The following is a 288,358-nucleotide window of genomic DNA, read 5'->3' as shown; positions in this document are numbered from 1 at the left end:
TTTAAACCCTTCGTGGGACACGGGTAAGATAAAATTCCAAAGTAATGTTGTACTTGCAAGCGTTTCTAGCTAAGACGTATGGCGACGTACACAGTGACGTAACCACGTCGTTCCCTGGGTGATTTAGTCAGTGGAAAAACAATTAGGTTCTGAAAAGGTTCGCCAACTCCGAACCAACTTTGAACCAGCACCAGTTCCGAACCAGTTCTTTTTTGGTGGAAAAGGGGTATAAGAGGGATAAAAGTGACAAAAGAGTAAATTGTTAACACATTTTTAAAGTACAGACTTATAACATGTTTCTGGATACCAGCTCAGATAATGTGGTGGAAAATTTCTAGGAAAAATGTTTAAGTTACTTTTAAGTTTTCTGACTTTTGACTGAAGATTTGGAATAAATGTGAGCACAGTTTGAGACATTGAACTTTTGAGAACTTTTGAGTATCATCTGCATAGTAATGAAACGACAGCCATGCTTCCTCCCAATGGGAGCATATATAATGAAAAAAAGAATAGGAGCTAAAATGGATCAATGGGGAACACCATATGATAGAGGAGCTGCCTCAGATTCATGTTCACCAATGTTAACTTTACAACTATTGGATAGATATAGTTGTTTTAAACCATTCAAGAGCACTTCCTTTTAACAAGGGACATAAAAACTGGGATAAATGTATAGCCAAGGGATAATTGCAATTGGTGACAGAAGTTATTTGTTTGGTTACGGGGAAAGCCTGAGCCTGACCTTCCGCACAGGTTGATATTGGGGTGGAGTGGATCTCTGTGTGTCGGCCTGGCTCTTCTAATGCCGAACTTCCCTATAAAGCTGGATTTGTGCTGCATTCCAAACCCTCTCGCTTCCCTTGAGGAGTGATCCACAGCTGGGACGTACGATGGTTCCCCAGGTCAGGTAAACAGGGGAGGGTTATAGCCGGGTATGCACTGAAGTCATCCCCATGTCTGCCAGTCAAAGAGAGTTCTGTGCATACTCAGCTCATGGAAGAAAACGACTCCAGTAGTTTTGGTTTGAATAATTGGTCACACTGGATAGGTGACACTAATGGGGGTAGGATGGGTTTAAAAGTGCTGGACTTGTTCTGTAGCATGAAGGCGGGATATATTTTATATTCTCCAAGAACCAGAACGCTATGAGATCATGAACTGAACCCTTGTGAAAACCAAAGCCCAGCATGCTTGGCATGGATTAAGCCTCTTCGTGGCTTCTGGTGATCTGTTATAACTTTGTATGGATATTTTAAACCCACGAGCCATTGTGGCAACAAGCCCTGTAATATGGAGGGGGCCATTTACCAGTCCATAAGGCAGCACACAGTACCCGTAGTGCCTGTTAGGAGAATCAAAGGCCGTTTTCTATTCATCCCACCTCCGTATTCGAAAGAGGTTATTGGAGCTGCAGAGGTTGAGCTTCGTGAACACAGTTGCTCCCCTGAGCATCTCTCAGGCTGACGGGACAAGGGGAAGGGGGTATCAATAACTAATGGTGGCGTTATCCAAGGCATGGTAATCCATACACGGCCGTAGTCCTCCATCTTTCTTCTGGATAAAGAAGAAACTAGAAGTGGTAGATGGGAGGTAGATGTCAGCTTAATTGCCAGTTCATGGTTACCAATGGCATAGTTCAGTTCTGCCTGTAAGAGTTTACTGGAGAAGAAGGTGCATGGATGGAGCTTTTCCGGGGTCCCTTGCCACTGAGACAATACAACACCATCTCCTGTAGTAGATGCGTCCCCCTCCACGACGAAGGATGATGGATTTGGGTGGACCAAAATGGGAGCCGAGATGAAAGCTTATTTCCGTTTGGTTAATGCAGCAGAGGGTTGTCGTTCCAACTTAGCATCTTCGGTCCCTTCTTCACGAGTGAGGTTAGGGGGACTACGATGGTGTGGTAGTCTTGAATAAATATTCAATAAAAATGTACAAAACTAAGGACGCGTAGGAGGTCCTTGGTGGTCCGTGGAATGGGTCAAGGACTAACCGCTTCTACCTTCCCCACACCCATCTGTATGCAGTGCTTGTAAATCTTGGAACTGAACAATATGTTGATTGAAAAAGCATTTTTCGCTTTCAGGAACAGTTGATGCCTCATCATATGCTCTAAAATGAGGGCTATGTGTCAGTTTCAGGTGCAGATTAAGATGTCATCAACGTATATGATGACAAAGCGGTGGAGGTACTCCCAGAACACCCCTTTCACAAAGGCCTGTAACACAGAGGGAGTGTTTATCAGTCCATACAGCATCACCAGATACTTGCAGTGCCCGTTAGGAGAAACAAAGGCTGTTTTCCATTCATCCCTCCTCCGTATTTAAACGAGGTTGTCAGTGTCAGTGACCCACCGTGATCCCAGATTGTATTAATTACATATGCAGAAATTACATATGCAATCTTGGGACGTTTGGTAGGGAACTGATGAGCCCACTTCTTCAATACGAAAATTTATCTGCTGCACTCCTCCGTTGACCCAGAGAATGGAGACAGATTGACCATGGGTCTGGCTGGTGGAAGGTCATGATGTTCAGTGTGTGAACGACTTGCTGAAATCTATTGAGATGGAGGGCTGAGAAGAGTGGTGTGTAATTTCTGTACCATGTCAGCAAATGTTGTTTATGCACTTGAAGCTGCTGCTCAATCTGAGTCCATGATTAATACTCTGTCCTTCTGTAACACAGACACAAATACCAAAGAGAGATTATATGCACTCAAGTGTGGAAGCTTTATTCAAAACAAACAAATTCAGGTAAGTATTCATGGGAGAATAACTTCAAGTGCTCTCAATAATGAACAAGTGAGGCATTTATAAAGAGGAACAATCCATGAAGCACTTAAACAAAAAAAGATAAACAAACTTAACATAAATAGTCCTTAGAACAGGCATTAGAATATTAATATAAAATTAATGGCTCCCACCCTGCTGAAAAATCCAGCTAAAACCAGCCAAGGCTGGTTGGCTGGTTTTGGCTGGTCTCCCAACCTGGTTATAGTTGGTTTATCAGGCTGGTTTTAGAGGGGTTTTGAACACTTTTTCAGCTGGTCAGGCTGGTCAAGTTGGTTTTAGCTAGTCAGGCTGGTCTTAGCTGGTCAGGCTGGGAGACCAGCTTGACCAGCTAATCCAGGCTGGGAGACCAGCTTGGCCAGCTAAGCCAGGCTGGGAGACCAGCTTGACCAGCTAAGCCAGGCTGGGAGACCAGCTTGACCAGCTAAGCCAGGCTGGGAGACCAGCTTGACCAGCTAAGTCAGGCTGGGAGACCAGCTTGACCAGCTAAGCCAGGCTGGGTGACCAACTAAAACCAGCTACTTCCAGCTTAAACCAGCTAAGACCAGCCAACCAGCCCAGGCTGGTTTTAGCTGGATTTTTCAGCAGGGCAGCATGCATTGTGGCTTTAAACTAATAAATAAATATCAATATCTAAAAAATAAAATCTATAAATACTATTGTTTAATTAATTTTACATTATCTGACAATTCAGTTTTTTTACAAATAGACTTTTAAGATTCGAAGAATGCTACAAGCGTGCTTCAGTACAATTAAGTAAACTAAGCACACTTATTTTTCACAAGGGAGTTAATCCCTTTAGAGATTTTTTCTCACAGGTGGACAGGTAAAAGAAACACACAACTCTTTAAACATCGAGTATCTAGAATATGTGCTAGGTCAGGTTTAGGCCAGTGTCTGCTGAAGATCAAAATGTCAAATTAACAGTGGTAAAGCTGTCCAGGTATCCATCAACAAAGAAATGCGGCCATTGAGTCCAGGCGTGAGAAAAGCTATTCTTTCCCACCCTTCTAAAGTATGTGCTTTCCAAACCTTCTAAGCATTCCTTATCTGTGTGAGGAAGTCACAAACATTATGTGCTTAGCTGCATTGTTAAGAAGTTTTGTACACACATAGACATTGAGCTGAGGTATTTATGGGTTCAAACAGTGACAGTTTTACGACAGTTCTTTGTCACAAATGCAGTTTACATAATGTAATTCAAGAGCATCCACAGTGATTTTTCCCTGCATTCACCCCCCATCACACTACATGTTTTCCACCAGTGAAAACAGAGCACTTCACATATGCATGAAGGCATACTGATGCTGTTTTCATATTAATGGAACACACCAACTTTTTGGGACACCAAACGCTTATTCACCGTATCCCCCAGAGTTAGATAAGTCCATACATCCAGTTCTCATCTCTGTGCGTGCCATAACTCTGTCTGACACACCAAGTGCTAGTCTAGCTTAGCACAAAGACTGGAAGTAAATGGCTCCAGCAAGCTGCTCCCAATAAGTGACAAAACAACAAGTCATAAGTCCTTCCAAACCGTCAGAACTGTTGAGTATCATCTGCATAGCAATGAAACGCCAGCCCATACTTCCTCCCAATGGGAACATGAAAAAAAGAATAGGAGCTAAAATGGATCCACGGTGAATGGATCCATTTTATTTTCATATGTTGTGATTTGTATAGTCACAGTATGTTAGAGTTGGGATACTTGAACTCGAACAATTTTGAATGAACTCGGTCTTGTCACACACTCGAATGAATTTTTTTGACACGAACTCAGACATTTTAGACTCTGAAAAATGTCCAGTCCAGTCGAGTCCGGGCACTAGAGGACACATTATTCAAAAACGAAACAAAACTACTGTCCGCGTTGAGCATTGTAGCCAATCACAGACATGTATATTAAGCGCACGAACAAAGTGGCAAATCAGAGGCAGTTTAGAGTCAACATGCAGGGAATTCGCTCAAAATGTATGTTCAGAATCAGCACGAGCTTTATCCTTTTGCAAATCGCCTCATAAACCACGATAAATGAGAGATTCAATGTGCAGTGCGGATAACAGTGTTTATGACGAGAGTTTTAGGGAGAGTGCAGAACGCGGTAAGTGGTGGCTTAAAAGGAGCGCTATTGACAATCTAAATAATAATTTTGTTTTTCGTGCTTCTAGGGCACTAATGGTTACATTCACAATGTAAATCAAAAACAGTGATACATTTAAATGTGGGAGTGAATCTGCTAAATTCTAGTCCTGTGAGTCATGAAATTGCGATGATTGACAGTAACCATAGCAACATGATACGTGATAAACATAGCAACATTTTGGCGACTAATAATTGTATGATTTTTGTTACATTTACTCTTTAGTCATAAGTTAACATAAACCTTTCAGAATCTCCAAAATGTATTCTTTTTATTTATATATATATATATATATATATATATATATATATATATATATAGGAAGGATCATAAAAACATTGTTTCTATTCAGTACTGCACTGAAAAAGCTTTTTCACATCACATATGTTTAATGGCCTAGTCTACAAGACAAAATACAAGACAAATTACTTGATTTTAATATTACCTGAATGATTCACAACTGTTTTTTTTGTGTTTTTTTTGTAATTGTTGTTCATGAAGAAAAATCCTCCAGCTCCGGCACATTCATGCGAGATCCATCTTTTCGCACTGGAGACAAGTGAGGGACTCATACACAATCATTACAAACCCTACAAATATTTAGTGATGTTCAAGAAGGAAGCATCCGTTAATGATGGAACTGGATCTATATTGGTGTAAATTGTAAAAAAAAAAAATTTTAAATAATTTAGTCCTGCCCTTCAGAGGCTAAAAAAGATATTAGCATAAAAATGTATCATCTTGCTCAAAAGTGTACCCCTGGCTCTTAATGCATCATGTTGCATTCTTGAGCATTACCTTGCAAATACCTTTTTCTCTTTGCTCCTCAATATATTTTTCACTATGTGGAGCGAGATCGGAATGGCTTGTCAGACATAGCAACAGTAACTAAGAGGGGCGGGTCTTTGTGAAAGGACAATTTCAAATCATTTAAATCTTTGTGGACTCGGCCGGACTCGACTCGGACTTGGATGTTAAGGACTTGGACTCAAGTCCGATTCTGCGCTCTTTGGACTCGGACTTGGACTCTGACTCGATTGTTAAGGACTTGGACTCGACTCGGACTCGACAAAAGGTGGACTCGGACCCAAGACTACAGTATGTACAAATAACAAGGTCAAATGAGACACAGCCATCTTTTAACCGTATACATACTGGGAACAATATCCTCAGAAGGCGAAGCACTGCTACTTGGGTGGAGTGATTTGCTCGCAGCGCCTGAGACCCCCCGTGGTGATGAGCAGAGAGTTCACTTATGCCGAGTTCAGACTGCATGATTTTAGCCACGATTTTGGCTCGCCGACAGGTTTTGAGAAATCGCCGTCAAATGCCCGAAATCACAGGCAAATCGGCGCTCGTTCACGCGAGTGACAATCACGCAGTGTGAATGAGCAAAGACGCGAACTGAGAGAATCACCAATGAGTCGCCGACGCCCGTGAGATATTTGGCATGCTAAATATCTGGACCTGTCGGCGATTCAAAATCCTGCTGTGTGAAAAGTGTTTTGACTGAAAACTACATCGGCGATCACCGGCAGCCAGTGAGAGAGCAAGATACAGAGCAGCAGGGAGTTCGGGGAGGAGTTATAGATCACATATCAACATGATATGGCATTGTTTCAGAAAAAAAAGCTTCTTCTCGGTCTATTTGGATACAATAAATGGAAAAAAAATAGTAGAAATTTGGCAGGAGCACTCGTGTCTGTTTGACGTTTCACCAGCTGTACCACAACCGGGTAGGGAAAAAAAAAGTCTCACGTGAGAACTCCGGTCTTGCACGTGTGGTGTCGCGTTGTTTCCTTTTCACATCTCACGTGCGTTTGTTGTGAAACGTAGTTTGCGCGCAGCGTGCTAGACAGAGTCTGTTGGCGATTTTTCTAAAGTCATGCAGTGTGAAACCTTCTGTCACCGATCAACCGTCCAGTGTGAACACAGCTGTGACTGAATGCTGGCCAAGATAGTCATGCAGTGTGAAAAGAACAGCGACCTGACTACTTTGAAAATCATGCAGTCTGAACTCGGCATTAGAGTGTGGCACTAATCACTCTGACTGCAGTGCCTATTTTGACCACTAGCTATCATTCTCAAAGACTGCACCTTTAAGGTAAGGTTTGATGGTCCACTTTAAACATTCTACTGACTATAAGTTAGACTAGAGCTACTGTACAAACTTGCCGAACTGCCGAAACAAACTTTATTGGATAATTTTCCTGTTTTTAAGCTTTTTTTAAACAATCTGTATTGGAAAAAGCTCTATATGAAGGTGACTTGACTATAAGCAGTTGCAAAAATGTCAACTAGCAATGCATGTCAACTAGCAGTGCAAATTTCCCTGAACACCTATTTTACATTCCACAATTTATACATTTGTACATTTGGAGGCACTTTTATCCAGAATGATATGCATTCAAAGTACATTACACGTTGAAATACTAACGGCTAGCTCTATGCAGCTATCGCAGATCTCCTCCTCTGTTATGTGTACACTAGGAAATTAATTTTTTTTTTATGATTTAACATGTTATGACTAGGTCTGTCAACATGCCCACATTTTTAAACCAATAGAGTTGTCATGTCTTCTCAGTTTTAATTTCATCTGATTGGGAGCAGGTCACCATTAGAACAATTTGGCCAGCAACTGTTTTGTTAAATAGCTTCTGTCATTTCTCTGGTGTTCTCCCAGATAGCAAACTGACATTGAATCAACGTGGAAATATGACATCGAAACAACGTTGATCTGACATTGTTTTGCTCATCGAATTAACATTGAACCAACGTCAGACGCGTCATTCTTTCAAAACTAACGGAAAATCAACTTAAAATCAATGCGTTGTTTCAACGTTATGAAAGCAAACCAATTTTCGATTTCATTTAGCTTTGAAGAATGCCGCGTCTGACGTTGGTTCAACGTTAATTCGATGAGCAAATCAACGTTGTTTCAATGTCATGAGAGACGTCGTTTCCACGTTGATTCAATGTCAGTTTGCTGTCTGGGCTATCAAAGGTAGAACAACTGCTGTGAAGAAAGGAGAGTAAGAGAAAGTCAATTGGGGTGAAATGGGCCTCATTTTTTGTAGAGAAAGGTATCCGTATCATTTTTAATATAATATATCACTCTTCAGTTTCTCACTACAGTGGTGTGCTCATGCATGTGTGTGTGTGTGCATTGTGTTTCAAGCTCGCGTTTTACACATTCTCTATAAATCTGGGGTTCATTTAAAAACTTGTCAGTGTGGGACACATTTCAAGAATCCACAGAGACACCCATTTTAAAAATTACACTGCAGTTTGGAGGTTATTGCATTAAATGAAGTCCCTCGCTGCAGTCAGAAAACAGTGACCATGTGAGTTTTCTACAAATCTGCAACGTATTAACATTTTAATGTGGTGAACAATACAGTGCAAATATGTTAATGAAAGTACATTTCTCTCCTATGTATGGAAGCGTTTTGGCAGTAGAGATAAGTGTGCTTATCTGAAACCATTCACAGATGTTTTATGGTTCATGTGAGTCCAGAGAACTAAATAATAAAATGACTGAACACAATTAAATCGAATGATTTAAATTTACAGATTTAATGTTTACTATTTCTCATCATTGTGTATCTTTCAATTTATACTCAAAACATACATCATTTTTAAAATATATAAATATAAGTTTGAAGAGCTTGACATACAAATTCCCATGTCCCCAATTATGTTTTCTCAACTTAAGTTTGAAAGAAAGAATATTTCTAAATGAGCATTTCTGAGAAATGGAGCTTTTAGTGGAACTCCTACCAAGAAGACTCAATAGGCGAGTCCCCTACACCGTACCTTCGTCTTCAGGCAGGATTAGCCGAATCTGCATATGCTGTTTCACTTTATTTTGATGGTCCCTTTAACATATTCTGTTGACTATAATTATGGGTAACACTTTACAATACGGGTGCACTAATGTGCATTAATTCATCCTTAACTAATGCACAGATAATCATGAGTTAATGTATAACTAATGAAGAACTAAACCATTAATTGATGATTACTGCATCAGCAACTAATAAAGAGTCTATATGATTAATAGATTAAGTAATACATGAATTGCTATTAATTCAATGTGTCATTGTGTATTAATTCCTTAATAACATATTTTCTTAACTAATAGTGTAAATTAATGTGTTAATTATCACAATTAGTCAAAGCTATGCACTTCAACTTCCAGTTGTCTGCTTTAATTAATCATTAGCTAATGATTTGCAAAGGTATCATTATGTTATGACTTTACTTGATGGGGCACATCATTATTAACTAGTCATTTAGTAATTGTAGTAATTTGCACATGAATTTGCACTAATAATTAAGTAATTAATCATGAATTAATGCATATTAGTGTACCTGTCATATTAATTGGAAGTTGAAATACAAGGCTTTTGCTCATTCTGGTAATTAACACTATTAGTTAAAAAAATGAGTTATTATGGAATTAATCCACAATTAAATATTTAATTAATAACAATTCATGTATGAACTAATACATTAACCTTACAGACTCTTAATTAGTTCCTAATGTGGTAATCATTAATGAATAGCTTAAATAATCATTAGTTACACATTAATTCAGTATTATCTGTGCATTAGTTAAGCATGAATTAATGCTTATTAGTGCACACGTATTGTAAAGTGTTACCTAATTATGTTGCACCTACATGTCTACTAACTCTCATTAGAGTGTTAGTAGTATTACTAGACTTGGTTATAGTTAGAATAAGTTGACTGTAGTTGTAAAGTTATTTGTAGTCAGTAGAAGGTTCAAAGGGACCATTTAAATAAGGTGTTACCACACAAACACTGTATACTTTATACTTTACAGAACAAAAAAATGGCTCTCTTTCTGGTATAATTAGTATATTATCTTTGACATAACATACAATTTATTTGGACACGTTTTTTAATGTGTAAAACTGTTAAATAAGTTTGTCCACAGTTTTACATTCGTGCTAATTTCCATTAAAATAGCTTATGTTCAAAATCACATCACTTAAGGAGCATGATTTCCTTTGAGGAAGAGCAACACAATTTGTAATTTGCCAAATTACATACCATTTGCATTAAAATAGCCAAAACGGTCAAAGAAATTAAACTGCAAATGAGGAAATATTGAAATTAAGGGTCCCACTTTATATTAAGTGGCTTTAAGTACCATGTACTTACATTGAAATTAATCATTTGATACAATGGACTTATTGTGTACATACATGTTTTTACGTTGTACTTATATTTTAAAAATACCAGCATGCAATTACAGCTGTAATTAATTTATGTAATTACATCTGTAATTACACAGCTGACCCATCCCTTACACTTAAACCCACCCTTAAACCTACCCATACCACCACACCTGTCCCTAACCTTACCTGTATCACTCCTCAATAGCAGCAAAAGTGATTTACTATACAACATGAGCACAATAAGTACATTGTACCTATTTTTAGATGTAAGTACATAGTACTTAAAGCCACTTAATATAAAGTGGGACCAAATTAAGTGTTATTTGATGTGTTTTTGAGTAATGGGAAACATCTCTTAATGTTTAATGTTCAGTTATGTTTGACATTTGAAAGTGTTTCTATTATGTTGAAGTTTTGATCATTGCCATTGTGCAAAAGTTCGAGGACAGAGTAGGGCTTATGGTTAGGGTGTGAATAAGTGGGGAAAATGAGTTTCAAAAGCATGTTGCTTTGTTCATTGAGCAAAAACTTTGCTCTAATGCCAGTGCTGTAACAAGTGGTACAGCATCAGTCTTCTAACTATGCAATATAACTCAAAGTCAAATACAAAATGTTTTGTCCATTCACTCACTTAATTACTTAAAATAAAAAGCAGAGTTCACTAAAAATATCATATTCATTGTGTCATTGACTAATTTAGGGGATTTTACATGATTTATTTATGTAGATTCCATGAAAGAAATTAAGCCTTAACTACTCAAAAATATTATGTGTATGCAATTTTCACTAAATGAAGTTTTATGTAAACAAAGTTCGGGAGGAGCATGTTCAGGTAATCAACCAATCAACTCAAAGGAAGCCGGTATAAATAAAGCTTCTCTCACCTCATGTCTCACGACAAGTCTCTCAGCATTTGACTCCGCCCTTGTGCCGTCATGTCCGAGCTAGAGCTTTTCCCTTCCGATGACGATTCTCTCGTCACTGATGAGACTCCTTCACAACCCGCGGATCCAAGGATCGTTCCATCTCCAGCCTCCTCAAACCGGGGACGCCAACTTCCACGATCCTCTCCACGCACGCCAAGACGCCGAGGACTCCCCTCACCACCACCGGCGAGGACCCCACCATCTTCCTCTGCGTCTTCGCACTCTTTGACACACCCAAACATACCTCCCATAGGGAAGTGGACCGTTAAAGCGCTGAGACAAGCCCTGATTAATTCAGACGTCAACTTTTCTCGCAGAGCGAAAAAAGTAGATTTATATAATTTGTACGTGTCTTTACAACCTACTCACCTTTCTGTTTCAGATGCCATTTCACCGGCTCGAACGAGCAGAGCCTGCCGGACCCGGATTGCTCGCCTTCCAGCCTATCCACCTTCAGTGCCGGGCTCCGCCCACGCGCCACGTCGCCGCAGACATTCCGCCAGCCTGGGCCGCGCCCCAGACCCAGTCGCGGAAGGGGTTCTTTCTCTTCCAGGTCAAATTTTCCCTCCAGCCCCTCCCACCGTGGCACCGAACGCGCCGGATCTCTGTAACACCAACATTACATCAGCTCCTCAAACGCTTCCTCTCCCTCCCGTTGTTACTTCTTTCAATTTTCCTTACTTTCAAGCCCCAGGTGCGCACCCTGACCCTAGCGCGAGGATGCCTCCGTTAGCCGGTCAGACGCCGACGCATTTTCTTCCTCTTCCTCACTACTACCCTCAATTCTTCCCCCCTCCACCCGTAGCAGGGGCTGACTCTGGCGTGAGGATGCCTCCGCAAACGACCTCAGCTCCGGTCCTCCCCACTTCTAATCCTCTACACGCTCGATCTTCCTTCTCTCTCTTTTCAGCCACTCCTCAACCAGCCCCTCCAAACGCCGTCGCCGCAGAACCTCCGCCAGTGACGAACAGCATCAGAGCTCAAATCCTCGCAGGTGCGGATGTAGACTTGGGCTCCCTACTTTCGATGTTCCCCATGCCGGAATCCAATCGCCAGGTGGATTGCGGCGATATATCCGTCACTTTAAAAAACAACACGCAAGCTTCATCTCGCACATTGTCTTTGGCCGAATTCTGTATTTCCTTTAACCGCTATACCGAAGTTATATGCTCCGTTTTTCCCCATAGACGGCGCGAGCTCAACGATTACCTTTCCATCATAGCGGAGCTTGCGCTGTCGTATGGGGGTAGTCATTTTTACACTTATCACAAATTATTTTCTGCTAAATGCGCCGTCCGTATTTCTCAATGGAATCAGTGTCCTTACTGGGGAGCGTTGGACTCTGTTCTCCATAATCGCGTCTTTCTCGGATGCCGAAACATCTCTTGCGCAATTTGCAGGTCCGTAAACCATGCCACCACAGCATGCCCGCAAATCAATCCCTCGATTCCTCCCGGCCCAGCGCAGATCCCCATCAAACCCACAAGCTACGTCCCGCGACCGGCAAGAGAGGACCTCTCTTCCGGTAGCATCTTTCCGAGCAGAGCCCCAAACGTCGTGTCTAACAGACAAGTCTGCAATAATTTCAACGAGGGTAAATGCCAAAGACAACGCTGTCGTTTTCTCCACATTTGCAATTATTGTGGCGGTGCCCACGCCCGTGTTGTATGTCCTGTACAAAAAGCTGTAAATAAAGGCGAGAAAAACTATCTCTCGACTCCAGTGAATATTTCCCGCCTGGCTGAGGAATTATTCCATCACCCAGACGCCAACTTTACAAATTACCTGTTGTCCGGTCTCAGCCAAGGTTTTAAACCTGGCGTGGAATGCCAGCCTACCAAAAACATCATCTGCAATAATCTTCAGTCTTCCTTAGCAGAGCCCGAAGTGGTAGACGAGCTAAAAAAAAAAAAAGAAATAGAATCAGGTTTCATGATCGGTCCGTTCGAAGCCCCCCCGTTCGTCAAATTCCGCATTAGCCCCATAGGCGTGGCTACAAGAAAATTTTCAGGAAAAAAGCGCTTGATTATCGACCTCTCAGCTCCTCACAACTCTCCATATCCAAGCATCAACAGTCTCATTCCCCTCGAAGAGTTCTCAATTAAATATCACGACGTTGATCAAGCTATAACCATGATCAAAATAGCAGGTCGCGGCGCGTGGATGGCGAAAGTAGATATCACTTCTGCTTTCAAAGTAATGCCTATCCATTCAGATTCGTGGCATTTATTCGGCGTGAACTGGCGGGGAAAATTTTATTTTTCGGTACGCTTAACTTTCGGTTGCAAAAGCAGCCCCAAAATCTTTGACACCCTATCAGAAGCCATATGTTGGATCCTTTCCAATAATTACGCAATTCCTCACCTCCTCCATCTGCTCGATGATTTCTTAATTATTTCACCTCACGACGCCATCCCCGCGGCTCACCTCGTCAGGGTGCAAAAAGTCTTCGCCGAGCTAGGGATTCCGTTAGCTCAGGAAAAAACAACAGGGCCAACCACATCCATAGAATTTCTGGGCATCAATCTGGATTCCGTTAATTTCCAGGCTTCACTGCCAAAGGAAAAAATAGATCGAATCATTTTAATCGCCGCCAATTTTACGGACCGCTCAAAATGTTCCAAACGCGAACTCCTCTCGCTGCTTGGTCACTTAAACTATGCAATGCGTATCATCCCGCAAGGCCGCCCGTTTATCACGCATCTCCTCGCACTCTCGTCATCAGTCCACGCGCTGGAAGACCAAGTCAACCTTTCTTGCGAGTGCAAAAAGGAGCTAAAATTATGGATCACTTTCCTTAATCAGTGGAACGGTCTAACTTTTTTTTACGACGATTTTATCTCTCTCCCCCTCGACATCAAGTTGTTTACAGACGCAGCTCCCTCAGTCGGTTTCGGAGGTTATTACCAGGGTCGCTGGTTTGCATCTCCATGGCCCCCCCAGCTGCTAGACACTCCCGAGTCCTCAGCCTCCTCGGCCCTTTTTGAGCTCTACCCGATTGTCGTCGCAGCTTCCCTATGGGGGAAAGAATGGTCATCTAAAAGCATTCAAATTCATTGCGACAATGAAGCAACCGTTCAATGCATCAATAAAGGTCGTTCTCGCTCACCTGCAATAATGCCACTCCTCAGACGCCTCATCTGGATCTCCGCCTGCGATCAGTTCATCATTAATGCAAAACACGTCCCAGGTGTTCTCAACCAAATCGCTGACTCTCTCTCCCGTTTCTATTTTCAGAGATTCAGGATGCTGGCACCAGAAGCGGACCCCGTTCCAACCCCAGTACCTCCTTATTCTCAACTAATCTTCCCATAAACCATCCATTGAAATCCCTTCTGGTCACGTCCATCGATTCTATCCTGCAAGCAGTTTCTCCCAGAACTCTCCAATCATACTACACCGCGTGGAAATCTTTCAAATTATTTCACCTCTCGCATAACTTACCGTTTCCTGATTTTTCTCTTCTAACCGTTACTTCTTTCATATCTCACCTCAACCAAGTTAAAGGTCTCCAAGCCGGATCCATAAAAAGCTATTTAAGCGGCATTCAATTCTTTCACAAACTAACTTATGGTAAGCCCGCCCCCGCTATCAATAACTCCCAAACGTCCCTTCTCATTAAAGGAATTCAAAGAACTCACCCCACTCGCCCGGATACCAGACAACCCATTACAATTGATATACTCGCCAAATGCATTACATCACTCCGTCTAGGATACCACTCCACCAACACAGCGCGCACACTAGAAGCTATGTTTATTTTGGCTTTCTTCGGCTTTCTCCGTTGCTCAGAATTGACAATCACTTCCAATTTCAATCCAAACATTCACCCTACCATCTCAGATTTGCAGATCGTGGATAACGAAACTATATCTTTCTTCATCAAACAAAGCAAAACAGATCGAGCTAAAAAAGTTCATTTTGTATATATTTTCAATCTGCCGACTCCCATTCAACCGTTCCATTCCCTGCTAAATTACCTTCAGTATAAACGTTCCACGCTAAAATCCCCTCTCGATCCACTCTTCACAGACGACTCCAATCATCCAGCCACGAGATTCTGGTTCCAAAAACATCTCAAAGCAGTCCTCATCAAATCCGGCATCTCTGCAAACCAATTTTCAAGCCATTCTTTTCGCATCGGCGCAGCAACCACAGCCGCACAAAAAGGTCTTTCCCAACAACAAATCCAAACCCTCGGTCGTTGGTCATCTGAAGCTTTCAATACTTACATTAGATCCAGCCGCTTCCACATCCGAAACGCTCACCAAACCCTTACTAATTAATTAATTAATTAATTTCCATCACCTGTTGCGCTCCGTTCATCGACACCATCACCGTATTCCACGCCCGCGTCGTAAGCATATCCAAATTACGGCGTAACATTTTAAAATTGCAGGCTCCCCCGTTCGTACGAAGTGACGGCTCACCGCTCGTGGGTCGGGCTCGTCCCCCTTCCGAGCCGCTGGTCGAGCCCTCCCGTCCGAATCGCAGTGAGAGCCTGCCTACTTTCATCATCGTTGGACGGCCGCGCTCGTGTCGCCGCAAGGGCTCCCCGTTCGTTGGGCCGCGAGAGGTCTATTCCCGTGCCCCAGCACCCTTCGAAGCGCCGGTCGAGCCCTCCCGACCGAGTACAGCGGGCGCCCCCGTTCAACTGGCGAGGCTTACCCTTCCGACGCTGTGTGCACTTAAGTTCCCGTCGGATGCCGCGAGAGCCCTCCCGGTTGAACGGCTTAACTCGTTCCAATATCCCGCTCGTCTAAATCTGGCGTCATCGAGCTGTCAGTTCAACTGCTGGCGGGGCTTATCCGTCCGATGCTGTGAGCATCCAAGTTCCCGTCGGACGTCGCGAGAGCCCTCAATGGTCGAACGGTCAAGCTCGTTCTTTGGTAATTACCTTCTCATGCCCTTCACTTTTTGGGGGGAATATTTTTACGCTCGCTGTCCCATACCTTGCTTTTTGGGGAGAACTCTGGGTTCGGGCAAAAATTCCGGGCTCGGAGCCCTCCCCCGAACAGCAAGCCAAATACGCATTAAAATTATATTTGATTTCATGTACATGTGAACTCGTGAAATAGCAGTACATGTTTACAGTGTGGGATATGAAGACCCTGATATGTCTTCATACATGGTTATTTAAAAATTGAAAGACTACACACTCCATCAATCAAGGTTAGAAGAACTGTTGCCAAACTTATAACATGATAGAGACATAATAATCACTGAAATAATGATCCAGTCATAGACTCTTAAGCATTTGCCTATTTAAATCCAAACAGCATTTTTTTGGGATATCAGTGTATATCATCTCAAGTCCCTATCTTTCTTTCTGCAAATAAGACTGCATGGCGCTCTTTGCTTTAGATAATTATGTGTGAATGAAAAGCAAACATGACATTGTGAATGTGATCCTTTGACACCTACGAGAGAAGTGTTTGTCCTCTGTGTTTAGTAAACACTGTGCAGCTGTTACTGGGGGAGGAATTACTCCTGATCCGGTCACATACTGTCTTCAATAGTCTGTCATGCCCCACAATGACCTACTGCATCAGCGATTGACTGATCAGAGGAGATCAGGTCCAAATCCTGTCCTTGCGAATATGTTACACAATTATACTCACCAAACCAGTTCTGGTGTTTTAGTTTGGTCTTTTTGCTGTTAAAACAAGAAGAAATCAAATCTCTATTTCCTTTCTTAACAACTGACCCTGGTTTTATGGTGTATGATTTATAACTGAATGCATACATTGCATGCTTATGCTGAAATCCACTATTGCTAGTTTAATGACGGGGAAAATGGTCGGTGCTTCCGGCGCATGGTCTAATGGTGCGTCAACACCGGACGCGAATAGTGCAAGTGATTTCAATGTTAAGTCAATGCAAAGACACGTTACGCGCGTACAAAATCCTGTGGCGCTAATGAGGCATAGAGCGCGGCACAGTAGACGCGAATACACCTCATTGTGCAAATGGCGCAAATTGCGCGAATTGAGCGTCTGGCGCATTAATCGCAAATGATTTAGTTAGTGCTATTTATGCATTCACACGTTTGACGCGAATTCACGCCTGCCGCCCGAGTTGAAAAATCTGAACTTTGGCGTCAATTCGTGCCGCGTTAACCAACCAGGAGCCTAGCTGCTTGCTCACGTGGTGAAGTATCTTGTTTCTAGAATCTATTTTGTAATATGACTAAATGCCTAGTGTGGTTTTAATGCACAACAAAGCAAATATTTTATCACTTAAAACTTTGTTTCAATATACGAGACATGTTTATTTTGTATTGAATGTTATTTATTCCAGGGGTTCTCAACTCCAGTCCTTGTGACCCACTGCTCTGCATATTGTTTATGTCTCCCTTTTTTAACACACCTGATTCAGATCCTCAGCTCGTTACGAGCTGAGGATCTGAATCAGGTGTGTTAAATTCGCTCTGTGCATGAGAAAAATGCTAACTTCCAGCTTGAGGGCAGATGTTGGGTACTTCGGTTCCGGTTGCCGTTGTTTACATCAGTGGACCGGCTATCTAAAGCTTAGCTGTCTAAATATATTTGTCTAAAACTATGTTTGTTTGTTCACTGTCAAGTCAATCAACACAGTTTTCACTCATATTTGGGTGGAGCCAGGCACTGCTGCATTGTGAAAAGTAAACAATATTTCACATCTGCTTTTTGTCACCGCACCCAAGCAGTCGCTTTACAGAGTGGTATCCGTATCCATGACAACTAGAAGGAAGTTTTTAGGCTACTAATTATTTATTATATTATACCCTTTAACCAGGAGAAGCCTGGGGTTAGAACCCTTTTTTGCAAGGGAGACCTGTTTAGAAATGTGTGTGAAAACGGCCTAACTTGATAACGAACGAACCAACGTCGGACACCTTTACTCCTGTATGACATGTATAGTGGTTGTCAACACTGATCTATATAATTACATTCTATATAGATCAGTGGTTGTCAACAACATAGCCTCCGAACATCATTAACAAAACAATGGCTAACACAAACTGTTCTGGAAAATGCACTTTCTAACGCATGATTTCGACTTTTATAATGTAGAGAGCTAACATAACAGTTACCAAATAGCATAGCTTGAGCACGTAGCATGGCAACGTTAATGTCCGAGTGATTCCACGTGTATACCGTATGTACACACCGTCAAAATGTCAGAGCGAAACAAAACAAAATGTAGATCTACATCTGGGGAGCGATATTTTTTCCTAGGATGGTAGGAGTGACGGGTAGGTTTAGGGACGGGGTCATATGCAATATATATATATATATATATACAGTAATAACGTTAAGTCAACGGCATTCATAGACACTCTGAAAAGAGATTATGCGTGTTGATAGCATGCCAAAAATACGTGATACGTGTCATACATACGCAATTTCATGAGATCAGTCTGAGCATGGATGTTGTTGTGACTTAACGTTCCATTCAAAATTATGCAAATACTGAGAGATGTAATATTTAAACCCCTTCTCTCTTGCTCTGGGGAGCTGGAGAAAAATCATTAGCCAGTCGATGAACATAATTCGGCAAATGTTCAAGACATCTGGAGAAGTATACATCCTCTACGTCGTCCATCAGGCTACCGGAAACTAGACACCCTCTATCGGTTTCGCAGCCGGAAGTAGCATATGCTAACGTGCACATAGTCCATAAGGGAGACATACACAATATGCAGAGCAGTGGGTCGCGAGGACTGGAGTTGAGAACCCCTGATTTATTCCATATTTAGATTATATGAAATATTATTATGATGTAAAGACAACCAACATACATGTGCATAAGTTCGTGTCTGGACGTGAGAGAGAAAAAAAATCACACAACAGGTTATAACTTTTGGAGGCTGGCTCTATTTATCATCAAAACAAAAATAAATAACAGATTAGATGGATGAGGGCGAGGGTGATCCTCACTCCGATGCGGGCCAACAGGTCATCAAACTGGCCGCGGGACAGGCGGAAGTATCGCTGACAGCGGCCTTCATCCAGCGCAGCTCCTGGAGCAAGCAAATGGTGAAACTAGCCAAACGGTTCGCCTCTGAAGGGTCCGGTGGTCACAAATACGGCGACGATGATCCCCAAGCCGCTGTTCTGCTCTCCAAAGCAAATACAGAGCGGTGACTCTCTCGACGAATCCTCGATCGACATAAAAATGTGGCCGCCAACAGTTTTCGATTGTGATGTGCGTACATTTCGCTTCAAACTTTTGTTTTTACATGCGTCAATTTCGCTCTTGACGCGTGAATGGATTCAAAGTGTTCAAGCGTATAACTAGACGCGAATTTGATGGGGTCGTCTCGATTCTGTTAATGAGGAATTGGGTGTGTTTTGGGCGTAACGTGCAATAAACCAATCAGAGGCAGATTCACTTTTTAAAGGGGGGGGGGTGATTGCGATTTCACTTTTTTGATTTTAAATAGTGTGTAATGTTGCTGTTGGTGCATGAACAGTATCTGCAAAGTTGCAGCGCTGAAAGTTTAGTGTAAGAAGAGATATCGTCTTTTAAAAATCAGGAAGTACAAAAACCTACATAAACGACTCGATTGGGACTACAGCTGGGTTTTAGACATCACTAACCCATACATTTGCATCAACCCTCCCTCCGGAATATGCAGAAAAGGCATGACCATATTTCTGCGACTCGTCGAGTGTGTTGTGTTCACTCAGCTGTCAGGTCTTCTGTGTTCGAGCTTCCCACGGACGCTGTACTTTGTCAACAATGGATTCAATTTATGTTTGATTATGTTCCTGAAAATGACGATCGTAATCTAGCTCTTTGTGTTGCGCATTTTATGGAAGACAGCTTACAGAATCTCCACGAGTTCAATGCCGGATTCAACAAGAAACTATTACTAAAATATGAAGCAGTTCCAACTTTAAAACAAGAGGCAGCAGTTGTTGGACCACAACCTGTAAGTAGGCTAAGACTTTACAATGTATTTATAATGCATTATAAATGTATTATAGCCTCTCACAGGGATTTCGGATGCCCCAACGCCTGTGAGGAGAGGACCAGCGCCTGTGAAGAGACGACTTTACGCCGGCGATATGTTACGACGCCGTTTTATATATAAACAATATTTATATTTAATAATATGAATGTTAGCCAGAGGAGAACTGGCCCCCGACTGAGCCTGGGTTCTCCCAAGATTTTTTTTTTCTCCATCCAATCTGATGGAGTTTTGGTTCCTTGCCACTGTCGCCTTGCTTTGGCTTGCTTAGTCGGGGTTATTTAATATTTAACAATATTATTGATCTGTGTTGTACTACTTTCATGTTATCACCGTGAAGCTGCTTTGATACAATCTGTATTGTGAAAAGCGCTATATAAATAAATGTGACTTGACTTGACTATTAACAAAGACATTTTAAATGCATGTATAATTCCTTGTGTTTTATTTTTTTCAAATGCCAACACTAGCTTTACAGCCACTAGGCTACTAGTTATGCCATTTTGTGTCTACGGCAAATGCGTACAAACATTATGGACCAGAATTTTGTATAGGGACTAATGTTGTAAATGTATTTTTCATGTATATATGCTTTATGACGTTATTTTCGGTTTGATCAAGAACGTAAACTAATGCCAACGCTGTTTGTGTTTAACATTAGTATAGCCAGTTGCTATTGTTGCCAGTCAGATGCTATTGTGTAAAACAAATGTGTATAAAGTTAAAAAATGTAGCAAATTATCATTCAGAAACGTTTAGTAAGAGCAGTGTGTGGTGAGTTTCTGCCTCATACTGCAGTTCGACACCATTATTTACATGATTGGACGGAGACACGTTTCGCCTGAAAAGGTAATGGGTGTTAACCTTCCGGACAACGTGAGCGATAGTTTAGCCAATCACCACACACCGGCCCAAACTAACCAATCTGAGCCCACTGCCTGTTTCCGAGAGAGTGGTTTCATAGACTCAGGAAGTCAACCAGTCGTTCGAGGACAGAGGACAGAGGAAAAATGAAAATTAAGACTTAAAAGAAAAAACACAAATACATGTTATATTGCACCCCATAAACACAATCATGCTAAGAAAAAAAGCAGCCCCCCCCCCCCCCCCTTTAAATGGCGACATTTGCAAGTGGAAAAACTGAATGCTTCTCTAGCAAGGAAACGGATCTGCTCGTGCGCGAGGTTAAAAAGTGTGCACGTGTTGTCGACCCGTCTATAGGCGCACATTACTGAGAAATAACAAAAAGAAATGCTGCGCCATTGCCTTCAGAGCAGGTTTCAGTTGGTCGATGGCTCAGTCTATTTCAGTTTTCTCAAAATAGCAACGTGCCAACAATGCGCCTGACCACACACCTCGTTTTCTAGCAGCCCATGGGCGCAAATGCATTTCCTATTTAAACATTGTTGTGCAGGATAAGAAAATGAGAACTGAAATGAGCAAAACACACTTTTGGAGATGGAGCCTGCTTGAATTTCTCTGCAGAAATTGAGGAAAATCACAGAGTAAAAGAAATGTTTTGAGATTTATAGCTGCAGGCACGTGAGAAGGTTATGTGCTGAGGTCAATGAAGGGAGGGGGTGTAGATTTGGCACAGAGGAACCCAAAATAAATATTCCTAATCCCAGTCTGCTTTTACACTTGAGCCACAGATTAAAGCTTCGCTGAAAGAAACGAGCTGCGAGATTGGCTCTTGTTTTTGAGCGGTCCGGTGGGTTTCAGTTTTGAGAGAAACATAAAGTGAACGGGTTCACCCCTGCTGTCGCCTGCTGGGTCTCATTTGAGGCAGGAGTTTGGGGAGGGATATGCAAATGCCCCGTCAGAGCTGCAGCTGCAGAGTCGAGCTCAGCGGCCCACTGTTGACTGAGGCATCCGAGCGCTAGCAGCGACTCCTGCTTTAGGATTCTGCTACTGCTCTCCCCTCTCTCTCTCTCTCTGGTGTGTGTGAGCGGTAAAGTGGGCAGGATGGTGCCAGAACAGCAGATGTTTCGATTGCAGCACTGCTTGCCCGCCAGCAACTGAAGTCAGTGCTCCAGAGAAACCTTGTGGGACTCAGCAAGGAAAACAAGCAACACTTCACAACCTCCGGACTCTGCAGCCCTCCCCAGCTTTTGCTTTCTACACACTTTCTCCGTCTGCTTCCTCCACTTTATGGCTTTTTCTGCAAGTGTTTTTATCAGCCTCTGCTCTGCTGCTTGAAGATGAGGGGGATATTCACGTGTGGGGGTCTTCTGCTGGTCACGTTGCTACTGACTTCAGTGGATGCCAAAGGAAATCTCTATGGAAATCCATACAGATACAACCTACATAAGTCTGGGAGCGTCCCGCTACACAACCCAGGAAAACCAATGGGTCACCATAAGTAAGTAAACAGTAAAGTTAGATGTTTGTGTGTGAGTATGTGAACAGAAGCCCAGTGTATCAAGCATTAGACCATAGGCTGTGAGTGCATATGGATGTGTGTATGCACAAGTAATGAAATGCCAAGCAGTGACAGCAGCGTCCTGCAGTTTCATATGCTTCATCTGCAACATTTTTCTGATTCTTTTAATTGCAAATGTAGTTTTAGAAGCTCAAATTCAGTGAGAGACTACATGTAATGTTTGTATTTAGAGAAATGAATTTGTCTCACATCTTTATTGGTGAACTGGAAAAAAAGTGGGCATCACAGGGCTTAAAATGAACATTTGCTTTTTATGATAATATATAGTTTAACAACAACAAAAAGTGGTCACACTTTATAATAAGTGGCCTAATGAAGTGTGACCTCACTGTGTACTAATAATAAATACACACATGTAGACGGATACATGCATAAAATGCATGATTCATTTTTAGTGTTTTTGTTACAGTTAGGAGTAAAGTTAACAGTGTACCTGCAAAAATTTATTAAATGTAATCAAAGTCCTTTAAATGTATTGCAATGCACTAACATGTACAGTATGTGCATAAGTTAATTGTATTAAAAAGTACTATAGTTAAGGCCACCTAATATATAGTTTGACCAAATTTTTGTCAATTACTCTAATTTTATATCTCACCAATGGATGACTATATATATATATCTCATCAGCATCTACATTAATGATGTATCCAATGTCACAGTTTCCTTAATGATCAGTCATAGCTTCTGAGATTGTTTTGTGTCACCAGATATTTGGAACGATCCCTAAAGAAATAGCACACATACCTCTGGTTTCACAGACTAGGCATGCCTGAGCTGTTTAAACTGAAAGCAGCTTGCACTGACGTACCTTCAAATATATATTCAAATACATCAGTGCCATTGTTTTGTGTCAAGATGCACACCATGTTTTCTTCCAAGGAATGTTTATAAAAGCTACTTAAATGCCCTAATTGAACTAAATCCTAATCCTGACTTAAAGGTTAGTTCACCCAAAAATGAAAATGTCAGTATTTACTCACCCTCATGTTGTTCCAACCCCGTAAGACCTTCGTTCATCTTCGTAACACAAATTAAGATATTTAAGATATTAAGATCACTCCTGTATACTAGTCTATAGGCTTCTTGAGGGAATGACTCTTGCTGGCATCGAAAAGTCATTAAAGACATCGTTAAAATAGTCCAAGTGACTACAGTGGCTCAATCTTAAGTTTATCAAACGACGAGAACACTTTTGTGCGCAAAAAAACGACAAAAATAACGACTTTATTTCAACTATTCGTTTATTTCTCCCTCTGCGCGAGTCAGGTTACTAGTTTAATAGCGTAAGCTTCTGTTATTGTACGTCACACGCATCACACACATGACCAGCGTCGGCCAATAGTGAGCCTACGTGTGACGTAGCTTTAAAGGGCACCTATTATGCCCCTTTTTACAAGATGTAATATTGGTCTCAGGTGTCCCCAGAATGTATTTGTTAAGTTTCAGCTCAAAATACTCCATAGTTCATTTATTATAACCATTTGAAAATGTCCTTTTGGGGCCTGATTAAAAATGAGCTGTTTTGGGTGTATGCCACCTTAATGCAAATGAGCTGCATATACCCGCCCTGCCTTTGGATGAGGGCGTAACTTGATACCAATGGCAGTCGGTACTGAGAGAGTGAGAGACGCGCTGTTTTGTCTGTCATTCAGCCGTACGTTTGAATCGGAATATATAAATAGTACGAAGAGACTCCGGCAGAATAAACACAAATGAGAATGGACCAGTACGTCTCGGTATGGTTATTTGATACATTTATGTACTCATAGAGTTGTAATCGTGTCTTTTTTGCAAGTATGGGTGTGCAACACACACACAGATACACACAAACACTAACACAAGTTTTTGAAACTAACTTACATACACATTCTGTGATAATGTTTGCTACGTAAGCGAAATTACATTTATGCGAGGGACCTGTGGCGTCATGTTTACTTGTCATACAGGTGCTTCTGTGGCAAATGTGAGGAGATGGCTAACTTACAGAACAACAACATATATGCAGTTTTTAATACAATATCTTTAAAAATATATTTATAAACGTGTGGTTACACACTATACAAACAATGTTTAAGTTATATACACGGACATCCTACGACGACAACAACATTAGACGCATTTGTTGATGAATTGGCTGACAGACTGAAATAACTATTTGCTCAAAAATCATAAAATACACTTACTGTTACTGGAGGTGACGTTGGATCGCAAACTGTAGACGACGATCCACACTTGAGGATTAACTTTTAAGCCACAACAACAGGATTAACCCACGAGTCCACGACAGAACATGTTTCCAAGAGACATTACCGGCTGTCGTTGAAACAACGGAGGATGTTGTACAGATCACCGAGGGCGGGGTCTATGCCACAACCACACTGTCAATCAAACCCCTTGCTCAATTCTACGTCACAAAGCGCTGAATCTTAGAACAGCTCGTTCTGACACAATGCTTATGATTTATTGAGATTGTAAAAAAAACACTGGGTGGATTTTTATCATTCTAGGGTGGTTTTGCTCACACACTGCCAACACACATTTATGTTCAAACACCATGTAAAAGTGAATTTTCCATAATAGGTGCCCTTTAAGCAATCACACTACGTTAACTGACTACAGGCCCATGGAGAAGGAAGTGAATAGTTGAAATAAAGTCGTTATTTTTGTTTGTTTTTGCGCACAAAATGTATTCTCGTCATTTGATAAAGTTAAAATTGAGCCACTGTAGTCACTTGGACTATTTTAACGATGTCTTTAATGACTTTTCGATGCCAGCAAGAGTCATTCCCTCAAGAAGCCTATGGACTGTATGCAGGAGTGATCTTAATATCTTAAATATCCTAATTTGTGTTCCGAAGATGAACGAAGGTCTTACGGGGTTGGAACAACATGAGGGTGAGTAAATACTGACAACTAACCCTTTAATCTAAGCCCAGTTTGTGAAACCAGGCCTTGTTGTTAACAGTATACTGTTGCAATACTTAATTTGTGAATTAATAGTTGCCCAATCAAAAACAGCAATTAAAATGTGCTGTGACCGATACTGACCATACGACTTTAGTTTCCCCAGAACAGTTAATGACTAAAAAGTGATAGCACAACTAAGTAAGAGCATTAGTTTCTATACGGCGCTAACTACTGTCTAGTGTGTTATTCTGTCACATAGCGATATATATAGCATCTACTAAATGTAAATATGCTTGACATTTTGGTGATATTAACTTTTTTAAATATATTAGTCAGATATATACTCACTCATAACTTTCCAAACTCACTCTCAAAAATACACTCCAACCACTTTAAACTTAAGAAAGCTTATTGGTTAAAATATATATGCTGAGGGCCAATGGCAAAACATAACCTTCAAATGCATCTGCATAAACCCGCGCTGTCTCTGTTCCACACAAACACACACACACACACACACTGTCACCATGTGATGCACTTAGTTAATGTTAGTCGTTTAAATCCAAGATTTGACATTTTGGATCCAGGACAAACTGCTCAAATTAAGCACTGGTCTGAAGTCATTATAAATGTCCTAAAATCAATGAGGTTTCGTTCCAAAAGCAGCTCAGGAGCGGTATGAGTCCGAGCGAAAGATAAGCACTTGGCATGTTGAGAAAATTCCCATCAAAGACCTGTTGGCATCTAGGAATCCTGAAATGCCAGTGGTATCAAATGCAGATCGCTAATGTTGGCAGTGATGTTGTATCTGTCCTCAATGACCCATGTTCTGAGCACTCTCTCATACCACACAAACCATTTGTGTATCTGAACATGTTCATCTGGTTCGCTCAGGTAAATCACAACAGCCTGTTTGTCTCCTGTCTAACTCTGTTTCCTGAGAGCTACGTTCACAGGCTTCCTTGCCATGGTCCTGAATCAAAAGCTGCTGATTTATGACAGCACGATGATACTGTCTTCTAAGATAGCTTCTTATCCACTGTCTAAGGCAGCATCTCATGTATTCTTTAAGACAAGGCAATCCCAGAATGCATTGCGATGAGCCCAGTGAAGATATTCCATACAGTGTTGGACAAAAAAGGGAAATGTTATTTGCTTTGACAACCCTTGTGTAAAAGAAGTATCATTTAGGATACGTTTAAAAGAGCACTTCTTGCAGAAATCATATATTATTTTAAGGAATATACTGAAAGCAATGTTCCGTACACTTAATTGCACATTATTTTCAATTACATGAAAATATTATATATATACTATATATAATATAATATATATATATATATATATATATATATATATATATATATATAATATTATTTAGTTTACAATTACATTTATTATAAATGCAATTAGTTGGCTTAAGAGTGCCTTTCGACCCACTTAAGTAGGACTTAAATACATATTTATGTAAGTTCATATATTTTATTGCTTTGGAGATATGGTTAAGTGTACAGCCGAATCTACCGACAAGCATTTAAGTAAGCATTCTATTGAATACTAATGTATAATTACAAATATAATGATGATATTACAATTTAGCAATTTAAATTTAACTTTAAATGTAATATCAAATAACTCACACTACAGGTAAAATTATAACTGAGTACTTTACCTGGGCTTTAGTATATGTTCATCAATTTATTACAATAAGTGACAAAAACATATGTTTAAAATGTACTTTAAGGTAAATCTGACAGTATTACAAAGTGTAGAAACTAAAGTGTTTTAAGAAACAGTTATTAACGTGTGTTCTCTTCAAGTACACTTAAGAGGCCTTTTATTTATTTCATTGGTAACAATTTATTTTAGTGTCTTTGTTGCACAAGTTACATGTAGTAATAAATCATGCATCATTACATGCAACCAACCATAAACCAAACCCCAATCCTAAACCTTACCTTGTAGTAAGTACATTTTATTATTAAACAGCTATTACTCTGTATTTAAATGTACAATTACACTGTAGCACACTGTAAAAATTAATACGCTTTATCAAATCAATAAAACTGAGGCAAAAGATTACAAGCAATATTATTAATTAAATTTAACAACTTAGAATTGAGTAATATTTAATCAAATTATTCCTTAAAAGTTAACAATTTAAAATGAGTAAAGTTTACACACAAAAAAAATAGCAAAAATATCTCACTAACAGACAGATGTCAAAGATTCCTTACGAACTCTTTATTTTATATTGCCAACATTGACGACACCTGATATTAACAAGCAGAATCACTGAAGGAGAAAACCGTAATTTTCAAACAAACCTAAAACAAACACCGATCACCATAATGGTGACTTAAATTTATGTTTGTTTGTTTTTTTTTTTTTTTGGTTGTTGTTGTAAGTTTCACTCATTTTAAATGGTTAACATAATTAATCATTACTCAATTCTAATTTGTTAAATTGAATTAATAATATTGCTTGTAATCTGTTGCCACAATTGTTTTGATTAGATAAAGTGTGTTCATTTTTACAGTGCATGAATTTTTAAATACCCTTTTAAGATGCACACTCAATACAATTAGGCACACTTCTTTGTAAAAAGGGAATATTTGACCAGAATATGAAAATTCATCATAGAATCTGCTCATTTAGTGTTAAATTGAGCATGGAGTGAAGCGTACCCTGTTCAGTTAATATCTCGTCTTCTCTTTTGCATGGTTTGTCCATGCATTTGTTTGTCTATGAACAGCTTGTGACAGCTATGCTGCGGTGGGTTTCCCAAAAGCATTGTTAGCCAAATCAAGCGTAGCGTTAGTTCTAACTGGTCACGTGAGTTAAGCTCGCCTCACAGATGTGCCAGCTGACTCGCTACAGTGGTTTTGACGAAACAAGCTGGTTTTTATACTGCCGCTCGTACCAAGAGCGTGGTGAGCTGAAACCTGCGTACGTCACGAAGTACGGAACATCCAATAGGAAAATTCAACTGCGGTAGCCACCGTTCAACCTGAAGAGGGCAGCACGAAGACGTTTTTACACCATAAATTGTAGAAATAAAACACTTTATACACAAATGTCAAAAAGTTACTTGAATCGATGACTGCATTAATAAAGATCCATTCTTACAGATCATTAAAAGTTTATTTAGGGTTTAGTTACTCTTTGATGTTAATAAAACCAAGGAGAAATAAATATCTCATTGCTCTTGGCTGAATGACTTTTGTACCTTTATTAAAGATTTGTTTATATTTAATTTATACAGTGAAGATTGCAGTGTTATTTTACAGCAATTGATTACTTTATTCAAATTCTGTACCTGAAAACGAAAGCACTGTATGTTTTATTTGCTGAAGCAGCTCTAAATCTGTGCTGTGCTATTAAATAAAATATAAAATATGATAGAGCAATAAGATGCACAGTAAGAGAAGCTTGTAGAAAACATTTTATGAATGTGATTCATATTCTTATGGTTTCTCTAAAAATTACAAATGCAGTGAAAATTTAGGTGTTTGGTATCGACGAGTACCAAAAGGTCTGGGGGTCAGGGGCCACTTGTGCTTTTAGGGGGTTCTTTAACATTTATCTTAAAGGTATAGTTAATTAAAAAAAAAAATCTGTCATCATTCATTCACCCTCATCTCGTTCCAAATATGATTTTCTTCTTTTGAACAAAAAGGAGGATATTCTGAGAAATTGATTGAAATATCCATCCATCGAAACAGTTTGGTTACCAACATTCTTCAAAATATCTTCTTTCATGTTCAACGAAGAAAGCAACTCAGGTTTGGAACCACAGGGTGAACTAACACTTTAACTGATTTTCAGGATTACTGGAAGTCATTTTTACTGAGGCAAGTATCACTCTGCAATCTCTACATGTGAACTCATGTGATTTCAATATACAGTATATGCAATATACATATATGCAATAGAGCATTTTGTGTCTACGTATATGGAGTAAAATGTGTAAATGATTGTCCTTTAACAAAGAAGTCCATTGAAATGTCACGTGTTTTGTTTGTCTGTATAACAGAACCCGATGAGCACATCACAATGGCTCATCATTTAAGTAAGAATATGAGAATAAAGCTTCCAAGATTTAAGTCATTATACCTTTGCCAGCCTGATGTTAATGACATATTATTTCTAAATGTTTCTCATATGCGTCACATTTTTCTCTGCAACGGAACGATCAGTTTCTGCAAACAGCAGCTACATCATCGTACTACGGAGCCCGGGAAGTCACCTGTGGGGGAAAAAAAACAATCCGTGGCGACGGTTTTGCAATCCGTCCCCTCAGTTTATAAACTGTACTCACGAATTCCTAAACTGTTCCCTCGGTTATCAATTCGTGCCCACGTATTAATAAATCGTACCCACAAGTTCCTAATCCGTGCTCTCAGATTTGGAAACCGTGCCCTCAGTTTTTGCAATCTGTACCCACAAATTCATAAACCGTGCCCATGCTTTCGCAATCCGTACTCACGGATTTGTGGCTCATCCCCCAGAGTGTGCCGCATGTTATAAGTTATAAGTTAGAAATTATTTTATGTTAAACATAATAGCCTTCATTTATCAAAAGTGCGTATACCAAATTTCCAGCGTACACCCAAAACCACGGTGACTTTGAGATTTATCAATATGGACGTTGGCGTACGGCACGCTCAAATCCTACACCAGCTCAGGAGGTGCTGTACGCACGTTTCGAGTTAGTGCGGAAATGCGCAGAAAAATTCCTAACACCACAAAACGCACTGGCAAACTAGAATATATGATATATTATGACCCAGTGTAAAAAAACAACAACATAGTAATTATAAACTTCAGTATTTATTTTTGTGCAACAGGGACTTCCATGTTTAATTTGTGAGACTTTACCAAGGCATTTGATTTGTAAGCATTCCTTCAGTTGCGAGCCTGTGCGCTTTACCCTGCTGTTTCAGGGTAAGCCCCGGCAGGTGCGCACGGACTGGGTTCGGTAATGAAAGGCTTTTAATGACCAAAAAATAATTCAGACTGACAAAATAATAAAAAATACATTCATCTTCTTTTACATAAAATTATAATACAAATAATAATAATAACGACATTCTTCTTCTAAATAACAAGCGCCATTAATAATACAAATCATTATAAGAAGAATATTGCAAATTGTCATGTAATTAATGTGAATGAATGGTACTCCACATCACACCATCGTCATCACTATTGTACACCCCAATACATGTGAAGTGATTCTAAATTGAATGCTAATTTAAAAGACGTGTTGTAAAATAATGCATTGTGATAGGTCATTTCGGCATCACGTCAGAGAAGTTTTTCTTCTTTGCTGTCTTCCGTGTGTCCATGGAGTAAAATGAGGGCGTGGCCATTGGCCCTCATTTATCATTCTTGCGTTGAAACGGGCATATATGTTGGCGTAAGATTATGCTTACACTCCTCTCACTTCCAGATTTATGAAGCTGTGCGTATCTTTGAAATCCAGGTGTACACAATGCCTGCCCTTGATAAATCCCGTGGCCGAAAACGATCGTCATTAGAATAACACGCCTCTGCTTCCCGCACACCTTCATTTTACGCCATGGACACACGGAAGACGGCAAAGAAGAGAAACTTATCTGACATGGAGCCGAAATGACCTATCACAATGCATTATTTTACAGCACGTCTTTTGAAATTAGCATTCAATTTCGAATCACGTCACATGTATAATGGGCTATATGCACGCATAAGTTCCGCATTTGACACAAGGATGCTCGTCCATTACGGTTGTGGAGATTAAAGCGGAGGAACACCAAGGAAAACGGGATTATGGCAGAGTCTTCAAAATTTACTGTCCTCCCGTCTTTGAAACGAAATGTACATACGTTTAGATGTAATTTTATATATAGTTATGTTTATTTAATAAAATTTTAAAAAGAAGCATAAATACAATAAATGGCTGATGGCTGGCTGGACTCTGAGTCTGGAGTGGGGCTGTTGACGTCCTCAACTCTGGCTCTCCTCTGCGGTGGGCTCAGGGATCATGGGCTGATGGCTGGCTGGACTCTGGGTCCGGAGTGGGGCTGTTGACATCCTCAACTTTGGCTCTCCTCTGCGGTGGGCTCAGGGATCATGGGCTGATGGCTGGCTGGACTCTGGGACCGGAGTGGGGCTGTTGACGTCCTCAACTCTGACTCTCCTCTGCGGTGGGCTCAGGGATCATGGGCTGATGGCTGGCTGGGTTCTGAGTCAGGAGTGGGGCTGTTGACATCCTCAACTTTGGCTCTCTTCTGCGGTGGGCTCTGCTATCATGGGCTGATGCCTGGCTGGACTCTGGGTCCAGAGTGGGACTGTTGACGCCCTCAACTCTGGCTCTCTTCTGCGGTGAGCTCTGGTGTCATGGGCTGATGGCTGGCAGGACTCTGGGTCCGGAGTGGTGCTGTTGACGTCCTACACTTTGGCTCTCCTCTGCTTTGGGCTCTGGTGTCATGGGCTGATGGCTGGCTGGGCTCTGAGTCAGGAGTGGGGCTGTTGACATGCTCAACTTTGGCTCTCTTCTGCGGTGGGCTCTGGTATCATGGGCTGATGCCTGGCTGGACTCTGGGTCCGGAGTGGGACTGTTGACATCTTCAACTCTGGCTCTCTTCTGCGGTGTGCTCTGGTGTCATGGGCTGATGGCTGGCAGGACTCTGGGTCTGGAGTGGTGCTGTTGACGTCCTACACTTTGGCTCTCCTCTGCTTTGGGCTCTGGTGTCATGGGCTGATGCCTGGCTGGACTCTGGGACCGGAGTGGGGCTGTTGACGTCCTCAACTCTGACTCTCCTCTGCGGTGGGCTCAGGGATCATGGGCTGATGGCTGGCTGGACTCTGGGTCCGGAGTAGGGCTGTTGACATGCTCAACTTTGGCTCTCTTCTGCGGTGGGCTCTGGTATCATGGGCTGATGCCTGGCTGGGCTCTGGGTCCGGAGTGGGGCTGGTGACATCCTCCTCGGGGCAGATGATGGAAGCCAATCCATTATTCACCTGCACACACTCCACAAAAGCGACAGAATTCTCTCAAGGACTGTGCCCTGGGAAGTGTGCCTTGGACTGCTCGCTCGCTGAGGCTGGTGATGTGAAAATCTAAAATTTCCTTAGTGTGCTCCCCTAGGGAATGGTTCTTCTGCTCAAGGCAGAACAGTTGGATGGCGAGAAGGTCCATTCGAGAGGGGGTAGAGGGAAAAAATAAATAAAAACACAGCAAGAAAAACGTTTAGACTTCTGTTACTTTTTGTTTGTCAGTAAACATGACAATAGAGAATGCAATAAATAGACTTTAACTGACACTTTGAGAGATACTAACCAAACATGCAACGTTAACACAGGACAAAACCCTGAAAACTAATGCCTGATAGAGACTGCAATTTTGGGAATCTTTTAAGATCATTACAAACGACACCGTACGGCATCTAATAAACTTGGGCTTGGGTACGACATGTAGACTGATGATGACAGCTATTGAATTGTAGGATACATAGGTTGCAAGTTGGTAGAATAATAAAATGTCATCAGCATGAGCTAGTGGTAAACAGATATAAAGCAAGATGAATCGCACTTTGCCTTTTTTAGTTTTATATGTGAGCTGAAAAAAAGAGGATGAAGCTAATGAGAAGAATACAGAAGCAGTCATGGCTAGGGAAAAGAGGACAACATGGCATGACAATTTTGCAAATGGAGCTAGAGCTATAAGTTTTAGCGCCATGTTGCGTTGATTAATACGTCATTTCATATAGCATTTTTGGTAACACTTTACGGTAAGGGTACATGAATTATCATGAATTCATGTATAAATTAATGCATGAATTATGCATTCATTCATGCATTATTTCTCATGAATCATCAGGAACTAACACAAGTTCAACGTTTTTCATTCATGACTTCATGAATGAACAACACCTTAATTAAAACATTAACTAAGATATGCACATCACCATGAATTATGATTTATTATGCATGATCATGATGTCAGTGACCTAGTCACCACTTTAGTTAGGGCGCCACACACATGATGAAGTCATTAACAGATTAATGCTTAGTTAATGATGACTATTGGACAGACACCATAATAGACCAATCACAGCTCATAGCACACACATTCTGTAAATCAAATACAGAAGTCATCATTAACTAAGCATTATCTATCAATGACTTCATCATGTGTGTGGCCCCTTAACTAAAGTGGTGACTAGGTCCTTTGAAACACTGATAAACAATGTGCTATTGAAAGGTGGCATAACAGTGAACAAAGAAAACATAATGATCATGCGTAATAAATCATAATTCATGATGATGTGCTCATCTTAGTTAATGTTTTAATTAAGGTGTTGTTCATTCATGAAGTCATGAATGAAAAACGTTGAACTTGTGTTAGTTCCTGATGATTCATGAGATATTAATGCATGAATGAATGCATGATTCATGCATTAACTTATACATGAATTCATGATAATTCATGTACCCTTACCGTAAAGTGTTACCGCATTTTTATATGCTAGTCAGTAGACGTAGGTTGTAGCACCAAACACACTTCGGGCCTTGTCCACACTAATACACTTTTGTTTGAAAATGCGTCTTTTTCTATTCTTTTGGTCTGCCGTCAACACTGACACTGCGGTTTTAGTAACGAAAATTAAAGGATTAGTTCACTTTTCAAAAAACTTTTGCTGATAATTTACTCACCCCCATGTCATCCAAGATGTCCATGTCTTTCTTTCTTCAGTCGAAAAGAAATTAAGGTTTTTATTGAAAACGTTCTAGGATTTTCCTCCATATAATGGACTTCAGTAGGAACCAGACGGTTCAAGTTCCAAAAGAAACTTTCAGTGCAAACTGCAAACTTGTTCAAAGGGCTTTAAACGATTCCAGGCGATAAATAAGGGTCTTATCAAGCGAAACGATCGCTCATTTTTTTTTAAAAATACCAAAGTTTAAGTTTTATAAGATCAAACGCTTGCCTTGCTCTGTTCTGTGGTGCACGTTCGTGACTCTCCTGTTCGAACTCGTTCAACAAAATGAACAAATCTTTTTCCGAATCAATTCATTCGTTTCTTTCGCCGAATGAACCAAATGACTCGGAAAAAGATTTGTTTATTTTGATGAACGAGTTCGAACAGGAGTGCATTACAGAACAGATCAAGGCGAGCGTTTGAGCTTATAAAACTTAAACTTTGTTATTTATTTATTAAATGAGCGATCGTTTCGCTTGATAAGACCCTTATTCATCGTCTGGAATCGTTTAAAGCCCTTTGAACAAGTAGTTTCTTTTGGAACTTGAAACGTCTGGTTCCCACTGAAGTGCATTATATGGAGAAAAATCCTGCAATGTTTTCATCAAAAACCTTAATTTCTTTTTGACTGAAGAAAGAAAGATATGGACATCTTGGATGACATGGGGGTGAGTAAATTATCAGCAAAAGTTTTTTCAAAAGTGAACCCTTTAAGCTTTTTGATATGTATTCTTACAATGTGCATGCCATAAGAGCTTAAATACACACAGAGAGGTAATGAGGAAAATGAACTACAGGTGCATCTAATCAATAACTAATGGAACAAATTGGCACACAGGTCAACTGCAATGACATGAACACAGGCAAACAGAGAAAACAGAACCAAAATGGAATGAAACAAGACCAAAACAAAGCATACACGTTACAGATATATTTTGATAGATTTTTCAGGCATACTAAAAATTCCTCGACACATTTATAGCTAGCCAGCTATAGCTAAAAAACATCTGATTTAATGCAGAGACATTTAAATTCGGTAAAGGTCTGTTACCTCCTGAGGAACACACATTAAGAACAGTATCTGTACATACATTGGCTAATTTTGGCTAATTAGAAACACCTGGGGAGATTAATAAACAAGAAAAACAACAAAGGACTATAAAACATGGCACATGACAGGAAATTACAAAAAGTCCACACAAGACAAGGGGAACAAAAGACAGGAATTATGACAACAGTAAAATAATTATAATGGAAGCTTAAAGGTGCCATCTGACATAATAAAATCAAATCCTACTCCATATTCCATAACAAATGGGGGCAGTATACCTCCAGAAAATGAGTTGTGCTCCTACCATCGCGCATGTTATTCAAATCACTTGACATGATAGTAAAAGGTTGGAAGACCGCAGTTTCACATGGAGCATTTGGAATTTTTTAGAGATCAGAGACTCAATGAACAACATCTCAACACTAAATGATGAAGACCACCTCATAGACACCTGTCTCAAAAACAAGCTGGTGCATTTCGACGATATGGGAAAATAAAAGCTTGGGCAATTATTTGAAGTTTATGGTATTCGTTTTGTTCATATTACACTTTTATTGTTAGTTTGAATTATTTTTGACAGACAGCATCCGCTGATGTTGATCAAGCTAGCGCCATTCAGAGCTGACAACTCTTAATGAATTCACCGTGAGACACACGCAATTGACACTTAGCAAGCAGGTTAGTTAAGCAGATTCTCAGATTCTGTCAATTTTATTACGCAATTCAAAGAATAAATACCGTTTTGGCGCTTGTACATGTTACACCACAGATCCCTAGCGCACGTGAACCGATCGTCTCTACTAGCTAATGGAAAGCATAAAGAACATGAACTCTGTTGAAAGATACAGTATGCTACAACTTACCAAAATGTATTCCTCATGCATAATGTCGACCAATAATTTTTTGAACTCTTCCCTGAACTGAAATGTAGTAGTGGGCTGTATTTCCACACGACTGACATCAGGTTCAAGTACACACACAAGCCGGCGCGAGCGCGACTCACTCGTGTACTGCAGTTTGGCTGGTGGTAACGTTGCCCGCCCGCATACCGCCTCCCATGGCCGAAACTGGTATTACGACACCTGCCGGGCCGGGGCTAGTAATTTAGCATGCTAATTTAGGTTTATGTCTCGGCAGCACTATAACTTGTCAGTTTTTTAATGACATCATTGCACTCATTTCTTCTCATTCTTTTGATGCGTGTAGCTATTTTTTTGGATATTCTTACCTCAATTATTCCATATGGCACCTTTAATATGTAAGTGGACATCCCAAAAGTAAATGATTTGAAAGGACAGCTTTCTAAGGAAGAATTGGCATAGACAAAGGTGTTCACATTCATAACTGAACATATTTCTTCATAGTTCAATTCTGCATGTTAATTGACACCTTCCCACAGATGCGGTTCATAGTGAAAAATAACTAAAAATGTATTTCTGCATGTGTCTTTAAAATGCTGTGCATGGGAGCAGGTCAAATTAGCAGGACTAAATGTCCATTTGTATTACTTCTCAGAACTGAAGCTATTCTGGAGGTTACAGTATCTCCACACTAAATGTGTCCCATTGTTCAGCGAGTAGCAGCTAGCTACTCTTTTCTTGAGTTAATAGATGCACTGTATCTCCACATTTATACTGTCAGTGGCCCCATCCCTCTCACAGCGACTCTTTAAGGCATGACCAACGACTGAACCCAGCGACCGACGAAACACTGCTTCCATTAGTGTGAGTGAGAGAGTGGATGAGATAGAGAGAACAATAAAAAAATGGAGGGAGATATTTATATGGAGAACCAGAGGAAAATTCTGGCACAACTCCATCTCACAACTAAGCTTTAAGTGCCATTAAAAGCTTTCTACATGCCTGTGTATTACTCAAGGGTGACTAGGGGTCATTTAACAATGCTGGCCATTTATATTTAGATGATGAAAATCCACAGCTAAATCCTGAGCTAGGTGATGGTCTAAAATAATTTGTGTGGCTCTGCTGTTTTTGCACTAGTCACATTGAAGACGGTCCATAATGTCAGGCCAAGAACTTCTTGTTTAGACAGGAACACAGTGACTGGCAGGTATAGTGACCAATAGTTCTTTTTTATTTTTATTTAGTATTTGGTGCTGTTTATGGGTGGGGAATATTAAATAAAATAAATAATAAACAATAGGCTGGTGGCCAAAAACAGTTATAAAAAAACACATTGGGCTGCATAAATAGAAATTGCATTAACATTAATAGACTTCCAATAGTACACCGAATAAAAAAATGCTGGAAGTGGATCTGTAGTTTACAGCAACATAACTGTCACATGTTGTGTGGGAAAGACTAAAAACAGGCTTTAATTCCAACAGGTAAATCCAACAGCACTGCACTGTCACGTTCCCGTCTAAAGGGTAAAAACACAAAAGTCTGCTTGACAGTGTTGTCATGTGGCAGTGCTTCACATTGCCACCTAGCTGCCTGGAGTGCATACTACATTGAATTTCACATACTTTTGCTTTTTTCATAGCCCATATGCATGCAGACTTCCCACCCATAACGCTCGTCTAAACACAGAATAAAAAGTGATGACGCAACAAAACTTTTGCGTTTTCTCTTCAGATCGGTTATGTGTTCATAGTGAGAGGATAACGAGATGATTGATAGGTGCACAGCTGAAACTAATGAGTTGTTGAATTGACAACAAACTAAGGAAGATTGTACAGATTGAAAATGTGCTGCGAGAGTGTAAAAATAACATTTTTAATAACCCTAAATCACAATTTCTCATGGACGCAAAGTTCGCCTATATCAGCAAGGAGTCGAACGTGTCCAGGAGTCCTGAGCTTTATTGGAAACTGAGTGTTGGGTCGATGTAACTCAATTAAGTTAAAACAGCTTTCCATTGTTTAAAGCAGAACTCGGCAACTGAAAGACTTCTTTGCTGATTTTGACTTTTTTTGTCGCATCTTTTACCCGCGAGCTCCCCCTACAGCTGTGGTCCGTATATTTCCCAACACTGTCGTAAAAAGTTCACTTGCGGCACCCTTCTCCCCCGTTCTACCTCACATGCATTTGTTATAAACGGAGCCGGCCAACTGCGGAGCGTTGTGGAGCTACAGTATGTCTACCGAGGTGGGTAATACATCAAACACATTATCATAGAACATTGACATGTACATTTTTTATTCTGTTATCAACTATAAAACGTAACACGGTTTGTGTGGATAAAGCTAGCGAACGTTAAAGCTTATTATTATCATAACTATAGCCTGATTTACCTTCATTGGAACTGAGATTTCAAAGTTTAGTTTATAACGTTAATCGTGCAGAGAATCCTCAAGTTGCATTCTTTTATAAAGTACAATACATAATTTATAGTTTACAATGACTGTGTTTTACCAGTTATTATTGAACAATAATTTTGAGTTTTACGGTTGACTACACTATTTTTCCGTTTATGATAATATTACAGGAGTATCGACATTCAGCCTACCGCCAGTTTGTGCTGTGGCAGCATGGCCGCCTTGGAATAGGGAACAGGGTGGTCATCCCAAGCTGTTGCGTGTGGAAAATTAGAGACTGCTTTCCTGACCCAAGGGGTCAGTACACGGGATTTAGGGTGACACGTCATGTCTGAATATTTCATAATTTTTCCTTATTTATTATAAATACTTATTTAAAACTTATAATAATATTTGGACATTTGAATAGAGACAGTTTTTTCATTGAATGTATTTATTTGAAATAAAATATATATTATTTAAACAAGTATCCATCATTTTTTTTTACAATTTGTAAGAAACAACAATTTACATTTTGTAAGAGGGAATAGTGTCAATCCTCCTGTGGTTTTGTGGGCGCAGTGTCCCCTCGTGACACATGTTTTTGAACAAGCTCTGACGTGGGTGGTGGTGGCTCTGCAGAGGAAAGCAAACCAAGTCGCCTGGGATCATCTGCCCTTATGGTGGTTTTGCGTGGCAGGCCGGTTGCACTCTACAGCCTACTACCAAGAATGGCCTTCTGGAGGTCAGGGATGTACTTGTAATCCTTTTTCTCAACAAAATCAAGAGGACAGGCGTCACCTTTACACATTGTATAAATTTTCTAAACAATATAAAACTAAAAGAACATTTATTACTATTGATAATCCATTACGAAATCAAACAGTCTAGATATAGCAAACACATATTTTTGACCGATGCTAAAACACGAATGCAGAGACACATATGTGATCAGTGTTATTAGCCTTGGTTATTATGTACCACTACAAGGCCCGACGGAAAAATCATATATGACAATAGTTGTTTGTCAAGTTTGCCACATAGATAGAAGCAACCCAATACAACAGATAGCAATGTACCGTGCTCAAAACAAACACGTTGTCTCGCTAACGTAAGGCAATCAGCTTACACAGACAGTCATGGTTTGAACACATTTATAAACACAAACAAGAATAAGTAATAAATAAAACAAACACTTACTTACAATTGCATTAGCAGAAACGCAAGGTCCGCATCTGTTCTGCATTCTTCATTTTCTTTTAGCTCTCGCCACTCGGTGAATGCACGACCAATGTTGACTCTTGTACGGTCCCTGGCACGATCAAAAAGTTTTTTCCTCTCTTTCACCTCCTCCGCTGATAACCGTCTCTTCAGTCTTTTCGCTGGAACATTATCCATCGTCGCTTGTATTATTACTCAGGTTACTTCTAGCTAGTATTGAGGTGGGCGTGTGTGTGTTGAATTGCCGTAAAGCAGCTCGTGTTTCGCGCTCGTTCTCGTTCTCGTTTTGCTTCTCACGAGACTTCCGATTTTTATTTTGCCGGGATGGTAGTCCTCATGTTGCAAGGTTGTTTTTTCGCCTGGGAACGCTGGGGGGAGCTGGTAAAGTCACCAATATCACCAGAACAGGTTGTTTAACCATCCAAATGATTTCTAGACGGCTTTATTATGTTAAATAAGTTACCAAGTTCCCCTTTAACGTTACATAAAACTGATTTAAGTCTGCAACAGCAAAATAAGAATTTGTAGGTAGAATCAGGATTATACTGATCAAAACCCTCCATTTTCAGACTCCCGGACATGTATTGAAGTCGGTCAATGATGAGCTCTCCAGCTTTATTTGCTATTGCATCAGAAGGTCAGAAAATACAGTCTGTCTGAGGCTCAAACAAGTTTTGCCGCTCTTTCGTCTTGTGGTGTACCTCAGGTGTATGTACTAGGCCCCTTCACACTGTTATCAGTTTATCAGTGTATACCCAGAGATGAATCCAGCGCACACAGAAGACACACCAGCCGAGACATCTCTCCCATAGCCTCTGTACTCCATCCCTCTGACAGACGAACACAAACTTCCTCATGCTGTGTGGTCTATGTGGTCTGGGAGATCAGCCGGCAGAGCTAATATTCATCTTTCATGCAACACACAGAACATAGGCTCTGTTTAACACATCACTGGAGGCTCTTAGGATCACTTTACATGTCTGACAATGTGTTCATTTGTCTTTTCACAAGTCACAGTACTGTAATTCAAGCGGCTTCACAAGATACTCTGTTCCTTATGAACAAATGCAAATGCCTGAAATACGATAATGTAAATAATGTAAAGAGGCTTTTTGTTGATAGATTGAAAGAAACTTGAGCAATGCTTGCAACTTACATGCGTACTGTATCTGTGTCATGTCTCCCCTGTTCTTCCTGTCGACATCATTGCACATTGATTGAATCAACTCTGGTAGATATGGTTGGGTTGGGTTGTGTGTGTGTGTGTGTACACGTGGAGCATTTGAACACCTGGACTCATTTTGCTTGAGATTTTACAGAGCTTGTTCTCTTTCCTCCAAGTGTGCGCTCACCTGACAAGCAAGCGCTAAATACTGAAATCTGTTTCTCGTTACCCAAAGTCGGAAAACAATGATGTAGTTATTTGCATTCCCTTCATTTGCATGTGTTTGCACAAATCTGTTTAACGCCTCCTAAACGGCAGAGACAGGGTCATTCCAGTTGTTGCCGTCAGTGATAAATGCTCTATTACTCACACAACACAACTTCACACACGCACTTTTGGCATAGTGAGTCATTTCTTGCATTAGATTTCTTTTTTCTACAACTTCTCATGTTTGGCTCGCTTACTCAAAATGATACATCTTATTAAGGCGAAAATACATTATTTCCCCACAGACTTGAATATGATGATGATGAATCCAGAAAAAATAAGTAAATGTTAGAGAATAAAGGGTTTAGCACAAGTGGCTGTTACATAAATGATTCAATTATTAACATGAACCATTCAGGTACCTATACAAATGCTTTTTTCAGTTGAATGCAGTGCAATGCAGTGATGGGTTTCCATGTTTATGTGGACTTTCCATAGACATAACCATTCTTATACTGTACAAACTGTATATTCTCTCCCCTTACACACACACACACACACACACACACACACCTACTCTCACGCACACACACTAATCCGAACCTTAAACCTACCCATCACACACACACACACACACACACACACACACACACACACACACACACACACACACACACACACACACACACACACACATATTCACTTCTCCTCGGGTCAGTTGACTGGCCACACTTGTAATAGAATCATTAGTGTCCGGGATCTCTCCACACCTGAACTCTCTTACACACTGTCAATGACTGAGGCTCGACCACAGTCCAGATCTCTGAAGCAGAACCGCTGAACAGCAGGACTCAGAGGTTTGCTCCAGGCTCACTGGAAAACGCCAGCTCTAGTACAGCAATGCATGACTGCTCTTCATTCACACACTCTCCATGCTGTGAGCAATGTGTGTGTGGAGACACATGAAGGCTGTACTTTGCAAACGAATTGCCAAAAGTGGGTTTCCTTGTGTGTGTTGTATGTATCACTTCAACAAAACTGTTTGTTTAATAGCTGATGATAGCGATACAGTCACACACCAGATTTCATCAATTTAATGATATACAATACATATAATTGTTATATGCATCAATGCATGCATGGAATATCCAATAACCTACACTCTAAAAAATGCTGCGTTGTTTTAACGCAAATTTGGGTCAAATATGGACAAACCCAAATGTTGGGTTAAAAATGTAATTTAAACATTTAACCCAATGGCTGAGTTTGTCCATATTTGACCCAAAGATGGGTTAAAACAACCCAGCATTTTTTAGAGTGTACCAAAATTGTGAATCCCCAGTGTTGGGAAAAATGCATTACAATATTGCATTACTCCCTAAAAAAGTAACCAATTGCCTTGTAATTGTTACTTCTTTTTGAAAGTAATGGCTTGTGTAACGGAGGCCAGCTAGTAGTTGCTGCGGCTGTGCATGTAATCCTCACTCATCTGATCTCAATAGGCACTTTAGCGACAGATGCTAGAGGCTTTTAGCCTCCCTGTTAGAGCACCCAACTCTCATGCCAGAGACCCAGGTTTGAGGCCTGCTCGGAGTGGCTTGAGTAGAACCCGGGTGGAGGGATTACACTTGTGTTACCTTTTCTCACCTTATTTTTTTTAACAAAAAAATGCAACCTTTTTCAAAATTGTGTACCATGAAATGCAATGTAAGTCACTTTGGATAAAAGCGTCTGCCAAATGCATAAATGTAAATGTAATAACCATTATGTTTACACACAACACACAACTACTTATAATTGTACAAATAAATGAGTTTCCATCAGCCCTAATAATATATAAAGCTGTGCTTCATTGTGAATGTGTCTTTTCACTCGACAGGAACTTCTGTGCTTACGTCATCCAGAAGAACGTCACCTGCGTGATGCAGGATGGAGTGGCCACATACGTCAAGCCAGAGTACACTACCAAGTGCATATGGGGACAGAAGTGTTCTGTGCTTATGTAAGTCATGCACTGACAATCTGGAATGGAATAAAATGTAGAGGGATTTTAGTGTTAGAACAAAATACAGTTTCAAACGGGATAGCAGGAGAAAGATGGTCTCAAACATGTTAAATGTTTGAAGATGTCAAACACTTTTAATGGTGTCCTTGAGTTGCCCTCTAGTGGACACTCAGAATTGTGTGCAAATCTAGTGAAACTGGAAAACACTGAAAAAAGTGAAAAGTGCTTTTCTATATTAGTTTAACTGAAAATCATGTTTTTTCAGCTTGTCTAAAAGCAAATGACACAGATGAAACCACATAGAAACAGTTAAGAGGAAAACTGGCATTTTAAACAGCGCTGAAGTGCAGAACACATTCAGCTTTACTGACTGCAGAAATTACTGGGAGTTATATAATATTAATATAATAATATTCATCTTACTGTCTTGCTTTTGTTAGTACATAACAGTAAATATGATTCCTATTTTAAAAACGAAATCACAATAAACATTAAGGTCCTTTAAAGTTGTCTTTAAAATAAAATAAACATTAACTAACAAAATGTTTTAATTTAGCTTTTGTTTATGGTGAAATTATTATAAGTTGTAAAAAGCCAGAAGATAATGATATTGACCTATTTTAAGTAATATTTTGACTTATGTCTAAAGTAGGCTATTGATTATTGATTAAATTATATACAAAAAGATATATCTGATTATATAAAAAATATACTGTATTAAGTAATGCACGGGATGGTCTTTAAAGGTGGAATACCTAAGATTTTATGCCGCTAGAGGGCGCTACATTCAAAACAACAACAACGGCTTTGCTTGATGACGACGTGGAGGAACGCGGAATGATGGGAACTGTTGTTTTCAACTCCACCGTGGATAAATCAGTCAGACGGGGAATCGAAAATTAGTTGTCATGGATGAGGTAAAGTTCGATTTCTATAAATGTTGCGTTTAATGAATGAAGTGTTGCGCTTGTTTTTCATTAAACTGCAATAACCGCAAGAAAAATCCGGTTTAAAAGTAAATTAGTTATCACAGATGTTACAGTACGAGTCACTGGACTTATTTTTGTCTCAAATCGTTGCTAATGGATCCTGACTTCGCCCTATGCTGCAATATGGATTTAGTTTTGCATTCATTTACAGAAATCAGCTGCTTGAATAACAATAGCTGATGTTATTAGATTTTTCAGTTGAGATTCTCAATTCATTCAGCGGATGCTCTGAGGTAAAGTTTTCAGAATGTAGACTCAGCAAAGATTGTATTTTTGTACAGTACAATAACATAGAACAGACATTATCTTCCTTCCATGTCACTAAACATAATATTGCTGGCCATACACTGATGAGAAAATGCACGTCGGGTGTGCGATAACGTTACCTGAGTTGTCCTAGACGCGACGCGGAGCTTCTCGTCCGGTGTGCGACCCCGTTTACAGCCAACAGTTCACATTCCGAGAAAAACTGAAAAGAATAATTGTGCTCCCTTCCATAACAAATGCGCGAAACAAGCTGACGTTTGTTGCTTGATAGACGCTAACGCACAACTACAACTACCGCATTTGTCCAGGACTACACGTAGTACGAGCGGAAACCGAGGTAGCGTGGATATGACGCGATTGACTGGCGACTCCCAGCTCACCCCTGCTCACACGCCCCGTTTCCTTGGTTAAAATATAAATTTTTCGCGATTTAAACATTGTTTGAAACATTTGGAATATTGTAAGTTATCATCTTAACTAAATATATAACACTGGCCTTGTGATTTTGGGATATTTTAATGCAAAAATCTTAGGTATTCCACCTTTAATATTAAATTATATTTGAAAACAGTAAAATCCCTGGTGTTAAATTTAAAGGACAAGTTCAGTATTTTACAATTAAAACCCTGTTTTAAGATTGTTTCTGATGAAATAGAATGGTTAGGATAGTTTTTTAGACAAATGCTGCTGTCACGAGAATTTTCAGTTTCTGTGGTAGCACCCCACACCTCTACAATGGAAGCATATGTGCACTGGAACAATCATTCATAAAAAAGCATAAAACTTTAGTTTACAAAGACGTGAAACTCACCGAGTGGGGTTTTCACTGATATGCTCACACAAAAATGGCCTCAAAAGATGCTTTCCAACAGGTTTTTTACCATTCGTTGTAAAACTGTAGACCTATTTTTCTGAACGCCTCACAACCGCACATTCTTCCGTTGAGAGCTTAAATAATAATAGACAATCCAGCCCAGTTGATGGCGATAATGCACCTTTGCCAAATGCAAGCAAACCACTTGTATACACGCAACGTTTGCACGCGACTGCATAAGACTACATAAAGAATACAAACAACCCCATTTCCTTTTCCGGGTGGCGGAGTAATAACGGACATCACAAAACATACAATACAAGTCAATGGAGTTGGACAAAAACTACGATAAAACCTGTTGGAAAGCATCTTTTGCAGCGATTTTTGCCGAGACCACTCTGTGAGTTTCACGTCTTTGTAAACTACAGTTTTATGCGTTTTTATGAAGGATTGTTCCAGTGCACCTATGCTACCATTGTAAAGGTGGGGGGTGCTAACACAGAATCCAAAAATTCTCGTGACAGCAGCATTTGTCTAAAAACAATCCTAACCAATCTATTTCATCAGAAACAATCTTAAAACAGGGCTTTAATTGTAAAATACCGAACTTGTCCTTTAACACCGCTCGTGTTTATATGGGAACCACCAGCAAGGTGTTAAAAGTATCACTGATGCAGTGTTAGAGTTAATGGGATAATTAAGTGATTAATTGAGTGATGACTGATCATCTAATGATAACAAGCAGAATCACTAAAGAAAAGAGAAACACAAGAACTAAAACTGACTTCCGGAGAATACGGAGGATAAAAGATAACATTAAATCTCTGAAGATCTCAGCATAGGATGATTAAACAACTCCACAAACAGCATTACCAGCTTCACTTATTACCAATTACAATGAATATACAGTAGGTGTAGATGTTGATGTTTTATGTATGTATGTAGATGTTTGGAAATAATTGTTTATATATATATATATATATATATATATATATATATAACTAATCAATTTGTCCAATAATGGCAGACAGGAAACAAGGAGATGGCTTAAGTTCAGGAAGTAGTGCAGCTGTGCATAAAGCCAATTAAAATACTGATGGTAAAAATCTATTAATTATACGATACCTTTTTTTGGTAAGTGATGGCATTCGTCTATATGTCACCTAATAATATTTGTTTATGGTTCCAATTGCAACAAATTATGTGTTTAATTAAATACTGTCACAAAGAAACAACTAACATGAATCACTATAAAGAGTCAAACCGCCCAACTAAGCGACACACTGATCAACATATTGGTGACTAACCTTTTTCAATAAAACATCAACATCTAAATCTCTTTAAATTCTCAAAAACATCTTTATATGAATAACAAAAATAAGATCAAACTGGTTTGTAATAAGAGAGATTTCATGTCTTTTTTGGTTGATTTCATCCAAGGCTGTGTCTGGAAGACAGTTGTAGTTCTTTTGTTTCTCTTTTACTTAATTATCTAATTAACTCTAACACTACTTCATTGTTACTTTTAACACCCTGCTGGAGGTTCCCATATGAACACCGATCTGTTAATTTAACAACGGGGAATTTACTGTGAACTTTCTATTAATCTTTATGTTCAAAATTATATTTATGGCTTTTATTCAAACATATATTAAATTCTGATTAAATATTAATTTAAAAAAAAGCATTCTTTTCCTAATCAATTTGGTTGTATTCGTCACACTTTGGTTGTGGCGGAGATTAAGCAGGATCTAGCGCAGCAAAAACAAACTCAAATCATCACATACCACTCGAGATTAGGAACAGAACAACTGAATTAACAATACGTAGATCTGAAAATGAACTAAAAGACACACAGTGCTTAAGAACAAACTAATCAAAGAAAGTGAAACCGGCAGGGGAACAGAGGATGACAGGACTGATAAAAACAAGACCAACCTTAGAAACAGAGATGAACAGAACAGAAAATGATATCAAAAGCAAACTCTACGCATGACCAAACTCAAAACATGACAGTAGCAAATTAGAATTGGTTTTAATTTGGTCCAAAAAATACATATATATATATATGTGTTTGTATATTTCCAGTGTATAATTGGCTGCATGATCACGGTCATGCCAAAATGTCAGTGAGTAAAAGCCCTGAAGTTGATCTTGATGTACACAGTGGATGGAGAAGTGTGAAGTTCATTCTGTTTGTGACATTCAGTGCGTTTTCCCCGCAGGTATCGGACGCTCTTCAAACCACAGTACAGAATCGGTCATAAAACCATCACTGAACTGGAGTGGCGTTGTTGCCCCGGCTTCTCTGGAGAAAACTGCTTTGACGGGTCGACCTCTGACCCGGATGCCATGATGCCACCCTTCAAGGGCTCGTTCCCTCGGCTCGGGGTCAAGGGTTACCCCAGGGGTCACCCCAAGACCCCCTTTCCTGGAGGACACCCCGACAACAAACCCATCCCTAGTGGGTTCATACCAAGCTATGGTACATGCAAGTTAGATTATTAATGTGACATGGACACTTGCGTAAATATTTGGGTAAAATACATAGGCGGAGTTTGATATTCGAGCCAGGGGGGTCAAAAAAAAAAAAAAAAAACATGCTAAATAAACACATATTTATTTTTAACCCAAAAAAGAAAAAAACAGTAAAACAATACAATAATATTTGATTACCTTTATTTCATTGTAAACAGCTAGAACTTCGCATGAACAGCCACTTCGTGTCGCATCTTCGTTAGGATCATGAAATGTGGACCACTTTTGCACTGTTAAAATATTATCTTCAACCTTAAAGTTTTCTTTCCTTTTTTCAAAACACATTCTGGCAATGAGAATGATTAAAAAACTTGTTAAAATTTGCATTTATACTTCATGAATCATTGAAAAAAAATTAAAACACGGGATTACCTATTGGTTTTGATGAGGGGGGGAAAAAAACTATACGAGTGCGGATTAGAACCTCGAACCTCCCGAGTCCCGACACGCTAGGCAAAAATTCTACCTTTGGACCATCACTGTACACATGAAAACAGGGCGTATATACTTTATATACTCACTATACTCGGACATTGTGCTCATTTTTATTTATGCAATAAAGGGCGTATATACTGTACATACCCACTATACTCGGACATTGCATGCTCATATTTATTTATGTACACCAGGAAGCTACAGGACATCGTCTTTCAAAACATGACCTACTCGACAGAGAAAAAAAGAATGAATGCGTCATTGTACCCATTACTTTTGAAAATGCCCGAGTAGCTACGTCTCTGTCCCCAGCACATTTCAAACCAAACTGACGCCCATGATCGCAGAGAAGTTTCTCTCAGAGGTAGATGACACAATCGACCGAGTGAGCGATAACTGTTTAAAGAGATTGGGGTTGGTAGTTTTTTTTTTTTTACAGCTTTTTTAAGAAAATGCGAATACCCGTTTCAGCCACCGGGGGGGCAATGCTCCCCCTGCCCCAACCCCCCCCAGACCCAACCCCCCCCCCCCCCCCCCCCGCAAACTCCGCGCCTGGTAAAATATAATCGTAATAAAAAGATCATTACAAAGTTACAATGTTTACAATAATACTGTACATTATTGTTTTAAAGCCAAATAGCAATGCAAGGGTTTCCCAAACTTTTTGTCGTTAACTGTTTATTTGGTGTAGCCCCCTGCCATTTGAAGTTAATATTTCAATAATTTGACAAAACTCTTGCATTTGTATTGGCTCTCTGACATCTGTTAATGGTCACATGACATGCAAGTAAATTACATTCAAATTACACTGGTGTTATTTAATTAAACAGCAGCCTTTGATTTAATAATCACACTCACGGTTATCGTGGAGCCTCAATTATTTATGTTCATTTTGATTAATGGCATCCAAAATAAAATTTTGCGTTTGCTTAATATATGTGTGTGGACTTAATCACTTTTGTACATATAAATACACACACATATACATGTATATATTGAAGAAATATTTGCATGTACTGTATATATTTACACATAATTTATATAATATGCAAATATAAGAAATTTTCATATAAATAACCATTTGTTTTAATATATACAAGCGTGTATGTGTGTTTTTATATATTCAAAATAATTATACACAGTTCACATACATATATTATTTAAACACAAACTTTTATTTTGGATGCGATTAACTGTTACCCAGCACAAAATTTTTAGCTTTAATTAGTAAACACCTTGAAGTTCCTTCACTAACACATTTCTATTTTCGTATATGTAGATTGTAAAGGTGTAAATGTTTTTTACTTCTTCCAAGGTCCAAAGGCGGGAGTCTCTGGTGAACGCTTGGACCGCATAGAAGAAAACCTTCGTAGACTCTCTCAAGATCTGGACACGTTGAACGGCCTGATGTCTGGCATGGAGGAGCGTCTGCGCGTCTCTCTGCGTGAGGAGACCAGGAAGATGCTGAGCTCCCTGATCGATGGCTCCCCCCGGCTGCTGGACACCTCTGTGGGCTTCGGGCTGATCCCAGAGGGCACCCCAAACGGTTTGGACGGCAACGAGAACCTCCCTGGTTTTGGAGAGTTGGTGGGAAATGTGATGGAAGTCAAAGATGAGCTGAAGGTCAAGAGCGAGATCCTGGACGAGATCCGTGGAATGGTGATGGGACACGATGGCCAGTTAAAGCGGCTAATGGACACTGCCACTGGGAGACCCATCCCTGGGGATCAGCAGCGTCTAGAGGAACTCCTGGACTCCAGGCTGGCTGGAGTGAGGGCAGATGTCCTCGATGGCTTTGAGAGGAGACTGACGGGTCTGGAGAGTCACTGTGATGAGAGGATTGGTCAGGTGAGTTGATCACTCAACTTCTCACCAGGAACCATTGTGCATAATGGCATTTGTCTTATTGGTTCTAATTCAAGTCGGCATAAACCGGAAATGGCCATTAGTTTAATTTTGCAACTAATGTTTCATACATGAATTCTGTGTCAAAGTGCAGCATCGCAAGCAGGCATTGAAAACTAAATTAAGAATTACTACTCTTTGGTGAAACAAAATGATGAGATAAAAGCAATATTCAATCATGCATTGAATCATGCATCTATTATGCAGTAGCAAACTCACTCTCAGTATGACTCATGCAGTAATTTTTAGATACGTGCACTGTAGGGTCTAGCGTTTATTTTCTCAGCTGTTACATTCACTTAAGTCTGTTCTCAGCTGTTAATCCCCCTGTGGTGAAAATCAAACTTTTAAAGGGGGGGTTGACTGCTTTTTTTCTTTGCATGATTGTGTTTATGGGGTGCAATATAACATGTATTCGTGGATTTTCTTTTTTAAAAAGTCTTATTTTTCATAAACTTCAGCTTTATTGTAAGCCGCACTCTCCTTGTCCCCTGAACGAGCGGTTGACTTCCTGATTCTATGAAACCACTCCCTCAGAAACAGGCTATGGCTCAGATTGGTTCGTTTGGGCCGGTATGTTGTGATTGGCTAAACTGTCGCTCATGTTGTCCGGAAGGTTAACGCCCATTACCTTTATGAATCGAGTCAAGCTGAACCTCACCACACACTCTTACTAAACGTTTCTGAATGATAATTTGCAACATTTTTTAACCATATACACGTTTGTTTTACACAATAGCATCTGACTGGCAACAATAGCAATTGACTGGCTACTAATGTTAAACACAAACAGCGTTGGCATTGGCAAGTTTACGTTCTTGATCAAATCTAAAATAACGTCATAAAGCATATATACATGAAAAATACATTTACAACATTAGTACTTATACAAAATTCAGGTCCATAATGTTTGTACGCGTTTTTCGTAGACACAAAATACTAGCATAACTAGTAGCCTAGTAGCTATAAAGCCAGCGCTGGCATTTGAAAAAAACACAAAAAACACAAGGCTACGTCTGGAATTATACATGCAAATACATTTAAAATGATTAAGTCTTAGCCTACTTACAGGTTGTGGCACAACAACTGCTGCCTCTGGTTTTAAAGTTGGATCTGCTTTTTAGTAACAGTTTCTTGTTGAATCCGGTGTTGAACTCGTGGAGATTCAGGAAGCTGTCTTCCGTAAAATGCACAGAGAGCTAGATTACAATCGTCATTTTCAGGAATATAATCAAACATAAATTGTATCCATTGTTGACGAAGTACAGCGTCCGTGGGAAGCTCGAAGACAGAAGACCTGACAGCTGGGTGAACACTTACCCGACGAGCCGCAGAAATATGCGCATGCCTTTTCCTGCATATTCCAGAGGGAGGGTTGATGCAAATGTGTGGGTTAGTGACGTACCATAACCCAGCTGTAGTCCCAATCGAGTCGTTTTTGTAGTCAATTATACTTCCTGATTTTTAAAAGACGATATCTCTGCTTTCACTAAACTTTCAGCGCTGCAACTTTTCAGATACTGTTCATGCACCAACAGCAACATTACACACTATTTAAAATCAAAAAAGTGAAATCGCAGTCAACCCCCCCTTTAAAGTTGTTTATAATAATAATTCATTACATTTATATAGCGCTTTTTTGGGCACTCGAAGCGCTTTACATGGAAAAGTGAATCTCTTCAACCACCACCAATATGCAACAGCACCTGGATGAGGCGACGGCAGCCATATTGTGCCAGATCTCCCACCACACACTAGTGTATTGGTGGAGAGGAGACAGTGATGAAGCCAATTAGTATACATGGGGATGATTAAGAGGCCATGATGGACAGAGGCCAAGGGGAAAAATATATATATTAATATTCCTGGTATTAATATATAAATACAGACTAGATTCAATGAATACAGATTCATTAATCTAAAGCCTGGTTTCACAGACAGGGTTTAGGTTAAGTCAGGATTAGGCCTTTTTTAGTGCATTTAAGTAGCTTTTATAAACATGCCTTAGAAAAAAAAACTGGTGTGCATTTTGAGACAAAACAATGGCACTGATATATTTTAAGATATGCCAGTTCAAGTTGCTTTTAGTTAAAACAGCTCAAACATGCATTTTAGTCTTGAACTAGGCTTAAAGGGTTAGTTCACCCAAAAATGAAAATTCTGTCAGTATTTACTCACCCTCATGTTGTTCCAACCCCATAAGACCTTCGTTCATCTTCGGAACACAAATTAGGATATTTTCGATTAAATCTGAGAGCTAGATCACTCCTCCATACTAGTCCATAGGCTCATTCAGGGGTTGAAACTTGCCAGGCCGAAAAGTTATTAAAGACATCGTTAAAATAATCCAAGTGACTAAAGCGACAAGAATACTTTTTGTGCGCAAAAACAAACAAAAATAACGACTTTATTTCAACTATACATTTCCTTCTCTTTGGGCCTCTAGTCATTTAACATAGTGTGATAGTGTAGGACTACGTCACACGTAGGCTCACTATTGGCCGATGCTGCTCATGTGTGTGATGTGTGTGACATTCAACAACAGAAGCTTACGCTAGCCTATTATACTAGTGAACTGACTCGAGGCCCACAGAGAAGGAAATTAATAGTTGAAATAAAGTCGTTATTTTTGTTTTGTTTTTTTGCGCACAAAAAGTATTCTCGTCGTTTGATAAACTTAAGATTGAGCCACTGTAGCCACTAGGACTATTTTAACGATGTTTTTAACAACTTTTGGAGGCCAGGAAGTTTCAATCCCTGAAGAAGCCTATGGACTAGTATGGAGGAGTGATCCAGCTCTCAGATTTCATCAAAAATATCTTAATTCGTGTTCCGAAGATGAACAAAGGTCTTACGGGCTTGGAAAAACATGAGGGTGAGTAAATACTGACAGAATTTTCATTTTTGGGTGAACTATCCCTTTAAGCCGAGTATAACGAATTTATATAGCAATCAAATTAAGCTGAATAATATAGTACAAGTTTTTGAGGCAGAGCATAATCAGCTATGACACAACATTTATTCCGTACGTTTTCCTGCGTCCTGTCCTTAGGTTCAGCAGCAGTGTCATAACGAGCACTTAACAGGTCAAGAACAGATCCAAGTCTCTCTGGATGGCCGAGAGACGGGCTTGAGGAAAGAGCTGGGTGAGCTTCAGGCACAGATCCTGGGTCTGACGGTGACCGAGAGCTGCTGCGGTGAAATTAACAGCCTAACCCAGAGGATGTTCCAGCTGGAGGAATCAGTTACGAGCTTGACCGAGTCCCAGAGGCAGCTACAAGTGGACATGACTGACCAGACTCTCCACATCGAGACCCTACTGGAGAGCCGGATGGTGGACATGGAGGGTAGGATTAATGCCTCTGAACATGGACACCAAGATGGGTTCAGCTCCCTGGATGGGTTCAAGACTTTGTTAGATGATAAGCTGAAGACATTGGAGCGACGTCTGTTCGTAGCGGTGGAGGAGTTGAGCAACGCCACGGCACCGGCGCTGCTAGAGGGGCAAGTGGTGCCAGCACTGGAGACGGAGATCGACAGTGTCCGGAGGAGGGTGGAGGCCGACTTGGATGGAATGCAGAAGCAGATGTCGGTCCTTGAGCTCCTCTGCACCTCTGCTTGCACCCCTGCCTCTAGCCCGGACACGGCCCTTATCCAGACGGAGGTAGAAGACTGCAAGGAAACAGAAAAGAAGATGATGGACCTCCTGGATGTGCATTCAAGCAAACTGGACCATCTCAACAGCACCTTACTGGGTCTCCTAACACAGCTGTCCCAGGAGGACAAAGAGGGCTCTATTCACGGGGAAATCACACTCCTAAAGATCAATGTCAACTCCGTCAATCGTACCTTGAAGGGTCTACGGGATTCAGTCAGCCTGTTTGCTCAAGAAGTCGGCAAGGTGAACTCCACGTGGGAGGAACGGGAAAGCCGTTTGGTCACTCAGGTGCAAGGCATCTCGGATCTGGTGGAGCGGCAGGGGTCCATGCTTGGATCCGGGGAGCAGAGGCTGATCCAGTTGAAGGGGGAACTCCAGAGCTTGCGGCGGAGGTTAGGCGGAGAACTGCAGGGTTGTCGATCCACAACGCTGGGAATGCAACAGGAGGTGATGGGGGTGGAAAGCCGAATCACACGGGTTGAAGGACAGTGTGGCAGCCTAAGTGAGTTGGCCGATGACCTTGAGAGAATCCGCAGTGAGCTGGAAAGACATTCGGACAGCTTCCTGGAACAGGTCAGCGGGACACTAGAAAGCCATTCCGAGCAGCTGGTCCAACTGAAGGACGGCCTTAAAGACTGCATGAGCAAAACGGACCCCGCAAGGGGTGACGGTCAGTAATCCTTCCTCTACAGAGAAACCACAAGGCCTGAGGTTGTACAAACTTGCAATATTTGTGTTCCCTCAACAGGGCATGTTGTCTCCTATTATTTGTTTTAAGCCTTTATACCAAGTTTTGTTAACTTATATGAAGAAAGTGTGACTGCATTATTAAACATATTCGACGATTTGTTAAATGAAGTAACAAACATGCAAAACACATGAAAGCGAATGTTATGACACTACTAAGTTGCTACGGGTTTCTTATGGCAAGTACTGTTCACTACCTTCTCATCTCAGCATCCAAGTCATCTCCCGATTTAATTACTGTATCACAACACCACAACACTACGAAGCTACACATGTTTTATAAAAGTTTGATGAGTGTGAAATAGTTTGTTTTAAAAATATATTTCGCATTATTGAAATGTTTTCTAAGAGATTATAATTTTTCATTAATAAAAGCGAGTTGTGTGAACTGAAGAAAAGAAGTTTGTCAACTATTTCCTTTATATTCTGATTATTCTGATGGATCATTTGTGGAAGTTCCAGTAACGACCTCCCAGTGTCATCAAGAACAAACTAATGAAACTGAGGCCATAAAGGGATAATGGACTCTCATTATTACAAAATAAACCCAGTTTGACATTCATGACAAGCTAAATACCAAGACACGCTGGGGGGATTATGTTTCCTGGCTGGCCTGAGAACGCCTCGGTATTCCCCTGGAAGAGCTGGAGGAAGTGTCGTGGGAGAGGGAAGTCTGGGCATCTCTGCTTAGACTGCTGCCCCCGCAACCCGGCCCTGGATAAGTGCAAGTAGAAGAAGAAGAAGACAAGCTGAATGGAAATTCATATGCTGAATACATGGTGAATTTCCAAATAACTGGACACAAAATATTGTTTTTTAGTTATTTAAATTATTAAATGATTTTATTATATAAGACAATGTTGTGCGAGACATGAAAATAGCACCGGTCGTGTAGGTTAAATTGTTTGCAAGTATAAATAAAGTGGCTAATACTGTCATCATACTGAAGTATCTATTCCAGAGAAATATTTGATGTTCACCGTATTAATGATCAAATGTTATGCTATACACAAATAAATATTTGACATTCATATCCATATACGATCCATATTCCAACCCATTTTATTTTATACTGGGTGAACATTATATTCTACGATAATACAGACACAAGCATCTGTTTGACCCTTACTATTTTTTTTATTTTTCTACATTTCATGATGAACGTGATAATATCTTCTGGTTTAAATATTCATACATATTGCATTGTGAGGAAGACAGATAACATGAATGTAGACAAACACACTTTGTATATTTTTCATTTTTCATGCATTGTTTGTAGTGTTTTGGCCTCAGAGACAGATACAATCTGTCCCTGAGCTGCTCTGTAAAAACACCCACTATTATACCAAGGTCATAGCAATGTGTGTTGGATAAAAGGACAAAAAAAACCAAACAAATAAGTGGGCTTTTCTGTCATTAAAAGCTATAATTTTATTGAGCACACACACACACACACACACACACCTAACCCTGGCCTGAATGATTGTGTGTTTTTTTTTGAATAGGAACTTGCACTGCATCCTATGACGTTTTGTGAAACGCCTCCGGCATGACCATTGTCCGAAGCACTTGTCTAAACTCGACAATAACGTGATGACAGTACCGGTACGACCAGAGAATAAAAGGGCCCCTGTAGTAGCCTACACACCAACTTTTGTCTTCAGGATCCATGTACGTGTGAAGACAATCACTCAGCCAAGCTGGTGGGCAGAGCTGCTATCTGATCTGCTATTACAAAGATATGAGGCCTAATTCTGTGGAATTAGATGCAGTCTCTCTGAAGACAGGTGTTATTTTTTTTAGATCTGCCCCCTCTGCTGCCCTGCACAATTGCAGGGCTCATGGTGGCGATCTCTGGAAGCGTTTATTTGCCCCTAGTTTGCGAACCCCTCCTATTTGTAGGTGGGTGTTTGAAGGTGCCTACAACAGGATGTTTTTTTCCTCTGGTTCCTCTGTTTTTTTCCCCTCTGGTCAGGTCTTGAAGCAGGGTCTTTCAGTCCCTGGGTCATGCTCTTTCAATCTCGAGAACCTGACAGAAAGGGGATTTTTCACCCCAGTTTGAAAACCCTTATTTATAGACGAATCCGGTGAAACTACCGGAAGTAAGCGGGCGCCATTACTGAGCTGTTGCTGGGTAGCATTGCGCCATTGCCTCCTATTGTTTTAGTTGCAACTTGCGTCCACTGGAATAAACAGCCCGCGATTTACGACTGTCACTCACTAAAGTTACAACGTGACCCCTTGTATAATGTCGAGTGGGTAAACAGTTTCCGTTATAAATTGTTTCAATGGTGGCAGTAAAATTTCAATTTTGAAGAGAAAACATTGTGAATACTGTCGACTGCCCCTGTCTGGTGCCGTACGGTTTACACAGATTTCCTGGGCAAGTACAAGACACGGACATTCGCGTATAATAACAATTATTTAATGACATAAGTAAAAAAAAAAGTCATAAATATGTGATATAGTGATCAGCAAAATCTCCTCTCTTGCTATTTTTTTCTATTCAATTAACATGCTATGGTCATTAAATGGAGCTTAATGTAATGTTATGTGACATAATTGTTCTCCTGCTGTTAAATTGACCTCTTTCCATGGTTTAAAAACACTAATTGGTCGATATTATGTATACTTTCTAGCTGTAACGTTACCTTACCCTTGTCCGTTGCAATGTGAAAATGAGATAAATATGGACACAAATGAAAAACATGAATTTGTTTATTTGATTTCATTCATTTATTTATTTATTGTTGCCAAATGGACAGATATTTTTTATAGTTTCCTCGTTAGCAAACGTTAGCCTAGCTAGCTTGCCAAGCTATTTTCATAAATAATCTGTAAGATCGTTTGTACCTTCATCTGTGACTGGAGGCCACTGTCTAACATCATCAACCCAACAAGTCATTCTGCCTGGCTGTAGCTGTCATCGAGGGTGCGTTCGCGTTATCGCCGAGGTTTGTTTACATACCGGTGCATATGTCTATAAGGTGTAACAGCTCAGTAATGGCGTCGCCACAAGATGGCAGCCTACACAGAACGCTCGTCGGATTCGTCTATAGTAAGGCACCTACAGGACTCAAGTGTTGTTAGGCGTCCTCTCGCTCTATAGAGGCGTCCTGCTAAGGCATCTGCTACCAAGAGCTGTGTTTGAAAAGCAGTATCGAGTTGTCAGGCTCATTTGTGAGCCTCCTTGGTAAGCGGTCCTTAGTTTAGAGTCTACTTAGGCTTCATCTTGCAATAGAGGGTCGTTATGCTGAAGCCTTCGCTCTGGGAGATCTGTGGAGGCAGTGGACAAACTTGAGGCTCAAAAAAGAGTGTCAAAGTTTCAAGTTTGTTTTATTTAGCACATTTAAAAACAGCAAACACAGCTGACCAAAGTGCTGAACAACACAGAAAATGGAGAAACAAAGGGCAAACCACACTTTTAAGATAGAAGCTCACAGTGAATTGAAAGCCAATGGAGAAAAATTGGTTTTAAGAGACGATTTAAAAACAGTTAAGGACTGTGCCCATGTGATATACGCCAGAAGGTTGTTCCACAGCGTAAGGCCAGCAATGGCAAAGGCTCTATCTCCTCTGTGCTTTAATCACAATCTGGGGATAGAGATACAGCTGCCAGAGAAAAACTAATATTAAAAAGTCAAGAGCCCAACTAAAACAAACGCTGATCACCATAATGGTGGCATCAAACCAAACTATTATTTTCAATAAATCAACAACATCTTCTGTAGACGTCTGACAGAAATAAAGTCAACCTGGTTAGTAATAAAAAGTGAAGCTGGTAATGCTGTTCATTGAGTTGTTTAATCAGATCTTGAGAGATTTTGTGTATTTTATCTTCAGTTGATTTCATCTAAGGCTGTGGCTGGAAGTAGTTCTTGTGTTTTTCTGTCGTTCAGTGATTCTGCTGACAAGGTCGAGCACCCTTCTGCTCACGCCAGTGAGCGAAGCGAAAGCTGGACCAGTGTTAATCCTCATCTTGGCTTTTAATTTGTCACTCTCCCCTTTTCTTTAGTTTCCTCTGATAAAACCGTTGCCTTCTTCCTTGTAGCTGTTGGTCTGCCATGACGAAAAACATACAGACGGCAATCGAACGCGAGTTGAGCACTAACGTCCGAATCTGAGGAAGTTTGGGGTGGTGGGGGAAGTGTCTTATGCCGGAAAGCGGTCGATTAATGTAGTTCTTTTTGTGCTAAGTTACAAGTACAAAGTGTTAGTAAAAGCGATACAGACACCTTCAGGCTACGGCAGATGTGTCATTCAACCTATTGTAAGCCGATGTACCATCTCAATGGGTTTTGGTAATATATTATAAAGGTTGAAAAGCTCCACAGTGTAGCTTTAAAGCTACACTGTGTGATTTTTACCTCCATCTAGCCGTGAAAAGGTATATGACCATCCAGTGAATATTAGTTTCTGTTCCTCTCAATTCCGATTTCGTTTCAACTCCTACGGTGGCCAATGTAGTCCAAGATTAACATGGCTTCCAGTTCGACCTCGTCCATGAGTGTTGACCGAAACGTAAACGCAAAAGGCGAAGCTTTAATTAACGGGTATGTCCCTCTTTGGCTAATGTACTTTCAAGATGGAGGGTCAACATGGCGACCGACATTAGGACCGCTTACCCGTATGTATTTTCAAAGGCATATTATACACTTATGAGAATACTTTATTACTTGAATGAAGTAAATATAAATTAATGAGCACACATATTTTTGAAAGAACTAAGTGTTTTTAGCTAAGAATAAACTAAAAGAGTTACACAGAATAGCTTTAAGTAGACATCTGACTGTAGTACTTTTACTTGTACTTGAGTAAAATTTAGCAAGGGGTATCTGTACTTTTACTCAAGTAATAAAGCTGTGTACTCTGTCCGCCTCTGGATACAGTACGTGCACCAACGGCCACATCCCATCAAGCTCTAAAAATGCTGTTTCAATTTCTTATCTGTTCCCAACATAAGCGATCCATTTAGAGCTGCCATTCCTTTGAATTGAATTCATTCACACTGCTTCCTCTTTTACACAATCACCATCTTTGTATTCCTGTTGCTCGTTGAGTCTCAGCAGCTGTCTGTTGAAAAGAAGCAGATGAGTGCTAAACATGGGGAGCGTTATTTTTAAGGGAGGACATACAAAATTGCCAATTCTGTTTCGGTTTAGCGTATGATGAAAAGGCAAATGGGGCTGGATGATATGTGAATGGAAAGTTCAGCGCACTTCAGTTAAAATATAAGCATGAAATAAAAATGGACTATTAATTAAGAAGTCACTGAGCCATCTTTACTTTGCAACCCCAAACACCTGTGCCATTACTTGTTTCTCATTGAATATCCTGTAACATTTACATTAAAGGGGGCTTTATAAGGTTAAAAGTGAGTCCTCCGAGCATTACTGTCCTTGAGTGCAGATGTCTCTTAGTGTTGATCACTTGTAGGTATAATGCAAAGAAAGACATTGTGTGCAATGAAAGACAAGTGACTGAATCACTCAAGCATACCAAGGACTAAAACAACAAGCTATTGCCGAAACGTATTTTATTGGTGTACTTCAGTCATTTCAACAATGATAATAGCAAAAAAAGACGTCAAAGAAAGTGTCTCTACTCAAAGATAAGTTCATACACAAACACTAAGGCCGAGATGTGTTGTACGAGTGGCAGATGGCTTCACTTCAAAGAGACCGAATCTCCTTATAATGGACGACAGCATCTTATCTTCTCATAACATTTCAATTGTCTTGATATTATACAAATAATGTTAAATGTTTTTCATTTTGAGATTGATGCAGTGGTTTGGCCAACAAAAGACCTTTCAGAAAGACATAAACATGATAATGTTATAAGAGGAGCATCTTCATCATCACACATAATCCTGAAACAGTATTTAAGGCCTGGTATGATAAAAAAAGAAAGAAATGTTGGAGTGAATAGAAAATACATGGCATTCACAGAGGTAAATGGCACCAAACTTTCTTAATAGTAAATCAATCTTTTTAGTTCCTTTATATGACACCTTATGCTCCTAAACACACTACACAATATGCACAAGTGAAAAAAACACATTAACATATTTAAATATATTTGCTTATAAAAAATAAAAACATGATAACATTGAATAAATTAACAGGTGTTAAGGCAGCCAGTTGTTCAAGGTACGGGTTAGTGCCGTCCCTGTCATTTCAACTGGAGCTGAATGGGTGATATAGAGGAGTGTGCCAATGACGGGACCTTGAGCGCCCTATCTCTGATTCAAGACCAGTATTGCATTTTCTTTTATGTGGAAGTTAAATCAACCCAGCAGCTGCAAGAAACTTTTGATATTCCTCACACTAAATATAATGAAATGGAAACACATAATGAATGCTAATCATACTTTGGAACCAGGGAATCAAATACTGTTGAAATCCTGTAAAAAAAACAAATCTATTGAAATATTTGGGAATGTTCAAATCCATATATGATTCGTTGTGAATTCCTATTTGACGATGAGGTGTGTTCACGCCATGTCACAAACTATTGTGCAAAGCATAGCAGAGCTCCTGCTTGTACCACCTGACTGTTGTAGGTTCATTTACACATTGATAGTGTTGCAATAGAAACTCATAATTTCCAGGTGTTAACAGCTCAGAGTAGACGGCTTGTCATCTCGAAATGACGGTAAATCCGATCTCACAGCAATTCGTACAAATTTTACGAGGTGGCTAATTCGTACAAATTCATTTGACCTCACTTGTTTACGAATTCGTATGATTTTGGCTAAATCGTACATATTTTACGAATCAGCAAATTCGTATGAATTCGAATGAATGACCTACACCAGACCCCGCTCCTAAACCAAACCGCCACGTGAGCTTTAAGCAAATTTGTACGAACCAGCCACCTTTTACTACTTACTCGTACGAATCCGTACAAATTTGTCACGAGATAGCGTTGGCAATTACGACAGCGTGAACGCAGCATTTGATTCCAAAATATTCCATTAGCAATACATTAATAGGGATTTTGAGCTTATAACTGTGTCCTACACTGTAAACAAAAATCTGTAGTAAAGCAGAGGTACCGGCCAGTGCATTACCTGACATTCCCATACAGGCTAAACACCTGCGAATCAATACGGAGCATGACTTTACTTCAGTATTTAGATATACAACTCAGCTACAAATGTCTCTTCTGTGTAAAGTTTTTTTTTTCCTTCCATGCATTTTTTCTTCTTCTTTTTAAACCAAATTTGACAAGTGACAGGACATTTAGTTGATTGCTTGGTTACCCAGATAGCAGACTGACATTGAATCAACGTGGAAATATGACATCGAAACAACGTTGATCTGACATTGTTTTGCTCATCGAATTAACGTTGAACCAACGTCAGATGCGTCATTCTTTCAAAACTAACGGAAAATCAACTTGAAATCAACGCGTTGTTTCAACGTTATGAAAGCAAACCAATTTTCGATTTCATTTAGCTTTGAAGAATGCCGCGTCTGACGTTGGTTCAACGTTAATTCGATGAGCAAATCAACGTTGTTTCAATGTCATGAGAGACGTCGTTTCCACGTTGATTCAATGTCAGTTTGCTATCTGGGTATTACATGGACACAGTGTAAGAGTATTAATTGTTCGCTTTTATACGAGGTAAAAAGACCCCAATCATTGGCGCAGAACTCCACGAGCGTCAAACACGGAGAGAAACAAACATTAGAGAGAAGTGCTTGGAGCGCTAAACATGCTACATGGATAGCTTATGCTGCCGACATGGTCAATGAGGGTCATTAGTTTCAATCCCGTATAATTATCCGTTACAAGACAGAAGTAGCACAATACTAATGTCCGTGAGATCAGCACCATCGGTTATATGTGCACTCAAGAACGTCTCTCTAACCGTCTCCTCCTCTCGTGTCTTCATACGAAACAGCCGTCCATTCAGGTTAACAGCAAAAGACTTAGCCTCACATAAGAAACAAATTTCAGTGCTTGTTTTTACATCACAGTTATCTTATCGATCTGTTTCCCTCAAAATAATCACAATTACAGTAAAACAATTCACTAAAAAAAAATTAAAATGTTTATAAATGAATGAATAAATATGAGGGCCAGCCTCTATGACTTGATGAATACACACAAACACGCGCTCACAAATACGCATTAGTTACAAAGCCTCTTGATCTCTAAACGACATAAAAACATTGTATTGGGAATATACTAGTGTGATGGAATGAAGGGCCTCGTTCATGATTCATAAATGATTGACGCGGACATCATGTTTCAGAATCGTACGAAACACATTTATGTGCAAATTGTTCAGAATGTAATTTCCATTAAGGTGATAAATTGAATAATGTTTTTCTATATGTGAATGATAAAGCAAAAACTGAGTCTGCTTTCATGAACGCAGCGTATATTTGAACGGTTCGCACACAAATTCCTGATTCTTGAAAGCAACCTGACGGATAAATATAAAAACTTGTGCAAAAATAGTTTCATTAATGATTTAGACCAAAAACCATTCTCGTGTTTCATGAAGGAGGCCCGAAGTGAGAGTGTTTGGTCTAATAAACTGGCTTGTTTAGCCAAAAAGTTTAGCTCAAGAGATTAACCGGTATAACACTCAGAACTGAGCAATATCAATTGTTGGCTTTTGTAAAACTTAATAGCGGAACAGAGTTGTATTCCCTCACACACCCTTTGTGTCAATATGAGGTGAATACACACACACACACAGAGAGGCAGTGCATATTTCTCCAAATGCATGTCAATGTGTTTGTGAAAGGCAGTGTGTGGGAAACACTCTTGAAATATCTACACAATGCAAGCAGGAACTAAAGCGAAACCCCTCTGGGAGCACAAACCACAAAATGTTTGTTCGTCAGACAATCCAACTATTTCAAACGGCCTGCAGACCCACAGTACAGCTTGACCAATTCTAAAACTATCCAGTCAGCTGGTTCTTATCTACCACCCATGAACATATTATCCCAGTGTACAGAGCGAAATACCTGATCGCTCAGGCGAAAGCACATTCTGCTGGCATGTGTGCGGCTTGGGTTTGTTAATGATCCCATTGTTTGGCTTTTGGCCCATGTCTATTTGCTCTGAAATGCTGGTGTACTCCTGAGAGGTGAGCAAATTCACTTGTGATAAATGCCTTAAAATGGCAAAACTAATGATGATCTTGCGCGTTAATGGCCATGCCGTTTTTTGTTTAATCAAATGTCCCTCTCTCTAATACCATCTGTGAGATATACTAAAAGCTGCTGGCTATTTGTGTTTGTATAAGGCATTTGATACGCCCCAACTTCTTGTTTTAGTGGAATACATCAACACATGAAAGAAAACTGTGATTGTCAAGCCATGTCATGGCGTCATAATGTCAAGAATCATAATATTTGTTGTATGCGTTTCCCGATAATAAGCATGTTTATATTGTACAGCTAAAAGGACTACGTGAGGTGTTCGTTTCCACACAAACGTGTGATGTTAGTAGCATCTACTGTGAGTATCAGTGCATGCTTGCTTATTATACATTTAATATATTTTTTTTTTGTTTGAATTTAATTATTAGTTTTATATAACACACAGAACCAGCTGTGTTTGTTTCTGGCAGAGGAAAGGGCATAGTCCCCAAACCCTGCAATGGCTATTCTGAAGTGGTTTAGCATACCTGCCATCGACCTGTCCCATAACTTCTCTCGTTCCTGCAGTAAACATGTGACCCCCCAGGAGAAGTCTGATTAGAAGACGAGGCGAAACTAGCTGATGGGGTTTTGGATTCCAGAACAGATCAATTTACATGATAGACAGACAGTGGATGAGTGACAAAGAACAAATAAAAGGTGGTGAAATTAACAAAAAAAAATTTGGTTGAAAATAAAAAAATAAAAAAATGAAGTAAATGTAAAAAGAAAACACATGAGGATCTGTGGAATCACCCCCTTTTCTAAAAAATAACTTAAATTGATAAAGTGGTGTGGCATGTGTCTCTCCTGCCGTCCCGCGTGTGAAGTCAGTAGTCAGCGATGGGTGCCAGGTCTCGACTGAGCGTCACTGACACATTCGTGTAAAGATTCCTCCGGGTCACTAGGGGGGAGTAATTCAAGTTATTCAGGCCATCCAGACTCTGTCTTTCCTTGGATCTACGAAGCAACTTGTATCTGAAAAGCAAAAGGAGATAATGTGCATAAGTCTTATGAAGTAGACTGAGCCATTAACCAACTGAAACCTGCTCTAAAGTCAACGGTGCAATATTATTTTTGTTATTTAAAGAGTGTGTTATTAATGAGCGCCTATAGACGAATCCGACGAGCGTTCTGTGTAGGCTGCCATCTTGTGGCGACGCCATTACTGAGCTGTTACACCGGCATAGACATATGCACCGGTATGTAAACAAACCTCGGTGATAACGCGAACGCACCCTCGATGACAGCTACAGACAGGCAGAATGACTTGTTGGGTTGATGATGTTAGACCTTGGCCTCCAGTCCCAGGTGAAGGTACAAACGATCTTACAGATTATTTATGAAAATAGCAAGCTAGCTAGGCTAACGTTTGCTAACGAGGAAACTATAAAAAGATCTGTCCATTTGGCAACAATAAATAAATAAATGAAATCAAATAAACAAATTCATGTTTTTCATTTGTGTCCATTATTTATCTCATTTTCACATTGCAACGGGCAAGGGTAAGGTAACGTTACAGCTAGAAAGTATACATAATATCGACCAATTAGTGTTTTTAAACCATGGAAAGAGGTCAATATAACAGCGGGAGAACAATTATGTCACATAACGTTATATTTAGCTCAGGAAAGCCATTTAATGACCATAGCATGTTAATTGAATAGAAAAAATAGCAAGAGAGGAGATTTTGCTGATCACTATATCACATATTTATTATATTTTTTTACTTATGTCATTAAATAATTGTTATTATACGCGAATGTCTGCGTCTTGTACTCGCCCAGGAAATCTTTGTAAACCGTACGGCACCAGACAGGGGCAGTCCACCCGGGGTATTCACAATGTTTTCTCTTCAAAATTTAAATTTTACTGCCACCATTGAAGCAATTTATAACGGAAACTGTTTACCCACTCGACATTATACAAGGGCTAACGTTGTAACGTTAGTGACAATCGTAAATCGCGGGCTGTTTATTCCAGTGGACGCAAGTTGCAACTAAAACAATAGGATGCAATGGCGCAACGCTACCCAGCAACAGCTCAGTAATGGCGCCCGCTTACTTACTTACTTACCGGATTCGTCTATAGGTGGGTCAACAACACACGCACACTTTTTTAGGTCGCGCACAAGCAGATCCGTTTCAGCTTACAAATTCCGCCTTGTAAATTGCAAATCCGCCATGTCGTGAGGGCAACTGGCTTTTAAAGGGAATGAGGACTACATGGAGACTTCAGACATTTAGAAAAGGCCTGTCTGAACGTACCTGCCCAGAAACTGCACTTCTCCTCTGTGGTGGTGTGGTATAGACATGTAACGGCCGAGCTCTCCACGAGGTCTACTCACTTTGTAGCCGGCGAACTGAACCCTGAAAAGAAACACACATTTTAGTGTCAACAGAGTCTCAGGCCACTGCACAAACTATCAAAGAGTCCAGGGCCGGCGATTGCTATGGGCGAACTAGGTGGTTGCCTAGGGCGCCAAATGTGTAGGGGGCGCCGCGGGCGCGCGCTCTAATGTCGCCCTTGACGTACTTCATATTCACTGCTAGTCCCCTTTAATCTACAAATCACAGAGTTAGAATGAGAAGCGAAAAGAAAAATGTTTATTAAACATGATCATCCTAAGGCGCCCCTCAGCCACACGTTTAATTACTTAAAAGGATAGTTCACTTTGAAATTAATTTTTTGATATGTTTTAGCTTACCTCAAGGGCATCCAAGATGTAGTTGTCTTTGTTTCCACAATATTTTCAATTTTGACATTTTTCAGTCAAACCGTTGTTGTCTATCAGTCATACACTGGAGGCTAAGGGGGTCCACCAAAAAGCATGCACAGAGAAGTCAAAATTAAACATGATTTAATGACTCGTAAATGTAAGTACACATTGATGGCCTAAGACACGAAACGAGCGGTTTTTGTTTACCTCGTGTAATCCAAGTGATCTGAATCAGTTGTTCAATGTCCAACTGAACCGAACTGAATCAGTTCAATGTTACGCCAGAAGTGATCGCTTGCGTGTGACGTCACTCAATATTTACACAGAGATTTCGGAAGTTTTACTTTTTACTAAACATATTTAGATGTACCGAAATCGTCTTCCATTGCGGTTTCCCGTATATCTAAATATGCCTAGTGAAAGGTAAAACTTCCGAAATCTCTGTATAAACAAAGAGTGACGTAGGCGCGCAAGCGATCACTGCCAGCGCATGCGCAAACCGAAGCGCCCGTGCCGTCAGATCATTTTGTCATGGCTATGATTACAAGAGGTAAAACGATATAAATACTGTTCGTTTTCTCACACAAACCGCTCGTTTGGTGTCTTAGGCCATCAATGTGTACTTACATGTACGAGTCATTAAATCATGTTTAATTTTGACTTCTCTGTGCATGATCTTTGAGGTGAACCGATTGAAGACCCCCTTCACCTCCAGTGTATGACTGACAGACAACAACGGTTTATGTCAAAATTGAAAATGCTGTGGAAACAAAGACACATACATCTTGGATCTCCTTGAGGTAAGCTAAAACATATCAAAAATTAATTTCAAAGTGAACTATCCCTTTAATTACTGATTATTAGATTGAATTGGCTTTATGCCCAGCTGCACTACTTCCTGAACTTCAGCCAGCTCCTTGTTTCCTGTCTGCCATTATTGGCCAAATTGATTAATTCAGGTGTGTTTGATTATTGTTGCCATGACTACTGAGGTCAAGCACACCTGAATTAATCAATTTGACCAATAATGGCAGACAGGAAACAAGGAGCTGGCTGAAGTTCAGGAAGTTGTGCAGCTGTGCATAAAGCCCATTGATGATTATTGGCGATCTTTTCCAGGGGGTTGCGTTACGTTACGTTAGGCAAGTGCTTGCGTTCAGCTGCTGTCACGTTGATCGAAAAAGAAGTGGTATAAATAAACCACAGGGACGGACACAGAGAAAGCAACATAATAAAAGGAAAGTCCAGTATAAAGGTAAGCCTTCTCATCTCAGCCATTAAAGTGTCAAACGAAATAAATGTAGCTACTTCACGGTGTAGCCTGCTTGAGATTCTCGGTGACCGACGTGCTTTTTGGGCCGATACATCTCTTAGCCTACTTTTATTTATTTATTTGTCTTAACGGCCCATAAAACTCGCACATCGGCAGCCCATTCGTTTTGTTTTGCTTAATTGGCGGCGTTGAGTTGCTTCCAAGTCTATAGCTTACTTACAAGTATAAAAATTTTGTACAAAACTAATTATGAAAGTTTCTTTTATTTTCCATTGCATTTGTTTTACAATATAGCCTATATATAGTAGTGTAATGTAGACCGACACTGTAACTAATAGAGGTTTGAAATTTTATTTGTTCAATTTGCATACTGAATTGCACCAGATTGATGAATTTAACATTTAAATAAACATTAAAATGCACATAATTTACTCCGAACCCCCCTTAGTTGTAGCAGCAAGGTAATAATTGTAATTTATCTACAACAAGTTACATTATTATACAGATAAAACAATGCAACTATGTAGGATGATAGAAATATCATTGAACATTATTTATAGCATTTGTATGAACAATTTATTACAGATCCTTCAACTTGTTGAAGTTTTGGAGTGATTATAAGAGCATTTTTGTTTAGTTTAATAAATACTCATCAGTTTTGGGCATGTTACTGTAAGTAATTAGTTGAATGTTAACTTGAATGTTAAGTAATTAGTTACAGTTACTAGTTACTTCTCACAAATAGTAACTGAATTAAATCATTATAAAAGTAACTAATTATCAGGGAAAGTACCTATTCCGTTACTTAAAAAAAAGAAAAAAAGTTAAAATAGGCCAATGTCAAATAACTTGGATGCACCCATGTACAAAGTATTAAATATGTTAAATTGATTAAATGGATTGGACACTATAGAATAAATTATTATTATAAAACATTGTACACTTATCTACACTTTCGTAATGTTGCTGTAGGACAATGTGGGAGACACCAATAAAATGCAATATATTATTTTAAAAATTATCATTGCTATAGTAGAACAAATACATAACATACATACTGTACATAATAGGCCTACAATTTTAGGTTTAGGTTTAGAACTTTTAATATTTGATATTCCACAGACCACAACTGGCCAACAAATAAGTCGAAAAATAAATTATGCTTAAATGTACCAAAAAAAAAAAAAAAATCTAAAATCAATCTCGCCTAGGGCAACCAAGGGGATAGAACCGGCCCTGAAAGAGTCTATTTACAATATTTACTATCAACTATTTACGATACTTTAGAACTACTCTTTATAGATGCAACATGCAATAGATTGTGGTTACAATAGATTTGGCCAAGGTTAATTTATTCTCTGTTTCATAAAGCGGGTTGGACAAAACAAAGTGAGCAGTGTTTGGCTATTTTACACAAAAAGAAGTTTATTCATCCTGGCAATTAGTGTGGGTCTTTAAAACTACAGAGAGAATATACTTTCAGTCGACTTTTTAAATGAAATATACTTACATTTATATAAGTGTCCTTGGTTTATACTGATAAGAATACAGAAACGTGTATTTGGCCCATACTTGTCCTTAATCTTTTGATCGAGATACATAGTACATCGGGGCTAAAGGGGGGCGGTTACCTCACAGACACATGGGGTAAAACCAGCAAGGGGCAAAATACACAGTATTTATAAGCAAAGTATGCTTTAATTTAGTTAATTCTAGTATACAATATTTAGTATACATAGTACTATTCACTATACTGATGAAATGAACTTAAAGTATAGGTTTTCTCTTTTTTTTGTGTGTGTTAGTCATGTGATCTCGAAACTCTGACCCTCTCCATTTAAAATAACACAGTTTTATTAGGCTAGAGATATGACTGGAGATATGTTTATGCCATATTTAAAAGTACTATTCATCTTTTATCTGTAAACCATCTTAATTGAGGAAAAGATTATTGGGAGCAGCTTTAACAGCCATTGTCAGTAATTACTTTTATAGTATGTACTATAGATTTAGTGGGATCCAGATAGTCCTGTCCACCTCTTTGGAAAACATGAGATCATAGTGTTGCAAAACCCTATTTTGTTTTGTGAGGAGTTTGGACATGTACCTGTGCCAGAGGTCGTCGTCTTCCCCTCCCCAGCCCCAGAAAGCGTTGGGAAAGCCGTTTATCTTCCGGAACTGATCCGCGGTCATCCCGCTCACACCACCGAAGAACTCCTCATAGGGAAGCCTATACATGTCCCAGAGATGAATAATTCACATACTTGAACAGCATTTCAAAATGGCATGTGAGGAAAACAAGTGTATTGTGGAGACTTACATGTAAGAGTACTTGTTGAGTTCGACCGCAAAGTGTCGTGGCATTTCACCACAGCCATAGTAGTTGCGGTCGTTCTCCAGGATGTGGTCGACATCGTGGAATATCACGCAATCCCAGTTCAAGTCCTTCATGGCCTCTTTGAACCCGACATTGAACAGCATGGCACGATTGAACGGTTCGTTTCCGGCCTGTACACACACACATCCGTCTATTTACTTCCTGTCCTTTACTGTAAAATGACTGTTTGACAATGAAACAAGGCTATTTTAGTGCTGCCCATGACAATGGCAATCTTGCAGAAGCATATATTAGCAGAATGTGTCAATCATTTTTAACCCTTGTGCTGCATTAGATTTTTAACACCGTTGAGTGCATTAAGGAGCAAAAATGGCCACATATTAAACATTGCCTAAAATATTATATATTATTATTATTTTCCACTTTTACCAAGTTAAATCTTTTAACCAGCATCAGTCCTCATCATAACTACCAAAAATGTATTCAATTTCACGATTTTAACCCTTTAATTGCCAGTTTTGGCTATTGCCTAAAATAAGGTGCATTTCCACCCATAGGGAATAAATATGTAGTGACGTCATCTGGTGGAATACACTATATAATGCAAATATAATGCTTTTGCTTCAAAATGAAAGGATGTTTGTGCAAAAATCATGTTTCATGTATTACTGACAGCCTCAGATTTAAACGTTTTAAATCTGTTTAACGTTTTAATGGGTTTCAATGGGCCATTTTTGGTCTTTATGGTGCTGAGTGTTACTATTTGATCTACACAGTGTGTGTTATACATATTTTGCAAAATGGGATCACATTTTTTACATGTATCCAAAAAATCACAATTTTGCCAAATTTCATACCATTTGCATTAAAACAGCCAAAATGGTCAAAGAAATTAAACTGCAAAAGACCAAAAATGTCCCTAATGCAGCATAAGGGTTAAAAATGGTGTTTCAGTCTAAAACTTTATGTGCGAGTTTAAGCAACGAGGACACTAAAGACCGAGATTCACTCGCTCTGTTATTCTCTCACCTGTTCGATGACATAGAAGCCGAACTGCAGTCTCTGTCTCTGCAGTGCCGGGATCAGATGCCGGAAAAGTATCGGGAGGTGCTCAAAGCGATTTCGGAAAGGAACCAAGATGGCCACCTAAAACATGAAATCGGAAAAACAACTGCAAAAATGAGGAAATATCAATTCAGAAAAAGCACTTGAATTACCTGTGTGTTCAACGTGTGTGTGTGAGTGTTAGGGATGTACAGTGAGTATTTAAGGTATATTTGATGTTTATTTGGTGTTTTCTAAAGGCTGTCCCAATGTTGCATCTGATTTAAAAATCACAAATATAAATTATGATTCATTTCCATGAAATAGTTATTTTGTCCATTTCAATGAATTGTGTCATTACACTGATTCACTGACTAAACTGCTTCATTACTCATGCCCATGCTGCATTTTATATGTTTTTATTTATTTTCTACATTTAATAATATCCCCCATTTTCACAGACAGGGTTTAGATTAAGTCAGGATTAGGCCTTAGCTTAATTAGGGCATTTAAAGGGTTAGTTCACCCAAAAATGAAAATTCTGTCAGTATTTACTCACCCTCATGTTGTTCCAACCCCGTAAGACCTTCGTTCATCTTCGGAACACAAATTAAGATATTTAAGATATTACGATCACTCCTGCATACAGTCCATAGGCTTCTTGAGGGACTGGCTCTTGCTGTCCCCGAAAAGTCATTAAAGACATCGTTAAAATAGTCCAAGTGACTACAGGGGCTCAATCTTAAGTTTATCAAATGACGAGAACACTTTTGTGCGCAAAAAAACAACAAAAATAACGACTTTATTTCAACTATTCGTTTATTTCTCCCTCTGCGCGAGTCAAGTTACTAGTTTAATAGCGTAAGCTTCTGTTATTGTACGTCACACGCATCACACACACATGACCAGCGTCGGCCAATAGTGAGCCTACGTGTGACGTAGCTCTACGCAATCACACTACGTTAACTGACTTACAGGCTCATGGAGAAGGAAGTGAATAGTTGAAATAAAGTCGTTATTTTTGTTGTTTTTTTGCGCACAAAAGTGTTCTCGTCGTTTGATAAACTTAAGATTGAGCCCCTGTAGTCACTTGGACTATTTTAACGATGTCTTTAATGACTTTTCGAGGACAGCAAGAGCCAGTCCCTCAAGAAGCCTATGGACTGTATGCAGGAGCGATCTTAATATCTTAAATATCTCAATTTGTGTTTCGAAGATGAACGAAGGTCTTACGGGGTTGGAACAACATGAGGGTGAGTAAATACTGACAGAATTTTCATTTTTGGGTGAACTAACCCTTGAAGTAGCTTTTATAAACAGTTTTAGAAAAAACAAAACAATGAGACAAAACAATGCCACTGCTATATTTTAAGATACGCTTTCAGTTAAAACAGCTCAAACATGCATTTCACACTGTGACTGTAGGCCTAAAGGCCCGTACACACCGGGACGAATATCAGCGCGCGTTATTCGTCAGCGTTTTTAAACGCGTTTTTTGTGTTCACACCCAAGCGTTTTTCGCTGACGATGAGCTGAGTGAACATGCAAATTCATTCCCTGACATTAGATGGCGCTTAATGTAAAACAGAAATAATACTAGAATACTATACTAGGGTGATCATATTCATGTCTCAATGTTTTATTATGACTGACAGATTAAAAAAACGAATGAAATAATGATAGAAATAATATCTTCTGTATTAGAAAAATAAATAAATAATAAATAACTAAATGAAATGCCTCCAAATGTAATAAAAAATAGCTCTCACAAACTTACAAAAACCAACTAACAAAATCTATTTATATCTTTAGTTTTCATCCTCTTTATCCTGTTTTTCTTCCTCATCCACCTTGTTTGCCCATCTATATTTTGCTGTAGGACTGATCTTTCCCAGCAGTTTTTTTGAAAACCAGGACATTTTCATCACTTAAAAACAGCCAGGACAGGACGTGGAAACAGGACATGTGTAACGCAAAGTTGAGATGTTGCCCGGAGATAAAAACATAGCACTAGTTGTCGGATGAACAGATGCACGAGAGACGAGTTGTCGTATTTCCCCGTGTTTAATAAAACCACTCAAACGTTACACTCGTCCTCATACATGGGGATCGAGCGAGGAAAAAAAAACACAAACAAACATCTGTTCACAATAAAAAAATAAAATAAAAGAAGAATACAAAGAGTCGGCAGAGCGGTTATCTTCTCTCCTCACTTGTCAAAATCTAACTGACACTCACACTATGCGCAGTTCTCATCTCAACTCAGATTTCTATAAAGCACAAAGTGACCGTTTTACACATGTCCCGGGAACTGTTGGTCACCGTATACTATACTATTATTACAGAAATACTAATATAAATATTATCATATAGCTCTTTATGCTCCGAGACCAGCAGCTCAACATTGATCTTGCCCATAGGTATCTTATCTCTTCTTCGCCGCGTATGTGTGCTCGGCAAGACCGTTTTGAGTTTGAGCGCCCCCAAGTTGTGCTTTACTGTAACTTCAGAAGTACCAGACACGTGAGCAAACCCGCCAATCTCGTTGGTCGGATAGGTTTTGACGCGGCGCATCAAACCAAAAAAACGAACACGAGGCGTTTTTTAAAAAATACGCTTTTACGCGTGGCGTTTTTCGCGTCGGTGTGAACACTCACATTGGCGCCCATTGTTTAGTCACGAGGCGTTAAACGTCGACGAATATCGCGCGCGAAATTCGTCCCGGTGTGAACAGGCCTTAAAGGTGCAGTCTGTAAGATTGGCAGCTAGTGGTGGAAATAGGAACTGCAGTCCAAATAAAACCTTTCGCAGATCGTTGTTTCTCCCGCCCTGCCTCCTCAGACTCGACGCTCACACGGGTTGCAGTTTGAGGACACGCGACAGGAACAAGCGCAATGGACAATGCAAATTGGCAACATGCAGTATCACAGACCGAAACAAAAACAAACACTCCAGCCTGGAAACACACTTTTCACAGTAAAATAACCGGGCCTGGAAGTGTTTCTCAGAGAAAGGAGTATGTGATCTCAGCATGTTTCCTCAATATATGCAAACATATTATGGTATTTTTATGCTTAGTAGAGTGGAAAAGTTACATACAGCTCCTTTAAGGCTCATCTGTGAAACCATGGGAAAATGTATTATCATATTGAAGCAACGGAATTAAAGAAAATATATATTCTTGTACTTCCCGCATGACGCATTTTAAATGAACTTGGCAACAATTGCTGCTTGTAAATGAATCACTCTGACACAATGAACACTGTTTTAAAAACAGAGTTTTAACCAGATGAAAGAAGCAAATATCTCGTTACAGAGATTTTCATGCAACAACCTTTTTTCCACTGGTTGGCATGACCACAACACTTCTGAAGAGAAAGTAGGCAACCGAGAGTTTTTTTAGGTTACGAAGTGACTAACCTTCCAGCGTGGGAGACAGTCGTGAGGTTTCCAGTGTCCTCCGAGAGAAAGGCTCGTATCTGCCCGATCCAGAAGCTTCTCCACGTCTGATAGAGCGATCTCACTCATGTTCACCTTCAGCCGGCCCACTGACAGACAGAGGAGAGAATCAACAATTATTTATGTGATCTTATAAGCACACATGTAGCTGATGACACCAGGAACACACACACGCTCTGTGACAAAACCTTGTGGAAACCTATTTTAAAGTGTACTTATTTGATTTGGTAGCCATGACAGTCATATTGGATGTCGGTTTGGTTTATTATTGCACATTATTCTATGGGGCTGCTGAATGCTTGACTCTGATTGGTTGACGCATGTTCTAAGATGTGCAATTATTTTCAGGGAAAGAAGTTCCAGCAGGTATTAATTATTGTTTTGTGCCACAAAATTATATATTATTATGTATTATGCACGTATAAGTGACTAAGAAAAGCATATATCACTTACTCTCCCACTCAAACACACAGTGCAGCTCTGACGATTTTATCAGTAAAATAGTTTAGCAACTTAAAATCTACATGACGTTTCTCAGTGGTGAGGTGCAGATGAACGCAGTTCCACTATTAATAGATGCTGGTGCTGAACACAGTTAAGAGACACATGCTGAGGCTCTCTCTCTCTCTAATACTGCATTGATAACTGTATTAGTCTGCTAGTATCAGTGGCTCAAGTCTGTTACTAAATCTAAAATATCTTTTTGTAATTAGCAATGGTGTCGTGAGATGAGATGTGAATTGGTCCCACACTCAAGAGTGTTTCAAAGACAAAAACCTGTGTGCATTATGTGCATTAATTCATTATTCAGTCAATTATTCCTTACATAACCGCCCTCAGGGTGAGATTAGACCGCCCTGGATGATTTTCATGACGCGGCTCTGTTAATAGATCTTCATGGTCTACTTTTTTTTTATCAGCAAACACAAAGCGCAAACAGAGGAGTCTGATTCACTGATCCACTATTATGATTTACTCTCATTACTCTTTACCTAAAACATTATCAAACTGATTCCAGTTTGCATGGATCCACAGAAACGTCTTTATTTGATGTCTGTGTTATACCAGGCAGGACCAGTAATTTGGCGAAGTCAATTTGTAAAGAAAGACTGCGCACATATATATTCAAACGCTCCTACCTATATAGAATCAATCAAAACTAACTTTAGCTGGACAATAACTTTATTCTAGAGCTGCTGTAAAGCCTAAACAATCTCTGTTACTTTAATTTCCTATTATCACTGTAAAGAAGCTTTGAAACAGTCTATTATTACTATATAACAGTGTATTTTTATAAGCGTGGATGAACACAGTGTTTGAGGAGAGTGTGTGGCTGTCAGTGTGGATATTGGCATTCTGAATCACAGATTATTACTTTCGGGAAGTATGACCAACATAAGAATATTCATCGGAAAATGTAATCTGAACTAGTAAGAAGCATCACCTTTGTTCTGGTTCTGAGATTGCAGTAAATCGTGCTGATTAAATCTAACAATCTGTTATCATATCACGCAAAACCGTTCAAATTATACTTTGTTCTCAAATTGTTAATGGAAACAACATCAGCATTGTGTGACTACATGTAATGTCCTTCCAATATTATCCTTGTTTTTACATGGGCCGGTTGCTCCGGTTGCATGGGTCTCTCTTTTTTTCTAGACACTCTGAAGTCTGAACAAAGTCTTTTGAATTTTACAGCGGGTGAATCTGTGGACACTGGTGATTGTTGTTTGAACCTTTGTGGATCCCCCATCAAATTAATAAGTTTAATTATATCAAGTGCTGTGAGAAAAGGCTATATATCTCCACCTCCAGCATCCTCACATGCAATATAGTCTACTAAACAGCAGAATCCCCAGTGTTAAATTAACACTGAGAGTGTGATTTATAAAAACTCTAAGCAGTGTTAAATGATCACAGAAGCAGTGTTAAAGTTAATGAGATAATTAAGTGAATAATTGAGTGATGATTGAGCATTATTGAAGATGTTAACAATCTCTGAAGGAGAAAACTGTCATTTTTAAGTCACCATTATGGTGATCAGTGTTTGGTTTAGTTGGGCTCTTCTTCCTTAAATCAATAACTTTAGATTTTGTTTGGCTGCTGTATGTGAGTTATAACAGCCAGATGAACAAATAGAAAAGGTGATGTGATGGTGTTGGTTGTGTTTTAACATAATCAATAATTGACCTGAATCAAGTTAAATTTACCTTATTTTGATTTTAGCAGCACATTGATTTTAGAGCATACCACTTTTAGCCTTTTCAATGAAATCCAAACGATCAAATAAAAACTAAAAAAAATCTTTTATGTGGGCACACACAGACATCAAGAATTTCCATACAAATCTCAGCAATGGTGACAAACAGATCAAATATGAACATAAGCTCATTATTTATTCATGCAGCAATGCATGATGGGAGCTATGAATGAGTTTTGATTGGTGGCACCCAGAATTTGTGGCAACCATCACCATCAGATCACCTTTTCTATTTGTTCAGCTGGCTGTATTAACTCATGTACTGCAGCCAAACAAAATGAAGTTGATGAATTAAGGGCCAAGAGCCAAACTAAAGCAAACACTGATCACCATAATGGTGACTTAAAATTTCTGGATTTCTCCTTCAGTGATTCTGTTTGTTAACTTCAGGTGTCTTTAATAATGCTCAATCATCACTCAATTATTCACTTAATTATCTCATTAACTTTAACACTGTTTCAGTGTTCATTTATATAATTAACACTTTTCAGTATTAATTTAACACTGGAGATTTTACTGTGTAGCCGAGACTCTTCTTTATGTGTACAGATGTGACGTGATGACTCAATATAGCTTATACTAGCTGAAACTACTTCTTTATGTGTACAGATGTGTGTGTACAGAAATAATGACACAAAGACATGCTTGAAACTCCCGCAGAAATACAGTACTACTGGAATTAAAAACATTACAAGTATTACAAGTTTACCGTTTTGAATCAAGCAGGGAGTTTTGAACACTGACTGGTTATGTATTTTCTCAAATATGTATTTTGGTTAATTTTTAAACCCCCCAGAAAAGCTACGGACTGCAGCTTTAACATGAACATTGTGTTTTGTAAAGCTGTTAGTAAACTGGGAAGTGAGCACTTACTCATGGAGGGCAGCTTCTCTGGGCACACATGATCTGGCCGGTATGTAAAGTCCAGTGGGAGGAAAGGAGTGGTGGGAACTTCTGTCTCGTTGAAGTTAAACTCATACGTGTACTCTAAAAAACAACGAGAGAATCACACATTCATGCATCAGTGCATTATAAACATCACACTATCGTCCATGAAGCCAGGCGTATCCTGATGTCAGCCTCCAGTCAGGATCCACAACCCAGGATGTTTCAGACGTCTCCCAATTCAACATGCTGAGCGTCTGAGGAGTCCATCAGGGGTTTAATTAGTGAGACGTCCAACACCTTCTGGGAGGTGGATCATGGGGACTGGGGTTGAGTCCTAAAGCCTATTCAACACATCCTTTACATACATCTTATTAATCATTTTCATCAAATCAATGTCGCTTAGTACTTTGTTAAACAGGTATACTGGCTTAAAAGCTGCCTTGATTTATGAATGAAAAATATAAAGTCTCCTTCTATAGAGCATGGAATTGAAAAAACTTTTTTTATAACACTGTTCCTTTATTAATGAATAACTACACAGGAACAAATTAATATTCTACTACTATTAACTAATAAGGAACTCTAATTAACACATAGCTCAGATTAGCGCTCAGATGAATGTGAAAGTTCACTATTAGCTAAACAACTTTTTCATACCTCACTGAAGTCTATATAGAATTTCATAATTAACATGAATAATGCATAATTTATAATAAAAGGTAACGGTAACCCATTAGTAATAACTCAAGTGTGGAAGTGGAAAACATGATAACTAATATGGACTGAAGTCATTTTAAGCATTTGAGATTTTTGTCAGATTTTGAATAGTGATTCCTTCTGATGGATTTGGTAACACTTTACTCATCACTAGTGTGTTCCCATGGTCTCCACTTTACTGATCCAAATAACAAGAAGTTCCTTTAGAAATATTTAGTAACACTTGATTCATTACCATCCAAAATCTTACAAAAACCTCAAAAGCTTACTGTGACTTAGCAGTTCAGAAGCTTTTCACATTAGATACTGATCCAAATTATTAATTCATTCAGTTCATTTTGAAGGGTTTAGTAACACTTGATTCATTACTAATTACCTTATATTAAACACGATGCATTATTAATATTAATTATGAACCTATAGTAGTTGTAGACTTCAGTGAGGTATGAACCATAGCGGTAACACTTTATAATAACTGCACACTATTAATCATTAGTTAAGCATGAGTAAACCGTTAATTCATCATTTATAAAACATTAATAGACATTAATATGCAGTTTATAAATATAGCTATACATGCTTTTTTCTTGATTTATAAGCATATCTATAATGCGTTTAATGATTGTATTTTCATACTTTGTTAATGATCAATTAATAATTTCTAAATGAAGTATAGCATTATTTACAAAGCAGTTGTTTAAGAGTTGTCAGTCATTCATAAGACCACTTAGAAAGTGTAAGTAAATGTAGTGGTAACACTTTAGAATACTGTATCTTACTTACTGCAGAATTAATAAGGAATTATTGACGAACTAATAGGTAATTCTTCATTAACTACTTCTTCACTACTGTTAACTACTAAGGAAGATGTGTTAACTAATCAGTATGTAATATAATTTTATGATTGTGTTAAGTATCAGTTAGTTAATCAATAACTAATGAATTCTGTCATACCTCCTGAAGAACTACTACTAATTATCTACTAATTAAGGTTCAAGAAAAATAACTAAGAAGTAACTACTGAACAGTCATACAAAACTAACCTCAGATTATTTGTATATTTTATATACAGTACTGTGTGTGTCTGTTTTCCTCAGCATAGAATGCCACTGAGTAAATTCATGTATTTGAGGCAACGACTGAGGGAAACTGAAAATATAGAGAACTTATTAGTAATTAATAAATAAGTATCAAATAATTCTGCAGGAATTACTTAGAAGCTGGAACAGTATTCTAAAGTGAAAATATAGGGAACCCATTAGTAATTAATAAAGAATTATCAAATAATTATCTAGGAATTAGGCTACTTATAATCTGAAACAGTCTTCTAAAGTGAAAATATAAGGAACTTATTAGTAATTAATAAATAACTTTTAAATAGTTCTTCAGGAATTACTTAAAACCTGGAAAAGTATTCTAAAGTGACAATACAGGGAACCCATTAGTAATTAATAAATAATTATCAAATTAATTATCTAGGAATTAAGCTACTTATAACCTGAAACAGTCTTCTAAAGTAAAAATATAAGGAACTTATTAGTAATTAATAAATAATTATTAGATAGTCCTTCAGGAATTACTTAGAACCTGAAACAGTATTCTAAAGTGACAATATAGGGAACCCATTAGTAATAAAGAATTAACACATACTTCTGACTCAAATCAAACTTACTGTAAATAAAAAATATATTAGCATATATATATTAACGTAATCATCTAAATCTTTGTAAAATACACGACAGTTACTTGCGACAAAGGCGAAGAGAAGTGAAAAAGGCAACAGTGGCAAGGAACCAAAACTCCATCAGGTGACAGAATGGAGAAAAAAACCTTGGGAGAACCCAGGCTCAGTGTATGTGGCTACCGCCATATTGCCGGAACTTGAATGGTGCAAAAGAAGTTTAAAATGTATAAGAACTAAGTATAATAATAAGGTGTTATATACATGAGATGTTTTTGCTTATTTGCAAATCATAGCCTAAGGTAAATGTCTGCACTTATTTTTCTTATTAGTGCTGAAGAATGACAAACTGAATACTGTGTATGACTGTTAATTAGTAGTTACTTCATAGTTATTTTTCTTGAACCTTAATTAATAGATAATTAATAGTAGTTCTTCGGGAGGTATGACAGAATTCATTAGTTATGGATTAACTAACTGATACTTAACACAATCATAAAATTATATTACACTGATTAGTTAACACATCTTCCTTAGTAGTTAACAGTAGTGACTTAAGTGTTAATAAAGAATTACCTATTAGTTCTTTATTAATTCCTTATTAGTTATGCATTAAGTAAGATACAGTATTCTAAAGTGTTACCAATTTAGTAAATACAGGTAGTTATAAAGCATTTAGTAGTGGTCAGTTAACTATTTTTGTGAGCTAATCTAAAGTGAGGACTATTCATGCTTTGTAAAGCATTTATAAAGGTGATTTAAAGACTCGTCAATCTTCTAAACAGTAAAATGTAACAAACACAACGCAGTGATACAGAACATAGAAATATTTAACAGCCTTTAAAAATGCTTTACAAGGCATGACTAGTCCTCACTTTAGATTAGGTCACAAAAATAGTTAACTGACCGCTACTAAATGCTTTCTAACTACCCAAATTAACCCTTAATTACAGCATTAATACATGTTAATAAAGCATTTATTAACACATTAATTAACCATCACTATATGTCTGAATAATAAGATGTATGAATGTACATTTAAATAGTTTATTAATCACTTACTCGCTCTAAGTAATCGTATGAACCACTGAAAACTCTTAAATAACTGGCTCATAAAAAATGCAATTCTTCATTTAGAAATGATAAATTGATCATTAATAAAGGATGAAAATACAATTATTAAACAAATTATAGATATGCGTATAAATCAAGAAGAAAGCATTTATAGCTGTATTTATGAACTGCTTATTAATGTCTATTAATGCTTTATGAATGATGAATTAATGGTTTACTCATGCTTAACTAATGATTATTAGCGTGTAGTTATTATAAAGTATTACCAAAATAGCTAATAGTGAATTACCACATTTACTGAGCGATATTACATACTGATGTGTTAATCAGATTTTCTTGTTAGTTAATAGTAGTTACTAGAACGTTAATAGTGTATTACTCTTCTGTTCCTGTGTAATTCATTAACAATGGAACAGTGTTATAAAGAGTTACCACTTTTTTATATATTTTTGATGTGTCTCAGAAGGATGTCATGCTGTGTTTCTCCGGTGAAGATACGCCGTTACTGTCGCCCGCGTGTCTCGATTCCCTTCGTACCTGTGCCGTTGACGTTGTAGGCGCTGCGCACCATCTGCTCCAGCACCTGAGCACCCATGTTCCTCACATTCTCCCGGATCTGGATCCCCCGGGCCTGAGCCATGAACAGGTATTCATTAACTGAGGACAGAGAGAGAGAGAGAGAGAGAGAGAGAGAGTGTTATTACTACTAGAATAACTATATACTGTACATACTGTACTGACACAACACATACAATAGTATCATAATTCTAAAGTTATTCATTATAAATTTTAAAGAGTAAGAAGAGTATCAATGAATATCTGAAGTCTCACATGCTTGTGTCACATGCTTCCAGAGGACTGGTAATATAGCACACAAGACACAAGATATGGACTACTTTTATAGTAGTTTTTTTTTTTTTTTTGTCATTTTTCGAGCTTGAGCCTCATCATTATTATCTTTCACTGTATTGAAAAAAAAATGAGGGTGAGGGTGACACGGTGTTATTTTAATATACTGCTATAATACACTTTTACTTAAACCTATTTTATTTCAGTTACATTTTTTGTTGACATTTATTATCTATTAATTTCATTTAATTTTATTTTATTTTCTGAAAACCAGTCAAATAATTCAAATAATGCAGGTGTTTCACATAATATATATTATCATATATCACACTGTCATATACTTCCTGCAAAGTGCAACAACTTTACCAATGTTCAATGTTCAATGTTCAACTTTGTGAGAAACCCACAGGCAATGTGTTGCTGTGAGCTCAATGTCACACATGTTAATTCTCTAATCCATTCAAACCTTAATTTCTGCATTAATGTTTGATTTTTCTATCAGCAAGATAAAATGTGATGAGCCATCGTTTAATGCTGGACGTCCTTCACAAGTATGTGTGTGTGTGTGTGTGTGTGCAGTCACAAGGCCGCACAGATAAAGCAGAAAACAATCACTCTTTATGTGCAGATACGTGTGTCCCTCAGATAACCCAGCACACATCTTCATGCTCACTCTCTGACTGTGTGTGTGCATCTTTAGATATACTCCTGCATCCCTCCCTGAAACACTGCACACACCACAGCCCTCGTTCCAGTGTGGAAGCTCTGGAGTAATGGGGGCATGTGCTTAACACTGCACTGTTCGGAAACTCAACTCACAGTATGCATTTTATTTTTTGCATGGGCTTTTTTTTTTTTTTTTGTATTTTATTTTATTTAGCTTCAAAAATCTGAGATCATTTAATTTTGTCCATTTGAAATACATTTGACATAAACACAGTGAATTAAGTTTAGTCTATTTGCAGAAAACTATAGTAAAACATATTTTTACAGAGCTCATCTCTGTTTAAAATGATATATTTTTTAGCATACACACATGCTACATCAGCTTTGTCCATGTTGAGGACTAGGCTGATGTAGATCTAAAACATTCTCTTCAAACACACTCACACACACACATACACACACACCCAGTAATGTTAGGAATGTATATGCCCAGGTTCAGCTCTGATTACCCAATCATGAACCTGTCAGTCCACTATCTTACTAATAGCAACATGGGAAACAACACAGTGCAAACATTGCGTGATCACAATTTTCCTGAAAACCGTTTAAGAGAATTCTTATATGTACATGGTAACACTTAACAATACGGGCGCATGCATTAATTCATTCTTAACTAATGCACAGATAATCATGATTTAATGTATAACTAATGAAGAACTAAACCATTAATTAATGATTACTGCATCAGCAACTAATAAAGAGTCTATATGATTAATAGATTAAGTAATACATGAATTATCATTCAATAATTTATCTTCTTATCTGGACTTATCATTCAAGTAGTTACATGTTAAACAATTGCTGTCTAAGTTAAGGTTACAGCTGGGGTTTTATTTTTGGAATAGTGCATGTTTCCCACAGTCAGCCAAGAGAAAGTTGGTGGAATCTACCTTCTTACCTATCTTAGATTATGGAGATGTTTTTTTACAGAAATATCACTAAAGCTCTCTTACAATCAGTAGATTCTGTTTATCACTCTGCTCTAAGATTTATAACTTGTAAAAAAATATCACACTCACTATCACAGGTTGGCCTTCACTTCACATAAGAAGGTACAAACAGTGGCTCACACTTGGATACAAGGCATTAGTCGGCCAGCTTCCTCGATATATGAATAGTTTAATAACTTTTAATAGCCAAGGGTATAATCTACGTTCAAGTACATCTTTTAAATGTTCCTTTAATGAAGACAGAGTTTGGAAAAACTGCTTTTATTTATAGCGCATCAGCTGAATGAGATCCAAAGTTCATTGAAACTTGATGAACTTATTTCAATAAATGAGTTCAAGTTACATTTAAACAAATTATTCAAACCTGTATGCACTTGCTCTTAACGTTTAATCTTGTTTTATTGTTGTATATGTGTGTGTTGTGTAATCTGTTTTATGTAGTTATGTATATTGTTTGCTGCTATTTTGGCCAGGGCTCACTTGAAAATGAGATATTTATCTCAATGTGATTATTTCCCTGGTTAAATAAAGGTTAAATAAATAAAAAAACTGCTATTAGTTCAATGTGTCATTGTGTACTAATTCCTTAGTAACTAAACGTGTAAATTAATGTGTTAATTACCACAATTTGTCAACGCTATGCACTTCAACTTCCAGTTGTCTGCTTTAATTAATCATTAGCTAATGATTTGCAATGGTATCATTATGTTATGACTTTACTTGTAGAGGCACATCATTATTAACTAGTAATTTGGTAATTTGCACATGAATTTGCTCTAACAATGAAGTAATTAATCATGTATTAATGAATATTAGTATACCTGTCATATTATCTGGAAGTTGAAATACAAAGCTTTGGCTCATTCTGGTAATTAACATATTAATTATTAAGTTATTACTGTGGGTGACATGGACTCGTCGACCGGTTCTGCCTGTTGTCTGTGTTTACAAGTGTCGACAAGTCATGTATTACTCCAGTTGTGTTTGTGCTAAACCAGGAGCGTTTCCAGTCTCGCAGTGTTTGCAAGCCGTGGGGAAACATCAGAACGCAACATGCGCAATTACTGACAACAGATAGATGACATTCGCCAGTTTTGTTTTCAGTTTTTTTACATTCATTCATTTCAGTTTTTTTTTTTTAAACACTGCAAATGATTCAAGAAGTCACAACCTATTTCAGAACATTTCAATAGAGATTAATTCGTGAATCTGGCATCGCTAGTTAATCCCATTGTAGCTACATGATATTGCAGTAGCACCTCAATGCAGTACATGAGATCCACAGGGAGGAGTCGGATCAAGATCCAAGGGGTGGGGATGGGTAGGATTAGGGTTGGGTTTAGGGATCAGGGGGCAGAGTTGGGTAGGTTTAGGTGTATGTAAGGCGGGAGGAGTTGGATCTGGATCTGACTCCTCCCCGTGGATTTCATGTTCCGCAGTGAGAACCATCTCTGATATTGTCATGATCACCACATTATCAACTCTAACCTGCAAATACTATATTTACATCCAACTTTTCGCAAACACACAATAGCCTTCACTCACATAAAGTGATACAAACTATATAGCAAATCTCACAGCTTGACTGTTTATCATCGCAAAATGCGAACTATATTATTATAAATTATGCAAAATGCAACTATAAGTCATGGAGATATAAAGATATTAAAGATTAATATCATGATTTTCTGTAAAGCTACCTGGAAACAATGAGTAGTGTGAAAAAGCTATACAAATAACATTGTATATCGCAAAGTAACCTGTAATGGCTAAATATATTTGCAGTTGAGCAAAAGTGAAAATAAAGTGAACCTGGAGAGCTCTGCATTCCCAGAGCGGCCAGTGGATTAGCTCAGAGGAGGACACAAACCAGACACACTGCAAGCCAAGAGTCCTTTACATGAGATGAGCACTAACACACACACTCCTTAAAGGGAGACAATGCTGTTCATTCACACTTGTTGTTACACTGGTTGAAACTCTCTTCACATCCTGATAGCAATCAATAAGAGATCTCACAACATAACGATGTTGTCATCCCCTTAAAGGGTTAGTTCACCCAAAAATGAAAATTAAGTCATTAATTACTCACCCCCATGCTGTTCCAACCCCTTAAGACCTTCGTTCATCTTCGGAACACAAATAAAGATATTTTTGATTGAATCTGAGAGCTGGATCAGTACATAGACTGCCTAAGGGACTGGCTCTTGACGGCCCATAAAGTCATTGATGAAAAGGTTTAAATATTCCATGTGACTACAGCGGCTCAATTATAAGTTTATCAAGCGACGAGAATACTTTTTGTGCGAAAAAAAACATAAATAACGACTTTATTCGACTATTCCATTACTTCCTTATGGCCGCATGCGCGAGAACTGAGAAGAGGACGTTCTCCTTCGACTACTTCTTGTTACCGGCTGCTCAGCGCTTAGGAGTATTACCACCACCTACCGTATAAGATGATGTGCTGATATAGCTGGAAGCGCAAAACTTTCTGTTTACAAGCAGAGGAAGATGCGCGCTATACATACGCTTTTCAATTAGCGTATTTTCCGCACTATAAGGTGCACTTAAAAACCTTTAATCTTCTCAAAAAACGACAGTGTTCCTTATAATCCGGAGCGCCTTATATATGGATCATCATTTTATACGGTAGGTGGCGGTAATACTCCTAAGTGGAGCAGCCGGTAACAAGAAGTAGACGAATGAGAACGTCGTCATCTCAGTTCTCGCGCATGCGCCAATAAGGAAGTAATGGAATAGTCGAATAAAGTCGTTATTCATGTTTTTTTCGCACAAAATGTAGTCTCGTCGCTTGATAAACTTATAATTGAGCCGCTGTAGGCACATGGAATATTTAAACCTTTTCTTTAATGACTTTATGGGCCGTCAAGAGGCAGTCCCTTAGGCAGTCTATGTAGGACTGATCCAGCTCTCAGATTCAATCAAAAATATCTTTATTTGTGTTCCGAAGATGAACGAAGGTCTTACGGGGTTGGAACAGCATGGGGGTGAGTAATTAATGACTTCATTTTCATTTTTGGGTGAACTAACCCTTTAATGAAGAAGATGGCAACCCATGGCGTTACCCGGATGTGTAAATGCTCTCAGACTCGAGAAGCACTTCAGTGTCGGCACGATCAGCGCTGACACGAGTCTGCAGCAGGAGCTCTGGAAGCGCTCTTCAGTCATTATTACTGTAATGTTAATGCTTTGAGACACGGGGTAGTTTAACACCGTTTCACTCTCCGCTGGGATCTCTTGCTTTCATTACACACTGTAAAAAAAAAAACGCGGTCTATGCAGACAATCCAGGCTCCTCAAATGGCAACAAAAACAAACTGCAGCAACCCGCTCCACGAAACATAACAAACTGTTCCAGCCAATAACTGACAAGAAGGCCTTGGGGGTGGGGTTTGGGGGGTGAGTGCAGATTAGGAGGAGGGAGGGTTTATCTAGCCTCCGTTTTGTTTGAAAATACTTTAAACGTCAACAAGAAGTCACGTCACCTGACATCGCTTAGAGCACCTTTAAGTCATTTCAACTTAAATGACATTAAACTGAGTTAAAAATGAGTTGAATCTTGCGTAACATATATTTTTTTGAAAATTGCTTAAGTTGAGTTAAAGCAATGTAAAAACACATGTTGTCGTCACTTATTGATCACGTCATTTTCTACAGTGCACAGTAAAAAATATTTTAATTTGTTTTTTTGTGTGTGTGTGTTCAGTCGGCTACTATTGTTAGTTGTTAGTGTCTATGTGATGTCACACATTCTTTAGGCCCAAGCTTTTTTTTTTTTTTTGTCACATACAGCAAATATCTTCTCCCTATCCTCTAGCTGCCTGTCCCCTAAACATGAATGTATCCTTCCTCTAGAAGATTTAGCTCCTGACATGTACATTCATTTAGTGTTTTAGCATAGCTGATCAATCCGCATTCAGGCCCTTAACCTGTTAACTGTCACCCAACCCCCCCCCCCCCCCTTTTTAAATAGACATGAAAATGCACATTTCGAACTTAAATGGTTGTAATTCAAGAATGCTTTGGAATATAGACATATGATTGGTCTTGTTTTAAAGAAGACATTTGGCAGATTTTTGTAGAAGTGAAATAAATTAAGAAAGTGAAACAGAAAAAAAGTTATAGAAGTTTGAGTTTATGGAAATGTACAATGTAAAAATATTAATTATTCATATTTTACATAAAATATATATTTTCAAAACCTGGGCTACTCTAAAATGGCAGAAAGATCAAAGCCAAAAATCTGAACAAGTTGTGTTTCAAATTTTAGGTTGATATCTCAAAAAATGAGCTTTCAGTAAGATTTTGTTTGAGCGCAGTACCTTTTTCACTAGGGCACAATCAGACTCCATTACTGCCCATATAAGGGCGCCTGCATTTCCATTCCTGTTTTGAGTGATATGAACCATTATTTTCACAATTTTCATACAATTTCTGAAGTAGAGATCCTATTCAGAAGTAGCATGGGAAGTTTGGCAGATTTTGATATGAAGTGAACCTCTAAGAAACGCATACAAAGAACACGCATGCAAGTCATAGTTAGCTGCCACGTCACAAATGGTGAATTTATTATTTTTTTCTTGATATTTCAAACTTTTCAGACCTTTTTTTTTCCAAAATAATTGAATGGATTCTATCTTTTGAACTTTTGGCATGAAAACAAACTGAGATATCTACCATTTTTTCATGATTTTTCATGTTTACTGCTATTTTAAAATAAAGGTCTGAACACGCCTTATGAGTATGAAAATATTCTTGTTTTATATTGATAAATTATGGCTCCTCTGTAATATATTTTGAAAATCAGTCACCAAATATGGAAACTAGAGATTGTAAGCTTTCAAGTGATATATAGTTTGTCAATATTATTTAAGGTATTTACTAAGATATTATTGTTTTAAAAATATAGTGGCAAACGTCCCACCTGTGGGACGGTGACACCCTGTTTTTTTCTGTTTTTGTTTTTTGAGATTCCATCCAGTAATTCTGGTTATATTTTATAAAAATATAAATATATCTCTTGAACTATGCGGTAAGAGAAGCAGGAGCGGAGCCCCTACTATATATACGTGTATATATATATATATATATATATATATATATATATATAGTAGGGGCTCCGCTCCTGCTTCTCTTACCGCATAGTTCAAGAGATATATTTATATTTTTACATATATATATTTACATATATATATATATATATATATATATTAAGAGTTCAGATGCAAAAGCCTCTAAATGCCATTTGAAATTTTCTTCTTTAATGATGATTTTTATCAAACTTCTATATTTAAGTTCAGTAATTTCACTTAAATAACAATTAATAGGTAATTATCATTGCCATTTAAGTCAAATCACTGAACTTAAATATACAAGCTTGATAAAAATGATCATTCTAGAAGAAAATTTCGAATGGCACTTAGAGGCTTTTGCATCTGAACTCTTCATATATATATATATATATATATATATATATATTTATTTTTTTAAAGAGGATCTTATCTGGGATTTTCTTTCCAGTTATATGATCAGATGATGATCAGTGCGTTTTCTTCTTCTCAGAGACCAACAGCACACTAAGCTTTTAACAAAACATAACCTTATGACCAATAAGAGCATTAATGGGCTTTTCATTATTATCAGTCTAAAGCACTAAAGCAATAAACATCTCCATAAACCTTTGTGATTCTGATTCCTCCATCTCGTTTCATGCATCCTGAATCCTGATGACCTCAAGGTTCATAGGCAAACATTTGTGTTAATAATTAAATTCATGTGCCATTATGAGGAATTGTTTGTGTAATATCAGCACGTATTGTATAGCTTTATTGCTTCATCCTGCCATGAAGCATCTGATTCCCCGTCGGCCGCTTGACAGCATCTGGACCTCGAGCGCAACCATGCTCGTGACTTCAGTAAAGCTGCGATCACATGATCATCCGCTGCTGGTTAAAAAACGTAAAAAACAAGCAGTTCAGACTGAATATGGATCTGATGATCTATTAATAAATTCACTGCTTCACAAAAAGAGAAAGGTCAAATAAGAAGCTCACTTAAACTTCAAAAGTTTGGAGTCGCTAAGATTGTTCTTAATACGGGATTATATTGATGCAGTGAACTCTCATTACTCTCCAGGGTCACATGATCCTTCAGAAATCACTCTAACACGATGAGTTTCTGCTCAAGAAACATTTATTATTATTATAAGTGTGGAATACATACATTTACTTTGAGGGATCCTTGGATGAAAAGAACAGCATTTAACAAATCAAAAATAATACATATGAAAAAAAATTTGCAACAGAGGGACACATGTGATCTGATCTGAACTCTGCACCACATCACATGAAGGCCAGTCATGCTTTACTCATAAGACATCAGTGTATAGCCCACCCGTGCACCACACACACACATCGCAGTGGCGGAAAGGCACGCAATCACAGGAACCTTTATCAACACACCAGCTCTTTACCTACAAAACTGAAGTGTTACCTGGAGTCATTCTTGCTAACACTTAAAACAAATGACCGGTATATATGCTGATGTGGTTTATCATATCACAGCTCTAACACACACTCACAAAAGCACACACACATCTGCTTCACTATCTTTTTGGGGACTCTGCAATGGTTTTTATACCATACACACTGTACATTCTCTCCCATTACGCGACCCATCACATAAAACACACACACAGCTTTATGAATATAGTTATCTAAATGGGGACATTGCATAGATTTCTATTGTTTATACATAAAGCTGTGGCCAAAAGTATTGACAATGACATGTTTTGTGTTTCTCCAGGTTTGCTGCTTAAATTGTTGTGGTGTTAATTCACATTGGCATTAGAAACGGGCATATATGTTGGCGTACGATTATGCTTACACTCCTCTCACTGCCTGATTTATGAAGCTGTGCGTAACTTTGAAATCCAGGTGTACGCAATGCCTACCCTTGATAAATCCAGCGGCTGAAAACGATCGTCATTAGAATAACACGCGTCTATATATTCAAGTCTCTGCTCCCCCCACGCCCTCATTTTACACCATGGACACACGGAAGACGGCAAATAAGAGAAACTTCTCCGACGTGGAGCCGAAAATAACCCATCACAATGCATTATTTTACAGCACGTCTTTTGAATTACCAATCAATTTCGCACGTCACATGTATTGGGGTGTACAATAGTGATGATGATGATGTGATGTGGAGTAGCCTACCATTCATTCACATTAATAATTCACCTTTGGCTAAGCCACGCCCTATAATGTAGATTGACCAATCACAGCCCAGCCAAGAACGAGCTCCAACAGAGGTCGGACACTTTTTCACAGCGCTGCATTGACTTTCAACACACGCGTCTCATATTTTTGGTCTCGGCAGGCTATTACCGTCGAAGTTTTATCCAAAATATGGTTAAACTTTGTGCCTCGGGCATTTGCAACACATACGCATTTCCCAGAGAGTTTGGAGGGGGGTGTCCGTTTTTTCCCTTCCCAAAACCGAAGTAAAATCCTGACAAGTGTCGTCTTTGGATTAAACTGTGTGGACGTCCTCAGTCAGCTAAACCCCGCAAAGATCAACAAGCACATCTTTTTTTACTTCTAACATTACTGTGAGTGTGAAGTTATACTAGTTAGACCGTTTTATAATGTTTTAGGTTATTATTTCAGTTCTCATACCGGCTGTTGATACGCTGTGCTCACACTGCTAATAAATACAACGTCATAACGCTTTGTAATAACGATTATAGAAGTGAATAGAGACACTGAAATTTATAATTAGCCTACTATGTTTGTTTTTTTACAGTGGGTCATATCATATCTTTCTCAGTGCGTTTTGTGGTTTTAGGATTTTTTTTTTTGCGCATTTCAACTCAAAACATGCGTACACCACCTCCTGAGCTGGTGTAAGATTTGGGCGTGCCGTACGCCAACGTCCATATTGATAAATCTCAAAGTCACCGTGGTTTTGGGTGTACGCAAGGTGTACGCTGGAAATTTGGTATACGCACTGGTGTATGAAATCATCATCACACGGGGAAGTGTGAGCCAGTCAGGAGAAATCCCTGTATGGTTCTGGTGTATAAGAGTATAAGAGAAGTGCTTCCCATCACTGTGCTCTTGTGTGGGCCGAAGTCCATTTTAGGTCCATTGCCAGGCACCTTCCCAGATCTTTATCCCATAGAAAACCTGTGGTCAATCCTCAGAAGGAAACAATAGCCGTCATATCACCATCAGGTTAACTATACACTGGTCTAGTCCATTTTTGCCAAAATAACTTGTGAGATGTATGATATTCTATCATGTAAGCAAAGTCAACAGAGATTACAAGGTGTTTGGTTTCAGTTCTTTATTCATTTCATTTCTTTGTTATCTAATTGATGGCTAGTCTATTCTTGGGCAATGGTTTAGGCATCTATTAATGTTCCCTGACAGCCCAAATTCAGCTTTGTTTTAGCCAGGCGTCTATTAAACGTCTTTTAAACGCAAAATTGCTTGCTGGGTTGTGATCAACTCTGAGCGCTAATAAAGCAAGAACGGATCTCCATCAGGGAGAATTCGGCCCAGAAGCTGATCTCCAGCCAGAGCCAATGCTTTGTCACATTTACAACTGTCCAATATTAACAATGCTGTGAATGAGAACTCCCAACATATGAACATGAACACAAGCTTGCTTGTGTGTGTACGTACATTAAGTGGTTTAGTGACACATGTTAGGAGGACAAAATCTTTTCCACCTCTATTTATTTTAATTTCATTATTTTTAAAAAACTATATGTGCTATGAATAAAGCCTGTTATAGAATTGTAGTTGACACACTTGCATGTTTCGGACCAAACATTCAGAACACAACATTTCCCCAGTCTATTCAGACCATTAGATGCCAAATATGCTCATTTTAAAGATGATGATGTCACATCTATGAGCTCATTAAAGGGACAATATTTAGTTTTTTTTCCAACAACAACAAAGGCGTAGGTTTATGACGCAGTGATGAGCTGAATGATAGTGATGGATCTAATAATGTTCATGGATGATTGCAAACATTCATGTTTTTTAACATTATAGTGGTATGAAGCAGGTCGCGATTGCTAAAGAGACAGATATATCACATGCGAGTCCCACGGATATAAAGGGATAAGGATATTTAATTCTACCGAACTACATGCAAGTGCTGGATTACTCACACAGGTCAGTTTATTTATTCAAATTAGTGACAAACTCGTGAGAATGAATACAATCTACTCTCTGGTTTACAGAGCTTTACACCCACAAGGGCTTCGGTTTAGCGGGTTTTAAGTTTTTGTTTGAACGAAATCTCTCGTAAAATAGTAACTAGGGGAAACTGGGGATGGTTGTAACATTTTTAACCTTTCTGTCTATATCTTGGACTACTTTTAATCCAGTGTGTTCAAAATGTGATTCAAACTAGTTACAAAGTTAGTTAGCAAAGATAGCTAGTCTGCTATCAAATGACATAACATTTATCTATGACACACAAACAGAAAATGCATGGTTTAGTTTTAAACATGAAATGTGAGATGTAACATTGTGAGATCCGCCGGGGTGATATGTAACATAATGAAATAAGGATTTTGACGAAAAAAAGTAAAAAGGGATTTTGAAAGCTTATTCAACACTGACTTTTCAATATAACTGTTCCCAGACAGCAAACTGACATTGAATCAACGTGGAAACGACGTCTCTCATGACATTGAAACAACGTTGATTTTGCTCATCGAATTAACGTTGAACCAACATCAGACGCGGCATTCTTCAAAGCTAAATGAAAATCGAAAATTGGTTTGCTTTCATAACGTTGAAACAACGCGTTGATTTCAAGTTGATTTTCCGTTAGTTTTGAAAGAATGTCTGACGTTGGTTCAACGTTAATTCGATGAGCAAAACAATGTCAGATCAACGTTGTTTCGATGTCATATTTCCACGTTGATTCAATGTCAGTTTGCTATCTGGGTTGTGTGTGTCTGTGTGTGTGTCAGTCTTAGTCACAGTAATTGACCACTATAAATTTAACTTGAACACAAAACATTTTTAGTGTGTAAGCTTGTTGCTTCATGTTGTAACTGTCAGTCATAGTATTGGCCATAATACATTGAAATTGAACATTTGTGGTGGTGTAAGCACGTTTGTTCCTGTCAGTTATAGTATTGGCCATAATAAAATTTAAATTGAACATGTGTGTGTGTCGTGTGTAAGGGGTTAGATTGTGATGTTTCATTGTTGTTACAACTAACCCAGAGTCATGTAGCCATGAACTAGCTCACATTATAGTTAACAGGCAAAACATTAGCACTTACAACTTCCACACAATATCTACACAGACACACTAACGCAGTCTCATCCCAAAAAGTCATATAACTGACGTTTTGGGACGTATTTTGACCATACGTCAATATCAGCCTTTTTAGGGCCCCCTTAAACGTCGGTAGATGGCGATCCCGGGCCGTCATACAACTGACGCTTTACCTTTAACGTCAGTTAGGTGACGGGTTAGGTTTAGGGTTAGGTTTAGGTATGGGGTAGAGTTAGGATCCCATAACCTCATCTACCGACGTTTAAGGGGGCCCTAAAAAGGCGAATATTGACGTATGGTCAAAAGACGTCCCAAAACGTCAGTTATATGACGTCTTGGGGTGAGACCGGGTTGGACACACAATAAACATAGTTTCAATTTTATGAGTTTAACTGTAAAGCAGACATTCCCATAACAAAAATAAACAAAGTAAAAGAAGTTACTTTAATACCTCAAAATTGCTTATTCCACTCTAACATGCGCTGTGTTTGCCACAGGGCTCCACTTTATTACATGTGGAATAAGGACTAAACTGAGCATGTGCAAATTGAATCAGGGGATTTGTAACTAGTTCCTGATTGAACAGATTGGAATTGTTACAACTGTGTTACACCCATCCCCGGTCTCCCCTATTTCATGAGATCATAATAAAACTGGTTATTGCTTTGGCTCACGTATTTCCTTGTCATTTCCCTGACAGAGTACAGTAAAGGTCAGGCAGTTCTTGTTTTTTTTTGTTTAGGCTAAGTAAGTCATTTCAGTTTGCTAGCTGGGTCAAAGTAGGGCAGTCGGTTGCCCTCCAATTACTTTCTGTTAATTCTTCGAATTTAGCTTGAAGGAAACAGGAACTGTGGAAAGATTCAACTGTCGAGAGGTTCTTCAGTTCAGCGGCAGACAACAAGCATGCACTAAAGTGTAGTTAAGATGGTATATTCAAGCAGGAATTCACATGACTCATGTCGTAGCCATAGTTCATAGTAAAGTAATTATTAATTCAGGTATTAGTACATGATTATGTACTATTTTTGTAAAGTGTTACCCTTTTCACAAGCTATTTTGTACAGTGTACAGGGTGTGTCCTTAACACTCGAGTCATGTGACTTCCACACAGTCCGGGAGTATATGTACTGTAGTTCTTCTCTCGGTCACGAACAGAAGATAAGACTGTTGATTATCGTATCACTGAGTAAATAGATTAGCTCAGTCATTTTTCACGTGGCTATGAAAGAGGATTACAAGTGGTGGTGACCGGGAAGGTGGCGTCTGCCTCCCACATTGATGTTTAACCAAATTCCAGTCTTAATGTGGCTGTGGGTGTCACATGACCGTCATCAGACCCTAACAGCAGCTCCAGTGGATGGGCTTGCCATGCTGGGACAACACAGGGTTAATAACCCGCTATATCTGAGCACTGTGAGCATTGTCACCAATGCACACCACGCAGCCCAGACAGCAAACTGACATTGAATCAACGTGGAAACGACGTCTCTCATGACATTGAAACAACGTTGATTTGCTCATCGAATTAACGTTGAACCAACGTCAGACGCGGCATTCTTCAAAGCTAAATGAAATCGAAAATTGGTTTGCTTTCATAACGTTGAAACAACGCGTTGATTTCAAGTTGATTTTCGGTTAGTTTTGAAAGAATGACGCGTCTGACGTTGGTTCAACGTTAATTCGATGAGCAAAACAATGTCAGATCAACGTTGTTTCGATGTCATATTTCCACGTTGATTCAATGTCAGTTTGCTATCTGGGAGGTTATCATTAGACTGATGCTATCAGGCAGTGTTGTGTACTCGAGACTCGGACTCGGTCTCGAGACCATATTTTAATGGTCTCTGTCTTGTCATGGACTCGTGTGCAATTGACTTGTACTCGAACATATTAGGACTCTGACTTATTCCCGAGTCCACTCGAGTCCCATTCAAAATATATCATGATTATTAGCCTACTGTATGTTAATATTTCTTTAAATTGTTGTTTGATTGAGACGTCCAATGATTGCTGACTTTCTTGTGTGCAACTGCGCATGACTTGAGACTATAAAGATACTGCCTGACTTGACACTGCCTTATCATCCATAATTCAGTTTGCATATAAGAGCGACACAGAATTCGTGTACAGTAATGTTACTTTAAACACAACCTGCACAACACTGTGGATTTACAGCACTTTGTTCAAATGCTAACACACTGCTGTCAAAACTGTGAACCACTCATTCAAAACAGAATAGATTTCAGCCTTGTGCCTTTCACACACTGCTGACTTTCAAACAATTTCAGCTGAAAGGCTAAAAACTTGTGGCCTAATGCTTGAGAGAGGCAGGGTTACAGTTTTACAGTATGTACTTTTAGTTTCTACCTTTTTTTTCTCATTACTGTAATTCTGTAAATTACAGTTTTTTACAGTCGCTAGGACACATTTCTCAATACTTAGGTCACTTTTTCAAAACTCTTCACACAGTGACCACAACAGAATGTGGGCTAAACTGTGGATCAATTATCATTGCTTTGGCACAAAATGCATTCAATGACTACATCTTTCAAATTACATTAATTCTTTTCTCACTTCGACACAACAACCGCCAAAACTCTGTGTTCATATAGGCCAATTTGCATATGCTTACACACTGTTTTCAAAACGTTAAACTTATGTTCAAAACAATAACATAATACAAAACTGAATAAGACAGCAATTTGCTACATTTCTACAGTAATATTTTAATGAAATATATTTTGCATCTTAAAATTAAATGCTATAAAAATAAGTGGACAATTGGACCAACCACAGCTGATTCTCATTGTAGATGAACATCTACACAGGTGTTACTCTTTTTTTTTTCATTACAAAAGGAGACAACTGCTGAAGAGTTTTGTATTGTGCTCAGTGCAAAAAAATAAAAATAAAAGACATAAAAATATATTGAAGCATTCTGCATCATGTCTGATTCATTCCAGTAAACTCTATTGCAGTGAATTACAAACAAATATTGTATAATGCTACATGTTGTTAGTGTTCTTTATGTCATTGTTTTGTGGGTGACAAAGTGTGTTTGTTGGCTGTCAACCTTTGCTAGTGTTATGGAAGAATGTGTTGATTTGAGAAATGAATGAAGTGTTTTGGTAGTTTTAGTGCATTTTGAATGTGAAATTAACTGCTGTGCTGAGCTGAAAGCTGGTTAGGAGAACTGTGTGAAGAGTTTTGAAAAAGTGACCTAAGTATTGAGAAATGTGTCCTAGCGACTGTAAAAAACTGTACTACAGACTATTGAAGCAAACTGCTAATTTTCAATTGTTATGTTCTAAAAATGTAAAAATATCAAATGAAAGAATGTCACTGTTTTTTTTTTTTTTTGAAGAAAATATTACTTTGTATGAAGTGTGAAATTGTTGAAACTGTAAAGATGAAAAGTTTGTATTTTCTGTATTGGTGTTTGATGCTACTGTTTTTCCTCTCAGTGTGTTCTAAGTGACAGTGTGTGTTATCTCAGTGAGGGTTGTGCACACTGAGCCTGTTTTGAGCCGTGTGTTAAGAGTTGTGCTCAGGTGACTGTTGGTAATGCAGACTGTAGTTAGAGTTTTGCACATTTAGCTCCAGTCGTGCTCACTGTCGTTTAGCAATCGAAAAAAACTGTAACATGGCTTCCAGTTCGACCTCGTCCATGACTGTTAACTCAAACGTAAACGCGAAAGGCGAAGCTTGAATCCACGGGTATGTCCCTCTTTGGCTAATGTACTTTCAAGATGGAGGGGCAACATGGCGACATATTTTCAATGGCATATTATACTCTTATGAGAATACTTTATGAAGTAAATTTACATTAATGAGCACATATATTTTTTAAAATAACTAAGTGTTTTTAGCTAAGAATAAACTAAAAGAGTTACACAGTGTAGCTTTAAGTCTGGTTTGAGACCCAACTTTGGGTTATCCAACCTCTCTGGTCTCGACTCAGACTTGACTCTCTTTGGTCTCGGTCTCGACTCGGACTCGACCCTCTATGGTCTCGGTCTTGACTCTCTTTGGTCTCGGTCTCGACTCTCTTTGGTCTTGGTCTCGACTCGGACGCGACCCTCTTTGGTCTCGGCCTCGACTCGGACTCGACCCTCTTTGGTCTCGGCCTCGACTCGGACTCGACTCTCTTTGGTCTCGGTCTCGACTTGGACTCGACTCTCTTTGGTCTCGGCCTCGACTCGGACTAGACTCGCTTTGGTCTCGGTCTCGACTCGGAATCGACCCTCTTTGGTCTCGGTCTCAACTTTCTTTGGTCTCGGTCTCGACTCGGACTCGACTCTCTTTGGTCTCGGTCTCGACTCGGACTAGACTCTCTTTGGTCTCGGTCGCGGCTCAGACTCGACTCTCCTCGGACTCGACTCTCTTTGGTCTTGGTCTTGACCCGGACTCGAATCTCTTTGGTCTCGGTCTCGACTCGGACTCGACTCGCTTTGGTCTCGGTCTCGACTCGGACTCGACCCTCTTTGGTCTCGGTCTCGACTCGGACTAGACTCTCTTTGGTCTCGGTCTCGACTCAGACTCGACTCTCCTCGGACTCGACTCTCTTTGGTCTTGGTCTTGACCCGGACTCGAATCTCTTTGGTCTCGGTCTCGACTCGGACTCGACTCTCTTTGGTCTCGGTCTCGACCCTCTTTGGTCTCGGCCTCGACTCGGACTCGACTCTCTTCGGTCTCGGTCTCGACTTGGACTCGACTCTCTTTGGTCTCGGTCTCGACTTGGACTCGACTCTCTTTGGTCTCGGCCTCGACTCGGACTAGACTCGCTTTGGTCTCGGTCTCGACTTGGAATCGACCCTCTTTGGTCTCGGTCTCAACTTTCTTTGGTCTCGGTCTCGACTCGGACTCGACTCGCTTTGGTCTCGGTCTCGACTCGGACTCGACCCTCTTTGGTTTTGGCCTCGACTCGGACTCGACCCTCTTTGGTCTCGGCCTCGACTCTCTTTGGTCTCGGTCTCGACTCGGACTCGACTCTCTTTGGTCTCGGTCTCGACCCTCTTTGGTCTCGGCCTCGACTCGGACTCGACTCTCTTCGGTCTCGGTCTCGACTTGGACTCGACTCTCTTTGGTCTCGGTCTCGACTTGGACTCGACTCGCTTTGGTCTCGGTCTCGACTTGGAATCGACCCTCTTTGGTCTCGGTCTCAACTTTCTTTGGTCTCGGTCTCGACTCGGACTCGACTCTCTTTGGTCTCGGTCTCGACTCGGACTAGACTCTCTTTGGTCTCGGTCGCGACTCAGACTCGACTCTCCTCGGACTCGACTCTCTTTGGTCTTGGTCTTGACCCGGACTCGAATCTCTTTGGTCTCGGTCTCGACTCGGACTCGACTCGCTTTGGTCTCGGTCTCGACTCGGACTCGACCCTCTTTGGTTTTGGCCTCGACTCGGACTCGACCCTCTTTGGTCTCGGCCTCGACTCTCTTTGGTCTCGGTCTCGACTTGGACTCGACTCTCTTTGGTCTCGGCCTCGACTCGGACTAGACTCGCTTTGGTCTCGGTCTCGACTCGGAATCGACCCTCTTTGGTCTCGGTCTCAACTTTCTTTGGTCTCGGTCTCGACTCGGACTCGACTCTCTTTGGTCTCGGTCTTGACTCGGACTAGACTCTCTTTGGTCTCGGTCGCGACTCAGACTCGACTCTCCTCGGACTCGACTCTCTTTGGTCTTGGTCTTGACCCGGACTCGAATCTCTTTGGTCTCGGTCTCGACTCGGACTTGACTCTCTTTGGTCTCGGTCTCGACTCGGACTCGACCCTCTTTGGTCTCGGTCTCGACTTGGACTCGCCCCTCTTTGGTCTCGGTCTCGACTCTCTTTGGTCTCGGTCTCGACTCGGACTCGACCCTCTTTGGTCTCGGTCTCGACTCAGACTCGCCCCTCTTTGTTCTCGGTCTCGACTCGGACTCGACCCTCTTTGGTCTGGGTCTCGACCCTCTTTGGTCTCGGTCTCGACCCTCTTTGGTCTCGGTCTCGACTCGGCCTCGACCCTCTTTGGTCTCGACTCAAACTCAACCCTCTATAGTCTCAGTCTCGACTCAAACTCAACCCTCTATAGTCTCAGTCTCGACTCAGACTCAACCCTCTTTGGTCTCGGTCTCGACCCTCTTTGGTCTCGGTCTCGACCCTCTTTGGTCTCGGTCTCGACTCGGCCTCGACCCTCTTTGGTCTGGGTCTCGACTCAAACTCAACCCTCTATAGTCTCAGTCTCGACTCAGACTCAACCCTCTTTAGTCTCGGTCTCGAGTGAGCTGGTTTCGACTACAACACTTCTATAAGGGTTCAGCCGGCACTAGACGCATCGGTTGTGTTTCTGTTCAATAAATGATGCTGCAATAAACAAACCTGTCTGCTATAGTTCACATATCTCAAGATTAGAGTTATTCTTTAAATAAATTGCTTATTTATTTCAAGTTTATGTCCAGTTTCTTATTTCTATGCAAATAGCAGTTTTGTGGGGTGTAATCATACACTGTTGTGTCGGCCAGAGGAGAACTGACGACTGAGCCTGGGTTCTGCCAAGGTGTTTACCTAAAAATGAAACATCACTGAACTTACTAAAGCTGGACTTTGTTGCCTTAAAGAAACAAACTTTGTTGCATTATTTTCCTGTTATGTCTGCTTTGAAGCACTCTGTATTTGTAAAAAGCGCTACATAAATAAAGGTGACTTGACTAACCAATGCGTAGGTGTAAATCTACCTCTGTCGATCCTCCCTAGCACATTTCCATGTGGCCTAATCTTCTGTAAACAAATGGCCATGCAAATATGACACAGACCAGAGACCAGCTGGAGCGCTCTTGCCTCTAAGCGTCATTTCCACACCGGATCAAATATAAACGACTTTCACCAAGATGAAACTATGTAGAAGGAGAGCGTCTGGATCCTGCATTAGATCCATAAATGTCCTCGTATGCCACTTCGTTTAAGATGTGCTTGCATGTTTTAACATGCGCTGTTTCTGCACGGAAAAGTTTATTTCTAACATTTGCATGCGTCTCCATGAGTGTTCATCATGGTTGAGGTTTGTGGTGTTGAATATCCTGCACATTATAAATGCACCACGCATGCATGTTAACCAAATCTAGAAGAGCAGAAAAGCAAAAGTCACACACGAATGATTGGCACTTATGTTTCTCACGTTCATGCATTCATTCACTCATTCACATGCACCTTTAAAACAAACCATTTTTATCAAATCAGTTGCTCTTTAAACTCTTCCCACTTTTAGTGTGTAGACCTGAATATCATTGAGTCTTGGGGCTCTTTTGACAAAGACAAATACACCTTAGCAACACCTTCACATTCACTTGGTAGCCACTCATGTGGGGAAAGAAAACTAGCAGGAACTTGACTTTATGACTAAATAAAAGAAAGAGCTTCATGTGGCGAGTAATTGTACGTTTTGATTTCGAGTCGGCTCATTTGGCTCATTACCCCGAAACTCATAGACAAAGCAAATATATTCAGACACCCTCAACATGTCTGAACTTATCACAGTTTTTTCGCTATAGTTTAGAAAATGGTAATAAAATATAAGAACTCAGAGTTATCAGATCAGTTGATATTTCACTGGTTTTGTCCGTCCTTCTGTTAGACTCTCACAGATGAATTAAGTTGAATATCTGTAAGCCGTCAAACTTAACATTACAAATAGATAATACCAGTTTAGGTCAAACAATTACCAGCTGAAGAATTTTTGGGTATATTATGTCACAGTTGACATTTCATTTTGCTATATAATCACTTACATAAATAAACTAGTGCACCCACTAGTAAAAAATACAAATATATCTGGTGTCTGAATAATTTTTGGTTTGACTGTACATGACGGTGATGATCACCGATGTGTTTTCAAGCCTGTGTTCCTGTGTGCATGCAGTTCTCACAGCGCACGAAAGCCCACGCAACCACAGTCTGAACCACAGTCTTCACTGCCACGGAAATTCTGCTAGACTGCCATTCAGAAAGACAAAAGCATGCCCTTGATCAGTGCAACACACACATGTGGTTTGGGGAACCAACTTCAACCTGTTTTTCTGACAGAGAGAAGGTCATCGTTCATGTTGGGCTCGTGCTCAAGAGAAAAAGATTTTTTTTTTTTACTTACTCCCTGCCAACAGTAATTCATTACACTACTCGATATATTACTTTTCCATTACATCCCACAAAATTGGTAATTGCACATGTTGTCTATTAGGGAACATAGACACTTAGTTTGTATTTCTTCAGAAGGAATAATATTATATTATATTTCCAGTGATTCCTGTGATCTGGTGAGCGTATTGATGGCTTCCATAGTGCAGTCTCTCTGTGTTTTCACCATCAATGTTATGATTCAGAGGAAGGTCATTCGTTCTCATATTACAGTGTTGTTCATAACCTGCAATTCTCTTCCGATGGCAAACACACTAGCCCAGAGAAACGTTTCTACACACAAAACATGAAACTAATAAACACATGATTATGGAAGCCTATGATTGTATGTTATTTTTCATGAGATATGGGCTATTTTATGAGAATCTGATCTGTTATCAGGGGTGATGTGTCCAACTTATGTATTTCAGAATTATTTTGAACAACGTTTTAATTTAAGGCAGAAACAATGAGCTCATTGAAGTAATGAATATGTCTGTTACAAATGATTAATATATATACACACATTTCCACCTTATCACATGACCAAAATCCATATCGCAATTTGTTTACAAGTTATTATTTACAAATTAATTTCATTATTAAAGTTAAAGTTATAAAGATATTTTGGAGTAAAGGCATTGTTTCAATCTCATTAATTGTCTTATAGCTTGATGCTAAAACTGTAGCTATAATTACCTGTTACCCATAACATGTCTCGATGTATCTAGAAAGATGTGTGATAGTTGGGTCAATGTATATCCCGGGATCAAAGTGAGGTGGATGGGCGATCAATGTAACCTTCAAAAATGAATGCCTTACATTCGACAGCGGTGTTACTCTTATTTTTTCTTCCAACAAAACCAAACACTCTAAAAAAAGATGGGTTGTTTTAACCCAGTTTTGGGTAAAATATGGACAAAACCAGCCATTGAGTTAAAAATGCAATTTAAAAATGTAACCCAATGGCTGGGTTTGTCCATATTTTACCCAAAATTGGGTTAAAACAACCCAGCATTTTTTAGAGTGAAATAATGGCAATATCTCTGGCCATTTTTTAGATGGCTTTCTGCAATGGTGGCATCACACAAGTCACGAAGATTACAAAAATTAAAGACATGAATTGTTGGATTTCAAATCAGTAGAGGTTGAGAACACAAATAACATTGTAACATGCTACTTTATGGATGGTAACTTTAATATAATTACTGTAATATATTTACATTTTAGTGTAGTTAAGTAATTGTGAGCTAAAGCAACTTTTTGTCACAACTTTATTTAATTTTGTTCAATCCACTAATATGTAAAACTTTACTTAAGTTTACTTAATTCATTTGCACTGGGACTACATGGATCACTTTTGATGACATAACTTACTGGGAAGTGGATCTGCAGTTTCCTTGCACACTGTAAATAAATATTGTTGGTTTAACTTAAAAAAGTAAGTTACCTGTATGCCTTAATATTTTAAAGTTCAAGGAGATTAATAAATAGTAAACCCAAATATTACAGTATGTAAACCACATAAATCAGTTGATTTGACAAAAGAAAAAAATGTTGCAATAACAAATCATGAAAATATATTTGGATGTTTTGCATGTTTTGGACCTGCAGTATGTGCTTTTCAGTACTGGAAAGACATGTTTGTGTTTAATGTACAGTTATGTTGGCCATTTCTAAGAATTTGTGTGATGTTTGTGAATGTTATCATCATTGTTCTGAAAAGTTGTGGTTAGACTGATCAGATATCAGTCTATGTGTATAGTTATTGTGAGTAAGTTCCTGTGTGATACTAACCAGTGGATTTTGACATGCCAGGTTACAATGACACATTGAAGTATATATCGAGTGACATATATCACAATACAAAATGTAACAATATGTATCATGGATAGTGACAATCTGTATTGTGTATAGTTACATTATTTTAAATATATCTAGCCAGAGACAGAATGCAAGCACATCCGTCTGAATAACTGTATTTTCAGCTGCTGAATCATGAATATTGTTATTCTGATGTCTCTCTGGGTTTCCAGCACAAAGACCAAGACTTACACACACAATGTAATGTCAAATTTAGCATTTTAATCAATGGTACTTTTTTTTGTTAACCGTATATCATATGTCTTGGAGGATCGCAATAATATAGAAGCGTGAGTGTAGTGTCGTGATATTGAATCGTTATATGAGGGTACCGTTACACTCCTAAAGGAAGTTAAAGGGATAGTTCACTTTGAAATTAATTTTTGATATGTTACACAAAAATTAATGATACTAAACATATTTAGATATACGGGAAATCGCAATGGAAGACGATTTCGATATATCTAAATATGTTTAGTGAAAGGTAAAACTTCCGAAATGTCCGTGTAAACAAAGCGTGACATAGACACGCGAGAGATCACTTCCGGCATAACGTTGGAGAGACAGTTCAGTTCGGTTCAGTTGGACATTTAGATTCAGATTCACTGATTCACATCAGTTTGACGGCTTTTAACAAGAGGTCAAAACTATATACATACCGTTCGTTTTCTCACACAAACCGCTCGTTTCGTGTCTTAGGCCATCAGTGTGTACTTACATTCACGAGTCATTAAATTATGTTTAATTTGAACTTCTCTGTGCATGCTCTTTGAGGCGGACCCCCATACCTGCGTTATATGACTGACAGACAACACCGGTAAGCTAAAACACATCAAAAATTAATTTCAAAGTCAACTATCCCTTTAAATAAATAAAATTCTAATAATACTGAGTCTGAACTGAATTAGGAAAAGTATTCCTAAGTTCATTGAGCAAACTTCAACAACACTCAACATTTGTCAAACAAACAGACCCTAAATCATGAACTAAAATGAAAGGGAAAACAGTTTGACAAACTCCAACCCTCGTCCAAAGCCTGGTTAGTGGGGATATTTGTCCAGGACCAACAATGATGTTGATTGCTACTTGATATAATCTCATATAGGAGCATCATCTCATGGGAGTCATTGGATCTAATCCCGTAGTGGTGGATTATTGACATTGCTCAACAATTTCAACAATGATTTCATGAACATCAGGATTATGTCAGATGTATCCTATTGTTTCTCCAATCCCCAGATCTGACCCTTTTTGAAGATTAACTGTATATTCAGGATTTGAGCAAAAGCAGTCCTGCAGAAAGGCAGTTCCTCTTCCTCTTTTGTCTGTTTTGTTTTTGGAGGCACCTGGGTTTCCACAGGGTCTGCGTCCATAAATAGGACCTGTGCTCTAACAGGATGTTCTCTAGGTTTAGTTGAATAAACTGCATCAATCAGACACACCTGTGTCCCGCAATCCGTCCCCCGAGCTGCGGCGTGTGGGAAATGAGCTTTCCCGAAGGTTTCGTTGGCCTTCAAACCTCGACAAGCATTAAATACCCCTCAGGGGTCGTTTCCATGGGAACACGAGACATGTATCTCCATGGATCCACTGTATTTCCAATTGAGACAAGTATAGAGATACCACTCTTATTGTGTGCATTTCGCCAAATTGAGGTCAGTTGCATCCAATTCACTGAACTGGCCATTGTCCTTGATATCCGGCATTAAAATGAAAATTCACCCTATCCTATCTATTTATATATGCATTTTTTGGTCTTATTGTGAACAGTATTTTTTATCAAAATGTCATAACTGGATCTTGCGGTGAAAACAACTGACTACACTGTATGCAGGACTTCTCCAATAATTTAGCCTCCGATGGCCCACATCTCAACATCCAATCAGCAATCGATGCACTGAACCAACAACCAATTTCTTTTTCAATAATCTGCAACACTCGCATCAAAATACAAAAGAAAATATGTCTTACTTTAATTTTGCATGGCCAAAGACATCAGTCTGCATGTTTACTTTAAACCAACTAAATATACCCAGATAGCAAACTGACATTGAATCAACGTGGAAATATGACATCGAAACAACGTTGATCTGACATTGTTTTGCTCATCGAATTAACGTTGAACCAACGTCAGACGCGTCATTCTTTCAAAACTAATGGAAAATCAACTTGAAATCAACGCGTTGTTTCAACGTTATGAAAGCAATCCAATTTTCGATTTTCATTTAGCTTTGAAGAATGCCGCGTCTGACGTTGGTTCAACGTTAATTCGATGAGCAAATCAACGTTGTTTCAATGTCATGAGAGACGTCGTTTCCACGTTGATTCAATGTTAGTTTGCTGTCTGGGTAATAGCTGCTAAAGCTAGTTTTTGCCATGTCTATTCAAAGCTTTTGTCTGCCACAACAGTGTAATTTCAACTGTTGTCATTTGGGGTATTTCTTGCAATCGATTTGCTTAATTTATTATTTAATTTACAAGTTATAGCTAAGACTTTGAGAGCAAGATGGTCAAATATAATATCAGTTTATATAGCCTAATACAATTTAAGGATATTCCTCCCAGAATGTATAGTAATTGTTTTTTTAAAATAAACACTTTTTTTGCACTTGATGCACAATATAAATATATTATTTGAAAATGCATTGTCCTTTGACAAGACTGTTAGTGAATTAGAAATTACCTAAAACTGACCAACACTATCGTCAAGGTGACTAATTATGCGAATTATGTTTCAGGACTTTTATTTTGATATTCTTTTGTCTAGCTGTGCATCTTCCTTTGGTTTATTCCTGTTCCCCTTTGGCTGCGTCCGAAATCGCATACTTCCCTCTTATATTGTACTCATACAGGAAGTACTTCCGGCAAGACGTGTGCATACAATGGACACTTTACTATCCCATGATGCCACGGGAGAGGATTTGTGAATGGCAGTGAAACGACACAACTGACCTGTAGATCATGTGATGATGACAACATGGTGAATATACAGTCATACTACACACATTTAGACTATATGTAATTACTGATTTAAAAGAAATATCTGATGAAGAGAGTTTGTGATTTTGGATGCTGCCAGTGTCGCCATAGTTTCTCACATCAGTTATCATGGTGACTAATGCCCTTCACCTGTTGCTTGTTAGCCTCTTGTTACAGTGTATTTATACCCACTGTGTTTCAGTCTTTGTTTGTTGGTCACATTGTCTTTACACATCAGTAAAGCTGTTACATTTCCCTATTTGGGTTATTGCCACTGGCTTCGTGTTTGGATTATCTGAGCACGCATGCGCACGTGTGTGTTCACAGAAGTGGCTGTTTGCACAAAGATTCTCACTACTCTTCTTCCCTGCATGCCTGTGACAGTGGCATGGTCATTTTAAAAGTGACACTTTATTTCAATGATCCACTTTAGAGTAGACGTTCTACTAACCCTAACTCTAAGCATCTCTAACAGTCTGCTAGTAGTTGACATGTAGTTGTAAAGTTTGATTGTAGTTGTTGGTTAGAAGTATGTTGATGCCTAAACTTGTGCAACCTCAGTGTTTTCATAGAATCGGACAGTGCTCAAGGGTTTAGCGGAGGAATCTTACCAAAGTCTAGCTCATTCAAATCTGCAAATTTGTATTACCAAATTAAGTAAAGGTTTAACTCTTAATTCTGTCATCATTTACTCTCCCTCGTCATGTCGTTCCAAACCGACATGAGGGAGAAGACTTTTATTCAAAAGACTTTTAAACCAGCAGACTTTTATTCATCCTCAGGACACAAATAAATAATTTATTTCATTTCAGACTCAAAAACAAGGTCCATAGGAACATACAAAGAAGACAGACAAAACAAGTAAAAACAAAGGATTACTATAATCCATATAAACAATTTCTCCAGTGCCTCCAAATGACGTGCATTTCTCGCGGACCTTTCCCAAAAGCACCGTAAGCCTAATTTGATCGTAAAAACGATCGTACGAATGATCTTAATATTATGTTCTGTTTCCCAAAAGCATCGTAACTTAAGTAGCACTTGAAAATCTTCGTAGAACTACGAGTGCTCTGGAGTAATCGTACACCCCCAAGTGCATCGTAAAGGAGACAGAGTTATGAGGTCACCTGCAGGATAACCGGAAGATTACACTTTTATCTAGATTCAATCGATTACACTGCAACGTAAGAAGCCTATAATATATAGGTTTTGATTGTACACTTTGTTGTACTCGTGTTTTGTTTAAATTAATAAATGAAATAATTAAAAAAGGAAGAGAAAATAGAAATACACATCTAAATTAAACGAATGAACAAAAAAAAAAATCATAAAATAAGTAATCTGGGAAATATGCTTTAAAGACCGGGCAAAATAGGGATGAATTAAAAAAAAAAAATCTGTCAATGACTTGCTGACGTGCATTTCTCGCGGACCTCCTTCCCTGATCTTTGAACATGGACCACGGTTGCAGTTAGTTTGCAATGTGACAATGTTCTTCCAGATGTTTTGTTTTTCCTTATTTGTATGGTGTCCTTTAAATCTGTTTGTTTGGACATTAATTTTATCTTTTTGAAAGGTAGCCTTAAAGGTAAAGCTAGCCAAGTTTGTTTTCAGCCATTGTGTCAGCCTGTATAGGTGTTTTATCCATATAGACATGTCTTGATTTCTAATCCACAACAAATGATGATTATTAGGTTAAACGTTCAGAATACGACTCCATATAAGGTTATATTTCGCGAATGGATAGCGACGCTTAAGTAGCACGTAGAACATGTTAAGTGCATTTTTGGGAAACACACGTGGAATAGAGGGAATGCATTGACACGTGACTTTCCCGCGTGACAACCCCCCTCAGCATGACCGAGTGGCAAAAGATCTGCTGTGTGACTGGATTCAATAGAGGAAAACTGCGGAAATGCGACTAAATTGAACAATTTTATCAATTTAAACTAAATGTTGGACTCAATATAGTGTTCCTTACAACTTACTAAAGATCCAGTGATGCATGGATATTGACATGCAGCCAGGAATCGTGTTGCCTGACATTTATGTTTGCCTGATTTCGACACCGGGGAAATAAAAGCAAGACCTAAACATAAAGCAAATTTGCCTGTGAACGCTTTATATAAATATAATATAGGTAGGTCTAAATCCGGGTGATCATTTAAATCCGTGTTATATAGCCGCTGCCTATATATAGGCTCTATATATATCATATCGTCCAGCCCTAAAACTTTATACGTTTTTTTGGTCAGTGTTTATTAAAAAAACATCCAATAATGCAGAATATGCAATGATAAATATTTAATTGATGAGCTGTTAATGTATATAACAATACAAAATATATGGGTACGGTTTTACAGCTAAATTCAGCATATTGGCACAAAATGATAACTGCAAATCCACCTTTCGCTGACTGGAGTCCGTTGTTTCTTTGAATTGCAGCGATCCCCTCCGATGTTTTGTCAAATCTAGTTGTAGGCGTACAGTCAATCGCAAAGCTCTTTCCAGTGTTGTAGTCGAGACCACCTCACTCGAGTCCGAGTCGACACCGAGACCAGAGAGAGTCGAGTCCGTGTCAAGACCGAGTCCATAGAGAGTCGAGTCCGAGTCGAGTCCGAGACCAGAGACGGTCGAGTCCGAGTCGAGACCGAGACCAGTGAGGGTTGATTACCTAATTTACTTTTATTTACTTAGAGACAGTGTTGTAGTCGAGACCACCTCACTCGAGTCCGAGTCGACACCGAGACCAGAGAGAGTCGAGTCCGAGTCAAGACCGAGTCCATAGAGAGTCGAGTCCGAGACCAGAGACGGTCGAGTCCGAGTCGAGACCGAGACCAGTGAGGGTTGATTACTTGATTACCTGATTTACTTTTATTTACTTAGAGAAATCTTTTTTTTTTTTACTGAATATGATCAGTTTAGGGTAAAAAGGCCACATAGTAGGTGGTGTTAAAAGTAATTTTATTACAATTTGTCATGAGCCCAGACAGCAAACTGACATTGAATCAACTTGGAAACGACGTCTCTCATGACATTGAAACAACGTTGATTTGCTCATCGAATTAACGTTGAACCAACGTCAGACGCGGCATTCTTCAAAGCTAAATGAAATCGAAAATTGGTTTGCTTTCATAACGTTGAAACAACGCGTTGATTTCAAGTTGATTTTCCGTTAGTTTTGAAAGAATGACGCGTCTGACGTTGGTTCAACGTTAATTCGATGAGCAAAACAATGTCAGATCAACGTTGTTTCGATGTCATATTTCCACGTTGATTCAATGTCAGTTTGCTATCTGGGAGAGCACTAGAAAATCACCAATCACTGGGCGTGTCAATCAATTTAAAGAAATATTTTATTAACATACATTAATAATCATGAAAAATATTTTTAATTTAACTCGAGTGGACTCGGGAATAATTCCGAGTCCTAAAAAAAAAATGTTCGAGTACGAGTCAATTCCGAGTCCAAATGGACACGAGTCCATGATAAGACCAAGACCATTAAAATATGGTCTCGAGACCGAGTCCGAGACGAGTCCGAGTCTCGAGTACTACAACACTGGCTCTTTCCCACTTTATTTGTGCGTGTTGTGTTTGTTTTTCGCGGCATTCACGCTGAACACATATACAGCCGCTCAGTCTTTTTGCCACTCACTGTGAGGAACTGCAGGCACTCCGGCCGACGGTGACGTCACGCGCATTCCCTCTATTGCTGCGAGCGTTCGTAACCTTGCACGTAGAGAGCGCTCTTAAGAGCTAAGATACATCGTTATCTGGCCAGGCCATATAAAAACAAGTATAATTTCATTTTGCGAGTCCATAAGTCTCATCATAAATTTATAAACTGCATTTTTTTTAATACAGCATTTAGTGTGGTCACATCATTTTGCACACACAACTGGCTTGCACTGGTCCAGCGAGGTACATTCAAAAGAATCCTTAGAGCATCATTATATGCTACTTGTAACTTGTGAAAAACAGCTTTTGTATAGCAACACCACAGTTGAGGAGTATAGAGTGGTATGCAGTAGGCTTTAAACAATGCTATTTTTTACAATTTCTGTACACATTCCAAATTTCCGTGCCAGCATATTTGCCTGTGCATACAATTTACAGTATTGCCTCTGGATGTCATCATTATCAGAAAGGTCACTCCTTACAATGTGACCAAGGTACTTCACTTTTTCCACAACTGCCACATCCCTTCCTGACAAGTGGAACATGGGGAATACAGCATTACGCTGCTCTCCAGTCCTCATAATCATCACAACAGACTTTTTCGGATTAAACTTGATGTCGTATCGTTCACCATATTCAGCACACACATCAAGCAATTGCAAAACATGGTGACATGATGACCAGGTCATCAGCATAAAGTCAAATAAAGACAGCATAAATAAAGACATTTTTTATATATTCCCTCATCATTTTTGATATCAAGTCCAAGCGACCCAAAATTTTCAAGCTTCAAAAAGTTCATAATGACATCATAAAATAATCCATATGAATCTGCGGTTTAATCCAAACGTTTAAATGATGAACAGATTTAATGTAAGCTTTTATTCGCATATAAAAATTGATCAACACACATATTTACAGCACACCAACTTTTCCACAGTCGGCTGAACTGTTTTCATCCCATTCTGTGACGATCTGGTCCAGCTGGTAGAGTTACGGTTACGCTTTCGTTTTCCACTAAGGGTCTGATAATGGGGCTGTTTGGAGCTGTTTGCCTTGGTAACACAAGAGTTTACAGGCGATATGAGAGGTAAATAGTGACCGTGTTATGGTGGATGATCAGATATTTATTTTAATTCTATTATTAATTTGTGTTTTCCGGGCAGAGAACAGTTTGTAATCGTGCCGTGCCGTACCAGGCTTAAGTGGAAACACAACTGGAACTGATCCTTACAGTTTTAAGAAGTATGGGGCCATTGCTAGACTAAAATGCATGTTTAAACTGTTTTAACTGAAGGCAACTTGTTCTGGCATATCTTAAAATATATCAGTGGCATTGTTTTGTCTGAAGATACACACCAGTAATGTTTTTTTTTTTTCTAAGGTATGATTATAAAAGCTACTTAAAGATCCCTTGTGGTCAATAATGTTATCCCAAAATGACATATTTATATGTTTTTTTGAAAAACAAAAAAGGGCTTCATGCCTTAAAATATCTTGAATGTAACTCGACACCCTTGCCTCATTTAATATACGCGGTTTTATGAATATGCAGATGAGCCCCGCCTCCACCCCCTCACTCAGCTCAGAGATCCACTGGTTGACGATCACACGTTGATCTCATTGGTTACAAGGTAGCTCGCAACGTCAGAAACACCAGCGATTTTGTGAGACTGTCTTTGGTTCACTGTAGTTTGAAAGAGAAAATACTCGACTTTTGAATTTGCACATGGTTTGTCTTAAAGCACATTAAAAACACCACATAGACATAGAAACAACAACATTAAAAGCTTGATTTTTACCTAAATGACTCAATTTAACAAAGGCCTAATCCTGGCATAATCTGTAAACCAGTGTTGTAGTACTCGAGACTCGGACTCGTTCTCGAGACCATATTTTAGTGGTCTTGGTCTTGTCATGGACTCGTGTCCATTTGGACTCGGAATTGACTCGTACTTGAACATTTTCTCGTGTCGACTCGGACTCGAGTGAGGTGGTCTCGACTACAACACTGCTGTAAACCCTCTCAGTCAAACCAGGCCCAAATATGGTAAACACAATTTCAAGTAATCTAATGTGCCACGCAATCATGTTTAAGTTCCCACAAGAACCAATGAAGTTCCGGTTGAGCTATTTGAGTGCTCTATAAATGTGCATTCATGAGAGAATATTAATAATATCTTCATCTGTGTCCCGAAGACTAAAAGCCTTATAGGGTTGGAACGGCATGAAGGAGAGTAAATGCTGACAGAATTCTCAGTTTTGAAAGAATAGATTTGCATCACAGTAAAAATATCCGATCTACATGAACACAAAAACTAACACAAACACTTTTATTTTTTTAAAGAATTTGTTTAAACAAATTCCTAAGCTTTATTTTTCAGGCGAAGGCCACCAAAAATCACTGGTTTCCAAAGGAGAGCTCATATCTTTATATTTCATCCTGTGCCGAAGCCAAAAGTACAGAATGCCCCCCAAATACCAGAAATACACGTTGGACTCGACATCTTTATACAAAGCCTTCCTCCAGAAGAGGGCATTCCTGTTTAATGCGTCCGGGACACTCACCACAAGCCAAGTTTCATTCATTATTAACAAACTAGAATTTCTGTTCCTTGTTCCTCTTATAAACACCTATTATAAGCGGAAACCCCCCCCCAGGCAGACTTTCTTAATAGTTAATTGGGAAACACTGATGGTAAAAGCATTCACAGACCGGCACACAGTAACACACTTGAACACACCGGACTGAAGGGGAAGACCCTTGCCCTGTGCAGCGGACATCATATTTTAGTGAGTTTCTCCGACAGCACGCACGTTACAGTTTGTGTCCTGTAAAGAGCACATTCGGGGCTTTCCAGAGACACCAAATGTGTGGAGGTTTCACCATGAAAACTCGGTCTCCTTTTTATTTAAATATGACATTATTTAGTGAAAAATGTAGCATTCTTATATGATACTATTTTCTAATTGTCAATAAAATCTGATTAATTTTCAAATTATTTGTCATAAATCAACATCTCATGCTGTTTTTAATCAAAATATGACTTTAGAGAATCCATGTCCATAGACACCACGACGCATTGATAAAGCAGTGTTATATATCAATATTCCTAAATCTTAGGTTACATTAGGAAAATATTGCCAATCATTCCTCCCATTATTACACCTCTTTTTTCATTACATATTTCTCCAAGAATACATTGATATGCAAATTAGATACAGTGAATAGATCCTTCATATTGAATGGCTCTATTGCATAAAGTAAAGTGGTATGTACATTTATTTCGTTTTATCTTTCATAACATATAATTGATCATCTTTATACAAAGTTTTGTTAAAAAAATCCTGAAACCTAAAAATGTATTGGCGAATAACAAACATCCCATTGTTTTACCTACGTATTTCTTAACAGAGACATATCATATGCATAACATATTTATTCTTTTCCAAAAACGTATTAACTCAAGAGGATATTCACAAAACAGCTTTGCAGTGCCTCCGATTTGGTCTCTATGTTCAGTCCAACTCACAGTTATTTTATTTTATTCGTTTTACACTCTAATTTTAATTGTTGTTTTTTTTTAACCTAATACACATCTTTACATTAATATATTACGTCATATGGCTTTAAAAAATGTAATTAATAACTTTTTTTACAACAAAAATGAACCATCACAGTGATTTAAGCTGGACTGGGACGCTATTAAACTCTGTTGCATTATTTTCCTATTATCTCCGTTAAGCTGCTTTGAAACAATCTGTATTGAAAAAGCGCTATATAACTAAAGGTGACTTGACTGTACGGTTTTTTTTATTTCATGTCATCTGTAATTATCCATTTGTATATCAAATAAGCTTTTCAGCATGGCGTTAACGTCTGTGATAGCCTGTTGTTAAATGTTTGATACTGCATTATTTAAGATCGTTTCAATAAAGCTAATTAAAAGTTATTCTCGAACAGGCATGCGACTTTTTCCTCTGATAGGCGTTAACAAAACGACGTCATTGTGTCCTGATTGAATATTCATGTATGAATCATGCGGTCACAGGACTGTCGTCTCTCGCTGTCGGGAAGGAGCGTCTTGTGGGCGGGGGTTTACCCAAAACCGTACGCGTCTGATCCAACGCACCCGGAAAGCACTGATAAATGGGCTATTTTATATATAGCACAATTCATGATTTCACTGGAATACAGTCTATAAACAAAGTTGAACGGTCTAAAAAGATAAACGCGAAATTCACTCAGTGTGTTATGTTCTCTAAATTCATACATGATGCTTGGAATGCGCTTTCCAAACACCGATCGCGGATTTATTACTTAAAACACGAACACAATTAGGCTATTTATCGTATGATCATCATCAATGGAGAATTCAAAAACACAGACCAGCCTAAATAACAATCACACTGCAGATTTCACACGTAGCCTATTCGGGTGTTAGCTATTAAAAGAAAACAGATGTTGCCTCACCTATACCAGGAGCTGAATAGATGAAGTACAGTGCAGAAGTGGACAGCGAGAAGAGAAATATGAGCCCGAGAAATGACCTTCTCCGAAGTCGAATATGTGTCGGCATTATATAGACAGATCTTCTTCTATATCTAAATATGTGGGCTTTAGGCAGATATGATCCGTTAATAGACCCAGATGGAGAGTCCTAGCGCAAACACGCTGATTCAGGTGCGATCTCGAAAGGTATCCAATCTAGAAGGATCACTCGTTTTAGCAGAGTATCATCATCTCCATGTGTAGAAATCAGTAAGGACAGCGCGCGCGGGAGCTCACACACACACTCACACACACACTCGCTCACACCCGCGCGCTGCTAATGAATGGGGAGCGCATGGGACTCGCGTTACGCACAGATATCAGGACTGTGAAAGGGACCGTCAGCGAAGGAGGGACTGTGTGAGCATGACTTTACGCGATTACGTAATACATGCACTCATGGTCTGGTTTCCATCCAAGGCTGTAAAACACACAGGGAGTAGGGTATACATGCGCGTATTGATCGCCAAGAGGCAAGTATTTTTTTTTAGCTTAGGCTATAGTAGGCTATGAGCTAAACAAAAAGTCACAGCAATGAATCCATATGTATTAATGAACATCGACACCACAAATAGAATAAAACAAGCTTAAAAACAACACCAGATAAAATGGAATTCATGGAATAAAACAGAATATGTTAATAAACTGGATATCAACTGGATATTTTAAAAAACTGGATATCAACTGGATTGGAGTTTATATTTAGGCTACACCTACACACAAACGGAAAATGACGATCATTGTAGGTCGATCATAATTGTAAACACTAGTGGCAGGAAACCTTTCATACCAGACTGATGCATCACAGAAATGCGCATTGTTGACACGCCCACCTTATATGAACTATAACTCCCAGAAACCATCGCTGCATCAGCTCCGTTTTTTAAACGACTAGCCTACATTTTTTTTCAATACAAAGTCGTTTATTTTGTGGACGCTTTAATGTATATTTGGATATCAATACAGGATATACGTTTTATGTCATTGTTTGTGCTTAAAAAAACACCCCTAGGTTAAAACTACAAATTAAAACTACATTTCCCAGAGCTTCCGGGTAAATAATGATGACGATATATTTACTCTGCGAAATATGGATTGTGGCGACATGAGTTTAATTTTGCGTTTTTTCCTTACGTCTAATGGCCATTTATGTTTATAAGCACGATGAGTGTCAGTAATCGAGCTGCTGTAATCGGTGTGTTATTAATAATATTGACGGCTAACCTCGCGCGGTTTGTTGCGGCAGATGATCAGACACACAGTGAAGAACCTGCCGATAATAATACAGCTGACAGTGATTCAAATGATCAGAAAATTGCTGATGGACACGCAGAACAGCTGACAAGGTATTACTGTATCTCATATCTTCACATATTATCACATATCATCAGTTTGCTCGCATTTTAACTGCAGGCAGTTTGAGTGAGTGATTGACAGCTGTGATGTGGCGTAACTACAGAGACGAATAATATTTAGTTACATGTTAATCATCACTATTGTTCGAACACACACATAGATCAAAGTAGCTTGGTATAACCACCCGATACCTTCCCCGTACAAGTTATAGTTATACAGTTAAAGTAAATGGCATGTTGTAAAGATAAGTTATTTTTTCTGTCTTTAGTTTTGGTAGGAGCGTTTAGAAACATCCACTTTCATTGTTGACAGTATAGATGTGGATGTCATACAACTCATATGAAATATATTTTCATGAGGTTAATAAGTTTCATCATTGAGATTTAATCTTAGGAGATAGTATGCATTTAATTTAAAAGAGAGATTATAAAGTCAAATATGTAATCATATATTATGTAGGCTACATATATTAATCTGACAGGTTAATGTGACCCTGGACCACAAAACCAGTCACATGGGTCAATTTAAAAAAAAAAAAATTAAGATGTAAACATCATCTGAATGTTGAATAAATAAGCTTTCCATTGATGTATTTGATAGGACAATATTTGTCCGACATGCAACTAATCTGAGGGTGCAAAAAAATCGAAACATTGAGAAAAATCCCCTTTAATGTTGTCCATTTATGTTTGTGATTGTCCTTCATTCACTCACACAAATAAAATTTTTGTATATTTACGGTAGGAAATTTACAAAATATCTTCATGGAACATGACCTTTACTTAATATCCTAATGATTTTTGGTATTAAAGAAAAATCTATTATTTTGAAATTGATACAATGTATTGTTGGCTATTGCCACAAATTTACCCGTGCGACTTGTGACTGCTTTTGTGATCCAGGGCCACAAACGACACAGAAAGCTCAAGCAATGACACTGTTCAGAGCACCACAGCTGTGCCCAAGCCCACGACCCCTGAGCCGCCGAAAAACGAGCCCATCCTGCCGGAGCAGACGGGGGTCAAGGCCCAGGAAGAGGAGCAGTCCAGCGGGATGACCATTTTCTTCAGCCTGCTGGTCATTGGTGGGTAGCAGCAGTTGTTTTAAAGGCAGACATGATCTCAATGTGACATTACAAAACTGCATCAGAACTGTATCCGAAGCTCTCCAGTTCTCCATCAGCGACGGGCAATAAGGAAATGCAGATACAGCATTTCCTTATTGTTCGTCACTGATGGACAGTTAAAGGTTAAAGTCCCCCTGTAGTCGATCATTTCCTCCCTTAAAACTCATCTTTGATCACCATCTCTGATCATCAAAATTGCCTTCATGTCTTAAAATATCTTGAATGTAACATCGACACCCTTGCCTCATTTAATATACGTGGTTCTATGTATATGCAAATGAGCCCCGCCTCCACTCGCTCACTCAGCTCAGAGATCCACTGGTTGACGATCGCACGTTGATCTGATTGGTTATAAGGTCGTTTGTGACGTCAGATTTCAAACACCAGCGATTTCAAACCTTGTTTTTGAGACCGTCTTTGGTTCACTGCAGTTTTAAGCAGAAAATACTCAGCAATGCTGTCGACTGATGAATTTACACATGGTTTGTCTTAAAGCATATTAAAAACACCACATAGACACATAAACAACATTAAAGCTGTATGTTCAGCACAGGGGACTTTAAGACAGTTCATCTAATGGGAGATGGTCAACTCTCTGAGGTTTTCCTGAGTGGTTTCCAGTCTTGAAGAAGAGAATATATATATATATATAAGAAAATATTTTCCATTCTTTGTTATAAACAACATGAAACGCATATTATGCCCGGGTTTTCCAAACTGGGATTAATACAAAAGCTGCAGGAGGATTGTGAGTTAATAAAAAGCTAATGATTGATTAAATTATAAAAATGTACAATTGAAATGAAGAAATTATTTGAGAATATTAACAATCTAAATATTATTGGAAATTATTGACTGCCATTTTATGAATATGTAATCATGTAATCCATAAAACATAACTGTAATCAGATTATTAGCATTTAAAAACATAATATAATTTGATTACAAGTACTATTTTTTTTTTGAGTACTGTGGCTGATAGGAATGTCAAAATGAACTTTTATTCTATGTCTTCACATCAAATTGACCAGCAATAAATATATCTTAACAGCAATGAGACTGTATATTTGATCAAATTCCTGTTCTAAGATAAATACTGTCCTATTAAACTTTCTTTACATTAACAAAAAAATAAATAAAAATCCAGATGAAAACAAAATATAGAAATGTTTATTGATCATCATATTAGAGTGATTTCTGAAGGATCATGTGACACTGAAGTCTGGAGTAATGATGGTGAAAATAAATTCAGCTTTAAATTATACAGTTTAAAATAGATATTTACATACAAAATAGCTATTTTAAATTGCAATAATATTTCACAATTTTGCTGTTTTACTTCAGTTGAATTAGTGATCATAAAATATATATTTTTTAATATCTTATTGACCCCTGCCGAAGATAAATGTAGATTTGTGTGTCTTGAAAGTGTTAATGGACTCTGAATGCTGATTTATGCGTAGCACAACATTTTATGGAGAATGTATAGATGTCAATGAAATCTACTAATAACTCTTTTGTCATTAAGCACGAAGGTGTCGAGGCATCATTTCCTCCTCGGTTGCTAAGTGTTACGCCCGCTTTTGTGCACCTGACACCGCCGGGCCGACGATGTCACAGCGAGACTCCTCATGTGTGTTTTGTGTCATTTAAAAGCTCTGAGGTTTCAGGTTACGTGTTGATGTTTTGGGATTGGCCCTCTGCAGTGATGCGTCTCCCTATGATGTCATGTGTTAATGTGTGTGTTCGGTGTAGTCTTACATACTGACCAGCTCTGCGTATGACGAGGACTTATGCCTTAAATTCGTCCATAACGTCTTCATAATGTGGTCCTGGAGGCTTAATCTAAACCTGCGCGACACATCACTACGGGTGTTCGCGACAGCTCTCTCACGGCTCATCTTCCCCTGTCTCTTTACACCTAGTCTGACTGACAGTAAAGCAGCCAATCACAGTACGGCTTGCTCCGCGTCATGTTTAGCAGCGTGGAAATGTAGCGTTGATGTCCCTACAACAACAGTAGCCATGTTTCCATCCACTTGTCAATCGAATTATCTGAAATTCGGTTAAAAAACTCATGCGGATAAAGCTGGTGAAAGTGTGTTTCCATCCAACGGCTTTAAAGCGAATAAAAACCTGTACGTAATGACGTCACATGCTGTTTTGCGATCAAATTGGTATATCGAATTGATTTGAGACATTTTAAGGTGTTTCCATTTATTTTCGCACTGAATCGAACAACATTCAAGCAAACTTTTGCGAACAAAGTTTTGTTAGACAAAACGGATCGCGCCAGCTACCAAAAATTATCAATATTTCACAAGTTGAAGGCTAATAATGCTTATGTGCCAGCTGATTGCGACATATGAATGGGATAATATATGCGAGGCGCTTGTTGGTTGTATTCGCTATAACAACCGCCTCGCTATATATTATCCTGCTTATTAGCCTACATATTAATCAACCAAATAAATCAATAATTTGACACAAAATATTGACTTAAAAACGAGTTTATTGATTTAAAAACGAGTATTGCTTCTGCTAAAGAAAATAGTCTGTTCCGTCTCTGAACTGCGTCCATGGCAACGGTGTGTTATACTAGCAGCGCCGCAGTCTGTTTACTAGAAATAACAGACCACATTCTACATTACAATTCAACCAAGCCACGTAAAAACAAGCAAAACGAACCTAAGAAAACAGAGTCGATGATGATGGCGATGCACGTATGCCCGACGACAGCGGAGGTGACTGTGGTGTGGGAACGACAGCGCTCCATCAGTTCTGGGAGATCGTGGTTCACGGAAACCCTTTGGTTGAAGCATCTTTTTGCTTTGTTCACTTACATCTGTCTTTGTTGACATCCGCCATGTGTGCGCAAACAGACTGGCCGGAAATGAACTCGTCTTCTGACGTGTTGCAACCATAAAAGGGCATAAAACTTAATCGCAATTCATTATTTATTCGGCAAATAACGTTTCCATCAGCTTTTATCGCATTAGCCGTATATCGATCAAGAGAAAATCCGATGAGACCGAACGTATTTCATTTGAGTCGATTTTCATGAAATTTCATCGAATTTTACTGTTTCCATAAGGCATTTTTCATTCGATATCACTTAATTCGGATAAAAACGTGTCGATGGAAACATGGCTAGTGTAAAACTCTATGAGTCTATGCCATGAACTTCACCTGCTTTTGGAATCCAGCGTTTAGTTGATCCTGATTCAACGTTCATTGTCACAGTTGTGTTTTTCCATGAGGGGGTTTGGCTTCACGGCATCTCCGTTGCCAGATGAACCGTTATAATCCTGCGGAATTCAACCAATCACACGACGACTTAAAAAATCCTGAAGTGTTTCCAGTTTTGTATGCCATATCAAAGACTATAGAATAACGAATATCATATGATATTGCAAATTAAATAGCGATGTACTTGTTGGGTATGTTATTTATGTCATATTTTAAATAAAACCAATAAAACCAAGCATTTATGTCATATTTTAAATAAAACCAACAACATCCAACTACAAAAAAAGAGACAAAAATAAATAAAAATAAATAAAAAAAGATGGCCAAGGAACAAGCACAAGCACACAAAAATGTAATAATTATTGATAAAATGTTTTTTTTATTTTTCTATGTGAAAATATGGTAAAGTGTGGTTTATTCTTGTGGTCAAAGCTGAGTTTCCAGCATTATTACTCCAGTTTCCAGAGTCACACGATCCTTCAGAAATCACTCTAATATGATGATCTGATGCTCAAGAAACATGTCTGATCATCATAAGTGTCGAACAGTTGTGCTGATGAATATTATTATGTGAAGACACAAGGCGTTCACTGACAAACTCTTTTCCCAATAAAAGTCTTACTGGAACTGTGTTGATCAAAAAGAATTTGTATATTTTTCCTGCTTATCCTATACTATATTTACTTCAAATTTTAAGATAATTATTTTAGTGCCTTATTTCAAAACAAGGGTGAATGAATTAGATGTGTTAAACATGTACTTTCTCTTCTCTGCTTGATGAGTGTGTACACCGAGACGTCGCTGTGCTATTGCAGTGACTATAACTGTAGTAACTAGTGTGTATGTGTGATCTCTCGATGTTCCCCCTCAGGTATCTGTATTATATTGGTGCACCTGCTGATCAAGTTCAAGCTGCACTTCTTGCCGGAGAGCGTGGCTGTGGTCTCGCTGGGTACGTGTCTTCGTGATCTCCCTCGTTCACCTCACAGTTGCCCTCTCTCTTCTCTCCTCAATGTCGGCCGAAGCAATCGAGTCATAATGACAGAAACACAAAACAGAATATGTTCCTGTTGCATGTGACTAACTAATGTGTCAGATCACTCTGTTTTAAGAACAATCAAAGAACTGATCAATAATGAGTGTCATCAGGTCAGGAGTAGGTGTGTGTGCGCAGTGTGAAACGCTTGTCCTGTTTCACAACGTGAGTCTGACTCTGAACGAACACAAATGTAGTTCCCGTTAGATTACATGGGGATTGATCAGTTCCTCTTAGCATGCAGAACTATTAAAGACATTGGCTTAGTAAACGTTTCAAGCGATAGTTCACCCATACGTGCAGTCCTCACCCTCATGTTATTCCAGAGGAAGGTGTGTTGGTGATAGCCTAACAATTTTGACTGGGATACATTTGTCAACTCAAGTCTTTGTGTACTGGGAGTTTGTGGATCGATCAGGTTTCGCATCTTGTTAAACCACAGTATTGTCCATTGAACACACTGGACTTCTGTCAGGCACAGCTTTGGTTTCAATTCTGGCAAAAATGTAATTTGGCACTAGCCTGACTAAGATCTGTTGTATGGAAAGAAGAAACTCTGAAGGCGTGTCCCAATGTTATGCCGTTTTTTTTTTAGTGTTAATAGGGCAAATAATAGTGTGTTCACTGAGGACAAAGTAACCTTATAGAGTTCATACACTACACGGCAGTGTTGTAGTACTCGAGACTCAGACTCGTCTCGGACTCGGTCTCGAGACCATATTTTAATGGTCTTGGTCTTGTCATGGACTCGTGTCCATTTGGACTCGGAATTGACTCGTACTCGAACATTTTTTTTTTTACTCGGACTTATTCCCGAGTCCATTCAAGTTCAATTCAAAATATTTTTCATGATTATTAATGTATGTTAATAAAATATTTCTTTAAATTTATTGACACGCCCAGTGATTGGAGATTTTCTAGTGTGCAACTGCGCATGACAAATTGTAATAAAATTACTTTTAACACCACCTACTATGTGGCCTTTTTACCCTAAACTGATCATATTTTTTAAACTCTACGTAAATTCAGTAAAAAAAAAAAAATTTCTCTAAGTAAATAAAAGCAAATTAGGTAATCAACCCTCACTGGTCTCGGTCTCGACCGTCTCTGGTCTCGGACTCGACTCTCTATGGACTCGGTCTTGACTCGGACTCGACTCTCTCTGGTCTCGGTCTCGACTCGGACTCGACTCTCTATGGACTCGGTCTTGACTCGGACTCGACTCTCTCTGGTCTCGGTCTCGACTCGGACTCGAGTGAGGTGGTCTCGACTACAACACTGCTACACGGTTGAGTACATAGTGCATAGTTTGTCATTTGGGATGCATTTCTCAAAATGTCTTCTTTTATGTTCCACAGAAGAAAGATTTGTTTAGGAATGACATGATGGTAAAACATAAATAATAAGTAATAATTGCATTTTAATTTTTGGGTGAACTAACACATATTGTTCCTGTTAGTTGGTCCAATCTATTTATTAGTTAATAATTCATGTGGCAGGTAATTACTTCTTAAAAAAGGGTAGTTTGACAGGAGTTGAACTGATACTAATATATCTGGTGTTTGTTTTCCAGGGATTCTGATGGGAGCGTTTATCAAGATCATTGAGTCTCTGCAGTTGGCCAACTGGAAGGTATGATGCTTACTTTGGTTTTATTTTGCAACTGGTACTAACATCAGTGTTTAGTAATCCAGTAACACGTTGTCAGCCGGGTCTTGTGACCAATTGGTAATTTCATTAAAGGGGTGATTTACTGCTTTTTTTCTTTGCATGATTGTGTTTATGAGGTGCAATATAACATGTATTCGTGGTTTTTCTTTTTTTTTTTAAAGTTTATTTTTCATAAATTTCACCTTTATTGTAAGCCGCTTTCTCCTCTGTCATTTGAATGACCGGTTAACTCCCTGAGTCTATGAAACCACTCCCTCAGAAACAGGCAGTGGGCTCAGATTGGTTAGTTTGGGCCGGTGTGTTGTGATTGGCTAAACTGAGTAGTGCACGTTGTCCAGAAGGTTAACGCCCATTACTTTTACGGGCAAAGTTGCATGTGTGTTCCTGTCAAGTGTAAATTATGGTGTCGATACTGCAGTATCAGTCTCTGGTATGAGCCAGAATCAGACCCAGAAAGCGGCGATTAAGAGGCAAGCAGAACCTCCCTAAACGGTTTGGCTCTTACAAAACGGTTCTGAATGGTAATTTGCCTATATTTTTTTTACTTTATAGACGTTTGTTTTACACAATAGCATCGAACTAAAGGCCAATTTATACTTCTGCGTAGGGTGCGCGCAGTAGGTACGGCGTAGCATACGCACAGACGCGTCCCATTGCGCGTACCCTTCGCCGTCGCCTGACGCACCTCCTCAAAAATGTAACTACACGTCGCGACGACGCGGACCGCAAGATTGGTGATTGGTCGGCTTGGTATCATCGCATTTCCTCCTACGCATTTCCGCACGTACCTTCTCACGCATTTCCACCACTGTCTATGATTTCCACACGTACCATCTCCTCCGACGTCTTCTCTCATTTCTGCCTTTCAGTTTTATTAATTTCACTAAAGTGAACTGTTTTTCCACCTCAATAAGCTCCAACTCCAACATGATCAGCTCTCTTTCAATCGCTATTGCTTGTAGTAACCTAGCCGCGAGGAATCTAAACACATTAAAACTCTCCGCCGCCAACTAGCGTTTCGGAGCATTACTGCAGAGCAACCAAGACCTGAACGCAGAAGTATAAATGCTCATAACGGCGTCGCCTACGTGCGTAGCCAACGCCGCACATTACGGCGTACCCTCGATGCAGAAGTATAAATTGGCCTTAACTGGCTACTAAATACACAAACAGCGTTGGCATTGGTTTGCGTTCTTGATGAAATCGAAAATATTGTCGTAAAGTATATATACATGAAAAATACATTTACAACGTTAGTACATACAAAATTCAGGTCCATAATGTTTGTACGCGTTTGTCGTAGACACAACATAGCATAACTAGTAGCCTAGTGGCTATAAAGCCAGCGCTGGCATTTGATAAAAATAAAACACAAGGCTACGTCTGGAATTATACATGCAAATACATTTAAAGCCCTATTCGCACGGGATTAGTATCTGGTGACCTGTAGTAATTTGTAATAATTGTGGAGTTTGTCTGAGATCTTAATCCCGTGCGAATCGAGCATGTCTGTAATTTGTAAAATAAAAATTCCCCCGCAAATTACGTACTATATTTCGCCGAACAACCGAGGTCATGTGATAATATTAGTCCCGTGCGAATCGACATCGGATCGTATATCATTTTTTCAAGGTTTTTATTTCATCTGCGCATTTTTATCCTTCTTTTGCGAAGAATAGAGGCTGAGTTGGAGTGTTTTGATGGTATTTTGGGTGCGGGGTCATTTTTTCCGCACGATAAGGCGCACTTAAAACCCTTTAATTTTCTCAAAAAAAGACAGTGCGCTTTATATTCCGGAGAAATTCACCCGTGAACTTGCGCTCGTGTCCATCCTATGCCCGCTCTGTCATACGGCCTGTTCAACCGGTTCAACCTCGTATAAATCAGGTTATGTGTGTAACATGTCCGCTCACGAGCGCTCACTCTAAACAGACGCACACGAACAGACACACTGTGCCCGGTGCTGCTCGCGCGTCACAGAATGTTCATAAAGCGCTCCCCGTTCACATGTAACCGGGTCGTCTCATTCAAAACAGCCAGCTGTTGCTGTCAGCGAGCCACCGCACATTGAATAACGACAAGACATTTCATCATACCCGCGAGATAAGTCAGTAAATTCGAGTAAAATCACAGGCTTCACTTATCCCGTGCGAATGCGCCACATGAAATTCAGATGTGTGTGGGTCATTTCAAATTCACTCGTGGTTCCCAGGTAATACTAATCCTGTGCGAATAGGGCTTAAAATGATGAAGTCTTAGCCTACTTACAGGTTGTGGCCCAACAACTGCTGCCTCTGGTTTTGAAGTTGGAACTGCTTCATGTTTTAGTAACAGTTTCTTGTTGAATCCGGCATTGAATTAGTGGAGATTCTGGAAGCTGTGTTCCGTAAAATGCGCAGCACAGAGAGCTAGATTACAATCGTCATTTTCAGGAGCATAATCCAACATAAATTGTATCCATTGTTGACGAACTACAGCGTCTGTGGGAAGCTCGAACACAGAAGACCTGACAACTGGGTGAACACAACACACTCGACGAGCCGCAGAAATATGGCCATGCCATTTTTTGCATATTCCGGAGGGAGGGGTTGATGTAAATGTATGGGTTAGTGACGTCTAAAACCCTGTAGTCCCAATCGAGTCGTTTATGTAGGCATTAAACTTCCTGATTATTAAAAGACGATATCTCTGCTTACCTAATTTTCCGTACTATAAGGCGCACTTAAAAGCCTTTAATTTTCTCAAAAAAAAACAACAGTGCACCTTATAATCCGGTGCGCCTAGTGCGGAAAATACGGTACATTGATCTTTCAGCGCTGCAACTTTGCAGATACTGTTCATGCACCAACAGCAACATTATACACTATTTAAAATGAAAAAAGTGAAATCGCAATTAACCCCCCCTTTAAGCAGCGACGGTCTCTTTATTCGACTACATACTTTTCTTACTGAGATTTGGTTGAAATGTGTCAACATTTGCAGTACTTTTTTAAAACGTGGTCAGTAAGATTTTAATTTTTTACTTTTTGAAATAAATTGATATTTTAGGATGCAATAAATTTATTAAAAGTAATAGTAAATGAGTTTACATTGTTACAAAACATTATTGTTCAAATCATGTAATATAAAATTTTCGATTCATCACAATATCCTTAAAAAAAAGGATCATGGTTTCCGCTAAAAAATTACAGCAATAGTTTAGCCAAAAATGCACAAATAAAAATGTCCTGATTTCTTACTCACCCTTTTTCTGATTATTCACACACTCCTTGTAAACAATTCTTTGCAAAGCTAGCCTAAGTGAGTATATATATACACAGCAAAATCCCCAGTGTTAAATCAACACTGAAGCAGTGTTAAAGTAATGAGATCATTAATTGACTAATTGGGTGATGATTGAGTATTCAGACTGATCTCATGAAGTAGCGTGTGTATGACACGCCAATTCGTATTTCCATTTTTGGCGTGCTATCAAGACGCATAATCGCCTTTCAGCGTGTTTATGAACGCCGTTGACTTAACGTTATATAAATATATGACTTACCTCAACCCCGTCCCTAAACCTAACCGTCACTGGGGTTAATGGCATTTATGACTGTTCCCTTACCATCCTAGGTAAAAAAAAGATATGACTTACCTCAACCCCATCCCTAAACTTAACCGTCACTGGGGTTAATGGCATTTATGACTGGAGATTTGACTGCGTGTTCAGACACGCGGAATGACGCGGACGTTAATGGTGTAGACATATACGCATACACGCGGATAGCACAAAATGTGTGGAGATAACACGCCACCTGACTCGAAAGTGGCGTATATGTTTACGCAAAAGTCATGATGTCATGTTGGAGTATTAGTGATAAACACCTGCTGTTAACAAGCCGAATCACTGAAGGAAAGAGAAACACAAGAACTACAACTGACTTCCAGTCACAGCCTTAGATTAAATCAGTTGAAGAGAAAAGACGACATTAAATCTGTGTAGATCTCAGCAGAGGAGGATTAAACAACTCTACAAACAGCATTACCAGCTTTATTTATTACTAACCACCAGACTGACTTTATTTCTGTCAGACGCCTATGAACGGAGGTTTAGATGTTGATGTTTTAAAATGTTTGGTCACCATTATTGTGATCAGTGTTCCTTTAGTTGAGCAGTCGACTCTTGTCATTTTAAGTGCAATTTTGGTATATACTGTGTATATATATATATATATATATATATATATATTTTCTGAAGACAACTGACCGTTTTAATAGACCTAAATAGACCTAGACAACAATAGACAATAGACCTTTATGTGTCGGCTGGGGTCGCATGGCTCTTTGACGTTAACTAAACATGGATCTTTGACCATCAAAAATGGTTTACGTTGGGCAGAATTTGTCATGATCCCGGTATTCTCTCCTGTCTCTGTCTCCCTCTTGTGTTTTTTTTTTTCGGTTCCTTGATTCATTCACTATCACGCTGACACACCCACCATTCTCAGACGCGCTCCCTTCATTCACACATACCTCGCTTAGACACACCCACTTAATATTACGCTCATTCATTCTCCGCCAGCTGATGGCCATCAGTTCTCTCATTACTCAACTCATATCTCCATTTTCACCTGCTATTACTTTCTTCCTAATTAGCGTTCCTACTTCTAGTTCTCTTTTTCACCCATTTCCTTTGCCAGATTATTGACTATGTTAACGTGTGTTATAGAGCTTACACGTTGCCCTGATCTGTGTTTCGGCTGCTGGATGCTGAGTATCATTGCGGGATCACTCCTCAGTTTGATTAGTTTTCAAGAGACTTTCTCTTCTTCTGATAACCTGCTACAAGAGACTTTCTGTTTGACTACTCTACGCAGCTTGCATTGTTTTCATTAAAAGAACTGATTCTCGCAGATTGCACGAGAATCTGCGAGTAGGTGAGTGTCCTTTTTTCCTGAACGTGTCCAATAATCTGGCCAGAAGGATGGACCGAACATTCCTTCCAGTCCGCGGTGGAGTTCCAGGGCGCCATGCTGGGCTGTCAACAGGACGAGCTGACCACTACTCGTCGAGCAGTCGAATCCTTGGCGAGTCAACTGTCGGATCTCTCCGAGCAGATGCACTGTTTATGCTCAGAGCCCCATCCACCCGCCTCTGCACTCCAAGAACCCAGAATTAATAATACACTCTGCTACTCTGGCGACCCTTCTGAGTGCCGTTCATTCCTCACTCAATGCGAGGTGGTTTTCACATTACAGCCACTCACCTACTCGCTGGACCGCACTCGCATCGCCTACGTTGTGTCTCTTCTCACCAGTATGGCGCAGGAGTGGGGAACGGCGGTCTGGAATGCCGACTCTGATTGCATCAGCTGTTATTCAACATTCAAGGAGGAGATGACTCGAGTGTTTGATCGATCTTCACATGGCACCGAGGCTTCTCGTTTGCTCTCATCTCTCCGTCAGGGTAAACGGTCAGTCCCAGACTTCTCTATTGAACATCCGTGCGCTTTCTACTCTCACCGTCTTTCTCCTTCCGAGCGAAATTATGACGTTGGTAATCGAGAACTTCTGGCCATTCGATTAGCCTTGGGGGAATGGCGTCATTGGCTCGAGGGCTCTCCTGTCCCATTCGTTGTCTGGACTGATCATAAAAACCTTGAGTACATACAATCTGTTAGACGACTTAACACTCGCCAGGCTCGTTGGTCCTTGATTTTTGATCGTTTCAAATTTTTCCATTACGTATCGCCCTGGTTCCAAGAACCTTAAGCCCGATGCTCTCTCGCGCCAGTTTGATTCCCCCATGGAAACTCCTGTGAGAGAAGAGATTCTCCCTCAGGGTTGTATCGTTGGCTCTTCCATCTGGGGAATCGAACGGTTCGTTAAACGGGCTCTATCTCGGGTCGTTACTCCTCGCCAGTGTCCGCGAGACTTACTCTTCGTTCCTGTCCCCACTCGCTTAGCTGTCATGCAATGGGGTCACTCCTCCAAGCTGTTCTGCTCATCCTGGGGTCAGGGGAACCATTGCTGTCATCCGTCAGAAATTCTGTTGGCCTACCCGTGAGCGCGATATCCGTCGATTTGTGGCCGCCTGTTCTATTTGTGCCCAAACCAAGTCTAGTAATTTGCCACCGGCCGGTCTGCTTAGACCCCTTTCAATTCCCTGACTTCATTACCGGTTTACCGGAATCCAAAGGCAACACTGTAATTCTCACTGTAGTTGATCGCTTTTCTAAAGCCGCTCACTTCATTCCACTTCCCAAGCTTCCTTCCGCTAAAGAGACCGCTCAAGCTGTCGTTAGTCATGTATTCAAGATTCACGGACTTCCCTCGGATATCGTGTCTGATCGCGGACCCCAATTTGCATCATTATTCTGGAGGGAATTTTACCATCAGATCGGTGTGTCACCCAGTCTGTCTTCTGGTTATCACCTCAGGCCGAGCGCACTAATCAGATTGTTGGTCGTATTCTCCGCAGTCTGGCGTTTCTTAATCCCTCCTCATGGGCTGATCAACTCCCATGGGCCGAGTATGCCTACAATTCTTCTCCGTCCTCCGCTACCGGCTTATCTCCGTTTCACAGCTGTCTCGGGTACCAACCGCCTCTATTTCCTTCCCAGGAGATGGAGACCAGTGTCCCGTCCGTCGAGGCGTTTATTCGGCGTTGTAAGAAGACCTGGAGTGGTATTAGGTCTGCTTTATGCCACTCTCGGTCTCTCACTCACCGTGCCGCTAATCGTTGTCGTATAAAGAGTCCGAGATACATCTGCGGTCAGAAAGTTTGGCTCTCCACTCGTAACCTTCCTTTACTATTCGCTTCCCGCAAGTTGGCCCCTAAATTTATTTGGCCATATTCCATCTCCAAGATTATCAGTCCTGTCACGGTTGGACTTAAATTCACTTTTGGCTAAGCCACGCCCTAGAATGTAGATTGACCAATCACAGCCCAGCCAAGAACCAGCTCCCACAGAGGTCCGACACTTTTTCACAGTGCTCCATTGACTTTCAACACAGGCGTCTCATATTTTTGGTCTCGGCAGGCTATTACCGCCGAAGTTTTATCCAAAATATGGTTAAACATTGTGCTTCGGGCATTTGCAACACATACGCATTTCCCAGAGAGTTTGGAGGGGGGTGTCCGTTTCTCCCTTCCCAAAACCGAAGTAAAATCCTGACAGTGACAAGTGTCGTGTTTGGATTAAACTGTATGGACGTCCTCAGTTGGCTAAACCCCACAAAGATCAACAAACACATCTTTTTTTTTTACTTCTAACCTTACTGTGAGTGTGAAGTTATACTTCTTAGACCGTTTTATAATGTTTTAGGTTATCATTTCTGTTCTCATACCGGTTGTTGATACGCTAGCACACGCTGCAAATAAATACAACGTTATAAAGTACTCGTGTAGTCCGTTTGCTTTGTAATAACGATTATAGAAGTGAATAGAGACCTACCTAGCTTTGCATGAACAGTGTTGCTCCCTGATATTGTTAGTCCCTGCCTCCGTCTCGATTAGTTGGAAATGCGGTGGTTCATTTTTTTGACTGTGACCGGTAACGTTATGTGTTTGCCTCTATTTGGATGCCTTGTTGTTTCTTGCGTTTCACCTGTATGTCTTGAATATAGCCTTCGAACGCATATTGCAGCCCCTTTTGCCTCTATCGGACACTTTATTTGCTGCTTTATAAAATTTTGATAACATTTCAGCAGGAAGAGCTGTTACAGCATAAGCCATGCAAAGCGCAGATGAAGTTTGACGGATGTAGCAACAGTAACTAAGTGGGGCGGGGCTTAGCCAAAGGTGAATTGCCTCCTAACCTCCAGCGCGTTGTTGTGGAAATAATTCTCTGTTGTTCGTAAAGATAGGAGGAAGAAGACAAGTGGAAACCTCTTCAAAGTCAAAGTATCAAAAGTTTATTTTCTTGCAAGAAAACAATTCCGAACTTGGCATTCAACATACAGAACAATGTCTACATGTGAAGGCGAAGGCTAGTCCTTCTCACCATCCTTATATACCTGAAAACCCAGGAAACCGTCCTATACAAGCTGTGTCTGGTTTGCAGTAGATTGTCCCCTATGCCGTCTAGTAAGGAAACCTGTTGGTGCTGCTCTTAACTATTCTTGTAAACCAAATATTCAATTCAGACAGCACAATGAAGTTTGTGTTAAAGTTTCCTGTGTTTAAGTACAGCTTGACTTCACACCCCAACTCATCTCTCGGTCACAACTACTGTTCGATCTCACACCTTTCTGCTTTATCTTTTGATTGATCATTCAAAACCCTGCAACATACAATTCACGAAATACAATGAGCTATTCAAATTTCCATGCTGCTTGGTCCTTTGTTAAACACAGAACAATATGTTCTCAAACTAAGCTTACATTAACTTATGCATTTCAAACAGTTTAGTTATACCTTAAGCTTACTTTAACTTATGCATTTCTACCAGCTTGTTATATATTTAATAATGCCCTTTGGATTATATGAACATCTTCCTTTAAATGCTTATGAGTACATCTTTTCCAACGTTAGTAAAAGTTACACACACCCAACACATCTAATAAAATAAAAGAAAACATACAAAAGAAAATAAAAAACATATATATATAAAAAAGAAACATATATAAATGTAAATGTAAATGTAAAAATTTGCCATTACAGCGTCCATCCAGAATTTCATGTTTCGTGTGTTAAGCCCGTCGTCCACGCCCCGCCTCGCCAAGTTTCCCCTCCTATTCAGGTGGATGAGGGTTCTGTGTATCGCGTACATAAATTACTCGATGTCCATCCGTGAGGTCATGGTCACCAGTATCTTGTCGACTGGGAGGGATACGGCCGGAGGAGAGAAGCTGGATCCCCTCACGGAACGTCTTGTACCGCTCGCTTATTGAGGACTTCTACCGCACTCGCCAGTCTCTACCCTCGGGAGCGCCAGGAGGTACTGTCATGATCCCGGTATTCTCTCCTGTCTCTGTCTCCCTCTTGTGTTTTTTTTTCGGTTCCTTGATTCATTCGCTATCACACTGACACACCCACAATTCTCACACGCGCTCCTTTCATTCACACATGCTTCGCTTAGACACACCCACTTACTATTAAGGCCCTTTCACACCGGACGTGTAACGAAAAAGCGAATAGTTCGCGTGAGAATAGTTCGCGTCAAAACCATTCACATCAGCCGCGACGCGAATTTGCGACGTTCAGAGCTTCAACGTTCCAAAACATTCGATGACGTCAACTCCTCATTCTCAATCGGGAGAAAACATACTATATACTTATTATTATAGCCTAATAGGTGAATAAATATAGATTTTATATTAGATGTCTTTTTGCAGTGATGTTAGCATGATGCTTTACATTGTTATAGGCTTTAGAAAAAATAAGCACATACGTTCATTAGAAAAAGATTAAAGATGAATGCGTTCTTACCGGATTCGATCAGTGCATCTTGAATTTATATTGTTTGTCTGATCTGGCTGCTTCGATAGGGCCTTCTCATAAATTATGGACATATGTCAGTAACTAGCTCACTTTCACCAGTTCACTTTTTAAAAGAGGTCCACAGTTTTCCGCGCAGCGTTCATCAAAGCAAACTCCATCTCCACGAAGAGTTTGTTTGTTTGTGATGGCTCCAGTAACATCTGTGCAGCCGCGCATTTTCTATGTTTTCTTATTAAATTTTTTTTTATTGTAGAATTGTTATTTAAAGGACGATTAAATAAAAAGATGCAGACAAAAATTAAATGCGGGACAATGCTATGACTTGCGGGACGTAGGACATAGCTTCTTCATCACCATCATTATCATCCAGTGAAGACAAGCTTTTCATTTTTATTTAAAAGCAGAAAAGAAGGTTTTGGGTGCACCCAATCTTAAAGAACAGAGAACATGCTACCGGAGCTAAAAACATAATAGCAGAAGGTGAGCTGTCCCATTCATCAGGGGCTACCCAGACAGCAAACTGACATTGAATCAACGTGGAAACGACGTCTCTCATGACATTGAAACAACGTTGATTTTGCTCATCGAATTAACGTTGAACCAACGTCAGACGCGGCATTCTTCAAAGCTAAATGAAAATCGAAAATTGGTTTGCTTTCATAACGTTGAAACAACGCGTTGATTTCAAGTTGATTTTCCGTTAGTTTTGAAAGAATGACGCGTCTGACGTTGGTTCAACGTTAATTCGATGAGCAAAACAATGTCAGATCAACGTTGTTTCGATGTCATATTTCCACGTTGATTCAATGTCAGTTTGCTATCTGGGTACGTTTACATGCAATCAAATAAACACTTTTAGTAAACGGATTGAAGCTCAAATAGACTGAAAAGCCTTGTAAACACCCGGTTGGGCTCGATACGAACGAATGAGCACAACGTCCCACCAGTCCTTGTTTCAGATTTTCATTCAAAGACGACTCGACACACAAGCAATCAGAAGATCCGTCATTGCTGCGGTCACGTCATGTTTGTTTTCTTGTATATGATTGGCTGAAGCCTTTTCTTTCACCTCAAAAGTAAAAAAAAAAATCGACATCCAAGCGAAAAAAATAAAAGTCGTTTTTTCGCTGCAGCACATTCGCGTTCAGTGTGGAAGCACTCATTATACAAACAGCTGATCAAAAAATAAAACCATCGCGCGAATTATTAGTGCGTCAAAATCGTGTCCAGTGTGAAAGGACCTTTACGCTCAATCATTCTCCGCCAGCTGATGATCTCCATTTTCACTTGCTATTATTTTCTTCCTAATTAGCGTTCCTACTTCTAGTTCTCTTTTTCCCCCCTTTCCTTTGCCAGATTATTGACTATGTTAACGTGTGTTATAGAGCTTACACGTTCGCATCTTGACTTGTCTTGTCCTGTCCCATTGACGTATGTTTGCAACCTGCGCGCTGCCTGTGCTGAAAAATATTACTGAAGTCTATGTCTACCCAGCTTCTCTGTATCTGAGGGCGACTGATGGACCACAAGCCCTGATCTGTGTTTCGGCTGCTGGATGCTGAGTATCTGAGAAAGTATGCTTAGACTTTCTGTTCTTCTGATTACCTGCTACAAGAGACTTTCTGTTTGACTACTCTACGCAGCTTGCATTGTTTTCATTAAAAGAACTGATTCCCGCAGATTGCACTTGGGTCCTTTTTTCCTGAACCGTGACCATGTCCGTGACAGAATTCACTTGCTATAGATGTTTTCCTCCAACACTTACATTTGGCTGAGGAAAGAAAGTCAAGTACATATTGGATGGCCTGGGGCGGAGTAAAGAATCCGGACACTTCTGGTTTTGGCTGTACTATTCCTTTAATCAGCACACCTGTTTTCAACAATGGTGATAATCAGAAATGTTTTTTTTATCAGCAAATGACATACTACAATGATTTCTGAAGGATCATGTGACACTGAAAACTGGAGTAATGCAATTGTCAGTTGAAACTTTTATTGTTTAGGTTTTGAGCGCAGAGGAAATTATTCCATGCACCATATGTCCTTCCTCTTTTCCTTCCTCTTCTCATATTTTGACTTTGTGTGTCCTTGTGTGTCCTGTTTCATTCTCTCTCTCTCTCTCTCTCTCTCTCTAGCGTTTGCTTCTCATGCCTGCCTCTTTTCACTTCCTCTCTCCACCTTTTCATCTCTGTCTCTGGCCTTAATTAACATTTTTGTCTGGGATGTGAGGTGATGCCAAGCTTTGTGAGTACAGAGCTTCCTTTTGTTTCAGGAAGTCTAAAGGTCAAGAGGGCCCCTCAGCTCTAGCTGTGTTTTGGTAACCAGAGACCCTCTGGATGAATGGCTCGAGTGGAGCGTGTCTACACTTCACTCGTTCTAAACTGCGGTTCAACTCTTTTCTGCTTTTTTTAGACCACAGATTCTTGAGACGTGGCATAAAACATGTTTCTAGAAGGCGCATAATGTACAAAACATTTTCAAAATCGATTATTCATGTAACGTTGTCGATTCATGTAACCATGTCAAAATCTTGTCTGAAAATATTTAGTTTTGGAAGCCCAATCTTCAGGACCTTTGAATATTTAGGCATTTTTGTTGTTTCATTTGACCACAGTATAAGGCACTTTTCTCACTTAACTCAGTCCCAATACCTACATTGTCGCCATTTCCAGTACCATTGCAAAAACACAGGAACAGTCAGGAGCTGGGAGAATACAAGTCAACTCAATTCACCTTTATTTATATAGCGCTTTTAACAATTTAGATAGTTTCAATGCAGCTTTACAGTGATAATAGGAATTTAAAGTAACTCAGATCGTTTTGGCTTTAGAACAGCTCTGGAATAAAGTTATTTTCCAGCATTCTGTCACTTGATAGAGTTTTTCGGTTTCGTGCCACTGTTGCCTTTGGCTTGCTCAGTTGGGGATATTCAAATTAATTAAAGGAGTAGTTCACTTTTAAAAAAAGACTTTTGCTAATAATTTACTCACCCCCATGTCATCCAAGATGTCCACGTCTTTCTTTCTTCATTCGAAAATAAATTAAGATTTTTTGATGAAAACATTCCACGATTTTCTCCATATAATGGACTTCATTGGGAACCAAACGTTTCAAGGTCCAAATGAGTGCTTCAGTGCAGCTTCAAAGCGCTTTAAACGACACCAGGTGATGAATAAGGGTCTTATTCAAATTATTAGGAACACCTGTTCAATTTCTCATTGATGCAATTATCTAATCAACCAATCACATGGCAGTTGCTTCAATGCATTTAGGGGTGTGGTCCTGGTCAAGACAATCTCCTGAACTCCAAACTGAATTCCAGAATGGGAAAGAAAGGTGATTTAAGCAATTTTGAGCGTGGCATGGTTGTTGGTGCCAGATGGGCCGGTCTGAGTATTTCACAATCTGTTCAGTTACTGGGATTTTCACACACAACCATTTATAGGGTTTACAAAGAATGGTGTGAAAAGAAAAAAAAAAACATCCAGTATGCAGCAGTCCTGTGGGCGAAAATGCCTTGTTGATGCAAGAGGTCAGAGGAGAATGGGCCGACTGATTCAAGCAAAACTTTGACTGAAATAACCGCTCGTTACAACCGAGATATGTAGCAAAGCATTTGTGAAGCCACAACACACACAACCTTGAGGCGGATGGGCTACAACAGCAGAAGACCCCACTGGGTACCACTCATCTCCACTACAAATAGGAAAAAGAGGCTACAATTTGCAAGAGCTCACCAAAATTGGACAGTTGAAGACTGGAAATGTTGCCTGGTCTGATGAGTATCGATTTCTGTTGATACATTCAGATGGTAGAGTCAGGATTTGGCGTAAACAGAATGAGAACATGGATCCATCATGCCTTGTTACCACTGTGCAGGCTGGTGGTGGTGGTGTAATGGTGTGGGGGATGTTTTCTTGGCACACTTACTTGCCAATTGGGCATTGTTTAAATGCCACGGCCTACCGGAGCATTGTTTCTGACTATGTCCATCCCTTTATGGCCACCATGTACCCATCCTCTGATGAATGAGTGAATGAATCCTCTGAATGAGTTCACTGTACTAAAATGGACCCCACAGTCACCAGGGGCCTCATTTATAAAACTTTGCGTAGGATTTGCGTCAGAAGTGGCGTATGGATGAAACATAGGACGTGCGTACGCACAGGAATATTCGGATTTATACAATCAATTCTAAATGTAGCGTAGCTTTTGCGGCTTCATGTCACGCCCATAGTTGCCCATAAATAGTCCGTGAAACGCCCACAAGTTAATATTCATCAATTCCGAAATCATGTTAAACACAGAGAGGAATTAAAAAAAACCGTAACTTCACTCAATGTGAAGTAGAAGTTATCGTTGGTGAGGTGGAAAAAAAAAAGGAGAAAAATGTTGTTTGGAGGGCACAGTGTGGGCATTACTAATGCCAAAAAGGCATTTGAGTGGCAAAAGGTTGCAGACGCCGTAAATGCTGTAGCCTCACAACCTCGGACTGTGGCCGAAATAAAAAAGAAATGGTAAGTTGAGGCAAAAAAGCGTCTAGTCATTAATTCAATTAGAGAGCTGGCCAAGGAGTTGGGTAAAATCAAGACTGTCCTAACTGAAATAAACTGCACAATGAGGGAATTCTTGAATAATATATTTTTTCCACACCTTTTATTGTGAAGATGATGCGTTCACTCCGAATCCTTCCATTTAATCGCCACATCTTCTTAGAGCGCACTATCAGCCATTGTGCGTCATTATACGAATTGTGATGGGGCATTTTATTTCCATCCATTTAATTCTGCCTCTGACAAGCTACGGATGTCGGTTATAATCTAAATGGGAAATAGTTGTGTAATTCTGTAATTTCTTGCAGCTTTCTGAATGGTTGAGACACACGTTATTTTATCAAAAATAAAACAAACTAAAGGCATATGCATGAATACCATGATTCCGTAGCTGATGAAGACATTTTTACTATGAAAACAACTTTCCCCAGTGGACAAATAATACATCTATCTATTTATCGATCTATCTATATATCTCCCTAATTATCTATCTGACTGACTATCTAATTGCTATATCTGCTCCAGTAGACGGACATATTGGCGAGAATATCAGTTTTGTACATTATTTCGTTCTGTTTACCATCTTGTTTATGAGGATGAATTGCATAACATGCCAATGTTATTTCAGAACATATTTCACTTTCTTTTTGGAAATACTGTTGTTAATTTGCATTTCTGTTGCAGATCGATCAAACGGGTGTTCGTGTAGGCTGTTAATTGTAAGACTTGCTTTGTGAAGTCTTCGTGTTATTTATGAGAGGCAGTATTGCCATTAATTTTCACACACTTTCACGTGTTTTTTCCAACTGCCGACGGTGTCGCCATTTCTCATTTCACCCGTTTTTGTGCGTACGCCTGGGTCAGAGCTTGCGTGAAGGACCACACATTTTACCGTCAAGTTTGCTTTTTATAAATACCAACTACTGCGTAGAGAGCAGCATACGCCTTCTTTTGTGCGTACGCAACGTTTATAAACGAGGCCCCAGATATCAACCCAATAGAGCATCTTTGGGATGTGGTAGAATGGGATTCTTCGTGCCCTAGATGTGCATCTCACAAATCTCCATCAACCGCAAGATGCTATCCTATCAATATGGTCCAACATTTCTAATGGTTTCAGCACCTTGTTGAATCAATGTCACTTTGAATTAAGGCAGTTTTGAAGGCGAAAGGGGGTCAAACACAGTATTAGTATGGTGTTCCTTAATAAACCTTTAGGTGAGTGTGTAAAAAATAAATAAATTAAAAAAATAAATATATATATACTAAGCACACTGTTACTAAGCACACAATTAAAAAGTTCAATGGAATTATCTTTTAATTCCCAATTTGGTCACACTTTATATTAAAGGTGCAATGTGTAACATTTTTGAGTATCAGCAGAAATGCAACATGACATCCATAACTAGGTTTTCAGTGTAGGGTTGTGCCGATAGACGATAGTATCGTGTATCGACGATAGTCTGAGATATCGCCGATGGCAGATGCCTTTGACGATATCAATACGATAATTGGCTCGTTTTACCATAATGTATTAAATTATTATTATTTTGCCTATTATTATTATTATTATTATAAAGCTAGTATTGTTATTAAATTAATAGGAACTACAATTAATTTGCCTTGCCTAAATTTACAATAATCCTCATAACAATTGCAATCCTCATAACAATTGCTACAATACCGACACGCACTAAGGACTCCTCTAAGAGAATGTTTTTAAAACAGACTAAAAAACATCCCACATCAAAATTGAATTGCAAGTTGATCCATTCACAAATTATCAAGTGTGCTCGTTTTAACAGACGCAAAATTCAATTTCCTACAGATCCAAGATGAAAACGGCACCGTTGTTCGTCAGCATTTGTTTCCGTAACACATTAACAAAATGTTTAATGACACTAAAACAATACAATTACTAAATAGTATTAATAATAATATTACTAAAATAGTATTAGTTACTGTTATCATCGTCGTCTCTGAGGGAACGCGGCGTTAATGCAGATGGCGAAAGCAGTCCGTTTTTACTTTCACTTTCAGAGATTGAGCGCGTTTACATGCGACGACGTTCTTAAACCCGATTATGTTGAATTAACTTGACAATGCATGTGGTCATGTAAACGCATTAACCCGTTTTCCTTTATCAGAGTCAAGTCATAAGTATAAGTATAAACCGATCGACTCAGCTAGACGTTTGGCCCTTTTTTTCCCCACACATTAACACATTACAAAAACACATTACTTCGTGCTTACTGAAGTGCGCATGTGAAGTGCATCCAGACAGAGAGCGCAATGGTAGGGGGACACATATCGCAAACTCCGACTCTTTCTGACCCAAGAAATAAACGTGTTTTCATCTCGTGCAGAAATAGGCCCTAGTCAAAATGCTGCATGTAACGGCATGAGGATAGGCTAATGTGTCCGTAAATTTCCCGTTGACAAACAAAAGGATTAGGATCTTTTTTTTACCTCACTATACCAGGAAATAACCTGATCCTATTAATAAACACTCCACCTTTGCTAGCAAAATAGAAAAAAATGATTCTCGTTTATAAAACGAAGTAGGCTAATAAAACAAGCAAATGAATGAGTATGCTAAATAATCAAGTTAATAATCAAAGAAGTTAGCCCCGCCCCCTCATGATAATATTGTGTATCGCCGATCTCACAGGCTGACGATAGGACGATATGAAAATGGAGCATATCGCCCAACACTATTTCAGTGGTGTCTAAAGAACCTACTTAATAAACTGTAATGTTTTTATTACCTTAACATACATTACATACATACATTAACAGACATTTATGTCTACATAACCGCGGGCACTCCCCTCTATGGAGGTTGCCATATTGTGACGTCATGTTTCTACCTTAGCCGAACGCGAACAAACAGCGCTACAGAGCGCGTTTCGTCACTACCTCGAAAGAGAAGCCGCAGAAACCTAGAAGCCATAGACACCGTGAGTAGTGACTTTTCCCTTGTGAGTGGTGTAAAATATGTAGTTGGATTGTTTAATGTAACTTAGTTCTTCTCCCTTGCTGTGTTTTGGCTTTGCTATGTGGGGAATGGGATAAATGGGCTGGTTACGTTCATTAGACAGCTGATTAGTACTCTTGTCATTGACCGTAATACAGTATGTTACAGGAATCACCAACCCGTTGATAGTTTTCGACAAGTCAATCTTGGAAGCATTTTAAGTTGATCGCGAAGAGTTTTCAAATCACAGAAAAAAGCCTATGGGCCATGTGCACAAGCGTAGTTTCGAGCTTCCGCTTTTGTCAGAAGTCGGCATATCAGTTTCCGGTCTAGGTCTGGTCATCCGCATCCACTAATAAACAAACAAGATGAGTGCTGCTGGTGTACGAAAAAAAGAGTTCTTAAACACATCTAAGTTTCTAAGAACTGTAGGTGGATCTAACGTCCGTTTCACACCCGTTTGCAGTGTGTGTTGCGGTCCAGGAGCGTGCTGTTAGTGCGGTCACATATTATGATGCGTTTGCAGTGAATAACTGATCCGCGGCTGTACAACAAACACATGCTTTATATTTTTATTTAAAGTCCAGAAGTTATGCTGCAACTTATGCAAAACAAAAAGTTGTGTCAGCATTGCGATTCTTTGTATGCACGTTTAAACACAATTTAAACAATGTAAGTTAGGGCTATTACTCCATGCATTACTTATAATATATTTACAAATATTTCCTATATTAAAATCACAAATAATTTAAATTAAAATGGGAAATTGACAAAAGCAGCCGACTTGCCTTTTCTTTTGCATTTTAATTTTAAAACAATAGATCTTGCATGTCACAAATAACTTGTTTTTCCACCTCCACGATTGAGACGAGTGTTGTTCATTCTGTCGCCTGGTTGAAGTAAATTGTAGTTTTCCTTGATTAAATGTGCATTTATGGTCAGATTACTACATTTTATTTAATTAAACGCATTTATGGTGAAATTACTACATTTTCAGGTCAATGATTTTGACCACCAGCGTTTGCAGCACAGCAGAAATAGACTCGGTGTGGAAACGATCGCTGTGCTGCTGTTATACGTACCACACCCGTGAAAAGTGAAAGCCCTAACCTGTTTACATGGTGCGTTAGGAGACTGCTGTGCGGCACTTTGCTCTGCTTCAAGTCGCTAACAGCCATTTGAGCTTCTACTGCTTCCTGATAAACACCAACCTTCGTGCGCAGTGGCTGCACAAAATAGACATTTTGGGTGACGCGCAAAAAATATTAAGCATGTGTTTGTTGTACAGCCGCGGATCAGTTATTCACTGGAAACGCATCATAATATATGAATGCACTAACAGCACGGAACACACACTGCAAACGGGTGTGAAACGGACGTTAGATCCACCTACAGTTCTTAGAAACTTAGATGTGTTTAAGAACTCTTTTTTTCGTACAAACAGCAGCACTCATCTTGTTTGTTTATTAGTGGATGCGGGTGACCAGTCGTAGACCAGAAACTGATATGCCGACTTCTGACAAAAACGGAAGTTCGAAACTACGCTTGTGCACATGGCCTATTGTGTGTAGTAAATGGAGTCTAGGGGATACGGAAGCATGCGCTGTTACAATCATGTCATTTTTGCCGCGCGCACCTTTGGGCTCATCAAGTTTAAACAAGGCTTTACGCTTTAACTAGCTCAGCCACAGTAACAGCTCATATTAGCCAGCTAAACTTTTACTACCCTGTTAGAAAACATATATAGCTGCATAGTTTCATGTGGTTCTTCTCCCTCGCTGTATTATGGGTTTGCTACGTGGGGAGAAATGTGCTGGTTACGTTTGTGAGACAATCAACTGATTGCTATTATTATATTATATATTAAAACCCTTGATCCTCACCTGACTATGGCTTTGTAAACTTTATCCATTGATGTGGTTTGTAATGGACTGTGGTACAGAAACAGTGACAATGTTACACACTCTTGGCTTACTCAGGCTATTCTCTGCTGTCTCAGACGACGATATGTTTGTCACTTTTTAGCCACCGTCAACATGACATCATGACTTTTGCGTAAACATATACGCCACTTTCGAGTCAGGTGGCGTGTCATCTCCACGCATTTTGAGCTATCCGCGTGTATGCGTATATGTCTACGCCATTAACGTCCGCGTCATTCCGCGTGTCAAATCTCCAGTCATAAATGCCATTAACCCCAGTGACGGTTAAGTTTAGGGATGGGGTTGAGGTAAGTCATATCTTTTTTTTTTACCTAGGATGGTAAGGGAACAGTCATACATGCCATTAACCCCAGTGACGGTTAGGTTTAGGGACGGGGTTGAGTAAGTCATATTTTTATATAACGTTAAGTCAACGGCGTTCATAAACACGCTGAAAGGCGATTATGCGTCTTGATAGCACGCCAAAAATGGAAATACGAATTGGCGTGTCATACACACGCTACTTCATGAGATCAGTCTGCCACCGTAGCTTCTTCGAAAGGGAGGGGTGAGCAGTGGGCTGAACCCTTAGTCCAAACTCGCAACCGACCCGCTAGATGTCACTAAAAATCACACACTGCACCTTTAAGTGGCTTTCAGTACTATGTACTTACATTGAAATGAATAATTTGACTTATTGTGTATGTCCATGTTTTTTACATTGTACTTCTATTTTAAATATAGCAGCATGTAATTACATCTGTGATTAATTTATGTAATTACATTTCTAATTACACAGTTGACCAATCCCTTACACCTCCTTACCTGTCCCTAACCTCACCTGTACCACAACTCAGTAGCAGCAATGTGTTTTACAGTACAACATGAACACAATAAGTACATTGCACTTATTTTTTGTATATAGTAAGTACATAGTACTTAAAGCCACTTAATATAAAGTGGGGGCGACTGAAAGTGAAGGCTTCCATACATAGGAGCTGATGGGTTGATTAAAGGAGAACTCCGGCGAACAATGAACCTTTGGTCTAATAAAACATCGGTACACAGTCAACCGTTCTCTGAGTTTTGTTTTCATGATAATCGAATGTAAAGAGTTTTATCTCTAAAAACTGTTTAGCGTATAATGCTAGTAATGGGGGCATTGACTAAGTAAAAAGAAATCGCTAGTTTATACCACTAACAAGGCTCAAAATAGCCCCACACTAACGCAGTAACATAATGAGGCTCCATACATGCAAAACGAAGCATTGAGAACTTTGTAAGTGTACAGACCGTTTAATAAGAAGATTCTTTATGAAGACAGTTCACTTCGCATATACAGACAAGAGCCATCTTAAAAAATAGTCTCGATAAGTCAAACCACGAACGTCGTGCTGAGTGATCTGAACTGTATGAAGTTCAGCGAACTTCTGACAGCGTTCGGGGATCGACTTATCGAGACTATTTTTTAGGATGGCTCCTGTCTGTATACGCGAAGTGAACTGTCTTCATAAAGTATCTTCTTATTAAACGGTCTGTACACTTACAAAGTCCTCAATGCTTCATTTTGCATGTATGGAGTCTCATTATGTTACTGCGTTAGTGTGGGGCTATTTTGAGCCTTGTTAGTGGTATAAACTAGCGATTTCTTTTTACTTAGTCAATGCCCCCATTACTAGCATTGTACGCTAAACAGTTTTTAGAGATAAAACTCTTTACATTCGATTATCATGAAAACAAAACTCAGAGAACGATTGACTAGGTACCGATGTTTTATTAGACCAAAGGTTCATTGTTCGCCGGAGTTCTCCTTTAACAAGTTTAAAGAATCAAACGCATGGGAAAATATGGGTCAAAGGAAAACACAGCTGTTAAACAATAACTCAACATATCTCTGACAATACCAAAGCGCCAGTACATTTGAAGACACTAATATGTTGAGTTAAGACAACCGGTTTTAGGGGTAGTGAGTGATAATGTAAAGACATTTGATATATAGAAAAAATCGAATGAAATGGTACAGTTGTGTTAAGAACATATTAATGATTTGAAACCCATTTCAAAGTAGAAATGTTGCTATTTTACAAACTAAAGACTGGTTGTGAGACATGCTTTGTCTTATTTTGCAAGAACCGGTGAGCAGACTTAGTTTAAAGATGAAAACTGAGTTTGTAATAAACTGGATCGGTTGATTGATTGAGGCAAGCCTCAAAATAGCATAAGTTCTTGGCAGCAGCTTGTCCTCCTGAAGCTATGGCATGCTGTTGCCTTGTTACTGCTACAGATGGACTCGACCACCTTTAGCCGTCTGCCCATATGCTCGAGTCCAGAAATAAGGCTTTGCACCCAATGCACATGTAAACCATGTGTCTTGACACAACGTTCCTTAGCCCCACTTCTAGTAAAAATGTGCTGAAATATGAGGATTATCTGCCTCGTGATGTACATTTTCGTGCCTGAACTTAGCCATCAGCAAGGCCTAGTTGGCTGCATTGTTGTCTGCTGTCTACATACAGTAGGCACGACCTCCTAAGGCAACACCCTAACCGAAGGGAAGCTGTTAAGTTGTGATTTGAAGAGCTTTTTCAAGCTCTGCACTCAATTGCTAACTTGAGCGATTTCACAAAAGACTTATTCACACCAAGAGTGAATATTAACTGCAAATATGTATCATAAATATGAGTCTCAAGTAAGACTGAATCGAAACTGGTTCCAATTTCTTAATCCTTCTTTACGTCTTAAGTCACCTTTTTGTCAAGTCATCTTCATTTATATAGCGCTTTTAATAATGTAGATTGTTCCAAAGCTGCTTTACAGTGATAATAGGAAATTAAAGTAACAGAGATTGTTTTGGCTTTGTGACAGCTCTTGAATAAAGTTATTGTCCAGTTAAAGTTAGTTTTAATTGATTCTCCTGCATCGCAACGAACATTAGTTATTAACTGAGGGGCCGCTAACACAACACTGATAACAGAAAACTCTTAATAGTAACTCATTTTGGAGCCAAAAATAGAACTAATTGTAAAATATTTTTTATCAGCATAGATCATTTATGTAAGGTGTCCAGAACAACATACTAAAAGTCCTAAGAAATCCTAGTTGAGGAAATATGTTAAATTCTCATCAATCCGAGATGTGTGCCAGTAAGGCCAGGCAACAATAGGGGTGTATTGTTGCCTGGCCTTACTGGCACACATCTCGGATGGGGCTATTTTTTTTCCTTTACTCCTATCAAAACAAAACTTTATACAATGAAAGTATCCATGAAAAGTAAAACATTTTGTATTAGAAGTTTCTTTGAAAAATAATTTGAATATGCAAATTATGATAATCGAATATGCCCAAAATACATCCTAATGGTCCTATTTTTTCCTTCACTCTTTACAATCACAATCAAACCTCACACAGTGAAAGTGTGCATGAAAAGTAACATTTTTGTTTTACAAGTTAGTATCTTATAAAACAAAAATGTATGTAGTTAGTTTCTTGGAAAAATCTATTTTAAATATGCAAATGAGCTCAACACTAGGCCTTATTGACTTATGGCCAAGAAGCAGTGGCGATTTCTTTAAGAAATAATGTAAAAAAATTAATGGTCAAATGTGTACTAATGTGTTAACATTTTATTGACTAAAAATGCGTTAGAACATGTTCATCTCGAAGACGAGTTTGCTCAGAATCAGGTACTAGCAGGTCGGCAGACTCGGTTTCCTTCTCATAGATTCCTGTAGTGTCACAGTGCATTTCCCCGTTGAAGCCGAGTGTCCATTGACTTCTTAAGACACAGTCTTAGAAGGTGATGACACAGACTTGTTAGTACTTGATTTTGACTGTATGGTGGCTGTATATATGACTGTATATCACTGTATGGGGGCGATAAAGATGAATCACTGGATATGCTGAGATACAGGCGTTTCTGTGATAAAGTAACTCAGAACCCTGGAACCTCAAACTCTCCCTCCAACATCAACTGCCACAGAGAAGGGGTCGAGGATCCAGGCTGGATAAAAAGAAGAAGAAAAAAAAACACTTTAAAAAGAAAAACTAAAAAAAAAAAAACCAAACAAAAAAAAACCCACCCCTCTCCTTCTGTTGCTACCTTGTTGTGGTGGGGAGGCTTGTGTGCCTCCGTGACCCCTGAAGACTATACCAGCGGGGGTTATACCCCTGGCAGGTACTACCAAGCCAGGCAGTTTTCAGGTTAGAGGCCAGTCTAAAAGCAGCATTGCCATCACCCATTGGCAGATGATTGGGCCGATTTGTCATACAAGGGTGAAGGTTGTTTCTGCCTATGCACATTAGGACATATTCAATAAGTGTGGAGCAGCTCATGTGCATATACTATGTGCATCGGATTCATTTCAAAAGAAACTTGTAATACAAAAAAAAGTTACTTTTCATGTATACTTTTACTTTTTAAAGTTTTATTGTGGTAGGAATAAAGGAACAATTAAGCCTATTTGGGTGTATTTTGGGCATATTCGATTAGTGTATAGCTCATTTGCATATTAAAATTCATTATCAAAGAAACTTGTAATACAAAAAAAAAAATACTTTTCATGGGTGCTTTCATTGTGTAAAGTTTCATTTTGATAGGAGTAAAGGAAAAAAAAAAATAGCCCCATTGGGGTGTATTGTTGCCTGGCCTTATTGGCACACATCTCGGATTTATGAGAATTTAACATATTTCCTAGGATTTCTTAGGACTTTTAATATGTTGTTCTGGACACCTTAGAAATAATCTAAGCTGCAAAAATTCTTTTACAATTAGTCTGTCGTAAAACTCTACTTTGCCTAGACTATAAGTTCTCTCTACGCTAACCTGTGAGAACGCTGATGGCGTGCACATGCGTATTGAGAGTTCATTCTATACATATGCGTGTTTCAATATATGTGCGCAGGCATGTAGTCCTTCCCTAAAAAAAACAACCCTCATCAAACTACTTCTCTAGCCTTAAAAATTATAATACAGAATTGTTTTGCTTTTTATTTTGTCAAAGACCACATCCAGCTTGGATTCAGAATGATTGTCAAAACACAGGTCTAGTCCATCATGTCCGCGAAAGCTTCACAAGCCATGTTTTCATTACTTATTTGCGAAATATTTTCTAAATGTTGGTACAAAACTTTTGCGAAATGGCGGCGTTTCCATTAACCGATGTTATGCCACTAAAACGCCACTCTTTCTTCTCGCGATAAGTCATTACAGAAATCATGGCAACAGTTGTTGGTAGGTTTACGAATATCAGAGCCACCGCACTAGCCATTATATTTAATGAAAGGAGACCGAGGCGTGTTTATCCAAGCATTAACGGCATCATATGAGGCGTTTCCATTGGGCGTATTTTCTAGGACTCTTTCAGAAGATGTGTAATTAAAATCCATGAAAACATGGATTGCTGGAAAATCTCAACAATGGTTGGGGAAGTGTTGCCATTAATGAAGGAAAATTCTGTCAATGCAGGGAAAGAGTAAAATGGATATTTCACCCACAAATAAAAGTTCTGTCATTTGATCTCCTCATGCCGTTCCAAACTCAGATTACAAATGAATATATTTTTAATGAAACCTGAGAGATTTCCTTCCCCTCCTTTGATAGTCCGCAAAGACATTGTAAAAGTAATCCCTGAATTAAACGTGTTTCCTCAGAAGTCTTGAATTGAACTTCTTGATTATATTGGTACTTTTTGATTATAGATGGTATATTACTTACAATTTTTAGGTAAAATGGTTTTATGAATAATATCGTCATTTGTGTTTCGAAGATGAACGAAAGTCTTAGTTTGGAACGACATGAAGGCGAGTAGCGTAAATGATGACAAAAGTTTTATTTTTGTGTAAACTAACCCTTTAAAACATGACATTTGTATTATCGGCTGGGTGGCTTTTTCCATTAAAGTATGTCAATTTTTTTTGGTCTAAAAGCCAGATGTTAAACACTATTCATGACACTCACATTTTGGTTGAATTAATCAATTTTGTGAATCTTTTAGTTAGATTTCAGAATGACATTTTCAACATGATAATTTCCACAGAGCTCATTGCAATGCATCCTGGGATTGCCTTGGGCTCAATGAACGGTTAAATGACTCCTGGTTTACACAAATGCCCAACCTTAGCAGCTCTTGCGGCAACTCTGACAATGCAATGTGTACTTCCTTAGTTACGAAATGCATTCTGACCATTTTTATCAGATCAAGCTTGCGTTTGTACATTTGCATACTTTGTGTCGACAGTGTGTCTGGGTTCATCCATGAAGATAATTTTAGCCATTTTTTAAGGCGACGTCATTTTGCTGCCTTCTGATTGTAAAAGCTTTGCCGTCAAAAGCTTGCCTATCATGTCTAAAAGTCAAAACAAAGATTGTGAGATGCCGGCAGAAGAAATGCTGCATTATCGCTGACTGTTACAAAATGGCGGAGCGTTTGGTTGGCTTTCCAACATCTACCAACAACTCTCATCTAAGGATTCATGTTTTAACAACTACACAATTCCTCTAATATTTCTCTGCCGTTGTCAAGACGGTTCCATGAATTTCTCTAAACGTTCATGACCCAACATGTAGCGTGTGCCTGGAGTGACTTTCTGGAACTGAAAGAGAAACGTGGTGGAGCTAGGCCTCCCTACACAGGAACGTCAAGAATGGCAGTGTGGAAGTGATGAAATGTGAGGTGCTGGTGGTTACATGCATGAAGGGGATCTTTGTGTCTTTCTGCACACATGCCATCATCATCACTGCCACAGGACAAACACAATTCCGCTTTGTACTCTATTATAATGTGTGTGTGTGTGTGTTGGCAAGGGAAGTGAGTTTATAAACAATCTCATTTACAACAGTAATTCAGAATGCCTTACATTTACATTAGAATTATAAAGAAAATAAATCATCTTTATTATATAAAGGCCAAGGTTACAAAATTATAAAATTATCTAAAAAGAAACTGGAGTTTCATCTAAAAAATAGTTTTTTAAAATAGCAACTATTTTTTTTAATTTTAATTTATTTTTTTTATAAATAGACCTAAACCGGACTAAACACGATTACCGGGCAACCTATTACTACCATTAATAGTACTCTTAAACAGGGTTGACAAGTGTGTGGTTCCCACTTCAGGATTGGGCCAGTTTTAAACTGTTACTGTGGGTTGATTTCACCCCACTTTTGACATTGCATAAATTATATTAGACTGAAAAGCTTATAAGACTAACCTACTATAAATAATAACAGTATTCATATGAGCAGTATCCACGATAAAATGAAATGTCTGTATGTTTAAACAGTAGAGCGTTTGGTGCTTGCAACGCCAAGGTCATGGGTTCGATTCCCAGGGAAAGCAAGAACTGATAAGAATGTAAATGAGTACCTTAAAATAGAATGTAATTCACTGTGGATAAAAGTGTCTGCCAAATGCATTAATGTATATGTACATTTTCAAGTATACTTCTTTCTTTCTTTCTTTCTTTCACAGGAAGAGGAGATGTTTCGTCCCAATATGTTCTTCCTATTACTTTTACCACCAATCATTTTTGAGTCTGGATACTCATTACATAAGGTAAATATTGCTGTGATATTATTCATTCAAAAAAGAAAAAGATCCATGAATAAGTTGTTGTAAAATATAACAGCACTGTGCTTTAAGCACCCAAATCTGTCTAAAACATCAGTGGTTAGATTGAATCCTCCACTGAGTGAACCGAATGGCTCAGAGCAGTTACTGAATCTCACGGCATGTTTAGTGTATTCAAGCATTTTGAAACTGCCTTTAGCATGCGTGTGAAGACTTGGCCTTACAAATGATATATTGTAATGGTGAGACCCAAAGTCATAAAGAGAAGTTTGAATGAAACACTAAGCCATGTGATGCAGACTGTTTATTGCTTTAATAATAATAATAATAATAATAATTAATATTAGAAGTTGTATAGAGTAGCAAACCTTTTTTGTCCTCAAGCAGTCAACTTTTGAGTCTGGATTCAGAGACTGTTATAAGTCTATAAACGGATATAAAGAGACATGTTTTTATTCCACAGGGTAATTTTTTCCAAAACATCGGCTCAATCACATTATTCGCCGTCTTCGGGACAGCGATTTCCGCCTTCATCGTGGGAGGGGGGATCTATTTCCTGGGACAGGTATTTCTTTGTTTTAATAGACATCGACAGTTTCCATGTAAGGAGACCTAATACTGTAAGTGATCATAGATCCAGTAAGTGGTTTATCTAGTTAGACTAGTTGGCACACCTTAACTGCTCCTTTGGCATGATTTCTCTATGATTATGACTGTTATGTTTGGATGTGTTTCTTGAATAGGCTGACGTTATTTACAAGATGACAATGACAGACAGGTGAGAAAAACCTCCAAAACTATTGAGCAAAGGCTTTGGCATGTACATTCATGTCTTCACGGTTTTTCTCTGTTGTTCTTCTCTCTAGTTTTGCGTTTGGTTCTCTGATCTCCGCTGTGGATCCAGTCGCCACTATCGCCATCTTTAATGCTCTGAATGTGGATCCGGTGCTCAATATGCTGGTGTTTGGGGAGAGCATCCTAAACGACGCCGTCTCCATCGTATTAACAAAGTACGCCCCACTGAATCGTCATAACTCTTTGTCTGTCATTTTACACCAACTGCTACTGAAACCTAAGCACAATCTCAGCCCCGTTTGACATGTTTCCCCCTGTGGGCAGAAAGATTAGCTCTGCACCAGCCGGTCTCAAACCAGCACTACTATCATTGGCCAAGAGGTACAAAGAGAACTACATTCCCAGCTTCTCAAGAGAGACACTGTGCTTGAGTTTTGATTTTGGAGAAAATGTTGTGTGACAGCAGTTGGTAGCAGTCTCTCTTTTCTCTCACATGTTGTTTCTGTGCAGGTTTGCGTGAAAGCGTGTCAGGCATTTTTCTGTTGTAGTCTGTGGTCAAGCTTCCGTTGGCTGTGTGGCCTGCAGACATCCTCATTCTGAGTGTTTCTGCCTTCCGCTCGTTTTCTGCTTCTATGTCCCATGATTGATGACCACATGAAGGTGTGCCTTCAAGTCACCTTCTTTTAAATAGTGCTTTTTACAATACAGATTGTATCAAAGCAGCTTCACAGTGATAACAAGAAAATAATGCAACAAGCTTGTTTCTAGAAGAAACTTGCGTCATCGTCCTCCTTAAAGGCCGTGTTGCAGGTTAACCACCACCGTCCATTAATGGGTACATGCATTTTTAAAACGTCACAAAAATGGTCTTTAAGTTTTTGGTATTACCGTTTTTTTTTACACTATTAGGTGATGACATGACGTTGGGGAGAAGTGGAGGAAACCCAGACAGCAAACTGACATTGAATCAACGTGGAAACGACGTCAAGTCAAGTCACATTTATTTATATAGCGCTTTTCACAATACAGATTGTATCAAAGCAGCTTCACACTGATAACATGAAAGTAGTACAACACAGGATCAACAACATTGCTAAACACTAAATAATCCCAACTGAGCAAGCTCAAAGCAAGCCAAAAGCAAGGCGACAGTGGCAAGGAACCAAAACTCCATCAGATTGGATGGAGAAAAAACCTTGGGAGAACCCAGGCTCAGTCGGGGGCCAGTTCTCCTCTGGCTTACATTCATATTGTTTAAATATAAATATTAAATATAAATATTGTTTATGAATAAAACGGCGCCATAACATATCGCAGGCGTTGAGTCGTCTCTTCACAGGCGTTGAGTCGTCTCATCACAGGCGTTGGGGCATCCGAAATCCCCGTGAGAGGCTGGAAACAAAACTGGACCTGACGAACGGCATTTCAGGGTCCCGAGATAACAGCATAAAGGCAGATGGGAAATAATTAGCATAGCTGATGTTCATAATGATTTCCGTTATATGGAACGTCTCTCATGACATTGAAACAACGTTGATTTTGCTCATCGAATTAACGTTGAACCAACGTCAGACGCGGCATTCTTCAAAGCTAAATGAAAATCGAAAATTGGTTTGCTTTAAACAACGCGTTGATTTCAAGTTGATTTTCCGTTAGTTTTGAAAGAATGACGCGTCTGACGTTGGTTCAACGTTAATTCGATGAGCAAAACAATGTCAGATCAACGTTGTTTCGATGTCATATTTCCACGTTGATTCAATGTCAGTTTGCTATCTGGGAAGGAACCAACATGTAGCCAACATGTATGATGGCCCACAGCCGTATAATTTCGAACCTGCCAGACGCGAGAGGGCAAATGAGGAATTGCCAAGAACTGATGCCAATTAAATGCATGGCCCGAGGGGAATGAGTGGAGAGTTGGTAAAGTGTCCTGGTGAGTTGCTATCATTTAGCAACACAGCAATGAGCACTGGAGTCTTTTTTTTTTTTTACTCTCATTGAATATCACCGAGTGAAAAATCAACGTTTTCTTTATATCCAGTGGCAGTGATCATGACGTTAGGTCAGATAAGTACCGGTAACCTTTGTCATAGTGTCGTAGTACTGGTAAACGGTGTCTTTGTCATCTAGAAATAGAAGACATCATGCTAGCTATATGGGCGTTTCTAAGCGTTTGTCTCTTCCTCAGGTGAAAATGTTGTTGTAAACGTAGCCTGCCGTTGTCGTTGTGTTTGACAGATGCTTGTGTGGGCTCTGCCGTCCCATGTAAACTGCATTGGATGCTTGTGCTGTAGAGCAGTGTTTCCCAAACTTTTTTTCTGGCGACCCACATTTTAAAGTCGATAAATCCTTGTGACCCAAAGAACATTAGGCCCATATAGTTCATATATCACGAAGAGAATTTATGCATTAACAAAATATGTATGACCATTTTTTAAGGTCATTTTTAAGCTTCCAGTTAACTATTTAAAAGATATTTGACAAAGCACTTTTTTTGTTTAACCTGTTGTTGACAATATGCAGAGGTGAAATGAGAAAGGAAAAGTTGACAGGGCATCTCATTGTTTTCATATTCTCATAGTTACAGTGTACATAATTTACTATAATAGTTATTATAGGCTTAAATTAAAATATTCTGACACCGAGACTTTGTAACCATGCATGGCTCACTACCACTGCATAAAAATGCCTAAACAGGCACAAAAAAAAAAAAAAAAAAACTACACACACGATTAAATACATATTCCTCTACCCCCCTAATAAATCTAAGGCAATATAAATGACTATAACATAGCATTCAATATAAATATTCCACATTTATGCCCAAACCATGGTAAATTATTACATTCAGGCTATTACATGGTAAATGTTTGTAAGGGGGGTGATTAGGGCATTTAGTCTTCTAACTTTATTCATGTTTCTTCTATTTTTCTCATCAGTAGTGTTGGGAATGTTAAGACTGTTTCATCCGATTTAAAACTAGTTAAAATCATTGAGTGATGTGTGGTTTGTAAGAGAGAGGAGTACGTGTCCGACGCTTCTTAAAGGATGTCGCGCAACGTTGTTTAATAATAGTGTCCGGGACCGGGAGTAAACGCAACTCCTTTAAGCTTTGCGTTCCGTTATCCACTGGGCCGTGCTGCCTAGTTCAAAGTAAACTAGTGAAACGACTGAAACCAGCGCTATTTTGTTCTCTATTTGTTGTTACTTACCGAGAAACCGCTTCAGGTGAACAAATCCGAATCGTTTCAGACCGTTATGCACGCGCGTTTGGCCAATGGCCAATTCATGGAAAGGAAATAATCAAACCAACGAATGATTATTATCGCTGGTTCAGTCGACAGAAATACGGGACACACATAAAAACTGCTGAAATATTCGGACTGTAAACTTTTCTCTCAGGTCAGTCGGAGTGCTCATGGTACACACACAGTGCGTGCGTATAGTCATCCAGCTGCACGCGCCACTGCGTCCACGCGCATATCTAACCAAATTTAGCCGCGCGGCACCACCAGAAAATAGGAGGAGAGGGAGGTTGGGGTGCCCTCGGCCGTATGGAGATGATTGGCGGGCCGCACTTGGCCCGCGGGCCGCCAATTGAATAGCCCATATCTAGAGAGTAGCCTACAACACACTGAAAAATAGTGGCGACCCAGACAAAATCTCCCGCGACCCACGTGTGGGTCGGGACCCCGACTTTGGGAATGACTGCTGTAGAGAAGCTCACCCCGCGACCAGATCTGACGTGCCTCACCATTGTCAATCTACCTACTATTTATTTCTATCCATTTATCTATCTAGCTGCTAGCTAACTATGCTAACGTTGACGCTATCTATGCTAACGCTAACGTCTATCTGTCTGTCTGTCTATCTATACATAGTTCCCACATGACGTCACAACATACGGGCATTTGCCGACCCGGCGCCATTGCTTAGGGCAAAACATTAGAAGAAGCAATACGAGTTGAACGAAGTGAAATGAGTTTCGTGCTATAAAGTGAAAATGGTCATCTCCTGCTGGGTCAATGGATGATAAAATCGTGCCGGATGTTCAGTTAAATCGGGATTTTACACTATACCCGTCATTAGACTCCATGGATGTGAGAAGACTAAGCTTTTGTCCGAACAACGACGGAGATTATGGCTGGCGAGCATAAACAGGAAAGAAACTCACTCAAAACACGCACGAATTTGTTTGACAAAAGCACAATGTTGTGTTTTATTGCGAGTGTAAACGAATATAAGTTAACACATTGCAGTTTGTATAATGTCCTGTATGAACAAAATGACGAGCTATTAAAAACATACAAAACAACATTGTTTCCACTGTTTGATCTCACATTCCAGCATTGCAATCTCAGATTATTTCCATAAAGATCCCGCGTATAATGTAGTTCCGCATTACATTACTTAAATTGCACGCGAGTTATTTATTTTTATATTCATACACCGAACCATGACGCCCGCAAGTACATGCATATTACAGAAAGCACCGGTGACTGTTTTTAGGGGAACATAGGAATTAAGTTGTGCAGGCTATGGCTTTTTAATAGACAGATTAGCATCATGCTACTTCGCTATGATGACTAAGTTACTTTTCAATTGATTGCACTTGAGCAAACGTCACCAAACCAACCCCACGTCAATCTGATCGTAGCCTACACCTCCAGTGATTTCCAGAATTGCTCACATGTGTAAAAACTACTCACCAATACCAGATAATGGTGCACATGAAAATACTGTATCTGAGGCAAAGTTGCATAATCAGTGCTCAGTGCTTCCTTCGTTACTGCATACGGATCCACACCATTTATGAATGAAATGTTCGCATTGTACCTCTCTCTGTCTTGTTTTAATAGTCTCTTTATAATCTATTTCATTTTGTCTTTTCATGATTTGCATAACAATATAAACATAAATAAATATTTGTTTGTAAAACGACATTCTCTGATAAAACTTTGTAAACGCCTATGGTAAACACAGCGGTTTTGCCCTCAAAGATGGCGTCTCCGGGGAAGTCACGTGACATTAATTCGCCTGTGGGAACTATGTATATAGGCCTGTCTAGTCTATCTACATGTATTTATCTATAATCTCCGCTATCTGAATACTCTCGTCTACTTCTTGTCGCTCTAGTCACTCTCAATGCTCTCAAGGAGGGCTTTGGTAAATTCTCTACCCAAGGTGGTGTAATGCGTTGTGGGGGAAATAAGAATTGTTGCAAACCGCTGTAACATAGCACCTACTTTTTCGTATTATATTCCGTTTTGTGATACCCATAAAATACAATGGATAACAGTTTAAGCCAAGTTCACACTACATGATTTTAAGCCCGATTTATGCCCGATTTGCAAATCGTTGAGTCGCCGACAGGTCAGGGTGTTATCGCGTGCAAATCGCTGGAGATTAGCGGACGATGAACGCTTGCCAATCTGTTAGTATGAAAGAGCCAACAACGCAGCGAAAACGCTCGCAGACGCCTCGCAGACGCGTCACCGAGCCCAGAAAAATATCTAGCCTGCTAGATATCCAGAGCAGTCGCGCGACTCAAACTCAGTGATGTCATGAGTACAGCCAATCATAGCAACGCATGGGTTGAGGACACCAGGTAAATCTTAGTTTTTCTCTCTTTTTTTGTATTTTTTCCCTCAGAGCAGATCGTCGAGCAAACAGTGTGCAGCACTAGTTTCTGTCTGACGTCCATATTCACGTGTTGTGTTCTCTTCTTCGCTGGGTATTGGCGCAATATTTATTTATTTATTGCGTGTTTTTTTCGTGACAAAACGTGGTTTGTTGACAAGATAGAATCGTTGGGTGACAGAGTTGTTGTCAACTTGTTATTTATTTGAGTATTTTCAGGATTTAGTCCGTACCATAGTACTGAAACAGCTCTCATTGAGTCACAAATGATTTGCTCTTATCATCCGATCGTGGTTGTATCTCTATGCAGTGCGTTGTCAACTCGTGTAGTGAGTTACCTCCTGTTGTGGATCAATCACGTTGTGTTGTGTGGTGTGAACAGTTAACAACTTGAACACTCCAGATTTCACTGAGAGCAAGTCATAGTGTGAACAAGGCATTAAATGTTTATTACCAACAAGCAAATTGCACAAATTCGTTGAAAATTAAGGCCAATCAATAATAGTGTCGACTATTAAATGTCCCCAACTAAGCAAGCCAAAACCCAAGGCAACAGTGGCAAGGAACCAAAACTCCATAAGGTGAAAGAATGGAGAAACAACCTTGAAAACCTTGATTTCTGGAGAAAGAAATCAGGCTCAGTCGAACGAACAGTGTGTGATTATGATTCAGGCAACATTACAGGTCAGAAGTCAGATTGGATCAGAAAATTCACAATATTATTATCCAGTTCCATCTAGTTGTGTCCAGGCACAGGTTCACCCTCTGATTTGACTTCAGTAAACCTTGGAATAAATGGAAAGACTAACATTAGCGTAGATGCCATTCTTCTTATGACGTAACGAGTACATCATGTGTTCTAGGAAGTGTCCCCGGTTCCGGCTGACCTAATCTATGCAGCTTAATAATTATTTAACTGTTTTGAAGAATAGAAATGTATAATGTGAATGCCAGGTAAAAGAGATGTGTTTTTAGTCTAGCTTTGAACTAACAGAGTGTGTCTGCTTCCCAGACAATGTAGGGAGACTGTTCTTAAGTTTTGGTGCTAAATAGAAGGATCTACTGCCTGCAGTCGATTTTGATATTCTAGGTATTATCAACTGGCCGGAGTTTTGAGATTGCAATAGACGTGAATGACTATAATATGTTAAGAGCTCGCTCAAGTACTGGGGAGCTAAACCATTTAGTGCTTTATAGGAAGTCAGCAATATTTTAAAATTTAGACGATGTTTAATAGCCAGCCGATGCAGTGTTGACAGAAGCGGGCTAATATGGTCATACTTCCTGGTTCTGGTAAGAACTCGAGTGGCTGAGTTTTGGATTAGCTGTAGTTTGTTTATTAAGTGTGCAGGGCAACCACCCAGTAGAGCATTACAATAATCTAGCCTTGATGTCATGAACGCATGATAACTTTTCTGCATTTTACATTGAGAACACATGTCATAATATATATATATATATATATATATATATATATTATCAGCCATCAAGTGTTAGGCAGTATTCTAGGTTATTACGTGTGGAAGTTTTTTTGTCCAATAATTAGAATCTGTTTTTTTTTTTCAGAGTTAAGAAGTAGGAAATTACTACTAGTCATCCATTTTTTATATATCAGCTATGAATTCCATTAATTTTGTGAATTTTGCGTTTCGTCCGGGCGTGAAGAAATATAGAGCTGAGTATCATCAGTATAACAGTGAAAACTAATGCCATGCTTCCTAATGATATCTCCCAAGTGTAGCATGTACAGAGTGAACGGCAGTGGTCCTAGTACTGAGCCTTGTGGTACGCCATACTGAACTTGTGATCGAAAAGACATCTCTTCATTTACTTCTACAAACTAATAACAGATACGATCAGAGAAGTATGATTTGAACCATGCTAATGCAAGTCAAGTTTTTTGTTATCTACATGTATATTTAAATCACCAACAATTAGGACTTTATCTGCAGCCAGTACTAACTCTGATAGAAAGTCAGCAAATTCTTTGATAAAATCTGAACTGTGCCCTGGTGGCCCGTATACTGTAGCAAGCACAAATCTCAAACAGGATTTATCACTTACGCTACATAACATTACAGAAAAAAAAACACCATTGCTTCAAATGAATTATATTTAAAATTAGATTTCTGAGTAATTCTGAAGATATTGCTATAAATTACAGCAATACCTCCCCCTTTTTCTTTTAAACGAGTTTATAGTAGTAATCTTATGGGGTGGACTCATTTAAAGTGATGTAATTGTCTGGTCTTACACAAGTTTCTGTCAAACACAGCACATCTATGTTATAGTCTGTAATCATATCATTAACAATGAGTGCTTTTGAAGAAAGAGATTGAATATTCAGCAATCTGAGCTTTATCATTTGTTCATCAAATTATATGTGTTTTTTTTTTTGTTGAAAATCAATCAAATTTTTACCCTTAAATGGGTTTGGGAGTTTTTTTGTATTTCCCAGTGCTGGGAACAGACACATACTCTTTATGTTGATATCTACAGTAGGTGAAAGAGTTTCTATGTGATGGGATTTATCTGACCTCTGTGACGTGAGACAGCTAGCAGACAGTCTTTAGGTTTAGCCAGTCTGTCTGCTTCCTGACCTGAGCCCCAGATTGTCATGTTTGAGCTCTAAGACTATGTGCCATATTACTAGAGAGAAGAGCAGCACCATCCCAGGAGGGATGAATACCATTTCTGTTCAACAGGTCAGGTCTGCCCCAAAAACTTTTCCAATTGTCTATGAATATGTTATTCTGCAGACACTACTTCGACAGCCAGCCATTGAGTGAGGTGATTGGCTAACTCAATGGCTAACTATAATAATAATAATAACTTTAGTTTATATCGAGCCTTTCATAAAACCCAAGGACGCTTTAACAGCAAGAGGCGGAAGAAGGGAGGGGATAGGAGGAGAGAAATGAGAGGCCAGGGGAGCTAAAGCCCGTAAGCCCGTAAGGTGTGTTTTAAGCTGGTTTTTAAAGGACATTAGAGATGGAGCAGATTGGATGGCATGAGGAAGCTTGTTCAAGAGTGATGGAGAACCAACACAGAAAGCTTTATCATTAAATAGGGCTGAACGATTATGGAAAATAATCTAATTGAGATTTTTTTTAACCAATATTGCGATTTAATATGCGATTTAAAAAAAAGTTATTTACTTTCTGTATTAGTCGACAAAGACAAGCAATAAGTTCCCCAGTATCCCAGTAGGGATGGGAATCTTTAGGCAGCTCATGATCCGATCTACTTTTTTTTATTAATTAATCTTAATAACACTTAAAATATGTATTTAATTACATGTGTAAAAACACAAAAATAATTATAAAAAATCATTTAATTAAACCAATGTTAAGAATTTTAAATAGGCTTTATAAAATAATATATCTTCAAAATATAAAAGCTAGTAAATAAAGAAAGAACAAAAAAAGCATTACAAGCAATAAAGAAAGAGTGGTCTCGGTATTTAAAAGTAGGCTGTCTGAATGTTTATCAGTCAAGAGCTGGAGTGATTTCCCCTTCAGTTTAGATATGATAAGCTGCATTCACACTAATGCACATATCTCTTGAAAAAATGTGGTTTGTCCTGTTGGTTTAAGAACTGACCGTGTTTAGATTAATTTCTCGTCATAAAAGCATTTTGACATGCACGTTTATGCACATTTAACCAACGAGTCGCTCACGGCCGCATGCACGAGCGCTCTTTACAAAGCGCCCGTCAGTATTTTAAAATGAAAGCAGCCTTCTCGGTGATTTTCATAGTTTTAATATAGCTAGGCCTAAGCCAACTGCATTCCAAAAGACATAAATAATGCCTCTGTGAAGCATTTGTAAGGAAAATTCCCGCGGGAGAGAACGCGCACTGCAAGAGTAACATCAAGCAAAGCAGCAAAACCTGAGCAAATGAAGCCCGCGAATGTCCTTGTAACTAAAGTCAAAATGTTGGTCCAAAACTGTGTTTTTTTTTTTTTGTTTGTTTGTTTTCTGATATATACATGCATTTCATGCATTTGTTTACTGATTCATTTACTGATTATTTGTTCATTGCGTATGTAATGGCCAATGCTTTGGCAATACTGTATAAGTCATGCCAATAAAGCTCATTTGAATTTGAGAGAGAGAGAGAGAGAGAGAGAGATTTAACACACCTTTATTGACTAACTACACAACATTAAAACATCTATAAACACTATATTAGCAAGAAGTCACCTTGACCTACTCAAATTCTTCAAAAAAGTGCAATGTGTCATTTTCAATCCAGCACAACATTCTTTGTACACTCCACATATCACAATGCATAAAACAATGAAAAATGGTTTCTCTTGCACCACAAAAAGGACAACTCTCTTGCACATTCGGATTCAACAATGAGATAAAAGCATTTATAGCAACAATTCCATGTAAAATTCGCCATTGAAGATCACCCACATGTTTAGTCAATGGTGGTTTGTAACAAGAGCCCCAGAAAGGTTTAACATCAGAATCAACACTTAAATGGTCTCTCCATGATGTATCCATACGTTTTAACTTCTCATTATTTATCACCTTCACACAGACTTTATATAAACTCTTTCCTCCTATTGTGTCGAACATTATATCTCTCACATGCTCTGAGGTTGACAAAACATTTTCTATTACACTTTTGGATATCACCATACACGGAAAATTGTCTGTTTTATCAGGAAGAGTTTGACTTGACAAAAAGTTCCAGTCGTCTTCACTCAAATTTTTCCGCCACTTTTTCAATAACAAATTTACTGTTCTTGTTGATTTAATTCCAAGTCTCTGTGCAAAGGCATCAACATTGTCCATCGCAGTACCAGCCACTTCTATTAAGTCCTTCATTTGAACAACTTTGGCTTTTGTTAAAGTTTGCATCAACCACAAAGTTGTATCTCCACATAAATCAAGTCGAGCACCATTAATCAATGGCTCTTCCAAAAACCAATACAGAGACTGATATGACACTGATCTTTTAATCTGTACCAAACACCATGCTCTTCTTAAGCTTTCATAAAAAGACGAGATAGATTTCAAATTAAAACTCCTACAATCTGTCCAAAAAATATTTCTTCTGAAACCCCACCCTCCAACCTTACTCAAAAGGCAACAGGCTGGTCCAAACCATGAAACATTAGGACAGTATAAAAACCTTTGAGCAAACTGTAGCCTAAAAGCTACTTTCCTGCTCAAAAGATCCACCACCCCTTGACCACCCTCTTCCTTTGGAAGGTACAAAACATTCCGTGGTAACCAATGTAATCGATCCCAAAAGAAGTTGATCATCTTAACCTGTATCTTTCCAAGAACTCCTTCAGGAGGCTCTAGAACTGCTATTCTGTGCCATAGTGAGGAGGCTACTACTAAATTATTAATAATCAATGCTCTCCCCCTAAAGGATATTTTGGGTAAAAGCCATTTCCACCTTTCAAATCTTCCTTCTACATCTTCAACAATACTTTCCCAGTTTCTCTTCATTATAATTTCATCACCCAAAAAAATTCCAAGATACTTCAGACCTCTTTGTGACCAGACCATTTCACCAGGTAATACCAGTTCTCTTTCATTCCATTCTCCAACCCTGTATGCTGAACTTTTGGCCCAATTTATTTTTGCAGATGAGATTTTTCCATAAATGTTAACAATATCAACCAGCTTATCAATATCATCTTGTCCATTGGTTAAAACTAAAATATCATCTGCATATGCTGATAGCTTTATAGGTGGAAATGTACTCTCATACATAAAACCATCCAGATGAGTCCTAATTTTATTTAACATGGGTTCTATTGCTATTGAGTACAGCATTCCTGACAAGGCGCATCCTTGTCTAATACTCAAACCACCATTGATTTTCAGTACACTTTCAATATTTTCATAAAGCACTTTAATCAAGGCAGTGAAGGCAGGTGGAAAACCAAACGTATCAAAAGTATACCATAAAAATTGATGATCCACCCGATCAAACGCCTTCTCTTGATCTAGGGAAATTAGGCCACATTTTTTCCCACACAGTCTAGAAACTTCCAAAATATCCCGAATTAAGGATATATTATCCACAATTGATCTATTAGGGACACAATAGGATTGATCTAAATGTATAACCTGTCCAATTACTTTCTTCAGTCTGTTCGCCAAAGCTTTGGATAAAATCTTATAATCAGTGCATAATAAAGAAACAGGCCTCCAGTTTTTATCTCCTTGAGATCACCTTTCTTAGGGGGCAAAGTTAAAACAGCTCTTCTGCAACTTAGTGGCAGTTGTCCTTTATCCAAACTGTCACTTAAGACGGCAAGTAGATCTTCTCCCAACAAATGCCAATATGCCTTATAAAACTCCACAGGCAACCCATCCAATCCTGGTGTTTTACCATTCTTCATACTCTGAACAGCATTAAGAATTTCATCTGTTGTTAAAGGACATATCAGTTCTGCATATGAATCTTTCTTCACTCTTGGTAGATTGGATACAAATTCAGCCATTAACTGTCCATCCACAACACTGTTGGAATACAGCTCCTTATAAAAACTGACAGCTCTTTTCCGAATGTCAGAAACCTCAGTCAGGACTTTTCCACCTTCTGATCGTAAACACTGAATACTTTTTCTTTGGCCATTTTTCTTTTCTAAACTGAAGAAGAACTTGGACGGGGCATCCATTTCAGAAAGACTCTGAAATCTAGATCTAACCAATGCCCCCTGAGACCTTGTCCCTAATAGATCTGCTAAGGCTGCTTTTTTTCCTTTAAGAGCCCGCAATTGGTTGGGATTTGCCGATATTTCATTTAAAGGATTAGTTCACTTTTGAAAAAACTTTTGCTGATAATTTACTCACCCCCATGTCATCCAAGATGTCCATGTCTTTCTTTCCTCAGTCGAAAAGAAATTTAGGTTTTTGATGAAAACATTCCAGGATTTTTCTCCATATAATGGACTTCAATGGGAACCGGATGGTTCAAGGTCCAAAAGATAGTGTTAATAACAGTTTCAGATGCAGCTTCAAATGTCTTTAAACGACACCAGACGATGAATAAGGGTCTTATCATGACCGGTTATTTCAAAACTTATTCGACCGGTTATTTCAAAACTTATTCCAAAAATGTAACTTTTCTAAGGACAAATGCTAGCCTTGCTATATTCTCTGAGGCGCGTTTGTAACGTCACGTAATACGTAATTACGTTCAAAAGGTCACGGGCGACGTAGCCGGAAGTACAGAATCAAAATCGTCCGACATCGTTGTTTTTCCTTTTAATTTCTTTTTTTGTAGACTATGTTTGAGCTAGTTTGTACGTTCAACCTATGCGTTCAACTTGTAAACACTGACTCTGTACTTTCGGCTACGTCGCCCGTGACCTTTTGAACGTAATTACGTATTACGTGACGTTGCAAACGCGCCTCACAGAATAGAGCAAGGCTAGCATTTGTCCGTAGAAAAGTTACATTTTTGGAATAAGTTTTGAAATAACCGATCGTTTCGCATGATAAGACCCTTATTCATCGTCTGATGTCGTTTAAAGACATTTGAAGCTGCATCTGAAACTGTTATTAACACTATCTTTTGGACCTTGAACCATCCGGTTCCCATTGAAGTCCATTATATGGAGAAAAATCCTGGAATGTTTTCATCAAAAACCTAAATTTCTTTTCGACTGAGGAAAGAAAGACATGGACATCTTGGATGACATGGGGGTGAGTAAATTATCAGCAAAAGTTTTTTCAAAAGTGAACTAATCCTTTAATGCCTGAAGTTCAACAATATCCATTTCTAGACTTCTTATGGACTTAACTATATCTCTAGAAACATTGATTACAGAATGTTTGTATTTGCACCTTCCCAATCTCCCACCACTGTTGTATTGATGTAAAAGATGACTTTTTAGATTTCCACCCCAACCAAAAAAAAGAAAAACATTTACAAAAATGAGCATCTTCTATTAAAGCACTATTAAAATGCCAGTAGGCACTCTTATATTTGATTGAATTAATAAAAACACATGCTACTACCATTGAGTGGTCAGAGAAACCAACAGGACAAATATCACAAGCTTTAAAACATTGTTTCTGATGATTAAAACAAAAGAAAGAATCCAATCTTGCTAAAGAGATGCAATTTTCTTTTACATGAGCCCATGTATACTGTCTTTCGTTACTATGAAAAATTCTCCACACATCACAAATTTGACAAGTTTGAATGATATTTTGTAATTTACCCCTTGAAGCCATATGAGGCTCAATATGATTCCTATCTAAATCATTACTTGTACAATTAAAATCTCTACCCACAACTAAAACATTTTCTACCTTACATTCCTTTAGACTTTCACATAAAGTTTCAAGAAACATTCTTTCTATTGATTTTACAGGGGCATAGACATTTATTAATTCCAAAGTGACATTTTCAAATTTTGCTATTATCTTAATTAATCTACCTTGTATTACTTCTGTGACATCATATGATATTGGTAGACAAGTCTTTGAAAACAACACAGCCACCCCAGCACTCAAAGCAGTCTTATGACTCAAAACAATATTTCCTTCCCACTCTTTCATCCATTCGACTTCATTTTCCTTTGTGCTGTGAGTTTATTGCAAAAACATAACATCAATATTTTTTAGTTTCATCAACTCGTAAATCTGCGCTCTTTTGCTTACATCCCTCGCCCCATCGAGAGAGAGAGAGAGAATACAAGGAAGCAGAACACGGTTCGTTTCAGAAGCACGCGCAGCGTCATCGCGCATCTGTGTTTACAAACTAAGCTCAGACTCGATTCTGAAATTCTCTGAATCGATCCAGGATTGTTGGGGAGAAAATAGATAACACAATATCACATACATTAAAAATAAACTGTTCTTTTCTGAACGCCAGACCGCGTAGCGTGGCAAGTTGATGCTTGATCTTGCAGACTGCTCCCGCGTGTCACGTGACAGTGTAATCGCAGCTCTTGCGATTACAAAATCGCGTTTCATCATATCGCGATTTTATCGCAAATGCAATTAATCGTTCAGCCCTATCACCAAATGTCAGGTGTAGTGAAGAGATGAGTCCCCCTGAAGAGATGAGTCCCACCTTAGGACCCAACCCAGATAGCAGACTGACATTGAATCAACGTGGAAATATGACATCGAAACAACGTTGATCTGACATTGTTTTGCTCATCGAATTAACGTTGAACCAACGTCAGATGCGTCATTCTTTCAAAACTAACGGAAAATCAACTTGAAATCAACGCATTGTTTCAACGTTATGAAAGCAAACCAATTTTCGATTTTCATTTAGCTTTGAAGAATGCCGCGTCTGACGTTGGTTCAACGTTAATTCGATGAGCAAAATCAACGTTGTTTCAATGTCATGAGAGACGTCGTTTCCACGTTGATTCAATGTCAGTTTGCTATCTGGGAAGCGATCTGATTGGTTCAAAGCTAGTTTTATGGGTAATCGCTTTAGTGCCTGGTTACAAATCACTTTATTAAAAGAGACGTTTGAAGTACGTTATAACGAGTCATTCATGTATTTTAATATGTTTCATATACTAGTATATAACCGAAGCTGTAGATTGTACATTTAAACATTTCTCGTTCTTAGTGTTTTTAGTTAGCTTAGTAGCTCAGCATTTATCCGATGATTCGTGCTAGCTGAGATTTACCGCAGCTTATACCAGACCCTGGCACTTCCTATTAGCCCCGTTGTGTATCATCCTGGTTGCAGTTCCATTAGAATTCCACTGGAGGTGATCGCGGGCGAGAGCAGAATGAATGGGAGTCTATGGGGCTAAACGGCTAAATGTGTCTCTTTCTCCTGCTTGTCGTTAAATTAACATAGATTTTATTGTTGATTCCGCAAGTTCAATATAGATTATAGGCCAGAAGTCGAATGAACGAGTACTTATGTCCTTTTGATTTCTTACAGGTTAGGGTGTTGTTGGCCGGAACACGCTAGCATTCTGCTATTGTGTGACGTCAACACATTTTTAAAGGATTTTTAGAACTTAAAAATGCAATTTTCAGCTGAATGCAATTTTCAGCTGAAAAATGCAATTTTCAGCATTTTTAAAGGATTTTTTAGAACTTAAAAATGCAATTTTCAGCTGAGTGTATTTTCTTATCCCTCCCTTTTGAATGCAACTTTCAAATTACTTGACAAAAAATTACATCCTGAGAAAAGTGGATTTCTGGGGGTGAAACCCCATTGACTCCCATTCATTCTGCACTCGACCGCGAGCGCCCCCGCATGGACAGAGGCGTGTTACTGCAGCCAGTCCAGAACCCGGAAGTAACCAGCCAGTGCCAATTCTCTTCAATTAGACATTCTCTGCTTATACTGCCTTACCGTATTCGAAATGCAATTATAATTGTCACTGTTTTTGTCTTAATAATCAGTGCGATGTTGATAATATGAATTGTTTGTCTAGCCTTGATTACAGGACAGTGTAATAAAAATTACTGAATCACAAGTAGTATAATGTAATCATTATCAAACTTTATTCATATCATAATTTTATTTTTTATCCTGATTAATGAAAGAAATAGCATTTTCAGGTATGTTTTGCAACGTTAAGTTATTTGTTATTTAACATTTTTTAAAATTACATTCATGTCATTTTGTGTTCTAATTCATATGATTTGTCATAATTATTTCTTAAAACAGAACATCATACAATACAATAGCATTCAATGCAATAAAATTAGTGAACCAAAACTTACAGGCTATAAAAATGACATCTGATTAAATTACACAATACAATACTAAATGATTTCAATTGAATTATGAGATGTAATGGATTATATTTTTATTAACACAGAACTACAAGCAAAATGAACATTTACATGGACATTTATGGAGCTTTTTAAAATACACAACAATGCAGAACAGCTTTAAACAGACTGTAGGAAAGTTTCATTTCCCAAATACTTTTGTGATAATCCTTCTGGCTATACAGTGTGAAGATCGAATGAAAATATCTTCATAGCTGTGTTAACAATGTTAAATGAACTGTAAGGTTAAATATTTTGAGAGACAGTGTTTTTTTTTTAGGTCCATCCTGGATGAACCAATTAGACTCAAATAGATGCAGTGTCTTTTGCTGTATATAAAGTTAAATCTGTAATTGATTCATATTGTATGTGCAGTCCATTTTTTTTCTTGAGGCCTCGATGATGCAGTCAGGTCATGAGACGTGGAGGCTGAGGAACTCTGAAAAACACACAAGTTTATGCTGTAACACATTTCCAACATTATTTAGTAAACACAGCAAGAGAACGTATCCTGTCAATTGTATCCTAACCAGGGGTGTTACTGGACCCCTGTGGAAGAGCAGAATATTGTCCATGATGAAGTGCTTACCTCAGTGTTTCCCAACCCTGTTCCTGGCGGCACACCAACACTGCGCGTATTCTTTGTCTCCTCAATCAAACACACCTGATTCAACTCATCAACTCATTAACCCATCTGATTATGAGCTGATGAGTTGAATCAGGTGTGTTTGATAAGGGAGACAAAGAATACGCGAAGTGTTGGTGTGCCGCCAGGAACAGGGTTGGGAAACACTGGCACACTTCATCATGGACAACAAACTTTTTTATTGTGTATGCGTCCATTTTTAATGCAGTAGATATAGGCTACAAGGATTTTTTTTGTTTGAAAAGTTCGGTGGCCCTGGGACCTCGTTCAGGGGCCGAAAGGCCGAAAAAGGCCCATCCGCGAAACCGCTATGCCTTTTTAATGGCCCGTGGGACAGCCCCTGTATGCAGACGCATGGTCGTGGTAACTTGGGATATCAGATTCCAACTCTCTAGGGGCCCCTGACGCAGGGCCCCGAATCATGGAACTCTAGGGCCTTTGCTAAAAATCGCCCCTCCCCCTTCATCAAATCATTTAAGAGCCTGAAAGGCTCTTTCAGGGTGGGACTGAAACATCCTTGAGCGAGAAATTTTGCACAGAGGCTAAAAAACATTTGCCTTGGCTCTAGAGGCCGGTGCTTTCGGTATGTCGCTCGGGACGAGCCCCGGGGCCGCTTCGGTGTCTAATTTGCATAAAAAAGCAGTGTCCGCAAAACCACGGACACGGTGGCTTTTAAGCTTTGGCTTACGAAATATTTTTATGAAACGCATTTATAAAGACTCAGTGGGCTCCTTTGGTGCGGGAAGAAAAGTTTGGTGGCCCTAGGACCTCGTTCAGGGGTCGCAAGGTCAAAGAAGGGGCCGTGAGTTAGGGTTAGCGTAAGGGTTAGGGTTAGAGGCTGACTTCGCTCAAGAGCCTGGCGCTTTCAGTATGTCGCTTGGGGAGGGCCCAATGGTCAGCTGGCTGAATTTGGAGCCCCTGGGACATTTCTGTAAAAATCCTACTCGCCCATTAAATTAATGTATTTTTCCATAGTGGTTTCGCGGGCACCTCTTCGAAATGGCCGATCAACTAGGGGGCGCCGTTTTCCATCTCGCCATGGCCCCCTGGTGCGGGCGGAAACGTTTGGTGGCCCTGGGGCCTCGTTCAGTGGTCGAAAGGTCGAAAAAGGGAAACTTGTTCCCAAAATCGCTATGCCGATAAGTGGCCCGTGTTACGGCCCCGTACACAGACGCAGGGTCATGGTACATTGAGATTTGGACCCTCCATGGGTCCCCGATGCACGGCCCCGAAGGGTGAAAACCTAGAACCTTCCTGTAGCAAGTGTGCCACTTTTAACCGACTTTCACTCAAAAGACTCTTAGGGTACTTGAGTCAAAGAGACTGTAGGGCTGAGATTAGGGTTAAAGGGTGAAAATGTGTTGTCTTAGCCATAGAGCCCAGCGCTTTCGGTATGTCGCTTGGGTAGGGCCCAAGGGTCAGCTTGCTGAATTTGGGGCCCCTGGGACCTTTCTGTCAAAATCCCACTCGCCAATTAAATGACTGTATTTCCCATAGTGGTTTCGTGGACACCGCTTCGCAATGGCCTATGCGACAAGGGGGGGGGGGGGGGGGGGGGGGGGGCGACATTTTTCATCTCGCCACGGACCCCTGGTGCGGGTGGGAAAGTTTGGTGGCCCTGGGACCTCGTTCAATGGTCGAAAGGTCGAAAAAGGCTGAAAAAAAGCACATTTTAAAAAGGGGTCAAAAAGGTCAAACTAACGAAACGAGCTGCCATAAGGACACGGAAGGTCACAGGACCCCGAAACTTGGCGAGTTCCGTCGTCTAGGGACCTTGAGTCAGGCCCCAGAGTTTGAGGGCCCTAGCCACTTTCTAAGCGTTTCCTAACCCCCATTCGTGATGAGCCAATTATTGTGGATGGCGACAGAAAAATGTGGATGGTGACTGGATTTTTTTTTTTATTATAAAACGGTAAGTTCTAATCCTTGATTCTGATTGGTCAAGAGCTGTGCTTTATTCACGATAAAACACGGCTATGACCGATTCACCCAACGGTTCTATTGATCGCTGCGCGACACTGATAACCCGCCGTTCATGCAATAGGCTGCAATTGGACACAATTCCGCCTGCAATTTATTGAATGGGGATTTGGGTAGTGTATTTTTTGGACATTTTAATTCAAGTTCCTGTCATGATAAAAACTATTTTACTGCAATCAGCAGGCCCCCCGGGGTCCGTGGCACCAAGTGCCGTCCCAAAATTCCACTGTCCACGAACCCACAATGGAATGCCACGTAGGATCTCAATATCTCAGCTCTGGAAGGGTCTAGAGCCTCCATTTTTGCACTCGGGTCTAAGTATCATGGCCCATCTATCAGAATCCAGAGTTTCAAGAAGATCAGAGAAACTTATTTTCTTGAACCGAAAAAGTTGACAGGGGTACCCCTGTCGTTTTTTTTTTTTTTTTTTTTTTTTTTGGGTCGAAATTTTGAGTTTCTCTGATCTTCTTGAAACTCTGGATTCTGATAGAGGGTCATGGGACTTAGACCTGAGTGCAAAAATTGAGGCTCTAGACCCTTCCAGAGCTGAGATATTGAGATCCCATATAGCATTTATGCCTTAATAAAAATAGTGGGTTCGCGGACGGTGGAATTTTGGGACGGCGCTTGGTGCCACAGACTCAGGGGGCCCCCCTGAGTGCAGTAAAATAGTTTTTGTCATGACAGGAACTTGAATTAAAATGTTAAAAAAATACACTACCCAAATCCCCATTCAATACATTGCAGGCGGAATTGTGTCCAATTGCAGCCTATTGCATGAACGCCGGGTAATCATTTATCTTAATAAACACAAGCTTCAGTTAAACTTACCTCAAACTTAATGTCTGATTCTGATGAGGGCAATGAGACTTAGACCTGAGTGCAAGTCCTGGCTCTCCTGACCTCTCCTGACCTGAGCTATGGACATCCCACGTAGCACATATTCCATTGTACTAAATGGACAGTGGAATATCCACGGTTGTGCGCATCTGTCTCTGTGTGGTGTGTTAGGACAGACAGCGAAATCTCTTCAGTTTTGTCGGACTTGTATGGTTTAAAATAGATTAAAAAAAAAAACGTTTTTTCCACTTTTACATAACTGTCTGAAAATTGTGTCCAACATTATTTAGTAAACACAGCAAGAGAAAGTGCTTTATGCCCAGCTGCACTACTTCCTGAACTTCAGCCAGCTCCTTGTTTCCTGTCTGCCATTATTGGCCAAATTGATTAATTCAGGTGTGTCTGATTATTGTTGCCATGACTACTGAGGTCAAGCACACCTGAATTAATCAATTTGACCAATAATGGCAGACAGGAAACAAGGAGCTGGCTGAAGTTCAGGAAGTTGGGCATAAAGGTGTTATGTCCCTCTGTGGAAGTGCAGCATATCTGTCCATCACGAAAAACAAACTTTGATAATTTTTTTGCCAAAATTTAATCTTCGCCCCCTCTTCTTGTGTCTTACATTTCTGACATCAGTAATGTGCATGCTTCCATTTTTAATGCAGTAGATATAGGCTACTAGGATTTTTTCGTCTATTATAGGAAATAAACTCGTATGAGCCTAAAATATTTTATTCATTGTAGAACTGAACACCACGTTCACACCATGTTTACAATACTTTAATACACAACACTTTATTGGAGGATACAGCGTTAAGTTGATAAAATAGCATAAACTATGTACAAAAAGATTAAAAACAATGGATCATCGAAATACATTTACATCTATTCACCACTGCTGAAACCACACAAATGAGTGCCACAGAATCCCATCCTAACTATGATACAGAAAACAGATTTGCTATTTATATTATTAATGATTATTATAATTGTCTTGCTCTTTCCTGTACATGTCTCTATCATGTATCATGTTCTTATTTTTCTAAACAGTTTCTGTTCAGTTGTACCCTAACTGATGAAAAAAAGATGTGATCAGTCACTGGTGTTGCTTTTTCTCAACAGACAGAAAAAGAAGTGGTGACATCCCATTCTTCAGTCCTAAAAAAACAAATAAACACAAACAATTAAAATTAAGTTGCTTTAACCCTTATGCTGCATTAGGGACATTTTCGGTCTTTTGCAGTTTAATTTCTTTGACCATTTTGGCTGTTTTAATGCAAATGGTATGAAATTTGGCAAAATTGTGACTTTTTGGATACATGTAAAAAATGTGATCCCATTTTGCAAAATATGTATAACACACACTGTGTAGATCAAATAGTAACACTCAGCACCATAAAGACCAAAAATGGCCCATTGAAACCCATTAAAACATTGTTTAAATCTGAGGCTGTCAGTAATACATGAAACATGATTTTTGCACAAACATCCTTTCATTTTGAAGCAAAAGCATTATATTTGCATTATATAGTAGTGTATTCCACCAGATGACGTCACTACATATTTATTCCCTATGGGTGGAAATGCACCTTATTTTAGGCAATAGGCAATGTTTAATAGGTGGCCATTTTTGGTCTCTAACGCGCTAAGTGGGATTTTTTGCAAAGTGGGACTGTGATAATCCAAATCTAAAGTTTTCTCTTTGCATTTAGTTTATTGAAAATAATTGAATTTTTGTGTTTTTTCCTCTTATACAAATCGATGGTTTCGCAAACAAAACTGGTAATTAAAGGGTTAAAATCCTGAAATTGAATACATTTTGGTAGTTATGATGAGGACTGATGCTGGTTAAAAGATTTAACTTGGTAAAAGTGGAAAATAATAATAATATATAATATTTTAGGCAATGTTTAATATGTGGCCATTTTTGCTCCTTAATGCACTCAACGGTGTTAAAAATCTAATGCAGCACAAGGGTTAAAGGAGAGTCGGGTTGGGTGATGGGTTACTTTGACATCCTCAGCGTCCACTGTCCTGCAGATTTAGCTCCAACCTCAAACCCACCTTTGTTAAAACATTTTTTTTTTTAAATGTAGGTGTGCTTGAATAAGTTTGGAAGAAAACTCTCCACCTCAAAAGGAGACCTAAAAAAGGGACAGAGTTTCCAGTTCCTGATTTAAATGTACAAAGGAGCACAGTACATTATATTATATACAAATTGAAGTATTATATATTTAATATTGCAGTACATCATATAGGCTAAGCACAGAACAAAAACCTTTTTTTAACTTATATTATCAACAACAGCCTTTATTGTTTTCATTTGAGCCTTTGCCAGTGATGCTTGATTTCTTTCAAGACAACATACTCTGAAATTCTCCCCATCCCATATGAAGAATACATGACATGTTGGTGATATCATATTAAAAAATTCTTATATAAGGTACATGAAATAATATGACACAATCCTGTCACTTTTTGTTCAATTTCAGTTTTATTGATCAATAATAGACATTATTAAAGTATAAGTAGCCTAAAAGGTCAAATAAGCTCATACAAGTCAAGAAATAAAACAAGTTAAAAGATTCAGTCAATAAGTCAGCAGGCTAGCTTACAACAGAACAAATCTAAATCAGAACAATGTTTTAAAAAGGCGCTATCTTTATAAATAAACCACAGATTTGAGCTTTAAACAACTACATTCTCGACTTAAAAACTCTTAACATTACATTTCATGACACAATAACAGTAATATTTGTAAAATTTCGCGGACTTTCTCCTCTGCTGTTGACGCAACCTACTATGAAAAGCGCTAAACAAATAAAGGTTTTACTTGAAAAGCGCTAAACAAATAAACGTATTACTTGACGGCAACAAACTGCTTTTATCAAGTTATCACGAGAACATATGAAGAGTTCAGATGCAAAAGCCTCTAAGTGCCATTTGAAATTTTCTTCTAGAATGATAATTTTTTATCAAGCTTGTATATTTAAGCTCAGTAATTTCACTTAAATTGCAATGAAGATTACCTATTAATTGTAATTTAAGTGAAATTACTGAACTTAAATATACAAGCTTGATAAAAATGATCATTCTAGAAGAAAATTTCAAATGGCACTTAGAGGCTTTTGCATCTGAACTCTTCATATTTAGATCAGGCATACTACTGGTCCTAAGGTGGGACCCATCTCTTCAGGGGGACCCATCTCTTCACCACACCGGAGCCTGGACTTAGCAAGTCCATGGAGTAGGGATGCACCAAAATGAAAATTCTTGGCCGAAACCGAAAACCGAAAAAGAGGAAACCAAGGCCGAAAACCGAAAACCGAAACACCGAAAGAAATTATGCCAATTATCAGTATCATTGCATTTATGGCTATGACTGTGTACAAACGTTACTAAAATCAAGGCATTGCAATTGCATAAATTAATATAAAATTTTCAAAGAATAAATCAATTACAAATTATGCAAATATTTATTTAGCACAATGCACAGTATAAAATAAAATTCAAAGTAAAATGTTTTTGATCCCACTCATGTGTACATTAAATAATAATCTAATGGCCTGCAGAAAGGTTTTAAAATTAAATGTTCTCTCATAAAAACAAAGCCGAGTGCGAACTTCTTCTCATCACACCAGCACCCTTTGCACGTCTAAATTAGTTTCTTACATTTTAAAAATTTAGCATACAATAGCATAAAAAGCCTTTTTAAATGAACAAAGGTCCATGATTAATACAAATGTACATGAAACTTAACGAAACATGTTTAGTGAATGTAGAAAATATTTAAGAGAGCATTAATTTAGTTCTATACATATATGTTCCCATATTTATTTTTTTTGTAATGTCAAACAAGTAATAATCTCAGAGTTTACTGGGTTTTACATGATTATTCTTCTTCTCACCGATTCCTAATGGTTAGAGGACAGTTACTTGAGTCGTCCCCTGTCGTTTCAAGGAATAGTACGACGGAGAGCGGGTCCAGTATAAACGCCTCGACCGTTTGGAGCGGTGTGCGCGCTGTCTGAGGAGACTCGCGCATACTTTCGCCTACCTCCGCAGCGCGAGTCTCCACAGTTTATACTTGACCCGCTCGCATCCGGAGTCGTTGTCATGGCGGCGCGCATTGTTTAGAGCAGATATAGGTGGATAAACAAGGCTTCCGTCTCCTCGCGGGTTCAGATTCACTGAAATACGTCCGCACCGCAAACATGTTGCTTCAGACAAGCACGTGCAGGTCGCGGTTTCTGTTTGCGTCATCACAACATTTCGGCCGTATTGTTTCGGTGATAAAAGTCTTTCGGCCGAAAACCGAAAATGCACTTTTGGGCCATTTTCGGCCGAAAATTTTCGGTGGCCGAATATTCGGTGCATCCCTACCATGGAGAGCTTTGTACGTCAGGAGGAGAATTTTATGTTTGATCCGAGATTTAAGTATCTAACTCTCTAACTATACTATCAGGTACTATCTCATCTATCTTTAATGTTAATTTTAGTGATCTCCAACTGGCGAAGTCGAATATCATTATAAATGAAGACCGCAGGCACTGATGGTACGTTAACGGGGTAGCGAGTTACTAGCTTGTTGTGCAGGCTCAATATGATAAATGACTTTCCCGTATATACTGTACATGCACATTTTTATAATCTGACTTTATCCCTGTAAAACCTTTTTCTGGATAGGCCACATTGAGTTTGTTCTACAGAAGCACACTTGATGACAGTTCTCTAGAATGGCATTGTGTGGTGCTAATGCTATGTTTGTTTTCACTAGAATTACTGAAACAGCCAAAGCCGTTCATTAGAAGGCCATGAGGTGGATATAAATGAATGGGTGTTGCTTTAGTCCTCTTCAGCTTTCCCAGCTGCATCAGCAGGAACTCGCTCTCTTCTCAGATCAGGAGATACTCTTATTTAAAGGAGGCACATCATGAAAAACAGGATATTTTGCCCCTTTGCACTGTATGCCGATCTAATGTGCAGGGTTCCCACAGTTAGGGAAAATAAATTCCTGCCTGGAAAATTATGGAAATGAATCATATTTTTTAAAAGTCAAGGTAATTTGTTTTGTGGAAAATTATGATAAAAAAAATATCTTGTTATAATAAGCCTTAAAGGATTAGTTCACTTTTGAAAAAACTTTTGCTGATAATTTACTCACCCCCATGTCATCCAAGATGTCCATGTCTTTCTTTCCTCAGTCGAAAAGAAATTTAGGTTTTTGATGAAAACATTCCAGGATTTTTCTCCATATAATGGACTTCAATGGGAACCGGATGGTTCAAGGTCCAAAAGACAGTTAATAACTGTTTCAGATGCAGCTTCAAATGTCTTTAAACGACACCAGACGATGAATAAGGGTCTTATCATGCGAAACGATCGGTTATTTCAAAACTTATTCCAAAAATTTAACTTTTATAAGGACAAATGCTAGCCTTGCTATATTCTCTGAGGCGCGTTTGTAACGTCACGTAATACGTAATTACGTTCAAAAGGTCACGGGCGACGTAGCCGGAAGTACAGAATCAAAATCGTCCGACATCGTTTTTTTTTCCTTTTAATTTCTTTTTTTGTAAACGGTGTTTGAGTTAGTTTGCACGTTCAACCTATGCATTCAACTTGTAAACACTAACTCTGTACTTTCGGCTATGTCGCCCGTGACCTTTTGAACGTAATTACGTAATACGTGACGTTGCAAACGCGCCTCACAGAATATAGCAAGGCTAGCATTTGTCCTTATAAAAGTTACATTTTTGAAATAACCGATCGGTTCGCATGGTAAGACCCTTATTCATCGTCTGATATCGTTTAAAGACATTTGAAGCTGCATCTGAAACAGTTATTAACCGTCTTTTGATACTTGAACCATCCGGTTCCCATTGAAGTCCATTATATGGAGAAAAATCCTGGAATGTTTTCATCAAAAACCTCAATTTCTTTTCGACCGAGGAAAGAAAGACATGGACATCTTGGATGACATGGGGGTGAGTAAATTATCAGCAAAAGTTTTTTCAAAAGTGAACTAATCCTTTAACTAACTTTATAGACCATTTCACAAGATGTAAACAACACTGGTCCAGAAGCACTTCCTGTTCCAGTTTTTTAAAAGCTGGGATAAAATACAACCAACAGAACATTTAAAACTGAATCAAAAAGTTAAACAAACATCTTTAAGATGTTTTCTTTACATGTGAAATAAAGAAAACAGTTACAAACTGAAACAGGAAATGCTTCTGGACCAGTGTTGTTTACATCTTGTGAAATGGTCTATAAGTGGAATTCAGAGAAAAATAGACGATAAAAACAGATTTTCAAGTGCTTTAACCTGCCTTTCTGCTTAGTCATTTAGCACTTCTCTATTGTGGAGGTCTTGTCTTGTCAATTATTTAAAAGCCCTGATCTTAAATTAGCCGTTAGATCCACTTACGTGCCACATTGTAATAGTCAGTACTGGTAACTTAACACCCTTTAGTTATCAAAACTTTTGTGTTCGGACAGATCAAGCTCATTTAATGAGTTCCAGGAAATATGGAGCCTATAATTAAAGTGCAGTAATGTGACTCATCTTTCACAACCTTTCCTTCCAGCTCTTGAATGATGGGAGATTACGACTGTGGATTTGGGTCAGGGTGGCCGGGCAAATCCCGAATTTGCTGAGCAAGACGAGATCAGATCAGATCCATGTATAACATAAGCGCTTCTATCTTTATATCTCTATCTTCCGGCTCATAGTGTCTCTCATACAGTGTCACATTAAGCAATGTTTGAAATAGCCATTTTATTTTTGTGCACATATAGTTCTGCATACATGATTAATGATTATGATATCAGTCCACTAGGCAATTACACGCAGTCATGCTGGTTTTGTTTTAGCAACACAGTTGTGTGTTTGTGTGTTTATGTAGAAACTGCTGATTCTAGTGGAATATCGTCAAAACCTCATCATTCAACTGTTGACTTCATGGGGAGATGTAATGTGTGTGGAGGTCATGGCCATGTGACTTCTTTTAAATGTTTTTGGGACTTTGATATTTTTGAAGATTCGCTCAGAATTAATGTGACGGAACTATCTTGATGACGTGACGTTACAAACACGTTAAACATGCAGCACGCACTTTATCTCTTGTCTCGTGATTTATCTTCATCTCGTTGGTCTTATTGGTCCCTTCTTTTCAAATCATTTTTTTCTCTTCTGTTCATCTCTTGTCTCTTTTGCGTGTCATGTTTATCATCTCTCATCTCATTTCTTGTCTTTCTTGTAGCCCGTTTGTCGCCTCATCTCTTCTTTCTCTGATTGCATCTTGCGTGTCTCTTTTCTCTTCAAATCTTGTTTTATTTACTCTTTTTGTCTCTTCTATTTTCACCTCTTTTTGTTTATTCTCCTCGTCTTGCATCTTGCGTTTGTTCTGTTCTTCTCATCTAACATCTGTTGCCCTTCTCATCTCTTCTCGTCCAATTTCCCTCATCTCGTCTTTTGTGTCTGTTATTACATATAGCGTATTTCCTCGTCCCCATCTCCTTTCTCTTTTTTCCTCTTCTAATACAGTCTCTTATTTAAAGGGTTAGTTCACCCAAAAATGAAAATTCTGTCAGTATTTACTCACCCTCATGTTGTTCCAACCCCGTAAGACCTTCGTTCATCTTCGGAACACACATTAAGATATTTAAGATATTAAGATCGCTCCTGCATACAGTCCATAGGCTTCTTGAGGTACTGGCTCTTGCTGTCCTCGAAAAGTCATTAAAGACATCATTAAAATAGTCCAAGTGACTACAGGGGCTCAATCTTAAGTTTATCAAACGACGAGAACACTTTTGTGCGCAAAAAAACAACAAAAATAACGACTTTATTTTAACTATTCGTTTATTTCTCCCTCTGCGCGAGTCAGGTTACTAGTTTAATAGCGTAAGCTTCTGTTATTGTACGTCACACGCATCACACACACATGACCAGCGTCGGCCAATAGTGAGCCTACGTGTGACGTAGCTCTACGCAATCACACTACGTTAACTGACTTACAGGCTCATGGAGAAGGAAGTGAATAGTTGAAATAAAGTCGTTATTTTTGTTGTTTTTTTGCGCACAAAAGTGTTCTCGTCGTTTGATAAACTTAAGATTGAGCCCCTGTAGTCACTTGGACTATTTTAACGATGTCTTTAATGACTTTTCGGGGACAGCAAGAGCCAGTCTCTCAAGAAGCCTATGGACTGTATGCAGGAGTGATCTTAATATCTTAAATATCTTAATTTGTGTTCCGAAGATGAACGAAGGTCTTACGGGGTTGGAACAACATGAGGGTGAGTAAATACTGACAGAATTTTCATTTTTGGGTGAACTAACCCTTTAACTTTACTTGTCTTATTTCTCATAGTTTGTCTTCTCTTTTCTTGTCTCATCTTGTACAGTCTAATCCTCTTTTCTCCTCTCATCTTTTGTCTCGTTTGTTATCTCTTGTCATTTCTCATGTTCCATCATATCTTTCATATCTCCTCTCAAGGTTTTTTTGTGCTCACTGTGAGTGTGTACTACAACCGTGTCTGGAGTGTAGGGTGGTGGTAATATGATCTCCTTCATAATTGACGAGTCTGCTCTGTTGCTGTTATCGGCTGTTTGTGTGTTTCTTAGAAAGCTGTAATTCTTCTCTGGGTGGAGTTTTACGGATGCAAAGCTTTCATGTTGTCAGCAATCTGTCATTTTACGGTTGCAAAGGGATAGGTGTCGGAAGAATAAGCTGACAGTTGCAAAGTTACTTTTAGTCAGAAGAATGTCTATTGGGATCAAAATAATCAAAATAAAGTCAAGTCACCTTCATTTATATAGCGCTTTTAAGAATATAGACAGTTTCAAAGCTGCTTTACAGTGACAATAGGAAATTAAAGCTGCAAGCAGCGATGGGCAGGCCCTCGCACCTGTAGCGCGTCGGGGTGTGAGGCGGCCGCGTTGCATATTCTGGAGCTCAGCCTGTGCGGCTGTGAATTTGCTACGCTGCTTCGTTAAAGGTCACTTCCTGTTGCCAGCAGGTGGCGCTATGACTGTGGGTGAATGTCGGCATGTGGATTTGTTCAGGGCAGGACTCTTGTAAAATGTGTAAAATTTCGTGCAGATCTGGGCATTTACAGCCAAGTTACTACAACTTCCTGTTTCATGGCGAATAATCGATGCCACGGACACCCCCATTGACGAAAACGCGTAGATAGCACAACTTTACATCGTCAATGCCTTTAGAAGGCACTGCAGAAATATGAAGTCGATCCGACTAAATCCCTACGAGGAGTTTGTTAAAGTACGGAGTGTGTAAATCGTCCCAAAGTGGCCAAAAAATTCAAAATGGCGGACTTCCTGTTTAGTTTAGGGCGTCGTTCCAAGAGACTTTTCTGTGCGTCTGGACATGGTAGATGTACCACAGAAATTTCGTACTTGTCGGTCAAACATGCGGTGGGGGCTGCTTCGTTAAAGGTCACTTCCTGTTGCCAGTAGGTGGCGCTATGACTGTGGGTGAATGTCGGCATGTAGATTTGTTCAGGGCAGGACTCCATTTTGCCACGCCCATCCGCGAAACCCACAAAATACGAAATTTTTCACCAGTCCTGACATGCGTGCCAAATTTGGTGAGTTTTTGAGCATGTTGCAGCCCCGAAAATGGCGCTTACTTTGCAGAAAAAAGAAAAAAAAATAATCCTAACAGTTTCAATAGGGTCCTCGCACTGTTAGTGCTCGGGCCCTAATTACAGTAACAGAGATTGTTTTGGTTTTACAGCAGCTCTAGAATAAAGTTATCGTCCAGCTAAAGTTAGTTTCGATTGACTCACTTCCGTTGTGTTAGTTATTAACTTGGGGGTCGCTTAAACGACACCGTTTTAAATGAAAACAGAAAACTTTTACCAAGTTCTGGCTGTTCATTTGCACAACAACAGTTTGGCTCCAGAATGCAAACATTGAAATAAGTTCGAACAAGCTGCAAGTTTTGCACATGCATATTATGTGTTTAGTCTATAGGTATGCGCGTTTAAATATATATGTGCGCAGGTACGTAAATGTCTTTCTTTACAAATTTACCTCACCAAATTACTGGTCTGGCCTGCATAATACAGAATTTTTAGTGGCTTCTGCGTATCCATGCGAACTGGAATCATTTTGATAACGTTTTATCTGTACAGAGGTAAAGGGAAGGAGGCCTTCACAGGGAGGGACTAGTGACTCTTCTAACATTACGGAAATCATCCCAGACAGCAAACTGACATTGAATCAACGTGGAAACGACGTCTCTCATGACATTGAAACAACGTTGATTTTGCTCATCGAATTAACGTTGAACCAACGTCAGACGTGGCATTCTTCAAAGCTAAATGAAAATCGAAAATTGGTTTGCTTTCATAACGTTGAAACAACGCGTTGATTTCAAGTTGATTTTCCATTAGTTTTGAAAGAATGACGCGTCTGACGTTGGTTCAACGTTAATTCGATGAGCAAAATCAACGTCATATTTCCACGTTGATTCAATGTCAGTTTGCTATCTGAGATAATATCATATGTCTTTTCTATGCAAATGGATGAGGGAATCGATTGCGCGGGCACGGCCAACAAGGACTGTGTTTCGTGTGCATGCATGTGAGTGTATTGTCCTCCCTCCCTAATTAGTTTGGTCTACTCCAATGTGTATCTTGAAACACGCCCTATTTCACGTCCTGGAAACACACCAAGCCAATGGCGAGGAACTAGCGCAGATGAAAGCTTGTGTTGTCGCCTGTGTCGCGGAGAAAAAAACTGTCTATTTCTGCAGATATATTAGTCTATAGTCTAAGAGAAACTGATGCTGCAGGCTGCAGATACACAAACTGTAAACAAAGCAGTGTGTGCTTACCATTTGAATATCAAACCTTATAATGGTTTTCTATGGGTGTTGTTCATAATCTGATTGCCTCTATAAAGTATGCTTTATTAATAAGGTAGGCCTATATTGTGTACTAAATTTGCCGCTTCAATATCACTCACATTAAGCGTCTTAAATGTGGAAGAACGGTTGATTACATGGCCGTCGTCTGTTTTATCAGAATACTGCCATCTAGCAAGTGTGGATCTTGCAGTGCGAAACCGGCGAAATGAAAGTCTCAAAATCCAAATGAATCAAAAAGGATCGACTCAGAAACGAGTCAATGAATGCACACGTGTCACCTCATCCACAAATGCACATCTTACTTGTAGCACGTACAAATTCTGGCCTACATTAATACAAAATTGAGGTTTTGCATTTACAATTATGTCTCTATTTGTACAAAATGCTGCACATTCAGGAGGGATTTTGCACACACAAGTTGTATTGTATTACTTTAAATGTAGCAGCGCACATTTGTGAATTTGTCAAATAAATTGGTAGTTTTGCACACATTAATAATTAGCACCAGGCCTATTCATTTGTAGTTGTTTGTGTGTGGGTCGAGAAAAGCTTAAAAACAGCGAATAGAAAGTCTCCAAATGAATCAAATGAGATCGACTAAAAAATGATTCAATGAATGCATGCGCGTCACCTGATCCACACATGGCCATCTTTGTTGCATGCACAAATTATGATACACTAACACAAAAGAAAACATTTGTATTCACACAAATTTTTTTATTTGTACAAATTGCTACACATTCATTCAATTTTGAATTTGCACACGTAAGCTGAAATGCATGGATAAAACATTTCTTCAACATGTATCAAGTTCATTGATAATCGTGCTTGCACGTGTTAATCATTTTGATACTATATTCATCCCATATTATTTGTGCTGTTTTGACTTCTTTGCTCGCTGTTTTGCTAATATAAAACACACCGAGTGCTTAAAAATATTCTGCACATTAATGGGCCAATGAGATGTGGAAGGGTGCTGTGGGCCAGAAAGTCAACCGTCCCTGTAGAAGTCTATAGTGTGTTGTGTGTATGCAAGGTCAAAGACATGTGTTTTTTTAGTCCAGCTTTGAACTGACAGAGTGTTGCTGCTTCTAAATAAAGCTGTAGTTTTTTTTAATTTATTTTTTTATTAAGCATGCAGAGCAATCAGTCAGCAGAGCATTACAATACTCTAGCCTTGATGAGTGCATGAACTAATTGTTTCGCATTTTTTCATTGAAAGCTTATGTTGCAATTTAGATATATTTTTAAGATGAAAGAATGAGATTTTACAGATGACTTTCAAATGAAAGATTGGTATTAAAGAGCATACCCAGGTTCCTAACCGACGACGAAGACTTGACAGAGCAGCCATCAAGTGTTAGACAGTATATTTCAGTATTTTAGAGTTAAGTAATAGGAATTTACTAGTCATCCAGTTTTTTATATCAGCTATGCATCCCGTTAATTTTGTGAATTGGTAAGTTTCGTTAGATGTTGAAGAAATAGAGTACCATCAGCATAACAGTGAAAGCTAATTCCATGCTTCCTAATGATATCTCCGAATGGTAGCATGTACAGAGTGAACAGCAACGGTCCTAGTACTGAGCCTTGAGGTACAACATACTGAGGTACACCAACTTGTGATCGATAAGACATTTCTTCATTTACTGCTGCAAACTGATAATGGTCAGATAAATATGATTTAAACCATGCTAATGAAATTTCACAAATGTCAATATAATTTTCTTGTCTATTTAAAAGAATATTGTGGTCGTGAAGAATATAGCACTAAGATCAAGTAAAACTAATATAGAGATACAACCACGATCGGATGATAAGAGCAAATCATTTGTGTCTAATGAGAGCAGTCTCAATACGGTCTAAATTCTGTCTGAAAATCCTCGCAGATATCATTTATTTCTAAAAAAGATCTTATTATAAATAATATTACCAAACCTCATTCTTGTGTTTTACGCAGCATATTTTAGCTTCTGCAAGAACCAATGAGGTTCATTCAAGGGCGCTGTGTGCCTTGAAAAAAAAAAGAAGTTCTTTGAAAAAGTATGGAAGTTGTCAAACTAGTTGTCAAACACCAAAGAAAATATGGATAAGTGTAATATGGAAAAAAATGCTACCCGCCATATGTTTTGATGTTAAAATATGTTCACCTATTAGTTAAATGAGCAGAGACAACTGAACGAAAGCATGCACGCATCACTTTTTATCAATTTGTTTCCGGATACTCAGGAAGCATACATCAGTTTGTTTTAAGTGTTAACAGCTGATCTGTGGCTCAATCACTGAATCACCTTAGTGTTCAAGTTTTTGTGTAGTGAAATACTAAACCTGGTTATTTGTAAGATATTTGTCTGACAAAAATGTTTGGTAAAAAAAGGGACAACTACCGGTACAGATTTTATTTTACCAACCCCAATTAAAAAACACAGGAAAAAGCATATTGACTACATCATAATCAGTTATTAATTTTGCGTTGGTTCTCTCTTGTGTTTGCATCTGTTCATAATTTCTTTGTCTGAGAGCCTGGCCAAAAATGATGTTGGCATGTTTCATTGTGTTATCACAAATACTACAATTGACTCCAAGCACAACTATGCAATGCTGACAACATCTTTATACATTTATTTTTTAATAATATTTCAATAATGGTTGAAGATGTCAATATTTTTAGGCCGGATATCACGTATGGCCTCTAACTGTGCAATAAATAAGGGATCTGAATGTGACTTTACTGCCCCCTGCTGACCAAATTGAAGCTATTTGTTTAAGGCTAGGAGATCAGTGGGCATGATGAACAGAAATAATCAGATAAGACACACATGATTTATAACAAAAATCCTAGTTATTTTTCTAGTACTTTGTAAATACTAAATATTGTATTGGATGTACATGATTCAGACCTTGATTTTAAACATCGATTACATTGCAGTCATATTCTAGTTTGAGTTTCACTCTTTATTGAGTTTGCAGATATGAGCAGGGCTTAATGTGTGTGTTGTTGTTGGTATTTCAGCACCGCGGAGGGCTTTGCTGGTTCAGATGTCTCGACGGGCTGGGAAACCTTCATGCAGGCGCTCGGCTACTTCCTGAAGATGTTCTTTGGTTCGGCTGCCTTGGGCACACTCACTGGTCTCATCTCTGCTATTGTATCCTTGTGAGTTTGTGTGTTAAAGTGCCCATATTATGCTATTTAAATGTTCTTAATGTTGTTTTGGAGTCTCCTACAATAGGTTTACATGTATCCAAGGTAAAAAAAATAACAAGAGAAAAAAAAACTCTATTTCTAATAATATACATTGTACACCCCCTCATTACTCAAAGTGTCTGAAAATGGTTTGTTCGACGAATCATGAGTTTCTCCAGAGGTGGAAAGTAACGAATTACATTTACTCGCATTGCGTAATTGAGTGATTTTTTTTTTCTTCTCCTTTTTTGAGTAGTTTTTAAAATGTATTCTTTTACTTTAGTACATTTTGTTTGAAGTATTGTACTTTGCTACATTTGAAATCATATCCTGAGTAAAAAATAATAACACGAGAGGAAAAAAAAATCAACTGCATTGGTTGAAGAGCAGGAGAACAAACGCAAACCCAGTTGATGTTCAAAGCGCCCTCAAATTCTTATTAATTGGATTATGGTCAGTATGGAAATACTTTGTAGGAAAAACGCGTGGTTGTCCTCGAGGATTGATATCCAATTTGCAAATAATGTGGTCGCAAAGTAGCTTTAAAGGGGTGGGAAAGTATGATTTCACTTTTCTAACTTTAGTTAGTGTGTAATGTTGCTGTTTGAGCATACAGTAAACAACATTATCAAAGTTACAACGTTCAAAGCAAAGGAAGATATTTGCTTTTAAAGAAAAGGACTACAACTAACGGCTGGTACGGGCTAGTTTTTTTAAAATTATATTTTAAATTCCTTTTACAAGGATGACACAAAGCATTGAATGCATTAACAACAACAACAAACAAAAAAAGAAAAAAATGGAGGTTCATCAACAAGCAGGAAAAACGCGTAAATAGTTCTTAAGAAACGTATTGTTCTTGCTGTTATCAATGAGTTAAAGAGATTTAACAATAAGGGAAATCTCAGCAATAAAGACATCAAATCTAGGCAAAGTCTTGAGAAATTTGTTTTTGTGAATACAAAATGTACAATGCAACACAAAGAAGTTAACAACATTCTCAATAGTATAGTCACTCCCAGAGAAATGAAACAATATGTCTTTCAATGGTAAATGGACTACATTAATATAGCGCTTTCACAGAATCAATGGTCACCAAAGTGCTTTACATTTGCCTCACCCATTCACTCACTCACTCACTCATTCATACACCGACGGCGGTGTCAGCCATGCAAGGCGCCATCCAGTTCATCGGGATGTCGATTGGGGTTAGGTGTCTTGCTCATGGACACCTCGATACTTGGTCAGGTGAAACCAGGGATTGAACCACCAACCTTTCGGTTTGTAGACAATCTACATGAACCACTAAGCCACTGCCGCCCCATTTCAATGAAAAGTTCGTCACATTTAATAAAATAAGAAAGGTAACAAGCCAACGCTCCCAGAGAGGCTTAACCAGATTGCAATGGTAAAGTAAATGAAGCAAAGTTTCTTTCTCAACCTTACAATATACACACAGGTCAGATATATCAACAGAAGAGGCAATTTGTGAATTAGTTAAAGAATTTTAAAGTGAACCTCTCTAATTTTATTGGCTGTATTTCTCGGGGAGTAACCACGCAAGTGAATACCGTCAAAAGAAAATATTCCAGAAAAATAGGGGATGTGTAAACAGTGTAATTTGTTAGTAGCTTTATAAGTTTTACCATTACATTTTTTATCAATAAAGTTAACTCACTCAATAAAAGTTTGGGCATAATTTTCTTCTCTCATTAATGAAAAGGTGTGTTAGATGCACATAACTCGGAGACAAAGCTTTGATGACAGAATTGAAAGCTTTAGCAGGCAGAGGAAAAATATACAAAGTCATAAATTCTTCATATTCCAGTATACTGCCATCATTTTTAAATGAATCCAAAACAAAAACAATACCTCTATCATGCCACTTATCAATAAAGAATTATTTGTTTCGGATTAAAATTATTCCACAAAATTCTTATGGGGAGAAAAATTGTGCACATAACACAATTTCCAAGTAAGTAAAGCCTGTCGGTGAAATTTTGAGAGCGAAATCGGTAATTTGTAAAGGGTGAAATTACATTTTAAGAGCAATTCTAGACCGCCTAATCTGCGAAATATAGTACCAAATCGAGCCATTACTGCCAAGACATTTTTCTAACCAATTAATTCTAAAAGAGCTGACTAATTCTTTAAAGTGTAAAATTTCCAGTCCACCCTCAGAACGTCTATTAGACAAAACAGATTTCCTGACTTTAACAGTGATATAGAGAGCCTAAGTCCCTCCCCTTACGGTCGACCACCATGGGACCTTATTTTGGAAAAATATTGAATGGTAGTCAATGGCGAGAGACAACAAATATTTTGATCTCGTTTGAATTGTGCCCTGAATTACACATATGATGTTTGTCAATTTAAAAGATACATTTTAAAGTAAAGAAAGTCGCAGTTTGATGTAAAACCGTTGAGGTATAAGACTGTGAAAATACGTAATTACAAAGACTACAAACCCCAAAGGCGCACATTTTCGCTCAATGAATGAAGCTAACTTTACTGAGGCTGTCTGTCATTGTTTCTACAGTCTTGCGTTATAATCGTAACGTTACGCCGTCCTACCTGAGTGTTTTGTACCAGACTGCACACACACGAGCAGCGGATCTCGTTTTGCTTCCTGGGAGATGTAGTTCACAGAGCGATTTTCACATAAAACTAAATGTTACTCTTCTGTTGTATGACAAACTGCGACGTTTTTGACTTTCAGAATTATCTTTTAAATTGACAAACATCATATGTGTAATTGAGGGCACAGTTCAGACGGAATAAAAAGATAAGTTGTCTCTCGCCATTGACTACCATTCATATTTTTTCCGAAATAAGGTCCCATGAGCCGGAAGCGGAGGGGCGGGACTTAGGCTCTCTATAGGTCTCCAGTTTTCAGTTAAAAGTGGATCTTGGGAATACCACATTTTCTTTCTTGCAAACCAAATTGATCTATCTACCCTCATCTGATGAATATGTACCAGCAGAACGACTAAATATTGAATTACCCCACTGAGTTTTCCAAAACATGTTGTCTGATTCACAAGAATGACTTTCTTGAACAAAAATAAAATCTGCATTTCTGCATTTACAAAAATAACGCTTTCCTATCGAATGATTTCTTATACCTCTAACATTAAGAGAGACTAAATTCAAAGAAGAATGCATGAACACAGATTAAAACAAAAGCAGTGCAACAAAACACTGAGTAGTGTTTTATGAGCAGACAGTGTTTTTTTTATTCATTACTAGAATAAATACATTTATAATTAATAAATTGTATTAATAAACATAATTTGTTTTTTTATTATATAATGCTTATAATATTTGTATTCATTGTTTATTTATTATATCTGAAAGTTGGTGAAAATAATCGGGAAAAGTGATCAGAATAAACCCTATTTATATGTTTCTATTTAGTCGGTGAGTACATAGATAAACATATAGTGAATAATATCCTATATTATAAAATCAATTTTATGATAATATTACATTTATTTGCTTGTATGTGGGCCAATATATGTGTACATTTTAAATTGTATATTGTTTTAAGTCCTGTGAGATTATATTTCTGAATGAGAGTTTGCAGTCTCTGAAACACTTCGACCTGAGGAAGACTCCGTCTCTGGAGTTTGGGATGATGATCATATTTGCATATCTGCCGTACGGTCTTGCGGAGGGCATCAAACTCTCGGGTGAGCTTAAAAACACATCCATGTCAAATGTGTTGGGATTTCAGTATCAAAATCCCTTAGAATTGATGTCTTTCTGTTTGTAGGTATCATGGCCATTCTGTTCTCAGGAATTGTCATGTCTCATTACACTCATCATAACCTGTCGCCAGTCACCCAGATTCTCATGCAACAGACTCTTCGAACCGTGGCCTTCATGTGTGGTCAGTTCCTCGCACGCCTTTCACAAACAGACGGGAGTTCTTCTGTGAACATGACCTTTACTCTTCTCTTCTGTTTTTATTCCACAGAAACATGCGTGTTTGCGTTCCTGGGCCTGTCTATCTTCAGTTTCCCTCATAAATTCGAGCTGTCTTTTGTCATCTGGTGTATTGTATGTGCCTTCAAAGTGTTTGTCATCTCTGTTTGCCTCAGTGCATTATTGCTTTCTGCTCTTTAATATCTGATAACAATGCTTGCTGAAGGCGTGATGCGTCACTGGTTCTGTAGAGTTTATCTAAACTGAGTTATAAAAAAAAAACAAAGAAAAGGGTTTATTATTATAATGTTAATACGTTTTTATGTCATCAGAATTCAGTCGAAGTGTTTTCCTGTCACAGGTTCTGATTCTTGTTGGTCGGGCTGTGAATATCTTCCCCATCTCCTTCATGCTCAACTTCTTCAGAGATCATAAAATTACCCCCAAAATGATGTTCATCATGTGGTTCAGTGGTAAGAAGACCTAGTCAATGATGTTTTAATTTCGTTGGGATTTGAAGGTTAGAAGTGAGTTTATCTCTTTCTGTTTCAACCTTAGCATTTAAACTGCAGCCAACACTTATACTTCAAACATTCACATTTGTTAACCAATATCTTCAAGGTTTAGTTCACCCCAAAATTAAAATTAAGTCATTAATTACTCACCCCCATGCTGTACCAACCCCGTAAGACCTTCGTTCATCTTCGGAACACAAATGAAGATATTTTTGATTAAATCTGAGAGCTGGATCAGTCCTCCATAGACTGCCTAAGGGACTGGCTCTTGACGGCCCATAAAGTCATTAAAGAAAAGGTTTAAATGTTCCATGTGCCTACAGTGGCTCAATTATAAGTTTATCAAGCGACGAGACTACTTTTTGTGTGAAAAAAACAGAAATAAAGACTTTATTCGACTATTCCATTACTTCCTTATGGGCGCATGCGCGAGAACTGAGATGACGACGTTCTTCTTCGACTACTTCTTGTTACCGGCTGCTCACCGCTTAGGAGTATTACCGCCCCCTACCGTATAAAATGATGATCCATATATAAGGCGCTCCGGATTATAAGGAACACTGTCGTTTTTTGAGAAGATTAAAGGCTTTTAAGTGCACCTTATAGTGCTGAAAATAAGCTAATTGAAAAGCGTATGTACAGCGCGCATCTTCCTCTGCTTGTAAACAGAAAGTTTTGTGCTTCCAGCTATATCAGCACATCATCTAATACGGTAGGTGGCGGTAATACTCCTAAGCGGTGAGCAGCCGGTAACAAGAAGAAGTCAAAGAAGAACGTCGTCATCTCAGTTCTCGCGCATGCGCCCATAAGGAAGTAATAGAATAGTCGAATAAAGTCGTTATTTATGTTTTTTTTCGCACAAAAAGTAGTCTCATCGCTTGATAAACTTATAATTGAGCCACTGTAGGCACATGGAATATTTTAACATTTTCTTTAATGACTTTATGGGCCGTCAAGAGCCAGTCCCTTAGGCAGTCTATGGAGGAGTGATCCAGCTCTCAGATTCAATCAAAAATATCTTTATTTGTGTTCCGAAGATGAACGAAGGTCTTACGGGGTTGGTACAGCATGGGGGTGAGTAATTAATGACTTAATTTTCATTTTTGAGTGAACTAACCCTTTAAGTCATTCACTTTTTAAATCAACCGTTATTAATTACATGGACTTTTTTATGGAACATATTCTATCCAACATCTTAAAGTCCCCCTGTGGTCAATAATTGTATTCTTAAAACTCATGTTTATTCGCCAAAATTGCATATTTAATTTTTTTCCCCACTTGTTTTTTCCAAAAGTTTTTAAATGTAACTTGACACCCTTGCCTCATTTAGTATGCATCGTTCTATGATTATGCAAATGAGCCCCGCTTCCACTCACTCTCCCAGCTCAGAGATCCACTGGTTGACGATCACATGTTGATCTGATCGGTTACAAGGTCGTTTGTGATGTCTGAAACACCAGCAATTTCAAACCTTGTTTTTGAGACTGTCTTTGGTTCATGGCAATTTTAAGGAGAAAATACTCAGCAATGCTGTCGACTTATGAAGTTACACATGGTTTGTCTTAAACATATTAAAAACACCACATAGACACATAAACAACATTAACCCTTGTGCATCAATTAAAAAAAAGTTACACATAGGTAAAAAGAGGACAAAAATCTCCATGTCAAAAAACTGTCATAAAAATGTGACGCTTTGGAGCACAGACTTAAGTTTGGTATCATTTTAAAGAACACCCTTTGTAAAAAAATAATAATAATAAGTAAATCCCAAAAAAAGTTATATAGGTATAAGTTTATGAAAATCATTTATAAAATAATATTTTATATAAAATATATATTTTTTAAATCAGGTTGAACTCAAAACTACAATAAAATCAAAGCCATAAATCTAAATAGGTTGTGTTCCAAATTTGAGGATGCTATCTCAAAAAATGAGCTTTCGGTAACAGTTTGTTTGGGCGTAGTAACATATTTTCCCCATTGGGTCCCAGCAAAACCCCACTGGAGCTCACAGTGATTGGATTGGAATTTGCAGTTTTTCTCTCTCAGTCTGACAAACACACACATGCGCACACACACACATATTTTTTTTATAACACACATACTAACCACACTCTGACATCCATACCAACACACCCACACAAATATCGTTGCATAATTTATCCAGTTGGCTCTATAGTATGCCGAACCAGAAAACAGGAATAAAGCGACATTTGTTTTATAGGCCAAACTTTAAAAAAATTACACCATCTGATAAAAAATAGTAAAAAATAAAATTTTGAAGCCTTGCCGTTAGAATGAAAGCCTCTTAACAAAGATTGCATAATTTTATAGTTAACTGAACCAGGGATTAAAAATGGCAGTTTTAATGCGTTTCAATGGGGACATTTTTGTCCAAAAGGCGCTGAGAGGGAGTATTTTTTGTACCTAATGCAAAAAATATTTTTTTTAAGAAAATGACGGTGAAATAGTAAAATTCCAATAAAAATACACACCTGTGCCAAGTTTTTTGCAGTTAGCTTTAACACAGGCAAAGTGATCAAAAAAACAAAACTGAAAAGGACAAAAATGTCCACAAGGATGCACTTAAAATCTGGATTTTCACCACAGGGGATCTTTAAGTAAAATATATGAAGGTATACGACAAAGAGATCGAGACGGCAACTGGTCACTATCCCTACTTACACATTTTAAGTTACATTTGAGTTTTTGTAGTAGTTACAGTAGTTTTACCATGTGTAAATTGTTAGAAATCAAATCGTTCCATATAATCATAAAACTGGATTGAGTCTAAGCCCGTGTTTTCTATGCTCGTGTGTTCAGGTCTGCGGGGTGCGATCCCATACGCCCTCAGTCTTCATCTGGGTCTGGAGCCCATAGAGAAGCGTCAGCTGATCGGCACCACCACCATAGTCATCGTCCTCTTCACCATCCTGCTGCTGGGGGGCGGCACCATGCCCCTCATCCGCATCATGGACATCGAGGAGAGCCAGTCGAGGCGCAAGAACAAAAAAGACATCAACCTGAGCAAAACTCAGAAAATGGTGAGACAGATTTTTTCGGTTCCTTGCCACTGTTGCCTTTGGCTTGCTCAGTTGGGGATATTCAAATTACTTAACCAATCAGATCAGATATACCAAACGTGGATGTTGTTCCACTAAAGGCCATTGCACACTGAGTCCAAAATTCGCATCCAAAATTTTCGTAGCTACGTTAAAAAAAAAATTCGACCTCACGTTATGTCAGTCACGCTTTCACACCGCTTTCGTCCGTCATAAAATTAATCGGATCGGGTTCGATTTTCTGCGTTTTTCGCATCCAGAGCCAGCATTTTGAGAGGTCTTTTGACAATTCAGGGCCGGGGGTGAGCTCGTCCTCACATCATTGCACATATGCGTCGTGCTTTCAGTTTCGGTTTTTTAAATTCGATCAAGTGTTTATGTTCTCTTCTCTATATTGGATTATGAAATTAATAAACCTCCCCTTTCAATCAGATTGAAATTTAGGATCGAGTAAGGTGTGATTGAGCAGCCTATTCGATAACTAATGTTTTATTTGGGCACAATATATACACAATAACAGCCTAGCTGTTCTGTCATCCCAGACCGGTGCCAGCGCTTCCACCTAGGGTGACCACCCGTCCCGCGTAGCGCGTGCGCGCACAGCGTTTGAAGCCCAATTCATGCGTCCCGCAAATTGAGACCGTGTCACGCATAATCAATGCTTGCTGAAAAAAAAAAAAAGTCGGTCAGTCTATATCCTCGAGACCCAGGCAGCCAAACCTAGTGCCTGAACACGTTCACGTTCATGAACTCGTTCATATTTTGGGTGAACTGAACGTATTGTTTTACTGCCTGTCCTGATGAACGTGGGAACTCGTTCACTCTGGTGTCTGTGAACGCACGCTCTCTCAGTTTAACTTCATTCAATGGGGTGCCAGATTTCTATAGAGCCTTCTAGGTGAAAACCCGGCTAAAACTCACCGTAAACAGGGCTTAATATGTAGCGAAAAAACACCCAATCTGGCAACACAAGCCACCAGTGTCGCACCGCGGCCGCCGTCGACAAAGGCGTCGTATGATAATTTAAACGGATTTTATAACGAGGTCGGTGAAAATGGGAAAAATCTTACATTTCTGTGCAAACTTTGAACTGAACTAGTTCATTTTAAAATGTGTGAACTGAACTTTGAACTAGTTTATGTAGAAAGTGAACTTCCCCAAGACTGGTTGCCACTCCCACGTGACCTGCTGACTAGGTTGATGTCAACTTTTTCATTGGTGTCATGACAGCGCAGCTTCTCGTTCCGTGAACCTCTGGAGTTGTGAGTTTAGACTTTTTTTCGACTTTTTTTTAAAACTGTTCCTGTGGTGTTGAGCAACTATAATTCCCGTTAATCCTATAATTTTATATTTTTATTTATTTAAAGTGAATTAATTGTAATGAAAAATAAATAAAATTTAATAGCTAAAGTAAATCGTAAGTGGAAGTGCATCTGTCAATTCATTTAATGTTCAAAATATTCATCTTTATTTAGAAAAAAAAATACACATTGGTTGGCCTATCATGAGCATATATCAGCAATTACACATGTTTAGGGAATAGGGCATTAATGTATGTAAGGTACAGTATGTGCTTTTTTTTTTGAACAATTATTCATGTACAAACAGTAAGGCAATAGTAACAGTTCTAGATATGGGTAAACCTCTATCAGAGTCTGCCCGTGGGGTGGGGGCACCGCCGCGCCAAGCAGTGTCCCACATTGTCCCTCAGAAACATACCCCTTGTCCCCCCTTGGGCTTATTAGCAGGTGGTCACCCTACTTCCACCGGGCCGCTTCCACCGGGCTTTAGTGTGTGTTTGTGTGTGTGTCCATACCTGGTCCATACCAGACACACAGCCAGTCTCCGTTCAGAATCGGTTGGTTCACGGAAATTGGTGGTCTTGTTTTTAATATGTGGCTCCAGAATCGCTAGCAAAGCATCAAACTGTCCCGCTGACATTCTGAGGTAAATTTTGAATCGCTCAGGATAAATTCGCAACTCCTTGATAAGGAACTCTCCTTCCTCTCGGCGCAATTTCAGGATTGGATGGACGTAATATTTTCTCTTTCTCTTTTCAATAAGAGAGAGGGCAAAAATCATCCTCACTGCTTGACGAATCCATTTGGTATTTTTGCGTTTTTCCCCACAAACGTTTAATAAATACGCAACGGACTCGGTGTGCAAGGTTTCTATGCGTGACGAATTTTTAGGCTGACGAACACGAAAATACGCATACGAAAATTTCGTACTCAGTGTGCAATGGCCTTAAGAAACAAACATCGTTATTATGTTTTGATTGATACTGTAAAGCTGATTTGATGCAATCTAAATTGTAAAAAGCGTTATATAAATATACTTGACTTGACTTCATTTGAAAAAAGTTGCTAGCCGCCACTGGCATTTTTGATAGTTTTGACAAAGGTCCTCAGAATATTTTGTTGTATGAATATCTGAACATGAATATATCAAAGAAAGTACAGACCTTCTACTGTAAGAAAACATTAAGATTAAAATTAAGATTATAAAAACATAGATGGAGTAGATCGGGTCCATCAACACCTTCAAAGCTTGAAGTCCTGTAGCTCGTCCGGTGGGGTAAGCTGTGTTTCAGAAACGCTGTTAGACAATGTTGATATTTGAAATCCACCCAAACAAACACACCCCTCTCTTCAATGCTCACACTTCAATCCTAACAGCTCTGCTCCGAGTCAGTCTCAAACCCTGATGCCCTGCACGCTGGTCGAGTGCACATTCACTAGCAGCCGTGACTCTGGCTAACTGGCCTCTGTTACACACGCAATTATAGCAGAAGTTGACAGAATAATGCTCAATGAAAAATAAAGCACAGATGATAAACAAATGACCAGAAGACACAAAAATGAACGCACAGTACACTATAGTAATTACAAACAAGAATTGGTTGTTAGTTGCCGACAACGCTCTCTTCAACACTGGACTAGGATTTTAACCGATGGTTGACCGTATCAACGTTAATCGATCTCTAAATTAGGCTATTATAAACAGTGGACTAAATGCTACTACAGTTAACCATCTCATTCCAAGATATTTTTGTGTGAAGTGAACAAATCCCTCACAATCAATTTTGTATAACTCGCCTGTTTGTAATTAACAAACCAATAAAAACATTTGGCGAGAGGTCACAGCGTTTGGGTTTGCGCGCTTATAAGGTTTGCGAAAAGTAATGGCTACAGGCTAAAACACTCAAGGTTAGAGCCAGGGCAGATGACAGGATGAAGCTTGCATAGAAACGTAGTGTGTAGGACCATTTTACCAAAAAGAATGACACAGGTGTAAGTTGCAACTTGTGTGATACAGTGCTTAAATACGGTAGTAGCACATCATCTATGATGTATCACCTGAAAACGCGATACCCGCAAGCCTCTTCTGTTGAGAAAAGTAGCCAAAGCCAACCTAACATTTCATCTGTGCTAGCTGGTAGGAAATGTGACAAACAGTGCTCAGAGACTATTATAGTGTGTGTGTGTGTGTGTGTGTGTGAACGGGAGGCAGAGAGATGCGTTTCGAAATCGCAGGCGCGGCTCGATATGATTGTTATTTCAAACAGCGTAGCATATTTTATACTAATCGGTTAACCGGTTTCAATCGGCTAATGAGGCTCGGTGGTCGTCAAGAATATTTTTGTTTAATAGTTTTCGCCATCCCTAATGCTGGACAGCTTTTCTAATATTAGCATGGATCATAAATCTCTTGGCCAGTCATAACCATTAATTTTTTCTCTGTATTCTCTCTATGTTTTTTATCTATATTTCTACCAGTGATCCGCGGGTTGATCCGAAATGAGCGGGTGCCTGCGGTCACCCGCGGGTACCCGCAGTTACGGGTCATCCAAAAATGTTTTTAATGATATTCGGGTCGCGGTCGGTCGGGTCGTTTGAAAAAAGATGTCAATTAAACATTTGTATTAATATAGTACTAGACACAATTTTTGATGAAATATACAGCCCTACACATTATTGGCTGAATAACTGGCACGAAGATAACACAGAAGCTCAGTCTAAACAGTTCTCGGTTCTATACTGGTGATTCGAGAACCGCTGTCCCTGTGCATTACGCAGTATCAGCTGCTCGTGCTCATCACTTCTCTCAACAGTGGCACCAACATGTCTCGGTTCAGTGAACTGTTGGAGTTACTGGAGTAAAATAGAATTCAGGATATTGATTTATTTCGATACGGAGGGACTGTCAGGCATGTCTGAAAGTGAGTAACTTTAGTAACTTGTGGATCCGCACTGACGCAAGACGCGAACTGTTTCGAACGATTCAGTTCGATTTAGTGTACTGGTTCGACCGGTTCACTAAAAAGAACCGGTTCAAAAGAACGATTCGTTCACGAACCGGCCATGTCTATGATCACTACAGTCTGCAGAGAGATGGAGGCGGCAAGAGAAAAGGTGAAGACTGGGGAGTGGAAGCTCCGCAAATACACAAATAGAAAGAGTAAAAGTGTGGGAGACATTTGCTGAAATAATGAAAGATGATGCCGAAAGTGCTGGCTTTGTTATGTGTAGGCTACGTCTTCTTGCGATGCTGTGTTGTTACACGTCTATGGCCCAATAACACTCCGATGAGCATTTACTACTTTTAAAAAATGCGGTCAGGAAGCGGGTCGGGTACAATATTTTTTTACTTTTTTTTGCGGTCCGAGTTGCGGGCGGTTAGTTGAAAACGTCGGTCAGTTGCGGGTTGTTTATACATTGACCCGCGCATCACTGATTTCTACAGGCTTGCTTGTTCTTTCTCCTCCACCGTCATACGCCCCCTAATGCCAATTGGCTACACTCTTTTGTTGTTGCTTTTTTGTGTGTCGGTCCGACTAACTTCCAAACAGCATTTTTCAAATACTGTTTACCCCACCTTTAAAGGGATAGTCCACTTTGAAATTCATTTTTGAGATGTTTTAACTTACCTCAAGGGCATCCAAGATGTACGTAGGTGTCTTTGTTTCCGCAAGTATTTTGAATTTTGATATTTTTAGGTCAAACTGTTTGTGTCTATCAGTCATATAATGGAGGTCTATGGTCACCACCTTAAAGAGCATGCACGGAGAAGTCCAAATTAAACATGATTTAATGACTCGTAAATGTAAGTACACATTAATGGCCTAAGACACGAAACGAGCAGTTTGTGTGAGAAAACAAACAGTATTTATATAGTTTTTACCTCTTGTAATCACAGCCACGTCCAATTTATCTGAGGGCGCGGACGCTTTGTGGCTGTGGTAACAAGAGTTAAAAAAAATATAAATACTGTTAATTTTCTCACACAAACCGCTCGTTTCGTGTCCACGACGGACAGAATGACAGAATCCAACGGCGTGCATAAGTGAAGGTATAATACGTGTATTAAATTGAATGAAATAATCCCGAAAAATAGCACAAACACAGCTGTGGGTGACGCTAACAGACAGCAGACAAACGACTAGCAGTGACAGCAGCGTCAACCTTTATCATGCAGAACTTTAAGGCTTAAAGGGGAAATGAAGCAGTGAATCAAGTTTACATGATTTACAAGATGGATTTCCAATATAATCAACAATTATATAAGGAACATTACAAATGTAAACATTTAGAAGAAAAAAAGAAAAAACTTTGTATCTTTCGCCGCCAGGGCTCTGGGCATTGAAAATCGCGACATCAAACTGTGTTTACACCAGTGTTTTGACCGCGAACGACTAATGTTAGGTACAGATATTAGACAAAAAGACGACGTCTCATGTTATATGTTGACAAACTGCACATAGAAACATTGTTCGCGATGTCTGCCGTCAGATATTCCCGTCTCGTCAACAACATGTAAGTTAGCATGTATTTGTAAAAGGGGAAATGAAACGTCCATATTTTCGCAGTGGTAGTGCTAGTAACGTTAGCTACAGCCTACATATACTAGGAAAAAGTGTCTCCGCTCTGACATCCTTCAGGGAAAGCATCGCCGCTTCCACACGTCTAACTGGTAAACGTGCACGCCAGTGATGCAGAATTGACCACGCAACACATGCTCAAGATCAACCTCTTGACAACAGATGGACTTTGACACGGAGGGCATCGCAGGACAACAGCCACACTGACACCTGGTTAGTTAGCGTTGCAAACCCGCTCTCCGCCCCAAACCACCACTGACTGTTCTACACAGCAACGTAACTTACATGTTGTTGACGAGACGGGAATATCTAACGGCAGACATCGCGAACAATGTTTCTATGTGCAGTTTGTCAACATATAACATGAGACGTCGTCTTTTTGTCTAATAACTGTACCTAACATTAGTCGTTCGCGGTCAAAACACTGGTATAAACACAGTTTGATATTGCGATTTTCAATGCCAAGAGCCTGTTAAACTTGAGCCAACCAACCCCGTGACGTCACCTGCACAATGGCGGCGCCCTGGCGGCGAAAGATAACGTTTTTTTCTTTTTTTCTTCTAAATGTTTACATTTGTAATGTTTCTTATATAATTGTTGATTATATTGGAAATCCATCTTGTAAATCATGTAAACTTGATTCACTGCTTCATTTCCCCTTTAATATAATTTAAACGGATGAGTTGTAAAAGAATTCACCCCCCTCACAGTCGTCATGAAGGGCAAAATTAGCGATATAGACCACAACAACTATTTGCCACCAGGCTGTAAACGTTTTGTTTTTTTTCTGTTGTGAAGTTCTGCAGTCAGCCTCAAGCGAGGGGATGTAGCTCAGTGGTAGAGCGCATGCTTTGCATGTATGAGGTCCTGAGTTCAATCCCCAGCATAAGACACATGCCTTTGGTGTGAGAAACCCGGGTTTGAATCCACTGTGAGACACCAATGTGTCCGAGCAAGACACTTAACCCCTAGTTGCTCCAGAGGCGTGCAACCTCTGACATATATAGCAATTGTAAGTCGCTTTGGATAAAATGTCAGCTAAATGAATAAAAATGTAAGCGACCACTCGATGAACTGCAGTTTAATTCACTTCTGTTTTGGTTTCAAGAGAGAGTTTCAAGAAGTTCACAGATGAACTTTTTCACAGATGTACTGGATGACATGAAATGTTTGTCAAATACACAGAGGTTTTCATGTAGCTACTGTAACACTTTTCATTCAACTATGAATTACAACTATGTGAATTACGTCTTAAGCCCGGAACACACCAATAACACCAATAATATATGCATTGGCCAACTAAGTTTCCTCGGTGTGATGCGCACAGTTCCGTGCCGTTGGCTGAAAATAGTCCTCGTCGGCTTTGTTTTGCGCGATTCTACATGTTGAATTGGCGTCGGGCTGTTGGAGAAAGAGTGAACTCTGATTGGCTGTTCAGCTTAGAAACAGTCAGTGCACGAGAATAAACGCAAAACAGCAAGCAAAGAAGTCAAAACGGTCAAGATAGAAGTCTGTTCTTATGTTACGTCTTCTTACCTGAGTGTTCCTTGGTGAATGTTTCAATATTAAAGGGGGGGTTTACAGCGATTTCACTTTTTTGATTTTAAATAGTGTGTAATGTTGCTGTTGGTGCATGAACAGTATCGCCAAAGTTACAGCGCTGAAAGTTCAGTGTAAGCAGAGATATCGTCTTTTAAAAATCAGGAAGTATATTACCTACAAAAACAACTCGATTGGGACTACAGCTGGGTTATGGTACGTCACTAACCCACACATTTGCACATTTTACGGAAGACAGCTTCCAGAATCTCCACGAATTCAATGCCGGATTCAACAAGAAACTGTTACTAAAACATGAAGCAGTTCCGACTTTAAAACCAGAGGCAGCAGTTGTTGGGCCACAACCTGTAAGTAGGCTAAGACTTAATCATTTTAAATGTATTTGCATGTATAATTCCAGACGTAGCCTTGTGTTTTATTTTTTTTCAAATGTCAGCGCTGGCTTTATAGCCACTACTAGTTAGCCTATGCTATTTTGTGTCTACGACAAACGCGTACAAACATTATGGACTTGAATTTTCTATAAGTACTAATGCGTTAAACTTATTTTTCATGTATATATGCTTTATGACGATATTTTCGATTTGATCAAGAACGTAAACTAATGCCAACGCTGTTTGAGTATGACATTAGTAGCCAGTCAGTTGCTATTGTTGCCAGTCAGATTCTATTGTCTAAAATAAACGTGTATAAAGTTAAAAAATGTAGCAAATTATCATTCAGAAACATTTAGTAAGAGCTGTAGTATGTGGTGAGGTTCTGCTTGACTCTCTTCATCGCGGCTTTCTTGGTCTGATTATGCCTGAAACTGATACTGCAGTTCGACACATATTTACATCTGGACCGGAGCTCATGACATGCACGTTTCGCCCGTAAAGGTAATGGGCGTTAACCTTCCGGACAACGTGAGCGACAGTTTAGCCAATCACAACACACCGGGCCAAACTAACCAATCTGAGCCCACTATGTGTTTCTAAGGGAGTGTTTTCATAGACTCAGGAAGTCAACCGCTCGTTCAGGGGACAGAGGAGAGCGCGGCTGACAATAAAGGTGGCGTTTATGAAAAATAAGACCTTTAAAAAAAGAAAAACCATGAATACATGTTATATTGCACCCCATAAATACAATCATGCAAAGAAAAAAAGCAGTCAACCCCCACTTTAACATGAGTGGAGTGGAATAAAGAAAGTGTTCAGCAGGATTGATATTCAAAACGGTAAGCAGAGCACGCGCCGCTTTGTTTACGTTGTGTGTATCTGCAGCCGGCCGGCAGCGTCGGTTTTCCTTTTTGATTGACGAATATAGACTAATATATCTGCAGAAATAGACCGTTGTCTCATTACACGCGGGCGCAGAACGCACATTCTAGCTGACAGTCGTCGGTAGTTCTCTCGGTGTGTTCAAGTGCAGCTTTTTACCTCAACGAGAGGGGACGAGAGGCGACAACACAGTTGGCTTTCATCAGCGCTACTTCGTTGGCGTTTGCTTGGTGTGTTCCGGGCTTTACCCATTCTGTGGGATCTTCTGGACTCCCTTCACAGGTTTGGTTTCTGTAAATTGCATAAATGCAATCTCTCTCTCTCTCTCTCTCTCTCTCTCTCTCTCTCTCTCTCTCTCTCTCTCTCTCTCTCTCTCTCTTAGGGTAACACCATCGAATCTGAGCATTTGTCTGAGCTGACAGAGGAAGAGTATGAAGCTCAGATTTTTCAGAGGCAGGACCTGAAGGGTTTCCTGTGGCTTGATGCCAAATATCTGAACCCCTTTTTCACCCGTAGACTCACACAAGAGGTTAGACTGGTCTTAAGCTTCCTAACAGATTATTCCAGTTATAAGGCTTATTGAAAAAGTGTTTGACTGGGGCTCGCAAGCAACCCCAGTGCATCTAAACTAGTCAACACCTAGCCGAAACGTTCCAGCAACTGCAGGTGAGCATTCAGAAACAGGCCCAGATCTTCACATTAGCACCTCCATAGCAACATCCCGGCAACCGCCTTTACACATTTAAAATATTGAATGCGTGTCATCATTTGAAAGTTAGCAAATTATTTATATAATGTGAGGAGTCTACTGCTTGAAGAACTGGTTGTCATCTGTTGATCTTCCTCCCTCTCTAAGGATCTTCTGCATGGCCGGATCCAGATGAAGACGCTTACTAATAAATGGTATGAAGAGGTTCGCCAGGGGCCGTCTGGCTCTGAGGACGAGGACGATGAGACAGAACTGCTCTGAGACCATCATAAGGGGTGCACGGGTGACTCCGGACTCAAAGGAGCCAGTCTCAAAGCAGGTACATGGACTGTAACACACAGTGATGGACTCTTCGGTTTCACACGAACTCCATGACCGGAGCGATTCAAAAGGACAGGAGTATGTGGGACAAGACAGCTTGGGACTGTTTTGTGAGGAATTTAGGCACTAGGAGCAAAAACACTGAACGAAAAAAGATGGAAGGCTAAACGGAATTTGAAGGGGATAGCAAAAAATAAAGATCAATGTTGGACACCTTTCTATCAATTTTTATTTTATTTTATTTTTTCTTTAAAGGTTGAAGCACCATAATATAACTTTTGGAGGGTTTTGTTCAACATACAGGGAAATGACATCAGTGAATGTTTCTGTGATTGGAATTAATTTAACAAACGTAACCTATTTTTCATTTTTATTAAGTATTTATTTGTTGCGTTATCTTTATAAATGGGAGTATTGGGGTCTTTTATAATATTTCTTGACACTGTATTTTGTAGCTGAATTACATTTATAACTATCTCTAATGAAGTTGTAACTGAAGGAATAATAAACATAAGCTCTAGTAGTCTATGCACAAAGCTGCAGTGGAACAGTGGTGTAAAAACAAATGTAAATAAATGAAGGATTATAAAAACGTGTGTAGTTGTTTAACTCCGTCCAATCCCTTTCTTCATTTGCTAATACATTTAGAATTTAGATGCACAGAAGACAAAATGTAAGTTCTTTGATAATTATAGAAACAAAGACCTTGCTGTGAGGGATAGACCGTGTTTTCAGTGGCATCCACTGTAAAAAGCTAAAGAAAAGCTCCTAGTTTTTTGTCTACTGAAAATTCGTGTAATGATGTTTGTATTGCAGTAAATCCAAAAACACATTAAATAACAGGACAACCCTCTGAAGAGGTGTGTCTATCCTTCACGGCCTCGCTTTCATTCAATTCTCTTTAACTGCGTGATGTTTTATCTGGACACAAGGGGGTAGTAATATACCACAGTTTCAGAGTCTATATTTTCATCATGTACAGTTTTTTCAGTCGCTAACAAGCGTTTGTCCAAACAGTTGTCACATTTAGCACATTTTGTCACACAATTAGCACAGCATCGGTCTTTTGTGGCCATGCCGTTCACACATTTCATGTCGTTTTCACACAATATGCAGTCAGTGAATACATTTCCACAATGCTTGCATTTTCTTAACAGACAAGCTATATCTCCCAGCAAAATTATGGATTGTTTTTGTAGTATTTACAAATGTTAACACACCCATCCCACAATAGCAAAACAATATTCCAAACCTAATATACAGTATAAAAACCTCTGCTTCTGCAATGATATCAGTTCAAAAACAATATATCTCAGCTGATAATAAAGAAAAAAGAATAATAATTGACCCACAGCTTATTTATGTTGGGTAAATTGGGCCGACCACAGCTGATTCCAGTCAGGGGTTATTTTTTAAATTAATTAATTATTTATTTAACTGATACTTATTAGGGGTGTAACGGTACACAAAAATCACGGTTCGGTACGTACCTCGGTTTTAACGTCACGGTTCGGTACGTTTTCGATACAGCAAAAAGAAAGAAATGCCACAGAAATGTCCTATTTGTTTAAAGAAAAATATTTTTCAAATAAGTGTGAGTTTTCCTAGATCTTGAAACTTTCAGGTTTATAAATGGGAGTCATCTTTGAAGGATGAACAAATAATGTTTTGGTCATCACATTAAAAATAACATTTAAATATATATTTATTTATATAATTTTTGAATTTTGAAGTGCTGGAAAAAGATGTGTGATGTACTTGAAAGCATTTCTCCATTCCAGCCAAACTGGTTCCAGTTAGTGTTACTATATTAAATCCATGGTGAATGTTGCTGGTCTGTGGACGTGAATGTGAACTAGTATTACTAGTTCATTCATGACACAATGTTTCCACGACAGCGCTGTTTGATCTCATAGAGATCTGCGGTTAATAACGGAGAAATGTGAATGCATCTCACTAGATCTCGCAGCGATGTTATTACCTCAGTTGACAATTCAAATGTTTTCTTTACCGGATCTCTTAGCGCGATGTGGTAACAGTGTTGCTTGATCGAGATCGGCTCGCGCTGCACAGATGTTGCTGGTCCAAACTGATAAACGATCCGTGAAGCACATAACGAGTAGCGCAGTTTCGTTCTGCTTTCATTACGCTTGCCATTTGATGTTGCGCAACGTTGTGTTGGCCGCGCCAGCACCAATTTTGCCGGCAGGAAAAATGGTCCAAGCAATCGTTCGGTTTGTATGCGTACCTAACCGGAAGCCTCGAACCGAAACGGTTCAATACGAATACATGTACCGTTAGACCCCTAATACTTATACAGTAAAACGAGGACTTTGTGGAGTGATGTTTTTGGAAACAGAAACAAGAGATAAAAAAAAAGAATAAACACTGTAATGTCTGGATGAGGAAAAGTAAGAGTAAGGAGCCCGAAGAGAAGAGACTATTTTCTAAGATGGCTCTTGTCTGTATATGCGAAGTGAACTGTCTTCATAAAGTATCTTCTTATTAAACGGTCTGTACCCTTACAAAGTTCTCAATGCTTCGTTTTGCATGTATGGACTCTCATTATGTTACTGTGTTAGTGTGGGGCTATTTTGAGCCTTGTTAGTGGCATAAACAAGCAATTTCTTTTTACCTAGTCAATGCCCCCATTACTAGCATTATACGCTAAACAGTTTTTAGAGATAAAACTCTTTACATTCGATTATCATGAAAACAAATCTCAGAGAACGATTGACTATAGGCACCAATGTTTTATTAGACCAAAGGTTCATTGTTCGCCGGATTTCTCCTTTAACGCTTGCGATTAAGTTTGTCCAGTTATGGTAAATTAACGCAGGATCGTACTTGTATTGTAACTATCCTTACATTTATAAAAGATTAAAGATTCCGTCGGAATATACAGTGCCAAAGTTACGACATTACTCTGTAGGCCAAAACGCGGAAGTGAGTTAGCATTTTAGCACTACCGGTTCCCTCGCTCTAAAGTCTATGGGATTTTTGAATGGGTTTTTGCTAAATCACCTGAAATAAGGTCTGTGGGGAACAAAGCCTCTAAATATTTTCACGTTTTGATCTTTGACAAATAACACACAGTTATAACCTGCTTGTGTTTTTAAACTTTATTGTGTCTGCTTGTGTTTTTTAAAAAAAAACTTTATATAGGCTTCAAAATTTAAACATTTTGGATTAACTTGATTATCTTGATAGACAAAACCTGTAAGGGTCACAACTCTTTGTTAAAAACAGATCTTATTTTTTGCAATTTTCCAAAAGTCTATGGGGAAAATGCATAGCTTTTCGATCGAGGGAACTCATGCGCCGCTAGCTTCCGAGTTATCCACAAAGTGACATCATCACTTCACTCTGCACTCTAAAAATGCTGGGTTGTTTTAACTCAATTTTGGGTCAAATATGGACAAACCCAAATTTTGAATTAAAAATACATTTAAAAATGTAACCCAATGGCTGGGTTTGTCTAGCCTGGCTGCGCCCTCCTACGCACTTCCGCTCAATTTCATTTTACTTCTGTAATACGTCTGGGATCACTCCATATCCTTAGGTTTCCAGAAATCAATTTTTTGTAGGACCAATCAGCGAATAGAGGGAGTGGCTGAGAAAGATGACGTTGATGTAGTGCGTCAGTTTGAGTGCAGTAATGGCAGCGGAGAAAGACGTGAGATAAGCTATTCGGTCCGTTGTTGGAAAAGAAACTGCCGAATATACAGAATTTAAAGCCGGATTGTTATCGTCTCACCTCTTGTTGCACAACTGAGAACCAAGTGAAGGAGGTAGAAAGTTTGGAAGTTTGTGCTGGGCAGCTCGTGCACGATGACCGACGGACGGTTTAGCCTGGTGTTCGGAAGCCCAGAGTCCTGGCTGCTAAACTATTGTTGAAGATCCGCTCAGGAGTCATGTCAGTCGCTCATATTCCCAACTGTAAAGTTACTGATTCTTGTGATGAATAGAACATTTTGAGCCCCTTTGTGCACTCGTGCAGGAGGTTGGTGTGTCAGTTTTACATGTTGTAAATCATACAAATTGGTTGTGATTTTAAAAAAAAATAATTGTCATAAATAAAAATGTGAAAAACCATACTTTGAAGATATTTGATTTTCAGTTTTAGATGGCAATGGTTGATTTGTTTTACTAAAAAAAAAAAAATGCCACATAATAATGTACAAACACATACTTTGAAGACCACAATTGGTAATTAAGAAACAATAAGACGTAATATGAAAAATTGTTGTTTATTACACATCTGCAGATAGAGACAAGACTGATCATTCACTGTAGCTCCTACAGCATTTGCGGCAGATCAGAAAACGACCACAGCGGCGTATTTGTAATGATCAGACACAGCTTCCACCGTTGAATGAATATATCACTGTCCTTCGTGTCAAATATACATTTCGAATTAATAATTGTTCCTAGATTAACAAAACCTGCGGCGCTCGTTGACTGAAATCCTATTGTAAACATAATCCTCTGATCATTCGGACTTGTTGTTTCCAGCCATTTCGGCGTGTGACATACGTCACTCACGACACCCCGTTAGCGATTGGCTATGGCAGATCGTGAGTGACTTTGGGCAGATCCAATAGATTTGAACTTTAATAGTGAACCCGCCTACAAGGAAGAAAACGTTTCTCAATGGTGCAGTTCCAGACTCTATGTGGAAATGAAATGAACTAGAGTCTGGTTGAACCAGGCTAGGGTTTGTCCATATCTGACACAAAATTGGGTTAAAACAACCCAGCATTTTAAAGTGTATTCTCTTTCGACACAGTGCTTTCTTGCAATTGGGTCGGTTCATGTTCACACCGCAAACGAACTGTACCAGAGTTCGTTTGGAACCGTTGGTCTGTACCCGAGTTCGATTGCTGTATTCACACCTGCCCAAAAGGTCCGGACCAAGGGGGAAACGAACTAGAGTTCGATTCAATCGAACCAAACAAGGCAGGTGTGAATACGTACATGTTAAGACATGTATTATATATAGAATATATAGGATTATAAGGGTTCATTTCTTCCTCTCAGCAAGAATTAAGGCCACGTCCACACGAAGCCAGAGCTTCCACTATCTGATGTTTTTTTCCTCGTTCTAAAAAAAAAAAGACTGTAAACACGGTGGCGTCTCGAAAAATATCTGCGTCCACACGAAACCACTGAAACCGACTGAAAACGATGTAGTAGACATCCCAGACCAGTATGTGGCGCTGTAATTCTCTCATGGAGATCCACTAAAAATGAGAGAAGAAGACTTACAGCATGCGCATAAAACCTTGCCCGCTGTAGGCAGTAAAATAAAAGGCTATGAAATAATATTATGCACAGTTTCTTATTTTATTTTTTACCAAGAACATTATTGAACAACCATAAATTGCCTGGTACAAAATAGGGAGTCATGATATTCGATTAGTTAGCGGACTCAGAAAGCTTGCCACAAAGAACCGGCACAAGTGTGTCAAATATAGACATTTTAATTATTTATTAATGAAGTAATGTTTTCTGTGTCATTCTTGACTGAAAAGAGGAAGTTGATGATGCTGACTCGCCACTTTGCAGAACGTGATCGCGCCAGAGTAGGCTAATGCACTTTCATACGGATTAGGCTATAAGAGAGAGTAGCTGTTTCTGTTCGTTTTTAATTGTTGTTTGTCAATGTTGTTTGAACGTAGACATTTCAAGATTTCTAAATATTTCAGAGTTTTGGTTCATTTATGAGACGAGCTCCAGTTCACGAGCAATGCAAGTTACATCGCGCCGGAACGTCCATCCTGATTATATTCTGCTATAGCCTATATTTGCTTCTTTTATTAAATCCAGGTAACTGGTTTATGAAACATTTATTAAAATAAAGATACATTTAAAAAAAAAAACGAAATTCACTTCAAAGGGCTTTATACAAAACAAAACTTAATGTGGTCAAAATTAGGTCTCCCGATATAGCCTATTGCGCATGCACACGGTTCACTTTTCATAATCAACATAGATTCAATAAAAACATATATCATATTTAAACATAAATATTCAACTAAATACATTTATTTAATGGATATAATACTTAAGCTACAGAGAAATGTAATGTTGGAGTGGAACAGGGGTGCGTTTTTTGAATAGTCAAATTCCCATGGATCGTCGAATATTATTTTTGCTTTAAATCCCCATCCCTATAAAATACGAAATGTCTTCATCAGACAACAGACAAGCAGCATACAAAAGAAAATATAGGCCTAAAAAAATAAAAACACATTCAAGTAAATAATAAATAAAGGAATACAAGAGGCTCAGAAGTTTCTGCCGCATTATATTACATTATTATACAAGCAGTTCAGCAGTTGTAGTTGCTTTTACGTGACTGTCCAACGCATTCTCACCCCAAGGCGTCACCTTTGACCATGCTTCAATATTTGACGTTTCGCGATCCTACGGCGTCATCTAACTGCAAAAAGGAAAGCGTCAGTTAGATGACGAGGTTAGGTTTAGGTCTGGGGTGGGGGTAGGGGTTACACGTGATCCTAAGGCGTCATCTAACTGACGCTAAAGGACGCCTAAAGCATCAGATATTGAAGCATGGTCAAAATGCTTAGTCGACACACGTGGGGATCATCGTTTCACAAAATATTCGGATTGGCCGTACACACGAAACCGCATGTCGTTTTCAGATTGATCCACTTTGGGTTTCAAATAATAGCTGTTTCACTCTCCTAAAACGCCGGATCTGTGTGGACGAAACGCCAATCCGATAACAAATTATATTTTAATAAATTGTTTTGTTTGTTTTATGGTGAACTTGTTTAATCGGACCAATAAGAGATTGTACAGTAGCTAAGGGCACATTGATTTACATGACAACTATGTAAACGGAAAAGTTTTCCTTTCCTTTTTTCGTGTACAGGCGACACGCGTTGTCAAAATGATCCCCGTTCATAAAGAACCGCAAAAAAATAATGACTTTGTGAATAATGAAATAATGAAAAATAATAAACTTTATTTTTCATTTATTTTTAAATAATGAAATAATGAAAAATAATAAACTTTGTGAGCACAAAGCCACCGACTACTGTTGTGCTTACTGTGTGAAGATTTAAGAAGTGCTAAGTGACAGGTAGGCTAAGTCCAGTTGTATATATGTGACTAGTCTGTATGGGCTGAACATGCGGATCGTATCTCTGTCCGAACAACCTCACAAAATAATTCAGAAGAAATTTGTGACCTAGAAAAAATGGGTCATCATAAGTATTATAGACATTATCCATCACTATTTTTTTTTTATCCATTATTATTAGAATACTCACAGACTATACAGTACATTAGTTCAAGTGAAAACATAATTATTGTCAAATTAGGAATTAATGAAAGCTTACAAGAATCACATTGTTCAGATGGCTGTTTCTTTGTGGGTGTGCGGGTGTGCGTGTGTGTGTGTGTGTGTGTGTGTGTGTGTGTGTGTGAGTGAGTGTGTGTAAATGTGTCATTAGCCATTTTAAGCCATTTTGCTAACTTTAGCACAACAGAAGAATTTGTGTGTACGTGTAAAGGTGCCATAAGCTATTTTGCTAACTTTAGCACATTAATTAAGAATTTGTGGTTATATTTCTTGACAATATTGATGGTTCCTTTTGGACATCCAACTGACTTTAACTTTGTACATGTCAACTTATTCTAACCCAACACTACCAGTCTACTTATACTCTACTAACACTAATAACTGCAATAAGAGTTGGTAGACATGTAGGTTCAACATTACTTTTAGTCAACAAAAAGGAACCATCAAAATAAAGTTTTACCAGTTTTTGTTATTGAAATAAGCCTCATCTGAATATTCAGTTCAGACTGATGTCTGTTCAGTATTGAGCTCTATGTGTGTTTGTTTAGTCTGAGCCCTGAGATTCTCTCTACAGACCAGCACACACTGGAGAGGCTCTGAAATCACCGTCAAACTCAACAAGCAGTAACACATCACGAGCCAAGAGCTAGCCACGTGAAAGTCGGGAATGTGCACATAGCTAAGCAACAAAAATGGTAAATAGAGTACAACTAGGCTAACCATGTTAACAAGAAACAACAATGCGCCTGGTCTCTTGTCACTGTCAGGTGTTCTGGGACCAGTGGGCGGGGCTTTGCATGTGATTATGCCTGTGGCAACCAATAAACACACAGGTGGCAGAATTAAGCAAACATCGATATAAAAACCAACACCAGGGACACTGATAGCCAACAATATTACACACATTACAGGAAAAATAAGTATAATGATGGAGATTATGATGTAACACGGGGTTGAGAAAATACGAGCAGAGATCAGTGGATATTTCAGTGTTAGAACCCCCTCCAGAGCCACCAGCTGTTGCAGGTGAACGCCACAGACTTTCAGACAAAAATATACAAGCACTTCAATGCCTGAGTTAAAGCCATGGAAAGAAACAAAATAAAGAAGATTTGACACTATATATATATACTGGAGATGCTGCAACAGGTCACAGAGGAGGAGGAGGATGATGAAGGCTGAGGTCCGGCTTCTGGTCTTTCTCTGAAGATGCACAAAATAAAAAGCCCAAATCAGACATGGCACCCCCACACACAGAGCAGCGATGAAGAAGATGGACAGTCTGATTTCCCAAAAATACTCAGAGTGTGGATAAGTAAGTATTTCATTTCCATAATCAGAGTCATGGTAATAACGATAGCTGTGAGTGTTGGAATCTCTGTTGTTGTCCTCCATGGCCTAAGTTTACTGCTGCACCTTGAGTTGCTGAAAAAATGAGAAAACAACAATTTTAAGAAGAACACCCTGAGCTGATACCACCTCCGTCAAGGTTCTGAGCGAGCTAAGGCGAGCTGAGCCGGTACTAAAATGTGATGTGAAAACAATGCCGACTGCTGATTGGTCAGAAAGAATCGTCACCATTTACTGCGTCATCATTGCACGCGCCAGATGGAGTATCCAGAATATCCCCGCCATTTTTAAATAGTTTGGCCAGAGATCGTTTCTAAACTTACTACTATTATTATGGCAACTCGGAAGAATACGCCGTGGTCAAACGAGGAGGTGCAGACTTTCCTTGGTTTGGTTGCCGAAGAGAGGATCCAGCGAGAGCTTGATGGGGCAACGAGGAACCAAAGGCGTCGCAATGACGACCGGGTACTATTTGTGGCGGTACTGTCTGCAATGGAAAACGGAACAAAAAGCGAGCCGAGCAGTGTCGAGCTGGTACTGGTAATGGAAAATCGCCAGTAGTGGGGTTTGGGTTGAGAGAACAGCTAACCCAGTTTACTATAGCAACTGACTAAAGCAAACCACTATGGGTTGCTTTTATTTTGTTTCCTTTCACCAGAAAAAATGACACAGATATTTATAAAGAGTGATGTTCCCTTTAAAGGGATAGTTCACTTAGAAATTAATTTTTTATATGTTTTAGCTTACCTCAAGGGCATCCAAGATGTGTCTTTGTTTCCACAGTATTTTCAATTTTGATATTTTTCGGTCAAACCGTTCTTGTCTGTCAGTCATAATGGATATTTATGGGGTCCACCTCAAAGAGCATGCACAGAGAAGTCCAAATTTAAACATGATTTAATGACTCATGAATGTAAGTAGACATCGATGACATGAAACGAGCGGTTTGTGAGAAAGCGAACAGTATTTATATCGTTTTTACCTCGTGTAACCACACCCACGTCCAAGTGATCTGATGGCACGGGCGCTTCGGTCTGCGCATAAGCCGGAAGTGATCGCTTGCGCGTGTATGTCACTCATTGTTTACACAGACATTTCGGAAGTTTTACCTTGCTCTTGAGGTGGGCCCCATAAATCTCAAAGGAAACAAAGACACCTGCATCTTGGATGCCCTTGAGGTAAGCCAATTTTTTATATTTTATTTGTGAAGAGTTTGTGACCTCAGGTTTAACCGATGCATGTGAGCAATCGGGGAAAAAAAAGAAAAAAGAGAAACGTCTCGGTTACGGATGTAACCCTCGTTCCCTGAGTAGGGAACGGAGACGTTACGTCAGAAGTGACGGAGAATGGGGGTTTCGCATAGAAGCCAATCCTCTTCGAGTATTTAAAAACGAGCCAATGGCATTAAAAAGCCTTGGGGCTGCGGAATTTGCTTGATAAACTTATAGTTGAGCCACTGTAGTCACATGGAATATTTAAACATTTTCTTCAATGACTTTCTGGGCCGTCAATCTTCGATCCCTTAGGCAGCCTATGTATCAGTGATCCAGCTCTCAAATTTAATCAAAAATATCTTCATTTGTGTTCCGAAGATGAACGAAGGTCTTACGGGGTTGGTACAGCACGGGGTGAGTAATTAATGACTTAATTTTTGGGTGAACTAACCCTTTAACAGGCAGCAAATGTGTTTTAGTCCAGGATGAGCAGAGAGACACTGATGATACGATGTGTGTTGCTTTATTTAACAGGCAGTAACTGTGTAGTTGTTGATGCAGTGATGTATAGTACATTTTTTCGTAACAAAAATCAGGAAATATATGTGAAATAACTGTTTCTGTTAAAACTCTTAATGAAGATTTCTGTAAAATCATTTGCACTTATTTAAATTAGAATATTTTACGTACATTTTATGTTTTTTTGTATGGTAGCCATTGCTGACAGTCATTGACTGTTTTGTTTTGTTTTTGTTTTTTTTTTATTATTTTTTTTTACAGTTAGGGTGTTGAATTGTAATAATTCGGTTTTTTTGTAAAACATTTAAGAAAAAATTCTCAAACGTATTTTTGCACTAAATTTAAATTAGGATATTATATTTTATCACGGTTTTTGTTTGGCAGCCGTAGCTGACAGTCATTGGCCGTTTTTTTTTTTTTTTAAGATTTTATTTGTGAAGAGTTTGTGACTTCAGGTTTTACCGATGCGTGTGAGCAATCGGAAAAAAAGAAAGAAAGAAGAGAAACTGAAAGTTTCTCAGGTTTGATTTCCCACGCCAAAACTATTTTTAGTCAGGTAACAGCTTTTTTTCTTCTTCTTTTTTCAGTAATGATAGACCAAATGTCTATATGCAGACCAAACTGTGACCAAAATACATCCAATGACCACATTTTCTCAAATTCATGAACACTTTTGTCATTCATACTTCACCATCTGAAAAACACTATATATTTGCAGCACATTCTTTGAATGCTAACATACTGATAAAAGCTCTTTCAAATCAGAATGATGGCAAACTGCAAATTTTTTCAGTAATTATATTAAAATATGAAATATAAGAAGAATATTTAGAATTAAATCAAATTATTATTATTAACAAAATGTTTGTTTCACATGCATGGACATGGTTCAAGGAAAACACATGAGGAAAGAAGAGAGAGGGAGAAATATAACCTTCATAGTATTGCATCCATCCATCTTCTCCATACATCATGTTTATAGGGTTTTTAGGTCAGGTACGAATGACAAAGTGTGTTTGTTGGGTCACAGCATTTGCCAGTGTTATGGAAGAACGACTTGATTTGAAGCATTTTTTATTATTTTGTAAGTTTTAGAGCATCTTGAATGTGAAATGAACTGCTGTGTGAAGCTTAAAGTTGGTTCAGGAACTGTGTGAAGAAGAGTTTTGGAAAAGTGAGCTAAGTATTGAGAAATGTGTAGCGATTGTAAAACCAACTGAAGACTTGCTAAAACCTCTAAGTCCGTCTAAAGTTTTTGTTTAATAATAACATTTTTATTAGTCTCTTATGTATAGGTTTCGACCCAAGTATTGGCATTTCTGAATGGACTGAGGCTAGGATTTAGTGAGTTTGAAGTGAAAGTATTTGATGAACGTATGAGCAGAGAATATTATCTCTTTTGAGGCTTTTAGAGGTTTTCGCATCTGATATCTGCATATTTATCACAGTTTTATAATATTAATTAACAGGGTCAAACTATTGTGAAACATTTGGATACACTTTTTTTTTTTCAATTAAATGAGCATATACATTTTGTATTTACCAGCTTTTTTTTTTGTATTTTCAACAGTTTTATGCTTGTGGCCTTGTTTCTGTATTACAGTATTTAATTTACTTTTTCTTTTTTACAATAACTACCCATTTCTCACTATAGTAGAGGTCCTGGGTAAGATTTGTGTGAACTTTATTTAGCGGAGAATATCTCAACTGTTCTAGACTAATATGACCCCATTGAACAATATGTGTGCCAAAATCTCTAACCGGGACGAAAGTCCTGAAAATGACCTGAATTAGGTGACACTATAATGACACCACAGGTGAATGGGTCTTTTTCTTCCCTTTTAAAGATAACCTTATACATTTCTTACAGATTAATCTTCATATTAAGAGAAATACTTTTTCTATTACACTTTGTCTAAAAAATAAAATAAAATATGCAAATGAGGCAAGATCTCATTTAATATGCATTCATATAAACCCTTGAAGGTACGAATTTTCTGAGGAGATCACAATGTTCACAAATGACCATGATTATAAGGTCATAGAAGAGTGTTTTTTAGCCATTTTCTTTATATTAAATCAGAATGCTTACAGTCAACCTATTACACACATGAGGTCATTGACGAGCACACGGCTGTCAAACAAGATGATTTGAGATCAAGAAAAGTAAGGAAATCTACTCTTTATTCTTTGTGTCGGCGTGTACATTTACAGTACATGTCATTTGAGTTGTAATTTTGTGTATTTAAATAATTAGAATTTGTATCAGTTTTATATTTATTTTTGTGTGTATTGTATCTAGCTAACAACAGTTTGTCCACCAAGTTAATGAATTCAGACTATTTTCTGTGGATGGTCAATCGCTTCTCCAAAAAATTGACACATGAGTGTGATGAGTGTATATTAATTTCTGTATTTATTTATGTATTTTAGTTTTTTTTAGATATTTTCGTATATTTATTTATGTATTTATTTATTTTTAATTAAGTCAGTTTTGGCATTCCATACCCGCAAACACACGCAATCATTATTGACTTCATGGCATTGGTGAGAAAGGTATAACACTTCATACACTACATGGTCATTGTGAACATTGTAATGACCTCAGAAAATCTGTAGCTTCAAGAGGTTATATGTACGCATATTTAATGAGATATTGCCTAATTTGCATATTTTATTTTATTTTTAAGATAAAGTGTAATACAAAAACTATTTCTCTTAATATGAAGAATAAACTGGTAGAAATGTATGAGAAATGTATTACTATAAAAAGTCCCATTCACTTGTATTGTGATATAAGTGTAACCTATTGTGGTCATTTTCAGGACTTTCGTCCCGGTTAGAGATTTTGGCACACATCACATGTTGTTCAATGGGGTCATATTAGTCTAGAACAGTTGAGATATTCTGCGCTAAATGAAGTGCATACAAATCTTACCCAGGACCTAGACTACTAGGTTGCATAAAAAAAAAATATATCACCAGGAACTGCTGATGATCTCGACCTTTATTTTTAAGTGAAAAAATATGTTTCTTAATTAAAAATAATAATGTTTTTTTTTTTCAAAAGTAATAAAATCTTGAGCTCATAATGTAACAATACATTTCCAATGTATGTTACAATTTTTGGTTACACTTTATTTCAAGGTATCATTGTTACAGTGTAATTATATCTTTAAGTACTGAGTAATATTAAGCAACATGTACTTACTATAGGGTTAGGGTAGGATTTGGTTGAGGGTTAGTTGCATGTAATTATGTATAATTTACTGTTATTACTATGTACATGTAACGTAACAATGACGCATAACAATGTAAAATAAAACGTAACAATGTAAAATAAAGTGTTACCTAATTTTTCACATACTATGTATGAGAAATGCATTACATTATGAACACACCATGGAAACTTATAATGTAATCACAATTTAGATGGTAATACTAGCACATAAACAGTGTTTGCAGTATAATAATTATCTTTCAATATAATAAATTTAAGCTCAGAAAATAATAAAATAAGATATAGCATTAAAGTAAAATGAGGCTTGCATTGTGTTTTTATTTTTTTTAAAAATCGTACTAATTTTGTGATTATGATATGCTCCATCTGTATTGTAAAAAGCGCTATATAAATTGAGTTGCTTTGACCCAAAACATTTTATTTTTTATGCATTAAACAAACAAAAAAAACGTTTTCTCTCTCTTATTATGTACTTTTTAAAAGAATTTTTGAGATATAGCCATTTAAATGGTTGTTATAAAAATGTGTTTAACACAAGAGCATCCATATTCAATGTACAGTTTCTTGTTGTATCAACACGGTGTGTAAAAGCGACTACTTTAATATCCCCATCTCACTCAACACAAGTAAAGGTCTAGCATTGCTAATTCTGGGCACATTGCAGAAGGTCATGGGACTATGTTAGTCTTAATGGCCCAATCTCCATGTATTCAATCTATTAGAAGGCAGAGTCACAACTCCAGTTTTTCTCTGGCTCTGACATCAGCCCCCATTCTGTGCATTATATTGCCTCTTCTGGCTCACATACTGGCCCTGGCTTTAGTCTGGACCCACAGACTCCAACACTATCTGTGAGCCTGACTCAAACATGGTCCATTGGAGACATTGCTTTCATCCTGGTCTTATTCCTGATTCAGATATAGTCATAATCCTAGTAATGACACTAACAGTTGTCCTTGTGTCAGTTCCATAGTATTGACTCTCTGCCTTTTAGTGCATATTTGCCCCTGAACATACTTTCATCCATTATTAAGATTTGTCTGTCCATGGACATGCCATTTTCAGAGAGCGTACCCAGCCATTTTTGCCAAGCGTATCTATCTATATCTATCTATCTATCTATCTATCTATCTATATATATATATATATATATATATATATATATATATACAAGCGGCCTTACTCAAAAACTGAAGAGGCATGGATAGTAATGAGAGGTGTTTTTTGGCTGGTTTACCATAAAGCACATCTGGAAGAACATCACACTATAATTTGTTCTGAACAAACGAACCGAACATCCCGTTCCACGGCTCACAGAAATTGTGCTCTCCCAAAAAGATCCTTTTAAAATATTTAAACAAAGGAATCAATTCCCAGACAGTCTAAAGTTGTCTGTAGATCTGAATAATTTCTCTTGAAAATTAAATACTGTACATCCTCGATAACCAGCATTAGCTCACTTAAAGTCTAAAAATGTAATTTTTAAGCAAATGTTTTTGACTGTTGTATATGCTGTGATGTTTTCATTTATTTATTTATTTTTATTAGTCTTTTCATTTAAACATCTGATTAGTTTTCAATGATCATTGTTAGACTAATATTGCATGTATTTTCTAGTGCTACTGAAAGTTATTTTTAATACAATGTTTTAATATTGTGTGCGCCTGCAGATGGAAATTAACATTTGTTATATCCCTGGTACAAAACATCTTTCCGTAAGATTAATGTATTATGTGCATTGTCCCTGACAAATAAACTGAAAATGAAACAAATAAATAAATAAAATCCAATGTTGCATTTCAACATACATGTTCTTTAACTTTGAATATAAGGTTGGACTTCTAACTAACTTCTATCTAAACTGAAGGGTTCTAGGAGCTGAGCAGACTATAAATATCTCCGGTGCAACCATCAGCCGTAACCATGGAAACCAAGTTATTGTTTGTAAAAACTTTAGATTTCGGTTGTAAAACTAATTAAAATATAAATTATGTTCTAAAAATGTGTTATTTGGAAAGTGGCCATGGTTTAAACGGGTTAATGCCCTTCGAGGTGTCCATTGTCAGGTATTAATGAACTTTGGCGGAGACAACCGTAATGATAACAATAATATCATCAACATCAATAATAATAATAATAATGATAATAATAATAGCAAATAATAAAAATAAAAATAATTGTTATAATCTATCTATCTATCTATCTATCTATCTATCTATCTATCTATCTATCTATCTATCTATCTATATGATTTTTTTCTATTAAAAAAAAAATACAGCAGGTCACACCAGTGTAGGTTGTTAAATATGATCAAGCTGGGTCGTAAAATGTAATAATATGTTGTTTGACCCAAACAGACCAGTAAAGAACTGACCTGAGATCAGGCAGAGAGTGATGATGATGATGATTATGATGAAGACAGCTCTAATTCCAGATGGACTTCAGTCTCAAGGATATTCAAAGAAACAGTCGTGTCAGATAACAGTCATAAAATACATAGGCATATGCATATCTTCTATATCTCGCTCTCATTTCTGCTTCCTTATTCTCTAAAAATGTTCCACCCATCTGCATCACTGACAGAGCAGATAAGTGTTGAGATATGAGTGAAAGACATGCAGAGCAATAAATGCATACAATCACACACAATGCAGATGCACATCACTATAGTACTACACTTTTGAGAGCCAAGCCTATGGAGCTGGATTGTGTCTTTATTACATGCAAGAAAATAAATGATCTGAGAGAAAAAAAAGTTTGGGAGGAAAAATTTATCACACTGATAGCAAAAAAGCAATAATATTTTTTTAATATTATAATCGTTCAACCACGTTGGTTTGAACGTGGTTGAACGACGTCACGTCACATGGTGGGGTACGCACATGGTGGGGTAATCATTTATTTTAATGAAACTGTTTGAGGTTGAATTAATGCTAGATGTTTTGATATAAATTACAGACATGCATCTGAGGAATATTTCAAAATTTTCTCGGTTATTTCGCTTTACAGTGGGGCCAAAAAGTATTTAGTCAGCCATTGATTGTACAAGTTCTCCTTCTTAGAATAATGAGAGAGGTCTATAATTTTCATTATAGGTACACTTGAACTATGAGAGACAAAATGAGAGAAAAAAAAAAAAATCCAGGAAATCACATTGTAGGATTTTTAAAGAATGTATTTGTAAATTATGGTGGAAAATAAGTATTTGGTCATCCACAATCCAGCAAGATTTCTGGTTCTCACAGACCTGTAAGTTCTTCTTTAAAGGGTTAGTTCACCCAAAAATGAAAATTAAGCCATTAATTGCTCACCCCCTTGCTGTTCCAACCCCGTAAGACCTTTGTTCATCTTCGGAACACAAATAAAGATATTTTTGATTGAATCTGAGAGCTGGATCAGTCCTACATAGACTGCCTAAGGCAGTGTTTCCCAACCCTGTTCCTTGCGGCACACCAACACTGCGTGTATTCTTTGTCTCCCTTATCGAACACACCTGATTCAACCCATCAGCTCATAATCAGGTGGGTTAATGAGCTGATGGGTTGAATCGGGTGTGTTTGATTAGGGAGACAAAGAAAACACGCAGTGTTGGTGTGCCGCCAGGAACAGGGTTGGGAAACACTGGCCTAAGGGACTGGCTCTTGACGGCCCATAAAGTCATTAAAGAAAAGGTTTAAATATTCCATGTGGCTACAGCGGCTCAATTATAAGTTTATCAAGCGACGAGACTACTTCTTGTGCGAAAAAAACATAAATAACGACTTTATTTGACTATTACATTACTTCCTTATGGGCGCATGCGCGAGAACTGAGACGAGGACGTTCTCCTTCGTCTACTTCTTGTTATCGGCTGCTCACCGCTTAGGAGTATTACCGCCACCTACCGTATAAGATGATGTGCTGATATAGCTGGAAGTGCAAAACTTTCTGTTTACAAGCAGAGGAAGATGCGCGCTGTACATACGCTTTTCAATTAGCGTATTTTCCACACTATAAGGTGCACTTAAAAGCCTTTAATCTTCTCAAAAAACAACAGTGTTCCTTATAATCCGGAGCGCCTTATATATGGATCATCATTTTATACGGTAGGTGGCAGTAATACTCCTAAGTGGAGCAGCCGGTAACAAGAAGTAGTCGAAGAAGAACGTCGTCATCTCAGTTCTCGCGCATGCGCCCATAAGGAAGTAATGGAATAGTCGAATAAAGTCGTTATTTATGTTTTTTTCGCACAAAAAGTAGTCTCGTCGCTTGACAAACTTATAATTGAGCCGCTGTAGGCACATGGAATATTTAAACCTTTTCTTTAATGACTTTATGGGCCGTCAAGAGCCAGTCCCTTAGGCAGTCTATGTAAGACTGATCCAGCTCTCAGATTCAATCAAAAATATCTTTATTTGTGTTCCGAAGATGAACGAAGGTCTTACGGGGTTGGAACAGCATGGGGGTGAGTAATTAATGACTTAATTTTCATTTTTGGGTGAACTATCCCTTTAAGAATCTCTTCTGTCCTCCATTCGTTACCTGTATTATTGGCACATGTTTGAACCCGTTATCTGTATAAAAGACACCTGTCCACAGCCTCAAACAGTCACACTCCAAACTCAACCATGGCCAAGACCAAAGAGCAGTCAAAGGACACCAAGAAGAAAATTGTAGACCTGCACCAGCCTGGGAAGAGTGAATCTACAATAGGCAAGCAGGTAACTGGTTTATGAAACATTTATTAAAATAAAGATACATAAAAAAAAAAAAACGAAATTCACTTCAAAGGGCTTTATACAAAACAAAACTTGATGTGGTCAAAAATAGATCTCTCGATATAGCCTATTGCGCATGCACACGGTTCACTTTTCATAATCAACATAGATTCAATAAAAACATATATCATATTTAAACATAAATTTTCAACTAAATACATTTATTTAATGGATATAATACTTAACCTACAGAGAAATGTAATGTTGGAGTGGAACAGGGGTGCGTTTTTTGAATAGTCAAATTCCCATGGATCATGGAATGTTATTTTTGCTTTAAATCCCCATCCCTATAAAATACAAAATGTCTTTATCAGACAAACAGACAAGCAGCATACAAAAGAAAATATAGGCCTAAAAAAATTCAAAAAAGTTTCTGCCGCATTATATTACATTATTATACAAGCAGTTCGGCAGTTGCAGTTGCTGTTACGTGACTGTCCAACGCATTCTCACCCCAAGGCGTCACCTTTGACCATGCTTCAATATTTGACGTTTTAGGCGCCCTTTAGCGTCACTTACATGACGCGATCCTACGGCGTCATCTAACAAACGCTAAAGGAAAGCGTCAGTTAGATGACGCGGTTAGGTTTAGGTCTGGGGTGGGGGTAGGGGTTACACATGATCCTAGGGCTTCATCTAACTGACGCTAAAGGGCGCCTAAAGCGTCAGATATTGAAGCATGGTCAAAATGCTTCCCAAGGCGTATGGGCTGGACTGTCTGACTAGTCGACACACGTGGGGTGATGACATCATCGTTTCACAAAATATTCGGATTGGCCGTACACACGAAACCGCATGTCATTTTCAGATTTATCCGCTTTGGGACCCGGTTTCAAATAATAGCTGTTTCACTCTCCCAAAACGCCAGATCTGTGTGGACGAAACACCAATCCGATAACAAATTATATTTTAATAAATTGTTTTGTTTGTTTTATGGTGAACTTGTTTAATCAGGCCAATAAGAGATTGTACAGTAGCTAAGGGCACATTGATTTACATGACAACTATGTAAATGGAAAAGTTTTTCCTTTCCTTTTTTCGTGTACAGGCGACACGCGTTGTCAAATAATAATAATAAACTTTCATTTTCATTTATTTTTAAATAATGAAATAATGAAAAATAATAAACTTTCTGAGCACAAAGCAATAGACTACTGTTGTGCTTACTGTGTAAAGATTTAAGAAGTGCTAAGTGACAGGTAGGCTGAGTCCAATTGTATATACGTGACTAGTCTGTATGGGGGCTGAACATGCGGAGTGGGTGTCTGTCGTATTTCTGTCCGAACAGCCTCACAACATAATTCAGAAGAAATTTGTGACCTAGAAAAAATGGGTCATCATAAGTATTATAGATATTATCCATCACTATTTTTTTTTATCCATTATTATTAGAATACTCACAGACTATACAGTACATTAGTTCAAGTGAAAACATAATTATTGTCAAATTAGGAATTAATGAAAGCTTACAAGAATCACATTGTTCAGATGACTGTTTCTTTGTGTGTGTGTGTGTGTGTGTATGTGTGTGTGTGTGTGTGTGTGTGTGTGTGTGTGCGTGTATGTGTAAATGTGTCATTAGCCATTTTAAGCCATTTTGCTAACTTTAACACAAGAGAAAAATGTGTGTGTATGTGTAAAAGTGCCTTAAGCTATTTTGCTAACTTCAGTACATTAATTAAGCATTTGTGATTATATTTCTTGACAATTTTGATGGTTCCTTTTGGACGTCCGACTGACTTTAACTTTGTAACTACATGTCAACTTATTCTAACCTTAACACTACCAGTCTACTGATACTCTACTAACACTAATAACTGCAATAAGAGTTGTAGATTCAACATTACTTTTCGTCAACAGAAAGGGACCATCAAAATAAAGTTTAACAATTTTTGTTATTGAAATAAGCCTCATCTGAATATCCAGTTCAGACTGATGTCTGTTCAGTATTGAGCTCTATGTGTGTTTGATTAGTCTGAGCCCTGAGATTCTCTCTACAGACCAGCACACACTGAAGAGGCTCTGAAATCACCGTCAAACTCAACAAGCAGTGACACATCACGAGCCAAGAGTCTGTCACGCGAAAGAAGAGGATTTGCACACAGTGAAGTAACACACATGGTAAATAGAGCACAACTAAGGTAACCATGGTAACAAGAAACAACGATGCGCCTGGTTTGTTGTCACTGTCAGGTGTTCTGGCTGGAGTGGGCGGGGCTTTGCATGTGATTATTCCTGTGACAACCAATAAACACACAGGTGCCAGAATTGAGCCAACACCGAGATAAAAACCATGACTACCAGGGTAACCGAAAACCAATAATGCACACATTACAGGAAAAATAAGTATAATGATGGAGAATATTATGTAACACGGGGTTGAGAAAATATGAGCAGAGATCAGTGGATATTTCAGTGTCAGAACCCCCTCCAGAGCCACCAGCTGTTGCAGGTGAACGCCACAGACTTTCAGACAAAAATATCCAAGCATTATAATTTCAACGCCATGGAAAAAACTGAAAGAAAGAAGTTTTGACACTATATATATATACAGGAGCAGTTGCAACAGGTCACAGAGGAGGAGGAGGATGATGAAGGCTGAGATCCGGCTTCTGGTCCTTTTCTGAAGATGCACAAAATAAAAAGCCCAAATCAGACATGGCACCCCCACACACAGAGCAGCGATGAAGAAGATGGACAGTCTGATTTCCCAAAAATACTCAGAGTGTGGATAAGTAAGTATTTCATTTCCATAATCAGAGTCATGGTAATAACGATAGCTGTGAGTGTTAGAATCTCTGTTGTTGTCCTCCATGGCCTAAGTTTACTGCTGCACCTTGAGTTGCTGAAAAAATGAGAAAACAACAATTTTAAGAAGAGCAACCTGAGCTGGTCTCACAGTCTGGCCAAACAGTTTTAGTGGTTTTATGGCGCTTTTCCACGACACAGTACCAGCTCGACTCGGCTCGGCTCGCCTTTGTTCGGTTTCCACTGTGTGAAAGTTGTACCTGTAGCTGCTTTCGGGTACTTTTTTTTGTACCACCTCCGGCGAGGTTCTGAGCGAGCTAAGGCGATACTAAAATGTGAGGTGAAAAAAATGCCGACTGCTGATTGGTCAGAGAGAATCGTCACCATTCACTGCGTCATCATTGCACGCACCAGATGGAGTATCCAGAATATCACCGCCATTTTTAAATAGTTTAGCCAGAGATAGTTTCTAAACTTACTACTATTATTATGGCAACTCGGAAGAATACGCCGTGATCAAACAAGGAGGTGCAGACTTTCCTTTGTTTGGTTGCCGAAGAGAGGATCCAGCGAGAGCTTGATGGGGCAACGAGGAACGAAAGGCGTCGCTATGACGACCGGGTACTATTTATGGCGGTGCTGCAATGGAAAATGGAGCGAAAAGCGAGCCGAGTAGAGTCGAGCTGGTACTGGTAATGGAAAAGCGCCATTAGTGGGGTTTGAGTTGAGAGACCAGCTAAACCAGTTTACTATAGCAACTGACTAGAGCAAACCAATATGAGTTGCTTTTATATTGTTTCCTTTCACCAGAAAAAAAATGACACAGATATTTATAAAGAGTGACGTTCCATTTAAAGGCATAGTTCACTTTGAAAATAATTTTTGATATGTTTTATCTTACCTCAAGGGCATCCAAGATGTAGGTGTCTTTGTTTCCACAGTATTTTCAATTCTGATATTTTTCGGTCAAACCGTTCTTGTCTATCAGTCTAAATAATGGAGATTTACAGGGTCACCTGAAAGAGCATGCACAGAGAAGTCCAAATTAAACACGATTTAATGACTCGTAAATGTAAGTATAGATGGCCTAAGATACGAAACGAGCGGTTTGTGTGAGAAAATGAACGGTATTCATATTATAGTTGATATTCATATTAAACTTATAGTTGAGCCACTGTAGTCACATGGAATATTTGAACATTTTCTTCAATGACTTTCTGGGCCGTCAAGTTTCGATCCCTTATAGGCAGCCTATGTATCAGTGATCCAGCTCTCAAATTTAATCAAAAATGCAGTATCTTCATTTGTGTTCCGAAGATGAACGAAGGTCTTACGGGGTTGGTACAGCACGGGGTGAGTAATTAATGACTTAATTTTTGGTTGAACTAACCCTTTAACAGGCAGTAATTGTGTTTTAGTCCAGGATGAGCAGAGAGACACTGATGATATGCTGTGTGTTGCTTTATTTAACAGGCAGTAACTGTGTAGTTGTTGATGCAGTGATGTATAGTACATTTTTTAGTAACAAAAATCAGGAAATATATGTGAAATAACTGTTTCTGTTAAAACTCTTAATGAAGATTTCTGTAAAATCATTTGCACTTATTTAAATTAGAATATTTTACATACATTTTATGATTTTTTGTATAGCAGCCATTGCTGACAGTCATTGACTGTTTTTTTTTTTTTTGGATGATTTTTTTTTTACACAGGGTGTTTGATTGTAATAATTCAGATAATAGCTGTGTAAAATAACTGTGTTTTTTTTTGTAAAACATTTAAGAAAAAATTCTTAAACGTATTTTTGCACTAAATTTAAATTAGGATATTATATCTTTTACGGTTTTTGTTTGGCAGCCGTAGCTGACAGTCATTGGCCGTTTTTTTTTTTTTTTAAAGATTTTATTTGTGAAGAGTTTGTGACTTCAGGTTTACCGATGCGTGTGAGCAATCGGAAAAAAGAAAGAAAGACGAGAAACGTCTCGGTTACGGATGTAACCCTCGTTCCCTGAGTAGGGAACGGAGACGTTACGTCAGAAGTGACGGAATACTCCTATTCGAGTATTTAATCACGAGCCAATGGTATGCAATGCCTTGGGGCTGCGGAATTTGCATAGCATACTCCGCCCTACTCCGTGAGTATAAAAGGAGGAAGTGAACGCAACCGCAGTATGTCTTCGCTGAGGAGCCAAGACTGAACTCAGGCGTCTACCCAGCGGTACAGCAGAAGTGGCAGGGAGACGTAACGTCTCCGTTCCCTACTCAGGGAACGAGGGTTACATCCGTAACCGAGACGTTCCCTTTCGTAGTCACTTCGAGTTACGTCAGAAGTGACGGAGATTGGGGGTCAATGCCATCACGCCATCTTACAGCTGTCTTCCAGTGCCCTGCGAAAGTCTGGACCCCTGAACTCTTTTTTTTTTAGGGATCCTACTTTGACACAGGATTACCAAGGTACACTGGGAAACGTATCCCGGGAGGGACATGCTACCAGATGCCTACCGAAGGGAGGACTTACGAATACACATATGACCGCCTAGGAACGCATATGGAGATCACTGGAGTACCAACCGCAGGTGGTAAAGAATTTAACTCCAGGGTGGCAGATGGCTTGCCAAGGGAAGACACATGCTCAGAGAGGCTTACAGTGGATAATACACATGAGACAGTTACCATAGGGAACCGTGCACATGGAGGCACCTAGCCGGCACCCAGAGCAACAGCAGTGGTGCCCGCATCGTCGGTGCTGGAGGACTCAAGGCTTCAACGGAAGACTACTGAGAAATATCGCACTTATCCAATCCGAGGAGTGGAATGGCGAGCAAGCGAAGACACCTAGGCGGGTCCAGTACTGGCGGAAGCGAGTACGTGAGAGGACACCGGCTCAACTCGCAGATTGTAGAGTCTGGCGAAGGTGTTTGGTGTCGCCCAGTCTGCAGCTCTGCAGATGTCTGTTAGCGAGGCGCCATGCGCTAGAGCCCAAGAGGAGGCCACACTCCGAGTGGAATGTGCCGTCACACCAAGGGGGCACGGCCGGCCTTGCTGCTGGTAAGACAAAGCAATGGCATCCACTATCCAGTGAGACAGCCGTTGCTTTGAGAGAGCCCTTCCCTTCTGGCTCCCCCCATGACAGACAAAGAGCTGGTCTGAGGTCCTGAAACACCGCGTTCTGTCGACGTAGGTGCGAAGAGCACGTACCGGACAGAGCAGTGCCAAGGCTGGGTCTGCCTCCTCCAGGGGCAGTGCTTGCAGGTTCACCACCTGGTCCCGGAAGGGAGTGGTAGGAACCTTGGGCATATATCCCGGCCGGCGTCTCAAGATCACGTGAGAGTAAGCCGGCCCGAACTCCAGGCACGCTTCGTCAACGGAGAATGCGTGCAGGTCCCCCACCCTCTTGATGGAGGCCAGTGCAACCAGGAGTGCCGTCCTATAGGACATCCCTCAAAGGGATGCCTCTGCAGAGCACTTAGAACTACTGAGAGGTCCCAAGAGGGTACGAGGGGAGGACGAGGCGGATGTAGCCTCCTCGCTCCCCTCAGGAACCTGATGACCAGGTCGTGCTTTCTGATGGACTTACCTTCCATTGCGTCATGAGACGCGGCAATGGCTGCGACGTAAACCTTAAGGGTGGAGGGCGACAGCCTACACTCCAACCCTTCCTGCAGGAAGGAAAGCACGACACCGATCGAACATCTCCGGGGGTCTTCTCCGCGAGAAGAGCACCAGTTGACGAAGAGGTTCCACTTCAACGCATAAAGGTGTCTCGTGGACGACGCTCTAGCGGAAGAGATGGTTGCCGCCACCGCAGGTGGCAGCGATCTCAAACCTGCCTCGTCCCATCCATGAGCCACACGTGCAGCCTCCAGAGATCGGGACGAGGGTGTCACAGAGTGCCCCTTCTCTGAGTGAGTAGGTCTTGTCTCAGAGGAATAGGCCAAGGAGGTGCTGTCGCGAGGAGCATGAGTTCGGAGAACCACGTCTTGGTGGGCCAATAGGGGGCTACCAGCAAGACCTGCTCCTCGTCCTCCTTGATCTTGCACAACACCCGTGCAAGAAGGCTCACTGGGGAACGCATACTTGCGTGGCCCCGCGGCCAGCTCTGCGCCAGTGCGCCCTCGGACAGGGAATAAAACTGAGCACAGTGGGATGAGTCCCGGGAGGCGAACAGGTCTATCTGTGCCTCCCCGAACTGGTCCCAAATCAGCTGGACCGTCTGGGGATGGAGTCACCATTCGCCGGAGATAGGGCGGACCCGTGACAGCTCGTCGGCCGCCAGGTTCCGGTCTCCTGGAATGTAACTGCACGAAGGGCCTCAGGTGCTTCTGACTCCATAGCAGGAGGTGGCGGGCGAGCTGCGACAACCGGCGTAAGCGTAGACCACCCTGGTGGTTGAAGTACGCTACTGCAGCGGTGTTGTCTGAACGGACAAGTACGTGTTGACCCCTGAGCAGTGCTCGAAAGCGGTGCAGGGCTAGGCGTACTGTCAGCAACTCGAGGCAATTGATGTGCATGAGGCGCTGGGGTCCTATCCAGGAACCCGCGGCTGCATGCCCATTGCACATGGCACCCCAACCCGTGGTAGATGCATCCGTGGAGACAACGAGATGCCTGGAAGCTCGCTGGAGTGGGCAGCTGAGGTTCGACCACGGGGAGAAGGTACGGCGGCACGCTGGAGTCACTGGAACTCGAAGCGAGCCGCCATGCCATGCCCACCTCGGGACTCGATCGCGAAAACCACAGCTGAAGCGGTCTCATATGAAGCAATCCGAGTGGCGTTGCCACGGCTGCGGATGCCATATGCCCCAGGAGCCTCTGAAAGAGTTCAGTGGGACCGCATTCTTGCCCTCGAACTGTCGAAGACAAGTCAGCAGTGAGTGCCCGCGCTCGTTCGTGAGCTGCGCGGACATGGCGACCGAGTCTATCTCCATGCCGAGAAATGAGATCCTCTGCACGGGGCAAAGTTTGCTCTTCTCCCGGTTGACCCGAAGGCCCAGACGGGCTAGGTGCCGGAGCACCAGGTCTCTGTGTTCGCAAAGCTGTTCTCGAGAGTGAGCCAGTATCAGCCAATCGTCGAGATAATTCAGGATGCGAACCCCGTGTTCGCGAAGGGGAACAAGGGCTGCCTCGATGATCTTCGTGAAGACGCGAGGCGACAGAGCTAACCCGAAAGGGAGAACCGTGTACTGATGCCTGGCCTTGAGGCAAACCGCGAACGGTCTGTGTCGAGGCAAAATGGAGACATGAAAGTACGCGTCCTTCAGGTCAATCGCTGCAAACCAATCCTGCGGCTGGACGCATTCGAAAATGCGTTTGGCTGTGAGCATTTTGAACGGTGGCTCAAAATGCGCAGATCCAGGATCGGTCGTAACCCACCGGTCTTCTTGGGGACAGTGAAGTATGGGCTGTAAACCCGGACCTCACCTCGGCTGGAGGGACCGTCTCAATTGCACCCTTCGCCAGCAGGGTCGCAATCTCCGCTCTCATGATCGGGGCATAGCCACCGACCACCGTGGAGCGAACTCCCCTGAAACGGGGAGGAGACCTCGCTAACTGAGTCGCGTAGCCGAATCTGATTGTTCTGATGACGCAGAGGGACAGGTCGAGGAGCTCTAGCCAAGCTCCCAAGAACTGAACCAGCGGAGTCATGCGAACCACAGACGTCCCCCCGGAGGGGCAGCGGTACAGGGAGACCGGCATGCGCACAGGAGTTACCCCGTGCGGATGCACAGTCGAGCCCCGTTCCCCGACAGAAGAGACCAGGGAAGGACCAGCGTTCCACGGGGGTCTGTTCTGCTGGGGGTCTGGCGATAGAGAGGGAGGGGAGTGGTGTAGTCGAGGGACGACACATGCTCCCATCCGCACCCTCAGAGACAGAGAGGAATGAGCGGGGCGACGCACTGGGTCTGTGTGCTCAATGATAGTGTCAGTTTTTCTTCAACCAGCTTAAGGCGCTGCTCACTCGTGGGTGAGCAGCGAGGAGCTAGCTAGAACAAAAGATTCTCCACTGGCCCTCCACCGGGGGAAGGAGGGGCCCTGCTACCGCCTCCTGTGAAAAACCGTGACACTATCACTGAGCAGCCCGTCTCAGGAACATCGCTTTGCCTGGCGTTAGCGGGGCACGCGGCCTGAGAGGGGCTGTGACGCTTACCTGTGGCCTCCTCCACGACGCGAACCGACTGAAGGCTGCTGCTGGGGCCGCATGTGAGGGAAGGGAGCCACAGGGGGGCGTCCTCGGCGGCGAGCGGTCGGAGGCGTCTGAGCCGACGGCTGGGTGGAGGCAGCAGCTGGCCGTCGGGGCAGAAGTGTAAACCCGCCTCCATCTGCTCCTAGGCGGTCGAGAAGTGCTGGGCACAAAGTCCTGGACCGCACCGCCGAAACATTTTCTTGATGATGCTCCTGGACCACAGTGGTTGGCATCACCTGACCAAGGGAGCGAGCAGCCGCTTCCGTCGCCCGTTTGAGAGCAAGGTCGGCGGCAGGCTCGCAGCTCGCTTGGTCCGTCCCCTCCTCGTGCACATTCCTGAGCAGCTAGCAGGTGCTTATCATATGCAGGGCGGAGGCTGCCTGTCCCGCCGCTCTACTGGATCGCGTCGCCATAGACGACGAGAACCTATAGGCTTTGGATGGGCATCTGGGAGCACCGCGGGAGGACGCGCTCTGCGGACGCAGCTGCATCGCAACAGAGCGCTCCACCGGGGGAGTCCCAGCGTACCCACAGGCAACCGCGTCGCAGAGGGGAGGAAAGGCGGGGAAACTGAAGCACGCTCTCGGGGGGACACCCAAGTGTGTGTCAGTTCCGCATGCAACTCGGGGAAAAAAGGAAATTGGGGTTGGCTGTGGCCGTGAGGCGGCAGCGTTACCCAAAAAACAATTATCCAGCCGCGAGAGATCGGGACAGGGCGGAGTTCCACTCCCACCTGATGCTCACGGAGGCCCGAGATAGCATGGCCGTCATCGTGGGATCAGACACGGCGACGTTGACGCTCCCGAGGGAGGCAACGCAGCCGCATCCTCACTTCCCGAGGAGTCAAGCCCGCCTTGTGATGCTGCGATCGACATCGCATCATCCTCTGGAGCGCTGAACGAAACAGACGGTACCTCGAAGAGGCAGACGCCTGAAGCGATACAGCGCTCACTGGCTCTAACACATGGGTGTGGCCCGAGGAACTAGCGTCGGGGGTTGTGCCACACATTCACCGTCATATCACCCTGTCCGCGAGTCGAAGAGCTTCTAGAAGAAGAAGCAGAACGAGTAACGGACACGGGGACTCTCACTTTATCAGATCATTGAGTCTAGATCACAGTGTAGAGATACTCATGTTCCCACAAAAGGAACATGAGTCATCCACGAACGCTGCTACTGCATGCTGAAAGCCCAGGCACACAGAGCAGCGATCGTGACCATCAGAAAATGACATGAATCGATCGCACCCAGAAGAACACGGGCGAATCGTCTTTAAAAAGACGTGCCGCGTGCAGCTCTTTCACTAGAGAGGAGGAAATTCACTCTTTCAGCGCTGAGGCGACCAGGGAGAAGCGCAAAGTCTGGCAGACCACTGCTCAGATCGCAGGCAATGCAGAGTCTCGCTGGGTACCGCCGTCACACCAACACTGAAGAGGACGCTCGTCTCGAAGAGTCTTGAATCAGTGAGAATGGCTTGAGGAGTGAAGAAATCTCTTGGCTCCGAAGCGAAAACATACTGCGGTTGCGTTCACTTCCTTCTTTTATACTCACGGAGTAGGGCGGAGTACGCTATGCAAATTTCCGCAGCCCCAAGGCATTGCATGCCATTGGCTCGTGATTAAATACTCGAAGAGGATTGGCTTTCTATGCGAAACCCCCAATCTCTGTCACTTCTGACGTAACTCGAAGTGACTACGAAAGGGAACATAAATACATAAATGAATGTAGAAATAAATAAAAGTGGAAATAAAAAATGAATAAATGTAGAAATAAATAAATAAATGTGTGAAAAAATACAATTATACATAAATAAGGAAATAAAAGTATAAATACTCATTTATTTGTACTTTTTTTACATTCCTTTGTATATTAATTTCTGTATTTATTTATGTATTTTAGCTTTTTTAGATATTTTCGTATATTTATTTATGTATTTATTTATTTTTAATTAAGTCAGTTTTGGCATTCCATACCCGCAAACACACGCAATCATTATTGACTTCATGGCATTGGTGAGAAAGGTATAACACTTCATACACTACATGGTCATTGTGAACATTGTGATGACCTCAGAAAATCTGTAGCTTCAAGAGGTTATATGTACACATATTTAATGAGATATTGCCTAATTTACATATTTTATTTTTAAGATAAAGTGTAATACAAAAAGTATTTCTCTTAATATAAAGATTAAACTGGTAGAAATGTATGAGAATTTCTATAAAAAGTCCCATTCACTTGTATTGTGATATAAGTGTAACCTATTGTGGTCATTTTCAGGACTTTCGTCCCGGTTAGAGATTTTGGCACACATCACATGTTGTTCAATGGGGTCATATTAGTCTAGAACAGTTGAGATATTCTGCGCTAAATGAAGTGCATACAAATCTTACCCAGGACCTAGACTACTAGGTTGCATAAAAAAAATATATCACCAGGAACTGCTGATAATCTCGACCTTTATTTTTAAGTGAAAAAATATGTTTCTTAATTAAAAATAATAATGTATTTTTTTTTCAAAAGTAATAAAATCTTGAGCTCATAATGTAACAATACATTTTCAATGTATGTTACAATTTTTGGTTACACTTTATTTCAAGGTATCATTGTTACAGTGTAATTATATCTTTAAGTACTGAGTAATATTAAGCAACATGTACTTACTATATGGTTAGGGTAGGATTTGGCTGAGGGTTAGTTGCATGTAATTATGTATAATTTACTGTTATTACTATGTACATGTAACATAACAATGACGCATAACAATGTAAAATAAAACGTAACACTGTAAAATAAAGTGTTACCTAATTTTTCACATACTATGTATGAGAAATGCATTACATTATGAACACACCATGGAAACTTATAATGTAATCACAGTTTATATGGTAATACTAGCACATAATGCAAAACAGTGTTTGCAATATAATAATTATCTTTCAATATAATACATTTAAGCTCAGAAAATAATAAAATAAGATATAGCATTGAAGTAAAATGAGGCTGCATTGTGTTTTTATTTTTATAAAAATCGTACTAATTTTGTGATTATGACATGCTCCATCTGTATTGTAAAAAGCGCTATATAAATTGAGTTGCTTTGCCCCAAAACACATTTTATTTTTTATGCATTACAGTTTTTCTCAATTGCTTTGGCTCAGTTCTCAAATGTCTTTTTTTATTTCCCAAAACATTAAGTTCATATCTCTGAACAATTCGCTTCTTGTTCACATCAGATTGGAATTTCTTATTGATTTGAGAAAATTGCAAATGCTTTGGCACATGTGTGCAAAGAGTACATACAACTGTCTGCAGTTTGGACAACAAATAATTGTATATGGCTTGTTGTTCAAAACTGATGACTCGATTCTCACTTACACTGTCAAACACTTCAGAACTTCTCAGGCATATTTTATTGTGTAAGCCATTACATTCAACACGATCTATTCAATTATCATAATTAGTATTCATGAATGTATATTCTAAAATATATCTGACATTGACATTGTTTGTAATGTTTGCTAAATTGGCACATGACTTCTAATTGCATTCGCAATCTAATAAATTACCTCTAATATGAATCAACCATTTAACCATTTAACCAATCAACTTTGGGAATATATATATATATATATATATATATATATATATATATAGAGAGAGAGAGAGAGAGAGAGTATATAGAGTATATAGAGTATATACTATACTGTAGAATGGAGGACATTCACAACCCTGAACTGCAGCAACATGCTCATGGAAGAGCAATTGGAAGGCATGTAAGAATACGTGGTGGTGGTGGTGGTGGTGGTAGAGGAAGAAATAATCGAGGAAGAGGTGGAAATAGAAGAGTCAGAGTCTCTGATGAAATCAGAGCCAAACTTGTGGATCATGTCATAAATCTGACCATTGCAGGGGATGGGTGCGGCATTCAAGGAATTTTTTTCCACGGTGTGTGGCAATGGTAACATCAGATGTGATGTTGATGAAAATCTTTGGCCTGACCAACGTGAGCGACAAGATGTCCACCAAGAATAATTTGTTTCTTTTTCTTTTTTTTTCCCATGAATGTTATTTGTTGTTTGTGTATTTGTGGTAATACACAAATATGAGATGTAAAGTGAAATCTTGTTACTCTTGTCAGTTACTTTACATGTACAGTAAATACACTTGTATTGTGTATACACATGAAGTACAAAAATAAACACTGTAAAAATACAAATGTTCATAGAATTTTTTTTCTACATACTATTGACTTTTCTCAACAAATATGAGATTTGTTTACAGACAGTAAATCCTTAATTTTCATGGTTGACTGTTGTGGTGAAAAAATGACTAAACATTTTGACCAGTGTGGCTCACACAATGACAAAAATACTTTAGATTTTGGTGGCCTTGGCCAAATTATTGACAAATAACTAGGTTTTGAAGCATGAATTAAATGTTTTGGGTGAGTAACTACATTTTGCAGACATGCTATAAAGTTTTGAAGTTCCTGCAAACAGTTGTGACATTTGCACTCACAGTTTAGAGAATGTTAAGACTGTTTCGAAAAATGTGCCAAAGCAATTGAGAAAAACTGTAACAAGAGTCATGCGACTCCTAGTTCCTCTTTGGAGACTTGCTGAGCAGACACACTTTTCCCTGAGTGTGCATTTTTCCTCCCCTTGCGACCAGTGGTGGAATGTAACGAAGTACAAATACTTCGTTACTTTACTTAAGTACATTTTTCACGTATCTTTACTTTACTTAAGTACAATACATAGTGCCTACTTTTTACTTTTACTTCGTTACATTTTGCAGCAATTATTATACTTTCTACTCCACTACATTTCTACAACTTCTGTTACATTTTCGAATCAGTTTTTCCCCTGCCAAAACGTAATCTGACCGTCCGTTCGTTGCACGTTTGTCTCACCAGTGACATTTGGTTGCCATAGATACAGTATATCAACCCGGTCACACTAAATGCGTCTCACACGCAGTGTGTTTATCGTGCAACTCATACGCGAAAATTTGTTTTTACGTGCATAGGAAACACACTGTGTGTAATATACGTTTGGTTTGGATTATGGCAAGCCAAAAGGTTCAGAATTACACCATAAATTAATCTCGTTTACTGCCAAACATAGTTATTAACATATAGTAAGGATAAGCATGATGTGTATATTGCCTAATTGCAAGCTTGTTTCAGAAATGGTGACATTTTTTTCCATCATTATTGAACATCATTATAGGAGTAGGCTATTAGGTTGAATGAGTTAGAATTAAATGTTTTATTAATCATTAGAAAATAGACATTAAGATAATAAATTGTTATGCAAGTACTTTTACTTTTAATAATTAAAGTACATTTAAAATAAAGTACTTTTTACTTTTTACTTAAGTATGGTTGTCATTGTGTTACTTCTACTTTTACTAAAGTAAATAATTATCTGGGTATTTGTACTTTTACTTACATAAGTACTGAGATTCAGTACTTCCTCCACCACTGCTTGCGACTCTTGGGTCTTCTAGTCCTTCTCGAATGTGTGCATGCATATGTTAGAGGTCATGTGCCAATTTAGCAAACACTACAAACAATGTCAATGCCAGATATATTTTAGAATATACAGTACATTCATGTGTACTAATAATGATAATTGAATATATCGTGTTGAATGTAATGGCTTACACAATAAAAAATGTCTGAGAAGTTCTGAAGTGTTTGACAGTGTAAGTGAGAATCGAGTCATCAGTTTTGAACAACAAGCCATATGCAATTATTTGTTGTCCAAACTGCAGACAGTTGTATGTACTCTTTGCACACATGTGCCAAAGCATTTGCAATTTGCTCAAATCAATAAGAAATTCCAATATGATGTGAACAAGAAGCGAATTGTTCAGAGATATGAACTTAATGTTTTGGGAAATAAAAAAAAACATTTGAGAACTGAGCCAAAGCAATTGAGAAAAACTGTAAACAAAACAACAAAAAAAAAAACAATTCTCAAAATGATTTTTTTGAGATATAGCCATTTAAATGGTTGTTATAAAAATGTGTTTAACACAAGAGCATCCATATTCAATGTACAGTTTCTCGTTGTATCAACACCCTGTGTAAAAGCGACTACTTTAATATCCCCATCTCACTCAACACAAGTAAAGGTCTAGCATTGCTAATTCTGGGCACATTGCAGAAGGTCATGGGACTATGTTAGTCTTAATGGCCCAATCTCCATGTATTCAATCTATTAGAAGGCAGAGTCACAACTCCGGTTTTTCTCTGGCTCTGACATCAGTCCCCATTCTGTGCATTATATTGCCTCTTCTGGCTCACATACTGGCCCTGGCTTTAGTCTGGACCCACAGACTCCAACACTATCTGTGAGCCTGACTCAAACATGGTCCATTGGAGACATTGCTTTCATCCTGGTCTTATTCCTGATTCAGATATAGTCATAATCCTAGTAATGACACTAACAGTTGTCCTTGTGTCAGTTCCATAGTATTGACTCTCTGCCTTTTAGTGCATATTTGCCCCTGAACATACTTTCATCCATTATTAAGATTTGTCTGTCCATGGACATGCCATTTTCAGAGAGCGTACCCAGCCATTTTTGCCAAGCGTATCTATCTATATCTATCTATATATATATATATATATATATATACTGTATATATATATACAAGCGGCCTTACTCAAAAACTGAAGAGGCATGGATAGTAATGAGAGGTGTTTTTTGGCTGGTTTACCATAAAGCACATCTGGAAGAACATCACACTATAATTTATTCTGAACAAACGAACCGAACATCCCCGTTCCACGGCTCACAGAAATTGTGCTCTCCCAAAAAGATCCTTTTAAAATATTTAAACAATGGAATCAATTCCCAGACAGTCTAAAGTTGTCTGTAGATCTGAATAATTTCTCTTGAAAATTAAATACTGTACATCCTCGATAACCAGCATTAGCTCACTTGAAGTCTACAAATGTAATTTTGAAGTAAATGTTTTTGACTGTTGTATATGCTGTGATGTTTTCATTTATTTATTTATTTTTATTAGTCTTTTCATTTAAACATCTGATTAGTTTTCAATGATCATTGTTAGACTAATATTGCATGTAAAATGTAATAATATGTTGTTTGACCCAAACAGACCAGTAAAGAACTGACCTGAGATCAGGCAGAGAGTGATGATGATGATGATGATGATGAAGACAGCTCTAATTCCAGATGCACTTCAGTCTCAAGGATATTCAAAGAAACAGTCGTGTCAGATAACAGTCATAAAATACATGCATATCTTCATATGCATATCTTCTATATGTCTCTCTCATTTCTGCTTCCTTATTCTCTAAAAATGTTCCACCCATCTGCATCACTGACAGAGCAGATAAGTGTTAAGAAATGAGTGAAAGACATGCAGAGCAATAAATGCATACAATCACACACAATGCAGATGCACATCAGTATAGTACTACACTTTTGAGAGCCAAGCCTATGGAGCTGGGTTGTGTCTTTATTACATGCAAGAAAATAAATGATCTGAGAGAAAAAAAAGTTTGGGAGGAAAAATTTATCACACTGATAGCAAAAAAAGCAATAATATTTTTTTTAATATTATAATTGTTCAACCACGTTGGTTTGAACGTGGTTAAACGACGTCACGTCACATGGTGGGGTAATCATTTATTTTAATGAAACTGTTTGTAATTTATATCAAAACATCTAGCATTAATTCGATCTCAGACATGCATCTGAAGAATATTTCAAAATTTTCTCGGTTATTTCACTTTACAGTGGGGCCAAAAAGTATTTAGTCAGCCACTGATTGTACAAGTTCTCCTTCTTAGAATAATGAGAGAGGTCTATAATTTTCATTATAGGTACACTTGAACTATGAGAGACAAAATGAGAAGAAAAAAAAATCCAGGAAATCACATTGTAGGATTTTTAAAGAATGTATTTGTAAATTATGGTGGAAAATGAGTATTTGGTCATCCACAAACCAGCAAGATTTCTGGCTCTCATAGACCTGGAAGTTCTTTAAAGGGTTAGTTCACCCAAAAATGAAAATTAAGCCATTAATTACTCACCCCCTTGCTGTTCCAAGTTTTGCGCTTCCAGCTATATCAGCACATCATCTTATACGGTAGGTGGCGGTAATACTCCTAAGCGGTGAGCAGCCGATAACAAGAAGTAGTCGAAGGAGAACGTCCTCTTCTCAGTTCTCGCGCATGCGCCCATAAGGAAGTAATGGAATAGTCGAATAAAGTCGTTATTTATGTTTTTTTCGCACAAAAAGTATTCTTGTCGCTTGATAAACTTATAATTGAGCCGCTGTAGCCACATGGAATATTTAAACCTTTTCTTTAATGACTTTATGGGCCGTCAAGAGCCAGTCCCTTAGGCAGTCTATGTACTGACAGTGGCGTATCCAGGACATTTTTTGGGGGGTGGCCAAGATGGGACACAAAACTAGAGTGGGGTGGCCATGGCATAGCGAAGTTAAATGTGTATACGTGCAGCCGACCATGGATCAAATCCCGGTCCTTTGCTGCATGTCTCCTCTCTCTCTCCCATGATTTCCTGTCTCATAACTGTCAAATAAAGGTGTCTATCCTGTTAAAAACAGTCCTAACCTTCAATCACAGACAGTCCTCAAGTATCTCTGGTTATTTTAACATGTCTATTTTTAATCAGTAATTATGGTCAGGATAGGGTAAATATTTTCTAAGAGCTATTTTCTTGAAGTCGATTTAAGTCATTTTCACTTCACAAGTTAGATTAGATTAGCAAAATTAAACTGCTCTTAACTCATCCTATAGAATAACATGTATCAGTCGTCAGCTCATCATCTGTGTCACCTGTATTGTTACCTGAGTTTGCTTTACTAATTGAGGCACCATCTTGTGGTTACATGAAAACACAGAAATCCAACAGGACAAACCAAAATGCAGATAGGACTTTATTAAAAAGTGTATCTGTAAAAGCAAAAGAAAAAAAAAACTAAGTTTGTGAGGGAAAAAAACAAAATATTTGTTGTTCTTTACATGCTTTTACATGGGTTACATGTTTATGTTATTATTTAGCTTAGATATAATTTGTTAGAGATACTGGAATTTGAATTTCTTAGTTTGTTCTTTGCCAGGAGTGTTTTTATTTAACCACAAGAGGGGACTTAAATAAGTAGCCTAAAGCAAACACAGGTAACACAGAGAATGGCCTGATGACTGAATAATTTCATTAGGATGCCTTGTGATGTATGAAAATGTGCAAAAAGTGTTTTTCAACCCAGACAGTATTCATGTCCAAGGCCTTGATGAAAGTATTAAAATGTTGGCTTTGATTCGGCATACATTAAGTTCCCTTTCGTAGTCACTTCGAGTTACGTCAGAAGTGACGGAGATTGGGGGTTTCGCATAGAAAGCCAATCCTCTTCGAGTATTTAGACACGAGCCAATGGCATGCAATGCCTTGGGGCTGCGGAAATTTGCATAGCGTACTCCGCCCTACTCCGTGAGTATAAAAGGAGGAAGTGAACGCAACCGCAGTATGTTTTCGCTTCGGAGCCAAGAGAACCTCTTCACTCCTGGAAGCTATTACAAGACTCTTCGAGACGAGCGTCCTCTTCAGTGTTGGTGTGACGGCGGTACCCAGCGAGTTTCTGCATTGCCTGCGATCTGTGCAGTGGTCTGCCAGACTTTGCGCTTCTCCCTGGTCGCCTCAGCGCTGAAAGAGTGAATTTTCTTCCTTTCTGTAAAAGAGCTACACGCGGCACGTCTTTTTAAAGACGGTTCGCCCGTGTTCTTCTGGATGCGGTCGATTTCTGTCGTCATCTGATGGTCGCGATCGCTGCTCTGTATGCCTGGGCATTCAGCATGCAGCAGCAGCGTTCGTGGATGACTCATGTTCCTGCTATGGGGACATGACCATCTCCACACTGAGGTTAAAAAAATATATATATATAAAAAAAAAAAAAATCTCACTAGAGTGAGAGCCCCGGTCCCCCTTACTCGATCGGCTTCCTTCACGAAAGGGGGCCCGTCGACCGGGGACCCGGCGAATTAACGGTGACGGTGTGGCATAAAGCCCCGACGATTTCTCGGGCCACACCTCCCGCCTCAGTGCGTGAGCCAGCGAGCGTTAATTCGATTCAGTCGGCTGCCTCTTCAGTGGTACCGGCTGCTTCGAGCAGCGCTCCAGATGATGATGTGATGTCGATCGCAGCATCACTAGGCGGGCTACAGTCCTCGGGAGATGAGGATGCGGCTGCACTGCCCCCTTCGGGAGAGCCAGCGCTGCCCGTGTCGGATCCCGAGCTGACGGCATGCTGTCTCAAGCCGCTGGGAGTATTGGGTTAGAGTGGCATCCTCCATTCTCCCCCGATCTCTCACGGAGGGATAATTGGTTTTTGGACAAAGCTGCCGCCGCGAGGCCACGGCCAACTCCATTGCCTTTTTTTCCCCGAGCTGCATGCGGAGTTATCGCGCTCTTGGGGGACTCCTCTGTCCACTCGAGAGCGCGATCTCTCCCCCGCCTTTCCCCCCTCGATGGGGGGGCCGCCCGTGGGTGCACTGGGATGCCCCCGCTGGAGCGTTCTGTTGCGGTACAGCTGTGTCCACAGAGCGCCTCCTCCGTGGTCCTCCTAGGCACCCATCCAAAGCCTGTAGGTTCTCGTCTGCCATGGCGGCGCGTTCCTATAGAGCGGCGGGACGGGCGGCCTCCGCTTTGCATGCGATGAGCACTGTGCAAGCGCAGATGCTCAGAGATATGCTCGAGGGCGGGACTGATCCAACAGCATTCGAAGATTTGCGGTCCGCCACTGACCTTGCTCTCCAAAAGGGCAACGAAAGTGGCCGCTCGCGCCGTTGGTCAGGTGATGGCCACTAGTGTGGTCCAGGAGCGTCAACCTGGCAGACACTCGGAGCGCTGAGCGGATTCGTCTGCTCGACGCCCTTCTCTCCCAGGTTGGCCTTTTTTGGCGGTGCAGTCGAGAACTCTTGCCCAGCAGTCTCCACTGCCCAGGAGCAGACGGAGGCAATCAAACATGTTCTGCCCCGACGACCAGCTGCTGCCTCCACCCAGTCGTCGGCACAGATGCCTCCCGCTGCTCGCCGCCGAGGACGCCCCCCCGCGGCTCCCCTGCCTCCCGCCCCGCCCCAGCAGCAGCCTTCATCCGGGCCACGGCGTGGAGGAGGCCGCCGGCAGGCGTCACAGCCCCCTCAGGCCGCACACCCCGCTAAACGCCAGGTAAGCGATGATCCTGATACGGGCTGCTCAGTGATGGAGTTGAGTTTTTCCCCAGGAGGCGGGAGCAGGCCCCCTCCTGCCCCCGGTGGAGGGCCGGGGGGAAAATCTTTCGTTTTCAGTTCCCGCTGCTCGCCCACGGGTGGGCAGCGCCCTGAGTTGGTTAAGAAAGACTTGACATCATCACTGAGCCCACAGACTGGAATGAGTGCGCTCGACGTTCCAGTGCGTCAGCCCACACATTCCTCTCTGTCTCTGAGGGTGCGGAAGGGTGCGAGTGTCGTCCCCGGGCTACGCCAATCCCTTCCCCCTCTGTCGCCAGACCCCCGGCGGAACGGACCCCCGTGGAACGCTCCGCTTTCCCTGGTCCCTTCCGTCGGGGAGCGGGCTTCGACGCATCCGAGCGGGGTCATCCCTGCACGCGTGCCAGTCGACCCGCCACGCTGCCCCTCCGGGGGGACGTCTGTGGTTCACATGACCCCGTTGGCTCACTTCCTGGAAGCCTGGCTAGTGCTTCCCGGGATATCCCGCTGGGTCATCAGAACGATCAGATTCGGCTACGCGATTCAGTTCGCACGGTCTCCTCCCCGCTTCAGGGGAGTTCGCTCCACGATAGTTGGGGGCAATGCCCCACTCCTGAGAGCGGAGATTGCGACCCTGCTGGCGAAGGGTGCAATCGAGACGGTCCCTCCAGCCGAGGTGGAGTCCGGGTTTACAGCCCCTACTTCATTGTCCCCAAGAAGACCGGTGGGTTACGACCGATCCTGGACCTGCGCATTTTGAACCGTTCTCTCCATCGACTACCGTTCAAGATGCTCACGGCCAAACGCATTTTCGAATGTGTTCGGTATCAGGATTGGTTTGCAGCGATCGACCTGAAGGACGCGTACTTCCATGTGTCCATCTTACCTCGACACAGACCGTTTCTTCGGTTTGCCTTCGAGGGCCAGGCATATCAGTACGCCGTTCTCCCATTCGGGTTAGCTCTGTCCCCTCGCGTCTTCACGAAGATCGTCGAGGCAGCCCTTGTTCCCCTTCGCGAACACGGGGTTCGCATCCTGAATTATCTCGACGACTGGCTGATACTAGCACACTCTCGAGCTCAGCTTTGCGAACACAGAGACTTGGTGCTCCGGCACCTAGCCCGTTTGGGCCTTCGGGTCAACCGGGAAAAGAGCAAACTTTGCCCCGTGCAGAGGATCTCTTTTCTCGGCATGGAGATAGACTCGGTCGCCATGTCCGCGCAGCTCACGAACGAGCGCGCGCACTCACTGCTGGCTTGCCTTCGTCAGTTCGAGGGCAAGAGTGCGGTTCCACTGAAACTTTTCAGAGGCTCCTGGGGCATATGGCATCCGCGGCCGCGGCAACGCCGCTCGGTTTGCTTCATATGAGACCGCTTCAGCTGTGGCTTCGCGATCGAGTCCCGAGGTGGGCATGGCATCGCGGCTCGCTCCGAGTCCCAGTGACTCCGGCAGGCCGGCGAACCTTCTTCCCGTGGTCGAACCTCAGCTTTTTACGGACAGGTGTCCCTATTCAGCGAGTTTCCAGACATCTCGTCGTCTCCACGGATGCATCTACCACGGGTTGGGGTGCCATGTGCAATGGGCATGCAGCCGCCGGTTCCTGGACAGGAGCCCAGCGCCTCATGCACATCAATTGCCTCGAGCTGTTGGCAGTACGGCTCGCCCTGCACCGCTTCCGAGCGTTGCTCAAGGGCCAGCATGTGCTTGTCCGCTCAGACAACACTACGGCAGTAGCGTACATCAACCACCAGGGGGGTCTACGCTCACGCCAGTTGTCGCAGCTCGCCCGCCACCTCTTGATATGGAGTCAGAAGCACCTGAGGTCCCTTCGTGCAGTTTACATTCCTGGAGACCGGAACTGGGCAGCCGACGAGCTGTCCCGGGTCCGTCCCCTCTCCGGTGAATGGCGACTCCATCCTCAGTCGGTCCAGCTGATTTGGGACGAGTTCGGGGAGGCACAGATAGACCTGTTCGCCTCTCGGGACTCGTCCCACTGCGCCCAGTTTTATTCTCTGACCCGCGGCACTCTCGGCTCGGATGCGCTGGCGCACAGCTGGCCACGGGGCCCACGCAAGTATGCGTTTCCCCCAGTGAGCCTCCTTGCACGGGTGTTGTGCAAGATCAAGGAGGACGAGGAGCAGGTCTTGCTGGTAGCCCCCTACTGGCCCACCAAGACGTGGTTCTCCGATCTCATGCTCCTCGCGACAGCACCTCCTTGGCCTATTCCTCTGAGACAAGACCTACTCTCTCAGAGACGGGGCACTCTGTGGCACCCTCGTCCCGATCTTTGGAGGCTGCACGTGTGGCTCCTGGACGGGACGAGGCAGGTTTGAGTTCGCTGCCACCTGCGGTGGCGGCAACCATCACTTCCGCAAGAGCGTCGTCCACGAGACACCTTTATGCGTTGAAGTGGAACCTCTTCGTCAATTGGTGCTCTTCTCGCGGAGAAGACCCCCGGAGATGTTCGATCAGTGTCGTGCTTTCCTTCCTGCAAGAAGGGTTGGAGCGCAGGCTGTCGCCCTCCACCCTTAAGGTTTACGTCGCGGCCATTGCCGCTTCTCATGAAGCAGTGGAAGGTAAGTCCTTAGGGAAGCACGACCTGGTCATCAGGTTCCTGAGGGGAGCGAGGAGGCTGCATCCGCCTCGTCCTCCCCTCGTACCCTCTTGGGACCTCTCGGTAGTTTTAAGTGCTCTGCAGAGGCATCCCTTTGAGCCTTTGCAATCGGTAGAGTTAAAGTTTCTGTCCATGAAGACAGCACTCCTGGTTGCATTGGCCTCCATCAAGAGGGTGGGGGACCTCCACGCATTCTCCGTTGACGAAGCGTGCCTGGAGTTCGGGCCGGCTTACTCTCACGTGATCCTGAGACCCCGGCCTGGATATGTGCCCAAGGTTCTCACCACTCCCTTCCGGGACCAGGTGGTGAACCTGCAAGCGCTGCCCCCGGAGGAGGCAGACCCAGCCTTGGCACTGCTCTGTCCGGTACGTGCTCTCCGCACCTATGTCGACAGAACGCAGTGTTTCAGGACCTCAGACCAGCTCTTTGTCTGTCATGGAGGGAGCCAGAAGGGAAGGGCTCTCTCAAAGCAACGGCTGTCCCACTGGATAGTGGATGCCATTGCTTTGTCTTACCAGCAGCAAGGCCTTCCGTGCCCCCTTGGTGTGACGGCCCATTCCACTCGGAGTGTAGCCTCCTCTTGGGCTTTAGCGCACGGCGCCTCGCTAACAGACATCTGCAGAGCTGCAGGCTGGGCGACACCCAACACCTTCGCCAGATTCTATAATCTGCGAATTGAGCCGGTATCCTCTCACGTACTCGTTTCGGCCAGTTCTGGATCCGCTCAGGTGTCTTCGCTTGCTCGCCACTCCACTCCCCGGACTGGATAAGTGCGATATTTCCTCAGTTCTTCCATTGAAGTCTTGAGTCCTCCAGCACCGACGATGCGGGCACCACTGCGTTGCTCTGGATGCTAGCTAGGTGCCTCCATGCGCACGGTTCCCCATGGTAACCGTCTCATGTGTATTATCCACTGTAAGCCTCTCTGAGCATGTGTCTTCCCTTGGCAAGCCATCTGCCACCCCTGGAGTTTAAATCAGTAGCCACCTGCGGTTGGTACTCCAGTGTTCCATATGCGTTCCTATGTGGCCATATGTGTATTCATAAGTCCTCCCTTCGGTAGGCAGCTGGTAGCATGTCCCCTTCGGGATATGTTTCCCAGTGTACCTTGGTAATCCTGTGTCAAAGTCGGATCCCCCCAAAAAAAAAAAAAAAAAAAAAGAGGTAAGGCTCGGGGGTTCAGTCTTTCGCAGGGCACTGGAAGACAGCTTGAAGATGGCGTGATGGCACAGACCCCCAATCTCCGTCACTTCTGACGTAACTCGAAGTGACTACGAAAGGGAACGTCTCGGTTACGTATGTAACCCTCGTTCCCTGAGTAGGGAACGGAGACGTTACGTCTCCCTGCCACTTCTGCTGTATCGCTGGGTAGATGCCGAGTTCAGTCTTGGCTCCTCAGCGAAGACATACTGCGGTTGCGTTCACTTCCTCCTTTTATACTCACGGAGTAGGGCGGAGTATGCTATGCAAATTTCCGCAGCCCCAAGGCATTGCATGCCATTGGCTCGTGTCTAAATACTCGAAGAGGATTGGCTTTCTATGCGAAACCCCCAATCTCCGTCACTTCTGACGTAACGTCTCCGTTCCCTACTCAGGGAACGAGGGTTACATACGTAACCGAGACGTTTTTAAAATCAAACAGTTAAGACTCAAAATCATAAATAGTCAAGATGCTTCTTCATAATTTAACTTATGACCTTTGTGCCATTTTAATGCAATTTACTCTGCCTATTTAAACTTCTAAAACTATATGTGGACAGTGAAGATGAGCTAATTGATACAAATAAAAAGTCAATTTTAAACACCCCTTAAACCACAGAGCAAATAAATAAGTCACAGCTTGTTTTTGTGTTTTAACTTAAATCTAGACTGTCACACTTTATTTTAAACACTGGTTGGCGAAAAAATCTGCAAAAACCACCATCAGTCTAAATAAGGTGTGGCCCCTTTAAGAACTGCGCGCGCCCTCTTTAACCGTCTGCACTCTCTCAGGATGCTAATCTAGCTAGTACAGTGTAGTTCGACTTTTCCAGTTTTCCTACACATTCACAGGTAACTACAATATAACTAAACATTACATTACCATACCTCTCAATCTACAGATTCCAGCGTTTTTATCGTAGTATTTGTTGCTGTTGTAACTGTGACCGTCCTCCTGATTCACGGAGCAGCAGCAGCCAGCGCGCGCATCTCATTAGTAACCTGACCTGCATGGCCAAACGTCCGCTGAGCAGAAATCAGCTCTCAGAACCTTAAAAAAGGTAAAACTGGACCTAAATCGGTTGATCAGCTATCACCATTGATTAAAAGCATTTCTCTTGTTTCTTGTGTTGACGAACTTGACCAACTACCTATCTGATCTGGGGTGGCCACAGGGGTGGCCAATGAGCTTTCAGAAATCCACCCCCTAGAATCGCCAATGTGTACTGATCCAGCTCTCAGATTCAATCAAAAATATCTTTATTTGTGTTCCGAAGATGAACGAAGGTCTTACGGGGTTGGAACAGCATGGGGGTGAGTAATTAATGACTTAATTTTCATTTTTGGGTGAACTAACCCTTTAAGAATCTCTTCTGTCCTCGATTCGTTACCTGTATTATTGGCACATGTTTGAACCCGTTATCTGTATAAAAGACACCTGTCCACAGCCTCAAACAGTCACACTCCAAACTCAACCATGGCCAAGACCAAAGAGCAGTCAAAGGACACCAGAAAGAAAATTGTAGACCTGCACCAGCCTAGAAAGAGTGAATCTACAATAGGCAAGCAGCTTGGTGTGAAAAAATCATCTGTGGGAGCAATTGTAAGAAAATGGAAGTGTAATGAATCTTGGCCAGGCGAAGTTCTGAAACACATACACGCACACACAAACCTTTCACTTCCCCCACACATCGGAATGTGTGGAATGTTTTTGAACAAAGAGAAGGACTTTTGGTGTTTAAAAACATTCAACAAAATGTTTTCAATGGTTTTTTATGTATATGTGTCTTCCCCATGTCACAGTGAAATAACTTTGTTTGGTCACAGTTTAAATAGGAATTAAAAATACCTTCGTCATGCATTCGAAACATAAGTGTATATTCCTTTGATATAACATAATGTTCCTTGATATCTCTAGAATGCTTATTGAATGAAACACTCGAATATGCATAGAGATGTAAAGTAAAGTGTATTTTTAATTCGTTGTACTGCCAATGAAGATCAAATTGCTATTGCAAAACCCTCATTTAACACACCCCCTTCCACGAGAAGCGCGCGCTGAGGAACAAAAGAAAGCTTCCCGCGTGCAACATCCACTCTCCGATTGGCTCAAGCCAACAGGAAGGGGATGGATTTCTCCAAGGTGATAAATGTGAGAACGCAGGTCCGCCCTCGCTCTCTTCTGAACTTTCCAGCGCTCAACATGTAAACCTCATGGGACTCTGATCCAACCATGGATCTTTCCTTTTGTTCGTCTAAAAGTTTCATCTTTTCCTCAAGTGGACTACCAAGTTCGTCTTCCAGGAAAGGGAGTGGACTTTGCCGAACTATCTCCTCGGGTAACGTAACCTCAAAGGCTCTCAGCCTTTCAAACGCTGGCGCTAAATGCCGACGAACGCCACGTGACTCCCCACGGAACAAAGCAGCCATGAACGAGTCGGGACGGGCCGCGCAAACACGCCGCGGCCGCGCTTCACGTGACGCACGTGCGCCGGACCGGCGCACCTCTAGCCGACACGTGCAACGAGCCCACGACTCACACAGACCCAATTGTGCCCTGCAAGTATACCTTCTTTTAGAGCTTCTAAGAAGCCTTAAGAAAATGTTTTTGTGGTGTTCAGAAAGGTTAACTGACTGTTTTGATGAACGTAACTCTCTCTCTCACAACTCACTCTCTCTCTCCATCTCACTTAACTTGCGCGTATCCATTGTCTAAACGCTCTGCGTCGTCTTAGTTTGTGTTTTAATGTTTGTAAATACATGTATCATTGTCACGTAGTAAATGCTTAAGTAGTAACTTTATTAAATACAAAATATGCTTACCTTGACTGATTGTCTTGCTCATAATACGGGTCAATGAAATGTCAATTTAAAGCTACACGCTTTACAGAACTATAAATACCTAAGAGGGTGTTTGGTTATAGAGCAGGGAAGGCAGATTCTAGTGGCCACAGAATTTGTTTTCACAAGCTATATAACTTATTGAGCTAATTGATTTTGCCTATCTTGTAAAACGTGGTCCTTGCAATCAATAACAATTAATTTGTGGTTGATTGCGGGGATGCACATGTATGCATATGGGTAAAATTAATAAATTAACATGTAAGACCGGTCTGATCCAAATCTGTATGAATAATTATTAATTATCAATTATTAATTATGATATGCAAATTCCCCCCCCCTGATCAGACCCGCCTTGTGTCTTTACAGAAGACATGCAAGACCACTGATAATCTCCCTCGATCTGGGGCTCCACACAAGATCTCATCCCGTGGGGTCAAAATGATCATGGGAACGGTGAGCAAAAATCCCAGAACTACATGGAGGGACCTGATGAATGACCTGCAGAGAGCTGGAACCAAAGTAACAAAGGCTAACATAAGTAACACACTACACCGATAGGGACTCTAATCCTGCAGTGCCAGGCGTGTCCCCCTGCTTAAGCCAGCACATGTCCAGGCCCGTCTGAAGTTTGCCAGAGAGCATACGGATGATCCAGAAGAGGATTGGGAGAATATCATGTGGTCGAAATAGAACTTTTGGTAAAAACTCAACTCGTCGTGTTTGAAGGAAGAAGAATGCAGAGTTGCGTCCCAAGAACACCATAACTATTGTGAAGCATGGGGAATAAACATCAGGCTTTGGGGCTGTTTTTCTGCAAAGGGGACAGGAAAACTGATCCGTGTTGAGGGAAGAATGAACGGGGCCACGTATCGTGAGATTTTAAGCCAAAATCTTCTTCTATCAGTGAGAGCCTTGAAGATGAAACGTGGCTAGATCTTCCAGCATGACAATGATCCCAAACACACCACCTGGGCAATGAAGGAGTGGCTCCGTAAAAAAGCATTTCAAGGTCCTGGCGTGGCCTAGCCAGACTCCAGACCTCAACCCCATTGAAAATTTGTGGAGTCCGTGTTGCCCAGCGACAGCCCCGAAACATCACTGCTCTAGAGGAGATCTGCATGGAGGAATGGGCCAAAATACCAGCTGTGCGTGCAAACTTGGTGAAGACTTACATGAAATGTTTGACCTCTGTCATTGCCAAAGGTTATGTTACAAAGTATTGAGTTGAACTTTTGTTATTGACCAAATACTTATTTTCCACCATAATTTAGAAATAAATTATTTTAAAATCCTACAATGTGATTTCCTGGATTTTTTTTTTTTTTTCATTTTGTCTCTCATGGTTAAAGTGCACCTACGATGAAAATTACAGACCTCTCTCATCATTCTAAGTAGGAGAACTTGCACAAGGTAAGCAGTGGCTGACTAAATACTTTTTGGCCCCACTGTATTTCCAGATTCAATCATAGACTCGTTCTTACATACTAGAGCAGGTTCGCACATGCACACTCTTCAAAAACGGTCCTTTAAATCTCTTGACAAACTCAAAGATGTAAATGACGTTTGTATGTATTCTACATAAAAGACAGTTTGTTCTGAATATCAGCTGCTTATTTTGCTCAAGATACGGATTTTTTTGAGTCCACATGTCATGCAATCTATAAACTCTGCTTCTAACTGCAGGTCGGGAGCTGTTGCTCCATCACACACAACTCTGCGATCCTGTTTGCTTTCGAGAAACACACCCCTGATTGAATGTACTTCTGTTAGATGTCTACAGACCCAGATAGCAGACTGACATTGAATCAACGTGGAAATATGACATCGAAACAACGTTGATCTGACATTGTTTTGCTCATCGAATTAACGTTGAACCAACGTCAGACGCGTCATTCTTTTAAAACTAACGGAAAATCAACTTGAAATCAACGCGTTGTTTCAACGTTATGAAAGCAAACCAATTTTCGATTTTCATTTAGCTTTGAAGAATGCCGCGTCTGACGTTGGTTCAACGTTAATTCGATGAGCAAAATCAACATTGTTTTAATGTCATGAGAGACGTCGTTTCCACGTTGATTCAATGTCAGTTTGCTGTCTGGGGAAGTTGCTATTGAAGTTTAACTATAATGTGTTTCATTTTAAGTCACCATAACAGTGATTAGTGTTTCCATTAGTTGTATCTTTTGTTATTTTTTTGGCTCCTGTGACAGAATGTTTGTTAAACACATTAGCTGATATGACCTCTTGGAGATGTCATGAAATGAGCATGGAGATGAGCATCTTTGTAATGACAACTTGACATTAACCAAGACAAAAATGTTTTGATTATGACAACTTGAAATTAACCAAGACAAAAATGTCTTGATTATGACAACTTGACATTAACAAAGACAGAAATGTCTTTGTTATGACAACTTGACATTAACCAAGAAATCATAACTAGTCCATAACGTGTTCCACTTTACTTGATGTAAGGGGAAATATTAATGACACTGTTGTAAAAGCATTTGACAGTGTAATAACCCTTAATGACATCTTTATAACTACTACAATGTGTTCCACTTTATGAGGACAAGTAAAATATTCATGTCACAGATATAATGGTGTCATGACAACTAAAGTTAAAACCAATCATAACATATGACAGGGTAATGTAATGTTAACACAAACCTAAATAACTTCTTTAATTTTGATAATTAGACCTGTTATGACATATTTGTGACAGGTTGACAGGTTATGATTTCTAATGTCAAGTTGTCCTAACAAAGACATTTTAAATAATGTCAACTTTGCATTAAAAGTGTCATGATTTACCGAATGACACTTAATGACAACAGTCATAAAGACTCCTTCATGTTCATGACCGGTGTTATGTCATGTTTATGACAGTGTCATGTCAGTCTTGTGCACACCCTTTCAAATAAAGTGTTACCGATTTTTCTCAAAAGTTACATACCTAGTGTGTTTCATACTCCTCCATGTAACGGTGAGGCAAGGAGGAATCCAAATGCATACTCTAGTTTTAATAATAATAATAATAATAATAAACAAAAGGGAAATCCAAGGAAAACAAAGAAACTCAGAAACAAAGCTACAGTTAAACAACGACCGACACCTAACAACTGAAACAGATAGACATCATTACACTCTAATTGTCTCTGTATGTGTTCTGACTTTTTGTGTGTGCCACTGTATAATTAATAACAATTTACTGACATAACAACTTGTGCATTCCTCTGCAGAAATGTGACCGAACTCCTAGGGGGTGAGCAGTACATTTATTGTTCAGTGGTGTAACCAGCATTTTGCCACTTGTTTCGTGTTATGGAGCCATCAGATGATGATCCAGTCTATGTGATGAGGTTCAAGAAGGTGTTTACCATAGACCTATCTAAAAGTAAGGAAAGCACCAACCTCACATGGCTGAAGATGGCTACTGTTCTGGACCCCAGGTTTAAAGACCTTAAGTGTCTTCCCAAAGACGAAAGGGATGAGTTGTGGACCTCAATAAGCAGCCTGGTAAAGGAGGAGAGGCTGGCACAACAACCGTCAAAAGAGACAACAGGAAAACAGCCACCAAAGAAGACCAGGATGTCTGAGTTCTTGTTTTGTTCATCTGATTCTTCAGATTCGGATGATTCAGTATCTATAGACAAATGTCTGGAATGCAACAAATCAGAGCCGAAAATCAACATGGACCAGTGTCCACTGCAGTGGTGGCCATCAAGAGAAGGAGCACATGTTTTAATGGCACGCATAGCATGCAGGTACCTGTCCACACCTGCAACCATAGTGCCCTGTGAGAGGTTGTTTTCACTCTCAGGCCACATCGTCCAAAAGAAGAGAGATTGTCTCCTGATAATGTAAACTGGCTCAGTGCAAAAGACTAGACAGTTTTGTGGCAAAATATGCAACATTCTCCTTGTGTTACTTGTACTGCAAAGGCTGTTAACGTATTTGGTCCATAAAAAAATATGTTTTTGCTTGGATTAAGTTCTAACCATTTTGATGATCTTATTCGTTTCAACTTACACTTTAACATTTTGTTTAATTATTTTGTTGGTGGATATGAAGAAATTTACTTGGGCTTATTGCCTTAAAGGTTCTCTAAGCGATGTGGGGCCAAAACATTTTTTGTCACATACATCAAACGTCTCCTCACTATCGGCTAGCTGACTGTCCCCTAAACACACTGTAAAAAAAAAAAACGCGGTCTCTGTAGACACCACAGGCTCCGAAAACGGCAACAAAAACAATCATGTCTCACCCGGACCACGAAACCTAACAAACAGTGTTCCAGCCAATCACTGGCAAGAAGTATTTGAGGGTGGGTCTGGGGGGTTAGTGCGCGTGCACATGAAGGGGGTGTGTGTGTGAAGGAGATAGAAGCATCAGAGGGAAGTTGAAAAATGGCCGACACGACCAAAGAGACGTCGTTCTGAAGAACAAATTCAAAAGAAGGATAAAGTTCTGAATTTACATCGGTAGCAAAGCTTTTGAACGATGGCGAGAACTCCGGCGGCAGAAGGGCTTCCAGTCCGACAGGTTGCTCTGTTTTTGCTGGACAGGTGGGTAACGTTAAATAGTTTTTTTCTTCTAAATTGACGCTTATGTTCGCCAAACCCACACAAGGATATAATTAGCTAGAACTATGCACGTTCACAATTATTTCAGGAAGCACGGAAGGGAGGGGGAGGAGATGAGATGCGGAGGAGGGAGGGTCTAGCTAGCCTCCGATTTGTTTGAAAATATTCCGAACGTCAACACCCAGGATCGCTTAGAGAACCTTTAAGCGTTCGCGCGCAGATGCCTAGCGCATGCGCTCGGAGAAGCAGAGGTAGTTTTTCTCTCTCATATTTATCTTGCATTTACTACTTTCTTGTAATGCAGGGGTCGGGAACCTATGGCTCGCGAGCCATATACACTTTCTCAGTGTATGGCCGGCAATATTGTTATGTTTAAGGACATTATGGAATTAAGATAATGTCTATACTATGTTATAATTGTACTGTACAATTAAATACAATCGTTGCTAAGTCTGCAGAACACTTTACCTCAGCAATTCTCATTTTAGCAGCTGATTTCTGAAAATGAATGTAAAAGTAAAATGTATTTATGTAAAATATAAATTGCAGCACACGGTGAAGTCAGTATGTAGCCTACATTAACGACGGTTTGAGACAAAAAAAAAGTAAATTTTATATAAAACTATGTAAATGGCGCTCTGTGGCGAGGCAGGATTTTGATATGAGTATATGAGTCTATGAGTCAATATGAGTCTCCCGCATATTGATAGCGTTCTCCGGTCTCCCTGATGCCCGAAAATTTGTTAAAATCTCCCGGAATAGAGCGAGATAGAACATACACGAGCGTATGTTATGTGCCTCGCAACCCCAACCCACACACAAAAAAAACAACTTTTTTTTTGTGTGTGTGTGAAATAAAGTGTTGTGTTTGTAACATTATATAACTACCAGAACTGCTACCAGTGCAAGTCGTATACTACTGTTGTTATATATTACTGTTGCAAATTTGTCTAATATACGAGTGTAAACTTTGCTCTGGCTCTTTTGAAAAAATTCTCAATTTTCATAAAAATTGGAAAGAAATCCAAGTCCAGGCACTCAGGGTTACAAAAGTGAAAAAGGCCTTTATTTTACAATCGAGGGCTAAACCATTAAAAACCACCAACGCGTATCGGCCCACTGGCCTTCATCAGGGTGTTGGTAACAAACAGACAGAATCAAGCAATACTTATGGTTGAATTGGTTCCAGGTGTGCCACTCAAGCACTTGTAACACAAGTTTTGGCCACTAGAGGCAATTATTCGGGACATGTCTACTGTCAGAAGTTAAAACATACAAGTGCAAAGCTTGAGGTGGAAAATATAGGAGTGACACTACTAAAAGCATCTAGTGTACCCCACACAACATGTAATAAATGTAATTGAATGTGAATGGGCTATTTACCCATCACAATTCCAATGTCAAAGTCATGGTTCTAAAAAACATTAACAGAAAATGGCGTCACATCCAAAAACTAGTAAAAACACTGTTCCCATGAAAGCACAACAATTACAAAAAGGGTGAAAGGTCAAAATCTTCATTGAGACCTGGATGACTAGTGGCTCTCAAAGAATAGATCCAATATGTCTCCCTTTGTTTAAGGCGTTTGATTATGTCCCCGCCTCTGGAATCAAGGCGAACAGCCTCAATGCCCACTACTCGTAAGGTCGAATCACTTCCATGTTTAGCGTCTATATAATGTTTGGCCATTGGATAGTTCATATTTCCAGTCCGGATGGCATACCTATGCTCAGGTACCCTGTCTCTTAATCTCCTTTTAGTAAGACCTATATAAAAACAACCACAAGTGCACTCTAATCGATAAACAACATGGGTGGTATTGCAATTTATGAAACTTTTAACAGTGTAAGTCTTATTACTAGAAACATCCATAAATATATCAGATTTCACCATATTCTCACAATAATTACAGTTACCACAAGGAAAATTCCCCCTAGGTTGACGAAGCCAAATTTCACGTTTAGGAGCAGGAAGGTAACTTCTTACTAACTTGTCTTTAATTGTGGGGGCCCTCTTAAAACTAATCCCAGGTGGTTCCGAGAATATTTCCCGTAGAGTCGGGTCACATTCAATAATGTTCCAGTTTTTCTTTATAATGCGTTTAATCTGGATAGCCTCTTTACTGTAATTAGTGACAAAGTAGGGTTTTTGAGTCGACAATTTTTTGGGTCTAGACTGAAGCAGGTTCTTTCTTTCAAGTGATTGAGCTCTATCATGAGCTTGAATGAGAGTTTGTGTTCGATAACCTCTTTGTCGAAAACGCTGCTGAATATCCATAGATTGATGTTGGAAATCCTGATCTGAATCGCATATACGTCTTAGTCTCTGGATCTGTCCAAAGGGTATGTTGTCAATGAGCCATGGGGGATGAAAACTATTAGCATGCAGTAAGGTATTGCGATCTGTTGCTTTTCTAAAGATAGATGTATGCAACAATCCCTCATCATCCTTTGAAATCCGTAGATCAAGAAAGTTAATGGCATGTAAATCATAGTCCAGACTAAATTTAAGATTCTCATTCAGACTATTTACATAAACATGAAAGTCTGAAAGTTCTTGTTCTAAACCTGAAAACATAAGAATCACATCGTCAATATATCTACCCCACCGCAAAATTTTGTCTTTAAAAGGGTTATCTTGAGAGAATATATATCGCTCCTCCCACAAACCTAAAAACAGATTTGCATAATTGGGAGCGAAACAAGCGCCCATTGCAGTCCCCTTTTCCTGTCTGTACAATTTGTCTTGAAAGAGAAAGATGTTATTCTTTAAAGTCCACTCAGTAAGTTGCACTATAAAGTTACTTGGAGGCATCGAATGTTCAGGTTTGGATGAGAGATAGTGTTTCAAAGCCTCTAGACCCTCGTCATGTACAATATTACTATATAAAGATTCTACATCCATTGTGGCCATAATGCAAGAGCCTATGTTACCCATTTGCTCAATTTTCCTCAAAACCTGCGTAGTATCTTGAATATAAGAAGGCAAATCCTTAACAAATGGCTTGATGAAATAATCCACAAACTTGGAAGTAGGTTCTGTTATTGAATCATTCCCGCTGATTATCGGTCTACCAGGTGGATTTTCCAGGTCCTTGTGAACTTTGGGGAGCATATAAAAAGAAGAATAACGTGGGTGTTGACAAAAACTCATATTCTTTCTTAGTAATCCAATTATGCGATTTTGCCTCATTAAGCAATTGACCTTTCGCCGGCCCCTCCCACAAAATGGCCATTGTCCAATCACACATCATAGCAACCGTTACGGTGTGAGCTGTTCCGTCAAACAGTAAGCGGTGCGCCCACGGCGTTTGTAAATCGGACACATGATACCCCGAGAGATTGTCTGGAGAAGTTGTGTTTTTTCCCTTTCCAAAGCCCAAAACACAACGCGAGCGGTGCCTAAGATGTATTAAACAGTGTGGACGCCCCAATTCCAGTTAAATGTGTCGAACATGGTTAACTCGTCTCGCGTGCAGCGTGCGTGCGACTGAGATTAGTCAAAGAAGCACGGAGAAAGCAGATCAAGAGGATCCACAAAGGACTTACTGTACATTTTCTAAAGGGTTGTTGTTAACATACCATGATATTCTCTGGGAAAATGAGCAGCAGTCAGCTAAGTTAGCAGTGCAGCACCGTAGACTACAGTTTAGAGGACGTTCGCAACGGGGAAAGCATGAAGCTTACATGACAACATCAGTTCATATATCAATATCGTAACGAATAGAAATAACCTTAAATAACGTATGGTTCTCTGCCTCTTTCCGTCTCTTATGCATAACGTTAGTTACTTTTTAAACACGAAAATCGCATTCAGCATGAGCATGACACGCAATCGGTTGCTGTGGTAATGAACAACCTGCTTGTTAAAGCGAACGTGTACTCCTGTATCGGAGGCAAAATGAATAAATATGCAGCACAAGTTATATATTTCGAACTCCAAACAATTAGCCACTGAACCAGTTTATAAAATCTTCAAGGCTGTGCTGGTTGCATTTGAGGTAACTTAGCATGGTCATGGGGTTTTTCTGATTTTTCTTGAGACTGGTAAGCATTAGCATCAATAGTGGTCATGTCTCATTCATTTCTTAATTTTATATTTGGAATAAATCCCTCCACCGCATACCGTAACCCCTTTTGCTTCAATCTTGCTTGATATCGCGGAGGTATTGCTCCAAAAAAGGTCACTGACACGCACGGGAATATCCTTTGCCGTCATGGCAATCTGTGTCGCGCTGCCCGTGTTTTACCATTTGTTTGACGGAGGTAGCAACAGTAACTAAGGGGGGCGGGGCTCGGCGAAAGGCTAATTGCTCAAGCTCTCTTCTCGTAGTTTCCATTGGATTGGATGAGGGCTTTGAGTAGTACTGACTATTATCTAATTGGCGAAAAGCTTCATTTATATACTTCCTCTTATCCCACACACAGACAGCACCACCCTTATCAGCACTTTTTATTAAAAAAAAATCTCAATTTTGTTTTGTTTGTTTGGCTCTTCTTGGTAAAAAGGTTCCCGACCCCTGTTGTAGTGTAATCACTATATTTATGATGTCAAAATGTTGATAAGAGTTTATATCATATTGTGTATCAGTGTGATAAGCTGATTTTCGCTTTGAAGTGGTTTTTCTACCGTGTTAAAATGAGCTTAATTTTCTTCACATGCATCTTTCAATGCAGGAGTAAGAGAGTAGATCTTCCGATGACTGTACTAATTACTGACTCACTACTCTGTTAAAGGTATGTTGTTTCAATTTGTGATTATTAATCTGACTGTTTATTGTGTGAATGTGAATTTAATTTGTGTATCTTAGTGTGTTAAAGGCTGTCGTCATACTAATTGCCTTGAAGTGTATTTCCATTCAATGAGGCAGTGGTTGTGGAAAAACCTTATTATACACACAGTAATTCAACAATCAAAATCTTATGCATTTAAGAGTTCACAGTATATTTATAAGTACATTTCTGGGAATGTACAGCATATTAGTATGTTATTTTTTTTTTTTTCGAATATGTTCTGTTTATGCTTTGTTTCTGTACAATCTTGTTCCCTTTCGTAGTCACTTCGAGTTACGTCAGAAGTGACGGAGATTGGGGGATTTCGCATAGAAAGCCAATCCTCTTCGAGTATTTAAACACGAGCCAATGGCATGCAATGCCTTGGGGCTGCGGAAATTTGCATAGCGTACTCCGCCCTACTCCGTGAGTATAAAAGGAGGAAGTGAACGCAACCGCAGTATGTTTTCGCTTCGGAGCCAAGAGAACCTCTTCACTCCTCAAAGCTGATTCAAGACTCTTCGAGACGAGCGTCCTCTTCAGTGTTGGTGTGACGGCGGTACCCAGCGAGATTCTGCATTGCCTGCGATCTGAGCAGTGGTCTGCCAGACTTTGCGCTTCTCCCTGGTAGCCTCAGCGCTGAAAGAGTGAATTTCTCTCCTCTCTGTAAAAGAGCTGCACGCGGCACGTCTTTTTAAAGATGGCTCGCCCGTGCCCTTCTGGATGTGGTAGATTTCTATCGTCATCTGATGGTCACGAACGCTGCTTTGTTTGCTTGGGCATTCAGCATGCAGCAGCAGCGTTCGTGGATGACTCATGTTCCTTCTGTGGGACCATGACCATCTCCACACTGAGGTCGCGGCTCAATGATCTCACTAGAGTGAGAGCCCCGGTCCCCCCTACTCGATCGGCTTCCTTCACGAAAGGGGGCCCGTCGACCCGGGGACCGGGCGATCTAACGGTGACGGTGTGGGATAAAGCCCCGACGATTCCTCGGGCCACACCTCCCGCCTCAGTGCGTGAGCCAGCGGGCGCTAGTTCGACTCGGTCGGTTGTCTCTTCGGCGGCACCGGCTGCTTCGAGCAGCGCCCCAGATGATGATGCGATGTCTATCACAGCATCACTAGGCGGGCTTGATTCCTCGGGAGAGGAAGATCCGGCTGCGTTGCCTCCTTCGGGAGTCCCAGCGTTGTCCGCGTCAGATCCCGAGATGACGGCCATGCTGTCTCGAGCCGCTGGGAGTATCGGGCTAGAATGGAAACCTCCATCCTGCCCCGACCTCTCACGGATGGATGATTGGTTTTTGGACAAGGCTGCCGCTGCAAAGCCACGGCCGACTCCAATTCCTTTTTTCCCCGAGCTGCATGCGGAGTTATCGCGCTCTTGGGGGGCTCCTTTGTCCACTCGAGAGCGCGATCTCTCCCCCGCCTTTCCCCCCCTCGACGGCGGGGCCGCCCGTGGGTACACTGGGATGCCCCCGGTGGAGCGCTCTGTTGCGATGCAGCTGTGTCCACAGAGCGCTTCCACCTGTGGTCCTCCTAAGCACCCATCCAAAGCCTGTGGGTTCTCGTCTGCTATGGCGGCGCGATCCTACAGAGCGGCGGGACAGGCGGCCTCCGCTCTGCATGCTATGACCACTTTGCAGGTCTTCCAAGCGAAGTTGCTCAGAGACATGCACGAGGGCGGGACTGATCCGACGGCATTCAAAGAACTGCGGTCCGCCACTGACCTTGCTCTCCGGGCAACGAAAGTGGCTGCTCGCGCCGTTGGTCAGGTGATGGCCACTAGCGTGGTTCAGGAGCGTCATCTGTGGCTCAACCTGGCGGATACGCGGAGCGCTGAGCGGACTCGTCTGCTCGACGCTCCGCTATCCCAGGTTGGCCTTTTCGGCGGTGCGGTCGAGGACTTCGCCCAACAGTTCTCCACCGCCCAGAAGCAGACGGAGGCCATCAAACACATCCTGCCCCGACGACCAGCTGCTGCCTCCACCCAGTCGTCAGCACAGGTGCCTCCCCCTGCTCGCCGCCGAGGACGCCCCCCTGCGGCTCCCCTCCCTCCCGCCCGGCCCCAGCAGCAGCCTTCACCCGGGCCCCGGCGTCGAGGAGGCCGCAGGCCGGCGTCACAGCCCCCTCAGGCCGCTCGCCCCGCTAAACGCCAGGCCAAGCGAAGATCCTGACACGGGCGGCTCAGTGTCGATCTCGAGTCTTTCCCAGGAGGCGGTAGCAGGCCCCCTCCTTCCCCCGGTGGAGGGCCGGGGGAGAATCTTTTGTTCTCAGCTCCCCGCTGCTCACCCACGGGTGGGCAGCACCCTGAACTGGTTAAAGAAAGACTTGACATCCTCACTGAGCTCACAGACTGGAGTGAGTGCCCCCGATGCCCCAGTGTGTCGGCCCACTCACTCCTCTCTGTCTCGGAGGGCGCGGAAGGGTGCGTGTGTCGTCCCCGGGCTACACCAATCCCTTCCCCCTCTCTCGCCAGACCCCCGGCAGAACGGACCCCCGTGGAACGCTCCGCTTTCCCTGGTCCCTTCTGTCGGGGAGCGGGCTTCGACGCATCCGAGCGGGGTAACTCCTGCACGCGTGCCAGTCGACCCGCCACGCTGCCCCTCCGGGGGGACGTCTGTGGTTCACATGACCCCGTTGGCTCACTTCCTGGAAGCCTGGCTAGCGCTTCCCGGGGTATCCCGCTGGGTCATCAGAACGATCAGATTCGGCTACGCGATTCAGTTCGCACGGTCTCCTCCCCGCTTCAGGGGAGTTCGCTCCACGATAGTCGGTGGCAATGCCCCAGTCCTGAGAGCGGAGATTGCGACCCTGCTGGCGAAGGGTGCAATCGAGACGGTCCCTCCAGCCGAGGTGAGGTCCGGGTTTTACAGCCCCTACTTCATTGTCCCCAAGAAGACCGGTGGGTTACGACCGATCCTGGACCTGCGCATTTTGAACCGTTCTCTCCATCGACTACCGTTCAAAATGCTCACGGCCAAACGCATTTTCGAATGTGTTCGGTATCAGGATTGGTTTGCAGCGATCGACCTGAAGGACGCGTACTTCCATGTGTCCATCTTACCTCGACACAGACCGTTTCTTCGGTTTGCCTTCGAGGGCCAGGCATATCAGTACGCCGTTCTCCCATTCGGGTTAGCTCTGTCCCCTCGCGTCTTCACGAAGATCGTCGAGGCAGCCCTTGTTCCCCTTCGCGAACACGGGGTTCGCATCCTGAATTATCTCGACGACTGGCTGATACTAGCACACTCTCGAGCTCAGCTTTGCGAACACAGAGACTTGGTGCTCCGGCACCTAGCCCGTCTGGGCCTTCGGGTCAACCGAGAGAAGAGCAAACTTTGCCCCGTGCAGAGGATCTCTTTTCTCGGCGTGGAGATAGACTCGGTCGCCATGTCCGCGCAGCTCACGAACGAGCGCGCGCACTCACTGCTGACTTGTCTTCGTCAGTTCGAGGGCAAGAGTGCGGTTCCACTGAAACTTTTTCAGAGGCTCCTGGGGCACATGGCATCCGCGGCCGCGGCAACGCCGCTCGGTTTGCTTCATATGAGACCGCTTCAGCTGTGGCTTCGCGATCGAGTCCCGAGGTGGGCATGGCATCGCGGCTCGCTCCGAGTCCCAGTGACTCCGGCATGCCGGCGAACCTTCTTCCCGTGGTCGAACCTCAGCTTTTTACGGACGGGCGTCCCTATTCAGCGAGTTTCCAGGCATCTCATCGTCTCCACGGATGCATCTACCACGGGTTGGGGTGCCATGTGCAATGGGCATGCAGCCGCCGGCTCCTGGACGGGGGCCCAGCGCCTCATGCACATCAATTGCCTCGAGCTGCTGGCAGTACGGCTCGCCCTGCACCGCTTCAGAGCGTTGCTCAAGGGCCAGCATGTGCTTGTCCGCTCAGACAACACTACGGCTGTAGCGTACATCAACCACCAGGGGGGTCTACGCTCGCGCCGGTTGTCGCAGCTCGCCCGCCACCTCTTGATATGGAGTCAGAAGCACCTGAGGTCCCTTCGTGCAGTTCACATTCCTGGAGACCGGAACTGGGCAGCCGACGAGCTGTCTCGGGTCCGCCCTATCTCCGGCGAGTGGCGACTCCATCCCCAGTCGGTCCAGCTGATCTGGAAAGAGTTCGGGGAGGCACAGATAGATCTGTTCGCCTCCCGGGACTCAGCCCACTGCGCCCAGTTTTATTCTCTGACCTGGGGCACTCTCGGTTCGGATGCGCTGGCGCACAGCTGGCCACGGGGCCCACGCAAGTATGCGTTTCCCCCAGTGAGCCTCCTTGCACGGGTGTTGTGCAAGATCAAGGAGGACGAGGAGCAGGTCTTGCTGGTAGCCCCCTACTGGCCCACCAAGACGTGGTTCTCCGATCTCATGCTCCTCGCGACAGCACCTCCTTGGCCTATTCCTCTGAGACAAGACCTACTCTCTCAGAGACGGGGCACTCTGTGGCACCCTCGTCCCGATCTTTGGAGGCTGCACGTGTGGCTCCTGGACGGGACGAGGCAGGTTTGAGTTCGCTGCCACCTGCGGTGGCGGCAACCATCACTTCCGCAAGAGCGTCGTCCACGAGACACCTTTATGCGTTGAAGTGGAACCTCTTCGTCAATTGGTGCTCTTCTCGCGGAGAAGACCCCCGGAGATGTTCGATCAGTGTCGTGCTTTCCTTCCTGCAAGAAGGGTTGGAGCGCAGGCTGTCGCCCTCCACCCTTAAGGTTTACGTCGCGGCCATTGCCGCTTCTCATGAAGCAGTGGAAGGTAAGTCCTTAGGGAAGCACGACCTGGTCATCAGGTTCCTGAGGGGAGCGAGGAGGCTGCATCCGCCTCGTCCTCCCCTCGTACCCTCTTGGGACCTCTCGGTAGTTTTAAGTGCTCTGCAGAGGCATCCCTTTGAGCCTTTGCAATCGGTAGAGTTAAAGTTTCTGTCCATGAAGACAGCACTCCTGGTTGCATTGGCCTCCATCAAGAGGGTGGGGGACCTGCACGCATTCTCCGTTGACGAAGCGTGCCTGGAGTTCGGGCCGGCTTACTCTCACGTGATCCTGAGACCCCGGCCTGGATATGTGCCCAAGGTTCCCACCACTCCCTTCCGGGACCAGGTGGTGAACCTGCAAGCGCTGCCCCCGGAGGAGGCAGACCCAGCCTTGGCACTGCTCTGTCCGGTACGTGCTCTCCGCACCTATGTCGACAGAACGCAGTGTTTCAGGACCTCAGACCAGCTCTTTGTCTGTCATGGAGGGAGCCAGAAGGGAAGGGCTCTCTCAAAGCAACGGCTGTCCCACTGGATAGTGGATGCCATTGCTTTGTCTTACCAGCAGCAAGGCCTTCCGTGCCCCCTTGGTGTGACGGCCCATTCCACTCGGAGTGTAGCCTCCTCTTGGGCTTTAGCGCACGGCGCCTCGCTAACAGACATCTGCAGAGCTGCAGGCTGGGCGACACCCAACACCTTCGCCAGATTCTATAATCTGCGAATTGAGCCGGTATCCTCTCACGTACTCGTTTCGGCCAGTTCTGGATCCGCTCAGGTGTCTTCGCTTGCTCGCCACTCCACTCCCCGGACTGGATAAGTGCGATATTCCTCAGTTCTTCCATTGAAGTCTTGAGTCCTCCAGCACCGACGATGCGGGCACCACTGCGTTGCTCTGGATGCTAGCTAGGTGCCTCCATGCGCACGGTTCCCCATGGTAACCGTCTCATGTGTATTATCCACTGTAAGCCTCTCTGAGCATGTGTCTTCCCTTGGCAAGCCATCTGCCACCCCTGGAGTTTAAATCAGTAGCCACCTGCGGTTGGTACTCCAGTGTTCCATATGCGTCCCTATGTGGCCATATGTGTATTCATAAGTCCTCCCTTCGGTAGGCAGCTGGTAGCATGTCCCCTTCGGGATATGTTTCCCAGTGTACCTTGGTAATCCTGTGTCAAGTCGGATCCCCAAAAAAAAAAAAAAAAAAAGAGGTAAGGCTCGGGGGTTCAGTCTTTCGCAGGGCACTGGAAGACAGCTTGAAGATGGCGTGATGGCACAGACCCCCAATCTCCGTCACTTCTGACGTAACTCGAAGTGACTACGAAAGGGAACGTCTCGGTTACGTATGTAACCCTCGTTCCCTGAGTAGGGAACGGAGACGTTACGTCTCCCTGCCACTTCTGCTGTATCGCTGGGTAGATGCCGAGTTCAGTCTTGGCTCCTCAGCGAAGACATACTGCGGTTGCGTTCACTTCCTCCTTTTATACTCACGGAGTAGGGCGGAGTACGCTATGCAAATTTCCGCAGCCCCAAGGCATTGCATGCCATTGGCTCGTGTTTAAATACTCGAAGAGGATTGGCTTTCTATGCGAAATCCCCCAATCTCCGTCACTTCTGACGTAACGTCTCCGTTCCCTACTCAGGGAACGAGGGTTACATACGTAACCGAGACGTTATGTGGGGTAAATTAGCATCTACATTTACACATTGAATGTGAGTTATATTGCTTTTCCTTAAGCGTTCGCGCGCAGATGCCTAGCGCGTGCGCTCGGAGAAGCAGAGGAGTAAGAGAGTAGATCTTTCAATGACTGTGTACTAATTACTGACTCACTACTCTGTTAAAGGTGAATAAATTGCACGTGTCCATCCCATTCATCGCGTGGTCGTGTTTCTGTGGTGTCCGGAGGTTACCATTTGAAGTCCGCTACATGAGCATGGCACTAGTGTGTCATTTATGTAGCCGTTTGGAACTTGAAGGGAGCAACAATAGACAACGTAATGTAATTATTTTTACCTAGGATGTTCCTATGACAACGCAGCACTTTGTCCATCAGCTCCATATAAAAAACCTTGAACCATTTGGTTCCCAGTGAAGAGCATTATGTGGAGAAAAATGCTGGAATGTTTTCATCAAAAACCTTAATTTCTTTTCGACTGAAGAAAGAAAGATGTGGACATCTTGGATGACATGGGGGTGAGTAAATTATCAGCAAAAGTTTTTTCAAAAGTGAACTACTTTTGACCAGCAGACAAAAATGTGTTTAAAATACTCTTCAGTCTACTAATTTGAGCTGTAAAATATCTTTATTTAAGAACTGCTATAGACAAAAAAAAATCTGTTATTTTAAACTATCCTTGAATCACTGTAAAGCTGCTTTGGAACAATCTACATTGTTAAAAGCGCTATATAAATGAAGATGACTTGACTTGGCAATGTTATTTAGGTATTTATAGAAATATCACGTTAGCAAAAGCATGATTAGTTCCTTACCTTAATTCGCTAGTTGCACCACAACGGAAATGGAATTTCCGGTTTGTCTGTGGGCTGGAACACTTCCGGTCACTGCTTCCGTCAATGGCACTCACTTACTTAAGCCAGCCTTTCTCAAAGTGGGTGCCGCGGCACACTGGGGTGCCCCCTGACTGTGTCTGGGGTGCCGCCAAAAAATTACGTAGGCTAAAAAAAATAAATAAATAAATAAACAACTGACATTTCATATATAAATATATTTAAATTTACATATTTACATTCTTCTTTTTAAACATATAAACGTATTAATAAAATTGTAAATTCATTTTAGATAAATATATAAAATTAAGCATAAAAATCCATCTCGCAAGACACGAAACTTGACGGAAGTGACGCAATCCATAGCAACGCGTTATAGCAACAACACCTCAGACTGACAGAAACGTAAAAATAAACGTAAATTTTGGTCACTTTAGTTACAGCATCATGGATCTTTTTTTTTTTTTTTGAAAAGAAAATCCCCCCAAGAACCGGACAGTTTTTCTGTGAAATGGAGCCTCAGCCTACTTCCTCAGTACTGGGGATGCAACATGCCCTCTCCCGTTGTGTCTAATATATGGGATGAAACTATCAAACCAAGGGATGATTCCGCAAACTTAAAAGACACCTGACCACCTCTCATCCAACCCTGCCAGGATAGGGCGGCTGTGTGCGTCGCACCAGGCTCACGTCTCGATTGTGGTCACCCCCACCCCCGGCTTGTGTAAGCGCGTATACGCGCTGCATGCACGCATGTAGATCGTTCTCCCTCTCTCGTTGTGGATTATTGTTTGTGTGTGTGGCTGTATGTGTATGTGGGTGTGTGTGTGTGTGTGTGTGTGCATGTGCATGGCACGGATAAAAAAAAACAAGCACTATATGGAAAAACATTCCTGCTTATCTCTGGTGCATTTTTTAACATGCATCTTTTTCTTATTGCATTGTATATATATATATATATATATATATATATATATATATATATATATATATATATGTATGTATATTAATGTCTTTCCCTTTTTATTTTATTTTAACTGCATCCTGCACTTCATTTGAGTTCTCCTGGTCTGGATTTGTTATTGGGTTTTTGTATTGGGCGGTCCACCTCTTACGGTTTTATGGCATTTGTGTCTCTGATTAATTATTTTGTGAATTACCTTGCTAACCTTTGTTTTTAAAGGTACTATACAGTTTTTATTATTATTGTTATTTACAGTTCATATTATGCTATGTTCATTACTGTTCTGTCTAACTAAACAAGACATTTGCATTTACATTTGGGTTATGCAGTGTTTTTAAATTATATTTTACACTGGGGTGCCTTGAGATTTTATGCACTTTTGAAAGGTGCCCTGACTGAAAAAAGTTTGAGAAAGGCTGACTTAAGCGACCGTTCAGCGTAGTGTAAAAGAAAAACATGAGTGTTTTTGTTATTAAAACAGGTGTTGTACCGAATTCCGATTCGCGGACAAATCGCACGCAGGTGCCCGCACGCGAAGGGGCGTGCGATTTGATAGGCTTAGTTCATCAAATACATGTCTGTATAGTAGACTATAGCCTATATGAGGCAAATACCAGTTCCCTTTCTTAGTCAATTCGAGTTACGTCAGAAGTGACGGAGATTGGGGGATTTCGCATAGAAAGCCAATCCTCTTCGAGTATTTAAACACGAGCCAATGGCATGCAATGCCTTGGGGCTGCGGAAATTTGCATAGCGTACTCCGCCCTACTCCGTGAGTATAAAAGGAGGAAGTGAACGCAACCGCAGTATGTTTTCGCTTCGGAGCCAAGAGAACCTCTTCACTCCTAAAAGCTGATTCAAGACTCTTCGAGAACGAGCGTCCTCTTCAGTGTTGGTGTGACGGCGGTACCCAGCGAGATTCTGCATTGCCTGCGATCTGAGCAGTGGTCTGCCAGACTTTGCACTTCTCCCTGGTAGCCTCAGCGCTGAAAGAGTGAATTTCTCCTTTCTCATAAAAGTGAAAGAGCTGCACGTGGCACGTCTTTTTAAAGATGGTTCGCCCGTGTCCTTCTGGATGTGGTAGATTTCTGTCATCATCTGATGGTCACGAACGCTGCTTTGTATGCCTGGGCATTCAGCATGCAGCAGCAGCGTTCGTGGATGACTCATGTTCCTTCTGTGGGAGCATGACCATCTCCACACTGAGGTCGAGGCTCAATGATCTCACTAGAGTGAGAGCCCCGGTCCCCCCTACTCGATCGGCTTCCTTCACGAAAGGAGGCCCGTCGACCCGGGGACCCGGCGATCTAACGGTGACGGTGTGGGATAAAGCCCCGACGATTCCTCGGGCCACACCTCCCGCCTCAGTGCGTGAGCCAGCGAGCGCCAGCTCGATTCAGTCGGCTGTCTCTTCAGCGGCGCCGGCTGCTTCTAGCGGCGCTCCATATGATGATGTGATGTCTATCACTGCATCACTAGGCGGGCTTGAGTCCTCGGGAGAGGAAGATGCGGCTGCGTTGCCCCCTTCGGGAGTGCCAGCGTTGCCCGTGTCAGATCCCGAGCTGACGGTCATGCTGTCTCGAGCCGCTGGGAGTATCGGGCTAGAATGGAAACCTCCATCCTGCCCCGATCTCTCGCGGATGGATAACTGGTATCTGGACAAAGCTGCCGCCGCAAGGCCACGGCCAACTCCAATACCTTTTTTCCCCGAGCTGCATGCGGAGTTATCGCGCTCTTGGGGGGCTCCTTTGTCCACTCGAGAGCGCGATCTCTCCCCCGCCTTTCCCCCCCTCAACGGTGGGGCCGCCCGTGGGTACACTGGGATGCCCCCGGTGGAGCGCTCTGTTGCGATGCAGCTGTGTCCACAGAGCGCCTCCACCCGTGGTCCTCCTAAGCACCCATCCAAAGCCTGTGGGTTCTCGTCTGCTATGTCGGCGCGATCCTATAGAGCGGCGGGACAGGCGGCCTCCGCTTTGCATGCGATGAGCACTTTGCAGGTGTTCCAAGCGAAGATGCTCAGAGACATGCACGAGGGCGGGACTGACACGACGGCATTTAAAGATTTGCGGTCCGCCACTGACCTTGCTCTCCGGGCAACGAAAGTGGCCGCTCGCGCCGTCGGTCAGGTGATGGTCACTTGTGTGGTTCAGGAGCGCCATCTCTGGCTCAACCTGGCAGATACGCGGAGCGCTGAGCGGACTCGTCTGCTCGACGCTCCGCTCTCCCAGGTTGGCCTTTTCGGCGGTGCGGTCGAGGACTTCGCCCAGCAGTTCTCCACCGCCCAGAAGCAGACGGAGGCCATCAAACACATCCTGCCCCGGCGACCAGCTGCTGCCTCCACCCAGTCATCGGCGCAGGTGCCTCCCTCTGCTCGCCGCCGAGGACGCCCCCCTGCGGCTCCCCTCCCTCCCGCCCGGCCCCAGCAGCAGTCTTCACCCGGGCCCCGGCGTCGAAGAGGCCGCAGGCCGGCGTCCCTCCCCCTCAGGCCGCTCGCCCCGCTAAACGCCAGGCCAAGCGAAGATCCTGACACGGGCCGCTCAGTGACGATCTCGAGTCTTTCACAGGAGGTGGTAGCAGGCCCCCTCCTTCCCCCGGTGGAGGGCCGGGGGAGAATCTTTTGTTCTCAGCTCCCCGCTGCTCACCCACGGGTGGGCAGCACCCTAAACTGGTTAAAGAAAGACTTGACATCCTCACTGAGCTCACAGACTGGAGTGGGTGCGCTCGATGCCCCCGTGCGTCAGCCCACACACTCCTCTCTGTCTCTGAGGGCGCGGAAGGGTGCGTGTGTCGCTCCCGGGCTACGCCAATCCCTTCCCCCTCTATCGCCAGACCCCGGCAGAACAGACCCCCGTGGAAGGCTCCGCTTTCCCTGGTCCCTTCTGTCGGGGAGCGGGCTTCGACGCATCCGAGCGGGGTAACTCCTGCACGCGTGCCAGTCGACCCGCACCGCTGCCCCTCCGGGGGGACGTCTGTGGTTCGTATGACCCCGCTGGCTCACTTCCTGGAAGCCTGGCTAGCGCTTCCCGGGGTATCCCGCTGGGTCAGCAGAACGATCAGATTCGGCTACGCGATTCAGTTTGCACGGTCTCCTCCCCGCTTCTGGGGAGTTCGCTCCACGATGGTCGGTGGCAATGCCCCAGTCTTGAGAGCGGAGATTGCGACCCTGCTGGCGAAGGGTGCAATCGAGACGGTCCCTCCAGCCGAGGTGAGGTCCGGGTTTTACAGCCCCTACTTCATTGTCCCCAAAAAGACCGGTGGGTTACGACTGATCCTGGACCTGCGCATTTTGAACCGTTCTCTCCATCGACTACCGTTCAAAATGCTCACGGCCAAACGCATTTTCGAATGTGTTCGGTATCAGGATTGGTTTGCAGCGATCGACCTGAAGGACGTGTACTTCCATGTCTCCATTCTCCCTCGACACAGACCGTTTCTTCGGTTTTCCTTCGAGGGCCAGGCATACCAGTACGCCGTTCTCCCATTCGGGTTAGCTCAGTCCCCTCGCGTCTTCACAAAGATCGTCGAGGCAGCCCTTGTTCCCCTTCGCGAATACAGGGTTCGCATCCTGAATTATCTCGACAACTGGCTGATACTAGCACACTCTCGAGCCCAGGTTTGCGAACACAGAGACCTGGTGCTCCGGCACCTAGCCCGTCTGGGCCTTCGGGTCAACCGGGAAAAGAGCAAACTTTGCCCCGTGCAGAGGATCTCTTTTCTCGGCATGGAGATAGACTCGGTCGCCATGTCCGCGCAGCTCACGAACGAGCGCGCGCACTCACTGCTGGCTTGCCTTCGACAGTTCGAGGGCAAGAGTGCGGTTCCACTGAAACTATTTCAGAGGCTCCTGGGGCATATGGCATCCGCGGCCGCGGCAACGCCGCTCGGTTTGCTTCATATGAGACCGCTTCAGCTGTGGCTTCGCGATCGAGTCCCGAGGTGGGCATGGCATCGCGGTTCGCTCCGAGTCCCAGTGACTCCAGCGTGCCGCCGAACCTTCTTCCCGTGGTCGAACCTCAGCTTTTTACGGACCGGCGTCCCTATTCAGCGAGTTTCCAGGCATCTCGTTGTCTCCACGGATACTGTCCCGGGCCCGTCCCATCTCCGGCGAATGGCGACTCCATCCCCAGTCGGTCCAGCTGATTTGGGACCAGTTCGGGGAGGCACAGATAGACCTGTTCGCCTCTCGGGACTCGTCCCACTGCGCCCAGTTTTATTCTCTGACCCGCGGCACTCTCGTCTCGGATGCGCTGGCGCACAGCTGGCCACGGGGCCCACGCAAGTATGCGTTTCCCCCAGTGAGCCTCCTTGCACGGGTGTTGTGCAAGATCAAGGAGGACGAGGAGCAGGTCTTGCTGGTAGCCCCCTATTGGCCCACCAAGACATGGTTCTCCGAACTCATGCTCCTCGCGACAGCACCCCCTTGGCCTATTCCTCTGAGACCGGACCTACTCTCTCAGAGACGGGGCACTCTGTGGCACCCTCGTCCCGATCTTTGGAGGCTGCACGTGTGGCTCCTGGACGGGACGAGGCAGGTTTGAGTTCGCTGCCACCTGCGGTGGCGGCAACCATCACTTCCGCAAGAGCGTCGTCCACGAGACACCTTTATGCGTTGAAGTGGAACCTCTTCGTCAATTGGTGTTCTTCTCGCGGAGAAGACCCCCGGAGATGTTCGATCAGTGTCGTGCTTTCCTTCCTGCAAGAGGGGTTGGAGCGCAGGCTGTCGCCCTCCACCCTTAAGGTTTACGTCGCGGCCATTGCCGCTTCTCATGAAGCAGTGGAAGGTAAGTCCTTAGGGAAGCACGACCTGGTCATCAGGTTCCTGAGGGGAGCGAGGAGGCTGCATCCGCCTCGTCCTCCCCTCGTACCCTCTTGGGACCTCTCGGTAGTTTTAAGTGCTCTGCAGAGGCATCCCTTTGAGCCTTTGCAATCGGTAGAGTTAAAGTTTCTGTCCATGAAGACAGCACTCCTGGTTGCATTCCCCAAAAGTTTGGTTTAATCTTGTAAAGCCATACAAGGTACTGTTTTAAAGAAAACATTTTAATGTAATGTTCAAATAATGTTTTAAGGATGTTTTAACTGTAATATTTTGAAGATGTTTTGGGGATGTTGTTGAGATAACAGATTATACAATGTTCTTTTTGGGGAAAAAACAAAACTACCCGCTGAAAACATTAGAACAGAACAAAAAAAATCTTGCTGCATTGCTTATGGAAATACAATTAAAATAGCTGGAGCAATTTTTTGTGTTCAGGAGGTGCCCTTTTTTTGAAGAAAAACTGCTGCAATATTACAAAAAATAAATAAATAAAGATTCAGTGCATGCATAATAATTTGTTTATAAGCCTATCTTCATGAAAAAAGGTTAAATATTATTATTTTTAATGACATTCATGTGCAATGGGGAGAGTAATACAATATTTTCCTACGAACCACATCGTGTTTAACACACAAAAGTTACATTCAGTTAAATTATGTTAAATTAACAGTAATGTTTTGACAGCTGGTAGCTTAATAATGGGCTTTACCCATCGAAGTTTATCGTTTGAATTGATCTCCCATGCGTTTTTGTTTCTTTGCATCTTTTATCCACACTAGTTCACCGTTATTTTTTTTAAGTGTAGACAAAGCTTTCATGCAGGATCGCTTGCTGTGAGAAAAAAATCAATCGATAAACGCATATGGCAAAGGAAGTGCATTCAAAGTTTTCAAACTCTTTCAAAGTTTTTTCAAAGTTTCCGGAAGTGTTCCAGCCCACCACAGACAAACCGGAAATTCCATTTCCGTTGTGGTGCAACTAGTCCATTAAATATAATTTTTCTGGAAGAACTTGTATCCTTTGTTGAGTTTTGAGTGCGGAGCGATTGAATTAAAGGATTAGTTCACTTTTGAAAAAACTTTTGCTGATAATTTACTCACCCCCATGTCATCCAAGATGTCCATGTCTTTCTTTCCTCAGTCGAAAAGAAATTTAGGTTTTTGATGAAAACATTCCAGGATTTTTCTCCATATAATGGACTTCAATGGCAACCGGATGGTTCAGGTCCAAAAGATAGTGTTAATAACAGTTTCAGATGCAGCTTCAAATGTCTTTAAACGACACCAGACGATGAATAAGGGTCTTATCATGCGAAACGATCGGTTATTTCAATGCTTATTCCAAAAATTTTACTTTTCTAAGGACAAATGCTAGCCTAGCTCTATTCTGTGAGGCGCGTTTGTAACGTCACGTAATACGTAATTATGTTCAAAAGGTCACGGGCGACGTAGCCGGAAGTACAGAATCAAAATCGTCCGACATCGTTGTTTTACCTTATAATTCCTTTTTTGTTAACGGTGTTTGAGTTAGTTTTCACGTTCAACCTATGCGTTCAACTTGTAAACACTCTGACTCTGTACTTCTGGCTACGTCGCCCGTGACCTTTTGAACGTAATTACGTACTACGTGACGTTGCAAACGCGCCTCACAGAATGGAGAAAGGCTAGCATTTGTCCTTAGAAAAGTTACATTTTTGGAATAAGCATTGAAATAACCGATCAAAAACCTAAATTTCTTTTCGACTGAGGAAAGAAAGACATGGACATCTTGGATGATGGGGGTGAGTAAATTATCAGCAAAAGTTTTTTCAAAAGTGAACTAATCCTTTAAGTTTGACATGACGAAAAACATCCGCTGATGTCATGTATTCTTCAGGGAAGTTGTCAACGGTTGTAAACAGCGCGCCTGACTCCATTTCACCGGAAGTGGCTTTACACAACAAAAGCTGAACCAGATGTGCGTTCTAACTTCCGTGAAAAAAAGGCCTATATTGGTTATTAATTGATTAATAACAATGTACATTTCCAGGCCATGGGAAATGTCTTCTTTACTAAGTACTGCTAAGAGCAAGTAGTCAAGATCTATGATTAGTGACTCCAGATATGAGCTTGAGACACGTACAACCTTACGTGTGCTACAAACGACTTTATTAACTAGACTAAACATTTAAACTACTCTAACATACACATACAAACATGCATACAGTTTACCAAGAGGAAGAGAGCTGAAGCAGAGTACAGGAAAGCAAGAAGTTATAGCATTGTTTGATTTTCAGCAGATCAACAGCCTGAGCAAACCATCAGTTTAGTTCAACACGCCCTTCTTAAAAAGGGGTAAGAACACTTGATGTATCATATAATGAGACTAAGTTTGAGGCCAAACTACATACAAGTGAAAATTATGAGATGGAAAATTTGGGTGTATTCACACCAGGAAAGTCCGATAGTTCACTTGCTGTGGTCCGGACCAAATAAATTATTATTATATTGTTTTTGGTAAGGTTCGCTTTCACGCTGCTCTTTTTGCAAGTGAACCAAAATTTGTAAAAAAAAAAAAACACCTGTGCTTAGGTCGTCCATTCATTGAACAAGGATTCTCAAGGGAAATCAGAAAGTGCAAAAAAGGCTGAGCATGGAGATATTTCCTACTGCAATACTTGTTATTTTACTAATTCTGTGTTATTCTGTACAAACGCAATTTGAAGAAACTAATGAGTATCATATGATACAATGTCATCTATACAATGTTGTAATTCGGATTTTGAGAAGACGACGAGTGTGACGTTTGAGTGGTTCTATTAAACACGGGGAAATACGACAACTCTCATATCTCGTGCATCTTTTCATTTTTTTATCATTGGACCATCTCAACTTTGCGTTACATGTGGCACTGCGCAGAAGATGGATAAGGTATAAAGTTTTCATTAATAGGCTATGTTCACACATTCAAATAATGAGATTCTTATTTTTATATACAGCTAACAAGTGCTGTCAATGGTAATGCTTGCGATTAATTTGTCCAGTTTAATGTAAACTAACACAGCATTGCCCTTGTAATACATTTATATAGCGCTTTTCTCTGCACTCAAAGTGCTTTACATGGAAGGGGGAATCTCGTCAACCGTGGTGGTGAACGTCTCTGGTTACGTATGTAACCTTAGTTCCCTGAAGGGAACGAGACGCTGCGTGTAATCGCAATGGGAACGCCCCTGCGTGAGTGCGTATGAAGCACATATGAAATCAGTCCAGTGGCGAGAAGGAACGTCATAGGCGGGGTGACGTATCGACCAGGAAACTATAAAGCACACCACAAACACAAGCGCGACAGCTTCTGATAAGACTGAAGCAAGTGCTCACAGGCATGCTGGGAGTATGGCGTGGACACGCAGCGTCTCGTTCCCTTCAGGGAACTAAGGTTACATACGTAACCAGAGACGTTCCCGTTCAGGGAACTTCGAGCTGCGTGTAATCGCAATGGGAACGCTAATACCAACGCCGCCATGCGAGCAGGTGCCCGTAGTGTGAGATCACGAAGCACATACTGATGAAAGCACCTGAGCTCCCGGGGTGGAGCTAAAGTCAAGATGGTAAAATTTCACAAATGTGTGCGGGGAGGACCACCAATGTCACCAATAGGAACTCCTGACACAAGTGCCTTAGAGGCAGCCATACCCCGAGTAGAATGGCACGGACAGCCAAGGGGGAAGGCTGACCTGCCGACTCGTAAGCAAGTGAGATGGCCTCGACCACCCACTTACTCAACCTCTGCTTCGATGCCGGACAACCTCTATTAGGAGGTCCAAAGCAGACGAACAGCTGCTCAGACTTCCTCCACAGGGCAGATCTGTGGACGTAGGCATCCAGGGCCCTCACAGGGCAGAGCAGATTTAACCTCTCCTGGTCTGAAGTCCGGAACGGAGGAGGACAGAAGGCCTGCAGGATGACAGGCCTGACAACGTTAGTCGGGACCTTAGGGACGTACCCCGGTTTAGGGAGGAGAAAGGCCTTCGCCATACCGGGAGCAAACTCAAGGCACGAGGGAGAAACCGACAGAGCCTGAATATCTCCTATCCTCTTCAGGGAGGAGATGGCTAGGAGGAAAATGGTCTTTAAGGTGACAAATTTCTCAGGGACATCTTCAATGGGCTCAAACGGTGCCTGGCAGAGCCCTTCCAGAACAACCGCCAGGTCCCATGTCGGTACCCTTGTGCGCACTGCTGGCCTCAGCCTCAAAATACCACGCAGGAAACGGCTTACCAGTGGGTGTCTCCCGAGAGAAACTCCACTCAAAGGGACATGGTAAGCTGACAACGCCGCCACATACACCTTCAGTGTGGAGTGGGATAACCCTGTGAAGAAACGCTCCTGAAGGAATTCCAGCACCGCCGACACCGGGCCGTTAACTGGATCCAACTGGCACTCTCTACACCAAGAGGTGAACATTTTCCACCTCAAGGCATATAATTTCCTCGTGGACGGAGCTCTGGACTGGAGAATGGTCTCTACGACCTCAGCCGAGAGGCCTGACCCTATGAGCTGGGCCCCCTCAGAGGCCAGGCCCATAGTCTCCAGAGATATGGGCGGGGGTGCATTATCGACCCGCACGCCTGGGAGAGAAGGTCCCCCCTGACCGGAATCTCCAGCGGAGACCCGTCCAGGAGAGAGACAAGGTCCGAAAACCACACTCGGGCCGGCCAGTACGGGGCTATTAACAGTAGACTGACCCTGTCCCGGCGAACCCTCTCCAGAACTCCTGGGAGCAGAGCAATCGGGGGAAAAGCGTACAGGGGTGACCTTGGCCACTCCTGCACCATCGCATCCACCCCCAACGGGGCTTGTGGACTTAGAGCGAACCACAGCGGACACTGTGAATTCTCGCTGGAAGCAAAGAGGTCTACCTCGGCACGACCGAAATGATTCCAAAGGAGCTCCACCACCTCGGGGTGGAGTCTCCACTCCCCGGGCCTCGGCCCCTGACTCGACAGGAAGTCTGCTCCCTGATTCAGATAACCTGGAATATACATAGCTCTTAAAGAGAGAAGTTTCCCCTGGGACCACAAAAGGATCTGGCGAGCCAGTTTGTACAGAGGGCGAGAGCGCAGGCCCCCCTGATGATTTATATAAGAGACCACCGATGTGTTGTCTGACCGGACGAGCACATGGTGGCCCCTTAGGTCTGACAGGAAGTGTTTCAGAGCCTGAAACACCGCCAACATCTCCAAGCAATTTATGTGCAGATGACGAAGATGGTCCTGCCACAGACCCCGGGCTGAGCGACCACTCATGATCGCCCCCCAGCCTGTGAGGGAGGTATCCGTTGTTAAAGTCACACGACGACACGGAGCTCCCAGCACCGGTCCCAGGGATAGGAACCAAGACTCTTTCCACACAGCCAGGGCACGGAGGCAACGTCTTGTGACCCTGATCGTGTGAAACGGGTTTCCCCTCGGGGAAAACCCTTTGGTTCTGAGCCACCACTATAGCGGTCTCATATGCAGCAGGCCACGGGGAATAACGTTGGACGCTGCCGCTAATAGACCCAGGATTCTCTGATAATCCTTGACCGTAAGTGACTGGCCTAGCTTCGCTTGCCTGACAGCTGCGAGAATCGCTGCTATACGGGCAGAAGACAGATGAGCCTGCATTGTCGTTGAATCCCAGACGACGCCCAAAAAAGTGGTCCTCTGAACCGGAGAAAGCACACTTTTCTTGGCGTTGAGTCTCAACCCCAACCTTCTTATATGGGCGAGGACGACATCTCGATGCCGAATCGCCTGATGCTCCGATTGAGCTAGAATCAACCAATCGTCGATATAATTCAAAATGCGAATGCCCTGGAGCCGCAGCGGAGCCAGAGCCGCGTCCATGCATTTTGTGAAGGTTTGAGGAGACAGAGCTAGGCCGAACGGAAGAACCCGATATTGGTACGCTTCGCCCCCAAAAGCGAACCTCAGGAACTTCCGGTGTTGCGGAAGGATGGAAATATGGAAGTAAGCGTCTTTTAGATCTATCGTGACAAACCAGTCCTCGGATCTGATTTGTGACACGATTTGTTTGAGAGTAAGCATTTTGAACTTGAGCTTCCCCACAGAGCGATTCAACATGCGCAGATCTAAAATCGGACGTAACCCCCCATCCTTCTTTGGAACGATGAAATATCGGCTGTAATAACCTGACTCTCTGTCGGGAGGAAGAACTCGTTCTATCGCCCCCTTCAGTAATAACGTTTTCACCTCCTGTTCCATAACCAGAGCCTGCTCGGGGACCACCACTGTGGGTAGAACCCTCCGAAAGTGAGGCGGGCGCGACCTGAACTGGATCGCGTACCCTAGCTCGATATTCTGCAGGACCCATTGAGACACATTTGGAAGATTTTTCCATTCCGCCAAAAATTCTACTAAGGGTACCAGTCTCTCGAGACTGGCCTCTGGATGTTGTAAACTGCTCCTCTGTGTCGGCGAGCGTCCCTCGGGAAAACACTCGCCGGGACCGACCACGCCCCCACCCGCGGGCTGGGTTAGTAGACCGGTCCGCTGAGGGCTCCGCGAAAGAGCGGGCACCGTATACAGCGGTGAACACCTCTCTTCCACGGTGGGGACCACCCTCAGCACCCTGACAGCACCCTTGACGTCAGGGCTTCTTCGACGAGGCCTTCCTGGCAACAATAACTGTCCTCAGATCAGTTTTGTCCCGGGAAGACCTCGCCTGAGAGCGCCGCGTCTCAACCCAGTTTTGCTGAGGCGGAGCGCGAGACGCGACGCTCTTCTTCTGTTGCGCTCTATGCGAGGAGCTAGGCGGCGGGCGGGGCTGCTCGCGCCCAGCAGCCCAGGAGACATGCACCCGGAGGGGAATACATTTCTGGAGCGCCGCTGCCTGCTTTTTTGCCTCCTGAAACCTTTCGATGACTGAATTTACAGAGTCACCGAAGAGGCCAACAGCAGACAGCGGCGCATCCAGAAGGAAAGCTTTGTCTTTCTCTTTCATATTTGACAAATTAAGCCAAAGATGCCTCTCCGTGGCCACCAAGGCTGCCATAGAGCGGCCGATTGATCTTGCCGTCTCCTTGGTGGCCCGGAGAGAAATATCAGCTGCTTTGCGTAGCTCTCCCATGGTTTGCGGACTAATAACTTCCCCCTCACTAACTTCCTTTAGTAAATCTGCCTGGTAAGCCTGGAGAATAGCCATAGTGTGAAGACATGAGGCTGCCTGTCCCGCCGCCGAATAAGCTTTGCCCACCAGCGCCGAGGTGTTTCGAAGCGGCTTGGTGGGCAACGCCGGCACTTTAAAAGACGATGCCGTATCAGGAGAAAGGTGGCTCGCCAACACTTCCTCCATCCTCGGCACCGTCCCATACCCCTTACTCTTTACCCCAGAGACGTTACTTATATCCAACCTCCCTAATCCTGGCTACTAGCCTTTAGCCCGCTAGCATTCCACGCGTGCCCTCTCGCCTATTGATCGTCTCATTTTACACCCGTTTCACTGAATCCTGGTTATTTCCGACATTTCAATCCTAAATTAGTAGTGATAGTTGTAGTATCACTACTAATTTACTGATCATCCCATTATAATGGCGAACATATCAGATGCGTGTCTAACATTACCTTTGAGTGCAGGTGAAGACACATTCGAGCTCTTCACGGTGAAGCAGGAGCTGGAATACGTCGAGAAACAGATCCACGGTCTGCTGGTGAAGCAAGCCGAGCTGTTGGATCGGCGCTCAACGCTTGAAGCATCACGCGCCGACGCTAACAAATCAAATCACTCTTTGACTCCGAGTTCATCTACGCCGTACGTTACTCTGCCGAGGAAGATGCGACCATCTCAGGCTTTATTCACTCCGGCACCGAAACAACATGGACCATGGATCACACAGCGGAAGACACGAGCCAGGACCAGAGCTGCCTCTCCGCCCCTCCCGGTCTTCGAGATCTCCACCCGGAACCGCTTCTCCCCTCTTCGCGAGCCGGAACGCGATGACGCCGTGATCATCGGCACATCCATAGTCCGCGCTAATTCGGATAAAGGTAAAGTGCGCACTCACTGCTTTCCTGGTGCTCGTGTTCTTGATGTTGCTGCACAGGTTCCCGAGATCCTGAACGGGGACGAGCGCGTCGGAGCTGTTGTGCTGCACGCGGGAGCGAACGACATTAGGCTGCGGCGGACGGAGGTTCTGAAGAAGGACTATAGGAGCCTGATCGAGACGGTACGCAGCACAGCGCCTAAAGCAGCGATCATCGTGTCTGGACCGCTTCCCACGTACAGACAAGGACAGGAAAGGTTCAGTAGACTTTTTGCATTAAATGAATGGTTAATGTCATTGTGTAATGAACAGAGGCTGCACTTTGTAAATAACTGGCATCTGTTTTGGGAAAGACCGAGGCTGTACAGCACAGATGGTCTCCATCCCAGCCGAATCGGAGCGGCTGTGCTGTCGGACAACATTTCCAAGACATTACGCACCAGATGACTAATGAGTCAAAGTCCAAATTACAGCCTTTGCGGTCCAAACTTAACTAATAAGCATAGTGTGGAACATTATATAGAAACTGTGTCTATTCCTCGTTTAGTGAAGCCAAACAATAAATCTAGAGTAGGATCTAGCAAAAATCTTATTGTAATTAAACCAGAAAATCTAAATATCAGTCAACAAAAACAATTTCTAAAGCTAGGTCTCCTAAACATTAGATCGCTCACACCTAAGGCGGTTATTGTAAATGAAATGGTCACAGACAATAACTTCGATGTTCTGTGCCTTACTGAAACCTGGTGTAGTGAAGTCGTGTGACGTCAGTACAATTTGGTAGGTGGCCAATTAGTAATTGCCCATTTGGGGTATATAAACCTTTCATTCAGGCATCTTGGTGTGCGTCATGGTTGAAAGCCCGCCCCTTCCGTTGTAAACACCGACTGAGTGTCCTGCTGCGTTGCTGAGGGTTTGTGCGTGTGGGTTGCTGCTTACTCCCAGGTAGGCTTGGTACCATCCCGGGGCGTAGGGGGAAGTTTTTTTTTTCTCTCCCTGATTTGGATTGTGGCAATTTGTTCCAGTATGATGTGCCTTCAGCGCTTCCATCGTTGTGGCATCGCAATGTAATTGATCGGAGCACCAGCTGTTTCAGTCAACGAGCCTGTTAAATGATTCTCTGGTATATGTTGACGTGTAACTGGATCGTACTCTCTGGTAGGTAAACTGGGTTAGTATTTTGTGGCATTATCGGGTGGGTAACTGGTCGATCACTTCATTAGTTATAATCCTCCTTGTTTACTGTTTTGAAGGTTTTCGTGGACTCTAAAGTGGGCTAATTAAGTGAGCAGTCGCATTAAACGGTGCGCTCTCCCTCTCCGTCACGCTCTCTCTCTCTCTTTGAAGCCACGCTGCTGCTTTCTCCACATCGATACGTTTCAGTCAAGCGTGTATGCGGGCCTGAGGATTATTTGCTTTTTTTGCTATTAGTTGGCATTTTCTTTAGTATTGTTTTCTTTTGTTGATCAGTTTTCAAGTTATGTAAGTTTGAGTGACTGTCTGTCTGGAATAACTGCTGGGTGTGTTCCTGCAGCGGTCATTTGAAATTGTTTCAATTGTTTTTTTATTAGGGCCCAAGCCCTGAAAGGGCGAAGGCCCTATTGTTTTCCTAAGGATTATTTTTCTTTAGTATTATTATTTTACTACCTTTTTGGCACTTTTGGAGCCCTTAACATGCTCAAAAACTCTTGAAACTTTGCACACGGGTCAGAACCCGCGGCCATCAGAGCCGGGCTGAAGCTGGTACCTGGGCGTGGCAGGGGGGCTCGTCAGCGCCCCCTGGAACGGGGTCCGAACACTCGGTCCATAACTCAAACACGCTTGCATGTAATAATATGAAACTCGGTACACATGTTGATCTCATCGTTTCATCTATACCTCGCGCTCTTACTTTTTACCCCAGCCCAACAGGAAGTCGGCTATTGAGGTTTGTTTGTAAAACGCTCGCAATGGTATTTGAAATACTCCTCCTAGAGCTTTGATCCAAATTCGACAAAACTCGCTCAGCGTGAAGTCAAGACATTGAGGATGAAAGTTTGCGAGGGGATTTTTGATATCTCGAACGGTTTGTCCGTGGCGAGGAAATGAAATCATGGCGAGAAACGTGAAACAGGAAGTGTGTTATAACTTCAGCATACATTAACTGATCTTGATGAAACTTCAGCAGTGTGTTCGCTGTAAGAGGACGATCACATGGATGTGACTATTGTGAGTCAAAGTTATAGCGCCACCAACTGGCAGCAGGAAGTGTGTCACTTTCAAAATGCTTTGAAATCACCCTTTTATTTTTACCCGATTTGCTTCAAACTTCATCTGTATAATGTAAACATAGGGCAGATGTAGACCTGTGAATGGATTCTTGATATCTTTGAAACTGTTGCCGTGGCGACGCATCAAACTTTACCATTCTTTTAGGATGCTTTTGAGACCCTTAGCATGCTTTAAATTGCATGAAACTCGACAGACACATCACATTTATTAGCCAGTAGACATGTGCAAAGTTGCAGAAACGGGCGTGGTGAGGGCTCAGTAACGCCACCTTTTGACAAAAGTGGGGTTGTTAGTTTTATCTACAGTTACAAAAATCGGTATGTATATTGTACTCCTCGAGCCGGACAACTTTCTAATTGACACTCATTAGCTAGGACCCACAGAAAGTCAGATATGTTTGTTTGAATGTAGAGAAAATCTCAGAATTTTGCCAGTGTCTCAGTGTCCCTCTGTGTGAGTGAGAGGAGGGGCGCCTGTCAGGTTAATTTTAACCCTTTATTTGCTGTGTGCGACTTCTCTGGCATTTTCGGGGGCCTTAACATCCTCGAAAACTCTTGAAACTTTGCACACGGGTCAGAACCCATGGCCATCAGGGCCGGGCTGAAGCTGGTAACCGGGCGTGGCAGGGCGGCTCGACAGCGCCCCCTGGACTGGGATTCGAACATTTGACCATAAATCAAACACACTTGCATGAATTAATATGAAACTCGGTACAATTATAGATCACATCAGGCCAAACAACTTTCGTGCTCTAAGTTTTATGACAGTTCAAATGGAAGTTATTTATGAATTATGAATTATGGGTTGTTTGAATAATTGTCCTAGGAGAAATACATCAAATCACAATGCATGTGTTTACCAATCACAACCAAACTCGGTGTGCATGAAGTCAAGACATTGAGGATGCTCAATTCCGGACGGATTTTTGATATCTCGAACGGTCTGGCCGTGGCGAGGAAATGAATTGTATGACTAAAAAAGGACACATAAAGTGTGTTATAACTTTGCTCAATTTACCTACAGTTACAAAACTCACCACGTATATTGTTCTCGTCAAGCCGATCAACTTTCCAATTTAAAGTCATTCGCTCTGAGCAACAGAAAGTCAGATATTTTAGTTTGAATGGATTTATTTCCCCTGCGATTCTCTCTCTCTCTCTCTCTCTCTCTCTGTGTGTGTGTGTCTGTGTGGGGAGGGGAGGGGAGGGCTGTTGTCTGTGTTTATGTGTGTGTGTGTGTGGCTGGCTGTGATTTTTCCTACAAGTCCTTGTCTCTAAGTCCTTGTCTTTTTGCATAACAATTTGCATAACAATATTTTTAAATGACAAAATAGGCACATAACCCCCATCTTTTAAATGTATAGTTTGCTTTAAATAAAAGTAAGATTGTATTTGTAATTGAAGTTGAATGAATTTAAAATTCATGTGCTATATTTCAATATATTTGTTTTCCTTAAGATTTTAAAACACTAACTTCATTCTTATCTGAATTTACAAATATTTGTTTCTGTATAAAATAATACTCTGACTAAAAACACATTTGATGTTTTTTTTTTGGTATTTTTATTTACATGTATTTATGTGTGTGTGTGTGTGTGTGTGTGTGTGTGTGTGTGTGTGTGTGTGTGTGTGTGTGTGTGTGTGTGTGTGTGTGTGTGTGTGTGTATAAAGTGCAGGGTTTTTTTTTAGATAAAGTAGAATTTCTATAACTATGTGTTGAACTAATAAATCACTCTTGTGTGTTAAACACAATCTACTTAATACAGACAACTTCATTATAAAGATAAATAACAAATCCAAAAAATATATGATTATAATCTATGACAAAAAAAGCCATTACAAACTATATTAATGGAAAATACACATTGCTCTTTGTATTGTTGTAAAATATTCATGAAAAACAAGATGACAAAAATCAAAAAGATAAATTATTTTAGATATAGCCATGTTTTAAATGTATAGCAGAGATGTTAATTGAGGCAGCAACATACAAACTTTCTAGAACAACATGGACCTGGATAGCTGGTTTTTATGGAGGACAGTGAAGAGGAAGAGGGTGCAAATCAAACAGCTCATTCTCAGACTACACAGCAAACAGCTTAAGTTTTTAGTGCTTTGTTTGAGGTTTTTAGTGCTCTGTCCTATCTATTATCAACATATAATAGATGGAACAGAACAAGAAAGGCAATTAATAATCTGTCATTGCGTCACTGCATTATAATATGAAAGGCTCAGTACAGTGTGGCACAAAACGCTTATGTGCATCCCGAGTGGAGAATGATGCGCTTAAAGCCACATGGAGTTACAGCGCACAGCGCATCGAGTCCGCATTGATGCAAGCTCTACAATACACTTCTTTTTGATAGTCAAAGCGGGGGTTACGTTTTTACACGTCGTACAGAATAAACCTAAAGGCACCAAGGTGGCGGTGCCACCGGCTTTATATTAAATATAAATATAGCTGTGAGCAGCGATAAAGGGCCAAAGCCGGCGGTACCACCATCCCGGTGCCTTTGGGTAACCTAAGGCATCAGGGTTGCGGTGCCACCGGCTTGGGCCCGCAATCGCTGCTCGCAGCTATATTTTTATTTGAATTGTCTGTCTTTAATTCGTTAATAGTATCCATATATTGTTTGTCTTTTTGGGGTGTGTGTAAGTGTTTTTTTGTTTTTCTTTTGTTCTTGCTATTTTAAAGTCAATAAATTGACTTTGAATATTGTTTTTTTTTGTTTATTACTTTCAGTTTCTTATGTATTTTCTTTTTCTCTTTTCCTTTAGGAGCTGAGGCCCTCCTGGAGCGGGCTGGTTGTCTGTTTTACAGCAGGTTTTGTTCACTGAGAATGTTATTGCAGTTTCATTATTGCCGTGTCACTATCGTTGGCTATTTGCAGTGAATTGGGTGGGTGTAAGAGTGGTTGCTGTGTTTCTTATGGTGGACCTGCTGCTGGCACACTAGCCTGCTCCTGTGCTGAAGCCTCAGTCTCCGACGTTAAGTCAAGTGTGTTATTAATTTTGTAAAAGTGTATTGAGAATTTGGTGAGCTTATTATAAGCCTTGTGAGGTTTATTGTGAATTTTGTTTTTTTTGCTTATTATTTTTTTGACCGTATTTAAGCCAATCATGACCTGTGAACTCCTGTTTTTAAAGCACTGTTGATCAACTTTTAACGTCAATAAAACAATTTTTGTACGGAAGCCCATGCCTCTTGCCTTTTCTAGGTGGAACGTATTTGTGTGCTATATCGAGGTTATTTTCCCCGTTAACCTGGGGTGGCGTAGTCACTAAAATTGAGCCACTTGCTACATGTGGCGCAGTCGGCAGGGTCCACAGGATTTTTGGCAGAGGCTTGGGACCGTATAGTAGTTTGTATTGTATGTATGTTTTGTTTTGTTTTTGTTTTTTTTTTGCTCTTTTTCTTTCTCTTTCTTTTTGTAGGAATAAAGCAGCAGCGTGTGCTCTGGAAACCTTCAGTGACGTTCCTTGAGGTTGAGTATAGTGTATATATATCTATCTATATATATATATATTTTTTTTTTTATAATGGAGGGAGAATTACAGGAACTTAAAGAGCTTGTGGCTCAACTTCGAGCTGATAACGAGAGATTGCGACAGGAGGGAGTGTCTGATCTCCAGGGGGCTAGCATTCCTGTACCCAGCACTTCTGTCACAGGCTCTTCCTCTATACCTTCATCAGTGACTGGTACCAATACTCCAGCAACTGATAGGTTTGTATTTGTGCCCCGAGATAGGAGGTGCCCAAAATTTAGTGGAAGGTCTGGAGTGAGTATTAATGAATGGGTTGAGGAAGCCAAGGCATGCATGAGAACCCGTTATTTATCCCCTGCAGATCAGGCCTTCTTTCTGTTCGATCACTTGGAGGGGGAGGCGCGAGAGGAGATACGATATCGTTCGGACGAGGAACGTGGGGATCCGGAGAAAATTATTAAAGCACTGCGTGAGTTGTATGGATGTTCGTTGTCGTATATTTCCCTGCAAGAAGCTTTCTTCTCTAGGAGGCAGCAGGAGGGGGAAACGCTTTTGGAGTTTTCACTCGCCTTGATGAGCCTCCTGGAGAAGGTAAAGCGACAGTCTCCGCATGCTCTGGTAAACGCTGAAACAGTGCTACGTGACCAATTTGTTGAACACGTTAACGATAGTACTTTGAGACGAGAGCTTAAACAGCTGGTGCGCCGACAACCTAATTCCACTTTGTTAGATGTGCGGAGCGAGGCCCTTCGATGGGAGCGGGAAGGGATGCCAGGTGGTGCAAGGGCCCGAAGTTTATCTGTCCCGTTGGCACATGGGATTCAGTATGGTGTGCGTGGGGATACACCGGTGGGGACCCATAATTCGTTTCAAACGTCCGAATTGGGTGAGTTAAGAGAAATGCTGAAAGTACAGCAAGAGCAATTAAATCAGCTAACACAAAGTTTCGCCCGATTGCAAGGTCCAGACGTGCGTAATCGAGTTCCTCGTAATGGACCTGTAATTTGTAGAAGGTGTCAAAAGCCAGGCCATTTTGCCCGAGAGTGCGACGGGGAGCGAGCTCCCCAACGGGCCCCGCATTCCATGTTACCATTCGCTGGGGGTAGGCAGCCTTCCAATTCTGCACAATCGGAAAACTAGTGCCCACCGTGCTGCAGAGCCACAGCTCGGTTGGGGAGTCTAATGGCTCCGCGTTGACAAATGGTTTAGTTCATACGTCTCGTTTAATGTCCTCCTGTCCTCATCTTGTTGTATCTATAGGTGGAGTGCTGTTGCCCTGTTTGGTGGATACCGGCTCCATGGTCTCCACCATTACAGAGAGCTGTTTCCGGCAGCATTTTGAGCCATTGGGTCAGGAACAACTTCGGTCATGTCAATGGTTACAGCTTCGTGCCGCTAATGGTTTGTCAATTCCTTATCTTGGTTATATTGAGCTAGATATTGAGCTCTGTGGCCAAGTCGTTTCAAATTGCGGGGTGCTTGTTGTCCGAGATCCTCCTGGTGGCTTGTGTGATCAGGTTCCGGGCGTTCTCGGAATGAACGTTCTGAAGCGATGCTACCAGGGGCTTTTTGGACAGCATGGCCCTGCCCTCTTCGAGTTGCCAGACGTGTCAAAAGCCCCGCATTTCGTATTTCAGGCACTACAATATTGTAGTGATGTTAACACCACAAATAGCCTGAATCGCATTGGTATGGTTCGAGTTCGAGGCCGTAGGCCTTGTCGTATTCCAGGAGGCACGGTTAAGTTTGTTCCGGCAACTTGCTCTGAGGAATACTCTCATGGAGCTGTCCTTTTTGAGCCTCCGGGGTCCGGTTTGCCTGCTGGGTTGCTAGCCTCCCCGGCGGTAGTTCAGGTAAGCCAGGGGACTGCCTATATACCTGTAGTAAATGTTGGCGTGACTGATGTGATGCTTTACCCTCGTTCCATCATTGGCACCTTGAGTAGTGTTTATGTGGTGAGTTTGCCCGCAGGTGTTACTGAAGTTCAGTCAATTGTGGCTGTTGTGGGCGCTCAGAATGCAGAAGTGGCATCTACTGTGCTCGAGCAGGTTGAGGAATTGGATCTGTCAAGTTTATCAGAGGTCGAGCGGTGTCAGGTAAGGGCGTTGCTCTACAAGTTTCAGTCGGTGTTTTCCACCGGGGAGGGAGATTTGGGTTGTACAAACTTAATCTGCCATGATATCCCTTTAGTAGATGAGACCCCTATTCGTCAGCGCTTCCGTCGGATACCTCCATCAGAGTATGAGGTAGTAAAAGCCCATATAAACCAGTTACTTGAGGCTGAGATCATTAGAGAGAGCTGTAGTCCATTTGCTTCACCGATCGTGCTGGTTAAGAAGAAAGACGGTAGTCTACGCATGTGCGTTGACTACCGTCAGCTTAATTCCAGAACTAGAAAAGACGCGTTTCCTCTGCCCCGAATTGATGAGTCCTTGGATTCCCTGAGTGGTGCCTGTTGGTTTTCGACACTTGACTTGGCCAGTGGGTATAATCAGGTTCCAGTCACTGAGAAAGATCGGTTTAAGACGGCTTTCTGTACACCTTTTGGACTCTTTGAGTGGAACCGTATGCCCTTTGGCCTGTGCAATGCCCCAGGCACCTTTCAGAGGTTGATGGAACGGCTATTCGGGGACCAGCAGTGTCAGTCTTTGCTTTTATATCTGGATGATGTGGTGGTATTTTCTACCTCGGTAGCCCAACATCTGGAGCGTTTAGAGGTTGTCCTGGGTCGGTTAGAACGTGAAGGACTCAAGGTCAAGTTAAGCAAGTGCGCGTTTTTCCAGAGAGAAGTAAAGTATTTGGGTCACGTCATATCGGCCGAAGGGGTTTCAACCGATCCTGCAAAGATTGAGGTTGTAGCCGATTGGCGACGTCCATCTAATGTGGGGGAGCTGCGTTCTTTTCTTGGTTTCGCTAGCTATTATCGCCGCTTTGTAGAGGGGTTTGCCAAATTGGCTGGCCCCCTGCATAAGCTGGTGGCGGCGTGTTCTAGTGCGGGACCTAGGAAGCGGGCTCCTCGTGGGTTTACAGAAGGGGATTGGACGGAGCAGTGTCAGGTGAGCTTCAAGGAATTGAAGAATAGGCTTACTACCGCCCCAGTGCTAGCTTATGCAGACTTCTCCCGGCCCTTTATTCTCGAGGTGGATGCTAGCCAAAGCGGGCTTGGCGCGGTCCTCTCGCAGGAACACGGAGATAAGGTGCGCCCTATAGCATATGCCAGCCGCAGTCTTAGGCCCACTGAGCGCAACATGACCAACTATAGTTCCATGAAATTGGAGTTCGTGGCGCTCAAGTGGGCCATGACAGAGAAATTTAGGGAGTACTTACTGGGACAGAAGTGCATTGTTTACACGGATAACAACCCCCTTAGCCACCTGACATCTGCTAAATTGGGAGCCACCGAACAACGTTGGGCTGCCCAGTTGGCTTCCTTCGACTTTGAGGTCCGGTATCGCTCTGGGCGAAGTAACCGGAATGCGGATGCTCTTTCTAGACAGCACCAGTTTTCGCAGGAGACACGTGAGAATTTCTTACCAGGGACCGTTATTCCAGCAATGGTAAGGCAGGCAGCTGAGGCAGAACCAGTAGTACAGGTCAATCAGGCAGTGATCACCGCTTTGCCCAGTTTCTCAATCGAAGACCTGAGCTCCTTACAGGAGGCGGATCCTGATATTCAGAGAGTTTTGGCGTTTTGGGAACAGGGGTCTTTTCCCAGCTCTGCAGAGCGCCAAAATCTTTCCAAGTCTGTGTTAACTTTGCTTCGGCAAGGGGATCGTCTCGTAAAGAAAAATGGGGTATTGTACCGCCGTGTGTCACGCCCTGATGGTGGTGAGGGGGTGCTACAGTTGGTTTTACCAGTAGCGTTAAAACGTGATGTATTGACCCAATTGCACCAGCACCATGGACACCAGGGTGTTGAACGCACTACAGAATTAATACGGCAGCGGTGTTATTGGCCAGGGATGTCGGCGGAAGTGGCGCAGTGGTGTCGGGAATGCGAGCGATGTCAGCTGGCCAAGGACACCCAACCACTTGGCCGGGGTTTTATGGGCCATGTCCTAGCCTCTAAGCCAAATGAGATCTTGGCTATTGATTTTACCATGCTTGAGCCTTCTTCTTCTGGACATGAGAATGTTTTAGTGTTAACAGACGTGTTCAGTAAATACACCCTTGCCGTTCCGACCAGAGATCAGCGGGCCGAGACCGTTGTACAAGTTTTGGTCACAGAGTGGTTTTTCCGGTTCGGGGTCCCAGGTCGCATCCATTCCGACCAGGGTCGGAATTTTGAATCGGCCCTTATGAGACAACTCTGTGGGTTTTATGGGATTGAAAAATCCCGTACTACGCCTTATCACCCAGCTGGCAATGGCCAGTGCGAACGGTTCAACCGAACCCTTCATAACCTCCTTCGCACTCTGCCAGCTTCTAGGAAAAGGGATTGGGCGTCTTGCCTTCCGCAGATCTTGTTCTGCTATAATACCACCCCCCATCAGTCCACCGGTGAGTCTCCGTATCTCCTGATGTTTGGCCAGGAACCTAGACTGCCTGTTGATTTTCTTTTGGGTAGGGTTCAGGAACCTGGGGAGGGCGGGGTCCATGAGTGGATCGTAGAGCATCGAGCAAGGATGCAAGTGGCATTTGAGGGTGCTAGGGAACGCTTAAAGGCGGCTGCTGAGTACCGTAAGAAACGGCACGATCAACATGTTCGTGATGCACCACTGAGGGAGGGTACACTGGTTTATCTCCGTGATCATAGCGTGAGAGGTCGTCATAAAATCCAGGACCTGTGGAGCTCGGTGTTGCATCAAGTACTGCGGGCACCAAAAGATGGAGGGTCTGTGTATACTGTTGCACCCGCTGGTGATTTGGGAAAAGTTAAGCGTGTTCATCGTTCCCTGATGAAGCCTCGAATACAGCAAGACCCCCCAATTGTTGAGTGCCCTGCTAGCCCCCCAGTTAGCCCGTCGTCCTCACTA

General features: G+C 40.8%; 3 protein-coding genes, 1 long non-coding RNA gene and 1 pseudogene across 4 annotated transcripts; 3 read left to right on the top strand and 2 right to left on the bottom strand.

Annotated features, from left to right (window-relative positions):
• The first annotated feature begins 21,875 nt into the window (after positions 1–21,875).
• Positions 21,876–55,517, top strand: emilin3b (elastin microfibril interfacer 3b). Its single transcript, XM_039689774.2, has 5 exons — positions 21,876–22,385; positions 42,909–43,031; positions 47,330–47,589; positions 49,393–49,925; positions 53,035–55,517. Exons 1-5 carry the CDS (start codon positions 22,225–22,227, stop codon positions 54,316–54,318), a joined length of 2,361 nt encoding a protein of 786 aa, XP_039545708.2. The 5' UTR covers positions 21,876–22,224; the 3' UTR covers positions 54,319–55,517.
• Positions 55,518–59,906: 4,389 nt separating this feature from the next.
• Positions 59,907–115,425, bottom strand: b4galt5 (beta-1,4-galactosyltransferase 5). Its single transcript, XM_039689818.2, has 9 exons — positions 115,022–115,425; positions 81,548–81,667; positions 77,524–77,637; positions 74,352–74,479; positions 70,917–71,033; positions 69,870–70,057; positions 69,657–69,779; positions 65,825–65,926; positions 59,907–64,535 (listed from the first exon to the last, which is right to left on the bottom strand). The coding sequence occupies exons 1-9, from the start codon at positions 115,125–115,127 to the stop codon at positions 64,388–64,390; spliced, it is 1,146 nt and encodes a 381-aa protein (XP_039545752.2). The 5' UTR covers positions 115,128–115,425; the 3' UTR covers positions 59,907–64,387.
• Positions 115,426–116,144: 719 nt separating this feature from the next.
• Positions 116,145–202,831, top strand: slc9a8 (solute carrier family 9 member 8). Its single transcript, XM_039689853.2, has 16 exons — positions 116,145–116,445; positions 117,358–117,539; positions 121,702–121,782; positions 123,440–123,498; positions 149,885–149,968; positions 150,447–150,548; positions 150,727–150,761; positions 150,850–150,993; positions 184,548–184,680; positions 188,305–188,410; positions 188,494–188,610; positions 188,698–188,780; positions 189,007–189,118; positions 191,987–192,207; positions 201,308–201,454; positions 201,782–202,831. The coding sequence occupies exons 1-16, from the start codon at positions 116,249–116,251 to the stop codon at positions 201,893–201,895; spliced, it is 1,917 nt and encodes a 638-aa protein (XP_039545787.2). The 5' UTR covers positions 116,145–116,248; the 3' UTR covers positions 201,896–202,831.
• Positions 202,832–222,245: 19,414 nt separating this feature from the next.
• On the bottom strand, positions 222,246–224,754 carry LOC120491831 (uncharacterized). Its single transcript, XR_005625343.2, has 2 exons — positions 224,019–224,754; positions 222,246–223,214 (listed from the first exon to the last, which is right to left on the bottom strand). It is a non-coding gene; the product is annotated as an uncharacterized LOC120491831 (long non-coding RNA).
• Positions 224,755–245,847: 21,093 nt separating this feature from the next.
• On the top strand, positions 245,848–251,146 carry LOC148970530 (E3 SUMO-protein ligase ZBED1-like; annotated as a pseudogene).
• The last annotated feature ends 37,212 nt before the right edge of the window (positions 251,147–288,358 follow it).

This window comes from Pimephales promelas, chromosome 20, assembly GCF_988280905.1.
Source record: "Pimephales promelas chromosome 20, fPimPro1.hap1.1, whole genome shotgun sequence".
In the NCBI taxonomy this organism is placed as follows: Eukaryota; Metazoa; Chordata; class Actinopteri; order Cypriniformes; family Leuciscidae; genus Pimephales; species Pimephales promelas.
This window is presented reverse-complemented; position numbering and strand designations above follow the sequence as displayed.

What these genes read in the sequence shown, in the direction of transcription:
- slc9a8 (XM_039689853.2), top strand. Translation starts at nt 116,249, where the DNA reads ATGTTTATAAGCACGATGAGTGTCAGTAATCGAGCTGCTGTAATCGGT. An exon ending in CACGCAGAACAGCTGACAAG is followed by an intron (nt 116,446 to 117,357) that starts GTATTACTGTAT and finishes TTTGTGATCCAG; the next exon opens with GGCCACAAACGACACAGAAA. An exon ending in GTCTCCATCGTATTAACAAA is followed by an intron (nt 150,994 to 184,547) that starts GTACGCCCCACT and finishes TTGGTATTTCAG; the next exon opens with CACCGCGGAGGGCTTTGCTG.
- b4galt5 (XM_039689818.2), bottom strand. Translation starts at nt 115,127, where the DNA reads ATGCCGACACATATTCGACTTCGGAGAAGGTCATTTCTCGGGCTCATA. An exon ending in AGAGAAGCTGCCCTCCATGA is followed by an intron (nt 74,480 to 77,523) that starts GTAAGTGCTCAC and finishes TCTGTCTGTCAG; the next exon opens with TGGGCCGGCTGAAGGTGAAC. An exon ending in ACTGTCTCCCACGCTGGAAG is followed by an intron (nt 71,034 to 74,351) that starts GTTAGTCACTTC and finishes TTCATGTTTTAG; the next exon opens with GTGGCCATCTTGGTTCCTTT.
- emilin3b (XM_039689774.2), top strand. Translation starts at nt 22,225, where the DNA reads ATGAGGGGGATATTCACGTGTGGGGGTCTTCTGCTGGTCACGTTGCTA. An exon ending in CAGAAGTGTTCTGTGCTTAT is followed by an intron (nt 43,032 to 47,329) that starts GTAAGTCATGCA and finishes TTTTCCCCGCAG; the next exon opens with GTATCGGACGCTCTTCAAAC. An exon ending in GTGATGAGAGGATTGGTCAG is followed by an intron (nt 49,926 to 53,034) that starts GTGAGTTGATCA and finishes TCCTGTCCTTAG; the next exon opens with GTTCAGCAGCAGTGTCATAA.